Source organism: Chiloscyllium plagiosum, unplaced genomic scaffold (assembly GCF_037043375.1).
Source record: "Chiloscyllium plagiosum isolate Xiang-an unplaced genomic scaffold, Cpla_swu_hap1 HiC_scaffold_2, whole genome shotgun sequence".
Taxonomy (NCBI): Eukaryota; Metazoa; Chordata; class Chondrichthyes; order Orectolobiformes; family Hemiscylliidae; genus Chiloscyllium; species Chiloscyllium plagiosum.
In genome coordinates, this window is record NW_028270140.1 from 30,573,724 (window position 1) to 30,862,081 (window position 288,358).

General features: G+C 40.8%; 5 protein-coding genes and 1 long non-coding RNA gene across 14 annotated transcripts; 3 read left to right on the forward strand and 3 right to left on the reverse strand.

Annotated features, from left to right (window-relative positions):
• The first annotated feature begins 29,056 nt into the window (after window positions 1–29,056).
• On the forward strand, window positions 29,057–32,634 carry foxe1 (forkhead box E1). The gene has a single exon (XM_043674205.2). It carries the CDS (start codon window positions 29,105–29,107, stop codon window positions 30,209–30,211), a length of 1,107 nt encoding a protein of 368 aa, XP_043530140.1. The 5' UTR covers window positions 29,057–29,104; the 3' UTR covers window positions 30,212–32,634.
• A 16,440-nt stretch (window positions 32,635–49,074) lies between these two features.
• Window positions 49,075–66,386, reverse strand: trmo (tRNA methyltransferase O). Its single transcript, XM_043717117.2, has 6 exons — window positions 66,253–66,386; window positions 60,504–60,649; window positions 58,385–58,559; window positions 55,962–56,119; window positions 53,362–54,123; window positions 49,075–51,232 (listed from the first exon to the last, which is right to left on the reverse strand). Exons 1-6 carry the CDS (start codon window positions 66,345–66,347, stop codon window positions 51,015–51,017), a joined length of 1,554 nt encoding a protein of 517 aa, XP_043573052.1. The 5' UTR covers window positions 66,348–66,386; the 3' UTR covers window positions 49,075–51,014.
• Window positions 66,387–103,203: 36,817 nt separating this feature from the next.
• Window positions 103,204–160,195, reverse strand: hemgn (hemogen). Of its 4 annotated transcripts, none has more exons than XM_087995611.1 (4): window positions 114,298–114,465; window positions 109,615–109,693; window positions 104,600–104,829; window positions 103,204–103,829 (listed from the first exon to the last, which is right to left on the reverse strand). In XM_087995611.1, the coding sequence occupies exons 1-4, from the start codon at window positions 114,344–114,346 to the stop codon at window positions 103,720–103,722; spliced, it is 468 nt and encodes a 155-aa protein (XP_087851737.1). In that variant the 5' UTR covers window positions 114,347–114,465; the 3' UTR covers window positions 103,204–103,719. The 4 variants fall into 4 exon arrangements, 1 of the variants encoding a protein (XP_087851737.1); XR_015759902.1 differs by lacking the exons at window positions 103,204–103,829; window positions 114,298–114,465 and adding exons at window positions 155,938–156,157; window positions 159,854–160,184 and having other exon boundaries at window positions 104,775–104,829; XR_015759901.1 differs by lacking the exons at window positions 103,204–103,829; window positions 114,298–114,465 and adding exons at window positions 153,667–156,157; window positions 159,854–160,195 and having other exon boundaries at window positions 104,795–104,829.
• Window positions 158,392–212,125, forward strand: anp32b (acidic nuclear phosphoprotein 32 family member B). Of its 2 annotated transcripts, none has more exons than XM_087995601.1 (7): window positions 158,392–158,613; window positions 183,338–183,524; window positions 190,775–190,897; window positions 192,568–192,757; window positions 200,183–200,301; window positions 208,879–208,942; window positions 211,645–212,125. In XM_087995601.1, exons 2-7 carry the CDS (start codon window positions 183,483–183,485, stop codon window positions 211,716–211,718), a joined length of 612 nt encoding a protein of 203 aa, XP_087851727.1. In that variant the 5' UTR covers window positions 158,392–158,613; window positions 183,338–183,482; the 3' UTR covers window positions 211,719–212,125. The 2 variants fall into 2 exon arrangements, with proteins under 2 accessions (XP_087851727.1, XP_043573043.1); XM_043717108.2 differs by having other exon boundaries at window positions 183,375–183,524.
• A 252-nt stretch (window positions 212,126–212,377) lies between these two features.
• Window positions 212,378–231,138, forward strand: LOC122563347 (uncharacterized). The gene is made up of 3 exons (XR_015759904.1): window positions 212,378–219,199; window positions 222,585–222,636; window positions 230,029–231,138. It is a non-coding gene; the product is annotated as an uncharacterized LOC122563347 (long non-coding RNA).
• A 14,763-nt stretch (window positions 231,139–245,901) lies between these two features.
• Window positions 245,902–259,394, reverse strand: cunh5orf63 (chromosome unknown C5orf63 homolog). 5 transcript variants are annotated; one of them, XM_087995638.1, is made up of 5 exons: window positions 259,345–259,393; window positions 251,710–251,852; window positions 251,031–251,157; window positions 250,026–250,082; window positions 245,902–246,707 (listed from the first exon to the last, which is right to left on the reverse strand). In XM_087995638.1, exons 3-5 carry the CDS (start codon window positions 251,142–251,144, stop codon window positions 246,528–246,530), a joined length of 351 nt encoding a protein of 116 aa, XP_087851764.1. In that variant the 5' UTR covers window positions 251,145–251,157; window positions 251,710–251,852; window positions 259,345–259,393; the 3' UTR covers window positions 245,902–246,527. The 5 variants fall into 5 exon arrangements, with proteins under 5 accessions (XP_087851764.1, XP_043572987.2, XP_087851768.1 ...); XM_043717062.2 differs by having other exon boundaries at window positions 245,904–246,707; window positions 251,031–251,154; XM_043717052.2 differs by lacking the exon at window positions 251,710–251,852 and having other exon boundaries at window positions 251,031–251,154; window positions 259,345–259,394.
• Window positions 259,395–288,358: the final 28,964 nt, after the last annotated feature.

Genomic DNA, 288,358 nt, shown 5'->3' on the forward strand with positions numbered 1-288,358 from the left:
TAATCAAGATATATCGTCCAGATTCGTCTTTTATCTGCTTTAGGATTTTGAAAGGGAAATTCTTCCGAACAAGAATAACAACTCCCCTGCTTTTTGAGCTAAAAGAAGAAAAAAAGGCCTGATCAAATCCGCCCTGTCGTAATTTCAAGTGTTCTTTATCTGACAGGTGTGTCTCCTGTAGGAGAGCTATATCAACTCTTTCCTTCTTAAGATTTGATAATATTTTCTTCCTTTTAAGTGGCGAATTACTCCCCTTGACATTCCAGGTGCACCACTTAACCGATTGATCAACCATAATCCTCTGGGCCAATCCGAGACCCCTCGGGAGGGGGGACCCTATCCAGAACATCCCGAGCATGGAACATGTAAAATTTACAAAAATAAACCCTCTTTAATACACCCACAACAATACAGTAAAAAACTATTTCTAAATAAAAAAGATATAAAACGTATCTAAGTGGAGACTTTCCCCCTTGTTCCCAGGGGGCATCACTTCCTCTCCAAAAATCCCTCATATCCTCTCCCAACCAATGCCCCACCCTTGACCCAGGCACTCCTCAAAAAAATGAGGAAAATTCAAATATAATACAAAGCTAGAGTTAACAGTGAGCACCTCACCCCCACCCCTACCAACACCTGGGTATATTTGGTAATGTTAATACCATATATAAACATATAACTATAAAATTACCAGTTCAACAAATAATAATTAAATATGATAATACAAAATAACGAAGGGAAAAACAACCCCGCTCCTAAAGACAGAGGTAAAATCGAATAAGGTAACCACCTCCCCCCACCAACATTAACCAAATCCCCCAGCTTATATATACATATATATACATACACATACATATATATATATATACATACATACACACACACACATATATACATAAAATAATAACAGAAAACAACTCCAAGGGGGGGGGGGGGAGAAAATCAAATCCCTCTCCCCACCCCCCATAATAATATTAAGCAATAAGGTAAGAAAAAAAAAAGGGAGGGGATATAAACCAAAACGGGGGGGGGGGGGAAGGCAGACCAACATCCATTATGTCCTACAGTTTATCTAAGAGAGTCCAAGAATTCCTTAGCCTTTTCTGGTGATCCAAAGTTATATACAGATCCTTCATGGTTAAAGCGTAACATCGCTGGGTAGCGTAAGGAGTACTGTACATTTAAGTCCCTTAAACGCTTCTTCGCCTCGTCGAATGCCTTCCTCTTTCGAACCAGAGCCGGGGAAAAGTCCTGAAATAGCATGATCTTGGATCCTTTGTAGATCATAGCTTGGGGGTCTTTTCCGAGATTTCTAGAGGCTTCTAGGAGTATCTGCCTCTCCCTGTAGCTCTGCAGCCGGAACAGGACCGGGCGTGGGCGCTGGTTCGAGCCGGGCCCGCGTATTGCTACCCAGTAGGCCCATTCCACCCTTACCTGGCCTGATCCAGCTTGCAGATTTAAAAGTTGTGGCAGCCACTGCTCCAGGAATGCTGTAAGCTGGCCTTCTTCTTCCTGTTCGGGAAGGCCCAGCAAACGAATATTTTTTCGACGACCTCGATTATCGAGGTCGTCAATATGATTTTCCAAGGTCCGGACCTGATCCACGGCCGATTGAGCGGTTGTCTCCGAGGTCGCGGCCTTTAGCTCCGCCCCTCCGACTCGGCGTTGAATTTCTTCAATTTCACGGTCGTGCTTCTGCAGCGCGGCCGAGAGCGACTCCCAACGATTCCTGGATTCGACGATAAAGGCATCGATCTTCGAGTCAAGCTTGGAAAGCATTTCTGCAAGGCTTGCTACTGTAGGTAAGTCCCCCGGGGCGGCTGTGGACGCCTCTGCTGCAGCTGGAGAGTGTGGGGGAGGGGTTCCTGCTTGCTGAGAGCTGCGGGCTCCCTTCCCTTTAGTCATTTTAACTTAGGATAAAGTTGCTTAAATGTAATATTACACAACTAATTGAGTTACTAAACTATTAAAAATGATTTATAAATGATTTGGTGAGCTTGGTAGGGGGTAGGTGACCCACTGTGCCCAAGTCTTGGGAGGAGCACTATAGACTCAGTCTTACTGGGTCGCCGCCATCTTGGATCCCCCCTGATCAGTGTGTTTAATTCACAGGTATGTTCTTTGGTCAGATCAGCTGGTTGTTGCCTGTAGGGTTCCTGGTTGTTCAGTTGTCGGTACACTTCCTTGCAGTAATCTGTTCTATTCTGAATGACAATGGCTCCTCCTTTATCTGCTGGTTTAATGACAATGTTGTGATTGGTTTTGAGAGCCTGGATGACATTGCATTGTGAATGGATGATGTTTTACCCTACCTTGTGGGTACGGCTGATGATATATATTTACTGACAGTTTGAGCATATGTGTCAAGCCCAGGGCAGCGGTCCTCCGGTGGGGTCCAAGTTGACACCTTCTTTGGTCGTTCCTCTACAGACAGGAGTGTTCCTCCCTGTTGGAGAACACTTCAATGGCCCAGGACATTCAACCTCGGACCTTCGGGTGACCATCCTCCAAGGCGGACTTCGGGACAGGCAGCAGCGACAAGTGGCCAAGCAGAGGCTGATAGCTAAGTTCGGTACCCATAGGGAGGGCCTCAACCGGGACTTTGGGTTCAAGTCACATTACAGGTGACCACCATTGCACTATACACACACACACAGATGCTCCTACACACACATACACTCTCACACACACACAGGCACTCCTATACACACATACACACGGACACACATATACACAGACGCGCACACAGACACCAACACACACCCTTACAGACACACACACTCCCACACTCACACACGCACCCCCTCACAGACTTAAGACACTGCACTCACTACACACACATATACACTTTCTCACACTCACAACCCCCAATCCAGACAGACACACACACACACACAAGACAGACAAAGACCCACATGCACACATATATTTTGTGGGGTGAATTTGTATTTGCAGGAATACATTGTGCTTTGCTCAAAAACTGCATGCATTCATGTAGAACTCTGAGCTCAAAAGCTGCATGAATTCATGTAAAACTCCGTTATCTCACTTTTTAGATTAGAATCAATCTAAACATCATGGCATAGACAGAGAACACAGGGGGCCAACACTTTCAACATATTGTCTAGCTATCACCATTGTTAACAGCTAACCCGAGAATGCAACTTTTTAAAAAAAGGTTTTGTAATTTACACATGAAAGAAGTGAAACTATCATGGTATTCTGACAGATGAAAGGCTTAAGAGACAATCAATTTTTCAATGTATAATTTCAGTTACATCACATTGTAAATTTTTGCTATAAATTCTGAAAGCTCTGAAAGCTAGAGTGCTTCCAATTAAACCTGTTGGACTATAACCTGGTGTTGTGTGATTTTTAACTTTGTACACCCCAGTCCAACACTGGCACCTCCAAATCATGACTAGAGAAGGGAAAACTAATGAGACGGATGGGACGGCACAGCAGCTCAATGATTAACACTGCTGCCAGGGACACAGGTTCGAATCCAGCCTTGAGTGACCGTCAGTGTGGAGTTTGCATGTTCTGCATGTGTCTGTGTGGGTATCCTTCAGGTACTCCAGTTTCCTCCCACAATCCAAACATATGCAGGATAGGTGGATTAGCCATACTAAATTGTCCATAGTGTCCAGGGATGTACAGGCTACATATATTAGCCATGGTAAATGCGAAGGTACAGGAATAGTGTAGGAGAGGTGGGTCTGGCTGGGCTGCTCTCCAGAAGGTGGATGTAGACTTGATGGGCCAAAAGGGCTCACTTCCACACTGTAGGTATTCAATGGATTCTATAAAGGCTGATACAGAAACATAGCAGGAGAAAGTGAGGTCTGCAGATGCTGGAGATCAGAGCTGAAAATGTGTTGCTGGAAAAGCGCAGCAGGTCAGGCAGCATCCAGGGAACAGGAGAATCGACGTTTTGGGCATTCCTGAAGAAGGGCTTATGCCCGAAACGTCGATTCTCCTGTTCCCTGGATGCTGCCTGACCTGCTGCGCTTTTCCAGCAACACATTTTCAGCACAGAAACATAGCTGTAGGCCATTCTACCCTTTCAAGCAGGTCATGCCATTCAATGTTGAAAGCTTCCGAAAATCCAAGTAAACCTTATCCAGTGGCTCTCTATGAGTTACATCTGCAAAAGATTCCAGTAGATTTGTCATTTGTGATTTCCCCTTTGTAGACCCACATTGTCACTTTCTAATTCAGCCAGTTTTCCAAGTGCTCTGCCATTAAATATTTTATATTGGACCCTCGCATTTACCATCTGTGACAGGCTGGTCAGTCTATCACTCCTTTTGTTCTCTTTTTAAATACTGGGGTTACTTTAGCTACCCTGAAAACCATAGGAACTATTCCAAAGTCTATAGAATCTTGAAAGGTGAAACCACTCCATCTATAATTTCTATGACTATTTCTTTAAATGCTCTGGGATCTAGATTATTCAGCTGTGGGGATTTATCAGTCTTTAACCCTATCAATTTCTCCTAAACCATTTCTTTATAAATACTGATTTCCTTCAGTTCCTTCCACTCATTAGACTCTCTGCTCCACAACATTTTTACGATGTTATTTGTGTCCTACTTTGTGAAGAGAGAACCAAAATATGTTTCTATTTGGTCCACCATCTCTCTTTGTTCCTAATTATAACTTCACCTGTTACTGACTGTTACAGGCCTACATTTGTCTTCACTAATTTTTTTTTCTTCATGTACATATAGAAACGTTTACAATCAGTTTGCATATTCTCCCCAAGGTTACTCTATTTTCCCCATCTTAATCAAGCCTTTGTTCCTCTTTTGCTAAAATTTAAGCTGCTTCCAGTCTTCAGGTCTGCTGTTTTTTTGGCCAATTTACATTCCCCATCCTTGGGTCTAATACTATTCCTAATTTCCCTTGTTAGCAATGGTCAGGCCACCTTTTCCATTTTATTTTTGTTCCAGACAGGAATGAACAATTGTTGTAGTTCGTCCACGCAACCTTTAAATATTTAACATTGCCTATACACCATCATTCCTTTATGTAATAGTCCCCAGTTTATTGTACCCTGCTCATGCCTTATACCATTATACTTTCTTCTATTTAGACTCAGGACCATAATCTCAGAATCAATTACGTCACTGTCCATCTTAAGGAAGAATTCTCTCATGTTATGGTCACTCTTCCCCAAGAGGCTTCACATTATTCCTTCCTCATTACATAATACCCAGTCTAGAATGGCCTGCTCTTTAGTTGGTTCCTCAATATATTGATGCCAAAAACCATCTTGTACATGAAATTACTCCACAGTGGCCACTATCAGTCTGTAAGTCAACCTTTATTTACACATGAACAATCTCATTCAGTTTCAGCTACCAGAGTGGCAGTGTCTCTGACATCCCCCTTTTTATATGTCAACCAGGGCTCCCTGACTGGACCACATTAACAGCCCCAATCAGGAAACTCATATTCTCTGACATCCATCTGGCTGACCTCATTACAATCACTACAGTACACACTCTAGAAATTCTACCTCTACAGTGTTGTTCCTGGTTTGATTTGCCAATTCCATCGGCAGATTAAAGTTATCTGTGATTACAGTTGTGCCTTTATTATTTGTGTCTCTAATTTTCTTTTTAATGCCTTCCACAACACTACCACTACTGTTTGGGGGCCTATATAGAAATCCACTATAATTTTCTGCACTTGATGTTTCTAAGCTCTACCTGTACAGATTCAACCTTACCGGAGTTAATATTCTTCCTCACAATTGTGTTAGTTCTACTTAACCAACTGTGCTATCCCATCTCCTTTTCCTCTTTGTCTTTCCCAAAAACTGAATACGCCTGGATATTCAGTTTCATCCTTGGTCACCCTGCTCAATGTCTCTATTATCACAACTATATTATACTTTTTAAAATCAATTTATGCGACTAATTCATCTAATTTATTTCAAATATTTCATGCATTAAGACACAAGTCTTTAGGGCTTGTTTTTTTTTAACATTCTTAGCCCCCTTCACATTAGGTTCACTGTGGCCATGTTTGAATCTTGCTCTTGAATTCCTTAGTTTACTTATTTTCCAACAGGACCTCATGGATATACTAAATTTATATTTCCAAAACGCATTTGATACTGCACAAGATAGATTCCCATGGTGTTGGAGCCAATACATTCGTATGGATGGAGGATTGGCTAACAGATATAAATCCAAATTGGGATAAATGAATCATTTCCACCTTGACAAACTGCAATTTCCACAGGAATTGATGCTGAGACCTCGACAACTTACAATCAATATTAATGACTTGAATGAAGAAGCTGATTATATTGTAGCTAAATTTCTCCTCAATGGAAAAATATATGGGAAAGCAAGTGGTGAGGAGGATATAAGCAGCCTACAAAATGACAATGCTAGATTAAGTCAGCGGCAAAGTCTGGTTCAAAATCTGAGGTTATCCACTTTGACAGGAGGAATATAGAAGCAAGAAATTTCTTAAATGGGGGAGACTGGAGACTGCAGAATGTTGCAGTATAAAGAGATCTGGGCATCCTCATACATGAATCATAAAAAAGTATACAGTTACAGCAACTAATTGGAAAGACAAATAGATTGTAGTCCTTTATTGCAAGGGGATAGAGTATAAAAGTAGAAACATTTATTACGGCTTTTCATGAGATCACACTTAGAATTCTGTGTGCAATTTCAATCCCCTTTCATAAGGAAAGACATTCTTGGATTGAGTGTAATCCTGCAATGAAGGGTTTGTCTTCTGATGAAATGTTGGGCAGCTTGGCCATATATACTCATAGCAGTTTAGAAGAACAAGAGGTGGTTGTGTTGACAGTGTAGATGCTGAGACAAAGTTTTCCCTCTTGGAGGAACCTTGGAATATCTGACACAGTTTTAAAAAGAAGACATCTGTTATTTAAGACTGAGATGAGTGGAAGTATTTTCACCCAAATGGCTGTTAGTCATTCAAATCCTCTGCCACACAGAACAGAGGAAGCAAGGTCATTGAGCAGATTCACCTTGAGCTCAAATCATTTTTAATCATGGATAGTTATGGCCCACAGACTGGAAACAGGAGTTAAAGCCAAACTCAGAGCAGCTATGATCTTATTGAATGGCAGAGCAGGCTTGAGGGATTGGATAGCCAAATCCTGCTTCAATTTCTTACATTTCTATATTTTCTGTGTAAGAAGTGATAGGATCAAGTTTCTACACCAGGGATTTGAGCACCTGGTGTACACTGACACTCCCAGTGCAGTCCTGAGATCGTGTTGCACTATTAGACCTATCATCTTTCAAGCCCTTGCCTGCTCTCTCAGCCAGGTGTAAAAGATCCAGTGGCATTATTTGGAAGAGGAGCAGGAGTGGTCTCTCCAGTTTCTAGGCCAATACATATCCTTCAACCAATCTAATCACATTGCTGCATGTGGGTTCTTGACTTTGTGCAAACTGGGATCCATGTTTCTAATATACAATTGAACCCATACTTCAAAATGGCTTTCCCTTGGTAGTTTGCTCACCCTAGAGAAAACTACAAAGGTTAGGAACCCCACCCATTTGTACCTGAAAATAGCAATTGAACTCACACAACTGGTATGGGAGCATAATTTACATACTTATGCAGGCTTCCACCTGTTTAAGGTGAAAAGTTCACCCAGTAAAATGCATTCTTCTATCCCTCTGATTTTCAATTGTTCGCCACCTGTTTTGTCATTCAAGTATTACAGAAGCTGGTAGTTAAATCTTCCACCCATCCCTGCACCAACCACTCACCTTGCTGTCTGATGGTGCATTGACACAGTTAAATGTTTTACCTCAGCAACAACATGTCAGCACTGAATATTGTATGTTCCAAGGCAGTCTTTCAGTACCACTTCTGTTCACATTGCTCTCAGAAAAATCAAATGCTTAAGACAAAGTAATGTTATTATAACTTGCAACATTATTTAATTAACTAATGCAGAATCAGAGTGTTGTATTTTCATCTCTGGCAAACAGGAAAACATAAATTCTAATTCACACTTGGTCGATTCAATGATACTACTTTGCATGTTTGTTTTATTAATATTATTGCTATGATGTGGGAATACTGGTGTTAGCCTGGGGTGGATAAAGTTAAAAGTCATACAACACCAGGTTATAATCCAACAGGTTTATTTGGAAGTACTAGCTTTTGGAGCGCTGCTCCGTCATCAGGTAGCTGTGAAGCATGAGAAGATCTTAAGATGCTGCTCTACAGCTATCTGATGAAGGAGCACTGCTCTGAAAGCTAATACTTCCAAATAAACCTGTTGGACTACAATCTAGTGTTGTGTAATTTTTAACTTAATAATATTATTGCGGGTGTGAGACTGAACAGAAACATTTACAGAGAATTTTACAGCAAAGAAAGACTTTTCAATGCAGTTGATCCATGCTAGCATTTCATCTCCACATGAGCTTTTCTCTATTCCTCTTCAGTTCACCATATTAGCATTTGCCTCTGTTCCTTTCTCCCTCCTGTACATGTACCCTCTGCAATGAAGACTATTTTCCCATATGTATAAGATACAGTATGGTGAACTTGTCTTAGCTTTTATTTCTGGCTGAGATGATTCAGAAAAGTAACAATGTATTTCCATACCATCATGCACAATTCAGGGCATAAGGAAAATAGGAGCAGGAGTTGGTCATTTGACTTGCCTGTAAATCATCAACACTATTTTCCCACGCTGGCCAATATCCCTTGATGTCTTTAATATCTAGAGAATTATTGATGTTTGTTTTGAACATACTCAATACCTGACCCTTCACAGCCCTCTGGGTCTGAGAATTCCTACATTCACTACACTCTGAGTGAAGAAATTTCTCCTCCACTTAATCCTAAATAGCCTATTCCTTACTCTGTGACTGTATCCCCCAGTGGCACAATGGTTAGCACTGCTGCCTCACAGCACCAGAGACTTGGGTTCAATTCCTCCCTCAGGCAACCGACTGTGTGGAGTTTGCATGTTATCCCCATGTCTGCGTGGGTTTGCTCCAGTTTCCTCCCACAGTCCAAAAATGTGCAGGTTAGGTGAATTGGCCATGCTAAAGTGCCCGTAGTGTTTGGTGAAGGGTTTAAAGTCGGAGAATGGGCCTGGGTTGGTGTGGACTTGTTGGGCCAAAGGGCCTGTTTTCACACTGTAAGTAAGCTAATCTTCTTGACTTGCCAGCAAAGGCTCTATAAGAATTTTGATATCTCCTCTCACCATTCCAAAATACTTTGTTACCATTGAGGTTCAATCATGGACGTAGGAAACATGTAGCCAATTTGCAAGCCAAAAACAAAACTGCTAGAAAGGGCAAAGTGATAACAACCAAATAATCTATTGTTATGATGTTAATTGAGGGATAAATATTGGTCCCATGACATTGGAAAGAGAATGGTGGCTTGATTTATGATTTTCTGACAGAGGATCCTGGATTATTATGCAATATTTTCAAAAGATTAGAGTAGAATTCTCTTAATATCATACATTCTATACTGAAGTAACTGAATCAGGACTTGAACCTACAACCTAGCAACTCAAAGGCAACAGCACTACCCAGTCACAACTAATCAAGATAAAGGAAGATATCAACAATGGTAAATAAAGGCAAATATTTCAGGGGTGGTAGAGGGGAATAGATGGAAGAGCATGCTTTATAGCGCATTACTAAATGATGTAATGGTATTATGTGATAATATTTATTAAAGAAGAATAATAAATGTCATTACTTTATAGATAAATTACAGTTTGAAATATATTGAATATGCAGTGAAATTTATTTTCCCCATGGTGACCTCCAAAGTATATATTTCACAGGTTGTGATTGGTATATATATTTGTTGGAATACAATTACTGAGCTCCCAAATAACTCTGGAAAAATAAACTGCAAGAAGTTCAAACACGATCGACGTTATGATTAAGCTGTGAATCAATTATAATGTAATTCATATTTGACAAAGAATTTTGGTTGAATCTTACTAGAAATTGGTGAAGTATCAATTCTATAAGTTTCACAGAGGGTTTCTCTGTGCAAGACCTGGCGTGCCTTCACAGGATATCAATCCAAATTCACTTAATTAATTATTTGCCATACCTCTGTAGTGCCTTATTCTGCTGACACTAGCCCGATTCTCCCACTGTCATTGGCATATGGACCCATCACTGCTGAAATATACCACGATTCCTGGCATGAATGCCATATTTAAAAGACTGCTGTGCACTTGGTCATCCAGTGCTGGCAGTTAGTTGGAAAATGGGACTTTTTGCTCTCGTGCCATCTCACACAATTCTCCCAAACTTCCCGATATTGTCAACATCATTAAATGCCAGGAAGATTCTACCTATTATATTTTCCAATGGATTGGGATTTGATCAAAGGTTTGGGTTAGGGTTTAAAATTAGATAGTCATAATATTTGTTTCAAGGCTGCTTCCACAACCACAGTTCAAATGTTCGCTATTGTAGATGTATTACTACCATGATGGTACATCTGCAGTATCTACAGATAAATTGAACTTTTAATTACAACATGGTATATCCCACCTTGTAAGCTTTACAAAGAACCTTCAAAACCATGGAATTAATGGGAGAAATGAGCTACAAACTGAACTGTAATCTCAGACTGTGAACACAATGAGTGTAAATACAACAGTCTAAACAAGAAACATGTTTTCCCTTCCACGAATAGGCAAGCACAGGGGTTAAAAGTCTTCTCAACGTTGGTCTGTGAGTGCGTTAGTGGATGAAATGGGCTGAAGTGCTTGTGTGTGTAAGTGGCCTAAGGTAATGTTATGTATTAGGCTGGGTTTCAGCACTGGTGTTTTGTGAAGGTCACATTCAAAGAACTACCCCATAGCCATCCCTGCATTACAGTAAAAGGACTCTCTCACTCTGTGAGGTATAATCCAGCTAGATAGACAAAATGAAACAGGAAAATAGAAGAACTCTCTTGCTCTCTCATTGTTGTCCATCATCTATTATCAAACCAAAACAGAATAAATTCTCACTAAACTGCAAAATTATGAATTCCAAAGTCAACTATTTAACTCTCAATAAAAAACTCACAAATGACCCAGCGATACTGACCTTGTTGTAAGCATTTACTTTTGTTTGAACTGACTTTTCATTTCTAATCTGTGTGTATACATGTTAAATGATTGCCTCCCGTTTAGTTTCTAATAAGCATGCTCTTTGTTAACTCAAGAAAGCTTGGTGAAATTGGATTTTTTTTAAACATAACAATAATTTAGCCTGGAAGAAAAGTGTTCACAAGGAAAGGATGATATTTAAATAAACCTTGTTGCCACCAATGGGAAAATGAATAAAGAAAGGATGGATCCAGTTCATCCCTTGTCACTGGTTCACTTTTGATGGCAGTTAGTTGGCAGCACTCCTTCTGTTTTCTGATTCATTTAGATTGGCTTGTTAGTTATCTGGCTTGTTAGATATCTGGTTTCTACCAATCAGAGCAGAGAATCCTTTTATCTGCACTGCAGAGTGACGAGTGGATGTGAGCACAGAGGCAGGTATTCTGTCACCAAGTCACCTTTCATTTCAATGTGCACAGTACAGCCAGCTAGCTCAGAGTCAGTCCTTGAACTGAGGAGATTCTGAGTACCCTGTTTACATTGTTCAGCTAGGGCTTACTGATTGGCCCCGGTTAACAACCCCAGTCAAGGATCTCATAATCGACAAGATTCACCTGGTTCCAATCACTGCAGGAGGTTCTTCAACTGTGACTTGCACCTCACGCCAGCACTTACCGCAGGCTCGTATGCATAAACCTGAGTTCACTTACATACCTTCTTCTACTAGCACACACAGACCCTGGCAGCAATTGGTTTCTAATCCAATTTTTAGTACGTTTACGGAAGTATAAAGCATAAAATCAAGTTGATAAGAAGTGCTTTTCTAGTGAGAGGGGGTTGAGATAATGCCCTCTCCATCTCTCCCTGTTGTATCTATTCTTTAATCCCCTAACACTCTACAGCTACAACATTCCATTGGTCCCACACATGACTTTTCCAGACATCACTGAATTGACAACTGCAGTCTTTTTTATTTGTAGCAGTCCTCTTATAAATAACATGTCTGGACTTTAAATCTATAAATGCTCTTAGTCCTTCAGGTTTCGGATCTATCATCATGACATTAGCACTGTCTTATGTGGCTCCATGTCGACGTTTGTTTCACAATCCTTGCTGTTAAAATGCCTTGGGATATTGCATTATTTTAAAGACGAAGATGAATGCAAGTCCTTGTTATTGTTGTCATAACAACTGCAAAATCTATACTAAAGGCCTGTCTGGTCAGATATTAGTAGACCAGTTTAAATGCAACCTCCTCCCAGCTGTTTTCAATTTATATATGTCTAAGAAGGCTCCACAGTGTTTCACCGGTAAAATCAAAACTGGAATTTCAGCAAAAGATTCTCCCAGTTGTCCATTTTCCCTTTGGTTGAAGATCAATAGAAATCCTTGGAAAATCTGGTAAACTGATGAAGGAGCATCACTCTGAAAGCTATTACTTTCAAGTGAACCTGTTGGACTATAACCTGGTGCTGTGTGACTTTTAACTTTGTCCACCCCAATCCAGCACTGGCACCTCCACATCATGGTGAAAGTTATAGGAAGAGGCGAGGAAATTTCAGCCCCCAGCCCCAGTGACAATGCCAACTATTGTTCTATTAGCCTGGCAATTGATGATTCCCAGCTTCAATTGATAATTGCCAGCTGCTTTTAGATTGGTTGCTGTAGGGCACTGCAATTGCCTTGGATTTTCTAAAGAACTTTTCAGTCTGTGTGAGCTCCTCCATTGGTTTCACTCATCTGTGCACTCAGCGATAAGGAAAGGAGGCAAATTTTTCAGACATATTTTCTCCACTGACCTGCACTTTTGTCTGTAGATGTTGCCTCTCCCAGGTGGTCATATGATTGCAGGGAGTCAAAGAGGAAGTGACACACTTATTTAGACAAGTCGCTCGAGCTATCATTGTATAGTGCATTCTTAGACTCAATGGAATAGCTTATATTTTCCCACTTTTCAATACTGTGTTTGTATGAGGTGACTATTCTCTATAAAAAACCTATTTGCCAAAGAATAATTGCTTGCATAATGTCACGAGCATAAAACTTGGTCAGTTATCAAGTACAAAAAGTAAGTCAGAGAAATTGAGGTTTTGGTCAAGAAAAAGAAGGAAGCATATGCCAGGTACAGACAGGAGAGACCGAGTGAATCCTTAGAAGAGTATAAAGGCAGAATTGCACACAATATTCCAAAAGTATAGAAATATACTTAAGAGAGAAATCTCTTAAGGGGACATGAGTTAGCTTTGACAAATAGGAATATGCAGAAATCCAAAGGAATTTCATAAATACATTAAGGTCAAAAGGGTAACTAGGGAGAGAATATGACCCATCAAAGATCAGAAAGGCAGCCAATGTGTGCAACCGCAGAAGGTAGGGAGATACTAAAGAAATATTTTGCATCAGTGATTTCTGTGGAGAAGACATGAAAGATACAGAATGTAAGGAAATGTAAGGATGGTGACATCTTGAAAATGGCCATATTATAGAGGAGCAGTTGCTGGATGTCTTAAAATGCATAAAAGTGGATAAATCCCCAGGGCCCGATAAATTGGACCCTAGAATTCTGTGGGAAGCTCGGGAACGGATTTCTGGGCCCCTTGCTGAGATATTTGGACCATCAATAGTCACAGGTGAAGTGCCAGAAGACCAGAATTGGTTAATGTGATGCCACTATTTAAGAAAGGTGGTAAGGAAAAGCCAAGGAATTATAAACTGGTGAGCCTGACATTGGTGGTGGGCAAGTTGTTGGAGGGAATCCTGAGGGTCAGGACTTACATGTATTTGGAAAATCAAGGACTGATTTGAGTTAATCAATATGGCATTATGCATTGGAAATCATGTCTCACTAACTTGATTGAGATTTTTGAAGAAGTAACAAAGGGGATTGATGAGGGCAGAGTGGTGGATGTGGTCTATATGAACTTCACTAAGATGTTCAACAGGGTTCATCATGGTAGACTGTATAACAAGGTTAGATTACATGGAATACCAGGAGAGCTAGCCATTTGAATACAGAATGAGCTCGAGGGTAGAAGACAGAGGATGGTGGTGGAAGGTTGCTTTTCAGACTGGAGACCTGTGACCAGCAGTGTGCCACAAGGATCAATGCTGGGTCCACTGCTTGTTGTCATTTATATAAATGACTTGAATGTGAACTTAAGGGGTATAGTTAGTAAGTTTGCAGATGATACCAAAATTAGAGGTGTGGTGGACAGCAAAGAAGGTTACCTCAGAGTACAGCAGGATCTTGAATAGATGGGCCATTGGGCCAAGGAGTGGCAGGTAGAGTTTAATTTAGATAAATGTGAAGTTCTGCATTTTGGAAAGGCAAGTCAGTGCAGGACTTATGGTAAGGTCCTGGGGAGCATTGCTGAACAAAGAGAATTGGAGTGCAGGCTCACAGGTCCTTCAAAGGGGAGTCTCAATTAGACAGGATAGTAAGGAGGATGTTTAATATGCTTTCCTTTATTGGTCAGAGCATTGAGTATAGGAATTGAGAGGTCATGTTGTGGCTGCATATGCCATTGGTTAAGCCACTTTGGAATATTGTGTGCAAATCTGGTCTCCCTCCCAGAAGAAGGATGTTGTGAAACTTGAAAGGGTTCAGAAAAGATTTACTAGGATGTTGCCAGGGTTGGCGGATTTGAGCTATAGGGAAAGGCTGGAAAGGTTGGGGCTGTTTTCCCTTGAATGCCAGAGGCGGGGCAGTGACCTTTTAGAAGTTCCTAAAATCATGAGTGGCATGGATAGGGTAAATAGACAAGGTCTTTTCCCTGGGTGGGGGGCATCCAGAAGTGGAGGACATTGGTGTAGGGTGAGAGGGGAAAATCTTAAAACGGACCTAAGGGGCAACTTTTTCACACAAAGGGTGGTGCGTGTATGGAATGAGCTGCCAGAGGAAGTGGTGGAGGCTGGTACAATTACAACATTTAAAAGAATAGGAAGTGTTTAGAGGGATGTGGGCCAAGTGCTGGCAAATGGGACTAGATTAATTTAGAATATCTGGTTGGCATGGATGAATTGGACCGAAGGGTCTGTTTCTGTGCTGTACATCTCTATGACTTTATGACTCTAAGTACCTGATGATAGGATTATTTTTATTAAGAATTTTATGAAGATTTACTTGTACATCTCATGAAGTTAAGATCACTGGATATGTTCATATCTGGGGATCATTTTGATTGACAGGAAACATCCCCATTTAATACTGTTTTCTATCATTGTTATTCATTTGTTAATCCCTTAAGACCCATAGTCTACAGTTTATTTTGTATGTTTTCTCAAGCATACATTTCTCTGATTTTCTCACACCATTCTCCGAAGGTATTACATTAATAATAGTCATCAAGGAGAGTCAGATCATCTGATTTGTAAAGATACTTGTGCCTGTCACTGTCCCTTTGACAGGAGACAATTATGTAGTCAGTGAGGATGAAAGAGTGTGTTACAATAGTAGGCCAAATATGAAGAGCTTTCCACCCTCTCAGCAAATCTGAGTGTTGCAGCATTCTGCTAGGATAGCCATTAATTTGATAGCCATGAAATGGTGCCCCACCATAATTCCGAGAACATAAAAACTAGGGTAGAAGTAGTAATTCAGCCCTTTGAACCTGCTCTGCCATTTAATAAGATCAAGACTGATCTTCCAATTCAGCAGTGTCTTCTTGTACTATCTCCATTATCTCATAATTCCCTCAGAGTACAAAAATCCTACACCCTTCATGTTGAATATATACAATACCTGATCATTCACAGTACCTGTGGGATAGCCAATTCAAGAGAAACAAGCCTTTGAGTGAAAATAAAATCCACTGTTTTGTCCCAAATAAGTGATGTCCTTATTCTGAAACTGGGGCCCTGTGTTTTATGTTCCCCAGCTAGGAGAAACAGTGTCACATCTTCTACTCTCCCAAGCTTCTTAAATTAAATATGTTGCAATGAGTTCACCTCTCGTTCTTCTAAAGTCCAGGCATTATAGGTCAAATGTACTCAATCTCTCTTTGTGGGGCAATTCCCCCATCTCAGAAAACACCCTGGTGACAGCCATCAAGGCACACTACAAAATGGAGCTCCTCATTGTGGTAAGTCAAATGTGGTACATGGTACCCTTACTGGAGAATGGCCATTACACTATACTAACCCTGATATAAATCATTGCACTGCTGAAAGGAAGCATGCAATAGCACACTGTAGCAAACCAAAGATGGAGGAATCCATCATGACAATCCTAAAATCTTTCATGATAACAGTCTCAGCTAAGAGCATCTGGAACTGAAGGGCAAGAATACTGTCAGTTAATACATAGATGACGAGAAAGCTTTGACAAGCTCTGTGCCAGTGGAGAGTCTACTCTGGTCACTTTTAATGGAAACATACAAATTTCACATTTTTTAAACATTATCTTGTCATACAGCGGATTTAAATGCTGTTAAAACCAAGCAAATTTATCAAAATAATCCAAAGTTTCATTCCTTCTAATTTAGGAACATAGACATAGGAGACGGCCATTTTGGCTCCTTCAGTTTGTTCTATTACTCAGTGAGATGGCTGATTTGCATCTTAACTCCATCAATTTGCTTTCACTCCATTTTTGTTTATTATCAATGCCTGCAACAAGCTCATCAATCTCAGTTTTGAAATTTTGTCGTAACCAACAGCCTTAATAGCTTTTGGGGGGAACAGAGTTCTAATTTCCCACTTCCATTTGTGTGAAATAGTCCTTCCTGACATAATTAACCTATCTCTAATTTTAAGGTTCAATGCTTTTGTTCTGGACTTTCCCACCAGAGGAAATAATTTCTCTCTACCTACCCTACCAACTCCTTTAAACATTAAAAAGATTAACCTGATCACTCCCTAAATCTTATAAACTCGGCTTATCTATATATTGTCTATGAAACTTGTTCTCATTATTTCATCTTTTTAGCCGCAGTTGAATTATTTATATTTAATGCTCTAAGCCGCTAGTTTCACAGGACACCGTGCATTTTTTACTTTGTTACTCAATCCCTGATAACACAAAAATAATAGAATGCCCTTGGACAAAACTCTAAAAGTTGAATTATAAATTGAATAAAAGCAAGAATATTGACTTTGACAAGGTGTTTCAAATAAAGTTTAAAGAAGAAATGGCTGTCAACAGCACTTCCTGATTCTGTGAGACACCGCGAAGGTGTAGCCACTGTCTGCCTCTCATTTAAACAAAATGGCACGACTATGATAACATTCAAATGTTTATGTTGCTTTCAAATGTCTGGTTGACAAGAAACTTAGAAAACAGACCTCACACCTTGCTTGTTAGCAGTTGCTGACTGTAGGGCATGCATGTCAATGTTTGTTTGACAATTGGATTATAGGTCAGTGAGCTTTCATTGACAACTTGAGGAATTTCATCTCAAAATAGTTTGATGGATGGTGTTACTATAGCAAGGTAAACTGAACTGAACCAATGAAAACAAATTGCCTGACCAGTTTACTGTGTTATAGTATTAACTTCTAACAAGCACTTGTCCACAAAACAACAGCCAGAAATTAAGGTATTCCTATATCTGGCATGTGGAGTAGGGGGGCAAGGTGGAGTGAAGGGAGAGGTGGGGAAGGCGATGGTGTATGGTGTTAATTACCAACACAGGAATGGTGAGGTCTGGAACTCTTCAGTTATTGGACATCTTATTGGGAAAATACCAGATTATATTACTAAAGAAGAATTAACAGGACATTCAGAAATGCTTCACACAATTGAACAGAGTCAACATAGTTTTGTGAAAGGGAAATTACAGTTGACAAATTTTATAGAGCTCTTTGAGAACAGAACAACCAGATAATGGGGAATCAGTAAATGTAATGCATTTGCGTTTTCAGAAAGCAATTGATCAGGTGCCGTGAAAAAAGGTTATTGCACAACATAGAAGCTCACTATATTGGAGGTAATGTGTTGTCATTGATTGAGGATTGGCTGATACACTACAGCGTGTTAAGAAAATTGAGTCATTTTCTGGGGAGAAGGATGTAAGTACTAAAGTACCACAAGAATCAGTCCTAAGATCTCAATTCATTCACTTGGTATATTAATGACTTGGAAGAGGGGACAGAGAGCAACCTATCCAAATTTACTGAAGATGGCATGTTATGATGAGAGCATAAGTTAATATGAATAGGTTGAGTGAACAAAACCTTGATAGAAAGTGTGAGGTCATGCACTTTGGCAGGAAGAATCTAAAGACAGACTACTGTGTTATTTAAATGAGGAAAGCCTCAAACATGTTCTGCACAGAAGAAGTGTTCTTGTGCATGAAACACAAAAAGTTAGCATGTAAGTGCAGCAAGAAGTATACTTTTTAAAGAAGTGTAAAAAATATAAATAAATGTAAGTGCGCTGTGAAAAATATAATTTTCAGACCATTCTGGAAATACACTAAATGGGCGCAGTGCTCACAAACTTGCCATGATGATTTATTTGATCGCGGTACTAGCCGGTTTATTGGACAGAGGCATTCTTCTTGTATTAAATATTTTTCACGCGAGCGAAAAAGACTGTAGATTTTCGCTTGCTTTGAGCAATTGCGCAAACCACTGCGCTTAAAATTCCTCGAATTTCTGTGATAATTTCACCAATTTTGAATGAATTGCATTGAATAAAAATAGTATTAATGATTAGAAGCTCCCGGTGGAACTCTACCGAATCTTCCGTCGTGGGACACCCTGACTGAAAGTAAAAGGTGAGAGACACACGAGGAGGCTGCTCTCCAAGGACAGATAACATCACTCTCCAAAACATTTACAAAGCACGTGCTTTACTGGTGCTCATACAACTGTCACGTTGGGTTCACTCCCAATAATTTATGGCTCGGCCAGTTAAGGTGTAATGACTGGGTTTGATTCAATGCGTAAAGTGTTACTACTGTCAGTGAAAACAAAATAATCACTGAACATCGACACATTTTGGCAGCGGTTCTTGTCCTTAAATAAGCAAGCAGTGATGAATAGCTGGGAATAATTACAAGGCACTAGATTAGATTACTTACAGTGTGGAAACAGGCCCTTCGGCCCAACAAGTCCACACGGACCCTGCAAAGTGCAACCCACCCAGACCCATTCCCCTACATTTACCCCTTCACCTAACACTATGGGCAATTTCGAAGGCCAATTCACCTAACCTGCACATCTTTGGACTGTAGGAGGAAACCGGAGCACCCGGAGGAAACCAACGCAGACACGGGGAGAATGTGCAATCTGCACACAGACAGTTGCCTCAGGCGGGAATTGAACCCGGGTCTCTGGTGCTGTGAGGCAGCAGTGCTAACCCAATGGCTATGGTTGTCGACACATTCAGATCCTGAATCACTGAAGTGAACCACGTGCAGTATTTGATTTTTATTCGAGTTTCAGTATTAGCTCGAAGCTTTATAACTAATTTTCCCCTGTTCGATATTACTGCAAATATGCGTTGTTGCCACGTTCTATAGAAATCTGCCTACGAACGTGATACTATTCCTTTATCTCAGGAGCATTATCCCAGAAGGTCTCGTATACCCTTGAATAAGATACAAGAAATAAGGCGTCAATTTCATATTCATCACTGCGCCTCTTCTTTGTAATCTGTCTTTTTCGTTATCTCCACACATTTGCAAAAACAAAGTCTGTCTTTATTGCATTGTTACTACTTCAGTGTTCGTCTGAATCTCTTCATCGTGTTTAAGTTATATTTCCCTTCCTATTTGGACTGCAATTCTGTTGCAAAGTCTCCAGCTTCAACTCTTCTTCCGTAAAACCTAAAAGCTGTGCACCATTCTTCCACTCCACCTCACGCCTTCAGCCCCTTTGTTAGTGCCCCGGTTGTTTCGAGGGCCTCCATATGTTGGTGACAAATGAAGAATTAGAGTTATGGAGTCACTGGGAAGAAAAAAGGCCATTTGGTCCATTGAGTTCCATGTGGTTTAACGGCCAATAGCTTTGTATTGCTTTCGTATATCTGTATCTAAAGAGAATGCAAAAGACAGGTAATTGATATCTTCTGAAAGAAAAATATTGTTATAAGGTCTTTAAGCAGTGTTTGTGTATTGAATAAAGTTTTTACTTGCAACGAAGTATTACTGCACAAATATTTCAGGAAGAGGGAATGATGTAAACTGGGATGGAATGCATTATCATTCTGTCACTTTCTGAACGCAAATAGGATCTTACGGACGTATGGAGTAGGAGAAATAACTGAAATAATGTGGAGGAAAGATTTTTGTTTGATACCCTGAACGCGCTTCCAACCTTACCTCAGCATAACGACTACTGAGGGAGAAAATGTTCGGCCCGAGAGCAAACTGGAACACAACAGACAACACTAGTTAGCCAAGAGGACGGAAATAAAAAATATACAATAGCTTACCGCGAAGAAAGATTACTGAAAATTACAGGAATTGTTTTTGTTCCAGATGTTAATTCAAGAGCGCAATTTGAAAGCTGCAAGTGCTATGTTCATTCACCAAAGCGATAAAGAATGAAAGTTAAAATTATTTCCGAAACAAAATATACCCAAGTGATTCATAAATTGATTCTACGATTATGGTGACCGAATGCTTAGCCAAAAATAAAACACTGCAGGTGCCAGAAATCTGAAATAAAAACAGAGCACGCTGGACGTACTCAGTAGGTCAACTCCGAATTGACCAGAGGCAACAGACTGAATGTTTTTCCTCTCTACAGATGCTGGCTGATTAGCCGAGTATTTATGTTCTTTTTGTATGTGCGTCCATAATGCTGCACGGTTAAATTAGTTTAACAATTAGAATTTGGTCTAGAGTATAGCTTGAAATGTTTTTATAATTGAATTAAAGAGAACGTATTAATTGCACCAATTTACAATTGGATGGTTATTGCTAAGTTACAACCACCAAACTGAATGAAATAATGGGACTGAGAACAACAGTCCCCCGCGAAGCTATGGGCTATTAGTTCTGATCTAGTCAGGTACCTCTGAACTACATTGTGTTTATTGCGATAGTTATAAAAGAAACACTCTTTAACTCAAACATTCTTCAATCTGAAAGCATTCTGGACGAACGTTATGTGAAAAAGAAGTCCCAAGTTCTGAATAAACACGGGCACCTTTTTTTGTTTAAATTCTCAATGCTAGAAATTCACATGTTGATTGCAGCCTTGGGGTGAAGAACTGCATTGTTTCGAATAGAAATTGAAAGCAATATTGTTCAAAAGATTCTGAAGCGTCATGATAACAATCTTCAATTTTCCGTTCTAATTTTGGGCTGATAAATTACAGTTTCTAGTCTTGGGTACTGTAGGGTATGTTCATTGGGAGTCCCAGAAAGTTGTCCACATTTGGATATCAGATTGAAATGTTAAAGTCGGCACGAAACAAGCTTGCAAAATTTCCTTCCGATCAGTGCCAAATAGCAAACCTGCCACTCATCAAGAAACGTGATATTAAGAAAAGGTTGGATGCACTACTTACTGCAAAGGCGACGGGCCATGACACATTCCGATAACAGTACTGTACTGAAGATTTGTTCTTCGGGACTTGCTGTCCCCCTAGCCAAGCTGCTTCAGTGCAGCTACAATACTGGTGTCGACCCAACAATGTGGAAAGTTGCCCAGGTATGTCCTATACACAAAGAGCAGGACAGATACAATGGCCAATTACCGGCAAACAAGCCTACACTAGATTATTACCAAAATGGTGGAAGGAGTCACCAACAATGCTATCTATCAAGCAGCACCTGGTCAGCAATAGCCCACTCACTGATGCCCAGTTTAGCTTCCATCAGGGCTATGGGACTGCTGGCCTTTGTTCAAACAAGTCCGAAGTGCTGAATTCCAGAGGTGAGGTGAGAGTAACAGTCACATTTGATTAAGTGTGGCATCAAGGAGCCTGAGCAAAACTGGAATCAATAGCAAAGGGGGAGGGGGCGGAACTGTTGTCGTCATACCTGACATAGAGGAAGATTGTTGTGGTTGTTGGAGGTCACCTCATCTCAGCTCGAGGACAGCTCTGCAGGAGTTCCTCAGGATGGCATCCTCGGCCCAACCTTCGTCAGCTGCTTCATCAATGACTTTCTCTCCAGCATAAGATCAGAAGTAGGATGTTTGCCAATGATTTCCTAATGTTCAGCACTATTCGTGACTCCTCAGATACTGAAGCAGTCCATATTCAAATACAACAAGCTTTGGAAAATATCCAAGCTTGGATGAAAAATGACAAGTAATATTTGCACCACACAAATGCCAGGCTTTGACTACCACCAATAACAGACAATCTAATCACCACCCCTTGGCATTCAATGGTGTTACCATCACTGAATCCCTCATTATCAACATCCAGGGGTTTGCCGTTGACCAGAAACTCAATTGGACTCACCACATAAACAGTGGCTACAACATCAGATCGGAGGCTAGGAATACAACACCAGTAACACATCTCCTGACTCTCCAAAGCCTGTCTACCATCTACAATGCACAAGTCAGGTTTGTGATGGTAACTCCCCATTTGCCTGGATGGTGCAGCTCCAACAACATTCAAGAAGCTAGATACTATGCAGGACAAAGCAGCCCACTTGATTGGCACCACATCCACAAGCATCCACTCCCTCCACCACTGACGCTTAGTAGCAGCTGTGTGCTTGCGACAAGATACATCACAGAAATTCACCAAACGTCATTAGATAGCCCCTTCCAAATCCAAGACCACTTCCATCTAAAATGACAAGGGCAGCTGATACATGGGAACACCTCGGCCTGCAAGTTCCCCTCCAAGCCACTTACCATACTGACCTGGAAATATATCAAAGTACACTAGACAGTCAGGAAGCTAGAAGAACACAGCAAGCCAGACATCATCAGGAGGTGGGGAAGTCAACTTTTCGGGTATTAACTCTTCTTCAGGAATCCTAAAGAAGGGTTAATATCTCAAACATTGACTTCTCCACCTCCTGTTGCTGCTTGGCTGGTTGTGTTCTTCCAGTGTCCTGTTTGTCTACTTTGGATTCGAGCATCTGCAGCTTTTTATTTTGTCTCTTGGAAATATATCAGCTTTCCTTCACTGGAAATCCTGGAATTCCTGGAATTCCCTCCTGAACGGCATTGTGGGTCTACGTAAAACACATGGACTGCAGCGGTTCAGGAAGATAGCTCACCACTCCCTTCTCAAGGGCAGCTAGGCACTGGCAATAAACGTTGGTCTGTCAGCGACGCCCACCAATGAATTTTTAAGTCTTCATTTAAAATAAATAAAATAGAAATTTGGCCAATTTCCATTTTCAACATTTAAATTTCAAACTGTCAGGTGACTGGACAGTGCTGTCCTTCCTCTGAATGGCCAACTGAAGTTCGAATAAATTGGATAAGCTCATCTCCAGCTCCACCCGGTTTGAAGGTCTGGGATGAGCTTGTATCCGGAAGATCTCTCCACTGCAGCTATCCATCCCGCCTCTCCGCGCCCCACACACACTTCTGTCCTGTAAATAGGGCTAGCTGAACCCCAGTAAGAATTATTGATCTGAAGCTGAAAGTTACAACGTGAAAGCTCCATAAAGTCTCCAAATCGTACTGGCGCTTAACTAAATTGCTAATTAGTTAATTGCATTAATTAAAATGTTTGTTAAGGTTAATGTTTTCAACGTTTAATGTGAGATTCGCGAAGCATAAAGTCTGTACAATCAATGTTCAGAAAAATTATCTTTGCGGGGTGAATTGATGATCAGTATATTGGACCGTACTAAACGCTATCTCATTTGGTGGGATGGTGTGATGACGTTTCTTTTCAATAAACAATTCCTTGTACAGTATAGAGCTTTGATTTTATCTGTGAGGAGAAAGTGAGGACTGCAGATGCTGGAGATCAGAGCTGAAAATGTGTTGCTGGAAAAGTGCAGCAGGTCAGGCAGCATCCAGGGAACAGGAGAATCGACGTTTCGGGCATAAGCCCTTCTTCAGGAATCCTGAATTCACCTGACCTTCAGGATTCCTGAAGAAGGGCTTATGCCCGAAACGTCGATTCTCCTGTTCCCTGGATGCTGTCTGACCTGCTGCGCTGTTCCAGCAACACATTTTCAGCTTTGATTTTATCTGTGTCAATTTTAAAGAGACGGGTAGACAAAACCGAAAGAGGTATGCTTACTCCTAACACCATTAAAACGAATGAAACAGTAAAAGCCACACTTAACTCAGTTTAGATCTATCTTCAAATATGGACACAATGCGAAATGGAAAGAAAATGCGGACAACAGAAACGTGTCCCTGAACAAAGAGCGGAACGATTTTGATATGCTGTGTCTAGATGTTAGCGCAACGTCTGAGAGCTCAGATCTAATTTAACAACACTAACCAACGCTCCCCCCTCCTGCTCAATTTTCCAACGAGTGACAAACAGACGATCAAATATTGTCAAATTTTTAGATTAGATTACAGTGTGGAAGCAGCCCTTCGGCCCAACAAGTCCACACTGACCCGCCGAAGCGCAACCCACCCATTCCCCTACATTTATCTCTTTACCTAATACTACGGGCAATTTAGCATGGTCAATTCATCAAACCTGCACATCTTTGGACTGTGGGAGGAAACCAGAGCACCCAGGCAGACACGGGGAGAACGTGCAAACTTCACACAGACAGTCGCCTTAGTCGAGAATTGGACCCAGGTCTCTGGCGCTGTGAGGCAGCAGTGCTAACCACTGAGCCACCGTGCTGCCCGTTTGAGTAAGGTTTCAGGCTAAAATAATTCCTGAAGTGTAAAGACTATTACAGAAAGTCAATCTTACTTCCAAACAGAACCATTTTCATTGTAATTTAGCAACAATTAAGATAAATTATTGATATATATTGATGAAAGCACTTGGTCGCGGTGCAAATACAAAACCAGCAAATCGACATTACTGTCTCAAATATGAGCAGTTTGTTTTAAGAGAAATTGTTCGGATTTATTACTCTGTTTTTTTTTTAAATAGTTTGCCTTATTTGAAGTTTTTAAGCAAATTTAGTTTTAATATTAGATACAATGAATAGATTTGATTTGCCCAATTACACTGTATCACTTGGTAACCGAACGATCTTGGAAGAATTAATTCCACAAATCAAAAATCCAACGCACAATCTGTATTGTCAATTGTCAGTAAACCGAGCTTCTTTTAGGTATTACGAGAAAGGGAAAAATAATTCTAAACGTTTAATGAAATATAATCATACTTTCGTATTTATTCTAAAATGTTAGTTTCTGTGATTATTTTAACATCGACTTCGATGTATTTACAGTGGCAAAACTCTGCCGGGATTGATGTTTGCAAACCAGCTAGCGGTTTGAAACTACGTACTCGACACAAATTTATGATTCAATCTTATATTAATCCGAAAATAAAATCGTTTCCTCGCCGGGGTTCATGAAAGTGGTGGTTTGTTTAACGTGCCTACAGGTTCCCCCCCCCCCCCGCCCTCCTGTAATCTTGGAGCTGAGGTTTAGATCTTGAGTTCTGTATTTGAATTCCTCACCCCGCAACCAGCTGCAGAATCCTGATCCTCCGACCATTCCCTAGTCTCTCCGCTCATTCCCTTTCCTCCGAATTTAAAGAAAAAGAAACCCTTGCCGATCTTACCCTAAAAGCTTTAGATTTGGGCCGACCCTCTCCACCCTTCCTCTTCATCGCTTTATTGCTCCCAAAGCATCTTTGTTGTGGTATACTGAATAATGTAAAATCTCGGGGTAATGGTGCATTAAAGCGTTGAGATAACTATGTGTGCGCTATCCCTTTATACATTTAAAATATACACTTTAAAAAATTATCCATTTCATTCTCTGGCTAATGTACGTTTTGACGCACCTGGATTATTGGACCGATTGGATGAATGCTGGACAATCGCATACTGCGTTGAAAAACAAATCCAAAGATAAGATCAGTTTTCCGTCCCTATCTCCAGCAAATTGCGTTCTCCAGACTGGGTGTGCATGAGGCCGGGATTAAGCTTGTTTGCAGAGAAAACTGGTAAGGCCAGGTAAAAGAGAGAGGGGGGGATGTGATCGAAGGGAGTGGGCAATCGTGAGATGTGCAGCATCTACCCAAAAGATATTTACAACGTTGCAAACAGCGCTCAGAGTGACCAAACGAACTGCATTATTGCAGGGGAAACGATCCAATTCCTCTCTTGTCTATTTACAGAGTAATCTGACTCTTTCTGTGGCTTTATGAAATAACGGGTGCAAGGTGATTTCTTTAAATGGCGAATAACTATTTTCGTTACTAATCAGAAATTATTTGTCCTTTATCTTCTTCCCAAAGTCATCTTTCAGATGCACTGATGGTCTTCATCTACCCGTGTGTGTGCTCCATTTACGTCGTCACTTGGTTGTGTGATTTTTAACTGTGTCCACCCCTGTCCAAGACCGGCACTTCAAAGTCATGACTACCATCGACACCTCTAACTGCCGGCTCAAAGTGGAGACGATCTCCAAGAAGATCGCGCATATCGACACAGACATCACGTTCCTGCAGAAATGCAGGAAAGATCCCAAAAAGGATTACCGATCACGAACCCACTCAAGTCGCATTACATTTCTATGACACTGTACTCCTGTGGCTATAAATTCTGTGTCTTATGGTCTTATTCTCCACAACCACCTGGTGAAGGGGCAGCGCTTGGAAAGCTGGGGCTTCCAAATAAAACTGTTACAGACTATAACCTGGTGTTGTGCGATTTTTAACTTTGAGAAAGTGAGGACTGAGATGCTGGAGATCAGAGTCAAGATTAGAGTGGTGCTGGAAAAGCACAGCAGGTCAGGCAGCATCCGAGGAGCAGGAAAATCGACGTTTCGGGCAAAAGCCCTTCAACAGGATTGATGATGCAGGGCTTTTGCCCGAAACGTCGATTTTCCTGCTACCTCGGATGCTGCCTGACCTGCTGTGCTTTTCCAGCACCACTCTAATCTTGACTCTGATTTTTAACTTTGTCCACTCCAGTCCAACACCGCCACCTCCAAGTCATGGCTGTTCATTGTCAATTTCCCCACCCACGCTTTAAGGCCTAGAAAGGTTGAGTGGCTTTCTAATGCCCACGTTTCCTTGTGATGCGATACAGGCAACAAATGTTCATTCTTCGTTAACTTCCCAGTGCTAAGATTAATTTTTAAAAAGTCCCTTGCCCTTGACTTTACGCAACACTTTTAAAACGAACAGTAACAATCCATATTGGTACGATTATATTTGTATAATGTCTTTATAATGTTGCTGGCACTCTCTGCGACTCACATCTTGCAGTTTAGTATTGGTGGCGGACCAGTGATCGTATTAGTCTAAGATTCTCTTGAAGGTCCCAACTAGTGAACTTATAAATATACTTATTCAAAATGAATTTCGCCTTGATGCGCCGAAATAAGTAAAACAAAATTACGGAGGTTTCGTTGGAATGAAAATGAAGCACGCCAGCAGAAACTATTCTGAAGAAGGATCACTGGATTTGATACGTTTCTCTCCATAAATGCTGCCAGACCTGCTGAGTTTCTCCAGCAATTTCTGCTTTTCGTTTCAGATTTCCAGCGTCCGCAGTTCTATGTTTTATTAACAAGAACGCTTGCAGAAGGGATTAGTAGTTCTAGTGTTGAATCCTGACCACATTGTTTTGAAGCCAAAAAGTTCAAATCGAAACATGCATTTACAGTCGTGGCCGTTGGAGTTCCCTGCAGCATCTTTCAAATATATTCAAGGTTAGCGCTGAGTTTCCTGAGGTTTAGCAGTTACTTTGATTAACGGACATTCTTCTCCGGTTATTTAACCGACCTTTGTCACACCGAAGGTCAGAAGCCACGCGACACTAGGTTAAAGTCCAACAGGTTTAGTTGAAATCACACAAGCTTTCAGAGCAGCGCTTTCAAATAAACCTGTTGGACTATAACCTGGTCTCGTGTGACTTCTGACCTTGTCCAGCCCAGTCCAACACCGGCACCTCCACATCACGTCACGCTGAAGACATTTCTAAATAACCTGTTCAGGCACGTTGTGGTCCACCCTCTGGAGCATGTGGGAGTTGTACCCAGGCCTCCTGGCACAGAGGAAGGTACAATTCTTTAAAGGGGGCGCGTTACTAGTTTAAACTAGCCCTTGTTCACGTCGAAAGATTTGACCGTCCCGTTTTTATCACCAGTCGGTAGTTTTAAAGCATTTATTGTGACAAGTTTAAAAATAAATCCAACGTTAGCTCCACTTTTTAGAGGGATAACTGGGATTTTCTATTCACCAAGTCTGAGTTCTACAGCTCAGAGAGTATTCGGCCTTTTCTTGTGGTGTTGTGTTCGGTGGAGTTCTGAGCAAGGCTCACTGGAGCCGAAATGTTAACTTTGACTTCTCTTCGGAGATGCTGCCAGACCTGCTGAGCTTTTCCAGCAACTTCTACTTTGAAATGCTCTCTTTGTCCATTACCCAACCTGTACTGATATTGCCAACCCCCGTTATATTTAGGGGAATTCCGCGCCCGATTCTAAGTACAGTGCTTGGATGAAGGAACAGGGCAACTTCGACCACGTTATGAACCCAAGCCAGTCATGAGGGGGTAGTGGGGGCTGGCACAATTACACCATTTAAAAGGCATCTGGTTGGGTATATGAATAAGAAGGGTTTTGGGGATATGGGCCATGTGATGGCAAATGGGACTCGATTTATTTATTTAAGATATCTGGTCGGCATGGACGAGTTGGACCGAAGGGTCTGTTTCCGAGCTGTACATCTCTATGAGCACACGCCAGGTTTTGTTTTAACAACATGCTGAGGGGCATTTGGAGATTTTCGTTCTTGAAGATTCGAAACAACCCAGTGCTGTTCAACTCCGCATCGCCTTGCCTGACTCGGCTTGTGAGAATGGGTGTGTTTATTTAAATGACGGGAGGTGGGTGTGACTGCTGTTTGAGATGAGGAGCAGATTGCAGGAGGGGGAGCGGTTCAGCAGCACCTGCATGCGAGCGAGGGAAGGTGTCTGTGTCTGTGTGTGCGCCGCTGGTGATGGCCTTGCTGCTGTAGCAATGACAGCCGAAAAGCAGCAGCCAGTCCCGGGAGCCTCCAGCCTGGCGTCCGTCAACCAGCCGGGGGTGAAAGTCGAGAAGGAGTCGCCGGCTCTCCCGGAGAGCTCAGCGGGCTGCCCGCCTGGGGAGCTGGCCCGGGGGAGGAGACGCAAGCGGCCGATCCAGCGTGGCAAACCCCCTTACAGCTACATCGCGCTGATCGCCATGGCTATCGCCAGCTCCCTGGACAGAAAGCTGACCCTGGGGGGGATCTACCGGTTCATCACCGAGCGCTTCCCCTTCTACCGGGAGAACCCCAAGAAATGGCAGAACTCCATCCGCCACAACCTCACACTCAATGACTGCTTCGTGAAAATCCCGCGGGAACCCGGGCGCCCGGGCAAAGGCAACTACTGGGCACTGGACCCGGCCGCCGACGACATGTTCGAGAATGGTAGCTTCTTGAGGAGGCGGAAGAGGTTCAAGAGGTCGGATATTACAACCTACCCGACTTACATGCATGAAGCCAGCGTTTTGGCCCCACTGCAAGTAAGCAGGACTCACACAAGACCCATCTATGCCAATATGACTATCAGTCCTAGCTATCCTCAGCAGCTTCCTGCTAACCCCCCTCTGCACTATTCAGCATCACCCTCGGCGTTCACCAACAGCTCCTGTAGGATGTTCAGCTTCAGCAATCACGGCCCACTGGCTCCAGCCTCAGAGCTGACTCAGCAGCCTCCTATCACCTACACTGCAGATCTGACTGCTACTGCCTACCCTAACTTTGGAAACCCCGCTTATCAGACTCAAGCCTGCAACGGGACCCTGTGTTCTCTACCCTCTAACGCCGTGCCGTACACGTATTCGGCGCCCAGTCCGCGTCCCCTCATGAGCCAGTCGACTTACTGCTTAGCCAGCGGCCAGATGTACGGCGCCTCCAGCCGCCTGTCCTGCCCTCCCGCCTCCCTGAGTCATGAGCCAGTGGAGCCCTTTGGAAGATTGTCTCCTGGCCCGTTCTCACCTCAGCGGCAGTACAGCAATAACGAACAGGCCAACTGTGCGAGTACACACAGCAGACACACAGCTTACTGTGGAAATATGGAAGGGATGATCTATCCCACTTAGAACCGAAAGAACAAATCCTTCCTCGGGAGCCCCCGGACATAAACAGTTAAACATTGACAGCACATTTGACACCTTATGACAATCCTTGTGACAAATGTCTTGCATTGTACATCGATCTCAGTGTGACTGAGCAGCTTAAAAGTTGCAATGTTAAAACCGTGTACAGTTCTTAGGACACCCCCCCCCCCCAAAAAAAAGAAACTGTTTAGCAGTATTGCTTCTCCGTTGAAACTCGGAGGATGATGGTGTGTTTTCTGTTTGTTTTCTGATCATCAATTGGGATGAATTTCCATGATTCTTCGGATCATTTTGAGAATTGAGTAGCGATAGAGTGCTCCTGAACACTTGTTGCTTTCACTGAGACCGACCCCAAGTGCACTGGCTTCTAAAACCGTCAAAGCTTCCTACACTTAATATTTTCATTCAACTGCATTTCAGATCTTCCACATTCTCCAACCGTACCATACTGTAGATCACTTACACAGTTTTTCTCCTATTTCAGTGTTTGTGATTAGGGAGGTTTCGTTGTGTTTTGAACCATTTGTGTAAGGAACGTTTTCTTTCCCAATGTAAGGGATATGTACATTTTCATATCACTGTATTCAGAAAAGGTCTGATCATCCGTCTTGGAGCGATGCTTCCCATGGATTCGATGATCAAAAGATTCGATCGATCGTTGTTTGAATATCACACATCTCTGAATTCGCTCTAACAAATATAACTAACCGCTGAGAACTGTATACGCCCAAAGATCTGTCGGTGGGAATGGTTTCTGGGACAGTTTGTGGACTGCTAAGAATTTTATAAGATGTTGATTTCAAGTCTATCACTTCAGTTTAACCTTAAATAGTAAATCTCCAGAAGTCTGAGTAACATTTGACTGGCTTGAGTAAAGAAAAACTCCCCAATATTTACATTCATGGCGCTGGTTTGGCAGAGTTGGATATAAATTCAATGTTGTAACAAGCCATTGATAATACACAATTAATAAGAATGTGATTATTCATGATTATGGATTAAAATATTAACTGATATATAAAGTAATGAAACACGGGAAATCATCAAGTTCCGTGTGACAAAACCCTATCATGGCAGGCTTTGAACTATGAGCTGAGAGTGGGCCTTGGGACAAACTGGGGCTCCGTCTCAATCAGCCTCTTCACCCCGGGTTCACCCTTATACACTTGCGGAGAGATACAAACAAAGATGCGCATTACCGAGGAGGGTCCCCTCTAGATTAAGACGCGGACCGATCACCTTCAACTAAATAAATAAGGCTATTGCTTGGCACCAGGGATTTTCGTTCACTGAATAAATAAGAAAATATTGATGCATAAACCAGTGCATTGTGTTTAAGACACAATACATGATCCGTCTTTTTTTCTTAGACAGGCTTGCACAGACAGGAATTTGGACTGGAAAGAAAGATTCTCAATCATGTTTGACAAGTGAAGTTGGCATGTTTAACTGTCGAAAACATGGCAGCAGTATAGCAACGACTACCACTCAGCCAATGTCGAATGACATACAGCACCCAGTTCTGTATTGTTGTACATGGGAACATGGAGCATGGAGTAGATCAAAAGGTAGAGACGCATCCAAAATCTGAGGTTAGGTTCACTTTTAAACTTCCTATTTCAATCGTCCTTCACTAATTGTCCTTAGGAAGATGGTTGGTTGAGAGTTGTTACTACTTCAGACAGAGGCCTTTCAGCCGTTTGAATCTGTGCCAGTTCAGTGTGGAGAAACCCAGTCTGTCCCCAATCCTCTGTTATCTTTGTAGCTCGGCAACCTTATTTTCCTCAAGTGCCCATCTAAGTTGATTTTAAAATTGTTCATTGATTCTATTTCCATTCGGCAGAGTCCCAGGTTACCACTACAAAGTTCTTCATGTCCCTGCATCTCTCATCCCAATCTTTAAAATCCGGTGTCCTTGTTCCATCGGCTAACGGGAACAGTCTATTTTCACTGCCTACTTTATGTGAACCTGTCACAATCTCTATAGCTCTACATCAACCAAAAATCTCCTTTGGTCCAATGAGAACAAACCCAGTTTCTCCAATCTTATCTTGTAGCTGAAATCCCGCGTTTCAGAAATCAATTTAGTAAAGCCCTTGATAAGCCCTCACAAGCACTCTTCTTAGATGCTTCCAGGTGTGTGGTCAGTGACCACAACTGGACACAATATTCTAGCTGTGGTCTAAGCAGAGTTTTATAAAAGTTCGACGTTTGTACTTAATGTTTCAATTAATGAATCCAAGCATCCCATACATTTTCATAACCACTCTCACAGTATGTTTTACTACCTTAAAAATCTATTTATATAGGCCCGATATCGCAGCTCTTGAATGATTTCCCCTTTACCTGCTTCTCTTCCATTGAAAGACAGTCATGTTTAGTCCCACATCTCAGCTTTTCTTTGGGGGGGGGGGGGGGGGGGCGGTGGTGAGGGTGTTTCCAGAGTCCTGTAGGAAGGGGATTTCAGTATTTGGTCCAGCGACAATGAAGATTGTGCTATATTTCTAATTCAGTATCTAGTGTAATTTAGAGAGGAAATTGCAGATTATGGGTGTATATGGGTGTTGCTAAGAGTGAATGTTTAAGATAGTGGACAGGAGCAGGATATTTTGTACTAAGTTTCTCGAATGTTGTGAGGCTGCACTCGTTCAGATAAGTGTAGCACATTTCGTCACAAGTCTGACTTGTACTTTGTAGATGATGGACAAGTTTTGAGGAGTCAGGAGGAAAGTTTGAGAGACAATATTTCCAGCCTCTGACCTGCTTTTGAACATTATTTATTTGGCTGATCCAGTTCCGTTTCTGATCAGTAGCGATCTCATGGTGTTGCTTTTGAGGAATGATGTCATTGAATGTAAAGGGGTGATGATTAGATTCTCTCTAGTTGGAAATGGTCATTGCTTGGCACTTGTGTACCATAAATGTTACTTTCAGCTTATTAGTCCAAATTTGAATGTAGTCCAGGTCTTGTATTTCACGAATATAGATATATTGATTGTAAGAATTGGAGCAGGGCATTTGGCTCTTTCAGCCTGCAACACCCATCCAATAAGATCATGACTGATCTGGTTGTAGTTTTAATTCCACTTTCCTCTCTGGCCCCCATTAGTTATTTCCCGTGTCTAACAAGGACAGCTTCAATATCTGAGTGGTCAAGAATTGAATATTCGGCAATCATGATCAAACATTTACACTTCTGACCTTATAATGGATAGGAGATGGTTGTTGAAGTAGCTGAAGATCGTTGAGTCTAGGAAACTGCCCTTAGAAATTCATGCAGATATCTTCTGGTGAGATGATTTGACTCCCAACAAACAGACATCTTCTTTTGTGTTCAGTATGCAACAGGGGAGAGGTCCAACGACCCTGATTCCATTGTGATAAATCTGTAAAACTATATTGAAATGTGCCAATATTTCACCTCTGCAGTATTCATCATTTTCCATTAATGACAGGGAGATTATTGTAAAAGTTGAACAGACCAATGTATTGTCCCGCAGCGTGTTTGCTGCTTCCTATACATTAATCTGTCCAAAATAAGTTATATGTCACATTTTATCGTTAGTAGTTTTGGTATTAACGTTGGCTTTATTGATTGAAACACGACCAACTTGTTTTTCTTTAATTCTTCTGTGGAATGTGATATCACTGGCTTGGCCAGCATTTGTTGTCCTTGGGCAGGTAATGTTGAGCGACTATTTTGAACAGTTGAAGTCCTTGTGGTTTAAGTATAACCATAGCGCTATTAAGAAAGGAATATTGTGTTCAAACTTTTGTATTTATTCTGAAAAATGTCTAACATGTGCATACGTAGTGTGTCAAAACTATTGCCGGTTTTTGTTATTGAACACTGGAGTGCTGAAATGTTGATACCTGGAATATTTCTCTCATCTAGTATTTGTGCTATAATATTTTGTGACTGAAAAAAGGATCCCGGAGGGTAGGGGTATACTGGTAAATCTCAACGGGACCTCAAACTAATGAGAATATACAGTTTGAAAGACAAGAATGTGGTCATTTCAGGATTATTAGCTTACATGAATTGCAGTGAGACATTATTGTTGCACAAGATCCTAACTGCTTAAATAAGTGTAAAAATCAATTTTTAAAACAAAAGTTAAATCCAATTGGTTTCATAATTTCTAAAAGAAAATTCCTTCCCTCTGGTAAATCATTAGAAATGATAAAGATTCTGCAAGAAAAACCAAAAGTAACGAAACTGTTTCACAAAGGTAAAATTGGCAAAATAGAACGAGAATGAAAGTTCTGTTTCCAAAGCGAAATGTTACCAATGTCAAATAATATCCTGGGGTGATTTCCGTTTTAATTTTGTTTAGTTATTGTGCATTTAGTTTAACGCGGAATTGTGGACGTGGGTTAAAGGGCATTCTTCTGTTTCATGAGAAGTTTGAATTTTCAATAAATCCAAGTTCTGATAATTTTAATAGAGTATTGGAGATTTCTTTGTATTAGGACTTTGTGTGAAATTTCATTTCACGTTGTGCGAAGTGCCTGAGAATATCTACTTGCTTTCATTGACTGACTTCAATTCACCATGTTAGCAGTAAGCATTGAAATATTCCCATTCGCAGGGATCATTTCCAGGCGGAGTGTTATCAGTTGTAAAGTTGAATCCAGAAAGTTTATGTTAAACAAGGCAGCGACTTTTTTAGTTTTGGCCGCAGTGTTCGTTGTCAAAATGGATCTGTTTCATGCCGAATCTCGGCTTCCCTCTGCAATTGACAACTCTCTTGTTACAAGAACAATTTACAAAATTAATAACGGACAGCATCAGAACCAACGCACAAAATGGCAGATAAATGTCGTGGGCAAAATAAAAAAACCGAAAGAACTGTGGATGCTGTAAATCAGAGACAAAAATAGAAATTGTTGGAAATTTCTGGCAGCATCTGTGGAAATGGGGGTTAACGTTTCGGGTCAAGTGACCCTCAGAAATATCGTGGGCTGTTGCAACATTGAATTAGAGATAACGAGTATCAGACTGTATTAATCAGTGTCGCCATTTCCAGAACAATTTTCACCAAGAGAACATTATTTCCTGGCGGACAATTTACAAACACACCAACAACGTTATTTTTACCTGATTACTAACTTCTCTACAATGGGAAGACTGACACGGAAGAATATTTGAATTAGTTTGCTTTTCCCGAATAAAGTATCCCCAGAATATGCTGGAACGCACTCTGTAGGACAGCTAACATTTTGCTCATTGGGATGGGACGGCTGGCAGGTTTTGACTTCGATTTTACGTTGAATGGATTTTAAGTGAGTTAAAATCGCGCCCAGGTGGATCAGCGTTGCGGAATAACGATCTTTCACCAAGTTCTTAAAGAGCGAGAGGAAACGGAGACAAGAAACAGGACTAACTTGTAGAGTCAAAGTCTGATTCTTTTAAATCATCCCTGCTTTGTAGAATCATACCTTTGCTATATAGAGTGACAGAATGGTGAAGCACAGAAAGAGGCCATTCGGCCGACCGTCTGTGCTCGGTCGATTTCACGCGTCGGCTTTTCTTCATAGTCTGTAAAGGTTTCATTTTCAAATAATTGCCATTTTACAAGTCACAGTTGAAACCTCTATGTTTTAAGCAGCGCACGATCAGAAAACAACACCCTGCCTAAAGAAAGTCCTCTCACCGACCCTGCAGTTCTTTTACCAACTACCTTACCTCTGCTTTCTGTGGTTCCTGACGCTTTTGCCACTGGGAACCGTTTCTCCCTACTTACTCGATCAAAACCCTTTCGTTGTTTTGAATGGCTCCATCAAATCTCCTCTTGACCTCCCCCGTGCTCAGGAGAACACTCCCGTATTTCCCAACTCTGCAACAGCTTGCTTCTAGTTCCTTCCCAAGATTCACAAGTTTCAGCCATTGTTTCAGTCTGCTCGTACCCTTTCTATCTCAGCCATTTTCCTCCCCTTGTTCGATGACTCCCCACCTAGACATAATTATTGAGTCTCCCGATACCTTCACTGGTCATCAAAACGATCCAAGAACACTCTGTGTCTCCCATGAATGGAGAGTCAACTCTGTCCCACTCTCCATTACCCATCTTCGACCTGGCTAAACATGTTATTACAAGAACAGCTTCTCTTTTGTCTCCAATCACTTCACCAAAATAAGATGCTGCTCTGGGGATCCATTTCAATCTTAGCTATGGTCGTCCTTTTGTGGAATACATAGTGTGTTATTTGTTCCACTTCTACTCAGGATGCCTCCCTCAGCTCTTTTGTCTGAATTTTCCAAAAGGCAAAGGAAAAAAAATGCTGTCATTCAAAGATCCAGTAAAACATAATCGTGTACAATGATTGCTCTTTTCCACTGGAGGCCGATTGTGATTACTCACTGCACCAGACACAATATTATGTCGGCACTAATGGATCAATGGATAAATGTACTGCATTGTGATTAAGAACCAGATAGAACAATACAGTCACAGACCCCATTCTAGGTCTGTATTCAGGTAACAGTGGTAATAGTGAGGTTGCTACTATTGGCCTCAGTACTTCTGGGCTAAGAAGCAGAGAAACCTATCAGGATTCCAATTATAAACCCTACCCAATGTGCCTGGCTCACCCCATGTGTACCTGAATGTCAAGAGAGGATCGGTTCTGGATTAGTGGTGCTGGAAGAGCACAGCAGTTCAGGCAGCATCCAAGGAGCTTCGAAATCGACGTTTCGGGCAAAAGCCCTTCATCAGGAATAAAGGCAGTGAGCCTGGAGTGTGGAGAGATAAGCTAGAGGAGGGTGGGGGTGGGGAGAAAGTAGCATAGAGTACAATGGGTGAGTGGGGGAGGGGATGAAGGTGATAGGTCAGGGAGGAGAGGGTGGAGTGGATAGGTGGAAAAGGAGATAGGCAGGTAGGACAAGTCCAGACAAGTCATGGGGACAGTGCTGAGCTGGAAGTTTAAACTAGGGTAAGGTGGGGGAAAGGGAAATGAGGAAACTGTTGAAGTCCACACCCTCCTCAAGCTTATCTCTCCACGTTTCAGGCTCACAGCCTTTATTCCCGATGAAGGGCCTTTGCCCGAAACGTCGATTTCGAAGCTCCTTGGATGCTGCCTGAACTGCTGTGCTCTTCCAGCACCACTAATCCAGAATCTGGTTTCCAGCATCTGCAGTCATTGTTTTTACCTAAGAGAGGATCGGTGTAGACTTGGCTTTGGGTGGTGCCCCAATATTTGATGTTGAATCACAAGCAAAAAAGAAAACTTGTGCATTATATATATGTGTATATTCTGTATGAGGCCTTTCTTGACTTCAGGACATCCAATCTGTTTTACAGGAAATTATGTGCTTTTGAAGTACTATCATTATTGCAACATAGAAATGTAGCAGCCAAGTTTTGCACAGCAGGATGCGACAAACACAGCAGGGATTGGCTGGGTTATTAAATGAGTATTTTACATCTGTCTTTTACATTTACCAAAGAAGCAAATGTTACCTAGTTCATTACAGCAAAGGAGGAAACTCAATCACTAGACAATTTCAAACTGATAAATTGGAGGTATTAAATAACCTGTGATTAGAGTAGAGATGGTACTGGGATGGATGAAAATCATCCAAGGCACTGGCCATAATTTTTCCCTTTTCATGGACACATGAGTGGTTCATTCAAAAGAGTTTATAGGAAAAAAAACCTTAGCATTTACATACTTGAGTATTAGGGAAATGTCTAGAAACAATAATTTGGGATACAACTCAAAGTCATACAGACTCCTATAGGTTAATAAGGGAAAGTCAGCATGGATTTCTTAAGGAAAAATAATGTTTAATTAACTTTCTGAAGCCCTTTAATGAGGTACCAGATTGAGGTGATGAAGTTAAATTATTGAGGTGCTGTACATGGATTTCCAAAAGGTGTTCCATACAGTGCCACACAACAGACTTGTGAGACAAGTTATAACTCATGGAATAAAATGTTCAATGGATACAAAACTAGCTGAGTGATCAGAAACCACTGAGTAATAGTCAGTGGATACTTTTCAGGCTAAAGGAAGGTTTGGATTAGATTTCACCATAGCTGGTTAGCAGGACTCCTGCTTTTTGTGATTTATATTAATGCTCTAGATTTTGGAGTGCAGGCAATGTTTAAGGACTATACAAAACTTGGGAGCATTTTAACGTGTGAAAACAACAGTGTAGAACCTCTAAAGGACATTTGACAAGTCATTGCAGAAAAGTGGCAGATGAAATTTGATGAGGAGAAATAGGAGGTGATACATTTTCAAAATTCAACATGGATAGACAGTATAAACCAAAAGGTGCTATTCTAAAGTGTGTACAGGAGCAGAGAGACCTGAGTATGTATATGCACCAGATATTAAAATGACAGGCTAGTTGGTGAGTATGTTTCATAAAGCATTTAGACCTCATGGATCTATTAACAGTGGCAAAGTGAACAAGAGCAGGAAGGTGATGACGAACTTGAATAAGACACTAGTTAGACATCACCTGAAGAACTGTGTACCATTCTGGACACCACACTTTAGGAAGGATGTGAATATTGGAAAGTGAAGACGAGATTTACAAAAATGGTTCAGGGATGAGAAATGTCAGTCATGAAAAGAGATTGAAAAAGTTGGAGCTGTTTTCCTTGGAGAGGACAAGGTTAAGAAGTGAATTGATTGAAGTTTGCAAAATTATGTAAGGTCTGGACAGAATAGACAGGGGGAAACTATGTCCAATCATAAAAATATCAAGAAAAGAGTGCAGATTTAAAGTGATTTGCCAGAAATAAAGAAGTAAATGCAACGTGAATTTTTTTCACACAACAGATCATTCAGGTCTGAAATGCGCTACCTGGAAGTGTGTGAAGGCAGAGTTAATTGAGGGGTTATTTAAACAAAAACAATGAGCAGGCCTATGGGGAAAAGCAGGAGATTGCCACTAAGTCATGATGCTCATTTGGATAGCCAGTGCAAACATCGAGGGCCAAATGGTCTTCGTCATCACCATAATAATTCTGAAATCTCTGTGATAACTGACTTGATTGTCTGTTTTATTGATACTAGTCATTGGATGAACATTGACCAGTAGACCAGGGAGATCTTCATTGCTCTTCTTTGAAATAGTGGCTCGTGGATCCTTTGTGGCCCCCTGAGAGGGGAATCAAATTAACTTGAAAGAATTGCTTCCTCTGACTTTCACAGAATCACAGAATAAGAGAGAAGAGGCTCTTTGGCCCATCAAGTCCACATTGCACAACTATTCTAAATTTACATTGGTTACACTTCACAGCACTTGGCCCATAGTCTTGAGTGTTATGAAATTTCAAGTGCTCATCCAAGTAGTTTTTTAAAGATAGTGAGGTATCCCCCTCAACTATCGTCACAGGCAATACATGTCAAATCCCCACCAGACAAAATATTTTCCTCAAATTGCCTGTAAGCCTCCTAATTTTCACCTTAACATAATGGGCCCTTGTTATTAACCCTGCAACCACAGGGAACTGCTACTTCCTATCTACTCTGCCCATGCCTCTCATAATCTTATACATTTCAATCAGATCCCTCTCAGCCTTCTCTGCTGTAAGGAAAATAACCCAAGCTAATCCATGAGATCTTCTTGGTGAAAAAGAAAAGAAAGTTAGGGACACAGTTCAGAATTGAATTTACGTCCTTTCACAGTATAAGCAAAAAGGGCTCTACTAATAATATTAGTTCATAACTTTAACACAGCTATTTCATTTGCACTATTAGAGCTTGGGACAACACTTTCTTCTCTTGTTTTGAACCTTGAACTCAAAGAAAAATCACTCAAATGTAGTCACTTGGTGAGCAAGGGATGTAGAACAGGGGCAAAACCTTTTGGCTGGAATAAGAGAAGCTTAGAGAGAGAATAAAGTTGCAGCTTTATTTTGGGTGCAAATACCTAATATATTTACCATAAACTGTTTTCTTACCCCAAACTAACATCTTGCACATGATAAAGAAACCTCATAATTATGCCACTTAGGAGCATCATCAAACAAGATTTGACACTAAGGAATATTAAAAAAGGTTTTCATCAGTTTATCCAACTTACATATGTGAATGTGGTATCCATTTTTAAAATGGTATACTAATGATTAGATTACTTACAGTGTGGAAACAGGCCTTTCAGCCCAACAAGTCCACAGCGACCCACCAAAGCGCAATCCACCCAGACCCATTCTCCTACATTTACCCCTTCACCTAATGTTACAGGCAATTTAGTATGGCCCATTCATCTAACCTGCACATTTTTGGATTGTGGGATGAAACAGGAGCAAACCCACACAGACACAGGAGGAATGTGTAAACTCCATACACAGAGTCATCTAAGGTGGGAATTGAACCCAGGTCTCTGGCGCTGTGAGGCAGCAGTGCTAACCACTGTGCCACCTGTAATGAATTTAAGATAAATGTGTTACACCTTTTTCTTTAGCCTACAGCTTAAATTCTAGCCCTGCAATTAACATGTGGGGATCACAGTACAAATTTAATGGTGTTTCTGTAAACATAAAAATAAACTCCTGAATTTTGGTCACTTCAGTTCTGCAGAGACTGAAATGCTTTAATGATATCCTTATAATTTGGTTCTATGTTTCCTGTGGATTTGTTAAGAGTAAACATTAATTTGTGTTTTTCTTATTTGTTCTTTTTTTTAAAAGTTTGTTGTTACTGATCACACTGGGGAACCCAATGTAATCCTTAAAGATCTGTTAGAAGAGGATCTGTTAGAACAGTTTATACTGCGCTGCTGATCTATAACAAATTGATTGATTTTGCACATATAAGACTGTCAAAAATTGCTTCCAAAGGAATAGACTTCACTATTGACTCACTGGGCATTTTCTACTACCAGCTTTTGAAAGAAAGAAATAATTAATTTTGCCTTCAGAAGTCCAAAATATTTCAGCTACAGAGTTATTTTTGAATTGTAGTTACTATTGTTATGTCAGTGAATGAGGAAGCCAATCTACAGTACAGCAGGATTACAGTAACAGCAACATTTATTCGTGTTCTCAATCATAATCGTTTGACTTAACTGTACAATATGAACACCTACATATAATTCTGAAAAGTAAGAAAGTGTAAACAAACTGCAAGAAATAAGCTATAAACTAAGTTCATGTGTCTAGACAGTCCACACAATATTTCTGTACACATAGAACAGCTACTGACATAAACAACCCTATGATCAGAAGCATGGAGGTTAATAAAATGATTCAGAAGTAAAATTATAAAGTACTTCTTTACTCAAAGGACAGTCAAAATCTCAAACTGTTTCCCTGACAAAAAGTTGCGACTGGAGGTCAATTAATAATTTCAGAACTGAGATTGATAGATTTTATGGTAAGCAAACTGAGGATTCTGGAACTAAGTCATGTTGTTCGTGTTAAGATATCAATTCTCCATAGTCTAATTGAATGGAGTAACAAATTCCTTTTATTTTGGTTTGGCACTGCTAGCTAACATGCACTGTTGGTTTGAATTTCACCTTGTTTCAAAATATGAAGTTTACTGAAATGAATAAGAAATTAATTTTGATCTATTCTGTGACTCTACAATTATAAGTTGAAGCACACCACAATCTGGATTAATAATTATACAGAGACTTGTGGAAGCAATCAACTTTGAGAGATTCTGAACTTAAATGGTTAGAGATTTCATCCATCTTTATGTTTTCATACAATTATGAGAGGCAGATATTTGCCTGCCACCTGTTGGAAACAGGTGATATGTGTTAGTTTAAGATGTCTTTAAAGTCCACCCTAAAATCATTAAAAGAGATATGATTCATTACATATTTCTTAACAATAAAATTGTTGTAATATCACAAGATAATTGTTACCTGAGGGAATTGTTAAATAGAAACAGAGTTAATTATCTAAACATAGCCACATTCTTGCCTGTACTTGTTGAGTTGTTTGCAGAGGTAGAGGGAAATGTTAGATTACAAACCTAATTGATAATCTGGTTTAGAAATAAAACAGCTTTTTTTCAACTGAATTGTAATCAATTATTGCAACTTATTCCAGGAGTTGCTATAGTATCTTAATTGAACCTACTATCTTTTGTAGGGTTAGCATCCAGAAACATACAACAAATTATTTACTTAGCCAATACTTCTTAAAGCCTAACTTTGTTACTTAAAGTGACTATAACAATTTTGGTACAATCTCTAGCTCACTGTGGAGGAGTCACACACTCTGATTCTGCATCATACTCCGCTTTTAGGTCTAATATTTAGCCAAGGCTGGGAGGACATTTCCTGGTCATCCTCCTTATCACTTAGCTTATTACAGATTTTACTGTTCACTGCCTTGCTTGTCTTTCTGGCTGTCGAACTGTAGGCTGAAGAACTTGATAAAAACTCCTGAACAGATGTTTGAGAGACAGGGATATGCTTAAAATGCACTGTGATTGCCACATCAGCTCCTTGAAGTTCCTGGACCTGGCCTTCAGGAGATACTTTGGGTGAGAGTTTCCATGTTGAAGTTAAAGTATAAAGTGTTGTATAAGGTACTTGGTGCATCACATAGAAAATGAATGAGATGCTCTTGCCAGTGGCGAGACCTTCTAAGATTGAAGGATCTGGCTCCACCTTGACACCATTTTGAGTGCTGCAAGTCAGAAACTGTCCTTCAGCCTGTGGGATACTCCCAGAAACTTCGAGATGCCTTTCAAAAAGTCTAAGCTGGCTTCCAGCTTCACTCATGCTACCCTCCAGATGCTGCATGCAGCCATTGACAGAACATCCATCCTCTTTCCTTTAATCAAACCAGGAGGCCTGGACCAGGATTGGAGCTCATGTCACTGCTACTGGACCACATCAAAGAATTAGAAAGCAGTGCAGGAAGACAATTAATGATCTCCTATGTTGTGCAAGGATAGGTGGCACCATCCTCTCTCTGCTTTTTCACACTCACATGGCTACTACTCAGTCTTCACTTACAATGTTCTAATATCTGTTATAGTCTCATTGCCTCAATAGGACTACAGAACGTTTTTTGAAGTGAAAGAGGTAGAGCATCTTTCACCAATGAAAGTGTGTTCCTTGCTTCAATCACTATGCCTTGCTTCATCTCTTGGATTCAACAAAGTGGCTGACTGGAGATCTCATTTGTCAGGTAGCCATTCACGTATAAGTTGGCAACTGCAGTCAAGGCTCTAAGGATGACTAGGAGAAAGTGAGGACTGCAGATGCTGGAGACCAGAGTTGAAAAATGTGGTGCTGGAAAAACACAGCAGGCTAGGCAGCATCTGAGGAGCAGGAGAATCGATGTTTCAGGCATAAGCCCTTCTTCAGGAATGAGGCTGGTGTGCCAAGCGGGCTGGATATCTAAGAATGCCTCTCAGGGACACTAAAGAAAAGAATAACATTTAGGGAATGATGCCATGGATTGAGCCTAAATCATGCCTGTATTATGTATGACCCACCTCTTGACTGACCATGGACATTCCCCATATTGACTTTGCAGGACAGTCCTGACTGACCATAGCCCACACCTGAATTTGCAAGACGACTTCACAATAGCAGCGAACAAGGCCTGGATGGCATTTGCTTGTCAGCCAGGACTCACCACTGTCCAATTATCACACTGACAGCACAGACCCCAGGACTTGCATTGGACAAATTACCCAACTGACTGTGGACAACCTCCTGAATTGGAAATAATTCATCCCCTGATATATATTTCCTAATTGACTGGAATGCACCCTAATCCCACTAAACATGCCTCCAGTTTCCTTTTCATAGATTGCTATGCTGTTCAAGCACATGCAGAGCATTGGCCACATAAGCTGCTGGCACATGCGACACCTTTGACATCAACATAGCATCATACCATACAGCAACATATACTCCCACATTTATATTGAATCTTCTCTATTTCCTTCAACCACAATCTCCTGCTTTGTCTTCTGTGTTCAAGTCATCTTTTCAGGGAAAAGCTATCTTCCTCTTTTTCTGTGTAAAAGTGCACTCTGATGCATTATCATGGCCCAGTTAGATGGAGTAATGGTGCAGGGATATATTGTGCCTTAGTAAATGTGAAGAAGTCTACTGCTGTTGTAACAGTTTCAATAACAGTGAAGAGAAAGAGCATGTGATGGTATTGATAGAGGCAGTGAAAGCTGTGCACTCATCCAAAGCAAAGACAGAAGACAAAGTCATTGTGTATACACTTCATTTATGTAATCTGGTTTCTGAGGTGTCAAGTATCTCAGTTGGGCATATGTTAATTGGGAAAGGTGAATTGATTCCAATATGTTGTGTAATTAATGATGCAAATGAAAGAGTGAATTGCCATCTAAGGAGGGCCTCTTTATTATGCCAGTGTATCTTAATGTCGAGAATCTGATTTTCAGATTCTCACCTGATCATGCTCACCACGATTCTGGCCAACACAGGGGATGGAAAATCATACCAATGAGATGTGTAGAAGATAATTCCCCTTTGCTCATTTGTGAATCTAATTGTTTGATCCCATTGACAGAGTCTTTCTGGAGTCTTGTTAACCTCTCATGTGAGTTTCTCTCTGTGCTTCATGGGGAATATCTTTATTGGCAGCTTTGAGATAATTAGATAATAATACATAAGTTGTTGAAGGTGGCATGACAGATTGAGAGACCAGTTAATGTAGTATACTAAAACCTAGTTTTTGTTAAGGAGCATAGAGTATAAGAACAAGGTTATGTTGAACTTTTAAAGGTCACTAGCTTGGCCTTAGCTGGAGAACTGCATCTAGTTGTAAGCACCACACATTTGGAGGAATTTGAAGGCATTGATTGGAGAGGGTGCAGAAAGGATTCATGGGAATGTTTCTCAGTATGTGGAATTTCCATAATGACAAAATATTGGAGAAGGTAGGATCCTTTTACTAGCAGTTGGTAGGGATAGATGAGTTTAGAGACAGAGATATTCAAAGTCATGAGGGGTTTGGACAGAGTGGGTAGGGAGAGACTATTCCAACTCCTGAAGCGACTGAGAACAAAAAGGCACAAATTAAAAATAATTGGTGAAAGCAGCAAAATTGACAGAAGAAACTTCTTCACACAGCATTTCACCCAGTTAAGATCTGCTATATGCTGTGTATATGGTGGATGCAGCTTTGATTGACAAATTCAAGAGGGAATCTGAAAAGAATGAATGTGCCAGGTTACAGGGAGAAGACCAGAAAATAGCACTGAGTGAATTGCTGATTTGCAGAGCTGGTGCAGAGAGATCTGGTGTTGGTGCTGCTTAGAATAAAAGGCTGGGCAGGTGTTTGAGGTGGCAATGGGGGAGCATTTGAGAGTAATAGCAACCACAACACAAGGTATTTAAAGTTTGTTACGGAGAAGGAAAGAGATGATCTGCAAAAAAAATTTTGGATTGCGGATAGGCAGATCTTAAAATAAAGCAGGAATAGGCCATAGTAAATTTGGATCAACGATTTGTGGGAAAATCTACAGAACAGTGGGGGGTATTCAAAATGAAATTGGGAGACTAAAGGCCCAACATGTTCCCTTTAGGAGTGACATGTAGGAGCAACAAAACTCTAGATATCTAAGGATATTCAGGACTGGGCAAGAATGAAAAGAGAGGGTTTTAGCTAGTTCAAAGGGAACAAATCAACAGAGGGCCCAGTGGAGTACAGAGGTCTAGGTGTGAATTTAATAAAGCAATTAGGAGAGCAAAGAGAGATCCTGAATAAACAATGGTTGGTAAAATTAGGGAGAATCCTAATATATTCTATAAGTATATCAAGGGAGAGAAGATAATCAAAGAAATAGCAGGTCCTATTAGGGACGAGTGGGCAATGTGTGTGTGGAAATGGAGGAAGTTGATTGGATGTTAAATGAATACTTCACTTCTGTCTTCACTTAAGATGTAGGTAACAAAATTTGGGGAGGATTTATAAGGATCTTGAGCAGATTGACATAGGCAGTGAGGAGGTATTGGAGGTTTTGGCAAATTTAAAAGTTGACAGATCCCCAAGTCCAGATGAGTTGTATACCAGATGGCTGTAGAAGGCAAGGGATGAAATTATGGGAGCTCTGACCCAAATTTTTAATTGCTCTCTGGCCACAAGCAAGGTGCCAGATGTCTGGACGATAGCTAATATGGTTCAATTTGTCTGGAAGACTGGTAGAAATGAACCAGGGAATTATAGACCAATGAATCTCACATCAGTAGAAGGGAAACTACTGGAGGAAATTCTGAAGGGAAGAATTAATCTTCACTTTGAGCTGCAAAGTTTGATCAGGGATAGTCAACAAGACCTTGTCAGAGGTAGGTCGTGCCTCACAAATGTGACTGAATTTTTCAAGAAGGTCATTAGGTATGTAGATGAAGATCATGCAGTGCAGTTGATGTAGTTTATATACATCTCAGTAAAGCCTTTGACAAGATCCCACATGGGAGTCTGATAAATAAGGTAAGAGTGCATCAGATCTAGGGTAACTTGGCAAGTTGATGCAAAATAAACTTAGTAATAAGAGACAGAGGGTGGTGGTACAAGATTGTTCCATGACTCAAGGTCAATGTCTAGGAGCAAACCACAGGGATCAGTGTTGTGTCCCTATTCATGACATATACCAACCATATAGAAGAAAACTTAGGTGAAGTGATAAACATGTTTGTGGATGGCACAGAGATTGGCCGGGTGATTAAAAGTGAGGAAGAAGGTCTTAGGCTACAGCAAGATAAGGATGAGTTGGTCAAATTGATGGATCAGTGGCAGGTGGAATTTCACCCTGATAAGTATGAGGTGATGCACTTTGGAAAAAGTAACAAGGCAAGGGAGTATTCACTCAATGGCAGGATACTATAAAGCTGAGGAACAATGGAATTTTGGGGGTGCTTGTCCACAGATCCCCAATGATGGGATAATACAGTAGTTAATAGCCAGTGCCCTGTCTGCCTTCTTATCAGTCATGGATAGAGGAGGAAAGATGTTATGTGGAAGCCGTACAAAACTTTGGCTAGGTTACAGCTGGGTAGTGTGTGCTGCTCTGATCATCATATTGTATGAAGGATGTGATGACACATGAGTGTGTACAGAGGAGCTTGACCAAAACATTGCCTGGGTTGGGATATTTTAGCTGAGAGGAAAATCTGGGTAGGCTCTGGTTGTTTGCGCAAGAGCAGAGAGACTGAAGGGACAACCTAATTGAGGTGTATAAGGTTGTGATGGGTATGGACAGGGTAGATAGGAAGTAGCTGTTCCTCTTAGTGGAGGGTTCAATAGTGAAGTGCATAATTTTCAGATAAAGGACAGAAAGTTTAGAGGGGATTTGAGGAGAATTTTCTCTCAGGGAATGGTGGGAATTTGGAAATGTACTGACTGCGAGGCAGTAGAGGCAGGAAACCTTATAATCTTTAAGTAGTGAGACTAGGGGGCATATTTTTGAGGTGAGAGGAGATTTGAAAAATACATTAAGTGCAATTTTTTTTACACAAAGTGATTCGGGTGTGAAATGAACGTCCTGAGGAAGTGGTGGATGTGGATACAATTACAACATTTAAAAGACATTCAGGTAAGTGCATAAATAGGAAACGTTTGGAGGGATGTGAGCCAGGAGTAGGCAGGTGGGACTAGTTTAGTTTGGGATTATGGATTAGTTGAACCGAAGGATCGGTTTACATGCTGTATGATTCTGGAAGTACGTGGATGAGTATTTGAAATGCCAAAATATTCGAAACTAAGGCCAAATTCTGGAAAATGAAATTGGTGTAGATTGTTTGATACAGATGCAATGGGCCTTTATAAAAAAATATTCACAGGATATGGGCATCACTGGCTGGACTAACATTTATTGGTCATTCCTAATCACCCAGAGGCATAAATGGTTTCCTTCTGCACTGTAACAATTCTGTATATTGGAAGCTGTACCCAGAGATGGAAGAGTCTATGCACATCTGATGGGGGTTAAATGACAGAATTGCAAAGAGTGGTGTGAATTGACAACGGTCAGGTCAATACACCCCTATCCCATACCTGTAAACCATATTAGCCTTTCCGATGGAGTGGCATTTCCTGATACAGCAACATATCAAAGTGCAACATCCCTCGTGTCAAACTGGATATTAAGCTCAAGGCTCTGAAGGGCAACATGATCATAAACCCTTTCATTTCAAGCAGTATTATCTGCTGAGCCACCGCTGATGAGAAAATTTCTGCAAAAGCAGCTTCGACCTCTCAGACACCACGGTTTGGTTTTTGGGAATAACATTTCAACGGTACACATTGTGTCTATAGTCTAATGTCCGTTTGTAATAGCTGACTCCGTGATAATGTGTCCCCTTAATAGCTGCTTCCTGAATTGGTTTGTATTTAAGATCAAATCTCCCAGAACTGACCACACAAGACTGAAACTTTAATGTATTACAAACAGTGATGCCAGCTTTCCTGTAATAACCCAAGGCCTTGGCTACTTGCTTTGTTAACACAAAATAGTAGTGTGATAGCAATGAAGCTCTAGTTGGTCAACATTTATCTTCCACCAAGACAACGTGACCCTAATCATTTGCGTTGTTGATCTTTGCCGAAAGCACACTTATTAAAAGGAACATTGCAGCCAAGTTTCACATCAAGTAAATACATTTCAGAAGCAACCAGTTGGCTGTAAATCAGTTTCAGACATCTCAGGATTTGAAAGTTGCAACATCAATGCAAGTTTTCTGTTAGCAACAGATAGGATTCTGCCTTTACTAACACAAATCTAAGTTGAAACCATTCACTTGAAACTTTGAAATATTTCATCTTAACTTTCCTTAAATTAATTTTGAAAAGTTTAAAATCGGAAGTTCTTTAAGAGTTTAGCAATACAATGGAACGAAGAGGACAGATATAACCAAGCATATTACACACATATTGTCTAGCCAAGGTTCGGCACAGGTGGATTGCTGTGCCAACACATTTATTTACAGTTTTGCAAATCAATGCCATACCAACACCTCATAAGTCTCTGCACCAAGACAATAAAAGGCAATGTTGGTACATGCTCAGGCGACACAACCCAAAATTCAGCCAGACATTTTTGATGGATTTGTGATCCAATCTATATTCAACTCCAAGAGAGGGTGGGCTACAGTGCTTTAGTTAAAATAAACCATTTAACAAAAGCACTAAAAAAGGAACAAGTTAATTACAGTTTTGTTCTAATCCTTTTGGACATTGATTATCTAGTCTTTGCTCAGTAAGCCAATTTTCTTTTTATTTACAGAAAGCCACATTTCAGATTTGAGCAACGAGCAGCAATCATTTCCATCAATCACATTGCTTATCACAGTCAGAAAGAAGCATGTCAAATTCCAACACATTGGGGAAAATAAGTTTTGATAAAATCCCAGAGACTCAGTTAAATTGAAATGCTGGTAGGGGAATCCCCAACAGAAATGTTACTCATATAACCTTTAAGGTCAGCATAATTCATTATACAGCTGAAGAGATAAATATTGTGGTAATATGCTGGGAATTCAATTTACTTATGATTTACATAGCCAGAAAATATTCAAGGACAAAAATGAATAAAGACTAAAATCAATTTGGTACAATCTTTTTCCCTTGGGAAGGATTCAATAACAAGAGGTCACGCTTTCAAGGTGAGAAGTTTAAGGGGGATACATGCGGCAAGTACTTTACAGAGAGGGTGGTAGGTGCCTGGAACGCATTGCCAGCAGAGGTAGTAAAGGCAGGCATGGTAGATTCATTTAAGATGCGTCTGGACAGATGCGTGAGTAGGTGGGGAGCAGAGGGATACAGATGCTTAGGAATTGGACGAGAGGTTTAGACAGTGAATTTGGATCGGCTCAGGCTTGGAGGGCCAAAGGGTCTGTTCCTGGGCCATAAACTTTCTTTATTCTTTGTTCTATTTGGACAATTTAGATTAAGTTTAGTGTTCAGATGAGGAATAGTTAGATGGAAGGAGACAAAATTAACAGCTATAATTCAGTTTTTATTTTGAAGTCATGGTCTTTACTTTTATTCTTCCATTATGTGCATTTTTAAAATATCTCATTGGTGCAACACCATATCAACAATGAAGCTAACTACTATGTGATAATATGTAATAGAAACTATCTATATAAACTTAAGGCATGGGGAGATGGTAGAATCATAGAATTTTACAGTCCAGAAGGAAGCCATTCAGCCCATCCTGTCTGTACCAATTTCTGACAGAACTATCCAGTTAGTCCCATTTGCCAGCCATATCTCTGTAGCCCTTCAAATTGATCACTTTCAAAATATGTATCCAGGTCACTTGAAACCTATGGAAACCACCTTCACCACTCTCCCAGAGAGTGCATTCCAAATCCTAACAATTGAGTAAAGAAGTCTCTCTTCATTTATTCCTTGCTGAAATCTTGCAATTGCAACTCCAGTCACTGACATAGTGAAGTGGAAACAGAATATTCTTCATTACCCTGTCAAAACTATTCATAATTTTGAACACCTTAGTAAGGTCACCTCTTAATTATCTTGGAGCAGAGAAGAATAAGTCCAATTTCTCTATTATTTCCTTGTACCAAAAATCTGTCATTCCTGGAATTATTCTCAAATTTCCTTTACACTTTCTCCAGGGCTTTAACATGCTTTCTTAAATAAGGTGCCCAGAACTGAAAACATTACTCCAAATGTGATCTCAGTAATGTGGTGTTACATGAAAGTGGTACAAGTTGAAAGGAAGTACACATGAAGCAAAAATTCACACACAGAGGGCTGAAAAACATTGGTTTTTAGTTTTATGGAAACATGCAATGTTAACAATGTTTGCAGTTTTGATCAGGAATTCCTATTCCAACAGTTCCAGTCTAGGCATCCTTTTCCACTGGTTTTACCCTCAAGATTTCAGCAAAGTCATCTCCAAACCAAGCGGTGATGTGGGCAACGTCTACAGTGAAGTAAAACAGAATGTCCTGGCATTGCTTCCTACGATATATGGATCTTGGATCAGCTGATAGCACAGCCACAATGGCAGACTTTGCTTCCTTAACAGACTGGAAATATTTCAGTGATGCTTTGTCTGGATCTGTAAACAGACAGTATTTACTAGATATTAGTTCTTAAATATGTCAAAAATCTAAACACTAAAAGTATAGAACTTCAGAGTTCAATAAGATAAAGCTACTAGGTCATAGTCCCCAAGACCATTTAAAATTAATCAGATTTTTGATTTTGTTAAAACTGAACAAAATTTGCAAGAGAACTGTAAAGCAATTAAAATATTAAACATCCACAAGAAGTTATAACAGTGAACTTGTGCTAAAAACATACAGGATCTTTGGTTCAATAAATAGTGCAAAAGTAAAGAAGTTATGCTAAACCTTTACAAAACACTGATTCAGCATCAGTATATCACAGTGTTCAATCCCTTCTGTGAAGTGTTGCGACACAGCGTAAACTCGCCTCAATTTAAAACCAGCAACACAGAAAAGATTTATCCCATGCAGTAATCTGAAAATTTGATAGGCCAAGAACTAGTTAAAGTAAAAATGAACAACTTTATTTCTTGAAGTATAACAGAATAATTAGCTAACTACAATTTACAAATCCTTCCTCTAACCTATCTTTTATCTTCACTTCTATAATACTAGTCCAATAAAATTCCCAATTAAGATTTACAAAACAACACTTATCTCAAAACCAGGCCTCTTAGTTTTCTCTGAATTCCTGTCTTATTCTTCTTGGAAAGTCTGCTTCACAGGTTAATGATCAATTAAGGTTCTTTAAGAGAGCTATTTTTCTGGGCAATATGCAGATGTCATTGGCTTGGCAATTCTCCTCCCAACTGCTCAACTTTCCCCGGTCTTATACCCCAAAGCATCAGATTGTGTCATTGGCTTTTAAGATTGTCAATATACTCAATTCCAAACTTGATTGGAATTTGGGTATTTTTCGGGGTTATAACTTAAAACAAGTTCAAATTGGGCCAGTCAGTTTATCAATTCCAGGCAACCAGCTACCCCAGTAGCTGGAGCACATGTTACTAGCAGTGACAGCAGGCAGTGTATTTATTCTCAAAAGGTACAGTACACCCACATCTTCATAACAGAAAAGACAAGAAAAGACGGGATTATCCTTAAGTACAGGGAATATTAAGGGAAATTTCGTAAGGGTACTCAAAATCATGAAAGGTTTTGATAGATTAAATAAGGTGAAACATTTCCAGGGGCAGGAGGGTTGATCACCAAAGACGACAGATTTAAAGTAACTGGCAGAGGAACCAGTGGCAACACAATTTCCTTTTAAATGCAGCAATCTTATTGTTATGTTTGGGAGAGTGCTGCCTGAAAGCATGGTGGAAGAAATCGGATTGCATAGCTCTTCCTAACAGCCAATGCAGACACAATGTGTAAATGGTATGCTTTGCATGTAACTCCTACTTCTGATCAGATGGCAGTGTAGTAGAGCTCCTAAGCCCAGAGCTTGTCTGCTCCATCTGCTTTTCTTTTATTTTCTAAAATAGTTTTGTTTCCTTTTTCTTTTACTTACCTCTTTGTTGAAGAGCTCAGTTGTGATGACAGCATCAGCAGCAGCAAGTGGGTCCAGCGCAGACCCAAGGCAATCAGGGAGTGGGCCCAGCACATCTGCACCAATGAGGCAATCCTAGCACTAACTCACGCCTGCTGCTGCTGAGGCAAGTTTGGACCTCGTATGAGACCAGGTGGCATTGGCTGCATCGGCAAAGTGGGCCCGAAGCAGACTCATGTCATTGGCGGAGTTGAGTTTGACCAATGTGGTACTCAGCAGCATCAGTTGCATCTGTATCGATGAGGTCCAGTGAGGACTCAGTGACGAGGGAGCCAGTGGAGACAAGATGGTGCTGAAGAGTGGCAACTTTTGCTCCTCCTACAGTGGTAAAGTGGATTCATGCCTGGCCATAGGGCCCATGGTGGAGCACTTAACACCATTTCTTTATTTTTCTGCCTTTGTGCTCTATGTTTTTGATTTTACTGTGTTTTAAGATGGTGCCAGGTAGAGGCAACAATGTACAACACTTTATGCATTTTATATCAAAACACACGTGACAATAAACAAACAAAATACTTTGATATGTTAGTTTTCTAATTCAGTTGATGTTACATTTTAATTCAGACACCCAAATTCTAGCTGCTGGTTTTGTTAACACTAATAGAAGCATCGCACCATCATTCGTACCTGTCCCACCTGGAGCCTGAAACTGCTCCAGATCCAATTCTGCGTGAGGAGTGAACCGAACCTGTAAGGATGGTACAGGTGACTGTTTTATCCAAGTCGCAATCGCACTGTTAGACAACTGGCTCCCAGGTATATTAATGGCATCCACATCCTTTTGCTGTTTATTCTGATGAACTGTTGCAGCACTTAACTGCTCAGAATCTAAACAAATAACTTTATCTTGTGCAGTTACTTGCTTTATTGCATCATTGTGGACAAGTTGACATTCGATTTTCTCCACAACCAAGTGTATATTTTCATAAGAAGCATCCTTCTTTCCAGCAAGTACATCAATTTTCTCAGCTTTTAATTTAGGGGTGTAACACGGCTGTTTATCTGCAACTTCATCCACAGTGCAGGTTGAAACTGCACCCCCTACTTGTACTGGGCACCAGTCTTCTCCAGTAAGATCATCATCTGTCTTTTTGACTGAGTATGGTGCATCTCTCTGAGCAGGTTGTACCCAGCTGGTATAAATTGCCTCTGCTGTACCTGAAGCTACCTCAACATGAGCTGGTTTCTCTGAGTTTTTAGTCACCATCCCAGTGATTGGAATGGCTGTACCTTGACACTGTTCATTTGGCATAAGAATCTCCTGATGCAATTGACCATTGTTTTGTCGTGGATCACCTCGAGGTGCGTCATAATCTGGAATATATGGTTTAATGTCCAGTACTGGTGTTCCTTGTATCATGTCAATTCCCGAAAGATGAACCGTGTCACCTTAAAAAAAAATGAATAAATTATACATAAACGCAAAGATGAGTATAGATTGATCATAATTATGAATAAACCGAAAGTGTAAAGACCTAATATTTTGGTTACCTACTTTTGATGAGTACAAGTATAACAAATGTTTAAAGATTAGAGGCAAACTTAATGATGATCTAGGTTGTGCAATGCCATGAAAATTATTTGGCCCAACCCTGAGCTTTAAATACATATCATCTTTCACCAATTTCCACCTCCCTGACATATTGTTTGATACAAAAACATCTAGCCATTCCTTTCTGTCCTTGCTAAAGTTAATTATTCCACTTTCACATGCTTTTCAAGTTCTGTTTCAAAATTCATATCTGTCTCCATTCATTACCAAAACGTTTGTCCTCATATCACCCTTGGTTATTTTGCTAATAACTTGATATTGAGACCAACCCGGCTAACTACCATCCCAGTATACTCTTGATCATCAGTAAAGTGATTGAAGGTGTCATCAGCAGGATATCTAGCAGCACCTGCTCAGAAATAACCTGCTCACTGATGCCTGGTTTAGGTTACACTAGGACCATTCAGCTCCTAACTTCATTACAGCCTTGGTTCAAACATGGACAAAAGAGCTGAACTCCACAGATGAGGTGAGAGTAAACAGCCTTTGACATCAGGCTGCATTTGACTGATTGTAGCATCAAGGAGCCCTAGCAAAACTGGAATCAATGGGTACCAGGGGGCAAACTCTCCACTGGTTGGAATCATACCTGTGAAATAAGATGATGATCGTGGTTATACAGTCAGAGTCATACAACATGGAAACAGACCCTCTGGTCCAACTCATCCATGCCAACCATGTTCCAAAACTAAACTGCTCCCACTTGCCTGCATTTAGCACATATTCTTCCAAATCTTTCCTAATCATATACTTATCCAAATGTCTTTTAAATATTATAACTGCACCGGCATCCATTACTTCCTTTGGCAGTTCATTCCACACATGAACCAAACTGTGAAAAAAATGTGGCCCTCTTACATTTTAAAACTTTCTCCTCACCTCCTAGTATGAACTCCCTACCCTAGGAAAGATGCTTGCCACTCACCTTATCTATGCCCCTCATGATTTTACAAATGCCCAATAAAGGTCACCCCTCAACTTCCTATGTTCCAGTACCAGACATCGGAGCAGGAGTTCCTCAGAGTAGTGCCTTATGCCTAACCATCTTCAGCTGCTTCACCGATGACCTTCCCTCCATCATAAGGTCAGAAGTGGGGATATTCACTGATGATTGTACAATGATCAACAGTATTCATGACTCCTCAGACACTGAAGTAGTCCACGTGCAAGTGCGATAAGTTCTGGACAATATCCAGATGTCGGCTGACAAGGTTAGGGATAGGGATAATGCAGGTGCAATGTTTCAGTTCACAGTTCACTGGGTAGCCTACTATGTCAAAAGGCAGATTCTAGTCCTCCCAAGTTTTGGTCCATTACTCATGCCGAATAGGTGTTTAGAATCATACAGCATGGAAACAGACACTTCAGTCCAACCAGTCAATGCCGAACATAATCCCAAACTAAACCAGTCCCACCTGCCTGCTCCTGGCCCATATCCCTCCAAAACTTTCCTATTCATGTATTTATTCAAATGTCTTTTAAACATTATAATTGTACCCACCTTTGCAGGAGTTTCTATTACATACAAACCAATCTCAGAAACTATAAAGTTGTAATACTGCCACTTCTGTTTTAATATATTCCAGTGTCATAGAGGGAAAAGGTCTGGATTCCTACTTTCCTTGGTTGGACCAAAAAATATTTTAACCTGAGTGAACATCTTTGAAGCACATACCTTCAATCCTATCCAGCTTTGCCAGTGTTAAACCTATCGCATTGGGACGATGAGGACTTCTTGTAGAAAAGACTCCAGTCTTTAACCCATTCAGTCTCGGAGGTTTGACTTTAGCTTTATAACACTGATGTCCATTTTTGTGAAAAACAAAGATAATCCTGCATATATCAATTGTCATACATTTACAACTTAGAAATTTGATGATTTTAAGAAAATATACATATTCAGCACAAGGTCAACAAGATTACCTTGAATCTTAGGAAAAATAAGAAACTAGATTGTATTGTCCTTGGGAAAACTAAGAATCTGTCTTTGAACAGTAAACAGATGCACATTATGGAAAAAGTATTAAAACAACACTCTAGTTTTATTCAAATCTGGCCACCTCAGTGATTACAACCAGTACATTTCAGTGTGAATTAAGGCACTTAAAATTAAATCTATTTGTAGATTTACAGATGGCCTGTAAACTTTCAAGAAGTTTGTCAACTGTGGAGATAACATTCCGTATTTCTCCACAAGAAGCCAAAACCACATTAAAATAATACACTTTTGCTGGTTAGCTCCACACATCAATTGAATAGCTTATGTCACAAAAGAAACAGAACTTTTGATCTTAACACATAGGTCTTACAAAAGACTTTGGGCGTTAAAGATAAAAATGTAAGTTTACTGTAATGATATATTTCAGATAAAAGTTTATTGTAGTACAGGAATACAAGAAATGGTTTTGCTCTTCTGCTGACAACTAATCCTGCCAGATGAGAATGACAATCAGAAATAGCACCACAGTCTAATGATTTGCTGACTCATTGCTAAGCTCCATGCCAAACAGCCTCACAAAATTAACTTTGTTCTCTTTAGTCCAAGGATGAATTTAGTATTCCTGGTGGGGAGACAGACAAAGGGAATGCTTGTCAGAGATAATACTGCAACACCACAGTGCCAATTCTCTACCCTAGGTCCTCTGAGCATTTTTTTCCTTTGGGAGAGCAGAGACACCATATTTATACCAGTTTTCATTTTCTTTTTTATACTTTTTAATAAATTGCAGCAATTTTATAAATTAATCTATCTTAAATAAAACAGATTATTACTGATCGTGATTGATAGCCTAGGTGCATGTTACCTTGATTACAAACATCACTTCTAGCAAAGTTTGGGTTGCAACAAAACCAATTTAAGGACAAAAGGAGGAAATAAGTGCAATTAGTTTATTTTTTAAGAGTATTTCTCCTTGAGCACTACAAGGTACAGATACACATCACAAAAAGTGATTGTGTGGATTAGTAAATATATTAAATAAATAAATAATTAAGTAAAAAGGTTATTTGTAGAAGAATATAGCCCAACACTAAATAAATTAGGCTAATCCTTTATCAAATCTTTCAAATTATATCTGTAGTGCTGTGCAAAGCTTTCTGGTGTCCATATTTTTTAAAAAAATGACAGAGGCATTGCACAACTGTAACAGATTCAGAAGGATGAGACCAGAACTGACAGAACATAGTAATCAGCAAAGGCTGAACAGGCTGTGATGCTTTTCTCTTAAAATAAAGAGAAAGCTGAAGGGTGATTCATTAATTTCAGACATTAAAAAGTTAGACATAAAGAAACATTTTCACATGTGATGAATCCAAACCTAAAAAAGGTCAGAAATAAAATGAGCACTAATAATTAAAATCCAAGACAATGGTGAGAATATGGAACTTGCTACTATAGGGAGCGATTGAGGTGAACAGAATAGATGCATTTAGAGGAAGCAAGATAAATACATGATGGAGCAAGGACAAGAAGGATGTGTGTATTGGGTGAGAAGAAATGTGAGAGGAGATTCAAGTGACCTTTTTCTGTACTGTAGCTTTAATGATGTTTTACAAAATTCTACTTGACTACTTTAGAACATATAGCTGTGTAGCTGATCATGTGCCATAGTTACAAGCAAAAAAGGATTGCTCCCCTACTTTAAGAAATCTATTCATCTGAGCTGATTCACTTATATCAATGTCTGTACTTTTGAAGCATACATAAAACACATACTAAATCTATGCTCTTGTGCAGCCACTTACACAGTAAATGCTTAATTTTAGCCACACTGTGCCCTCTGACCCAATTATGCCATGCTTTCTCAAGAGATTATAATCCATTTGGTTCTGGACTAGCAACTGAGAGAGCAAGAGAGATTGTTCAAATCCCATTACAGATGATTAAGCTAAATTCAGTAAATCTGGTGCTACAGTAACTAGCATCAGAAAATACATCGATGTTCTTTATGGAAATTGAAAACAGAATTTTAATTCAAGTTAGAATTACTTTAGAATAGTGCTACAGAAAGTTCAATATAGCATAGTCTTTTTCTATCAGTCAGAGAAGATTAAAAAACAAAGAGGTCACAATGACTTCCAGAATAGAAACCCACCTACCAGACATGTGAAAACTGATCCAAGCCCATGAGTGAGTGCTCTGCATTGTTGAAAATTATCTTGCTAATTTTAAGTCGTGCACGGGACAAACTACATATAGTTGGTTGTCGTGGGGTGCCATTTTTTGCAGTGAAGCAGGATTCGATGTATCCAATGGGTACTGTTTGAATGTTTCCTTTAAAAACATAGGTAATTCTTAATTTTCATACAATATATAACAAATTATAGCAGGGCAACAGAGAACCTATGTTATTTACAATCAGGAGGACAGTGGGTGGCAGGGAAGACCTAATTGCCAGGATTTGACTAATCATTTACAATCTATAAGTGCCAACGTGTGGCTCCAAACAAAGTGCATTCATCGCAGTTTCAAAAGAATACACCATGCTTTCAATTTAACCATTTTTTAAATGACCTTTTGAAAATGTCATCACAGAGTCATAGAGATGTACAGAAACAGAAACTTCGGTTCAAACCGTCCATGCCAACCAGATATCCCAACCCAATCTAGTCCCACCTGCCAGCACCCGGCCCATATCCCTCCAAACCCTTCCTATTCATATACCAATCCAAACGCCTCTTCAATGTTGCAATTGTACCAGCCTCCACCACATCCCTCTGGCAGCTCATTCCATACACATACCACCCTCTGCATGAAAACATTGCCCCTTAGGTCTCTTTTATATCTTTCCCCTCTCACCCTAAACCTATGTCCTCTAGTTCTGGACTCCCCAACCCCAGGGAAAAGACTTTGTCTATTTATCCTATCCATGCCCCTCAATTTTGTAAACCTCTATAAGGTCACCCCTCAGTCTCCGACGCTCCAGGGAAAACAGCCCCAGTCTGTTCAGCTTCTCCCTGTAGCTCAGATCCTCCAATCCTGGCAACATCCTTGTAAATCTTTTCTGAACCCTTTCAAGTTTCACAACATGTTTCCAATAGGAAGGAGACCAGAATTGCACGCAATATTCCAACAGTGGCCTAACCAATGTCCTGTACAGCCGCAACATGACCTCCCAACTCCTGTACTCAATACTCTGACCAATAAAGGAAACGCCTTCTTCACTATCCTATCTGCCTGCGACTCCACTTTCAAGGAGCTATGAACCTGCACTCCAAGGTCTCTTTGTTCAGCAACACTCCCTAGGACCTTACCATTAAATGTAAATATCCTGCTAAGATTTGCTTTACCAAAATGCAGCACCTCACATTTATCTGAATTAAACTCAATCTGCCACTTCTCAGCCCATTGACCCATCTGGTCCAGATCCTGCTGTAATCTGAGGAAACCCTTTTCGCTGTCCACTACACCTCCAATTTTGGTGTCATCTGCAAACTTACTAACTGTACCTCTTACGCTCGCATTCAAATCATTTATGTAAATGGAAAAAAGTAGAGGGCCCAGCACCGATCCTTGTGGCACTCCACTGGTCACAGGCCTCCAGTCTGAAAAACAACCCTCCACCACCACCCTCTGTCTTCTACCTTTGAACCAGTTCTGTATCCAAATGGCTAATTCTCCCTGTATTCCATGAGATCTAACCTTGCTAATCAGTCTCCCATGGGCAACCTTGTTGAATGCCTTACTGAAGTCCATATAGATCACATCTACTGCTCTGCCCTCATCAATCTTCTTTGTTACTTCTTCAAAAAACTCAATCAAGTTTGTGAAACATGATTTCCCATGCACAAAGCCATGTTGACTATCCCAAATCAGTCCTTGCCTTTCCAAACACATGAAAATCCTGTCCCTCAGGATTCCTGAATTTGTCCTTCGGATGCTTGTCCACAAGAACTTAGGTTAAAATCTTCTCCCAATTTTTTTTATTTCTAAATTCTTCCTCTAGGATCTAAACAAGGAATTGAGGTAGTTCTTCAACCAATAGGCTTCAGACCTTGGTTCTGAGATCAAAATACACTCTTCCAATAATTTGCTCTTATATTCAAGATAGCTCAATCTCACTACATGGATTCATTACTATGCCAATCTATTTACCTAAACAAGAAATTCAAATCTAGTCAAGAGGGACTACAGGGTTCATACAAGGTGCAGACATCAAACAGAGTTTATTGAAGAGCCAAGGTAGAATATGCGATAAATTGAACTGGAATTTCATACCTTTCTCCAAAGAGAGGGGTACGCTATCATCTCGATGTTTGATAGGTAAACAATCCTGGTTGGAGTCCTTTTTCAAGACATTCAGAAAGGAATACAGGTCCTCAATAGATTTCTTATGGACATGGCCAGCTTTGGTGACTTGTTGCCTAACAGTGCACATTTAAAGTTACAAATCAGCAATGTTTTATTGCTCTTCCCACTTTCCCAAAAAAGAATATAGATACAAAGACACAAGACATTTCAAAGTAGTTGCACTTATCCAATGAAATGCATGACTTTGGAACAATTGGAAACTAGCCATTCCCTACCCAGAGAGATACTAACTGGGTACTCTGTGTAGCAAGCAGGGCGACAGTGAAATTGTATTGTTTTGAGTGTGCATTTCAGTGCACAAAGTATTTTCAATAATACTTTGCCCTTCCACAGATCAACCTATAACGCTGTAAGAAATTCCTCAATACTCCTGTGGCTTCAAACTAACTCATCTACATCCATAAATACTCTTTTGATTGTATGACATATCCTTAGAATACTGACAAATGTTTTATAATCATGTATATCAAACAAAAGCTAACTGAGCCCAAAGGCAATATTACAAAGAGTTGAGGTTGTCCATAATTTGAGGTGGGTTTTAAAAGGAGAGGCAGAAAGGTTTTACGCTGGTTATTCTACAGTGTAAGATCTAAACAGCTGAAGACATGGCTACAATTGCCTAAGACAGTACATAATAAACCAAGTGGTTAGAATCTGTAGATCTTTAGGTAAGTTGTAAATTGTAAACATCAGTAGTAGTAAATTCTCTTAAGGCATCTCAAGTGGATTATTGGGTGGAAGTGGAAAAGTTTATTTGAATAGCATTTTTTGTCACTTTCACTTTGAAATGCTTTTCAAGTATATTTTTAGAAAAAGAATGTGGGCGATGGACGAGAATTTAAAGATGGAGGAACATAGTTCGAGAAGGCTTGGAAAACTGAAATTTATTGCAAAGATAGATAGGTGAGGCACCTTAGAAGAATTTAAACATGGTGAGGGCTTTAAATTGATAACTGTCTGGAAGACTGAAAGCCAGTGTAATGCAGAGAAATTAAAAAACACAAATTTTCATAGAGCAGCAAACAGGAGTACATTTGAAAGAAAATGAAGTAAAAAATTGAGTCATTATTCTGGATGCCAAGATGGACAATAAAATGGCCACCAGCACATGTACTGACAGGGTCAGCAGAGTCAACTGGCCATGACAGGCTTCAGGAAATGTCTGCACATGCACTGTGACATCACCACGTTCTATACATAGTATATCAGCAGTGGCATTTTGTGGAAATTAGATTTTAGAAGCAACAACCAACTTCCCATGTTACTTCATCCACTTCTTGCACTAATACACTCCAGAATGTGGGAGAAAGTCTTGAATTACCAAAAAGTAGCAAATATGATCAGAAGCAGTGTGTACCATCACAGTGTGATTATATTAGTATTGCCATACAGCTAAAAGCCAGCTGCTGCGACCGCTCTGCTGCGTTCCTGCACATGCGCACATACTGCACCACCTGCTGGCGAGCAGACTCAAAGGGCAAGGTGGCCTATTCTTCCTCTTTTCTATCTAAATCTGTATTGGCCTTTGTTTCTTCATCACTTAAACTGACCCTATTCTTTATTTGCTGTATGTTCAGCATTGCACAAACATCTTTCATTTGAGACTGAACAGAGGCCCCAGCTGCTGCCTTGTGTGGATGGAAGTGATGTCATGATGTTTTGATGAAGAGCAGGAAAGTTCTTACTGGTATTCTAGCCACCATTTATCCCTCAAGCAACAGATTATCCAATGATCACTATTTCTGCGAGCTTGCTTTTTGTGCAAATTGCAGTGGTGTTCTAGATTTCATAGTATTTGCCCATCCAAAATTATGTAAGGTGCTATAAAGCACATTGATAGCGAACATCCAATAGCTTGTTCACCCCTCACCACCATGTCCCCTGATCCCTTTAGCCTCTAATTCTATCTCCAACTCTTCTTGAAATCATACAATGTTTTGGCCCTAACTGCTTTCTATGGCAGTGAAGGCACTAAGGCAGCTGGTGAAATTTGAATTCAAAATCTGGAACTAAGAATCTAATGATGACCATTAAATTATTACTGATTGTCATTTTAAAAAAAACCCACCTAGAACATAGAAGAATACAGCGCAGTACAGGCCCTTTGGCCCTCGATGTTGCGCCGATCCAAGCCCACCTAACCTACACTAGCCCACTATCCTCCATATGCCTATCCAATGCCCACTTAAATGCCCATAAAGAGGGAGAGTCCACCACTGCTACTGGCAGGGCATTCCATGAACTCACGACTCGCTGAGTAAAGAACCTACCCCTAACATCTGTCCTATACCTACCCACTCCTTAATTTAAAGCTATGCCCCCTCGTAATAGCTGACTCCATACGTGGAAAAAGGTTCTCACGGTCAACCCTATCTAAACCCCTAATCATCTTGTACACCTCTATCAAGTCACCCCTAAACCTTCTTTTCTCCAATGAAAACAACCCCAAGTGCTTCAGCCTTTCCTCATACGATCTTCCTACCATACCAGGCAACATCCTGGTAAACCTCCTCTGCACCCGTTCCAGTGCCTCCACATCCTTCCTATAGTATGGCGATCAAAACTGCACACAATACTCCAGATGCGGCCGCACCAGAGTCTTATACAACCGCAACATGATCTCAGGGCTCCAGAACTCAATTCCTCTACCAATAAAAGCCAGTACGCCATATGCCTTCTTCACTGCACTATTTACCTGGGTAGCAACTTTCACAGATCTATGTTCATGGACACCAAGATCCCTCTGATCATCCACACTACCAAGTATCTGACCATTAGCCCAGTACCCCATCTTTTTGTTACTCTTACCAAAGTGAATCACCTCACACTTAGCTACATTGAACACCATTTGCCACCTTTCTGCCCAGTTCTGCAGCTTATCTATATCCCGCTGTAACCTGCCACATCCTTCCTCACTGTCAACAACTCCCCCGACTTTTGTATCATCCGCAAACTTGCTCACCCAACCTTCTAACCCCTCCTCCAGGTCATTTATAAAAATGACAAACAGCAATGGTCCCAAAACAGATCCTTGCAGAACACCGCTAGTAACGGCACTCCAAGATGAACCTTTACCATCAACTACTACCCTCTGTCTTCTTCCAGCCAGCCAATTCCTAATCCAAACCTCCAACTCACCCTCAATGCCATACCTCTGTATTTTTTGAAGTAGCCTACCATGGGGAAACTTATCAAACGCCTTACTAAAATCCATATAGACCACATCTACCGCTTTCCCCTCGTCCACCTCCTTAGTCACCTTCTCAAAGAATTCAATAAGGTTTGTGAGGCACGACCTGCCCTTCACAAAACCATGCTGACTATCCTTGATCACATTATTCCTACCCAGATGTTCATAAATCCTATCCCTTACAATTCTAAGACTTTGCCCACAACAGAAGTGAGACTCACCGGCCTATAGTTACTAGGGTTATCCCTACTCCCCATCTTGAACAAGGGAACCACATTTGCTAGCCTCCAGTCGTCTGGCACTACTCCTGTAGACGAGAACATAAAAATCAAGGCCAATGGCTCTGCAATCTCCTCCCTTGTTTCCCAGAGAATCCTAGGATAAATGCCATCAGGCCCAGGGGACTTATCTATTTTCACCCTTTCCAGAATTTCCAGCACCTCTTCCCTACATTCCTCAAAGCCATTCATTCTACTTAATTGTGACTCAGTATTCACATCGGCAACAATGTCCTGTTCCTGAGTGAATACTGACAAAAAGTATTCATTCAGTGTCTCCCCAATCTCTTCAGCCTCCACACGCAACTTCCCACTACTATCCTTGACTGGACCTATTCCTACCCTAGTCATTCTTTTAGTCCTGACATACCTATAGAAAGCCTTAGGGTTTTCCCTAATCCTACCAACTAAGGACCTTTCATGTCCCCTCCTTGCGGCTCTTAGCTCTCTCTTCAGGTCCTTCCTGGCTACCTTATAACTCTCAATCGCCCCAATTGAACCTTCACGCCTCATCTTTACATAGGCCGCCCTCTTCCATTTAACAAGGGATTCCAATTCCTTATTAAACCACGGCTCCCTCACACGACCCTTTGCTCCCTGCCTGACAGGTACATATTTATCAAGGACACTCAATAGTTGCTCCTTGAACAAGCTCCACATATCAATTACGCCCTTGCCTTGAAGCCTACTTTTCCAAGCCACGCATCCTAAGTCATGCCTCACCGCATCATAATTTCCCTGCCCCCAGCTATAACTCTTGCCCTGCAGTGCACACCTGGTTCATTAATGCCCTTCAGGGAAAGAAATTTGTCACCCTCACCTAGTCTGACTCCAGACCCGCAGCAATGTTTTTGACTCTTACCTATGTTCTGGGTAATTAGGGGAGAAAGTGAGGACTGCAGATGCTGGAGATCAGAGCTGAAAATGTGTTGCTGGAAAAGCGCAGCAGGTCAGGCAGCATCCAAGGAACAGGAGAATCGACGTTTCGGGCATAAGCCCTTCTTCCTGAAGAAGGGCTTCTGCCCGAAACGTCGATTCTCCTGTTCCTTGGATGCTGCCTGACCTGCTGTGCTTTTCCAGCAACACATTTTCAGCTCTGGGTAATTAGGGACAGGCAATAAATGCTGGCCTATCCAGCAATGCTCACATCCTGGGAATGATATTTTTTAAAATATTCCACAGGCTCACCACTCTCTGGGCAAAAAAAAACTCACCCTCAGTCCTGAATAGTTTACCCCACATTCTTATACTATGACCCCAGGTTCTGGACTTCCCACAATCAAGATTATCCATCCTGCAATCAACCCTGTCTAGTCTGGTTAAGTTCTTATACATTTTTGAGATACCCCAAATTTTTCTGAGCTGCAGCAAATATAACCCAGAGGGATTCAACTTCTCCTACATCAGTCCCACCATCCCAGAATCAGCCTGGTAAACCTTCATTGCACTCATTCAATAGCAAGAAAAGCCTTCTTCAGAGAAGACCAAAATTGCCCATAATATTCTAGGTGTGGTTTCATTAAGGCCCTGTGATGCAGAGGGCCCAGTGTGGGATTGGGTACATGTGACACCAGATTATAGTCCCAACAGGTTTATTTGAAATCACAAGCTTTGGAAATGCTGCTGCTTTGTCAGGTGATCTGAAATCTTGTATTTTTGAATAAATAGGTTGAACCATAACCTATTATTGTGACTTCTGACTAAAGCTTTGTATAATCACATGTACTTCAATCTTCTCGCTTTTAAGTAGCGAGCTAATCTGCAAATCTAGGGGGAAAAACATGTGGATTTATCACCAATTACTAAATCCTGCTTGTAAATTGCACTCTCCTGTACACACTCAAACCAACTTCCATTCCACAATGACTCATGGGCATAGAATGCTCTTACCTCAATCAGGAGACTGTCAATTCAAAAGTCATTTGTCTAGAGCCTTGAACACAAGCCTGTTTGGGACTAATATTCATCCCATGGATCACAAATAAAAATCAAGTTGCAGTTTGTGGAATCCTGCTGTCGTGGTGTTTAGTCCACTGTTAACAGCATTCATTAGCTGTCGATCGCCTGAGGATGTGAGAGGCGCTATCGAAATGTAAGTCTCTCTCTTTCTCTGAGATTAACCAGGAATGAGAAATGCAGTTTTGTGTCGCTGTCACCGATAGATACCGCAATGCTGCCGCCTGAATACCTTAGGTTGCGGAGCTCAGCCCTCAATGCTCGAACCTGGCACTGTAACCATTCACCCTCCGAGCATGCGGCCTGATACTGCGTATTGTCCTCCATCTTCCAGCCGGCAGACGGGCCACGTGATCACCACAAGGGCCCACATGGACTCGCCACGTGACCTCGGCTGCGCGTGCGCCACGGGTCGGGAAGCCATCCCGTTACCAGGGCAACAGCTGTACCCTGTACCTCTCTTCAGTGTGGATCAGTGATGACAAGTCTTCAGTCAAATATCGGTGAGACCTAAGAAATTCCACCTGTCGAAAAGGATGCCACTGTAACAAAAAAAAAGGAAATTGAGCAATCAACTTAAAATGTCTGTCAGAGCGATGGGGTCTACTGTTCCTGCAAACTGCTTAGCTCAATGATGTAGTTGGTGTTTAATTTGTTTGAGAAGCAATAGCAGTGTTTGGAGAACAGCAATTGAGCACTGCTGCCTAGTGGCTTGGCATAGTTCAGTGACCTCTGGAGTTACCTTAGGTAAAACAAATGATTGAGACAAAAGGATTTTTTAACCTACAGCCGTGAAACACAATTGTCAGATCCAGAGGGAACACCCGACTATAACAATGGTCTTTCACTCACCCAAAATCCTGCTCCCTGTAACCTAAGTTGCGCCAAATTCCATTCACTCATCACGCCTGTGATTGCTGATCTACTGTTGTTACCAGACTGCAACATTTCAATTCTAAAATTCTCTTTAAAAATCTCTTCAAAAACCTGGTCACCGTAACTCATTTCTTACCTCTGCAACAACCTATAACCTTGTGAAATTCTGTGTTTCTCCAATTCTCACATCTTCCCAATGTTAATCACCCCAATATGGGTGGCTGTTCTGCTTTGGCTTCAAGATCTGCAATTCTCTCCCTAAATAGTTCCTCCTTCACTTTCCTTCTGGTAAAATCTATTTGCCAATGCTTTTGATCCTGCCTCATGTGACTCTGTACCAAATTCTGTTTGATAACAATGTTATGGAGCAATTTGTAAAATGTAAATACATGAAAGCATTCTCTGTGAGTTCTTGCTAAATGCATCACAATCTTCAGCATGAATGGTGACTTTGGCATCGATCTGATTTAGACTAGCTATCCAAATAACCCATCCACCCCGAAGGAGTTCAAATTGTAGTTGCAAAATGCATTTTTATATGCTGGAGTTATGGATTGTGATTGTAGAGGCTCTGATTTCTTTTCATCACATGACTCTTCCTTGACCATTATGTCCTGGAATGGGACTTGAACTTGTGTTCAGCCCTAGTCACCCACTCTTTAAAACACGCAATTCTCCATAAACTTTTTTGCACTTTCTGTCTCCCTGTTGTAAATGTTCCCCACCCTCTGCTTGAATTAAATCTGAGTTATTCATTCACCTTTCCCTTACTTGAAATTTGTTTTCCTTGCATGTTTCAATCCAATCTCCCTGATTCTCTCAAATGCTTTTTAACCTCTCAGACCTCATCATCCCAATTTTGTATCAGCAAAATTGCAATACTTATCTGCACAGGCACCACCTCGCCTTCACAACTCCCAACAGCTACAAAATCCAGTTTTTACAGCATAGCTCCTACTTGTATCAGAAATAGTGAACTCTCATAAAATGTCCAAGTTACCTGGCTCACTCTATCTTTAACCCCACATACCTGAACATTTGTCCTCTTCAAATATAGGTACATGTCAATTGCCTTTGAAATATTCCATGAAATCTAATTCCATCCATATGTGCATTCTCTATCTTTAACAATTCTCTGTGAAAGCTCTTTACTTTTCGGATCTCTTGTTTGGATTCAGCCCAGATTGGCTTTATAACTAAAAAAATTGCAATCTGGCATACTCACATAGGAACCTAAGAAGCCATCTTGCGTTCTGAGCCTGTTTTTGTCATTCAGTGTGATCATGGCTGATTTTTGGCCAAACCCTAAATATCCATCTTGTCCCCATAGCTCCTGATATTTTTAGTTAGCAAAAATCTATCAATCACAATTACAATTAAAAATTGATTTAGCACCTAAGATATCATTGTTTGTGGAAGAGAGTTCAAAAATCTATCAGACTTCTTGTCCATACTATTTCTTAATGTTAATTCTGAAAGCTCTGGCATTACGTTTTAGATTATGCCCCATCATCCAAGATACCCTGATGAGCAGAAATTGTTTCTGAATTCTGGTGTTAGAGGGGTTTTTACAGTATTTATCTGATAAGTATACTTGTCTCCTTGGCAAAAGCTCTCCAGATTTTCTTTTATTCATGCATGAGATATGGGCATCATGGGCAAAGCTGGCATTTGTTGTCTGTCTGGATTTTCCCTTGAACTAAGTGGCCCTCTAGGCCATCTCAGAGGGCAGTTAAGATTCAACAACATTGTTGTGGGTCTGGAGTCCCATGGAGGATGATAGGGTAAGGATAGTAGATTGCTTTCCTAAAGGGAAAGAGTGAACCAAATGGGTTTTTACGGCAATCATTCTATGGTCCTGAGTCCAGTGAGGTTAGATACTCCACTGCCTTTCCAAATGCTAAGTCATTCTAATTTATAAATAATCTCTCGAAGAAAGTTTAGACCTTTGATGGATGCAGGTTGCTACTTTAATGTATTAGTAGAGCGTGCTGTTTAATTGTTAGGTCAAAGACCCTTCTGCTGGTGGAGAATAAAGTGTGTTTTGTATCTAATCATTGCTACAGTCATGAGGCTCCTTTCTGTAACAAAGGGAAAAGTGAGAGATAAACTGATCGAGGTCCTTAAAATTGTGAAGGGTTTCATAGGGTGGACGTAGAAAAGATGTTTTCACTTCTGGGCAAGACCAGAACTAGTCTCTAAGATAAATCTAGTCAATAGTAAATCCAATAGTAGGTTCAGGAGAAATTCCTTCACCCAGAAAACTGGAAGTGGTTGATATGAATAGAATGGAAGACAATAGATTCTTTCAATGATATATTAAAAAAAATGTCTTCACATGGGTCTGGCTAGCAGATAGGGTGAAATAAAGAGAGGTGGAAGAAGGCTAAAATAGTACAAAAATGCTGGAATGGATCACTTGGACCAAAATGGTTTATTTCTGTGCTGTAACTACTTTGTAATAGTGTAATGCTTTGCAAGTGACCAGAATACCAGTTGTCCTCTTCCTGGCATAAGAATCCCTTGACTTGTTGTGCATCAAATTCAAGTAATAAAATTAAATAAGAAACCTGTAATTACAGATTACATATTGAATAGACATTGATCTTAACTGTTTTTGTTCTCACCTCTGGAGGGAGCTACAATACTGCTAATGGAGTGGAATTATCTAGCGATTGTACAAATAGTCATTTGGATTAAGAGTGTTTTAGACCTGTAAGGCCATAGTCTTATCAGACCCAAGGGCTGCTCTCTCATTAGAGGGAGATGACAGTTGGTGACAGGTGGTCACCATACCTCAGGCAAGGGGAGAGGTTGAGAAGGAGAATCCTTCATGGTAACCTCAGCCAGTGTGGGAAGAGCTGGACCACCTAAATTACAAGAGATATATTTCACTAGGAAGTTGCCATCCACATGATGTAGAAAAGTGAACAATTTAAATGCCACAGTTCTGCTAAATATTTTTCAAAAGACCTGTTGGGAGCTAAATAAATAGACTTCATTTCTGGAATACATTATATGACTTCAGGATGTCCAAAAATACTTCACAGCTAATGAAAAAAAATTTGAAGTGTGGAAATGCAGCATGTAAATTGCACAGAGCATAATCCCATAAATGACTGAAGTAAATGATAAGTATCTCCATTAATAGCGATATTGTTTTGGAAGTTAATGTTTGTTGAAGGACAAGAAGAACTTTTCTGCTCTTCATGAAATAGTGCCATAGATCTTTTATGTCCACCCTTGGAAAACAGACATAATTCTCATCCATTGCTGCAATGTATGTTTAATATCACAGTGGGTGTGCCAGCCTCAATTCTGAGCTCAGGTCTCCGAGGTAGAAATTGAATATATAACCTTCTGACTCAGAGATGAGTGTGTTACCCACAACTGGTATTGACTTTTTTTTTCTTTTCTAATGATATTGGAAAGTTACCAAGGGCGGAATCTTAACATTGTTTTTGTTAAGTCCAAGGTGCTTCAAGTTTTTTGGAGCGATTTCCACTGAGAAGCCTAATGCATTTTCTCACAATATTTCACCAAATCCATCTCATTAATAAAATGCACCATCCCATGTGTCCCTTATGTCTGAACCAGCCCCAGAACAATTTGCCACTCAGTGGATATCCTCCAAAATGCCAGTATCCTTTATGGTTGTGCCATCTTTTAAAATTCACGTTGTTCCCAAATAAGCACAGACATTCCAAAGCTGCTCGGCTCATTGATGGACAGAATCTGGAGATGTAGGAGGAGTGAAAGATGACACCGCAATATCTTGACATAACCTGGAGGCCTTGCCCGAGCACTTGGAGGACGGACAGAGGGAGGTAATGACACCAGAAGATGGTAGGATAATCCAAGGTCACCAGCCAAGTCAGTGCCATTTCCACAGTGCAAAGGAACAGCTAGCAGCACCTTCTCCATTGTGCCAGGGTAAGTGCAACAGTTCTCTGCCACCTCACATTCAGTTTATGTCCACAAATGCATCGACCTGTCACCAAGGCTCATGCTCTACTACTCTCACTCTTCCTGCAACTTACTCTCACAATAACCTCATTCTTCCACACTAATAATGGAGCATGGTGTCTGTGCTGCCTCCTAACTCCCTTGGAATATCTCACTACCTTTAACTGACCTGCACTAACAGCCATGCCAACCACTTTCATCTCACTCAGTCCCTGCGCTTCTCTCATTACAGGAAAAAACAGCCCCTAACAGGGCAGAGAAAGCCTGTACAGGTGGGAGTGTGGCTGACATTAGGAGCCTCACCTCAGAACAGGAGAGAAATTGACCCTTGCAGGAGAAGATGTGACTGTTCCTGTAGAGACACTGAGACATCCATGTCCTGTCAACTGAGTAAGTGTCACTCTTCATTCAACTGTTTCTCTCCCATTAATTTAACAGTTAGTGTTATTCTTTGCACACCACTTCTCCCTTTTTTGTCTTGCAGTTACCGCTAACATGTCTACATCTCCCTGAAATACCATCTCCTCAACTTCTGTGGTCAAGTGTACCAAGGCCTCAGAGGAAGCATCGGCAAGGCTGCCTCCTGCAACCCTCACCACCTCAGTCACATACTGATACTGTTGAGATGATGGAATCTCCAACTAGTAGTGGAATTTCGAACATAGTGACAGAATGAGGGACATTCGTTTAAAACTGAGGTGCAAAGAAGTTTCTTCTCTCAGAAGGTCATGAATCTCTGGATTTATCTAGCCTTGGGAGTTGTAGAGGATGGATCATTGAAAATATTTAAAAAGGAAATAGATAGATTTTTGAAATATTGAGGAGGTGACAGTTATGAAAAGCTGATATGAAAAAGAGGTTGAGGCTTGCAGCAGATGTGTTAAATGGCAGGTCAGGGATCCAAGATGGTAGCGATCTAGAAGGATTGCGTTGCTAGGCTCCGCACTATAACATTGGCAGGACAGAGCTAGAACATGTCCCATCCAAGTCACTGTGAACAACAAAATGGTAAAAGAGGTACAGAACTTGAAAATTTCACTTACCTTTGTTTCACTGCGGAAGAATGCTGATGAAAAGAGAGAGTTTGCCCGGGGCAGGGGCCACGCCTCAATCCACCGAGGCGGCAGCTTGCTTACTCACCAGGCCTTGGTTGTGGAGTTCACTAAGTTACGCAAGGTTCTGGGAAAGCAGATCAAAGAAAAAAAATCGAGGAAAAGCTGACACCAGTCTTTACTATGCTGCAAAGGCATGGACAGCAGCTGGAAGACCTGGGGTAAAAGACTGATGAGTTTGAACGCAGTGTCACAGGGGTGGAAGCTGAGGCTGTACATCTAAGACTCAGATTGAAGCCCTGGAAGTACTGGTCTGTGGCTTGCTGGAACTGGGTGGATGATCTTGAGAACAGGGGCAGAAGGAAGAATCTTCTTGTTGCTGGTTTGCCGGAGGGGATGGAAGTTGAGTGGTCAGTGGAATTCTTTGTGAAGTGGTTGTCAGAATTCCTTAGCGTGGAGGTTGAAAAGGGTAAAGATTGAGAGAAAGTGAGGTCTGCAGATGCTGGAGATCAGAGCTGGAAATGTGTTGCTGGAAAAGCGCAGCAGGTCAGGCAGCATCCAGGGAACAGGAGAATCGACGTTTCGGGCATAAGCCCTTCTTCAGGAATGAGGAAAGTTTGTCCAGCAGGCTAAGATAAAAGGTAGGGAGGAGGGACTTGGGGGAGGGGCGTCGGAAATGTGATAGGTGGAAAGAGGTCAAGGTGAGGGTGATAGGTCATTATATGTAGCAGGTCAGGCAGCATCCAAGGAGCAGGAGAATTGACGTTTCCGGCATAAGTTGTTCTTCAGGATTCCTGAAGAAGGGCTTATGCCCGAAATGTCGATTCTCCTGCTCCTTGGATGCTGCCTGACCTGCTACACTTCTCCAGCAACACATTTTTCAGCTCTAAGTTTGTGCGAAGATTTGTAGCTCGGGTGCTCGTTGTTGTGGTTCTGTTCGCCGAGCTGGAAGTTTTTGTTGCAAACGTTTCGTCCCCTGGCTAGGCGACATCATCAGTGCTTGGGAGCTTCCTGCGAAGCGCTTCTTTGGTGTTTCGTCCGGTGTTTATAGTGGTCTGTCCCTGCCACTTCCGGTTGTCAGTTTCAGCTGTCCGCTGTAGTGGTTGGTATATTGGGTCCAGGTCGATGTGTTCAACTAGCCACGAAACGACACGACCAGCTATCCTTAGTAGCCACACACGCAGACAACAAGCAACATGAATTTGATTGGGACAACACTACTATCATAGGGCAAGCCAGACAGAGAACAGCCAGGGAATTCCTAGAGGCATGGCATTCATCCACAAACTCCATCAACAAACACATCGACCTGGACCCAATATACCAACCACTACAGCGGACAGCTGAAACTGACAACCGGAAGCGGCAGGGACAGACCACTATAAACACCGGACGAAACATCAAAGAAGTGCTTCGCAGGAGGCTCCCAAGCACTGATGATGTCGCCTAGCCAGGGGACGAAACGTTTGCAACAAAAACTTCCAGCTCGGCGAACAGAACCACAACAACATTTTTCAGCTCTGAAAAACAACCCTCCACCACCACCTTCTGTCTTCTACTTTTGAGCCAGTTCTGTATCCAAATGGCTAGTTCTCCCTGTATTCCGTGAGATCTAACCTTGCTAATCAGTCTCCCATGGGGAACCTTGTCGAACGTCTTACTGAAGTCTATATAGATCACATCTTCCACTCTGCCCTTATCAATCCTCTTTGTTACTTCCTCAAAAAACTCAATCAAGTTTGTGAGACATGATTTCCCACGCACAAAACCATGTTAACTATCCCTAATCAGTCCTTGCCTTTCCAAATACATGTACATCCTGTCCCTCAGGATTCCCTCCAACAACTTGCCCACCACTGACGTCAGGCTCGCTGGTCTATAGTTCCCTGGCTGGTCCTTACCGCCCTTATTAAACAGTGGTACCACGTTAGCCAACCTCCAGTCTTCTGGTACCTCACCTGTGACTATCGATGATCTCAGCAAGAGGCCCAGCAATCACTTCTCTGGCTTCCCACAGAGTTCTATGGCACACCTGATCAGGTTCTGGGGATTTATCCACTTTTATGTTTCAAGATATCCAGCACTTCCTCCTCTGTAATATGCACATTTGCAAGATGTCATCATCTATTTCCCTACAGTCTATATCTTCCATCTCCTTTTCCATAGTAAATATTGATGCAAAATACTCATTTAATATCTTCCCCCATTTTCTGTGGCTCCACACAAAGGTTGCCTTTCTGATCTTTGAGGGGCCCTATTCTCTCCCTAGTTACCCTTTTGTCCTTAATGTATTTGTAAAAACTCTTTGGATTCTCCTTAATTCTATTTACCAAAGCTATCTCATGTCCCCTTTTGCCTTCCTGATTTCCCTTTTAAGTATATTCCTACATCCTTTATACTCTTCTAAAGATTCACACGATCTATCTTGTCACCTTACATATGCTTCCTTCTTTTTCTTAACCAATGTTGATTTGAAAATCATAGCTAAGACTCTTGCACTGAGACTAGAAACTGTGCTGCCCTCCATATTTAAGGAGGATCAGATGGGTTTTATAAAAGGTCACAGATCGTCTAATAATATCAGGAGGTTACTTAACATGATCCATGTATGTCAACAACGGTCGGTACAAGGATTAGTGATCTCTCGAGATGCGGAGAAGGCATTTGATTGGGTCAAATGGCCATATCTTTTTTATACTTTCAAGCAACTTGGCTTGGGTGAGGTTTTATCAGATGGGTAAAGGTTCTTTATAGTGACCCTTTCGCCGTGATTGTCACCAATGGTGTGCAATCAAGCAATTTTAATATTCTGAAGGGCACTCGACACGGCTGTCTCCAATCACTGTTGCTTTTCACATTGATGATTGAACCGTTGAGGTTGGCTATACGTAGGGATCTCATATCTATTCCAGAAGTGGGGACAAATTCACATAGGATTGCATTGTCTGCAGATGACATTCTTGTCTTTTTGTAAAACCCAACAGTTTCGCTACTTCATCTGGTACAATGCATTAATTTGTTTGGCGGTTTTTCGGGTTACAATTTTGCAAAATCGGAGGCCATGCCCATGGGTGGTCTACCGAAAACGATTGGTCCTGAGGGTGAATCTCGATTTCCCTTTAAATGGTCACAGGAGGGTTTTCACTACTTAGGTATGTTCATTACTCCCGTCTTTGATCAGCTATTTAAAACCAATTTTGCCCATTTATTTGACAGAATCAAACAAAACCTTCGAAGATGGGAGGCACTTCCGATCTCTTGGTTAGGTCGATAGCCCTCATTAAATGAACATTCTCCCCTGCCTGCTGTATCCTATATGAATGCTTCCTTTGATCTTTACTAAGCAAACATTTAGGAGACTGAAAGGCTGGTTCAGTTCTTTCATCTGGCATCGCAAGCGACCCCTTATTAAACTAACTAAATTACAATTACCCTACAGACCGGGAGGAGTGGATCTCCCAGATATTAAAAAGTATCAATTAAGCTTGTTGTTATCTTACATAGAACATAGAGAACATAGAAAAGTACAGCACAGAACAGGCCCTTCAGCCCACGATGTTGTGTCGAGGATTATTCCTAATCTAAACTAAAATAACCTAACCTATGCACCCCTCAATTCACTGCTGTTTATGTGCATGTCCAACAGTTGCTTAAATGTCCCTATTGACTGTTTCCACCACCAACACTGGCAACACATTCCATGCATTCACAAATCTCTGCGTAAAGAACCTGCCTCTGACGTCTCCTCAATACCTTCCTCCTAATATCTCAAAACTATGACCCCTTGTGCCAGTCAATCCTACCCTGGGAAAAAGTCTCTGACTATTGACTCTATTCATGCCTCTCATTACCTTGTATACCTTGATTAGGTCACCTCTCGTCCTCCTCTCCAGTGAGAAAAGTCCAAGTTTTGTCAACCTTTCTTCGTAATACAAGCCCTCCAGTCCAGGCAGCATCCTGGTAAATCTTCTTTGCACCCTCTCCAAAGCCTCCATATCTTTCCTATAATAGGGCGACCAGAACTGGACACAATATTCCAAGTGTGGTCTCACCAGGGTCTTATAGAGCTGCAGCAAAACCTCACGGCTCTTAAACTCGATCCCCCTGTTAATGAAAGCCAAAGCACCATATGCTTTCTTAACAACCCTATCCACTTGGGTGGCAATTTTGAGGGATCTATGTACTTGAACACCAAGATCCTTCTGTTCCTCCACAGTGCCAAGAATCCTGTCTTTAATCCTATATTCAGCATTCAAGTTCAATCTTCCAAAATGAATCACTTCGTATTTATCCAGGTTGAACTCCATCTCAGCCCAGCTCTGCATCCTGTCTATGTCAAGCTGCAGCCTGCAATTGCCCTCAATACTATCAATGGCACCTCCAACCTTTGTGTCATTGGCAAAATTACTAACCTACCCCTCAACCTCTTCATCCAAGTCATTTATAAAAACTACAAAGAGCAGAGGCCCAAGAACAGAGCCCCTGCGGGATACCACTCACCACTGACCTCCAGGCAGAATATTTTCCATCGACAACCACTCTCTACTTTCTGTCAGCCAACCAATTCTGAATCCAGACAGCCAAATCTCCCTGTATCCCATATCTCCTCACTTTATAATTGAGCCTACCATGGGGAACCTTATCAAATGCCTTGCTGAAGTCCACATACACTGCTCGACCTTCGTCTCATCACCTCCTCAAAAAACTCAATAAGATTTATGAGGCATGCCCTGCCCCTCACAAAGCCACGCTGACTGCCTTTAATCACGTATGCTTTTCCAAATAGTCATAAATCCTATCCCTCAGGATCCTTTCCAAAGTCTTGCTGACCACAGACGTGAATGACTGGGCCCGGGGGGACCCTCACTCACTATGGTTAGACATTGAAGCTTCTCAGTCAAATGCCCCTTACTAGCTTACTGTTCTTGGACAAAATGTGGACAGTTAAAGAACATTGCCATAGCCCAATAGTTATTAATACTGTTAAAGCATGGAGGGCAATGCATCAGAGTGAGGGCAATATTGCCAAAACATAACTTTTTACACCCATAGTTAGTATTCTGAGTTTTCAGCCGGGGAAGATGGGATTCGGGGTTTAAACTGTGGGCAACTAGGGGTGTGTCTTGCCTGGGTGACTTATTCGAGGGAAATATACTGATGTCTTTTAACCAGTTGGCTCGGAAATACCAGTTGCCCAGTAGAGACCTCTTCCATTTTTTCAAATTAGAAATTTCATACAAATTCTAACTGACTCTTATAGATCTGGCATGGAGAAGAGGGTGCTGTGTGCTGAAAATACACTTTCTATCAGTAATATCTATCACCTATTGGGAAAGGGCCCCTTGGACGAGTCCAAGTGGCTCTGTTAGATCTGGGGGAGGGAGCTGGACATTGAGATCTCTTCTGAAGTATGGGAGGATATCTGGGAAAATGCAAGAAGGATCTCATTTGCAATGGGACCCATACCTTGCAATTGAAGATTCTTCATAAGGTCCAATTTGCTCCAGCTTGTCTCTCAAAATTTAAAGTGTGAGTATCTTCATTGCATCCTAAATGCAAAATGAGTACGGGTATGCTCTATGTCCATTATCTATGGTCCTGCCACAGGCTACAGGCATACTGGAGCGCTGAGGGGGTGAAATAGAGAAGGTCTTGGGGACAGAGGTGGAGATGGATCTGGTATCTCTTCTTCTACTTTCATTAAACGCGCACAAAACAAAAGCTTTCCAGTATCCTCACTTTTTGTGCAAGAAAGAACATTCTGTTAGGATGAGTGTCTAAAACCCCCCCCCCGGGTTTTTCGGGCTTGCCTAAGTAGTTATGTAACACATCCCTTTGGACTTTCTTACAAGTATGTTGCACCATAAAACTGAGAATTTCTGTAAGACGTGGCAGCCCTTTTTGGACTACTTGGGTACAGATTTGTTTGTCACACTAATAAGTGCCTTTAAAAAGCCATAATGATTCTGTTTAATGAATCTGGTATCCAGAGAGGAAGAATTACAAACACATGAAAATGTATAAATTTATGCTCCCGATGGTTGAGGGCTATTACTTTGTTTTACTGAGCTGTATTATTATTATTATTATTATTATTATTGCTGACATGATTGAATAGTTGTTAGTTATTATTTATGTAATGAATGGGTTTCTTTATATTTTGAATTGTTTTGTTTTGTATTTTTTGTAATACTCAAAAAAAATTTCCCTTTTTTTTCAATAAAAAACGTACAGTATGTTAAAAAAATGGCTGGTCAGGCTTGAGGAAATGAATGTCTTACCCCTGCTCCTAGTTCCAGTGTTCTTACCTCAGTGAGAAGATTTGGCTTGGAAGGTGTGAGACGTCAACTCCATCATTAGCTGAGCACCTCAGTGCAACAGCTCTGCTGCTGGCCAAGGAAGGAATGCCCAGGGCGCTGGCATGCTGAGACCTGGCACTGGCACAACCCCAGGCAGGAGGAGGACCATGTGGTGTCAAAAATCAGGGATTTCATCCACATGAATGGGGAGTAAGAGGTCTGGAAATCAGAGTTGTGGAATGCAATGGCCCTCATTGCCCATAAGGTGCAGCAGAGTAGCGAATCATGTGACCATGTAGCTGCCTCTGTGTACAGGTTGGCATCTGCCATGGAGAGGGCTTTTGCCCAAAATGTCGATTTTCCTACTCCTTGGTTGCTGCCTGACCTGCTATGCTTTTCAGCACCACTCTAATCTAGACTCTGTTTTCCAGCATCTGCAGTTCTCACTTTTGCCTATCTGCCATGGAGAACCAGATCCAGATTCCTCAGGATCTGCGAGAGAGGAGCCAAAAAGGTGCCCGGAGGCAACCCAGCCAGAGGGGAAACCACATCGAGACCCTTTCAGAAGTCTCCAATCATGCACTTCAGAGGCAGCCAGACCATCCATTGCCATCCTCCCTGCCACCTTATGACCCTTGGAAGCAAACACTCAGGACGGTTATCTTGCACCTGGCACGAAGACCTTTGGAATGTCTGGCTGGTCCAGATGCAAGTGCCTCTGGGGTTTGCCAAGCAAACTTTCAGAGCCAACGGATTCCGCTGAACAGACTACCTCCACTCTCAGGAACCAGACAGTACACTAGTGGGAGGGGGAAGAGGAGAAAATCAAGTCATGGGAACTTTGAGGGTATAGGTGACATTATTTTGTACTTTATTTATAAAAGGAACTGCTTTCATCTTATATCTTGTCTCTCTGTGTAGCCCCAAATGACATTGTTTCAGCATGAGGCATAACTTTATGGCCATAAACAATGCATCATGGATGGAGATCTGTGGTGAGAGTCTGCTGCAGCATTTGGAAGCAAGAGGAAGCAGGCTTTTATAGGGCCATGGGTGCAGGTCCATTTTCGGCCCATGTCCTACAACATCCTTATTCTTTCACACTGTCTGTGACTAAACCTGTTAGTATGAATGAGTTAGTCAACAACGTCTGTGGCAGGAAGGTGCAAGGCATATAGAAAGCCAAATACTTTCGGATGGCCAGTGATTGCAGGTCTCACAGGACTGTGACCTGCAAAGTGCATGAATCTGTGTGTAATTTTCTGTAAAAGTCCTATTATCGGTAGGTCCTTCTGGACCCACCCTCACAGTTTGAGTGTGATTGCAGCTATTTTCTTCTCTATTACAAACTTCCAAATTCCAGTACAATTGAAGGTGTCAGTGAATGCTCTTCAGCCAGTGGTTTACAGTCTCCTTCTCTGACCAACCAAATCCATTTCCTGGTTCCTCTTCCCATTGTCTTTGCATCTGTTCACTCAACTGGTCTGCATTTGCCCACCATTCTCACTGAGCCCCTGTAATACAATGTGACCATGCCAACTTTTGGCATTCACTCACCACCCACCCTCAGCTCCCCCATCTCTTGAAGCCAGGGTGCAATTGACCTGACCCCTCCTGCATGACCCCCATTTCAACCATATTTTATTATGTTCACCCATTTGCAGGTACTGTTGCCTCCTCTTCATTTTTGTAGACCCCCCATCCCTGCTTCCCACTAGCCTGTAACCAATTATCCTGAAAAATAGCTTGCCAAGTCTCTTTTCCACAGTAGCAGACCCCCTTATCCCTCTTCTCCAAACCCTCTTCACTTTAGTTTATTTGGACAGATCTGACAGACTGACGATGCCCCCCCCCCCCCCCTTGAGTGGCCTAACTGGACAGCCCTGGATGAGAAGTGCCCAGGTCCCTGACTAGTGACCACATATTTCCATGACCACATTAGGCCTACCCACTGACTGGCCACAATGGAACCACAAGAGTGACTGTGACACACTTACCAGATGGCAGAGGTACGACCCCATGAGCCCATGACCGAGCACAGTCCGAGCATTCTGAGCCATGACCAATCCACTGAACTGGTATGGGAGGCTGCTCTTGGCTTGTTGTAATGGGACCCTATAATTGACGTGTCACTCTCTGGATTTTTGTGAGGTGGATTCTCTTAAGACTTTGAGACATGGTTGACTAGAGATTTTGCAGACCAGTATGCGCAGGAAGAATACCCATACTGACCAAATACTGAACTATAACAGCAACTACCCCAGCACCCACAAATGAAGCTATTTTAGGACACTATTTAAATGGGCAAGGACACAATGCAGTAACCCAGAATTCAGAACAGAACACCTATTTAAGGAAGTTAAACAAAACAGGTACCCTAAGAGCCTTATCCACTCATACATCCGCAACAAACCTAGAGAAGAAAACACTACACGACCAGACATGATAGTGACCATACCATGCATCAAAGACATATCAGAAATGTCTACCCGACTACTCAGCCCCCTTGGAATTTTAGTGGCCCACAAACCAGTAAACACCTTTCACAAGGTCCTTAAAGACCTGATACCCCAACCAACAGGACGAATATTAACTACAAGACACCCTGCAAGGACTGTGAAAAACACTACATAGGGCAAACAGGAAGAAAACTGACTATACGAGTGCACAAACATCAACTCACCACTGCCAAACATGACCTGTACTCTCTCATTTCCAACCACACAGACAACAAACGATACAAATTCAACTGGGACAATGTAACCATCATAGCAGAGGCAGGACAGAGACATACGAGAGAATTCCTTGAAGCCTGGCACTCCAATTGGAACTAAATCAATAAACACATTGAACTGGATCCCACTCTATATAAACGCGAAAAGATTAAGCAAGCAGCCCTGAGATGGACGATGGTCCAAACAGTGAGCTGAGTCCGTGTTCATACACACAAAGTGTCTCTTCTGCAAACTTTCAGTGCAAGTTATCGATGCAGCCTGCAATGCATGTCTGTGCTTCAAGAGTGCCCTATCCAGTGTATTGAAGCGATGCCATGATGCTTGTGAAAAGTTGTCAAAAGCCAGATGCCAGTATATGACGAGGAGGGATTCATGTAGCTCTAGATCATGTCATGCGATATTGTTTGGTGCTGAACAATATGGAGGTTGCTCAGAGCAAGCAGTGAATGAACCCGTTCTGGTTTCCTTGACAAATTTTCTCAATGTCTAGCTTGTTTAGCATATTTGGTAAAATAGAATTTTAAATATTAATGATGTGAGTTAGCTATTTACAGGGTGTTTAATAAGAAAAAGACCCCCTTAATTGGCACCTAAAGCTGGCCATAGCACTTGTCAAAAGTATAAAAAATGCATTCTCCCAATATCAGAATATGTCTCCCTGGAACTCTCGTCCAGTTCTGTCACACATTTCATTTAAGGCTGAGATAGAAATAGACTCTTGATCAGTAGGGGAATCAAGGGCTCTTGGGAAAATGCAAGACAGGGGACATGAGGAATATCGCATCAGCCATGATCCTTATGAATGGCAGAGCAGTCCTCAGGGGCTGAATGGCCTACTCCTGCGCCTTTCTCTTATGGTCCTACAGTCTTCTCTTGCCACAACCCATGTCACTCAGACCACTACAAGATTTTGCTCCAAGTCTTATTTTGCTAACAGTAAATGAAGAAATTTCTTTGACATCACTTTTGACTTTTAGACATGAGTGGACTAGTGGGATGTTTGTACCCATGATGTTGAGTCCCATTGATCTTGAAATGACATTATCATTTAAATTTGGCAGCCAGGAGATGAGGGAAATGCAGTAGGTGTTGCAAGCATAAACCATGCAATTTAGACTTCACGGTCAGGTCTAGGTTGTCATCAGCTAGTTTGCCAGGATATGGGCCACCAATAGAATGTTTTGGAATCCTGGGAAGGCTTCTGTTCCTTTTTCCCCTTGCAGACTCTTTTCACCCTTTGCAGAACTTCTACTCGCTTTACAGACCCTTACTTCTTCTTCCAGTCTCTCATACTACTTCCTGGTGCCTCTTCTTCCTTTCCAACACCTCTTCCTTCCTTTGCAGTCCTCTTTTCCTTTCAGATCCTTCCACCCTTCGCAGACTTCCTATCCATTCCCTGACTTACATTTCAATCATGACGACCCTGTTCCCACCCCTTCGTCTCTTCTGCTCCAAAGAAAACAACCCCAGTCTATACTGTTGACTTCGATGTTGTGGCTATTACGGAGACATGGGTAGAACAGGGAGAGGATTGGCTGTTGCAGGTTCCAGGGTTTAAATGTTTTAGTAGGGTCAGAGGTGGGGGGTAAAAGAGGGGGAGGTGTCAAAGATCATATTGCTTGTCAAAGATCGTATTACAGCGGTGGAAAGGACGATGGATGAAGACTCGCCATCTGAGGTAGTTTGGGCTGAGGTTAGGAATAGGAAAGGTGAGGTCACCCTGTTAGGAGTTTTTTACAGGCCTAATAGTCCTAGAAACGTAGAAGAAAGGATTGCGAGGATGATTCAGGAGAAGAGTGAAAGTAATAGGGTGGTTGTTATGGGGGACTTTAACTTTCCTGATATTGATTGGGAAAGCTATAGCTCTAGTTTGTTAGATGGGTTGGTGTTTGTCCAATGTGTGCAGGAGGGTTTCCTGACACAATATGTAGATAGGCCAACAAGAGGTGAGGCCACACTGGATTTGGTTCTGGGTAATGAACCAGGCCAGGTGTTAGAATTAGAGGTAGGTGAGCACTTTGGGGACAGTGACCACAATTCGGTGACTTTTACTCTAATGATGGAGAGGGATAAGTGTGCACTGCAGGGCAAGAGTTATAGCTAGGGGCAGGGAAATTATGATGCGGTGAGGCATGACTTAGAATGCATGGCTTAGAGAAGTAGGCTTCAAGGCAAGGGCGTAATTGATATGTGGAGCTTGTTCAAGGAGCAACTATTGAGTGTCCTTGATAAGTATGTACCTGTCAGGCAGGGAGGAAAGGGTCGTGTGAGGGAGCCGTGGTTTAATAAGGAATTGGAATCCCTTGATAAATGGAAGAGGGCGGCCTATGTAAAGATGAGGCGTGAAGGTTCAATTGGGGCGATTGAGAGTTATAAGGTAGCCAGGAAGGACCTGAAGAGAGAGCTAAGAGCAGCAAGGAGGGGACATGAAAGGTCCTTAGTTGGTAGGATTAGGGAAAACCCAAAGGCTTTCTATAGGTATGTCAGGAATAAAAGAATGACTAGGGTAGGAATAGGTCCAGTCAAGGATAGTAGTGGGAAGTTGCGTGTGGAGGCTGAAGAGATTGGAGAGACATTGAATGAATACTTTTCGTCAGTATTCACTCAGGAACAGGACATTGTTGCCGATGTGAATACTGAGTCACAATTAAGTAGAATGAATAGCTTTGAGGTATGTCGGGAAGAGGTGTTGGAAATTCTGGAAAGGGTGAAAATAGATAAGTCCCCTGGGCCTGATGGCATTTATCCTAGGATTCTCTGGAAAACAAGGGAGGAGATTGCAGAGCCATTGGGCTTGATTTTTATGTCCTCGTTGTCTACAGGAGTAGTGCCAGAAGACTGGAGGCTAGCAAATGTGGTTCCCTTGTTCAAGATGGGGAGTAGGGATAACCCTAGTAACTAGAGGCCGGTGAGTCTCACTTCTGTTGTGGGCAAGGTCTTAGAGAGAATTGTAAGGGATAGGATTTATGAACATCTAGATAGGAATAATGTGACCAAGGATAGTCAGCATGGTTTTGTGAAGGGCAGGTCGTGCCTCACAAACCTTATTGAATTCTTTGAGAAGGTGACTAAGGAGGTGGACGAGGGGAAAGCGGTAGATGTGGTGTATATGGATTTTAGTAAGGCGTTTGATAAGGTTCCCCATGGTAGGCTACTTCAAAAAATACGGAGGTATGGCATTGAGGGTGAGTTGGAGGTTTGGATTAGGAATTGGCTGGCTGGAAGAAGACAGAGGGTAGTAGTTGATGGTAAAGGTTCATCTTGGAGTGCCGTTATTAGCGGTGTTCCGCAAGAATCTGTTTTGGGACCATTGCTGTTTGTCATTTTTGTAAATGACCTGGAGGAGGGGCTAGAAGGTTGGGTGAGCAAGTTTGCAGATGATACGAAAGTCGGAGGAGTTGTAGACAGTGAGGAAGGATGTGTCAGGTTACAGCGGGATATAGATAAGCTGCAGAACTGGGCAGAAAGGTGGCAAATGGAGTTCAATGTAGGTAAGTGTGAGGTGATTCACTTTGGTAAGAGTAACAAAAAGATGGGGTATTGGGCTAATGGTCGGATACTTGGTGTCCATGTACACAGATCTTTGAAAGTTGCCACCCAAGTAAATAGTGCGGTGAAGAAGGCATATGGCGTACTGGCTTTTATTGGTAGAGGAATTGAGTTCCGGAGTGCTGAGGTCATGTTGCAGTTGTATAAGACTCTGGTGCGGCCGCATCTGGAGTATTGTGTGCAGTTTTGGTTGCCACACTATAGGAAGGATGTGGAGGCACTGGAACGGGTGCAGAGGAGGTTTACCAGGATGTTGCCTGGTATGGTAGGAAGATCGTATGAGGAAAGGCTGAGGCACTTGGGGTTGTTTTCTTTGGAGAGAAGAAGGTTTAGGGGTGACTTGATAGAGGTGAACAAGATGATTAGGGGTTTAGATAGGGTTGACCGTGAGAACCTTTTTCCACGTATGGAGTCAGCTATTACGAGGGGGCATAGCTTTAAATTAAGGGGTGGTAGGTATAGGATAGATGTTAGGGGTAGGTTCTTTACTCAGCGAGTTGTGAGTTCATGGAATGCCCTGCCAGTAGCAGTGGTGGACTCTCCCTCTTTATGGGCATTTAAGCGTGCATTGGATAGGCATATGGAGGATAGTGGGCTAGTGTAGGTTAGGTGGGCTTGGATCGGCGCAACATCGAGGGCCAAAGGGCCTGTACTGCGCTGTATTCTTCTATGTTCTATACAATTTCTCTTCTTAACTAAAACTCTCAGGCCTTTATGACATCCTGGTAAATCCCCTCTGTACCCCTTTCCTTCCTAAACCTCTCCATCCTTTTCATCTTCTTTAAGACACTCCTAAGAATCTTAGTATTTGACCAAGCTTTTTAATCATATATTCTCAAATCTCCTTAAGTGGCTTTGTGTCAAATTTTGTTTAATAACATGCCTGTAAAGCATATAAGCATTCTTCCTATGTTAATTCTGCTAGCTATATAAATGTATACTGTGTGAGCACTCCTGCTTCCAATATCTCTGACCAAAAATAGCAATTCAGCCCTTACATTGTAGGATCGTGACTTCCACATTAAAATGAGAATATCATCTGAAACTAGCCAAGGATAGTTGTAAAATTACTGCATTTTGAGGCATTTTTAATCCCATTAATATCAGATATAGGCAATAATAATTCTGAAAAAAAAGGAAGTCACTTGTTCATCAGAAGTAAGAACATTTTTGTAATTCCTGCTGGGAAAATATTAATTTGGAATGAATTTATATCTTTGAGCTATATTTAAGACCTGTATCACAATTAGAAACTTACTAGATGATTATATATCAGTTATAAAGTTATTTCCCACTTTAAAGAAAATAGATTCAATGTCAGCAGATGGTCTTTTCCTTTAGCTTATTGTTGATTTTTAGGAACTAGATATGTACAAATTAGCTGCTTTGTTTTCCTGCAATGCAACAGTGATTAGTACTCCATTGGCTAGAAGGACTATTGGCTTTGGGATATCCTGAGGTCATGAAAGGTGTCACATGAGAATCAACTTGCGAGAATTGTCCAAACATGCACCACTGAAAGGATGGAGGAAATCAGCTCCGTCTGCAAACTTGGAATACTCATTAGAATTTTCAACACGCACTATCTAATCTCATCCTTCCTATATTCAAGACAATGTCTGCCCTCACATGCAACAATGAACTTGTGACAATCAAGGACAGGTTGTTTCATATCAGCACAATGTTATTGATTTGCAGCACATCACACAGCAAGGCTGAGACCAATTAACTAAATAGTTTATTTCTGCAGTCAATCTATTGATGAGGAAAAACCCACCCTCCTTCACAAAATCACATTGCAGAGTTATACAGAGGTACTTTTTTGTTGGTATTTCTATTTATGCTTTAGTTGTGTGGGCATCACGAACTAATTTTGCAGTTTCACCAACATTTATATGAGTAACAAAGCTAATTCATGTTGAGATGGTAATCCTGGTAATGAAAGCTTCTAAATGGGAATAATCTAAAACTGAGACTGTGACTAATGCCTTCGGCAGCTTGTTCCATTATGGTATTGACCTTAGGAAGAAAGATTGCTCATATGCTGTCTTTGAAACAAATGGGTCCAACTTTTCAATGTGGTGAGAGGCTCTTCAATGTAGTGGAAATGCCCAAAATCACCAGTCCATTTCCCAACCATGGCATGTCCCACCTTTGTGGGGATAGACCTAGAATCAAGCCAGATTTTGTGTAGGGACATTAGACAGAAGCAGCTGGGCATCTAATTCTTCAATTGGCTCCACTCAGATAGGCTGTTACTATCCCTGTAACATGGAACCAGTGTGTGCATGTTAGATCTGAGGAAAACAGGTCTGAGCTCAGGGTTCATTTAGAGAGTCACTGTACTCCATTGGAGAAGTAAGGTACTTTTCAGATATGGTCCTGTGACACCTTTTCAATTATAATGCTTTCTACCCAGTCTATCTTGGAACCCAGAAGCCTTGACAGCTAGTCATTTGGGACAACATCCTACCAGCCTCTACTCTCCCTCCTGAACTAAAAATGGGAGTTCAGGTGGTCATTGTTAATGGTCAGGTTTGCAGAGCCAGGAATTCTCCTGCCTTTGGGACTTGCACCTGGAAATGTAAGACAATACCATGGTCTTTGTAGTTTGTGTGGATGGGAACATAAGAAAATATCAGAACATAATAACTTAACATAATAAAATAAAAGCATAATGGTGGTCCATTCTGTCCTATCAGCCTGCTCTGCCATTTTAGATCATCGATTATTTATCTCAATACCAGTTTGTTGTGCTATCATCAAATCCCTTGATGTCATTCGTATCTACAAATCTATCAGTCTCCAATTTGAAAATATTCAGTGACTGAGCTTCCATAGCCCTCTGAGGAATAGAATTACAAAGATACACTGTCTCTGAGTGAAGAAATTCCTTTTCATCTCAGTGGTTTGACCCTGATTTTGACATTTTGTCTGGTTCTTTACCCCATGACCGGGGAAAACATTCTGTCTGCATTCTAACCGTTTAAAGAAAATTCTTTCAATGAAATCACTGCTTGCTCTTCTAAATTCAAGAAAATATGGGCCCAGTCTCCTGTTTCTCTTTGTAGGACAGTCTTTTTAAGCTGTTGCAAAGGATCACCTGCTAAATGAAGGAAGGCAATTTTGTTTAAACCCATGAGTGTATATGCTATGTTATGTGGGAACTTCATGCAGCTTCCCACGTCTTACACAACCTTTTGTGCAGAAAGTGTTGTCGGTTGCAGCAGCTTGAGCTGCACATTTCAAAACTTGAGCAGTAGCTTGCATGAGTGTGGTGGGTGAGAACTATATGCATAACATGTTTTTACATGTGGTCACTCCACAGCTTAAGACTATGCAAAAGTAGATGATCGCCAGACAGTCAGAAAGAAATTGGCTGGTAGTAAAGAAGAACATCCCAAGAGTAACTCACTTTCTAATCAGTATTCAGTTCTGAGAGTGATAGTCCATCTGAGGAATGCAGGCACAAATGACCTATCTCCACAATTATAGAATCCCTACAGTGGCAAAAGAGGCCATTTGGCCCATTAAGTCCATACCAACGCTCCAAAGAGCACTCCACCTAGAACCTAATCCACCTATACTGCACATCTTTGGACTGTGAGAGGAAACCCACTCAGACACGGGGAGAATGTGCAAACTCCACACAGTCACGTAGGCTGGAACCAAACCTGGATCACTAGTGCTGTGAGGCGGCAGTGCTAACCACTGAGCCGTGATAGTGTACAAGGAATGCTAGAAGAACCATAGGTGACTGTGATTGAAAACCTAAGGGAACAGATAGACATTTCTATGGCTGCAGACATGAATCCAGACTTAGCTTTCCTGGCACCAGGGTCAAGAATGTCATTGAGGGTATGCAAAGCACCCTGGGGGGGGGAGAAGGATGATTAGCTAACTGTCATGGTCCTCATTGTTGTGGTCCATCCAACAACATCTGTGGAAAGAGAGAAGTGACCATCCAGTCAGAACATAGGGAGCTAGGAAGAAAATTTGCAAGAAGGACCTCAAAAGTACTCATCCTCAGATGCAATCTCCAAGCGCAAATGTGTTGAAATAAGAGGCTACGATAGTTTAATATGTGGGAGGTAGGGCATTAGATTCTTCAGACATTTGAACCCATTCTACAGAACATGGGATAGATATAGATTGATGATTTGCACTTGAGCAGAGTCATGATTGTGTTCCTTGTGGGGCATTCTCTTTGTGTTATTGGAAAAGGTTTAAACTAACAAAGAAGTTATGGTAACCAGGTGATAATATCGGAGAGAAATACCTAAGTGCAAAAATGTTGGGACATGTAGCTAGCTCTTGAATAGAGAATAAAAAGTTAATGCATGAGGTCAAATTGAGGGAGAAAGTAATAAAGCCTAAATAATTATTGTGCAAGATCTTCAGGAATCTGGAACAACCTTTTGATAATATCGTGGGGTTGCACATCACTGCATAAATAGCACAGTGTGGGTGGAGTTAAAGCAATCTATATGACATCGTGCATCAAACTACACTAGATTAGAACTTTAGCAAGCCTTGAGAATATGGACATGAACTTTAGAGATCATTCAGAGCACATGGACACACAAAGAAGATAGATTAGTCCTTATCTAATGTAATTTTGGATTGAATTTTCTGAGCCCTGAATGACACGGGTAATGGCAATTTTGTTGGAAAATATGGTGAGTTCAAAGAAATGGGAGTCAAAGAAATTACACATTTTTTTCGAGTCTAATTTGAAAACACGTTTGAATGGCCTAACGAGAAGCCTGTCCATGAGTAGGAAATAGCTATTTGCATTTACAATTCAGTAATACCTAATCTCATTTAATTGACATGCAGTTTCCTATTCTCTCACATTCCAGACAGGAACTAGACAGCAACAATTCCTGATGTGCAAGTCACAGCAGGTACCTGGCAGCTCCAGCTCATTGCTTGCACTTCTGGCCCTCCAGCTTGGATAACAGTCCCTAACATCTCAGAGTACACTCCATGGGCAACAGTTTCCTGCATCTACCCCATCCATGGAGTTTGGCATCAGACACCTACATGTCTCACCCCATCACGTGACACATCTCTAACTCACTTCATTACAGCACTTGGGAACAGCACCTTTCAATGTAATTCTCTGCCAGGGCACTTGATACACAAGGGCAAGCTCCTACATCATGAATTGGCCCAGAGTACATCTCAGGGCTCCTCACTTCCTTTCTTAGTGCTCACTCACTTTGCACTTGGATGTTCAGAATGTCTCTGCTCTGCCTTGTCCTTTTGTGCTTTGCCCTCTTATTCAGAATTTAAAGACTCACAATCCTTCTGTCTTGCCTTGCTTTTTAGCATAAACACAAAGCTGGGCAACTTGTGATGTTTGTCAGTTGTGATCAGTGAAGGGGGTAGACATCCTGTTCAGCACCATGCTACATCAGTGTGCTGAAGGGGAGTAGTCCTTAGTCATGTCAAACAGGACTTACCAGCCAGGTAGCCTTGTCATAGTTAATCAAGGGCAGTATCCAATCTCAGTCCAGGGGTTTGCCCACAGTCAGTCACTTAGACAGTCAGAGTTCCATATCACTGCAGTGCTCAGAGTGGGCCATGCTTAATCCTGCAGGCTGAATGCAAATTGTCCGGGTTGTTGAAGTAGGTCATTCAGAGAATACAGATCAGTCAGAAGTCCAGTCACTTATACAGATCCTTTTGTATTTGTGCGCTCACCTACATGCCTTTGATATATTTTTCACACCATATCTGACCAATAGCTCATCTCTTAATGTCCCACAGTTGTCTGTCTACTGATTGCAGCCATTAGTTACTTCCCCCTCTTTTCACCCCATCTAAGATTTGCTTTCGCAGCATTGACACTCCAAGAAAACAACTGATGGCATCTGCAAGTTTCAAGCACGGGTCCATAGTATAGCACAGATGTTAAGAAGGCAAGCCATGTTTACTTGGTGGTGGGTGTTGAATTCAAGTGTTTTTGATTATTTTACACTGAATTGTATGCTCGGGCATATGTGCAGGGTGTAAATGTTTTGGGGTTTGTGTGTGAAATAGGCAGGATTTGTGGGAAATGTATGTCAGTGTAAGGGGTGTGTGGGTGTGTGAGTGGTTGGGGTCTGGGATGCTGCGTTGTGGATATATCTTGAGGATGGTCAAGCCACAGGCTGACACAGTCAAACTCTCAGAATTATACTTTAGAGACAATGTTCCACACAAAACCACACATCATTCCTGGATGTGTTCCATCCCACTAGCAGGACAGACCCAGTAGGGATGGCAGCACAGTGATACACAATCAGAAATGAATAACTATTTTACTTAATTTCATTAGAACCAATACTCTGTTCAAGATGGCAGCGGAGGAGCAGTGCTGCGTTCAAGCTCCTGAGCTCATTCACATCCGTCCACTTTTCTTTTTTCCTTTTTGTTTGCTTTCGCTTTTTGTCTTTTTTTCCCCCTTTTGTTTCAAAACCTTTTGCTTTGGCAAGGCATTGATCAGTGGGATCCAGTGAGAAATCCAGTGATTGGAGCCTTTGAGCAGGCCCTGCCCTAGCATGTTCCTGGACCCAGTTGTGATACTGGTAGTTATAGAATTGGAGGCAGAGGGAGGAGACCAGAAGTGGTAGCATTAGCAGCAGCAAGTACTCAGCTCCTCCTGAGACTCCAGGTTGTGGCTTAATCCAGGTGTCTGCATGGAGTCAAGACTTAAATGTGTTCCTTTATTTCTGTTTTTTTTAATTCTGGTTTTGTAGTCAAGTGTATAATCAAGATGGTGTCAGTTACGTAGGGGGAGGCAAGATTGTGCTGAAGAGTGACAACTTTTGTTCTAGTGCTGGCGGTGTGGTGAAGGTGACTTGTGCCTGGCCACCAGGCCCAAGGCTCATGATGGAGTAGTTAACAAGAAGGACTGTGAAGTCAGATACTTTGTTTATTTCTTCATCTTTCTGCCTTTATATTTTATGTTTTGGTTTATCTTTTACTGTGTTTTAAGAGATGGCCCGGAAGGCAGTGACACAATACAACATTTTTTACTGTATTTTGTAACAAGATACCCATGACAGTAAATCAATCAATTAGTCAATCAATCAAAGTCTCTGATTTTTATAATTGCGTTCAGTAAGTTACAGGCTTGGAGAAATTGCTCAAAGGAAAATTGAATTTCCAAGGCAATTCCTTCAGAGATTGATACAATGAGGATACCGCGGAGTCATTTGCACAACTCCCATCTACATTGGAATAATAACTGACTATTGGAAAATCTGTCCCATTAATACTGTGACTACAAGAGAAAGTTCATAGGCTGGGATTGCTGCAGCAAATAATGGATCTCCTGATCCTTCAAACTTGTCCAGCACCTGCAAGGTACCTATCAGGAGTGTGATGGAACACTCCCCACTTCTCAGAATGAGTGCAACTCCAACAATGCTCAAGAACTTTGACACCATCCAGGACAAAGCAATCCATTTTATTGGCAGCCCAACTAGCATTTTCAACAGTCATTTCCTCTACCACAGTGATAGCTGTGTGTACCATCTACACAAAGCACTGTAAGAACTTACTAAGGCTGCTCAGAGAGTATTTTCCAGATATAATAGTGTGGAATAGCATCAGATAGTACTTTCCAGATATAATAGTGTGGAAAACAGAAATAAAGGAACACATTTAAGTCTTAACTCCATGCAGAAAAGGTTTATTAAGGATATATTTTTAAAAATTCTTTGTGAAGTTTTAATGAGGTTTGGTAACCCATAGTATCACTAACTTGCAGGTAGAGTGGTGTGGGGAGATTTGCAGATAAATCAATGGGGTCTGTTTTGACTGCATTTGCTACTTGGTATGCCTTGTGGAATGTTTGACCACATTCTGCCTGTTAACTATATTTATCTCATGTTAATTCTTGTTATTAGAGGCAATACATATATATAGTCAACTGTTTTGCTGTTCAAACTTTGCAGAGTATATTTACTTCCATTTGTTCAAAAATGTGAAATCTTGTGGCTTTTTTCTTTTTGTAAATACCTGGATTCTGAAACTCTTTATTGAAGAACTTAAATTGGTTCCTCATGTGATTTTGACATAAATTTGGCAGTTTCATCCAGGATCATAATACAAATAATCAAGAAGCATTGTAGCCCTTCTGTACAATTTAGCACTTTCCGAAAATTAGAGGAAGTTGAAAATGTTTGAAAAAAAAAATTAAAATGGAAGAAACACATGCAAATCTTGCATTTCCACAGCCATTTTCATCACCACCAGATGACTCAAGATAGTTTACAACCAATTAAGTACTTTTTGAAATATAGTCACTGTGGTAATGGATGATATAAGCAAGTCAGTTTGCACACAACAAACATCCAAATTAGCAATATTATAATAATTAGGTAATTTATTTTAATTTATTAGATTGATGGATAAATATTGGCCAGGGGAGAGGTCCCCTGCTCTTCTTTAAAATAATGGCTTTGAATGCTCTCCATTGAAGATAGCAGACGCTATGGTTTAACATCTCACCTGGACGACAGCTCCCCAACAGTGTATCACTTTCTCGTCTTACACTGGAGTGTCAGCTGAGTTTTTTTTGACAATCTATTCTTGTCAAAAATGTGTTAGTTTATGTAAAATTATTTGTGTGGCATTCCTTATACATTTTAAACGTGTCTACTGGTGAGAATAGGATCATAAAGGAGATATTGAAATCAATAAGTTATTAAGTGCCATAAACAAGGGTGTGTCTTGCCCTCCCAACACAGCGAGGTTTACAGTATATTACATGTATACAGTGTTATAAAACCACAAAATACTATGTGGCTTCTGTATTATCATTTACAGCAGTGTTAAAGATGATAGTAGGTTTGGAAAGATTAGAAATTTTTCACAACTGAAAATTATGGCTAACAATTCTGTCTTTTGAAAAAAGTTGAACAAAAGTGTGGCTGAATTAATGTTTACTTATTTGTGTGTTTATATAATAATTTATATGCTTGGTCAAAACTACAAAATGAATTGGTTGTTGGAAATTCAGTCATCCATTTTTTGTTGCAAAAGGTTTTAAAAGTTACTATACTTGTTTTATTCATTTATAGTATATGGGTTTCACTGCCCAGGCCAGCATTTATTGTTTGTTTCTAATTATCGTTGAGACGGTGTTGGTGAACTGCCTATTTGAACTGTTGCAGTCTATATGCTGTAGGTACATGCAGTTAAGAAGGGAGTTTTAGGACTTTAACCCAGAGGTAAAGCAGAACAGAGAAAACGTTCCAACTTGGGATGGTTTCTTGAAATAATCAATGTTTTGAGATCGGGACAGATAGATCCCATTATTTCTGTTCACAGAATTGTAGTTTCACATTATGTAATACTTTTCACAAATTATACACTAAGTACTACAGAGAATGTGCAGCACAGAACTACGGCAAATGCTGCAAGAAGTTTATGCTCCACTTGATCTTTTTCTCACTATTTCATCTCACTATCAGCCTAACCTCTAATCTTTCTGTCTCATATATTTATCGACCGATTTCCTGTGATAACAATTTCTACTATCCAAATTATCTGCATAAAGGTTTTTCCTTCCTGAATTCCCCATTGCATTTATTACTATCTTATATTTAGGATCTGTCGTTTTCTAATGTTTAAATATGTCTCATTTTATTTCCTCTTCAAGAAAAAAAGTAACATGATCAGCTTCTTCTTGAGCCTAGCCTCTCAATAAAGAAACACACACTAACCATTTATATTACAAATATTAATCAGAATTTCCAAAACTGAAATTTATTAATAATTTTTACAGAGATCTTTATATATTCTATGGCTACAACTATTTTCATTCAATATATCTACTTTTAGCAGCTGAGGATTTAAATTCTACATTCATTGTATGCACCTTGTGAATTTTCTGTGCAACTGAGTGGTGTACATAGATAATGAGACATATGTAGCATGTGGACGGTCAGATTTAGCTCTGCAATAGGATACTCCCCCTGAAATACTGATAAAGATTATCCCAAGTATCCACAGTATGGTGGTTGCTCTGGTAACAGGCGAGCATTCTACAGTGTTCAATATGTGATAATAACAAGCTGCCATATGGCAGCTAATAACAGTCTTTTTGAAATCCAATTAATATCTGGCGCACCTGCTGCTCCCTTCCTCAATGCACGGTAATTATACTAAGTGAATATGAGCGTTTGTAAATCCATCTATACATAATTGAGGTGTTTCAGATAATTAAAGAGGATTTGCTCAGGTAAATGAAGAGGAATCCATTTCCTGTGGTGGAATAAAGCAGGATCCCAGAACAAGGACATATAACATTAAAATTAGAGTCAGTCCAACCAAGGATGATGTCAGGATCATAGAGGATAGTGGAAATCTGGAACTCTCACTTTTCAAAGGCTGTTGATGGTGAAGAATCGATGGAAAATTTCAAAATCAAAGTTTTTTGTTAGGTAACATTATTAAGGGAGACAGAAGCAAGATGGATAAATGGATTTAAATGCAGAATAGCCATGATCTAATGACTGGAGGAGTAGGTTTGAGGGTCTGAATGTCCTATGCTCCCAGAGTTTACAAATATTTTGGCAATAAACAGTCAGAATTAATTTGATTATCAATGCTTTGTTTGCATGATAATTTGTTGATGCAGGATCATAAAATAAAGTGTGTTAGCAAATGTTTCCTGCTAATATCAAGGCAAAAGCAGTTCTGGATATGGATACTTAATTAGGTATTCTGAATTAATTAATTAATTTCCCTTTTGAGATTTATTTGGATCTGCTATTCAAAAATTGGATTAGCCTGTTCAAAACTAGACAGGTAATCAAAGCAATGGCTTGGACTTCTATAAATTCATTGCTCAAAATAAACAGCACAGACACAGGCCATTCAGACCAACTGCTCTTGGCTGTTCCCCACAGGGACCCTACACTCACCTTGTTTATAGTTCGTGACATGTTAATTTGGGGAAAAGTTCAAATCAGAATGATATTCGGTCAGTGATTCCAACAACAAATTGCAGTGGAAGAGAAGTTGTATGTATAAAGCTATTTTCATCTTTTTGAACTTTGCAACGCAATTGGTTATCTGCATTTAAATTTGGATATTTTCATAAGCTATAGTATAACATTATTTCTCCATGGTTTCTGCAGAATATTTGATGGGTATTTAGGAGGAACCCACACAGAAAATCCAGAGAATAAGCATTATTGGGGTGGGTTTAAGGTCACATCACAATTGTGATTTGAATATAAACATGCAGTGAATTTGACCTGCACATCTTTTAGATCAAATTCCCTACAATATGGAAACAGGCCATTTGGCCCAACATGTCCACACCGACCCTCCAAAGAGTAACCCACCTGGACCCATTCCCCTACCCTATATTTACCCCTGACTAATGCACCTAACACTAATGACAATTTAGCATGACTAATTCACCTGACCTGTACATCTTTGGATTGTGGGAGGAAACCGGAGTACTCCTGAGGAAACCCACACAAACACGGGGAGAATGTGCGAACTCTACAGTCACCTGAGGCAGGAATCAAACCTGGGTCCCTAGTGCTGTGAGGCAGCAGTGCTAACGAGTGAGCCATAGTGCTGCCCCCAAAAACTGACATTGGTGCAAAGAGATGTTTGATTTGAAATTACAGGACTCATTCCACTAATATTTTATGAGTACAAAATTATGTTAATGCTGACTAGAAAATTAAGTGTTTAAGAGGTTCTCCTAACTGAAAAGGAACAAATCTGAAGGATTAGGATTATTTTAGCAATGTGGAGAGATGACAGAGGGGGTAAATAGACAGTTATTTCAGTATTCACATGTACCTTCTTAAACCGTACAGAACACCACAGCCAGGTAATGTCCACATGTATATTTCAACCATACATTCTCCATGATCAGTGATAATGATTTTCCATCTCTAATCCAGGAGCATTGAGGTCATCACTCTACTGTTTCTGCCACATCAGTGAAAGCAATCAACACACTGGGGTTTAAATCTGCACTTTTTCCTCATCTATCATGGCCACTTATGTCTGAGACTTTAGAAAGTGCTGTTAAAATAATGAAGTGACTATGTTTTATTAAACAAATTAATTATGATTTGTTTGGAAAGCATCATTTAATGGAATCAATTTGTCCAATTGAAATGCCAAGCTTGCTTAAATGCTCTGAGTTAGCAATAGACACAGGTACAAGCTGTTCTTCATCTTTCAGTTACTGTATTTGCTGCTAATAATTTGGTCTCCTCCACACTGGGGAGAACAAATGCAGATTTGATGATTACCTTCCTGATCACCTCTATTCAGATTGCAAGCTCATTCTGATGCTTATTTTAATTCACCACTCCACTTCCAATCTGACGTCTCTGTCCCTGACATCCTGCTCTTTTCCGGTGTACCTCATTGCAAGCTGAAGGTACACTATCTTCTCGTTTAGACACTTCATAGCCTTCTGGACTTAATTTTGAGTTCAACAATTTCACATTATAAATTGCAAGTTCATTCTTATTTTTCTTTTAAACTGTAGCTGTTAATGATGGCCTTGCTACTGCCATTTACTCCTCCCAATCCTGCCCTTTTTTTTTCATTTGTTTCTTTCCTTGTCTTGTTTGCCTTGCATTATCATCCCGTTGGTCATTTAATTATTCCTGTATCTCCCACCCCATCACAGAATTTCCCATTTTAATTTTCAGTCCTTCACAATCTCTGGATTTAGTTAAAACCTGTCATATCTCCAACTATTGCCAGATTTGGGAGACTGGCTATTGACCTGAAACATTAATTCTGTTATTTTCATCACAGACACTCCTGGCCTGCTGAGCTATTTCCAGCATTTATTATTTTATTTTAACTCCTTTACATTGTCCACCTAGAATCACAGAAATGTTACAAGGGAAAAAGGGAGACCATTTGATCCATCATTACTGCACAGGCTCACCAACGAACATTATGATATTTCTCCAATAATGTTAACTGCATTCACAGACTAAATATATAAATATTAAAATGATTATTGTAAAAGCAAACATAATTAAGGTATGTGCAAAATAATTGTAGTTCTTTGCATTGTCTGATCTCAGAGAATAGCAGTGTTGAGAACGATCGTAATATTTGATTCTATGCTTTATACAATGTGATGTGCGTAAAATCACATAATAGTTATAAGTAAACCTGAAATTGCTGGAAAAATCAGCTGGTCTGGCAGCATCTGTGGAGACAAAGCAGAGCTAATGTTTTAGGTCCAGTGACCCTTCTTCAGAAATAATAGTTATGATCATTTTTGCAACTAATGTACAATGCACATTGTATAGAAATTTCAACATAAAGCTTCCACTTACAACTGATATATTCTACAGCTCTATCACTAACATAAACTTCTGCCCAGATTTTCCAAATTGAAGAAGTAGAGTCATAGAGATGTACAGCACGGAAACAGACCCTTCGGTCCAACCTGTCCATGCCGACCAGATGTCCCAACCTAATCTAGTCCCACCTGCCAGCATCCGGCCCATATCTCTCCAAACCCTTCCTATTCATATACCCATCCAGATGCCTTTTAAATGTTGCAATTGTACTAGTTGTGCAAATCTGATTAAGTGAAGCCTGAGTTGTGAAGTTCTGCTGTGGGATAATCTTTTAACAACCCATTCAATCCATGAGAGTAAATCATTATTTTTCTGAACTGTAACACATCTTTCAACTTTATTTTTTCTTTTATTTTCATGGCTGCTAGTACAAAAATGAATGCATTGTCTTGAAGTTACATTAAGACTGCAAATCATTTGCTGAAACTCAGTTACTTTGATTGGGATTGCCTTATAACATCTCAAAGATTAACAGGGACTGTCTCAGCTGTCTAACTAAGTATGTACTGACATCTCTTCTTTTGTTTGACAGATTTTGGCTATTATTTATTTAAGATTTAATTGTATATCAATGTTTATACCTGGGTTTTTTTTTATTTGTAAACCTGTAAAAACATGTTAAATTTTCAATAAACATATCTATTTAAAAAAAGCACGTACTGACAATCCGAGTGCCAACTATGGAAGGACATCCAGTTTCTGATTAAATTACTACACCTCAGTTATACATCTTCTGACAAGGAATAACTCTAAGAATTCTGTTACCTTGCTAGTTTTGTGATGCGAGGGATACTATAGATGTTTTACCAAACTCTTAAATTTGCTCTACATCCTGTTTGCCGATCATTTCTGCTCACTGGCCTACATTGGTTTCATGCCAAGCAGTATGTCAATTCTCAAATTCTGAACTGTGTCTTCTTGCCCAGTCTTATCTCTGTAATCTTCTCTAGGCCCATAATTCTCTAAGATAAAAGGACATCTAACCAAGTGGGAGGCTTTCAAGAGTGTGATGACAGGAGTTCAGAGGCATTATGTTCCTGTTACAATGAAGGATAAGGCTAGTAACATTAAGGAACAATGGATGAATAAAGTTTTGAGGTTTTAGTCAAGAATAAAGGAGAATCTTTTTTTAAATTCAAACTCTTAATCAATAATAGAGTGTAGGGGCATTCTTAAGAAAGAAATCAGCAAGGCAAAGAGGAGATATGAGATAGCATTGGCACATAAGGTTAAGGATAATCCAAACAGATTCTACAAATACATTAAGAACAAGGGAGAGAAGGTAGGGATCCAGATCAAGGAGGTTGTCTTTATGTTTAATCCCCAGGAGTTGAGAAGGATACTAAATAAATATTTTGTTTCAGTTTTACTGCAGAGAAATAAATGGAGACTGGAGAACATAGAGAAATAAATTTTGATGTTTTAAAAACAGTTTGCCTTACAGAAGAAGTAGTTTGGGAAGTCTTTGAGAATTTAAAGATAGAAAAATCTCTGGGATCTGATCTTATGTATTCAAGAATGTTGTGGGAAGTAAGAGAGGAAATTGCGAGACCCCTTGTAGAAATATTTGCATTATCTCTCACTACAGGTGAGGTGCCTGATGATTGGAGAGTGTACCTTTGTTTAAGAAAGATTCTAAGGAGAAACCAGGAAAGTGTAGGCCTGTCAATCTGATTTTGGTTGTGGGTAAATTGTTGGAGGTGATTATTAAAGATTGGATTTATGGACATTTAGAGAGGCATAAATTGATTAGGGATAGTCAGCATGGTTTTGTGCAAGGAAAATCGAGTCTCACAAACCTGATTGAGCTTTTTGAGGAAGTTACCAAAAACATTGATGAGGGTAGAGCAGTAGATGTTATTTTCTTGGACCTTAGTAAAGGCTTTGACAAGGTTCCACGTAATAGACTAATTAGTAAAGTTAGATCCCACGGATTCAGGGTGAGCTTGTCAATTGGATACATAATTGGCTTAACAGCAGGAGACAGTGAGTGATGGTGAAGGGTTGCTTTTCAGACTGGAGGCTTGTCACCAGTCGTGTTCCACAGGGATCTGTTCTGAGTCCTCTTTTGTTTGTTCCTTACATTAACGATTTGGATGAGAGTATAGAAGGCATGGTGAGTAAGTTTGCAAAAGACACCAAAATCGGTGGTATAGTAGACAGTGAAGAAGATTATTTTAAGAATACAAAGAGATCTTGATCAAATAGGTCAATGGAGTGAAAAATGGCAGATGGAGTTCAATTTGGATAAATGCAAGGCATTGTTTTTTGGTACAACAAACAAGTGTAGGGCTTATACAATTACTGATAGGGCCTTGGGTAGTGTTCTAGAACAGAGGGATCTAGGGGTGCAGGTACATAATAGAAGTTTATAAAATAATAAGGAATATCGATAGAGTTAATGGTAGTTGTTTTTTTTCCCCTAGAATAGGGGATTTCAAGAGTAGGGGCCACATTTTTAAGGTGAAAGGAGAGATTTAAAAATGACACAAAGGGGAAATATTTTACACAGAGTGTCTTTCGCATGTGGAATGAACTTCCTGAGGAAGTGGTGGATGTGGGCACAATTACAATGTTTAAATGACATTTGGATAAGGACATGAATAGGAGAGTTTTGGAGGGATATGGGTCAGGAACAGGCATAGGGGACTAGTTTGGTTTGGGATAATGTACAACATGGATTGGTTTGACCAAAGGGTCTGTTTCCATGCTGTATGACTCATTTATCCACACTCATATAATTCTAACCTCTTGAGCACTTCCAATTTAAATTGCTCCACCTTTGGTGGACAACTCCTTAAGTCATGAACTCTGGAATTCCCTTCCTAAATTTTTCTGTCGTTCTAGCTTCCTCCCTTCTTTAGATGCTTCTTAAAAACCTACTTCTTTGGCCAAATTCTGATTCTTATCCATCATATTTTGTTTGTGATGAGGAGGTGCCGGTGCTGGACTGGGATGAACAAAGTTAAAAAATCACACAACACCAGGTTATACTCCAACAGGTGTATTTGGAAGTGCTTTCAAGTAAATCTATTGGACTATAACCTGGTGTTGTGTGATTTTTAACTAAAATTTCTTTAGTAATATTTCTATGAAGCACCTTGGGATGTTTTAATTATGTTAAGGGTGATTTATAAATAAGTTGTTGCTGTTGTCAAGCTGTGTCATATGTAGTTTGCCTCCTTCAGGGAGAAGTTTTAGTATTTATTGATATCAGAATTTTGTGATAATATCTAAAATTTGTGAATATTTCTATTCCATAAAGGCTTGTATGCTAGCCACAGTTACATGTCAATAAACATGGATACAATATGGGTAAATGTAAGTATTTCCTTCATTTGAATTTCCCTAATTAGATTAGATTAGATTCCCTACAGTGTGGAAACAGGCCCTTCAGTCCAACCCGACCCTCCGAAGAGTAACCCACCCAGATCCATTTCCCTCTGACTAATGCACTTAACGCTATGGGCAATTTAGCATGGCCAATTCACCTGACCAGCACATCTTTGAATTGTGGGAGGAAACCAGAGCACATGGAGGAAACCCACACAGACGGGAGGAGAATGTGCAAACTCCACACAGCAGTTACCTGAGGCTGGAACTGAACCTGGGATCCTGGTGCTGTGAGGCAGCAGTGCTAACCACAGAGCCACTGTGTCACCCTAAGAAAGATGGTTCCACCGAATTCATGAAGATCAGTTGACAAGCACATTGGGAACATAAAAATGGAAACAAAAGTGTCCGCGTCTGTTCTGTTTATCCTTCTTACTAATAAATACAAGCAAATTTTCAGGAGAAACTTCTTCACAAATATATTTCCAATTGTGGGGCAGAACAATAGTACAGACAATCAAAAACAACAGTCATCAAGAAATTAAATTGGGGAATTCAGAAAAGTACATTACACGAAGAGGCAAGAACTTCCTGCCACTGGGAGTGGGTGAAATAACTAGCATAGCTGCATTTCAAAAGTGGGGCTTGATAAACATGAGGGAGAAAAGAAAGAGAAAGGTATTCTGACAGGGTGAAATGAAGTAAGAATGAGTTCTGAAGAATGGTCAGTGGGATCAAAATGTTAACTCTGCTTTTTGTCCACATGTGCTGCCAGACCTGCTGAGTTTCTGTAGCAATGTCTGCTTTTGTTGCTAAATTTCTAGAATCTCAAAACTGCATCTGCCGATCTATTTAAGGATGATATTCCTTGTTAACCAAAGTTATCCTCAAAGGTTTTAGGGGATATGGGCAAAGATGAGTCACAGACGAGCCATGATCTCTCTGCAGGCAGTACAGGTTCATGTGGCTAAATGGCTTACTCTTGATCTGTTGCTAAAGCAGAGCAAATGAGAGAAAGTTTGGACTGCAGATGCTGGAGATCAGCTGCGAAAAGTGTGGCACTGGAAAAGTATAGCAGGTCAGGCAGCATCCAAGGAGCAGGAGAATCGACATTTCAGGCATAAGCCCTTCACCAGGAACATTGGGGGGCGTGGAAAGGGGTTGAGAAATAAATAGGAGGGTGGGGGTGAGGGGAAGATAGCTGGAAAGGTGATAGGTAGATGCAGGTGAGGCATAATGGTGATATTTTGGAGGATAGGGTGGAGTGGATAGGTAAGAAGTAAGATGGACAGATAGGACAGTTCGAGAGGGTGGTGCTGAGTTGGAGGTTGGATCTGGGATGAGGTTGGGGGAAGGGAGATAAGCAAACTGGTGAAGTCGATGTAGAAGCCATATGGTTGGTGAGTCCCCAGGCAGAAGATGAGGCGTTCTTTCTCCAGTTGTGAGTTGGCTTGGATTTGGTGGTGAAGAAGGGCCAGGACTTGCATGTCCTGGGGGGAGTGAGAAGGGCGTGGTGGAGGACGCCCATGACTTGTGAGTATTTCAGGGAACATCTCCAAGACACATGTACCAAACAACCCCAGCGCTCTGTGGCTGACCACTTCAACTCCCCCTCCCACCCTGCCAACAACATGCAAGTCCTGGGCCTTCTCCTCACCATCCCCTCCACCTCCACCCCCCTTCCCCACACACACACACATACACCCCAAGCCAACTGATGACTGGACGAAGAACGCCTCATCTTCCGCCTTGGGACCCTCCAACCACACGGCATCAACATCAACTTCACCAGTTTCCTTATCACCTCCCCCCCAGCTCATCCCAGATCCAACCCTCCAATCTGGCACTACCCTCTTGAACTGTCCTACCTGTCCATCTTCCTTCCCACCTATCTGCTCCACCCTCCCCTCTGATCTATCTCCATCACCCCACCCCACCTACATCTACTTAACACTTTCCAGCTACCTTTCCCCCACCCCCAGCATTCTATTTATCTCTCAGCCCCTTCCCATCCCTCCAAGCTCCAACCAATCCTGATGAAGGGGTTATAAACGTCGACTTGCCTGCTCCTCGAATGCTGCCTGACCTGCTGTGCTTTCCCAGCGACACACATTTTGACTGTTGCTAAAGTGGGTTGATATGGAGCATGAACACAAGCATAGAGCATTGGACCAAATGCTCTGTTGTCATGCTGTCTGTCAGATAGTTCCATGTTATTTACCTATCTGCAGGAGGGATGTCCCCCTTGCTTTAAAAAGAAAGCCATTCTTGTCCTTTCTTAAATTTCCAATACTATGCTTCAGTAATGGATAGGGGATAGCAGGGTCTCAATATCACATTCCACTTTAGGTGTTGCCACCTCAGAAAACAGGTCTTAACATGCATTTAAACACCAAAGTGTTGCATCACATACTAACAGGATGTGAGTTTACTTTTGCAATAGAGTGTTTGATTATAACAAAGAGTACTACTATTATCTTTCCAATAACAATTGGTGGAGAAAACCTAAATGAGTTCTGTGGCATTCAAAAGCTCAGAACTATTGGTTCTTCTAATGCTGCATTTTCTTCAGGCACATGTTCAGCTTGGATCACCGGTGTTTCCACATCAACTGGCTCTGCTTCTCCAGGCACATCTAGAAGATATGGTAATAAATGTGATATTTTAATTTACAGGTAGTTCTTCTATAACATGGTTGCGTTCTTGTGCAACTCCGCATTATAGAAAAATCACATTTTAGAAACAGCACTTAAAAGTGTTGGTGATGTCATTACATTATAGCCAATACACATTTTAAAAAGTTGTGCTTTAGAAACAGCATCCCCAATTCGTCAATTGCATTACAGTGAATTTGTGTTAACGAAACACGTGTTATAGCAGAATGACCTGTAATTGCCAAGCTACAGTGCAATAATAAACCTACTGAAAATGTTTTTTACAGGAATTTCAAATTATTTTACTTGATTATTCCACGATAGTATAATAAATAAACCAAACCATTGCATTATTTTCTATGAAATATTTGGTGAAGCAATCTTAAAGATGTCTAATTGCATCAGAAAACAAACTGCTCCACCATTCAATAAAGTCATGGATGATCTTCTACCTCAATGCCACTTCCCCTCAATATCCTACTGTCCTCCAATTTCCTCAGTACTCAAATCTATTGATCTCTATTCCTGACATACTGGATGATTGAGCAATGACAGTGTTCTTGGGTAGAGAATTACAAAAATTAAGAACATTAAAAGCACACATTTTGCAAAGTGGTTTACCCTTGAACGCTATGACTGGTCTCCTATTGGATTAATTATTTTGAGTGTGTTTTTTTCCTGATGCCAAAATAAAATACACTGAATCCTTGCTACTGAGTTAAGTCCTCATGATCTGGGTATGTTGGAATACCTGTTGCAGGAATGGGTATCCCCTCAGTTATAAAAAGCTGTGCAGTTTCTTCCAGCGATGCAGGCCTCTCACTTTCAGGGTCAGGATGAATTGGTTCGCCTTTGGTCTCCTCTGTATGTTCTTGTGCAGACTCTGGTTTTGGGCTAGGACTTGGTTCAGCTACTGGCTTTTTCGTGTTCCTTGGTCCCTTAGCCTTTGCCTTTCTTCCTCTTTTTCCCTTTATCTCCTCCCTGTGAATTGATGATCGCAAGTACAAAAGGACAGCTTTACACGTTTGGCAAATGTTTCATGTATGACACAATACTTAGACAATTTAAACAAAAAATCTTAAGGAAAGACTTATTGCTAACAATTGGCAAGAATCTTGGAAAACATGAAGGTAGAATTCAATTCAGGTAGATGTGAAATAGAGGCACAATCAGAATTTCGCTCTCTTTACAGAACGCTTGTTATTCAGTCCCATTGCGGTCAATGGAATGGGGAAGAGACTTACATGTTAACAAGCAAGTACAAAATCTTGATAGAATGAGAATAGTAAAGTACAAAACAACATTCTGTATATCCAGATAGAATGCCAACAAGCACCTATGCGTTAGATGGTGCACAACAGAGTAAGATAACATGAGAAAGAACTGGCAGATGCTGGAGATCCGAAACAAAAACAGAGATTACTGGAGTTATATTGAAGAGTCACTGGACTCGAATAAATAACTCTGCTTTCGTCCCATTTCCAGCATGAAACAATGTAACTTAATGTGAAAGCAAAACACTGCAGACAGTGAAAAACTAAAACAAAATCAGAAAATGACGGAAATACTCAGCAGCTTAAGCAACATTTCCATGCTGAGGAACAGAGTTAAAAGTTAGTGAGTACAAACTGATCTGACAAATTATCATTCAGCTTAAATTTTAAGTCTTTCTCTATCCACAGATTTGGCCAGACCTGCTGAATAATTTCATGTTTGCATGGTAATTTTACTACCGAAGGCTAAAAGGCTTTTGACAGCCATTAAGTTAATTAGTTAATAAACAAGCTGGTTGGAGTCCTTTTAACTATTTCTTGCTTTCAAAATATCCCAGGTGAAAGAACACCAACTGAACATTCACCACAGAAGATAATTAGTGCTAACTGATTGGTGATCTTAACCTGTTGAGTCAATTACATTCAGAAATGGAGCCCATAATTGAGAATAAATAAGACACAGTAAGAAAATGTAAACAAAGTAAAATACATATATATTCAGATATACGTCTCTAGTTTGTACTCTATACATTTCAATGTGCAACGTTTTCACTTGACTATAAAACTAATCACTCAAAATAGAACATAAATCATTCTTATTCACTCATGCATTTACACAGCAGGAACCTGCTCAAAGCTCAGCTTGAGTTCTGTCAGGGTCACTCAGTTCCAGACTCACTCGAATGCACCTAAACACAAACAAAAGACCCAAAGTCTGTGTGGTAATGTAACAGTGACAGCATTGACATCCAGACACAATTTTACGGAGTATGGCATGAAGAAGGCTGAACAAAGTGGAAATCAATAGGATCAGAGGGAAAACCATCCACTAGTTAGTCGTAGGAAACATAAAGAAAGATGACTGTATTTACTGGAGGCCAATCACTTCAACCTTAGGATATCATTTCAGGAGTAGTATCCTTGACATAAATGTCTTTAGTTGCTTTATCAATGATCATTCTTTCAGCACAAGGTCAGAAGTGGGCAAATCCACTTATGATTGCACAATGTTCAGTTTTATTTGCAACTTCTCAGACACTAGTGTGTGACTGCATGCAGCAAGACATGGACAATATTCAGGCTTGGGCTAATAAGTGGTAAATAACAAGTGCTTACCAATAACCATCTCCAAAGAGATAAAATAAAACTACCTTCTCTTGGCATTCCATGGCGTTACCATCATTTGTTTCCCCATCAAAAACATCCTGGGGTGTTCACTTTGAGAGATTTAAATACTGTGGCTATCAGAACATCTCAGAGGCTCAGAATTCTGCAGTGATACCTCATCTCATAACTCCCCAAAGCCTATCCACCATCTAAAGTGTGATGGATATTCCCCATTTGCCTTGATGTGTCCAGTTCCATCAGCAATTAAGAAATTAACAACATCAGATTAAGTAGCTCATTTGTTCAGAAATACCATTGATCCCTTAATGAAACATTTAGAATCTCCACCATCAGCACATCATGGCAGCAGTACCATTGTCTAGAATAATGGCCAACAACTCATGAGATTCCTTCGACAGAATCTCCAAACACACGGTCTCTACCTTGGAACAGAACGGCAGCAGATACCTGGAATTAAGAATCCAATGATGAGCATGAAACCATTGTCAATTGTTGGAAAAAACCATCTGGCTCATTAATCTCCTCCAGGGAAAGAAACTGCCATCCTTAGCTGGTCTGCCTGACATGTAACTCCAGACCCAAAGCAATTTGGTCAACTCTTAACTGCCTTCTGGATAATTAGAGATGGGCAATAAAATGCTGGCCTAGCCAGCGACAGCAAAGTCCCGTGCATGAATAAAAGAAAAACACCCCAACTGCCAGCTCCACACTATCCTCTATCTTCTATCCTCTATCCAGTGGTTAGCACTGCTGCCTCACAGAGCCAGGGACCGGGTTCAATTCCCGCCTCAAGTGACTGCCTGTGTGGAGTTTGCACATTCTCCCCGTGTCTGCGTGGGTTTCCTCCGGGTGCTCTGGTTTCCTCCCACAGTCCAAAGATGTGCAGGTTAGGTGAATTGGGCATGCAAAATTGCCCGTAGTGTTAGGTGAAGGGGTAAATGTAGGGGAATGGGTCTGGGTGGGTTGCTCTTCGGAGGGTCGGTGTGGACTTGTTGGGCCGAAGGACCTGTTTCCACACTGTAAGTAATCAAATCAAATCTAATCTAATCTCCATTCCTTCACTGTTTTTGAGTCAAAATCCTGAAATTCTCTCCCTAAAACTCTGTAATTGTACATATACTACAGGGTTTGCCATGGTTTAACAAGGTGGAGCGGCATGGTGGCTCAGTCATGAACAATGCTTCCTCAGAGCGCCAGGGACCCGGTTTGATTCCTGCCTCAGGTGACCATCTGTGTGGAGTTTGCACATTCTCCCCGTGGGTGTCAGCATGGGTTTCCTCTGGGTGCTCGTTTCCTCCCACAATCCAAAGATGTGCAGGACAGGTGAATTGGCCATGCTAAATTGCCTATATTGTTAGGTGCATTGGTCAGCGGGAAATGGGTATGGGTGGGTTACTCTTCAGAAGTTCAGTGTGGACTGCAAGAAAAATATGGCTGGGCAATAATGGACAAATTAGCCCAACCACATAGATGACTGTCAAAATGGCCACCCGCGCAAACAGGCCTCGTGACATCAGTTGCTGGTGAAAGACTGCCTTAAGTCAGAATACAACCGTGCATGTACGGTCATCAGCAGTGTATGTGTGTGGATTAACCTCAACATCTGCACATGCATGCACGGCCCTGCTGAGGCCCAATTTCTGCTACTGGAGAGGTCTGAGATGGGGCAAAGACCCTGAAAGTAGTACCAGCAGTGTTTCCAGGCAGCTCCTCATGGTAGAATGAGGGAAAGATAGCAGCTCTGGGCTCTATTTGGAATTGGGGCAACACCTACAACAGCAAGGATTTTAACCAAATTTCACTGAATGCCAAAGGACTGACTCAATAGGCCACCTTTTCAGTACAAAGGCAGCAGTGTCTGCTGCTTGGCAGTGACATAGCATTACCAAGGGAGTTTGTGCAACATTAGATGTCCTGCACAACCTCGAGATAGCGTTGCAATGACACACAGCTAAGCAATAAATGTTGATCTTGCTAAAAATGCTAAAATCCAACAAATTAACAAAAACACAGTGGTTGGACGATACCCGGAGCATGGTGTATTATGTGGTTGCCATATAATCAAACAACGGGGAAAGTGCAAAAAATGTTGACAAAGATTTTGTCAGAACTATGAGGATATACCTAGCAGGAATAGGAGGAGACTGGGACTCACCTCGGATTTGGAAGTCTGCACGATAACCTAATTTGAGTTTTGAAAATTATGAAATGTTCTGGTAGAATAACACAGACTGCTTCTACTACTGAGTAAAGAGTAAAACTAGAGGCTATCAAGATAAGATAGTCACCAAAGAATCAAACTGAACTCAGGAGAAAATTCTTTAGTCAGAGAGTGATAAGAATGTGGAAATGGTTACCACAGGGAGTGGTTAAGATGAACAGTATGGGGAATATAGATAAACACTTGAGGGAGAAGGGAATAATGGGTTATGTTGATAGTTAGATAAGAAAAGGGTCAAGTGGAGCATAAATACTAGCATTGGCTAAATGGGCTAAATGGCTTCTTTCAGGGCTGTGCATTTCTTGTAATTCTATGGACTTTGGAGTACAAATGTGTATAGGAATTATTTATATAAATATATGGCCTGGATTGTCATAAAATCCTATCCCGTGTACTATTGTCTTTTAGGCAAGTAAATTTGTCATTTTACCCCAGTTTTGCTGATTCATGACTGCAGACTCACAGCAAAGTAGTAGTATCTGTCCTCTGAAATGGCCCTAGCAAGCCAGTGAGGCAGCTCACCATCACCTCCAAGAATAAATAATACATACTAGCTTGACCAATGATCCTGTGAAAACCACCTGCTATTTTGCCTTATCTTTTTTAATGCCCCCACCAGTTCAAGAGAAAAAGACAAATATTTTCACTTTTCTGAGGAAACAGGCCATTGGATTGAGCAAAACTAGCAACTATAAGACCATCATAATTACAATTTTTACCACATAATATTCATCTGTGAAACTAACCAGTACAAAGTTGGGATTGGTTTTAAATTGTGAGTTCACACACATCACATGTTTCATTTTGCATTGAGCACTTCCACCCTGAGTATGTACACGTTCATCCCTTTAAGATGGGCTAGCAGTAAATCATCTTTCCTTATACTTGACAGTTATTATAATCATGCCATATTTAATCACTTACTGTGAGGTTTTCTTCTCTTGATTTTCCAGCTTCCTTTTCCTGAGTTGTTCACGATCTCGCAAATGATAAGGAAGAACTCCTGATGGGAAACAACAATAGGATAAATTTTCATTCTCATGTGACTTCTGGTTTAATATGTTGTTTTTTCCTTCAAATACTGTCTTACATTTGTAGTGCTGAAAGTCAGGAAATAAATTATTTCATGCTGTCATCAAATGTAAGAATCTATCCTAGTCTTTATGAAGCCCCACATTTACACTTGATCTTATATTTATGGTTTCTGCATAATTTTGTTACAAATTAGTTTCACTAATGCTTCAATTAATTCATGAACTTCTGTTTTCCAGAAGTGATTGAATGTTTTTTTTTATTATTACACTTCATATCATACTCAATTCAATTCATGTACAAAGAATATGAGATCCCAAAAAACATACCCAGATGTCACAGTCAGCATTCCCCACTGATTATGGACAAATATGCCCACAAAAGAGAGCACAGTGGCATTAGCTTCACTCTCCCCAACAAAGCTTTTTCCTACCCTTGATGCAAAGGATGGTTACTAGGGAGTAAAGCCGGGTGTAAACAGAAGTTTTCCAACTATATTTTGGATGCCATTCAGGAGAAGCAGATTGTTCTAAAGGCCATTGGCATTTTCACTGCTCCCAAATGCAGATAACAAGATAGTCAGCGTTCTTCACAGAGTGGAAGCTATTGTAGAGGTTTTGCTTTTCTATAGATATGCAAACGCAATGCACAAAGCCATTATTGATCCCAATCAGAATCAAGTATGAATGCCACAGAAGACTTACTAGCTGAACACGAGAACAGTTGCAATTGAAGATACCCACAGTCAAGTAACTAGGTCATATGTACAAACTAGAAAAATGTTTCATAGATCTTTGTTTTCACTCGTAAAGGTGTCAAGAACCAGACAGCAGAGTTTTAAAGTGTTTTGCAAAAGGAGCAAGAGATCATGTGACCTCTACTGTAGTGCTCCTCTTTAGGTTATGGCAGCCATTAAGCACTTTGCATGAAACATAGGCCAAAAAATAGTTATTTTTTTTAGAGTAGATTAGATTAGATTATGTGTGAATTTCTGTGGTCATTGCAACATGCCCAAGTTGTTCTCTTGGAAAAGCATTTGGATCATTAACGTTGTCCCAAAGCCTTCCCATTTCCCCACATCCCATCTCAGCCAACGATGGTAAGAACATGTATATCCTGCTTTTATACTTTTATGAGCCTAAAACTGCACCCACAATTTTAGATGAAGAAGTACCTGAAGCCAGGAGAAGGATAACAGGAGATATTTCTCATTGCATGGAGGGATAAGCACAAATATGGAATGGTTGGGTCAAATTCCTTGTTTTCAGAAACAGAAACCTAAATTGCTGTGAAAGCTCAGCAGGTCTGGCAACATCGTGGAGAGAAATCAGAGTTAACATTTTGGGTCAGGTGACCCTTCCTCAGAAATGACGATAAGTAGGAAATGTTGATTTGTATGCAGAAGTTAGAGTGAGGGTAGCTGATAAGGAGTAAACGATAGGTAGGAATAGATCTCAAACAGAGAGAATAACAGTTGGACAGACAAAGCAGTGGATAATGATATGGCTAGGGGGCTGAATAGCTATTAATGGGGACAGTTAGTGACTAACAATGGGTTGCGTGCAACAGTCACTAACAGCCACTAATAGTCCCCATTAATAGCTATTCACCTCTCTCGCCAGATCATTATCCACTCCATTGTCTGACCAACTGTTCTTCTCTCTCTCTGGGCTATATCCCCATCTATCATTTACTCCTTCTCCCCTCCACCCACCCTATCTTTTGCATACAAACCAATATTTTCCTAGTCACCATCATTTCTGAGGAAGGGTCACCTGACCCAAAACATTAACTCTGATTTCTCTCCACAGGTACTACCAGACCTGTGAGCTTTTCCAGCAATTTATGTTCCTGTTTCTGATATAAAGCATCTGCAGTTCTTTCGGTTTTTACTTGGCTTGTTTTCATGTTGGTTTCTCATTATTTTTCAATGGAAATGAATACTTCTAGTGTTTTATAACACTTGTTAAAACATTCCTCTTCATTGAGAGTTACACAGCATTTTTCATCGATGAATAGGTGAGTAATTTTTATGATAACAGTCTCTGTTATATTGGAATACTGTGTGCCATTCTTGGCACCAAACTGTAGGAAATATGTCAAGATCTTGGAGAAGATGCAGAGGAGAATTACTAAAATGATACCACGGATGAGGGACTTCAATTATATGGTGAGACAGGAGAGACTGGGATTGTTCCCGTTAGAGCAGAGAAGAGCAAAGGGAGATTTAATAGCAATGCTCAACTGTCTGAGAAGTTCTGACAGAGCAAGCATAGAAAAAGCTATTTTCTCTGACAAGTGGGTAAGTTACCAAAGATTATAGAGTTAAAATAATTGGTAAAAGAACCAGAGGGGAAATGAAATACTTCCATCCAGAGTTTTGTTAAGATCTGGATCACGCTGCTTGAAAAGTTGGTGCAATCACATTTCAAAAGAATCTGGAAAGCTAACTGGACAGGTACCTGAAGAGCACTCATTTGCAGGGTTATGGAGAAAAAAAAACCGGGGTTGGGCCTTAACTGGACAGCTCTCTCCAAGAGTACGATGTACCTCATAGCCCTTTCTGTGCTTTCAACTGCTACGATTCCAAAATAACAGAAAGGTTCCATGTGTTATAAGCCTTGTGCAATGCATATATGCTGGCACAACAATTTCAGACTTTTAATTTTTCAATATGCACAAGGGAAGGCAGGACTTAACAGAGGTAGATGCAAACCTTCCAGCCCTTTCCCAGGCCAGGAGTATATTTATTGATTTCTACTTACTTTGCACCAATTTTTATACTGATCTTGGTAATAAAATTTAAAAGTCAGCAAGATCATTGTAAACAATGATCTAAATGTTGAGAAAATCCCATTTAAAAGTCAGCAAGATCATTGTAAACAATGATCTAAATGTTGAGAAAATCCCATCTAATTTCCCTGATAGGATAGAACCTATTGCAAACCTCAAGGTGGACACAGCAGTGAAGATATCATCTGGGATGGGTTGGTGACGCTTTTTTAATAAAATCATACATCACAAAAAGTGACCATTCAGTCCATTGCTAACTCCACTTTCCTCCTATAATCTGCAAATGTTTTGCTCCAAATATTTATCTTTCAAACACAGTGACCGTAAAAGGCAATTAAACATCTGTAATGTAAAATTGTCGTTGCATTCAAGGTATACAGAATTAATTACTTTGCATTTTATGTTCATGATTGTTCAGTAGTCAACAACAAAACCTAACAAATACAGAATACCTTTAATGTAATTAAACATTCCAACTTGCTTCACAGGAACATTATCTAACAAATTATGACACCGAATCACATAAGAAGATATTGGTCAAAGGAGTAGGTTTTAAACAGTATCTTAAAAGGTGGAGAGGTAGAAAGACTTAAGAGGGGTATTGCAGAGCTTGGGATCCAGGGAGCTGAATGCACAGATGCCTACTGTGGAATCATGAAAATGGATATGCAACAGGCCAGAATTGGAAGACCACAGAGATACTGGCATCTTTATTCTGTTGGGTGAAATAACAAAGATTGGGAGCAACGATTGGAAAATGCATGTTGGAAAACTTTGAGATTGCTTGCTGCCACCAGTTGCAACAAGGTTTAGCATTGTGATGGAGGATGGGATGTTGCAAGGTTGTTGAGGCTGAGAAAGAATCCTACAGTAGCAAAAATTCAGGTGTTCCTTGTGCAGCATGAAGATGCACCAAAGTAAGAATTCCACTCAGAAAAGATTTCCACTTACCTTCAGGAGTGTCATTAGCTTCTCAGCAGCTTTACCTGGGAAGGCTCATTAGATATGTCCATACACGGTGCGGGTTAAATATCATTGTGGTGCAATTCTTATCCAAATCAGTGGCAATAAAATGGGATATGTTCAGGAATGGACTTTCATAATTTTAGTTACTCCATCATTCCTTTTCCACTTACCAGTACAGTTTAGATCCTCCCCGAAGTATTTAGCATTATCAATTGTGGAAGGAACAATTCTTATTTTAAAAGCTTGCATTTAATTAGGTTTTCTACACTTTAGAACTAAAAATGCAGCTATGCTAATTTTACACTGTTAAAGTTAACTAATATTTATATTACACAAAACACATTATACTAAAATAGGGCTAATTATGCACATTCCTACTCCATATTTGGCTATGCGTGGAAATATTATTACAAGAACTGAATTTTCCACCTTTTGTCAGATATGGACTAACTTGTACTACAGCAGTCTGGTGAAATAAATTATTATTTTCAATAAAATTGTGGGAGCCTACAATACATAAAATTGCAAAATAAAATTTTTAGAATGTGATATGTTCAAATCAACTGAACGACCCCTAGTGTCTCTAGGGGATTCTCAGAACTCTGTAAAATTAGTTTATACTGTCAGAAATCACTATTATTAATTAGATTATTATTCATGTATTATCATATTGTGTAGTCCCAAAGTAGAGTAAATGATTCTAAAGTTTTGAACTTTAAAAGCATTCAGCAACTAATATAAACTGAAGGAAATAAATAATCTTTGCATTTTACTGAAGTAATAGCAACTGCTACTTTCTGTCACAGACAAAGTTACCTGGAACTTCCAAATCAGTCGTGTTCTGACTATGCTTAGACGTATCCATTTTCTACCGCCGCTAAGAATTATGTTTCTTTATAAGGTAACTGAGTAGAAATGTTTGAATAAGGTAGAGATGTCCTTTTTTCTGAAACTGGATTAGGCGGTTTCAGCGTTGACACCCAAACAGGCATCGTTATCTAATGCACACAAGCAGGGAACTTAGCAGCATCCAGTAACATCTCTTCTTCAACAGTATAACAAAGATATGGTCCAATGGCGTCACGATGAGCAGAAAAATTAAAATGAAAGGAGAAAAATGCCCAGTTAGAAAATAACTGCTTTGAGTCAGTGTTATTGAGTAGTACAGTAATTCATGTTTATCTACCTGTAGCTTGGACACAGGTTTAAATGTTAGGAGCTAGATTCAATTTGTGAAATGTACTTGCAAAGCTTAAAATATTAATTTCTTGGTAATTTTTTAGAAATTCATTGTGGGAGGAAGGCATTATAGGCTAGGTCAGTATGTGTGGCTCATCGCCAGGCAACTTAGCCTCTTTTGTTGTTCAGTAAGATCTGATTACTCAATATTTCCAACTACCCCAAATAATCTTTCACTTCCTTATTCATCAAGACTCTGTCCACATCTGCCTTAAAGTTATTCAAAAACTCTGTTTCCACTGGCTTGAGAACAACAGTTCCAAAGAATCATGTGAGGAAAAAAAACTTTGCCTTATCTTCCATAAACAGATGAACCTTATTTTTAAACAGTGAGCCGTCATTGCACAAGAGAATCCTTTTAACATTCCCGCCTGTCAAGACCCCACAGAATTTTCTATGTTTCAATTAAGTTGCTTATTACTCTAAATTTTGGTAGATGCAAGCCTAGTGTCGAGAGTGTGTAGCTGGAAAAGCACAGCAGGGCAGGCAGCATCCGAGGAGCAGGAAAATCGATGTTTCGGGCTGGAGCCCTTCATTAGGAATGAGGCTGGGAGCCTCGGGGCTGGAGAGATAAATGGGAGGGGTATGGGACTGGGGAGAAGGTAGCTGAGAGTGCAATAGGTGAATGGAGGTGGGGGTAAAAGTTGGAGGGGAGGGTAGAGCAGATAGAGGGGAAGAAAGTTTGACAGATGGGACAGGTCATGACAGCAGTGCTGAGTTGGAAGGTTGGAACTAGGGTAAGGTGGGGGGAGGGGAAATGAGGAAACTGGCCTGTCTCTTTGTCAGCTACGTAGAACAATCCATTTTCCAGAGTTACACCAGCACCACTCCCCACCTCTTCCTCTGCTACATTGATGACTGCATCGGTGCCACCTCGTGCTCCTACAAGGAGGTCAAACAGTTCATCAACTTCACCAACATATTCCACCCCGACCTTAAATTGACCTGGACCATCTCTGACACCTCCCTCCCCTTCCTAGACCTCTCCATCTCCATCCACGAGGATGGACTCAACACTGAGTTTTTACAAACCCACCGACTCCCACAGCTACCTGGATTATACCTCCTCCCACCCTACATCCTGCAAAAATGCTATCCCGTATTCCCAATTCCTCCGCCTCCACCACATCTGCTCCCAAGAGGACCACCACAGAACACACTAGATGGCCTCCTTCTTTAAAGACTGTAATTTCCACTCCCACGTGGTCGAAGACGCCTTCCAACACATCTGATCCAAGTCCTGCACTTCCGCCCTTGAACCACACCTCTCCAACTGCAACAAGGACAGAACCCTTGCCGGTCCTCACCTTCAACCCACCAACCGCTGCATAAGTCGTATCATCCGCTGACATTTTTGCCACCTCTAAACGGACCCCACCACCAGGGATATATTTCCCTCTCCACCCCGATCCGCTTTCCACAAAGATCGTTCCCTCTGCGACTACCTGGTCAGGTCCACGCCCCCTTACATGCCACCTTCCCCTGCCACCGCAGGCATTGCAAAACCTGTGCCCACACCTATCCCCTTACCTCCATCCAAGGCCCCAAAGGAGCCTTCCACATCCATCAAAGTTTCACCTGCACTTCCACACATGTCATTTATTATGTCCGTTGCTCCCAATGCGGTCTCCTCTACACTAGGGAGACTGGACACCTTCTCGCAGAGAGCTGTGGAGAACATCTCTGGGACACCTGCACCAATCAACCCCACCATCTCGTGGCCGAATATTTCAACTCCCCCTCCTACTCTGCCAAGGACATGCAAGTCCTAGGCCTCCTCCATCGCCACTCCCCTACCACCCGACGCCTGGAGGAAGAATGCCTTATCTTCCGCCTCGGGACCCTTCAGCCCCAGGGCATCAATGTGGACTTCACCAGTTTCCTCATTTTCCCTCCCCCCACCTTACCTTAGTTCCAACCTTCCAGCTCAGCACCGCCCTCATGACCTATCCCATCTGTCAATCTTCCTCCCTACCTATCCATTCCACCCTCCTCTCTGACCTATCACCTTTACCCCCACCTCCATACACCTATTGTACTCTCAGCTATCTTCTCCCCAGCTCCACCCCCCCCCTATTTATCTCTGCACCCCAAGGCTCCCAGCCTCATTCCTGATGAACGGCTCCAGCACAAAACATTTATTTCTCTGCTTCAGGATGCTTCCTGACCTGCAACACACTCTCAACTTTGGTCTCCAGCATCTGCAGACCTCACTGTCTCCTGGATGCAAGCCTCGCCCATTCAGTATTGAGACATATGAGAACCAGTCCACTCTACGTTGAGCAAACCATTTCTGAAGTACTTTCAATACAGTTGCATCATTCTTTAAATACGGTAACCAATACAGTACAAAGTACTCCAGATATGGTCCTGCCAATGCCCTGTATAACTGAAACATAACCTCCCTACTTATGTATTCAATTGCTCTCGCAATAGCAACATTCTCTCAGTGTCCCTAATTGCTTGCACATTAACTTTCTGTAATTCATGCATGAAGACACCCAAATTCCTCTGTAACTCACAGCACTGCAATCTCTTACTATTCTTTCTACCAAAATGGACAATTTCACATTTTCACACATTACACTCCACTTGGCAGATCTTTGCCCACTCACTTTACCTATCTATCCTGAGTATCAATTAAAAAAAAACATTTTGACTAAGCATTTCATCTTGCACTCATCAGGCATTCTCAAAAATACCAATGGAAAGGGGAACAATATTTTATGCTGTATGAGAAGAGAGTTCTGATTGGTGGAAAATAGACTCTGATCGGTCACAGCGAATTCACTAGTTGGGTGAAAACTGAGAGTTAACTGCAAAGCTTTATTTAAATGTAACCAAAACTGATTTACTCTGATGGATCAAGGCTTTGCTCTGAGCAACAAATCAGAGATTAGCTGTTCCTTATTTTGTTCAGTTCAAAACAGTAGAATGTTAATACATATTCTGTCTGAAGACAACTAGGCCCTGTGTTTAAATATCTGTAGTTTACATTATGTGCAGTTGCAATATTCTGAGCCTGACTGACAATCTTAAGTTGGTTGTCAGCATAATTCTTAGCACACACAGGAGTATTTAGCAGATGTTATCAATTTGCAGAATTAGATTGTAATATTGGACACTGCTTTGACTTTACTAAGTAGCCCCTGCAGCATTACATGACAGCCTTAGTCAAAGGTAAGCTAAAGGAGTACGTGTTGAACTGTTGTAAGAGCAAACAGCTGCCAGGTGATTATATATGATAGGCTTTGTCCTCATAGTTCAATGAATCCATGTATGTATAGACTATTCAAGACTCAGAGAAATGTTATTCTTTTATGCTCTATCTTATCTATTCTCAGTTCTGCATAACATGAATTATCCAAATGGCTGTGTGATTTGCCATAACTAGTCCTTTTCAAGGTTTTCAACATAAATGGTGAAGGATTTTTTCATATATGGCAGCACCACACAAAACCTATATATCCTGCAGATGAAAATGATAAATTTATAAAAATGAACTCAGTCTGTTACATTATGTGAGTTAAAGAAAATTCATATGCTCCAGTTGGTAGTAATAACTGAAGAGTACAGGTATCCTGAACATTGTTGTATGATGGTGAAGCATACTGTTTGCTGCCATAACAACAAGTCAATTCCAGTCATAAGTGCTACTTTTCTTAATTAAAGTTGAAAAGAAAGATGTGCATTGATATCTTAAATCAATCTGAGATAGTTATATTAGAAACTGGATTCTATTTCCAATATTAAATTATTTATTCTTGTATTTATTTCTCATTCTATCACTGTAAGGATAAACCAAAGGATGCTGAATGCTGGCTCTGGGCCCACTCTTTAAAATGATGGGCTGTTCAGAATCCTCACATTAATTGTAGATATGAAGCAGTCCACGGTTTAGACTGAAGCTTCCAGCTAAACAAGCCATATAACAACAAGTTGCATTCATATTGTCCCTTTAATTTAGTAAAGCCTCCTAACATGACAAAAGAGCATTGTCAGACCAGTACTAACAATGACATAAGACGATGCATTCCGGAAACTTGATTTTGAATGTTAAACTTGAATTTTCTTAACTGTTTCCGAAAGCCTTCTGCAAAGATAGATACTATTGTTGTCTCAGTCAAAAGTTTATAGTTTCAAATCCTACTGCAGTTTGAACATTTTTGCATCAAACTACAATGAACTCATTGTTGGATATGCCATTTTTGTGAAACAGACATTAAGCCCAAATTTCATCTGACCTTGTGGTTGGATGTATGGAAATCTATGAACTATAATCAACAAATAGCAGGAAGTGTTGAGAGAACAATGCATTTTGGTGAAATTTTTCTTTCAAGATGATTCACAAAAAATGTAAATGTAAAAGCAAAAATGACACTTTATACTGTATGAAAAGAGGGAGCTCTTGTCAACCAATTGAAAAACTCAGCACACATGCACGTGCACTTAACCAACAAAATGTAAGGTTCAGCCCTATTCCCTATTTCATTAGCTGTAAGTTGCTTTTGACATCTTGAGGTTGTAAAAGGATAGTTTATAAATACTAGCCTTACTTACTTCCAAAATACTTTCAATCCCATGGAAAAGCTAGGAAATCAAATGGACCAATCCAAATTTGCCTCAACTTCCTTCACGTTGGCAGGATTTGATAGCTCTGATAAGTGAATCAATGTTTTCCCTGGTGCCCTCCTCATTTTCTATTTGACAATGGTTGACCCTGTGAACTTTGCCAACTCTTTCTGCTTTACTTTCACGTTTGACATCAATCCCTAGACTTTCAATATTTGAACCTTGCACTTTCTCTTTAATGTTGCCTATATTCCATTTCCCTGAAATATCCACACTTTGTTTCTTTAGTTTGATTTCTTTTGCTTATGTTTCCATTATCTGACTGAAATGATCCAAACAATTACTCTTCCAATAGCCCCATTCAGTAGTTGTACAGCTGTTTGTATTTTATTCCCCCCTCTCCTTTTTTTTGGTTTTAAAACTAAATGCATCCGTCTCCTTATTTTTTGTTCTGAATAAATGCACAAGTCTAAAATTTGCAACAAGACAAATAATGCTGAGTGCAGATGTTAACTATGTTTGACATTTCCTGCTTTTGTCGACAAAGGTTGTGCCTGAGCTGGATAATACCCAGCAGAAAACGTTAAGCAAACTATACAGTTTTGGTGCTAATTCTTTGAGGCACTATGCAAAACAAGACCAGAGTTATCTCAAAGGAACATTCTGCAAGCACTCAGTAAACACTGCTGTTTGACAGCTCTGCACAAATGCTTAATTTTGTCGATGTCCCAAAATGCCTTCTAATTCCTGCAAGCAGTTTATGCAAACTATACTTCTGTATTGTTACTTTCATGTGGATGTTTCATAAATTAAAGGGAATATTAGATTATTATAAGTGCATGCACCCTCATTTTTTTTAAGAACGAAGTACAAATTATACCCTGCCATTCACAATGCCAGACTAAGGGAATGCTTCAGTATCTGAGGTCCCATATTGAAAGTTGAAACCAACTTCCATTTTGTTCCCTCAAGCAAATAGAGAAATTTCCAATGGCATTTGATGAAAGAGCGGGTGAGATCTCCTTTATGTCCCATCCAACATTTATACCTCAATCGACAGCATTCTGGTCATTATTGCAATGCTGTTTCTGGAAGCTTGCTGTTGATCAGGATAGCAGCCACATTTCCGACATTACAATAGTGACTAAATTCCACAATGTGCCACCTGCCAAAACAGTGCTGCTGACATGGCTTCCTTCTTCCATAATGGTGGTTTCCCATCCACTGTGGTTGACAGGAGTCTCAACTTCATCTAACCTATCACCCGTACCTCCACTCTTGCCCTTTCCCATCACTCACAACAATGTGATTGATCCCTCTTGTTCTCACTTTTCACCCCATCAAAAAAAAATTCTCTGCATTTTAGATAACTCTAGCAGAATGCCACAATTTCCCCTCACTCTCCCTGTTTGCATTTTGCAAGGATCGTTCCTCTGGGACACCCTAGTCCATTCCTTGACCACCAACATCACCTCCCCCTTCCCAAGGAACTTTCCCATGTAATCACAGAAGATGGAACACCTGTCCCTTCACGTCCTCCCTGCTCACCATCCAAAGCCCTATCTTTCCAGGTGAAGCAGTATTTCACCTGTACCTCCTCCAATCTTGTGTACTCTATTTGCTGCACCCAATGTGGCCTACTTACATCGGAGAAACCAAATGCAGACGGGGTGACTGCTTTGCAGAACACCTCCGGTCCTTCAGCAAGCATGACCTTCCAGCAACACATTTTCATCTCCTTCCCGTAGCTAGTCATTTTAACACAGCGTCTTGCTCACAGGCCCACTTGTTTGTCCTTGGCTTGCTGCAATGTTCCAGCGCATCACAGTGTAAACTGGAGGAGCAATATCTCATCTTCAAATTAGACAGTTTACAACCTTCTAGGCTCAATATTGAATTCAACATCCTTACCTTTGCTTGTTCCATTCTCTGTCATCCTCTCTCCTCTCCTTCCACAACAGTGGGACTGTCTATTCTTTCCAGTCTGGCAGTTAGACACATCATTAATCTGCCATTCTCACATTCCAATCACTTAATCTGAACTATCAACATCCTTTCTCCCCCCCGTACTCCAAACCCCCACCCTCCCACTATTGCGTACATGCTGCCTCCTCCACACTTCACTTCAGCTCTGATGAAGAGTTATCTAGTTCAGCTTGCTTTTTCTCCATGGATGCTGCCTGACCCGCTGTGATCTCCAGCATGCTTTGTTTTCAGTTAGGACAGGGGGTTGGACATCTGTCAACCTTCGCACTCACCTTCCACCCTACCAACCTTCGCACTCACCTTCCACCCTACCAACCTTCGCACTCACCTTCCACCCTACCAACCTTCGCACTCACCTTCCACCCTACCAACCTTCGCATAAACCAAATCATCCGCCGACATTTCCGCCACCTCCAAACAGACCCCACCACCAGGGATATATTTCCCTCCCCACCCCTCTCCGCCTTCCGCAAAGACCGTTCCCTCCGTGACTACCTGGTCAGGTCCACGCCCCCCTACGACCCACCCTCCCATCCTGGCACTTTCCCCTGCCACCGCAGGAACTGTAAAACCTGTGCCCACACCTCCTCCCTCACCTCCATTCAAGGCCCTAAAGGAGCCTTCCACATCCATCAAAGTTTTACCTGCACATCCACTAATATCATCTATTGTATCCGTTGCTCCCGGTGCAGTCTCCTCTACATTGGGGAGACTGGGCGCCTCCTAGCAGAGCGCTTTAGGGAACATCTCCGAGACACCCGCACCAATCAACCAAATCGCCCCGTGGCTCAACATTTCAACTCCCCCTCCCACTCTGCCGAGGATATGGAGGTGCTGGGCCTCCTCCACCGCCGCTCCCTCACCACCAGACGCCTGGAGGAAGAACGCCTCATCTTCCGCCTCGGAACACTTCAACCCCAGGCCATCAATGTGGATTTCAACAGTTTCCTCATTTCCCCTTCCCCCACCTCATCCTAGTTTCTAACCTCCAGCAACTCGATCCCCTGACTTGTCCGGACTTGTCCGACCTGCCCAGCTCCTTTTCCACCTATCCACTCCACCCTCTCCTCCCTGACCTATCACCTTCATCTCCTTCCCCACTGACCTATTGTACTCTATGCTACTCTCTCCCCACCCCCACCCTCCTCTAGCTTATCTTTCCACGCTTCAGGCTCTCTGTCTTTATTCCTGATGAAGGGCTTTTGCCCGAAACGTCGATTTTGCCTGTCCTCGGATGCTGCCTGAATTGCTGTGCTCTTCCAGCACCACTGATCCAGCACCTGTCTCATCAGCCTGGACCAGGAGAAAGCCCTTGACAGGATATCGCATACGTATATGACAGATGTTCTCTCTAAAATGGGTTTTGGGGAGGGAATCTGCAATTGGATCAGACTGTTCTGCACCAACATTGTCAGTGCAGTCTCAATCAATGGGTGGGAATCAGATAGCTTCCCAGTCAGATCTGGAGTCAGGCAGGGCGGCCCTCTCTCTCCTGCCTTGTTTGTGTACGGCATAGAGCCATTTGCCGAGTCCATCAGGAAGGATGCGAGCCTGAGAGGGGTGACTATTTCTGGCAGCGGGGACCTACAGGTTAAGGCCTCCCTGTACATGGATGACGTCGCCGTTTTCTGCTCGGATCCGCTGTCCGTGCACAGACTCATGTACATATGTGACCAGTTCAAATGGGTCTCGGGGGCCAAAATAAACCGAGGCAAGAGCGAGGCCATGCTCTTCGGGAACTGGGCCGACCAATCCTCCATCTCCTTCACCGTCAGGACTGACCACCTGAAGATGCTGGGTATTTGGTTCGGAGGGGCTGGGGCGTGTACCAAGTCTTGGGGGGAACGTATCAGTAAAGTGAAGCAGAAACTAGGCAGATGGAAGCAACGGTCGCTCTCCATTGCAGGTAAAAACCTGGTCATCAGGTGTGAGGCACTGTCATTGCTGTTATATGTGGCACAGGTCTGGCCTATTCCCAGAACCTGTGTCGCTGCAGTCACCTGGGCCATCTTCCACTTTATGTGGAGATCAAAGATGGACCGGGTCCGAAGGGACTCGATGTATAAAGATCTGGGCAACAGGGGAAAAAACACACCCAATGTCACCCTCACCCTGATAGCCACCTTTGTGTGTTGCTGCATCAAGCTGTGCGTGGAGGCCCGGTATACAAACACCAAGTGTCACTACGTACTGAGGTTCTACCTGTCCCCGGTGTTGCGAAGGATGGCCTTTGACCACAAGTCCATCAGAAAGTGGTCAGCACATAGTGTCCTTGAGACCCTTCGGGAAAAGGAGAGAGCGGATCCTGTTGAGCGGTTCCCTGGACAGACTGTCAAAGTCATTTGGTAGAATGCCTAATTGCCAGAACTTTCCAACAAGCACAAAGACATGGCTTGGTTGGTGGTGAGAAGGACTCTGCCTGTGAGATCCTTTATGCATGCCCGGACTCTCTGCCGCACCACACGCTGCCCTCGAAGTGGCTGTGGAGGGGACGAGACTGTCACACACCTCCTTCTGGAATGTGCCTACGCAAAGGAAGTCTGGAGAAGAATGCGGTGGTGTTTGTCGAGGTTCGTCCCAAGCAGCTCCATGACGCGGGTCTGTTCCCTGGGACGCACATCGAGACGAACATCAACTGTGCCTGGAGGATCATCAACTTGGTCAAAGACACTCTTTGGTCTGTCCGAAACCTGTTGATCTTCCAGCTGAAGGAGTTGACCCCGACTGAGTGTTGCAGATGGGCACGTTCCAAGGTCCAGGACTACGTGTTGAGGGATGCGCTGAAGCTTGGGGCAGCTGCTGCCAAGACAAGGTGGGGAAAGACCACCGTGTAAGGTCTGCCTGCCTAAGAAGAACAGGAGGCCCACTCAGTAATCGAGCCCCGCTGACACTTCAGCAAAATACCTGGATGGTCAACACACAGACTTGTACATACAAATTATTAATTCCAATCCCTGTATGTAAAGAAATGCAATGTGTGCATAAGAATGGCATGACCAATTGTATAGATATCAAAATAATTTTATGAATAAAGTATATTTTTGAAATAAAAAAATGCTTTGTTTTCAGTCCACAATGTACTTCAGTGGCTGTAAAGCAAGTTTTTCTGCTTTTCCTCAAAAAGTTCAGCCTCCAAGCATAAATTTCCTTACACTTCTTGTTTTCTGTCCAACTTGGCAGTGCTTTTGCCCAAAACATTGATTTTCCTGCTCATTGGATGCTGCCTGACCTGCTGTGCTTTTCCAGCAACACTCTAATCTAGACTCTGGTTTCCAGCATCTGCAGTCCTTGTTATTACCTAGTAGTGTTATTGTTGACTGCAGATATTACAGTGTTCTATAGAACAATCAAGATTTGATCCTTCAGTCACTAAGGGCACATTGACAACAAGTTTTTACATCTAAAGATTCGTCAGGAATATCTTCTAATTGCACACAGTGCAACTTAATTGAAACTTCCCTCCCTAGGCAGTTTTGTACCTTGGAACGACAGAAGGTCTTAATTGTGCTTGAAGAATCTTTCAAAGAATTAGGTACAAACATATTTATTTATTTATTAGCCAGGTGGGTTTAGTTTCATGGAAAACTTTGCAAACATTTGGAGCTGCAACATAGAAGAATATGAGGGAAAAAAAACACATACATGATCAAGATGCATTTATTTAAACATATGAGAAAATTCAGATATCTGCATCTGCTACAACTTTGTCTATACATAGACAATAGGTGTAGGAGTAGGCCATTCTGCCCTTCGAGCCTGCACCACCATTCAATATGATCATGGCTGATCATCCTTAATCAGTATCCTGTTCCTGCCTTATCTCTATAACCCTTGATTCCACTATCCTTGAGAGCTCTATCCAACTCTTTCTTAAATGAATCCAGAGACTGGGCCTCCACTACCCTCTGGGGCAGAGCATTCCACATAGCCACCACTCTCTGGGTGAAGAAGTTTCTCCTCATCTCTATCCTAAATGGTCTACCCCATATTTTTAAGCTGTGTCCTCTGGTTCAGCACTCGCCCATCAGCGGGAACATGTTTCCTGCTGCCAGAGTGTCCAATCCTTTCATAATCTTATATGTCTCAATTAGATCCCCTCTCAGTCTTCTAAACTCAAGGGTATACAAGCCCAGTCGCTCCAGTCTTTCAGCGTAAGGTAGTCCCGGCATTCCAGGAATTGACCTCGTGAACCTACGCTGCACTCCCTCAATTGCCAGAATGTCTTTCCTCAAATTTGGAGACCAGAACTGCACACAATACTCCAGGTGTGGTCTCACCAGGGCCCTGTACAGCTGCAGAAGAACCTCTTTGCTTCTATACTCAATTCCTCTTGTTATGAAGGCCAGCATGCTATTAGCCTTCTTCACTACCTGCTGTACCTGCATGCTTACCTTCATTGACTGGTGTACAAGAACACCCAGATCTCTTTGTACTGCCCCTTTACCTAAATTGATTCCATTTAGGTAGTAATCTGCCTTCCCGTTCTTGCCACCAAAGTGGATAACCATACATTTATCCACATTAAACTGCATCTGCCATGCATCTGACCATTCAGCTAACCTGTCCAGGTCACCCTGTAATCTCCTAACATCCTCCTCACATTTCACCCTGCCACCCAGCTTAGTATCATCAGCTGAGCTAACACATAACTAATCAAAAATTCTTTTCATCGGAGAGCACACCCGCCAACTGTTGTTTGCAAATAAATCTTCTAAACACCATAACCTTATATATTTTTTCAAATTGTCGGATAAAATTTTTGTGGTCATCAAAATGACAAATTAAAAGCAGTGTAGCTTTCACATTTTGTAGGAGGGAGCCTGAGTTGGGCATGGTTCTGTCAGACCAAAGGCTGGTTTCTATGTTGCAAAATTCCAGAGTCCCTACAGTGCAGGAAGTGGCCATTAAGCCCATCAGGTCTGCTCCGACCCTCCAAAGAGCATCCCATGCAAATCCAGTCCCCCACTCTATCCCTGGATTTACCGTGGCTAACCTACCTAACCTAAACATCCATGGACACTACAGGACAATTTACCATGGCCAGTCCATCTAATCTGTTTATTTGGACAATGGGAGGAAACTGGAGCTCCTCACACAAACACAGAGAGAACGTGCAAACTCCGTACAGACAGTCACTCAAGGCTGCACTTGAACATGGATGCCTGACACTGTGAGGCAGCAGCGCTAACCACTGAACACTATGCTAGTTTCAGATGCCAACCCATTCGGCATAGTGTGGTTTATATAGACAAAAGGTTTTATTCTGCTGCAATAATATATCTTCTGCACAAATTCATTAAATCTCAGGTAAACTTGGCAAAAGTAAAAATTTATCTTGAAGGAGAGGCAATGGGAGAGGGAGGATGATCAGAAGAATGATGGGGTACTTGGAAAATGTAAGGGGAGATCAGGAAGATCTGATAGAGGGAATTAGCAATGGTATTGCTGATGGTACTGCAGTGGTGCTAGGAGAATAGTTCCTGCACTTCATGACTCTATCTTCATGTAATTATTTCTTAAAAAGTGGTTTTGGATATATCTCCACCTGGGCTGTAGCAAAATATCTATTAAGAAAGCACTTACATTAACAATTTCCAAAAATATTTACAGATCTGAAGACAAGATCATTGTTAGTAGTTCACCAAAGTTCTTTGTACATACATATGCCAAATATTTTCATAAACGTCTTCAACTGATTCCCCCAACGACTGAACAAATTAGTGAAGCAAATAAATGGATTACAGAGAATAGATCCTCAACTACCTACTCTTGAAGTAGTTATCAGTGTAGCAGTAAAGGTTAAGGCAGTTGGTTATAATTGGTCTCAACCCCTATAGGTTACAGAGTGAAACACTGGAGTCTTGGTATGGCTACTATCAGAGACCACTACGAAAAGTGACAGCAAATTGGATTTGGTTTATCCATGACTCAGTGTGTAACCCCTTTAGCTATGAGCCAGAAGGTTGTGAGTCCTGTCATAGGATCACAAAAGAAATAGGAGTAAGAGTAGGCCATTTAACCCATCAGTCTGCTCAACTATGAAGTAAGATCATAGCTGATCTGATTGCAGCCCATACTCCATTTTCTTGTTGTCCCCTATTACATTTTACTCCCTTGCAGGTCAAACTTTTGTCAAAATCAGCCTTAAATATATTCAATGATTCAGCATCCATTGCTTTCTGTGAAGACTAACAATCTTTATCTTTAAACTGTACCCACAATTCTAGATTCCCCTAGGACAAGAAACATCCTCTCAGCTTTAATGCTTTTAATAAGGTCACTTCACATTCTTCTAAACTGCAAAAAGAATAGGCCCAATCTGTTCAACCTTTACTCATAAGACATCCCACGAATCAGCTGATCCTATGAATGAATTTTCTCTAAGTTCCTTCCAGTGTAAGTATACTCTTCCCTTAAATAAGGAGACCCAGTTGTGCACAGTGTTCTATGTGCGGTCTCAAGCATTCATGTGTTGCAAAGTTATTGCAAAGGTCCCACTGTACAGACATAAGCACATAATCCACGCTAACACACCTAGTGCAGAACTGATGGCGTGTTGAACTCTTGGAAGAACATCTTTGGGATGTGATGGCAAAATAAGGCCCATCTCTTTTCTCAGATGGTTGTAATAAATTCTGCGGCAAATGTTTCAAAGAAGAGCAGATAAGTTCATCACAGTGTCCTAGCCCATATATTGCTTGCAGCCATCATCACAAAAGTAAGTACATTATTTAGTTATTAACGCAATGCAGTTCGGAGGATCTTGCAGTGTGTAATTTGGTTGCAACGTGACTACACTTAAATAAATGGTATAACGGCCAACTTGCTGTCTAATAGTATTGCAATGATGGCCACAGTCTGTATTTGTGTAGTTGGTGCTAATGACTGTTTGCATTTGCAGCCTTCACCTGGGCTTTAAATCAGCAAGAAAGCAATGATGGGCTGTGTAATCACAAAGGGATGTCCCTGGCTGTGATAAAGAAAGCTTCAGCTAGTCATGGGGCTGATGTGAGAAGTTCCAGTCCCTAGTTAGGGTCTGTATCAGGCAGAAGGTGGAAAAAGACTCCCTGGTGCAGACAAAAGGACAGGGTGCCTCGAGCTCCTTCAAAATCACTAAGAGAGCAAACTAGTTGAAGTGGTAAAGAAAATGAGGAAATTAGCAGACAGGAAACAATCTGTGAAGAAAACAGCAAAGAAATGAAAAGTTGGATTGGCAAAATCTGAAGCGAGGACATCTCTCCAAACAAGAGCTGAACCCATAATGAAATGATCTTTGTCCCTCAGCTGAGTTCTTCTCAACAGCGATCATTTCAAATTAATACAACATCCAATCTGTCAAATCCTCACTTACTCATCAGATGTGTAGTAGGTATTTCACTTGGCCTCTTTGTGAATATGCACGCTTTGTGCCACCTACAGGTAACATTTGCGTGATTCACAGCCTTCAAAAAACATACTTCAATAAAGTTGTAAAGTGCATGGGATGTCCTGAGGTTAAGATTGGAGCTATAAGAATGCTAATCTGCCTTTTATGTATGACAAATTACCAACTCAAGGTAGAGGGAGAGGCAAAAATCCAACAGAAACAAAATGAAGAAAGGGGAAGAAACAATATTGATTATGGAATGGTCACGTTGGATGAGAACTGTTGTGAAATCAACAATTATAAAGTTGTTGCAATTGTGAAATTGAATGAAGTTCAGCAGAATAATCTTCTAAAGATAGGTTGTTCTGTGTTGAAGCTCTCATTGCTCAGAGAAACATACCCTTTGGATGAAAGGTCGCAAAATGGATGTGAACAAAGTACATATCACTTGCTTTAGAAATATTAAGACAGCAACTGTACTCCATCATATAGAGATTATCCAAACATAAAACTCTATATAGAACTGGAATTCCAATGTTACACAATTCTAAAGCATCATTTAAAAAGTGACTCCTCAAATAACCTATTGTTATCTTTCAATCATGCTGGTGGTACTTACCTTTTAAATAGAATACTTGAACCGTCACTGAAATAAGGGTGAAAAAAAAGAAATTTTAAACTCTATCAATAATCTTATTTACATAGAATTTACAAAATATAAATAGGCCAGTCAGCCCAATTAGTCTAAGCTGATGTTTCTGCTCCATGTGAGACTTCTTCTACCCCTACTTCATCTCATCCTCTCAATATGTTCTTTTGTTTGTTCCCTTTCATGTGCTTATCCAGCTTCCTCTTACTCGCAACTTCTTGTAAGAGTTCCACTTTTTGAGGGAATTTTATTCAGACATTTCAAGATTACATGAAAGAATGGCAGTGCATATTCCTAAGAAAAACTAAAAGAAAACACAATGCTCATAGTTAGGAGGCAGACATCCAGTGAAATTAAACTGTCGAAACATTCCCGATGTTTCTTCACTTTTGTAGAATGGGACATAGAGCCCATGCTGTCGATGTCAGTTTTGGCATCAGTTGAAAACATCATTCAACATAGACAGCTGGCTATTAATTTTCCTGTACTTTTCCTCATTTTCTGTTAGTTTTGTTAGGATTGAATAATGGGACTGGAATTTGCAAGTGTGGAAGGTGGTGATTGGTGCCAGCATTCATTACAATCACTGCTGTGAATCTGACCACAACTTTACACAGTTGTGGGGCAGCACAGTTGCTCGGTAAGTGGACGGGGGAGAGAGAGAGAGAGAGAGAGAGAGAGAGAGAGAGAACCACTGTGGCTCACATGTTAGTACTGTTGCCTCACAGCATGAGGGACCTGCGTTCAATTCCAGCCTTGGGCGATTGTCTTTGTGGAATTTGCACATTCTCCCTGTGTCTGCATGGGTTTCCTCTGGGTGCTCTGGTTTCCTCCCACAGTCCAAAGATGTGTATGTGAGGGTGAATTGGCCATGCTAAATTGTCCATAGTGTTCAGGGATGTGTAGATCAGGTGCATTAGTCTGGGGTAAATTGTAGAGTACTGGGGTGGCAGAGTGGGTCTGGGTGGGTCGCTCTTTGGAGGGTCAGTGTGGACTTGTTGGGTCAAAAGGCCTGTTTCCACGCTGTAGGGATTCTATATATAAAAAAAAGAGTTGGGCTTCTGCAGTTTGGAAATGCTTAGGTTGCTGCCTGTCCCTCAGAGTTTATCACAGGTGTATTCATCTCCAATCCCCAGACTCTGAAATCATTTAAATCAGTGAGAATTTCTCACATCAGTCTTAAAGCCCCTATAAAATGTTATATCATGTTCAATTAGATGCAACTGAATTATTAACATTAAACTAAGAGTCATTGTGGCACAGATGGAGGCTATTCTGCACATAGGTTTCATATTGGTTCTCCATAGAGCAATCCAGTCCGTCCTATTCCCTTGCTTGATCCTGGCAATCATAGAGTCATTGAAATAGACCCTTCAGTCCAACCAGTCCATGCAGCCCTCTCAGTTTATTTCCTTCGAGCGTCTCTCCAACTTTCACTCTCCACGTGCAGTGCATGCCAAGGTATAGGACGCTTCCTCACATCTCACCTGCACTTCTTGCCCAAAACCTTACATCTGTATCCTCCAGCACATCCATGGTTGGCTGATGGAGAACAACCATTATTTTTCTATTTTCTTTAAATGAATTATAATATGATTAACAAAATGTGAAAAAATTGGCTCTGAGAAAATAATTGTATAATCAGAGAGCTGTTAATTCATACATTTTTAAGCTAAATTTTGTTTGCAATAAGTATTTAATATGTTTTTACAGAATATTTTATGCTTCTTCCTTCACCCCCATGTACGTGCTCCAAACTTTAATAAGCTTGATATGAAAATATTTAAAAGTGATTTAATTGGAATGCTTTCTGTTTTCTGTTTGAGTTGAGAGGGTTGCTGGGGGCAGGGGGAGCTGTGAAAATCCTTTAACATGACTGGTTACTTGGGCAGCTTGCAGACATCAAGCTGAAAATCCCCAATAAAGATATGCAGTAATCAGTTACAGTCCCATTGTAGAGTGAGAGAGGTCAATTCTCTCAGCAAGACCTAATCAAAGTCAACTTCATCATTGACTACAAAGTCCAATCTAATGTCAATCATATCTTATTGTTCTATAATTGAACAAGACTGCCCCCTATATGCCAACCTTTTGCTGCTCTGTGAGATGGATTAGTCAAGTAATTTGCGGAGAGTCACCAGAATTATTTTATTCTCACATGTTACAAGGGGCACTTTCTTTTCAATCTTCAGCATTCATCAATTCAGAAATTGTTATTCTGTTACTTGGAAAGCAAGAGGAGTCTGTTGTGATTTTATATTAAAGCAGAAGCATATCTGTGTTAGGGCCTCAACGACTTGGGTTACAGGATAGAAGGTCACATATCCAAATTTTACAGATGACACATAGTTGGGTTTCCTCACTAAGCAGTGTTGATGGAAGTGTTAGATTACAAAATGATTAGATTAGATTACTTACAGTGTGGAAACAGGTCCTTCGGCCCAACAAGTCCACACCGACCCGCCGAAGCGTAACCCACCCATACCCCTACATTTACCCCTTACCTAACACTACGGGCAATTTAGCACAGCCAATTCACCTGACCTGCACATCTTTTGGAGTGTGGGAGGAAACCGGAGCACCCGGAGGAAACCACGCAGACACGGGGAGAACGTGCAAACTCCACACAGTCAGTCGCCTGAGGCAGGAATTGAACCCGGGTCTCTGGCGCTGTGAGGCAGCAGTGCTAACCACTGTGCCACCGTGCCGCCCACTATAGATATTGATAGGTGAAGTGAATGCTGAGCAAAACCATAGGCAAATTTGAGATCATGAATTTTACAGCAAAATGAAAGCCTGAACAGAATACTTTCTAAATGATGAGAAGCTAGAAACAGTGGAGGTGCAGATACATACCTTAGTAAAATGTCATGAACAAAGAACGGAAATCATGAAAAAGGCTGCAGAAACGCTGACCATTCCATGTTCAGAACAAGAATACAATGTCCTAGTAAGCTGGAATATGGTGAGAATCACACCTTAAAACAATATATTGGCCTTGGAACAAATGCAGCATAGACTCTTGTGGGTGAGCACGGCAAATCATTTTGGGCAGATAGACAGGACGTCAACACCATACCATTACCTTAAGGGTCAAAGGTCTTGGCACCATATTTAAATACTACCTCAAAAACCATTCATTCGCTGCAAGAGTGGAGCATCACTCAAGTTCTTGGAGTTAAACACCGGCAGCTAAACATTCTGGCTTTACCCCATCCCTCCCTCAGTCATCCTCCATGTCCTATGCAGCTTGGGTGATTGGCACCCATTAGCAAACAAAGACAAATGTTGCCCAAAGAGGATATGAGCTAGCAGCTACTTGCTCCTAAGTCCAGCAAGTACAATATTATACCTGCTGCATGCTACTTAGATGCGATCAAGAATCAGAAGCAATCAGCATTGATTTCTTGTGGAGAGTTTCATTCGGAAATGGAATTTCATTCTGGTTAGGTGGCCCTTTATGGAGTACTCATGAGATGGAAATATGTCCAATGGGACTCCCAATACTTGCCATTAGAAAGCTCAACCCACCTTTGAAACTTCAAGAATTTAATTATAAATTTTCTTCCCACCTTCTGAACCTGAATTTTGGCCTCATGCTCAATGAAGTTCCCGCACTCTGTTTCTCATTCCCGGGGCAGCACAAGTTTCTGCTCCTGGCCTCCAATGGTTGACTTACCAGAAGATTAGATAAACCACTATGGCATTCACTGGAATTTAGAAATTTCTGTTGATTGAGCAGTCTAGGATTGGGCAATGGGGGAGGCATCATATAAAAATTAAAGCCAGTTTGTCAAGGTGTTTTATATTGAAAAGGTCTCAGAGGTTTGGAGTTCTCTTCTGCAACTGAAAACAGATGCTCAATCAGTTGTAGGTAGATTTTTTTTGTTAACCAAAGGAATTTGGGCATGTGAGTTAAAGTTAGGAAGAAATTAGGTCATAGATGAATGAATGGTAGAACGGGCACTGAAGGCTGAATGGCCCTAACGTCCCTAAGGAGGACACCCAGCATCCCGATCTCTCCATACAGCTGAAATTTTACAGCTTTGGATAAATACTTGCAAAGAAAAAATTGACATGACCATCAGGAAAGAGTAGAGTGGAACTAACTGGGTAGCTCTACAATTCAGTACAACAGTTAAAAGACTTCCTTCTGTCTAGGTCATTCTAATACAAACCAGGATGAGGACTCGCTGAATTGATGGACTTTGCAATAAAATGCCTTTATAGAGTTTATAAGCATAAAGGTTTCAACATTCTAGCCTGTGGTTATTGAGTACCTCAGGTGAAAAGGCATATTTTCCTGTCTGTTAATGTTGAAAGCTCCCTGAAGAGAACCAAGGTTAAGTTTGTCAAGAATTTAAACAAAAAGAAACCTTGAGACGAATCCTAATATCTGTTTGATGTGAGGCCAGACTGTTCACTACCTTCCATGATGTGGAGGAGCCGGTGTTGGACTGCGGTGGACAAAGTTAAAAATCATTCAACACCACGTTATAGTCCTACAGGTTTATTTGGAGGAACAGAGGGATCTTGGGGTCTATGTACATAGATCTTTGAAGGTTGCCACTCAGGTGGATAGAGTTTGTAAGAAGGCCTATGGAGTATTATCGTTCATTAGCAGAGGGATTGAATTCAAGAGTTGTGAAGTGATGTTGCAGCTGTACAGGACTTTGGTTAGGCCACAGTTGGAGTACTGTGTGCAGTTCTGGTCGCCTCACTTTAGGAAAGATGTGGAAGCTTTGGAGAGGGTGCAGAGAAGATTTACCAGGATGTTGCCTGGAATGGAGAGGAAGTCGTACGAGGATAGGTTGAGAGTTCTCGGCCTTTTCTCGTTGGAACGGCGAAGAATGAGGGGTGACTTGATAGAGGTTTATAAGATGATCAGAGGAATAGATAGAGTAGACAGTCAGAAACTTTTTCCCCGGGTACATCAGAGTGTTACAAGGGGACATAAATTTAAGGTGAAGGGTGGAAGGTATAGGGGAGATGTCAGGGGTGGGTTCTTTACCCAGAGAGTGGTGGGGGCATGGAATGCGCTGCCCGTGGGAGTGGTAGAGTCGGAATCATTGGCGACCTTTAAGCGGCATTTGGATAGGTACATGGATGGGTACTTAATCTAGGTTAGAAGTTCGGCACAACATCGTGGGCCGAAGGGCCTGTTCTGTGCTGTATTGTTCTATCTATGTTCTATGTTCACTAGCTTTTGGAGTGCTGCTCCTCCAACCACCTGATGAAGGAGCAGTGCTCTGAAAGCTAGTGCTTCCAAATAAACCTGTTGGGCTATAACCTGGTGTTGTGTGATTTTTAACTTTGTCCACTACCTTCCTGTCACACTTGATCCTATGTTGATCCTTCAATCATATGTTCACATAAGTAGCCCATTTTTCCACCTTTGTTACCTTGCCCAGTAATACACCTCAGTTCATCTGCTGCTCAAACCTACATCCATGCCTGTTCAGCCAATCTGTAGATGTTTTGATGTTTTGAGGTACAGATTTCCAAAGATTCACCATCGTCTGAATGAAGAAATTCCTGTTATTTCAGTCTTCAATGACCTGCTCGGTATCCTGAGATTATATTCCCTTGCTTTTAGACTTAACATCCGTGGAAACATCTTACCTACAAGCACCCTGTCATGTCCTGGTAAGAACTTTGTAAGTTAGATCATTCTTTAAAACTATACAGATTGCAAACTCAGTCTCCTTTGTCTCTCCTCATAAAACAATCCCACCATCTCAAGAGATCAATCTGGTGAAACTCTCGTGCACTCCTTTATTACCTCTAGACTTGACTATTCCAACATACTCCCAGCTAGCCTTCCACATTCTACCTTCCAATAACCTGGTGTTATCCAAAACTCCGTAGCTAATGTCCTGACACGAAGTTTCATTCATCCATCTTCCTTGCACTCACTAACATTCAATGGTTTTTAGATAGGCAAAGTCTCAATTTTACAATTCCCATTCGTGATTTCAAATTCTTCCAATCTCTCATCCATCCTTATTTCTGTAACTTTCTTTAGCCCTACAATCATCCAAGTATCTGTGCACCTCTAATTCTGACATCCCATCTTTAATTGCTCCAGCATTGGTGCCCATGTCTTCAGTTGCTTAGCACGAGAGTTCCTTTCTTAAATCCCTCTGCCACTCTATCCTCCTTTTAGATACTCCACTACAATCAGACCTGATCCCAATTGTTTTATTTCATTTGGCCAGTCTGAGCATAGAGCACTTTGTTCTAGATCATTGCCCTCATGCGCAGCTAGATTTCACTAAGCCCGACTGTAATGCTAAAGCACTTTATTCCTGCCTAAAAAGAAGCAAATTTAATTGCATCATGCATAAGGACCTGAAAAGAGAAAACTAGGCCTGATTTTCCAGCTTCTGATTGCCAATGGCTATCTGAGTCCCTACCCTCTCCACTCTGACATCTTTGATGATTTATATGTATGCAGTCACTATCTTGTGGAAGTAACTGAAAAAATGAGCTCGGTTGATCAATACTTCACTTGCCTCAAGGTTGTGATTCCAATTAAAACTATACTAATGTATCAGTAAATTTTACCTATCCAACTGGCGTTGATTATGTGAAGCATTTTGCATCCGCACTTCAATGAAAAGTCAACAAGTTATATATTATTATCGGCAAAACTATCTCAAATCGTAATACTCTGCCATGAGAGAAAGAAAAACTTTTCTTTGTTAGATTTGCACTACTTCATCTGATTATCTGAGTGTCTCAGGTTCAGTGCAGGTCAACTTGCTTTACAGGAATAAAAAAGTCAATCTTTCTGACAACATATCTAGGTACTGAAACCTGTGTGAAAATGAACTGGGGCAGAATAAAATTAAAAAGCTGAACTGTTCAAGGGTGACGTTAGGAAAAGCTACATCGCACAAAGCCAAGTGGAAATCTGCTGAAACTCTCCATAAATTTATCTACTGGCCAGTGTTAAATGGACAAATTACAATGAATGATATACCTAGTGGAGATCATTCATACAATAGTTATATGAGGGCAAGGGCTGGAATAATCCACCTTGGCAAAATGTTTTAATTTGATTAGTAACTTCCCTTGAAGGTATTTTTCTTGTTGGCTATTAATTGATTAATTTGTTAGTTTGTTTCATTGGTTACTAAAAGTTCTTTTTATACTACGACACTATGGAGTCATCACCTTTTCAATCAGATATTTAGTCTGATGCAGTCTGATGCAAAAGAAAGTTATGATGGCTCACAGACTCCCAGGCAACCTGTATTTTTGTGGACTTCAGGCTGTGTTTATATGGAAAAGCATTAAGCCAGATTATAGCCTATTCAAAAAAGGAGCTGCTTCTTAAAATGTTTTCACTTCAGCCCCATACTCCTGAACTTTGGGCACTTGGTGCACAGAGGGGAGAGGGAGGAGCATGAATAGAATAGAGAACATCCTGTGGGTCTAGCCAAGTTAAGCATTAACAGATCCAGCTAGTGTGTGGTTGAGGGGAGTCATCAGACCCAATTGCTTGGCTCCCTTCTATGGTAATGTCCATATCCAGTTGTCCCTGGAGAGTGAGCATGCCACGTCCATTAGTGCACTTGAGGCCTTCCACAAATGGTGGACACTACAGGAGTTTCTTCACTTAGTGACATCTTAATTTAGTAGGATTCCTTTAAATTTTTATTGTTCTTTTGTTAGGGTGCACTGTCAGGAGGCTATCAATGTATTCACATGTTCTTCATTTACTCAAAGATAAATGAAGAGACACTTTAGCTCTGCTGTTGTATGGGTCTTTAATTGTACATTGTTTAGTACTCTGCATTGTGGCTATATCAAGGAAGTACCAGAAAATTCAAACATTAAATCTGTTTCTCTTTTCAAAGATGCTGCTAGGCCTCCTTTGTCTGTTCACAGGATAATATATTGCTGGAGAGTTCATAATGCAGAAGGCTTGATTCCTGATCTGAAATGTAAAATCAAATCCACTGTGGTTGCTAGTGATTTAAATATATAAATACTTGTTGATAATGGTATGTGTAGTAGAGTTAGGAGCTGTATATGCAAAAATCTTCACTTTTATGAGTAAATCTAAACCAAAGTAAAATTTGAATTCTGGTCACCTACTTCACGAACTGCCTGCCAAGAATTTACAGCCAGGTTAATTCAAGACCTTACAACTGAGATTGCTAGACTTTGGGTAAGCAAAAGAATAGTGAGGATGATGGAACTAAGACAGGTAGATGGATTCAAGATTCAGATCAGTTATGATCTCACTGAATTGCGGCTGAATGGCATTCTCATGTTTCTGTGTTCTGGGATATTCCTGATGAAAACCCTGAAGAAAGTGCAAAGAGAAAATCATTTGAGGAGGGAAGCCAATTAAATAGGCAAGGCACAGGAGCAGGAAGATTTTCCATGATATGTCCCCATGTTCTCTGAAAACTAAACATAAAACATTTGTGATCAGATTGTGTTTTCATTGAATTCAATCATGAAACAGTAAAAACACAGAAGGAGTTCATTTGGCCTGTTGCATTCTTGCCAGGTCTCCATAAGATCTGCTCAGTGAATCCTGCTCCCCTGCCTGTAGTTCTGTAATTTACTGAACAGTAAATAATAAATAGGTAATAGTACCGAAGAAATATGCTCCTAAGCTAGTTTGAGTAGAAGAGTCAAGGAAAATCGACATTTCGGTCAAAAGCCCTGCCCAAAACATTAATTTTCCTGCTCCTTGGATGGTGCCTGACCTGCTGTGTTTTTCCAACATCACACCCTTGACTCCAATCTCCAGCATCTGCAGTCCTCACTTTTGCCGAGTTTGAGCAGCCCTTGCCAAGAAGTTTCAGTATAAATACAATGTTGGGATCTGCCCGAACACAACTGGAGTCAATAGGAATCAGGGATAAAACTATCTATTGGTTGGAGTCATACTTAGCACAAGTGCTTATGGTTGTTGTAAGTCAGTCATCTGAGCTCCATGACATCTTTGCAGGTGTTCCTCAGATAATGTCCTAGGCCCAAGTATCTTCAGCTGCTTCATCAATTACATTCCCTCCAACACAAGGTCAGAAATGGAATATTCACTGATGATTGCATAATGTTCAGCACCATACGCAATTCCTCAGATACTGAAATAGACTATGTCCATCCGCTTGGCACACCAGCCTCATTCCTGAAGAAGGGCTTATGCCCGAAACGTCGATTCTCCTGCTCCTCGGATGCTGCCTGGCCTGCTGTGTTTTTCCAGCACCACATTTTTCAACTCTGGATTCAGCATCTGCAGTTCTCACTTTCTCCTATGTCCATATGCAGCAAGAGCTATACAACATATGGATTTGAGTTGAAAATGGCAAGTAACATTTGTGCTAAACACTAAATGCCAGACAATGACCATCTCCCATAAGAGACAATCTAACCATGATCCTTTTATATTCAGTGGCATTTCCCTCACTAACCTCCCCCTTACCACTGATCAGAAACTGGACTCGTCATATAAATACTGTCGCTACAAAAGCAGATCAGAGGCTGGGAATTTTGCAGTGTATAACTCACCTCCTGGCTCCCCAAAGCCTGTCCACTATCGACAAGGCACAAGTCAAAAATCTGATGGAATAGTCTCCATTACCTGGATGAGCGCAGCTCCAACAACATTCAAGAAGCTCAACACCATCCAGGCCTACTTGACTGCATTCCACGTATCAACTTGGTCGTCATTCAGTCATTCTGTCACTGAAGTACAGTGACAGCAATATAAATCATCTCTAAGACAGACTGCTGAAATTAACAAAGCTCCTTAAACAAACTCTTCCCATTCCAAAACATTACCACCTAGAAAGACAAGGGCAGATGCATGGGAATGCTATTATCTGTAAATTTCCCTTCAAACCACACACTATCCTGACTTGGAATTATCTTGTTGTTTGTTCAGTGTCACTGAGTCAAAACCTTGCACTACCTCCCTAACAGCACTGTGAGTACTGTATACCTACATGAAATGCATTGCAAAGTTTCAAAATGGCAGCTCACCACAACACTCTCAAGGCCAATTTAGAATAAATAATGCTGGCCTAGCCAAAGCCACCCACATAAGATGTACACCATAAGACAGGCACCTATGATAATTAGTGATGATTTGGAGGAGGTTGAGATGGTTCATGCATTTGGCAGATCTGAATGAAGATGTTTGCAAGTGCTTCAGCCTTATCTTTTGCATTGATGTGTCAGGCTCCCACATTATTGAAGTTGGTGATATTTGTGGAGCCTCCTCCTGCAGTCAGTTGTTTAATTGTTTACCAGCATTGGATGTGACAGAATTATAGAGTGTAGATTTGATTTATTGGTTGTGAAATTGCTTAGCTCAGTCTCTCACTTGCCACATATGCTGTTTGTCATCCAGGTGGTCCTGTGTTGTAGTGTCACCTCATGTTTTAGTATGCCTGGTGGCTATCTGTTGGACCATGATGTTGAAGACTGTGTTGGACACCCAGAGCACCTCATGGATGCCCAGTCTTGAGCTGCTATACTTATTTGAAGTCTATCCCATTCAGCATGGTGATAGTGCCACATAACATGATGGAGGGTCACCCTATGGGGTCATGTTCCAGAGAAGTTAGGAAGAAGTGTCTGAAACTTATCTCAGTAACTGCAAGGTAGAGGTTGGAGTGGCAAATAACAGCATCTCATCAGCAGTTTTGATAACACTGTCAGGATTAGACATGATAGAGTGGAAGGCAACAAGTTTAAATGGAGCAAGTGAAAGGAGCAGAAAAACTAAGATGGCTTTATCACGCTAACAGTTCTTAACGAAAAGATCAAGACCAGATGGGATGGTCAAATGTAGGGATGCAGGTCTGGCAGAATATTGGAGGCTGGTAAAAGGGACTATTGTCCGGGGGAGAACTCTGGCCCAAGAAAGGGAGTACTGTTACAAGGAGATCTTTCTCTTGAAGGTACCATTTCCAATTTTCCTTTCCTGCCTGGATTTGTTTGTTAAAATAACCTGATACCCTCTCTACAGCTGATTGTGTTCTTTAAAATGGAGACTGCCAGGCAGACTGGCAGGTGTAAATTTGAGGAGCAGGAATGGCTATATCATGCTAACCATTCTCAATGAAAAGATCGTACGCTGCCTGACCTGCTGTGCTTTTCCAGCATCAACTCTGATCTCCAGCATCTGCAGACCTCACTGTCTCCTGGTAGGTGTAAATTACATCGTTTCACCATTCCATTAAGTGGAATGAAAACCCCTAGAATTCATGAAAAACCACATCTCCTATAAAAATTCACAATGCCTGAAGACTTTCATGATGTTTTTGAGGTGAGATGTCAAGATACAAATACTTGTTTTTGAAGCAATGACTGCTACAGACATGAACCAACAGAGTCTCTCTGGAATGTACAAATAAGCAGAATATTTCCAGGGCTTTTCAACAAATAAAGAGAGACAATAAGTCTATTCTGATGACAGGCTGAGAAGTCATATGCTGCCCCTCTCTCTCTCTTTGGAAGTGGTGTACACAATTCTGCAGGAGTGGACATCCTGAGAGAAAAGTGGCTGTGAACCAAGAATCTTTTAAAATATGGAAATCTGCTCTCTCCAACTGCATGGAGGTGAACAGCTGAAGTGAATGGATGTAACATTGAATTTACTACATTAAGACCAGTCAAGGAATTACATACTGTATACTCCTTTTGTTTTAACTTCCATGGACTGTAAAATCCTTGTAGCTTTGCTTCTTATTTAACCAATCCTACTTGCATATGTGTTAGCCCAGATGCATGTAAGTGACTAGAGGCACAGTGTTGCATAATCTCATCTTTCTTAGCTCAGGAAAATGAGTTTCAATAAACTTGTCTTGCTCTTTGTTTGATCTAAGGAAACATGCCCAAGTAAGTTCTTCATGCCTTACAATATAATGGGATACTTGCAGAATTGGCAAAGAACATCCATGAGAAATTCTGGCAAAAACCTGTTCAGTCAAATGAGGAGAGGGAGAATTTGAGGAGTCATGTCATCTGTCCTCACCTGGTCATCACAGCATGGAGGTGAAGGTGAAAGAAGAAAAGCTCAATATTGAGCTGTGCCTGAAAATCATTGAGGTAAGGGTGCATGGAATAAATCTAAGTATACAGCTTGTTCCGCTATAATGCGTGCTTCATTAACACAAATTTGCTGTGATGCAATTGATGAATTGGGGCCATTGGTTCTTAAAGCACAAACTTTTATAATGTGTGTTGGCTGTAACGCAATTACATCGCCAACACTTTAAGCACTGTTTCTAAAGCGTGATTTTTCTATAATGCTGGGTTGCAGAAGAACACAACTAACACATTATAGAAGAACTACCTGTAGATTCCTCAGTGTCAGAGCTTGCAAGGTCAGAGGGTATAGTGAATACACAGCAAAAAGTAGGATTAGAAGTATGGTAGAGTCCGAGGGAAGAAACTTTGACAGGATCTGGAAAAGAGCTGGTATGCACAAGTTGTTCATGTTTATGTTCCTTAATGCTGGAAAGGAATAGAAAAATGTTTTATTAAGGTGCTGGATGAGATGAAGGATGAAATCAACAAGTAGAGGAGGACAATTCTAAGAGAGGGTGAGTCAATGCGAGAGGGGTCAAGTGTGCATATGTGACAGCATATGACACTGAATGTGGACCTTGGAATGCGGCACTCTGACAAACATTGCACACCCAGGTTCAATTCCAGCCTTGGGCGACTGTCTGTGTGGACTGTCTGTGTCTGCGTGGGTTTCCTCTGGGTGCTCCAGTTTCCTCCTACAGTCCAAAGATGTGTAGGTTAGGTAAATTGGTCATGCTAAATTGCCTGTAGAGTTAGCTGCATTAGTTAGGGGAATGGGTCTGGGTGGGTTACTCTTCAAAGGGTCGGTGTGGACTAGTTGGGCTGAAGGGCTTGTTTCCACACTGTAGGGAATCTAATCTAATCCCACTGATACATTTAATCCTGGGTGGATTTGAAACGTGAAAGAGGAAATTTCAACTGGAATTTATGTGGAGTAAGTCGAAGCTACAGCCAGTCACTGAGGAAGGAGATGTGGCTATGAGATCAAGATCTTGTAAATACCTTAGACATGAGGAAGGAAACAGAAAGTGACAAAAATGAAAGAGGCAAACAAACATCTAGTTTCTGAGAAGAGTAGAACTTCTTCAAGATAAGACACTCCTGGAACTGCAGAGAGACATGGGAGTCCTCATCTGTGAATCACAAAAATGGGCATCCAAGTTCAACAGGTTATAGGGAAAGTAAATGGAATATTGCCCTTTATTTGAAAAGGAGTGCAGTATAAGGTGGAGATGTTTTGTTAAAATTAAATAAAGCACTAATCAGACCACAGCTGGAACAGTGAACAGCTTTGGGCCCCTTATTTGTGGGAAGATATATTGGCATTGGAGGCAGTCCAGAAAAGGTTCACTCAGCTGATACTAGATATGGAGGGGGTGTCTTATGAGAAGACTCTGAGTAGGATAGGCCTGTACTCATTTGAGTTGAAAAGAATGGAAAGTGACCTTATTGAAACATACAAAAGTTTTTAGCAGACCTGACAGGATAGATATAGAAAGGTTGTTTCCCCTTGTGGGAGAGTCTCAGGCCAGAAGGCATAATTTCAGAATAAAGGGGTCACACATTTAAGGCAAAGTTGAGGAAGAATTTTTTTCTTTCAGAGTGTAGTGAATCTGCAGAATTCTTTCCTACAGAGAGCTTTCGAGACTGGGTCATTAAATATATTCAAGGCTGACAGACAGATTTTTAATCAGTGAGGGAATCAAGGGTTATAGGGAAAAGGCAGGAAAGTGGAGTTCAGGATTATTAGATCAGCCATGATCTCAATGAATATTGGAGCAGATTCAGTGGGCTGAATTGCCTCCTTTGACTAATGGGTTTATTTCATTCAACTACCCAGATCTCCATACTCCTGCACTCTGCAATTTTAATAGCTCCACCATTGGCCTACATCCCTTTAGCCTAGTTCCCAAGTCTGGAAGTTATTCCTAAACTCACTTGCTCCTTTCATCACACATTAAGGTCACCCTTTGGTCACCAATTTATGGCTCATTGCAACATTTTACTTAATATTGTCCTGTGAATTACTTTGGTTGGTTTACTATATAAAATCTAGTAATATGTAAGTTATATATATATGTATAGTACATACTATATATAAGTATAGTAAAATATAAAGGCTGTTGAACCTCCAGTGGTACAAGGGATACTAATATGTTGACTCCCATTCCTGTAACACTGATGAACAGATGACTTCACTGTACTTTCAGTTTCCAGGCTGGTGAAGAGATTGGGTTGAAACAGATATATTTATCTGGCACAGCAAGTTCTTTTCCAAATTTATTTCACATATTTGAAAAGTAACTATAACTACTGTAATGTTATTTTGATATCTTTAGTTGAAAACACAATAATGCCTTTGTAATTGTCATGCTCACAAAGCAAATATTTTCCAAGATTTCTTCAACTGATTGGCTGTAACAATGGTACCTATTTCATGGCATTGTGAATTTTCTAACTACATTTACAATATGTATTAATTTACCACAATTTCAATGTAAAACATCCCATGATAAATCACATTGGAGGAAGAATTATCAAATAAAATTTAACCACAAGCCACATAAAGACATATTAAGACAGATGATTATCTCTCAAAGAGGTAGGTTTTAAGGAGGATCTTAAATAGGAGAGAGAAAGAAATACAGAGGTTTAGGAAAGGAATTCTAGAATCCAGAATCGAGGCAACTGAAGGGATGGCTTTTGGGATGAGTAAAATTAGAGTCAGTACAAGAAACCACAGAATATAGTTTTATTCATTATAAAATATTGGGAGTGGATCAAAAGACCTGCACACCACTAAATACATTTAAAATGGAGTCAATTATAGAGCAGGTCCATTCCCCATCCAATGTGGTTATTATTTGTTTACTTTCTAATTTTCTGGAACTCAGTTTTAAACTGTAATACATTTTTGTTGAATAAATCGTATTAAGCAATACACAACTATGGTAGGTAGCTGGGATTAAGATACAGGTGAGCTGGGATCAACTTGAATTGTAAAACAGGCTTGATGTACTGGATTGATTGATCCTGTTCCTATGTTATAAAAAGACTATTCAGAACACATTGTGTTGGTGTTTCTCCCTGACAAAGCCATTGTTTACCTAGGCATTAGTCAGGCAGTGCCTTCCGAGATTAAGAACTACCTGACATATCCAACTTGTCTTTTTGGGTTCAATTAATTAACAAAGACCTAGTGTTATCTGGACGCAGATTTCCCTATGATCTGTACAAATCTGCACCAAGGATTGTGGGCAAAGAATAGTTCTTTGTCGAAGGCTATATTAGAGTCTTGCATGTGGATCTGATTTTAATTCATTCAAAACCCTCTTATTCATTGCTGCTCCTTGTCGCAAATCTTGCGAGAAGATCTTGTGACATAGTGCTATGTTGGTTAGGGTCTTGTCACACAGTCACTGTAGCTTGTCTGTAATCATTCTGTAACACCCATCACTCAACTACAACGAGAGTAACACCTCCAACTGCTGCCCCCTACTTTGTGCTCTAGAAGAGATCTCTGTAGCTTTTCAGCTCTGATCAAATGGCTAAAATGCTGACTTTTTTTTCAGGATGTTAATTTTTGAGATAATTTAAAATTTCAAATGCCTTTTTTTTTGTCTTATGGTTTTTTTTTGGACAGACTTTTTGGTTAAATTCCACAATTCAAAAGCCTTTATTTTCTCCTGTAGATTTTACAATATGAGTATTTCAACTAAAGGTAGACAGAGGGAAAAGTGATTTATAATTTTTAACTCTTGAGCTACCTTAGATAAGGAGTATTCCCTGGTAACTTGTCTCTGCTGCGTTCAAGACATCAAATTTTACAAATGTTTAAAGTTTGGGTTGTGTAAGTTTTACATTACCATCCCACAGAGGAAATTGCATGAATATGCTACCACCCTCTAAAACAAACTGCTTATTATTAATTAACCTTGGCTGCGTTATAAACATCCCAAGTATTTTAAGGGTCTGTGACTTATATTTCTTTGGAAAATATGCCTTTCCCCACTTAAGGAAGTGTATAAGATATTAGGAATCATCGAGTTTTGAGAAGATTTGTAGCTCAGGTTGCAGTTCTGGATGTAGGTGTGCTCACTGAGCTGGAAAGTTCATTTTCAGTTGTTTCGTCACCATACTAGGTAACATTCTCAGTGAACCTCTGGATGAAACACTGCTGATATGGCCCACTTTCTATTTATGTGTTTAGGTTTCCCTGGGCTGGTGATGCCATTTCCTGTGGTGACATCATTTCCCACGGTGACATCATTTCCTGTTCATTTTCTCAGTGGATGGTAAATGGGATCCAAGTCAATGTGTTTATTGATAAGAGTTCCGGTTGGAATGCCATGTTTCTAAGAATTCTTGTGCATGTCTCCGTTTGCCTTGTCCCAGGATGGATGTGTTGTCCTAGTCGAAGTGGTGTTCTTCCTCATCTGTAAGTAAGGATACTAGTGAGAGTGGGTCATGTCTATTTTTGGTAGTTGATGTTCATGTCTCCTGGTGGCTAGTTTTCTGCCTGTTCGTCCAATGTAGTATTTGTTACAGTTCTTGCAAGTATTTTGTAAATGTTGTTTGTTTTGCTTGTTGTCTGTATAAGGTCTTTCAAGTTCATTAGCTTCTGTTTTAGTGTGTTGGTGGGTTTGTGGGCTACCATGATGCCAAGACGTCTGAGTAGTCTTGCTGTTATTTCTGGGATGTCGTTAATGTAGGGGAGAGTTTGTTGCTGAGAAATCGGCGGACTGTGTTCATTGGGTACTCATTCTTTTTGAATACACTGTACAGGTGATTTTCCTCTGCTCTCATGTTTCCTCTATGCTGCAGTGTATGGTGGCTTGTTGAAATAATATTCTAAAGCAGCTTCATTTGTGGATATTGCGATGATTGCTTCTGTACTTCTGTATTTGGTCCGGATGTGTTGTTTTCCTGTAGGCGCTGGTTTGAAGTTCCCAATTGGCTGTTTGGTCTACTGCGACATCTAGGAATGGCAGTTTGTTGTTGTTTTTCTCCTCTTTAGCAAATTTTATGCAGTAATGGTATTATTGATGGTCTTGAAGGTTTCCTCTAATTTGTTTCGTTTAGTGATTACAAAGGTGTCATCCATTTAGTGGACCAAAGTTTGGGTTTGATGGCCGGTAGAGCTGTTTGTTCAAGTCTCTGCATTACTGCCTTTGCTAAGAACTCTGATATTAGAGATTCCATGGGTGTCCTGTTGGTTTGTCTGTAGGTTTTGTTGTTGAAGGTGAAGTGGGTGATAAGGCATAGGTCCACTAGCCTGACAATATTGCTGATGAAGTTGGTAGTGTTTGGTGTATGTGTCTTTGGTTCTTCTAATAGTGTAGTAAGCGTTTTCTTGGCCAGTTTGATTTTGGTAGATGTGAATAGGGCTGTTACGTCAAAGGAGACCATTATTTCACACTCTTCTATCTTGCTGTTTTTGATGTTGTTCAGGAATGCTTGGATGGAGTGGTGTGAGTCTCCTACTGAGTGTTTTAGTCTCTAGTGTAGCTCCTTGGCCAATCTATAAGTTGGTGTTCCAAGGAGAGAGACTATGGATCTGAGGGGGGCTACTGGTTTGTGAATTTTGGGTAATCTGTAGAACTATGGTGTGTTGGATCCGTCTGGTTTCATTTTTTGGAAGTTAGTCTTATTTATTTCTCCAGATTTCTGAAGTTATTTGAGTAGGGCTGTGATTCAGTTCTCTAGTTCTGGGGTCGGGTCTATTGCCACTTTTTGGTAAATGTTGGTATCTACAAGTAGTGCATTCACTTTGTCAAAGTAGTCTTTTTGAATTAAAACGGCTGTCGTGCATCCTTTGTCTGCAGGTAGGATGACAATGATTTTATCTTTTTTTAGTCCTTCTTGTGTATTGAGTATGTTTCCTTCCTTTTTCCTGCTTAACGTTGGTGTGACTGCCTGTCTGATGGTTTGCTGGATTTCTTCTGTGAGCTGGCTGTCTTTCAGTGTTGTTTCTAATGATGCTAAGAAATCTTTCTTGTCCACATCCTGGAAGTTGTAATTTAATCCTCTTACTAAGACAGCTTTTTCAGTATGTTAAGGGTCCGTCAGTTAAGTTTTTTTATCTATGCTTCTGTGCTGTTTGTGTTGTCATTATGCGTATGTTTGTCTAGTTTTTTTCTGCATGTCTAGTTTTTTTCATTTTCTGTGTTTGTCGCTGTTTAATGTCTATGGCTTATTGTATTGTGTCTGTTCATTCATGGTCCATTGCATTAGTGAGTAAAGATTTTTGGTGCAAAATTTCCCGGTTGTATTTATGGAGTCTGTTGTGGACATTGTTAATCATTTCTCTAAGCATTCTGCGGCCATTTTGCTCTGCTATTCGTTTGGCTAGTGGGGTGTTAAGGGGAGGGTTGTATTTAAGACATCGATGTAGTACCTGTTTCCTTGAGCATTTGTGCAAAAAATACAGCTGTTTGCAGGTGGCGCTCTGTCCGATGGCATTGGTTTCCCAATTTTGGACCAGTTTTAGCATATTGCGCACATTGGTGTTAGCGAGTTTTGAGAAGATTTGTAGCGCAAGTTGAGGTTTTAGAAGTAGATTTGCTCGCTGAGCTGGAAGGTTCATTTTCAGACATTTCGTCACCAACAGAGACTTGCACGAGAATTCCTAGAAGCATGGCATTCCAACCGAAACTCTATCAACAAACACATTGACTTGGATCCCCTTTACCACCCCCTGAGAAAAAGAACAGGAAATGACATTAGCACAGAACTGACATCACCATAGGAAATGACATCACCAACCCTAGGAAACCTAAACACATAAATAGAAAGAGGGCCATACTACCAGTGCTTCATCCAGAGGCTCACTGATGATGTTACCTTGTATGGTGATGAAACCTCTGTAGACAAACTTTCCAGCTCAGTGAGCAAACCTACATCCATTAGGAATCATTTCAGTTCTAACAGAAAAAGTTAAATAAGACAATTTACTAATTTTGTAATTTAATTAACATAAATTAACAAGCAATATACTTTAAGTCAATAAGTAAATGGTCATACTAAACACTATTAAAAGATGCAATAACGAGTACAATAGAATGCAGTTTAATTTAATTTATGACTTTCAAGTATATCTAAGAATGTCTAGGAATATCTAAGAACAGTAACAATAGAATATCTAACAATGCTAATAGAACATTTGTCAACATTAAAGTTTTGCCTTACAGTCCTGAACAAGTGACTTCTTTTCTACAGAAATCTGTGTGTTGGGGCAGGTGGGAATATTGTTTGAAAAATCTTATGAGGTATCTATTACTGCTGAAATTTCAGTGAAAGTGTTTTTTAAATATTGACTCCTCCTCCTTTGCAAATGTGAGTGTCAGTATGGGTTCCTCCCAATTTCATGTGATATCATATCATTTACATTATTCCTTAATTAGTCAGTGAAGTTTCCTTTATGAAGTTGTCAGTTTTTACTTAGTCAATTTATTTGTGATGTTTTATACTCCTTTCATCTCTCTGTTAGTCTTTCAATCTTCAAAGAATACTTTGTTAAACATTTATCAGTAAAGATGTTTTGTTTTTTAATCTGGATATTCCTCTCATCTCTCTCTTAATCTTTCAATCTTAAATTAATCCTTCATTAAATGTTTATCAGTAAAGATGTTTAATTTCTCTGGGGAGGGTCTTCATGAGTGTTGTCTTATCCTGGTTTCTAATGGGATTCATGTGATAAGCATTTTTACTCTTTTTATCAGTTAAATGGTTTCAGTATTTCTTTATAATTAGCATTTACTTTTACGTACAGATGGTTTTCCAGGCCTTCATTTTAGTGATTATACTATTGTTTATTCATTTTTTCTTGTCTGTGCCAAGCACAAATTTAATTAGTAGTAGACTAAACACATGCATGTCCCCTTTTAGGCATATTCTTTTCCAGCTAACTGTGATGGAATTTTTCATGGTTAACTCCTATAAGAATCTTTCTTTTTAAATGTTTTAATTTCATATCAATGTCTGTTCTATTTAATCAGTTATATTTACTTCTTAATAAAATCTATAATTCTCACCAAATGTTGTTACAGGGGTCCCCAGTCCCATGTTTGGAGCAATGGGTGTCATTCAAAAAAGAAATAGAGAGAGTACAAGTCCAACATGTTCCTATCACAGTGAAGGGTTGGGCCAACAGGTTCAGGGAACACTAGATGTCAAGAGTGAAACAGGATTGCATAAGAGAAAAAAGGACATTTATGTCATACATACTAAGGGCTCAAAACAGCAGAAACCCTGGAGAAGCATAGAAAATGCAGGAAAACAAAAACCATATAACACCACTTAATAAGACAAGAACCTTGATGTTGTAGATAGTATATTAGTACAGACACGGGATTACCAGAATCAATAGAAAATAGAGAATTGAGATAAAGGGGCATTTTCAGGATGGCTACCTTAGCCAGTGGAGTGCCACAATTATTTACAATGTATACTGATGATCCAGATGAGGGACCTGAATTACCAAGTTTACAGATGACACAAAAGTAGTTTGGAAGGCAAGTAGTAAGGATCACACAGAGTCGACACAAGGATATAGACAGGTTAGATAAGTGGGAAAAAACTTGGCAGATGACATTTTTTCTCCAAGACAGTTGTCAATCTTTAAATTCTTTACTGCAGAGGGCTTGTCAAGGTGGGTCATTAGTTATTTTCAAAACTGTGATGGACAGATTTTTGATCATTAAGGGACTCAAGGAAATGAGAATAAGTCAGGAAAGTTGAGTAGTATCAGATCAGCCATGATCTCATATAATGTTGGAGCAGATTTGATAGGTTGAATAGCTTATTTCAGCTTCAACATCTTAGGGTCTAATGAAACCCTCCTGGCAGGTAAAATAAAGGAAAAATCAAATATATCTTATACATTTATCAAGGGCAAGAGGATAATCAGGGAAACATAGCACACATTAGTTACCAAAGTGATATTGTGTGTTTAGAGCCTGAAGATATGAGGCATTAAATGAGTACTTTGGATCTATATTCACAAGAGAGAAGGGCGATGTAATGTAGAAAACAGGGTGGAAGAACTGCTGATTTATTTGAATAAATTAGCATTAAGAGGGAGGTGGTACTAGTGATTTTAGATGGCTTAAAAGTGGATAAATCCCCAGCCCCAATTGAGGTGTCTCCTAGGTGACTGTGTGATGTAAGGAAGAAGATTGCAGGGACTCTGAAGAATGATAGGGGTGAATCAGGAAACTACACACCAGTGCGTCTACCATCAGTGCTAGGGAAATTATTGGATAAAGTGCTGAGGGACAGAATTAATTTCCACTTGGCGAGGCAAGGATTAATCAAAGATAATCAGTATGGCTTAATCAGGGGAAGATCACATTTGGCAGGTTTGGTTGAGATTTTCCAGGAGGTGACTAGATGTGTGAATGAAGGTAGTGCAGTGAATGTAATCTACATGGATCTTAGTCAGGTTTTGACAAGGTCTGACATGGAACACTGGTCAGGGATATCAGAACTAATATTTGCTTGAAGCAGCACCGCCATGTGGAGGATCTATATACACCAGTCGGTGATAGATGTATTGAAATCTGTTCTTGGAAGCTGTTGCCGCATGTGGACCTCAGGGGTCTGTGTAAAGGCAGGAAAACTTAGAGGAGATGAGGTCTGAACCTATGGAATCCAGGCCAATTTGAAAAATTGATTCCAAACTTGGCTTATTAGCAGGAAGGGTGATGGTCTAAGGGTGCTTTTGTGAAGGTAAACCAATGTCCAGTGGTGTACCACAGGATTCAGTGCTGGGTCGCTTGCTGTTTGTTGTGTACATTAATGGTCTAGATATGAATGTAGGACTTCTGATCAGTAAAGTGGGGGTGTGGTAAATAGTGAGCAAGAAGGCTTTAAACTATGGATGATAGAGATAAGTCAGTCAGATGGATTGAATAATGACAAATGGAATATATTTCTGAAAAGTGTGAGGTGATGATTTTTGGAAGGACTATCATGCAAGGGAATGCTGGCGATATGATAGGACTCCAGGAAGTACAAAGGATCAGAGTAATCTTGGTGTGCATGTCAATAGATCGTGGAAGGCAGCAGGACAGACAGACGAAGATTCGTGAGTTCATGGAATGCCCTGCCAGTAGCAGTGGTGGACTCTCCCTCTTTATGGGCATTTAAACGGGCATTGGATAGGCATATGGAGGATAGTGGGCTAGTGTAGGTTAGGTGGGCTTGGATCGGCGCAACATCGAGGGCCAAAGGGCCTGTACTGCGCTGTATTTTTCTATGTTCTAAGATGGTTAAGATGGAATATGGGATACTTACCTTTATTAATAGAGGCACTGAATACAAGATCTAAGAGGCAATGATGGAAATGTTTATAATATTAATTAGGCCACAGCTGGAATACTGTGTGCAATTCTGGTCTCTACACTATAAGAAGGATGTGACTGCACTTCAGACAACGTGGAGGATATACACCAGATATTGCCTGTACTGGAGCGATTCAGTATGGGTTGGGACTGTTGCCCTTAGAGCAGAGAAAGCTGAAGGGAACCTGAGATGTACAAATTATGAAGATATTGAGATATTGAGAAGTTTTCCCCCTTCATAAATAACATGACAGAGGAGTCGTAGGGAAATTTGAGGAAAAGCTTTTCACTCAGAGGATTAGATGTACCTGGAACTCACTGCCCAAAAGAGTGGTAGAGGTGAAAAGCATCACAACATTGAAGAAGTATTTAGATTATCAGTTAAAATGCCATAGCTTACAAGGCTGTGGACCAAATGGTAGAAAATGGGATTAGATAGATATTTGATGACCAGCAGGGACATGATTGGCCTCTTTCTATTCTGTAAGTCTCTATGACTGTGTCTTATTGTCCAGATTTCTGTGGTATAAGGGGAAGGGGAGAGAATGCAGTTTATTTCCTTGCTACAATCTTAAACTTTCTTGGTTGTTAATGTATCCTTCATTTTTGCAAGCTTACTTCTGGCTATCTCTGGCATCCTATTTGCTTCCGCACCACATGTGGCAACTTCTATTATAATCTGTTCTACATCTACTCTCACACGGAGAAAAATCAGGCTTTTTGTCTACATACAGTTTCAAAGATCAACGGGGACTTAGGAAGATCAAAGGCCACCTCAATTTTTGAGTCCCTCTCAAAGTTATAGTGATGAGAGTAAGTGAGATGGTGGCAATGAAGTAAACTTAGGTGACGCCAGTGTACTTAGTCTCCTTGCCTGTTTGGTAAGGTCCTTGAAGTACTCAGCTCATTTATATATTGCAGAGATTTTATTAATTCATATCAGTAGCAGTTCTTGCTTCAAACAGATAATTACATTTTGATGTCTCATCTCAGAAACACTTGATAAGTTTCAGGGTAATGTAAATTAATATGAGGTGGGGCAGATTGTCCATTTTCATCTCAGTTGGTGGTGCGTGAAATTACGTAATTTGCAGCAATCAGCTCGACAGTCTCTGTTTTTTTGTAAAAACTATTTGCAGATGATTTTTTTTAAACAAACAAAGCCAGCCATGAATAGGGAAATTAGAAATTGTACCTTCAAAAACACATGTTTGTATTAGGACAGAAACAAAGTTAATACTTTGGGTCAATGAGCATTTATTGGAAGATAGAAATGGAACCAGGAGATGCAGCAAATTCTGCCAGCTAGATAATGCAGAAGGGATGCGAGAAGGATAGTATGATCAACTATTTCAAAGCCTGAAGCAAGGTTGAGATGGCTGAGGGAGGAATAATGCATCAAGGTCATAAACACAGAGGAATCCACTTGCCACGCGGATTCAGTTAATTTAGAGACTGCGAAAAATGGGCACAGGTTCAGGAAGTGGCAACAGATTCAAAGTATTACTCATCAACCATTGTTTCCTGTATTCTTTTAAAAAAATGAAAATCTATGTTTAGAAAACTCACTGAAGATATGAAAAATTCTGAGATGGTGTCTAACAGAAGCCATCTCGAAATAGATATAAATATGTAATTTGATTTTAAAAACAAGATTCACAAACTATCAAGTGAAGGAAGCTGCATGGTCAAATGGCGCTTTTTCAGAGCAATAAAACCAATTTCTTAAAATAAGAACTTAACAAATAGGTCCAGATGAGACCATTTAGCTCCCAGACGCTGGTTTGTGATAGGGTTAGGGTTCAATACGATTTTGGGTAATCTTCTGAAGCCAGTTTCCCGCCCACTCCGCATTCCTTGATTCTATACGAGAACAAAAACCTATCTCAACCTTCTATGTCAAGATATTTAAACAGGAGTGGTAGTTTCCAAGATTTAGAACCGTTTGTGTAGAAATGTCCACTCACCTCAGTCCTAAATGATCAAGCCATTACTAAAGGAACGCACTTTTTAAAAAAAAGTGGTTTTGAAATCTACGTTGGGAGATTTTGTTCAAAAAACCAACCTACGTATAAAATGAACAAAGCAGCTACAGTCGTTCATTTAGTCTCTTGTCCTTGATGTTTTGTCATACCAGTACTATCGCCTAGAGGGAGTTTGATCCAAGTATTTGCTGACGATTGCAGTTGTCGAGTGCAAGAAGGACAGCGCATTGCAATTGCGACTGCAAAACATGGCATCGAACATTGCGTCGGGAAGCAAGATGAAATGTGCTGGGTTTTTTTTGCTGCTTCCGCAGATTAGCGTTACTGAACAAACTAAAGCACCGATCGAAAACAAAGAGCGGTGCAACAAAATAAACAGAAAGCACCGGGAAGAAGTGGTTTCTGAAGCGGAATCCAAAGACTGGAGTTAGGCTTGTTGCAAGAGGCTGCGGTTTTCTCATGCAATGATCGCACGGAGATGCAAAAATCGATTTTATATGATTCATGGTGCACTGGTATTCGTAACAATTTATATTAAAATACCTATTTTATTCTAAATAGATTAGCCCATTCTTCATACAGTCTTGTACGGAAATGTCTACATATATTTTTCTTGCATGCTTTAATAAAATTCTATGTAATGGCGCGTGATGGTCATGTGTTTGTGATTGACAGGCATTCAGCGGTGTACCTTAATCGCTATTTTTCCTTCTTATAGTTCTACGTTTTGATGGCCACCAGCTTTATAACCAAATAAATGTTGATAGGTGAAGGTTGCACATTTTCGAAATGGTAAAGTGATTTGCATCACGTTTGAAGTAATTGTAAAATTAGTGTTCGCTTTTCACAGTGGGAAGGTTTAAAGAACATTATAGCCATGTAATGACTGGTCTGAATCAATAATTATTTATACTATATTCTATATATGTTTTGCGTATGGACATACATTAAAATGTCATCCCACTTTCTTCCCCCTGCCACGCGAAAAAAAAGCAAACTCTCACATAACACTTCAACCATTTGCACGTCTGGTCAAGAAAATCTACAGAATAGGCCTCATTCGAGAAGGTTGAAAACAATACCCTTCGATTCATATTAATGACCTGCATAATTTATGGTGTCTTTCAGTACAAGTGAAAGGGCCTCCATATTTCAGTCTCTAACGAGATAATCCTGTTTGTACAACTGAGAAAATCCTTCCCAGTGAGAACAAACAGCAAAGGGAATCTCCCGCTCATAGTTTTAACAGCCTTTATTTCCTGTCCACGGGGCATTGTTGGATTGTATTTCTTGCAGTGAAACTTTTTTTCTTAAGATAACGTATAGTTTGGAAAAAAATCAGGTGACAAAACTGATCATCTAAAGATGCCAGCCTTTTTTTATCCAAGGACTTTGCCTTGGATTATATTACATTGAGTAGATATATTCACCCAATCCAACATTACCAATAACCGTCTCAACAATTCATTCACTGCCTGTAATGTTGAACGTCAGTCTACAATATTGGTCACTGGTCAGTAACAAACAAGCTAGAAAGATCCCATTGTTCGGAGAAGCGCTGTTTTTTGTGTGTGGAGGAAATTTTTTGCTTATTTTTTTAAAGTGTTGAATGTTAATTAACTTGCACTGTTCTGTGGATGAACACAAAATCGTCGTTTACATTTTCGCTCAAATTATACTTTCGAGCTCGCATTGGTCACAGGGAAGTCAAGGTTGCTGGGTCGGCGCTAGCAAATCTTGCACTTCTGTGGAAATACCAGGAGGTGGCGATTGCTGAAGGTTTTCTGAAAGTAGGTCATTTTAGTTCTGTCGAGCTAATTTTCGTCCTAAACCCAGTGCGGATAGAAAGTTCACCTCATAAACAGCCTTAAAGCATAATTCAACTTGCAGATTTTATGGCAACAGTATCGAGCATCATCAGATCCCCCGAAATATGCTGTCCTGCTCATTAAGACTACTCTCAATGACATTGTCTTAACCCAGTTAATGTTTCTTTTTGAAATACGGGGTTATGTTGATATCTACTAACTCAAGAACACTTGGGGAGAAATTTATGATAAAAAAGTGCATCTTAATTGGGTAGGGGGGTGTAAAATTTTACAAATCATCTTTTTAAACAAAATGACGCCCAAAGTCAGTTGAGAGTGCAACTACTTTTATTCACAATCAAAAAGTGATTTGCTTGATTTTGAAACTGTATCAACTGAGAACTTGGGGGAAATAGTTCACGATAATCAGCTGAATTTTACCCACCTTAAGACGTTACAATGAGTGAAGGTGTTATATGGTGGCCCACGTGTAGAAATTTGGTTTTCCCTGTCATCCAGTACCCCTCTTTATTGCTTATTGGCTCAGTAGCAGTACTCATGGGAGCTCGTCCATTCGTCCTCCTAACTGGAATTGTGTAAGTGAGTACTGTAGATGGCCCAGAGTCTCCTTTCTCAGCTGGTAGGTGGAGCAGATGGTGAGTGGGCTGAAGTGAAAGAATAATTGGCATTTTTTTTGAAATTGAAGAAGTAATTCCTAAATACTCCTAAATGAGCGTCAGGACCTTTGAATGAGCTCTTTTCAGATTTGAAATGAACGACCACTCTATATCCACTAGAAAATTCCTCTAAGATTCAATAACACCAGAAAAATATGGACGTTGAGGTGTAACTGAGTAGATATATTCATCAAAACCAGATTTGAAAAGTTTTTTTAAAAGTCAGCTTTCATCTTAAAAGGCGTTTTACATATATTTACTTTCTGATCACAATAATTTGTTAATCTATTTAAGTGAAAAATCCACGCTGAATACACTATACCATCAAATTTAATAAAATGTACTGAACCAACTTTGCTTAGAACCAGGATTGAGCTGGACTACAATTTCAATAAAAATAAATTATCCCACTACCAGAAAACTGCTAATTTTTACAGATATGGAAATAAAGTTGTTGCTTGAATTGTAATGAATGTTTTATTTAATATAAAACAATTCTGCATCTAAGATGATTGTTTATTGCTAAATAGCACCATAGCTTTATTAATAGAGCAGTGGACACATTTCAATTAAAAAAGTCAACTGAGAACAGGATTGAAATCAGGAATCCAACTTGCTGTTATTGGGGAATTGTTGCTAGTTCTTGAGTTGGATTAATGAGTGGGCAAGTAATGGAGCTAACTTACCTTTCATAACCATGTACCTTGTGACCTTATCAGGGAGCAATATTGCTTGTATGTATATGAACATTTCCACCAAGAGCATAAATGTGGATGTAATGGCAACACTGAATCAAGAATCGTTTGGAAAATAAAAATCAAAAATGTAGATTTCATGCTGATGCTATGCAAACTTGGTAGGTACAGAAAATACAACAGTGTAACATTTCAACAGATTACATGTATCTAAATCCTTTCAATTCTGTTGTGGTAAGATTTACAATTATAAAGATCATTCAAAGAAATGTTAAATTAGCAAACTGAAAGTCTGACTGGAACTTGGAATGAAGTTAAGCTTTGTAAATAGGAGTAAGGGCTGCCAAATAAATTAATTTCAGTCGCATTGATCAAAATCTCAACTAAAATCTAGTTGAGAGAAAATAGGATTGAAGATTATCTAAAAAGGTGCAGATAATGGTGAAATAATATGAAAGTTTGGCAATTGTCCTGTTGGAAATGCACCCTCAAAGAATGCTTCAGGTCAAGGGTGAAGGAAGTTGGAATATTATTTTGCACAAATCAATTGGAAGGACCATTGGAATTACCAGCACTAAGGTTCTCTCTGAAATCAATAATTTTAATTGACCGCACCTTTACACTTACATTATAAGTAATTTTCGCATGTAACATACCCAGTTTGTGTTTTTGCTGTAGTAATTGTTACCTGTGTAACAAAATAGAAGTAATTTCAACTCTTAATACATTGGCACGTGGGTTGGGAAGCGGCATTTATTTACGTTTGAAGTGGTAACCAAAACGGACCGATGTGAATTGGGAGACCAAGGTATTTGGTAGGTTTATTCTGAAATATATTCCACATTTACTCTGTATAGTACGCACCAAGGGATCTTTATGATTCACTCAGGCAATCGAGAAAGTGGCCTTAATTTACTTTAACTGAACAAAGATGCCTCCAACAGCCGTTGAGAAATCTCTGTTGACATTTCCTGAACGAGATCCGTAGCTCTCCGGATCTGAGATGGGGTCATTGACAATTTATATCTATTCCTTAGAATAGACTGCTGGTATAGATTTCGTGAAGGATTAACTGACCGTCTCTAAGGATGAGCTGTGATTTGGTGGGTTATGAATTCCTTGGTTTTGAGAAGTAGGCGTTTTAATGTGAACATCAATAGAGGTTGCTGGCTGGAAATGTAGATACAGAATGATATTACAATCTAGTGGTGCAGAGCCAGTTGTATAATTTGGAGAGAGTTTTCTGAAGAGATGCAGACCAAATTAAAACAAAAAAAGCATTTTGGTCCATGGAAGCTCGCCTCATTTCCCTTGTAGGATAAACCTGAACATTAGCCTTTTTTTGAATGAAGCCCTGATTTTTCATTCAACTTTGGCGGCATTTTGTAGCGAAGACAAATTGCAAAAATTATATATGTTGTAGAAATGATGGCTGGGTTTGGGAAGGGAATGCTCCTTTAACATTCTGTAATGTGGGTGGGTGTTTGTTCTGCTCGAAGTCAATCGGAGGCAGTAGTGAGTCTTTATTCCCACCCATGGTTCGCTCGCTCGTTCTCAGCTTCTGCTGCTGTTTGGCGCCGGGGAGAGAACTTGGCGTTTGGTCACATTACCGACACACTGAGAGTAGACCGTCAAACTGACTCCTTCCTTGGAGTATAAATTCGTCATTTTAAACTATTGAAATTGATTTTAAAAATGGATATGAAGAGGAGAATCCATCTGGAACTTCGGAACAGAACGCCGTCTGATGTAAGCTGCCCACTCCTTTCCTCTCTGAAATTTTGTAACTAAGATTATTTTTGGTGTTAGTTTTGTTGGCGTTACTTTCTTTTAAAAAAATTAAGGTAGCCGTGACCCTTTGGTGACCAGTTTGCATTTTGTTTATTTTGTAGCGAGACCGCGGTCAGGTTATTTGTGAAACGCGAATTCTTGAAGGAAAGGGAATAAATATGTGTGTGTATATATATTATGTATATAAACGTAAAATATGTTTAAAGTGCAAGGAAAGAGCCGTTTAAGCGAAGCCCGAGTTGCTGTTATGTTGCAATTTAACTCTTTGAAAGCTGGATTTTTTTTTCTTCCCTACTCTGGAGGAGCTGAATAAATGAGAACTTTCTACTGTAGTGGGAGGCGTATCTCACCTCAGGACGTGTAGGGATGTTGAAGAGATGGTCTCTCTCTCTCTGGAAATTTGTGCACTGCTTTGGAAGCCATATTTGTAACATACAGCCAAGGCGCCCTTTTAAAGAGAGCACGGGAGGGGAGGGGGTGGGGGTGGTAGTGGAGGGCATATTTAATCTCCACGGAGAGTTAAATTTTAGAAAAAAAGTTATTGCTTTTTTTTTGTTGACAAAGCTCTCTTACATGAATTTTTCCGGCGCAGCATGATTGTAATCTGGTTTCTACTATCTGAAATCACCACGCAGTCTGTTTCTACTGTTCCACGAATATTTTGTAAGAGCCAAATATTAAATATAAAGGGATAATGTTTTAAATGTCCAATCGCTTCCGATTGCGGCAAGGGAAAATGATTATAATTTAGTACACTCAGTTCGGGTCTAATCATTCGATAAAGAGTTTGTTCAGTAAACTTTTTTTTGGAAGGGGAGAATGTCTGTACCGTTTTCTATGGCGTAAGAAACGGCGGAAGAGATGCTTCCCGTCACACACGCGGCGTCGGTTTCTCGCCGTGTTTTGGTTATAATCAGTAACCAAAGCCGAATATAATGAGATACCGCCAAGTTATATTGTTTTCTTTCGATTGGGATTTCTTTTTTTTTATAAAAAGAGGGGAGCTAGTGGCGGTGGGTGGGTGGTTGATTGGTGGGGGTGGGGGTAACATTTCCAGGTCTGTACTGAGTTCGCCATGTTGGTGGCACGTTTTTCCACCCAATTCTTAAGTGGTGTAAAACGCAACACAAAATAATTAAAAAGTTTTCTGGAATTAAAGGAAAGGAAGGGGATTGTTCGTATTTTTAAATATACATACACATTCAGTTTATATACGATGCTCGCTTGTTGTGGCGAAGCAGCGTTTCTCCTTCGCTGTGTCCAGGCGATGCGAAGGGCTGACTCGCCTTGCGGTGGTGTGGCAGCCCGGAGGCCAGAACAAACGTCGCCAAAGAGGCGAGCGAGCGATTTACATTGTTCCCCGAGGGAGGGCTGATCAGTTTCCCCATTGTTGACGGAACACGCAGCTCGCTCTTTTGCTACATTACGTTCCGAAATGGAACCTTCGGAGGCGCCGCTGAAGTATCCTCAGCGGAATGTATCCATTCTGCAAATGTCGTCGCTTTCCACTCGCTACTTTTAAAGGGGAAGTGAATGAGTGAATTTGGCGGTGGCGAAGGTGGGTGAGAAAAAGACTGACGTCACTCGAGAGAAAAATAAAATTGACGTTTTATAAAGTTGGTCCTTTTTTGTTTTTGCCGTTCAAGTTTAGATCTTTTACTTCCATTGAAATAAAAAACACGTTTAAAGTTTGCCTCTCAAAGACCATCTACAAAAACACAAAATGCAGTAGTTCAAGGTGATATGAGAATGGAAAGCGGGGCTAGTTAACATCTGAAAAGGAGTTATCCAGCATGGAAACAGACCCTTCGATCCAACCAGTCCATGCTGATCATGTTCCCAAACTAAATTAGTTCCGCCTGCCTGCTTGCGTTTGGCACATATCCCTCCAAACCTTTCCTATTCGTGTACTTATCCAAATATTTTTTAAACATTGTAACTGTACCTATACCAACCATAGAGAGTCATACAGTTGTACAGCATAGAAACAGACCTTTTGGTCGAACTCAACCATGCTGACCATATATCCTAATTTAATCTAGTCTGACTTGTCCATGCCAACCAGTTATCCTTGATAAATATAGTCCCATTTGCCAGCATTTGGCTCATATTCCTCTAAACCTTCCTCATTCATGTACCCATCAGATGCTTTTTAAATGTTGTAATTATACCAGTCTCCTTCACTTCCTCTGGCAGCTCATTGCATATGCATACCACCCTCTGCATGAAAAAGTTTCCCCTTAAGTCCCTTTTATATCTTCCCCTTCTCACCTTAAACCTCTAGTTTTGGACTCTTTGGGTGTAGGGGGGAATCCTTGGCTATTCACCCTATTCATACCCTTTGTGATTTTATAAACCTCTACAAGGTCTCCCTCAGGCTCCGATGCTCCAGGGAACATAGCCCCAATTTATTCAGCCTCTCCCTATAGCAAACACCTTCCAACCCTGGCAAAATCTTTGTAAATCTTTTCTGCACCTTTTCAAGTTTAACAACTTCTTTTCTCTGGGAGGGAGAGCAGAATTGAACACAGTATTCCAAAAGTGGCCTAACTGATGCCTTGTACAGTTGCAACATGACCTCCAAACTCCTATACTCAATGCCCTGACCAATAAAGGCAAATGTACCAAACGCCTTCTTCATTACCCCACCAACCTGCAACTCCACCTTTAAGGAACTTAGAACCTGCACCCCAATGTCTAACAGTATAACACAGCTAAGATAAGTGGGGAAACTGAGGACTGGGAAGCTTTTAAAGAGCAACAGAGAATTACTAAGAAGGAAATACGCAGAGGAAAAATGAGGTACGAAGGTAAACTGGCCAAGAATATTAAAGAGGATAGTAAAAGCTTTTTTAGGTATGTGCAAGGCAAAAAATTGGGCCCTTGAAGACAGAAACAGGGGAATATATTACTAGGAACAAAGAAATAGCAGAGGAATTAAATGGGTACTTCAGATCTGTGTTCACTTGGGAAGACACAAGCAATCTCCCTGAGGTAACAGTGGCTGAAGGACCTGAACTTAAGGGAATTTATATTTGCCAGGATTTGGTGTTGGAGAGACTGTTAGGTCTGAAGGTTGATAAGTCTCCGGGGCCTGATGGTCTGCATCAGGAGGTGGCAAGGGAAATCGTGGATGCGTTGGTGATTATTTTCCAGAGTTCAATAGATTCGGGGTCTGTTCCTGAGGATTGAAGGGTGGCTAATGTTATACCACTTTTTAAGAAAGGTGGGCGAGAGAAAGCAGGAAATTATAGACCAGTTAGTCTGACCTCAGTGGTGGGAAAGATGCTGGAGTCTATTATAAAGGATGAAATTCTGCACATTTGGATAGTAGTAACAGGATAGGACAGAGTCAGCATGGATTTATGAAGGGGAAATCATGCTTGACTAATCTTCTTGAATTTTTTGAGGATGTAACTATGAAGTTGGACGAGGGAAATCCAGTAGATGTAGTGTACCTGGACTTTCAGAAAGCTTTTGATAAAGTCCCACACAGGAGGTTAGTGAGTAAAATTAGGGTGCATGGTATTGGGGGCAAAGTACTAGATTGGATTGAAAATTGGTTGGCTAATAGGAAACAAAGGGTAGTGATAAACGGCTCCATTTCGGAATGGCAGTCAGTGACCAGTGGGGTACCGCAGGGATCCGTGCTGGGACCGCAGCTTTTTACAATATATGTTAATGATATAGAAGATGGTATCAGCAATAACATGAGCAAATTTGCTGATGATACAAAGCTGGGTGGCAGGGTGAAAAGTGATGAGGATGTTAGGAGATTACAGGGTGACCTGGACAAGTTAGGTGAGTGGGCAGATGCATGGCAGATGCAGTTTAATGTGGATAAATGTATGGTTATCCACTTTGGTAGCAAGAACAGGAAGGTAGACTACTACCTCAATGGAATCAATTTATGTAAAGGGGCAGTACAGAGAGATCTGGGTGTTCTTGTACACCAGTCAATGAAGGCAAGCATGCAGGTACAGCAGGTAGTGAAGAAGGCTAAGAGGAATTGAGTATAGAAACAAAGAGGTGCTTCTGCAGCTGTACAGGGCCCTGGTGAGACTACACCTGGAATACTGTGTGCAGTTCTGGTCTCCAAATTTGAGAAAAGATATTCTGGCTATTGAGGGAGTGCAGCGTAGGTTCACGAGGTCAATTCCTGGAATGGCAGGATTATCTTACACTGAAAGACTGAAGCGACTGGGCTTGTATACCCTTGAGTTTCGAAGATTGAGAGGGGATCTGATTGAGACGTATAAGATTATGAAAGGATTGGACACTCTGGCAGTAGGAAACATATTTCCACTGATGGGTGAGTGCCAAACCAGAGGACACAACTTAAAAATACGGGGTAGACCATTTCGGACAGAGATGAGGAGAAACTTCTTCACCCAGAGAGTGGTGGCTGTGTGGAATGCTCTGCCCCAGAGGGCAGTGGAGGCCCACTCTCTGGGTTCATTTAAGAAGGAGTTGGATAGAGCTCTCAAAGATAGTGGAATCAAGGGTTATGGAGATAAGGCAGGAACAGGATACTGATTAGGAATGATCAGCCATGATTATATTGAATGGCGGTGCAGGCTCGAAGGGCTGAATGGCCTACTCTTGCACCTATTGTCTATTGTCTCTTTGTTCAGCAACCCTCCCAGGACCCTATCATTGTGCATAAATTCTGCCCTGATTTGCCTCACCAAAATGCAACACTTCACATTTATCTAAACTAAACTCCATCTGCCACTCGTCAGCCCATCTGCTCAAGATCCCATTGTACTCTGAGATGAATTTCTTCACTGTCCACTATACCACCAATTTTGGTGTCATCTACAAACTTATTAACCATTTCTCCTATTTGCACATCCACATCATTCATATAAGTGACAAAAAGCAGTGACCCAGTACTGATCCTTGTGGCAAACTGCTGGTTACCGGCCTGAAAAGCAACCCTCATTGTCTCCTACCTTCAGCCAATTTTGTATTCAAATAGCTAACTCTCCCTTGATTCAGTGTGATCTAACCTTGCTAACCATGTGGAACCTTGTTGAACACTTTCCTAAAGTCCATATAGACAAAATCGACTGCTCTGTCTTCATCAATCTTCTTTGTCACTTCTTAAAAGAACTCAGTCAAATTAGTGATACACAATTTCCCACTTCCTCTGACAGTTCATGTAGAGGCTTATCAGAACAGGAATAATTGGGAGTAAGCCCGCCAATGATTACTTAGCCCATGACATATTGCATTTTCTTGAAATGGTATAAATTTTCAACAAAAATTGTTGTCTTTTTAAACATGAGATTTTCAGCTGAATCCTGATGCACAGCAAGCCCCAAGAGTGGATTCTACCGTAGATGAAGACAGTAGTGGTTGGGTCACTTGTCTGACAAGAGTTATACATTTACCTGTTCATTATTCATGAAAATGTGTACTAATAAATATTTCCTTCAAAGATGAGCGTTTCCTTTCCTCTTTAGAAGACCTAGCACATTCTGATGTCAGGAAAGGTCCTGCAGGAAACTCTGTGTTTTCTTTATGATGCTCAGATCTTGGCAATTCTGGCCAGTTGTCATCATCGATTTCCTTCTCTTTATGGGGCCAAAAAAATCCATATTTATTGTCAAACCTTTTAGGGTTTTTGTCCAATCTAGTATGTCCTACAGTTTAGCATTATGAAACAAAATGTGACAGAGTCATTGTGAAGGGATTTGAGATGTGTAAACTAAAATTGTTATGGTTAAGTAAAAGCTGTTGCAAGCCACTTTATAAAGTGGACACTATTAATTTAAATTTCTTGTGTTTAAATTAGAATGTTAATTTGCAGACACATGCAATCTGCATCCAGCCAAAGCTCTTGTGAAAATAACAAATCATTGCCCCTTTTTAGAGCCAGTTTCAGTTTAGATGTCAAAAGTCCAGGTTGCTGCTACCAGTGCAGTACTGTCATAGGTGTCATCTTTTGGGATGAGGTGTTTGGGGTGGCAAGTGGTTCAGTGGTTAGCACTGTTGTCTCATATCACCAGGGACCCAGGTTTGATTACAGCCTCGGGCGACTGTCTGTGTAGAGTTTGCACATTCTCCCCATGTCAGTATGGGTTTCCTTTGGGTGCTCCGGTTTCTTCCCACAATCCAAAGATGTGTAGGTCAGGTGAATTGGCCATGCTAAATTGCTCATAGTGTTAAGTGCATTAGTCAGGGGCGGGGGGGAGAAATGGGTCTGGGTGAGTTACTCTTCGGAGGTGTGGTGTGAACTTGTTGGGCCAAAGGGCCTAACCTGATGTAAAAAATCTCATGGCAGCACTTTAAAGAAAAGCAAGGGTGCTCCCTCAGGTTCTTCTGGGTTCGTGGCCAATATTCATCCCTCAATCGACATCACAAAAGACAGGGAGACAGTGAGGACTGCAGATGCTGGAAGCCAGAGTCCGTAAATGTGAAGGTGGAAAAGCACAGCAGGTCAGACAGCATCCGAGGAGCAGGAAAGTCAACGTTTCGGGCCGAAATCCGGTCACAATCACACTGGTATTTGTGGGAACGCTTTGTGCACACGTTAGCTGTTACATTTCAAGAGTGACTTTTGTGTTGAAAGTACATCAACAATTTTTCACTTTGAGACATTTGGTGGTCATGAAAGGTGCCGCAGACATGCTCGCCTTTCTTCCATCCAAGCAAAGTTTATGCGAAGCAAAGTTGTATTATCTGCAGAGATCTTTTGGCGTCTCCACAACAAGTTACATTTATATTGTGCCTTTAGTGTAATTTTCAAGGAGCTTCACAGATTATCAAACAAAATTCAACATGGGGCCCATATCACTGATAACTTGTTCAAAGTGATGTGTTTCTGTTTCGGAAGATGACAGCTGGAAAGATTTTGAAGCATTGCCACCAGTGATGGAGCAACTAAAATCAGGCTGTTCAACAAGTCAGATTGGAGGAATGTAGAGATCTCAGTTGTAGATTAGAGAAGTTTGCAGAAGGTATTGGGTCATGGAGGTATATCAAAACAAGAATGACATTTTTTATAATTATGACATTGTGTAAATGGGAACCTGGGCAGATTGCATAGCACCCAAAGAACGAATGAGACTGAATTTGAATTCGAGCAGATTTTTCGATAATCTCAACTTTAAAGGATAGGATGTAGAAAGCTAGTCGCGTGTGTTTTAATTATTGAGTCTAGAGGTAACAAGGACATGGAAGATGGTCACAGCAGCAAGTAAGCTGAGGCAGGTGTTGAATCAGATATTTGATTAGAAGCTTAACAGAATCAAATATGACACTGCAGTTGCAAATAGTCTAGGGCAACGTCAGACACTTGCTAGAGTGAAGGATGGAGTCAGTGATTAGGAAATGAAGTTTATGGACGATACAGTGTAAAAATCTTCTCAATGGCTTGGACCAGACACTCCTTGTTAGTCTAGCAGGTGTCAGCTGAGGTTCAGTGGAAGGCACCCTCATTTCTGAATCTTCAGATTGTGATTGAATTCCCATTCCAGAGCTTTGAGCACAAAACCCTGATTGACACTTCTGGTGCACTCCTTGAGGGAGGTCTGCACTGTCAGAGCTGCCTTTCTTTTAAATAACATGTTAATCTGAGGCACTGTCTTACCTCTCATTTGGACGTAAAATATTTCATGGCGCTATACAGAGAACAGCGTGCCAATGTTTATCCTCAACCAACATCACTGTGACAGATTATCTAGGCATCATCATATTTTTGGTTTGTTGGATTTTGCTGTGCATGTTTGGGCACCCCATTTCTGCATTGCAACAATATAATACTTCCAAAACATTTTCCAGTCAATCAAGTGTTTTTGAACGTGCTGAGGTTGTGAAAGGTGCTATAGAAATGCATGTCTTTGTATCACCGCTAGATTTGCTATCATCACAGTCCTAATGCAGTCACGTCACTTGGTGATGCTACTGGCACCAAATCATTCTGAGACCTGTCAATTCCAGTTGTTTGTACAGCATCTTCTTTCACTCTTTTCATCATTAGGTGTGGTGCTGCTGCAGTTCACTCTATTTTTGGCGTTGCATAGCATCCTGCATAACTGGATTGTTGCCATGAATCTCCCTTGTACATTCCCCATGCTGAGTATAGATTTTATAGCTCACAGTGTAACCGGTAACAACAGGAAAATATTCCAGCAAATTGGTTTCTATAATATTAAGTTTAGAAAGAACCTGCATTTACACCGCACCTTCATAATATCCTTAGGACATCCAAAAGTACTTCATGTGCAATTAATTCCTTTTTAAGATTGGCAGTGGACTGTTCAGCCCCTTGAATTCAACCTAGTGCTCTGGCAGCAATATATACATTAATACTGCCTATTTCCACCTCTGTAACATTGCTTGATTTGCCCTGTACAACACATTTGCTACTGAAACCCAGATTACCTGTATTTGCTTCCAAAATTCACTCTTCCACCATGCACATGTTTATTTGTTCATTTGTGTTGTGGCATTGTTAACTAGGCCAGCATTTAAAACCCCATCCTAATTGCCCAAAAGGTAGTTAACAATAAACCATACATTGCTGTGGGTCTGGTCTTGCATCTAGGCCAGACCATGTAAGATTGGCAGACTTACTTCCTTGAAAGGGCATTAAAGTTTTTAACAACAATCAACAGTAGATAAGACTAGCTTTTTACTCTCTAATTTTAAAAATTGAATCCATGGGGGAAATTCCACCATCTGTCATAGTGGAATTAGAGTCTACATCCTCAGAAAGTTAGCCTGGGGTTCTGGATTGCTAGTTAGTCAGATCGCCATGCTCGTTGATCTCTCATATTCTACACTCCATAAATTTGAGGTAATTTCAATACTGCTCAGGTCTGAATCAGCAACGGTCTTGTCTCCCATTCAGCACTGTGCTCACATTGGCATCTGAAGAAGTAACATTTTGATTATAAAACTCTTACCCTCTTTTTTTAAAAAACCCTTAAATGCCTCACCTTTCCCTATCTTTGAGACCTTCTGTACCCTGAACCTCTGGGATCTCTGCGTTCAGTGAAGTTTTGCTGTTGAGCATCCAAGATTTTAGTTGATTAATTGGTGGCCATGCCTTCCAATGCCTGGGCTCGATGAACTGGAATTCTCTATCTCCTGACTAACTGTCTACCTCTCCTTCCACATTCATGATGTTCTGTAAAGCTTAATATTTAGTCATGTGAACTAGTTTTTGTACTACTTTGGCTTATTATCATGCTTTGACTTGTAATGGGCCTGGGAAGTATCTTGGATGCTTCATTATGTAAAAGGCTCTATATGAATATTTGTCGTTGTTAGCAAACATCATCAATGCTAGTTTATCTGGTAATTACCACATTATTTTGCATAGGATCTTGCTGTGCATAAATGACTGCCATGCTTCCCATATTACAACAGTGACACTCTCTGCCATGGGATCTCTTGTGGGGAAAAAAAGCCATTCAGCCAGGTCTTTGCTGCCTTTTGAAAGAGCCTATTCAGCCAGTCCCATTCCCCCACCCTTTCCTCGTAGCTCTGCAACTCTTCCCCTTCAGATATTTATCAAATTTCTTTTTAAAGTTTTGTATTGAATCAGCTTCCACTGCCTTTTCTAGCAGTGCATTCCAGATCAGTTTTCAAAAACAATCTTCTCACCCTTCCAGTTATTTAGCCATCTTAATTTAACTCCCCAAGATTCCACAGTCCACACCTTCGAAACATACAACCTCTATCAATAGAGGGACAAGGGCAGCAAGTTCATCAGAATACTGCCACCTGCAATTTTCCTTCCAAGTCTCAAGCCGCCCTGATGTGGAAATATATTACTGTTCTTTCCCTGTCATGGGTCATGACAGAAGGCTCAAGAAGGCAGCTCACCACTACCACCTCTAGGGCAATTCTGTATGAGCAATAATTGCTGGCCTATCCAATGACTTTCCGAGAATGGTTTTAAAAAAAGTTGTTGTGCCTATATGTTAAACTTATTGTAACAAGTGCAAAAACTACTGGGATCTCTCTGTACTGCAACATTTTGCAGTTTTTGTCCCTTAACCTACTGTTGTACTTGTCTGTTCCTGCCAATGTGAACAAGCATATCAGCCAATTTTGTTTGCCCACTTAATCAACCTATCCAAATCTCTTTGCAGACTTTATCCACTTTGTAACTTGCTTTTCTACCTAACTTTGCATTCTCAGTAAATTTGGCTCCAGTACAGTCAGTCCCTTCATCTAAGTTATTAACATACCCAATAGATTTTAAGTAATTCAGCACCAGTACTAATCTCTGTAGAAGTCTGCTAGTTACGATTTACCAAGCAGAAAATGCCCCATTTAACACAATTCTGTGTTTTCAGTTAAATCTTCTTAACTTATAACCCACAACACCATGGCCTCTTCTGTAATTTTTTTTGTGGCACCTTATCCATTTTTTCTAACCTGCTTGTAACATACTTAAATAACTCAAATGTATCAAACACACTTTTCCTTTCTGTTTGACAAAACATCCACCTGATTATAGTATGATTTTCTAAGTGATCTACTTCTAGCTCCTTAAATGTTTATTAGCATTTTCCAATGACAGATGTTAGGCTAATTTTGGGCGTGCAGTTTTCTGCTTTCTTTCTCTCCTTTTTTTTTACAATGATGTTATGTTTGTGGTTGTTCAATTCACTGGAGCCTTTCTGGAATCTAGAGAATCTTGGAAGCATACAATCAATGCATTTATTATCTCTGCAGCTTTATATCTTAAGACTTTGGGATGCAAGTGATAAGGCCATGTCAGGAAATCATGCCTGATAAATTTATTCAAATTCTTTTGAGGATATAACAAGTGTGGTAAATAAAGGGGAACCAATAGATGAAATACATTTAGGTTTCCAAAAGGCATTTGATAACATACTGCATAAAGGTGACTTAATAAGAGCCCGTGGTGTTGGGTAGTATGGTTAGAGGATTGGCTAACTAATAGACCAAGTTGGACTAAGAGAAAATTTTAAGGATGGCAGCTTATAGTTACTGGAGTGCCACGGGGATCAGTCTTTGGGCTATGAGGGAAGAGAACGTATGATTTCCAAGTCTGATGACACAAAAAAATAGTTGTGAAGGCAAATAGTGAGGTTGGCATAGTCTGCAGATAAATATAGACATGTATAGGAATATAGAGGAATGAATGAGTAGGCAAAAAATCAGCAGATGAGATATGATGTGAGAAAATATGAGGTTATGCACTTTGGCAGGAAGAGTAGAGAAGCTGATTATTAATTAAATAGAGAAAGCTGCAGCACAGATGGAATGGGCTACTTTTGCTCCAATGTCATATGATCCGGGGCGATGGCAATGTTTAATCCCATTACTTTTACCAATTTTACTTTATCACAATCATGATTGTCTTAAGTTCCTCCTTCTATGATTTGATCAAAGATGTTCTAATGTTCTTGGCGTGGTTTTGTGCTTTCTACTACGAAGATGGATGCAATTCTCCAGTATCATTCTATGGGATCAAAACTCACTTCAGCTACTCTGTCCTTTTTTATATATTTCTGGAGGCTTTTTCTGATTTTTCTTTTTTTTTGTTCATTTTCTCTCATACTTTAATTTCTTCCCTTTTTATTATTGAAGGTAGCATCTGGTTTCTGAACTTTTTCCAATATTCCAATACGGATAATCTTCATAGTACCGCACTCCATTTCTTTCAAATGTTATGCCTTCCTTACTTTTCTGAGCCAAAGGTGATGCATCCTTCTCAGAGTCCTTCTGTCTCAAAGGAATATATTCCAGAATTGGACACTGGTCTAGTGGAATCATTGATTTATAAACAATTTTAGCATTACTCCACTGCATTTATATTTTGTTCATCTATTTATAATGCCATGTTGTAATTCTAATTAGTAAATGGTCTTGAAACAACAAAGGTGTGAAATCTGATGGATTTCTTGCCAAGTTGTAACCCCATTGTGTTTTATAAATAGTGACAATTAGATTAATTCTTTACAATTTGTATTTCCTACATAGCTATATTTTTTCACATTTGTATCCATATGATAAAAGTTTCTTTCCTGTTTTTTGTTCTTCATTACCTAATTAAGAGGCCAGGAAATGGCCTGTTCTCTTAAACAAGATTCACCACTAGATGGTGTAGAATATGCCTAGTCTTTTACTTTCCTTTTATTTATACTTTATTTTATTTTATAAGGGCATGTAGCGTCTTTCACAATCTCAAAATATCTCTAAGCACTTGTTAGTCAATGAAAAATTTCTACTGGTTGTGGTTATAAGTAATATGGAGCCAAGATATACATATCAAACTGCCACAAATAACATTTGAGATAAAGAGCAGATAGTTTGTTTTGGTTTTCTAGTGATGTGGATTGCAGGACAAATATCCCAGGGTGCCTGAGCAATTGACAATGTTTTCTTCAAAATAATGCCATGAGAGTATTTTAGAGCTAAAGATTCAATGCAACAACAACTCCCTCAGTGTTGACCTTTCAACAGTATGTCATGTCCTTGGTACTGAGTCCCCGATAGTGTGGCACTCCTTCAGCATGGATCCTCCTCCAATAGTGTGGTGCTCTTGTGGTACCAACCAGCCAAAGCCATGGTGCAACCTGAGCACTGAAGTGTTAACTTAGGTGTTTTGATCAAATTTCTTAAGTGGAATGTGAACCCATAACTTTGCCTCAGGTGCCAGAGTGTTACTCAATAAGTCCGGGCTGTTAGTGTGCTAGAGTAGAATAATATTCTGTCTTATATTCCCACATAAAAAAAATCAGCAATTTAAGGGTCTGGGGAGTGCTCTTGTGTCCTGGCCAATATTTTCTCCTGAACTGCCATTATTAAAATCAGATTATCTGGTCTTGATCACATTGTCTGTGGGACCATACTATGGGTAACTTGGCTTCTACTGCATTTTCCTACATTACTACTGTGACTTCACATTAAATATAGCTCATTGGCTGCAAAACTTTGGGATGTCTAGTGAAGGTTAAAGACTGAGTGGATGGTCCAGAACCAGGGGACAAAGTTTCAGAATAAGATGACAACCCTTTAGGACTATGGTACCGGATCATGGAATGGTTACAGTACAGAAGGAGGCCTTTCAGCCTGTTTAGTCTGTGTTTGCTCTCCAAATGTGATTTAGCTAGTCACATTGTGCTGTCTTTGTGGCCCACACATTTTCTTCCACTTCAGGTGCACATTCTATTCTGTTTTGAAAGCTGAAATTGATTTTATCTCCAGCACACTCTTAGGCTGTGCATTCCAGATTCTAAGTACTCGCTGCATTAAAATTATTTCTCATCTGCTTTCTAGTTTTTTAATCAGGTTGCTAAAAGATTGTTACTGTCCTACAAACAGCAATTGCTTAAAGCTTTAAAGTGTTGTATTTACAGACAGACCCCTCAGAGGCTGCAGCACAGTGATATGCAGTCAAGAAGAATCTGATCTAGGAGTCCTCAACATTGACTCTCGATGCCATAAGATCTCATGGCATCAAGCAGATGATGCATGTATGGAATGAGCTGCCAGAGGAAGTGGGTACAATTACATCATTTTAAAAGGCATCTGGATGGGTACATAAATAGGAAGGGTTTAGAGGGATATGCGTCAAATGGGACGAGATCAGTTGAGGATATCTGGTTGGTATGGAGAGTTGGACTGAAGGGTCTGTTTCTATGCTGTGTAACTCTATAACTCTAGGTCAAGTGTAGCGAAGGAAGCAACATGTTGATTACCAGCTACGTCCACCTCTTCAACTGATCTATCAGTACTCCTACATATTGAATGGCACTTAGACAAAGCACTGAAGATTGTACTGGTAAAAAGTGCTCCCTGATTGTTTGGGGTCTTCAATGTCCATCACCAAGGGGGCTCAATAGCACCACTACACACTGAACCGGCCAAGACCAAAAGGACATAGCTGCCAGACAAATGAAAAATCTACTTGACTTCAACCTTACCGATCTATTTGACTCCGATTCTGCCATAAGTGTGTTGGCAGGAGTGACCACTGCACAATCCTTATGGAGATAAAGTCCCATCTTTACACTGAGGATACCCTCTGTCATTTTGGGTGGTACTACTATGACGATAAATAGGACAGATTCAGAACAGGTTCAGGAGCTCAGCTCCTTGTGGATGCACAGTTTTATGAGCCAATAACAGCAACAGAATTGCATTCAACCACAATCTGTAATTTCATTGTCTGGCATATCCCTCACACTTCACCATTAGCATCAAGCTGGGCTCCTTAGTTCAATGAAGAGACCAGGAGGTGCATCAGACCTAACTAATTAATAAAGTTAAAGAGTCTATCTAGTAAACCAACAACACAGGACTACTTGCCTGTCAAGCAACATAAGTGTCATTTGATAGACAGAACTAGACAATTACAGAGTCAACAGATCAAATCAAAATTCTACGGTCCTGCCACGTCAGTCATGAATGGACATTTGAACAACTATCTGCAGGAGGATGATACTCTAAATATCACCATCCTCACTATGTGGAAGCCCAGAACATCGGTGCAGAAAGATAAGGCTGAAATATTTGCAGTTGAAACTTTATTGCTGGAACAGCACAGCAGGTCAGGCAGCATCCAGGGAACAGGAGATTCGACGTTTCGGGCACAGGCCCTTCTTCAGGGCCTGTGCCCGAAACGTCGAATCTCCTGTTCCCTGGATGCTGCCTGACCTGCTGTGCTGTTCCAGCAATAAAGTTTCAACTTTGATCTCCAGCATCTGCAGACCTCACTTTCTCCTGAAATATTTGCAACCATCTTCAGCCAGAAACACCAAGTGGATGATTCATCTCAGCCTCCTTCAAAGGTCACCAGCATCACAGATGTTGGACTTTAGCCAATTCAGTTCAGTCAATGAGATATTCCAAGAAACTGTTGAAGGCAGTGGATACTGCAATGGATTTGGATCTTGACGACAATCCTCCAATGGTTCTGAAAATTTGTGCACCAGAACAAGACACCGGAGCCAGGCTGTTTGGGTACAGCTATAATGCTGGCATCTAGCTGGTAATGTGCAAAATTACCCAGGTATGTCCTGTCCACAAAATAAAGAGCAAGACAAATCCGACCCACTCTACAGTCCGATTATGTTTATTTTCAATCGTCAGTAAAATGTTGCAAGGAGTCATTGACAGTGCTATTGAGCAGCACTGGCAAACAATCTAGTGACCAGGTCGCCTTGTAGAGGGAGATGTGATGTCTCTCTGTTTTTAGAGAGAGAGATGGCACTGCAGCAAATAGTGTGATTTATCTTCTCCCCTTCCAGCTCCATTTTGATTTAGCCTCCTCCCCCTCTCCTTACCTCTCCCTCACCTGTGAATTTTTGCATTACTGTTAATGGCTTTACATGTAAATTAATCAATTGGAGAACACATGATTTACTGATGGTAGTTAAGAAATTATTTGGTAATGGGGAAAAATAGTTCAGTTGTGTCTCAGAGCACTTTTCCTTAAAGAAGGAAACAAAAGAAATAACCTAGTCACTTGTTCTCAGTTTGGGTTCCACCAGGCTGGCTTTGCTCCACACATTAGGGTATTGTTCGAAACATGGACAAAAGAGCTGAACTCAAGAAGTGAGCTAAGAAACACTGCTCTTGATATCAAGGTAGTATTTGACTGAATTTGACATCAAGGTGACCTAGTAAACTAAAGTCTGTCAGCATCAGGGAGGGAGTCAAGCTCTTAACTGGTTGGAGGCATATCTAGTATAAAGGAACATGTTTGTGGTTGGTTGAGGTCAATCATCTCAGCCTCAGAATATCTCTGCAAGAATTCCTCAGGATAGTATGCCAGGTTCAGACATCAGCTGTTTTGTCAATTCCCTTCCCTCCCTCATAAGGTGGTGATATGCAATCATTAACAAACAAATATTCAGCACCATTCCTGATTCCTCAGATACTGAAGCAATCCATGCCCAAGTGCAGCATGATCTGTACAACACTCTGGCTTGTGTTGATAATACTTACATTGTAAAACTGCCAGACAATGAATATTTCCAAAAAGAGAGAATCTAACCACCTTCTATTGACATTCAATGCGAATCCCACACTATCAACATCTCAGGTGGTTGATTAGAAACTGAATTGGGCTAGCCAAATAAATATGACGGCAGGTCAGAAGCTAGGAATACTGCAACTAAATCACCTTATTACTCCTCAAAGCCTCTCCACTATCTACAAGATGCCAGTGAGGAACATGATGGAATGTTCTCCACTTGCCTGGATGAGTGCAGTTCTAACAACACTTGATGCTCAACTCCTTCAGGGCAAAACAGCATGCTTGGTTGACAACCCATCCACTGCAGCAATCACCAAGACTCCTTCGATAGCAACTTCCAAACCTGTGACTTTTACCACCTAGAAGGACAAATACAGCAGATATGTGGGATACACTACTTGCAAGTTCCCCTCATAGTTCCCCATTACCTTGACATGGAACTGTATTACCTTTCCTTCAAAATTCTGGGACTGTGTTCTGAACTGTTCTGAGTGAACCTACACCATATGAACTGTAGTGGTTCAAAGTTCACCACCACCTTTTCAAGAGTAATTAAGAATGGCTAATCTACCAACATTGACCAGATCCCATGAAAGAATGGGGGGGAATGAGAAAAGGCATGTGGGTAAGTGGAGTTTTGTCACTGATTAGCCATGATCCTATTGAATGGGAGTACAGACTTGGGGCTCAATGACTGCATCCTGTTCTGATGTTCCTTACTTCAGAAGCAGTTTTTACTTGCACAATCCTACATTTTTCAGGAGCATGTATATTTTATGACTGTGCTGTACATATACCTGCCATATCATGATACCCAGTGCCTCATGTCATAAGAGTAGTAATTAACCCTTAGCTAATAATCTTTTTGTAAAGTCAAATTGTTACTTAAAATATAGCAAGTAATACCCCCCTCAAGGGCATCTTGTTTGTCATGTGACTGCGTGCACCGACCGTTATCTCTTTCTTCAGTTTGGAGACACTGAAATTTATAAAATGTAGCGCTTCCAAGGCTGGAGCAGTTAAATTTTTTTTTATTAGATTAGATTAGATTAGATTACAGTGTGGAAACAGGCCCTTTGGCCCAACAAGTCCACACCGACCCGCCGAAGCGAAACCCACCCATACCCCTACATTTACCCCTTACCTAACACTACGGGCAATTTAGTATGGCCAATTCACCTGACCCTGCACATCTTTGGACTGTGGGAGGAAACCGGAGCACCCGGAGGAAACCCACGCAGACACGGGGAGAACGTGCAAACTCCACACAGTCAGTTGCCTGAGGCGGGAATTGAACCCGGGTCTCTGGCGCTGTGAGGCAGCAGTGCTAACCACTGTGCCACCGTGCCGCCCAAACTCTTTGGCAAACTCTTAAAGATTTTAAGACTAAAGCAAAAACGCATTTTGTCTTTAATGTGGTGAAGAAAAATCCGAAGGCACTTTGACATGTTATCAAACAAAATCTGATATCCCTCACTCAAAATATTTTGACAGGTGACCAAAAGCTTAAAGGAGGTTGTGAATTTTAAGGAATGCCCGAAAGAATGAGGGTGGTGGTGAAGGATAAGGGACAGGATAGGTTCAGGGAGGAAATTCCTGATCTTGGGCAAAAGGCCATAATTTGAGCAGAGCCAAGACCTTTGACGGCAGTGGGGCTAAAGGAGGTTGCAGAAACTGAATGAGAATGTGTAGGGGTTATGCAGTGGTAATGAGTGAGCACTTGGAGGAATAAAAGGATGAGAATTGTAAAACCAATATATTGCAGATACTGGAAATTTAACTTTAAAAGCAGCAAATGCTCATCAGGTCTGGCAGCATATATTTGGAGAAAGGAAAACAGATTAAATGTATCTGTTGAAAGGTTTTCATGTTGTTTCTGTCTAAGGATGCTGCCAGACCCGATGGAGGCCTTCCAGCTTTTCCTATTCTTATGCACAAATACTAAAAACTGGTTTGAATAACTCAACGTGTCACCATTTGGTGTGTTGACCCATTAAATCATTAAGCGAGGATTCCATGAATTGAAATGCATTTCTTCTCATGAGAGAATTCAGATAACAATCTGTTACCAATTTCATTAAGCTTTTTTATGTTTTTGATTCAATAATAGCAGTCAAAAAGGAAATGGATAAATAATTGACAAGGAAACATTTGCAGGGCTACAGGGAAAGATTAGGGAGGAGTAGGACTTAATGCAGGCCTTTTGAAAAAAACAATGAATTATATGTTAAATGGTTACCTTCTCAACCATAGGATTATATGCATTTGTAATTGCTAATCTACCTGCAAAAAGTCAGAGTCCAAATTGCTTGAGGGAGAATGTGTGGCAAGTGCATGTCTACCTTTTGCTTTTGCAAATTCAGAATGCATTTATTTTTGTACTTCATATAATTTGAGGATAAGTCTCAGTGTTTTTACCAGTGTGGTGAAGCATTTATGGTCTTTTACTGGATTTATTATAAGTGGAAGATTTATTTCCCTTTAGTTTACTCCAAAGAAAATTCAGAATTTTGGGATTTTCCATTTTTACTTTATTGCTGTTGCCTAAAGCCATCATCTGATAGGTTTAAACATAATTCAAAGAATGGACAGAACAGATCCAATGGAAGAAAATCCAAAATTGGAGCATAAGTCCAGTAAGTTTTAACTTTTTTAAAAATTTCATGGCCTATGGTGATGGAGGGGAGGGAGTGCTCTCAAAACAAAATCAGTCGTAAACGTTAATTTTTTTTTTCAATTTTGACTCAAAATGTGAGGGATGAAAGAGAGAATGTTTGTTTTAAAATTCTTAACAGTTTTAATGAAGAAAACGTTGTTACTTGTGGAAAACTCCAAAACTGGGGGTCAGAAATGCAAGACGAGTCACTAAAAGAATCTGTTAAGGAATTCAGAAGTGATTTATTCCATTCTTTTGTGGGATGTGGACATCACTGATGAGGTAGCGTTTCTTACCCTTGAGAATGTGGCTGGTGAGCTGCTTCCTTGAACCACTATTGTTCATGTGGTGCAGCCACACCCACAGCACTGTTAGGAAGTAAGTTCAAGGTGCTTTTACCCACCAGCCATTAAGGAATGGCAAAATCATCCCAACTCAGGATGGTGAGTGGCTAGGAGGGGAACTTGCAGGTGGTGGTGTTCATATGCATCTGCTGCCTTTGTCATTGTAACTGGTAGAGGTCAGACTTTGGAAGGTGCTGTTGAAGGAGGTGTGACAAATCGCTGCTGTGCGTCTTATACACTTCATTATGCAATGGTGATAATGCTGAATTCTCTACTATAGGCAGTTGTTGAGATGAATGACATAGATGCATCTAAGGGGACATCAGATCCTTACATGAGGGTAAATGGAGGAATATTGCTAATTAGATGAAGAGAAGTGGGTGGAAGCTCATGGTGCATAAATGCTGACGTAGATCAGATGGGCCAAATGGCATGGTTGGTGCCATAAAAGTTTGAAATAGTTCTTTGATTCTGACTCTACAATCTTATAGTCGAATGGTTTTTGGATGCACTGTGAAATTTGACATCTGAGTAGGTTTTGGGAGGCTCTAAAAAGTTCCCATCTCCACAAGCCTAGCTTTGGAGAAAGTGCCTGGAACATTCATATTTTCTTTTGGGCAAGGTGGGGAGGGAGCTGGTAGTGGGAGTCTGGCCAGCCGCTCTGGAATCAGTTGTGGAGGCAACTGTAGGGGAAATGGGCAATGTGAAAGGTCAGCCTACAGGACTTGGAAAGAATAAAATATCTGACCCTCCCGCCCCCTCCTTTCTCACCCCACAATCTCCCGATGCCACTTCATGCCCCTGCCCCCACCCCCATTAGCCTCTCATATACTCTGACAATCAATGACCCCAATGATCTTGTATAACCTCCATGTCAATTTGTACCAAATCATGGCTTCTATTTAATACGTTTACTGAGCATGCCAACTCATCCAGTATCCACCATAGATGGACCTCATGACTCACGCTGAGATGAAATAAGATCAAATATTAAGAGTCTGTTAAAGATTTCAGTATTTTGGTAAAAAGGAACTCATTGATTTTTAAAAAACATTCAATGCATTTAAATTGTTTCAATTGATTAATCTCTTACAAAAATAAGCATTCTTATTCATTGCCCTACACCAGAGATTTTATAGGTATTTGGAGCTATCAGTTAAATTGTGAAGTGACAAGTACACCACTGTGATTATTTCTGAAATCAGCCATTCAGTACAAATCCTGTAATGATGGGCTTCAGACTTCCATCATCAGACATTGTGACTAGCACGCACTATTCTCTTCTGAAACTGAAGTTCTTTTTCTCAAATTTAAAGGTGTGGAGATTTAAATGTCTTAATAGCATGAGCATTCTAATGAGTTTATTGACATTTTACACTCCTTCATGACTACTTTTAATCTTAAAAAGCACTTGACTTCTCCAAAGATACCTGTCCAAAGGTGTCCCCAGACCTATCTAAAATACTTTTTCATCTGTCCAACAGTGTATCCCAATGCTTTGAAAAACTCGACCAAGATTAGACTAAAAAGTACAAAACTCACAAGGTGTGTTTTGGATATCCTGCTGACAGAAATTGGATCTATTTGAAGGCAGCTATACTTATAGCTGTGCAGCTAGCTCCGTAAAGCAAACGACAAGCTGCCCCTCGCGTTTCCTCATTGGTGCAAATTATGGGTTAGGGAATGGGCCTTCTGGAATTTGGATTTGCCACTGTTCTGGATATGTTGCTTGCCTTCATTGCTCAGACCATTGAGAATAAAAGTTGGGTCATCACGTTGCAGTTGTGCAGGGCGTTGGTGGGACCAGTTTTGGAGTACTGTGTACAGTTCTGGTTGCCCTGCTATAGGAAGGATATTATTAAATTGGAGAAGGTGTAGAAAAAAATTTTAGATTAGATTCTCTACAGTACGGAAACAGGCCCTTCGGCCCAACAAGTCCACACCGACCCTCCAAAGACTAACCCACCCAGACCTATTCCCCTACCCTATATTTTCCCCTGACTAATGCACCTAACACTGTGGGCGATTTAGCATGGCCAATTCACCTGACCTGCACATCTGTCGGTTTCCTCCCACAGATTGTGGTAGGAAACCGACACAGACGTGAGGAGAATATGCAAACTGCACACAGACAATCGCCCAAGGCAGGATTCAAACCTGGGTCTCTGGTGCTGTGAGACAGCTGTGCTAACCACTGAGCCACCATGCCACCCCAAATTTACGAGGATGTTACCAGGGTTGGAGGACTTGCGTTGTCAAAGGGGAGGCTGGCTGTTTTTTTCACAGGAGCATAGGAGGTTGAGAGGTGACCTTACAGTGATTTATAAAATCATGAGATGCATAGATAAGGTGAATAGCAAAGGTCTTTTCCCAAGAGTAGGGGAGTTCAAAACTAGAGGGCATTTTCTTTAAAGTGACTGGAGAAAGATTTAAAAGAGACATGAGGGGCAACTTTTTCACACACAGGGTGGTTCATATGTGGAATGAACTTCCAGAGGCGTGGTAGATGTTGTAACTGTACTTACATGTAAAACACATTTACACAAGTACATGAAGAATAGGAAACGTTTAAAGAGGTATGGGCCAAACGCAAGCAAATGGGACTAGTTTAGTTTGGGAAATTTGGTCGGCATGGATGAGTTGAACTAAAGGGTCTGTTTCCATATTGTATGACTCTAATTTGAAGAGCATCTCTGTCATTGTGTAATTTTGTAACATTAATCCAATGTTGAACTCTATAGACCAGAAATATGTCTGGTTTGATTTCCAATCTTTGCTGCAGTAAATGTGACAAGCAATTCAGGATTAAAGAAGGGTGTGTCAGTCATGGTTCCTGTTCTTGATGACTATTATACGTTAATAACAGGTGATAAAGTTATTTAGTTTGCCTTGGGATATGCATCCAGAACAAACTAAGCTCCTGACAAAATCATCAATTCAGTGATCCCTGTTGGAAATACACTTAGGTCACTCTGGATGGACTGTTGTCTGCACTGTAGAAAAGTCAGCCTTGTTTCATAGGGTCATCTAGAACTGCCACAGAACTGTTTCCCAGCTGAGGGTTTGTGCTTTCTGAAGGATTGAGTAATTTTTCCCCCAGTAGAGAGGGATAGGTATTCTGCTCCTAGCTTGTTGCCTGTTCAACTTCAGGGAACCCAGAGTTATCCATCTGGTTCACTGAGCCTCCATTCAAGGTTCAAGCTCACCGTTTACTCTGTGCCACTATGCTGAATTATAATGAATCGTTAACAGAAATTCTCTGTCCCTTCACAACCTCCCACCTTGTTATAAATCTGCATCTCAAGTGAAACAAGTGATCTGCAATCTTGGGCATCTTGCCATCTTAGCATGGTATTGGCAAAGATGTGTTCGGTGGTATAAACACGGAGGTAGAAACTGAGGACCAGAAGGAGGCTGTTTAGGTCTTTACCCCTGAACGTCCATTCATAAAGATGGTGGTTATTTGCAATCTCTTTTTTATTTATTTACCCTCTCTTGTCTCATATTTCTTAGTTTTTTGTTTGTTGATCAAAGGTTGCTATCAAACTTAGATTTAAAATTGGCAATTTAACTTACATTAATGGCCATTTGTGGATGAGAATTCCAGCTTTTTGTTCATGTAGAACTGTGTTTCCTAGTTTCACACCCGAAAGGTCTGGCTGTGATGTTTAGATTCTGCCTTCCAGTGCTGGACTCACCATCCAGCAGCAACAACTTCTCTCCGTTCTCCTCAGTATCTTTGTAATCTTCAATCAAATCACCCTTTCACTATCAGAAATCCAGGCAATGCACCCCAAGTTTGTGAAAACTCTTTTCTGGTCCGTGTGGATAACCTGAAACCCACCTTCATCTCAGTTTATTGGTATTTTTTTCTGCTCCTACCTCACTTATCTTCATCTAGGCTTCATTTTGAATGCATCGATATTATTTGCCGTCATGGTTACAAGGTCCACATTCTAACTCCTCTCTGGCTTGAGAAGCTTATCCTGAATTCCTTATTGTTTTATTAATGACAGTCTTGTATTTATTTCTGTTAGTTGTACTCCCCACCCCCCCACCCCCCCGAGTCAGAATAACCAACCTTCCTGGACCTTTAAGGGACCATCCTGTATTTGATGTGGTTCTCCCATGTCTTTGATTTTCTCTGATGGGGTGCTATTTTGTAATCCCTGTGCATTACACATCTGCACACTGTGTTCTTGTCTTGATGGTCCACTCTCTCAGGATCGGCAACCCTGCATCTGTTCTGCCTGCCCTGCCAGTTGTCCCTTAATTCCTATGTCTCTCTGTCTCTCTCACTCTCTGTCTCTCTCACTCTCTGTCTCTCTCTCTCTCTCTGTCTGCCCCACCACCCCACCCACACACTATCAAACTACTTCATAATTTTGAAGATCCCTCATCAGATCACCAGCCAACCCCCCTTCTTGCTCCTTCCCACCCCCTCCCACCCCCCCACCGAAAGCAGCCCAACTTGTGGTGTGCCTCCTGTAGTGCAGGAATTAGGGAGTTAACCCAAGCAGCAAAGGATGGTAGTTACTGATTTGTTCCTCAAGTCAAGAATTGAAGGATTGTAGGAGGTTGCAGAGATGAAAAGAGGCGAATCCCTAGTGGGATTTGAGAATGAACATTTTCGATCCAGGTGATGCTTTAATTGGAAGCTAATGGAGGTGAGTGAGCTCGGGAGTGGAGGTTGGGCAATAGGTGGTAGAGGTTTCAAAGAATGCAGATTACAGAGGATGTAAAGTGGGAAGGTTTCTTTCTGACCTTAATTCTGACTGTCTGCTTATGATGCTATTTTGTAACATTGAAGATTTAGAATTAAAACACTGCTCAATTTTCCAAGCAAAATGCACTATTGTAGTGCAAGGTCTCCTTGTACTTTAATTATGAAGAGTTTTAATAAAGTCAATAAAGAGTAACTCCTTACAGTGGCAAGAGAACAGGTAACCACAGGACATACATTTTAAGATGATTGACAAAAGGGCCAGAGGGGAAATGAATTTTTATTTTTTCTGCAGTGTTTTGTGGTTTGGAAAATCCTTCCTGAATGCTGGTGACAAATTCAATTCAATCACTTTGAAAGGAATTGGATTTAAAAAAAAAGATAAAAACTGCAGAGCGACAGAAGAAGAGCAGGGAAAAGGAGACTAACTGGATACTTTTTCAAAATACAGTGACAGGCTCAGTGGGGTGGATGGTCTCCTCCTGATTTAATTTCATGTTGGTTTTTCTGCCTGCCTTGTAAACAGATGCATTGTATGAAATTGTGGTGTAATTTCCATACTATAGGATTAACTTCCTACAACATTAATACCAGAAAATGGATCGAACTGCATTTAAATCTTGATTCAGTTTTACAAAACCTTGGTGAGACCATACCTGAAGATTTTTATGTAGTTTTGTTCTCCTTTAAGTAAGGAAAAAATTGGAGGGACCTGCAGCAGAGATTCCTTAAACTCAAACCTGGGATGGTGAGATTGCCATGTGAAGAGAAATTTGAAGAAACTGGGTTTGTATTCTCCAAAGTTTAGAAGAATTAGCAGTGACTTTATTGAAACATATAATATTCTTAAAAGATGCTCTCCTGGCTGTGGATCTAGAAAATGTGGGACGTGGCCTTAAAATAAGACATTTAAGACTGAGATGAGGGAGAATTTCTTCACTTGGAGGTATTGAATCTTGTTTTCTCGGGTTTTGTTTTTACAGTAAGGGCCTCAATTGGCAAATCATTTGTTCGTTCTAGGTGCGAGAGCTTGTTCTTGACAACTGCAGATCGAATGAGGGTAAAATTGAAGGTCTGACGGCTGAATTTGAGAATCTGGAGTTCCTCAGCTTGATAAATGTTGGGTTGATGTCTGTCACGAACCTTCTCCGTCTTCCCAAACTGAAAAAGGTGAGTCTTCAGCATGGCAATTTTGGAGGGAACAAAAGTACTTTTGCTATGTCACGATATTGTAGTGTTGTGGTGCCTGTTATGCAGTTCTCTGCAGAGGTACACTTTGTTTATATTTTTATATAAGTAATAGTTGCTCAAAATCTTCTAGTGGACCCCATCTCAATCTCCTCAACAGACAATTGATTTTCCAATGTATAATTTCAGTTACATTACACAGTAAGTTTTTGCTATAAATTCTGTGTTAGGATTGAGCCCTCCACTACCACCTGATGAAGGAGCGTCGCTCCGAAAGCTAGTGTGCTTCCAATTAAACCTGTTGGACTATAACCTGGTGTTGTGTGATTTTTAACTTTGTAATCCTCTTATCCTGTAAGACAACAATTGGATTGCACAAAAAAATGCCTAATATTTGGATAGGATTTGGTGGTGATTAGTGAGGTATGGTTGCAGGGAGACCACGTTTGGGAATTGTATATCTAAGGGATAATCAGTTTCGGATAGAAAGGAAAAGGAGGTGGTGTAGCTTTGTTAGTAAAGGAAAAGATCAGTACTGTATTGAGAAATGCTGTCAGCACTGGAGACCAAGTCACAGAATCAAAAACAAATTGCTGGAGAAACTCAGCATCGGTGGAGAGAAAGCAGAGTTAATGTTTCAAAATATTAACTCTGCTTTCTCTACACCAATGCTGCCAGACCTGCTGAGTTTCTCCAGCAATCTCTGTTTTTATTTCAGATCTCCAGCATCTATAGTTCTTTGTTTTATTTTCAGGCATGGAAAAAGGGTGGGTGGAAATAAACAAGAGCAAGGGAAAAAGGGAAAAGTAATCTGTTGATCATCAAACAGTAGTGGGGCACAGAACAAATGAAGAAATACTAGAGGCTTCTAAGAAAGAACAGTAATAATCATGGGTAATTTAATATAGATTAAGATATAGATTAAGTAAAATTGGCATGGGTAGCCTCAAGGGAGAGTTTATTGCATTTAATAGATTTGTTCAAAGGGACAATATGTTGGAGAGCCAACCAGGGAGCAGGGTATTCTGGATTTGATGAGATTAAAGATCTCATAGTAAAGGATCCTCTACGGAACAGTGATCATAGCATACTAGAATTCCAAATTCAGTTGGAGGACAAGAAACAGGATTCCCACGCTTGCTTTCTGCAATTAAACTAAGGTAACTACATAGACATGAGAACAGATCTGGCCCTAGCGGACTGTGACAAAAAAGTAGGACAGTTGATGAGCAGTGGCAGATGGTCCCAACTAAAATATATCCAGAAAAGAAGAAAGATTGTAAGAGGGGAAGGGAATCCATGGCTAAGCAAGGAAGTTAAAGCAAAAAACCTAAGGCATAACATACTGCAAAGGCAAGTGGCAAGCTGAAATATTGGGAAATGTTTGAAGATTGTCAAAAGGTTACTAAAAACAGTCATAAAAAGAGCAAAGGTGTATTATGAAAGAGAACTGCCACAAAATATAAATAGCAAATAGCATAAGCTGTAATAAAAGTGAAGACCGTAGCTAAAGTGAAAGTTGGTCCTTGGAGGATGAAACTAAGGAGTTGTTAATGGGGGACACACAAATGGCAGAGTCACTGATTAAATATTTAGCTTCAGTTTTCATATTTGAAGATACTAGTATCATTCCAACTGTAACAGGTAAAGCAGAAGTTAAAGAAAGGGAGGAACATAAAACAATCATCTTCACTAGGTTAAAAAGTTCTGAGATTGAAGGCAGACCAGTCTCTAAGGCCTGATGGCCTATGTCCTAGGGTCTTAAAGGAAGTGTCAGGAGTGATAGTGGATCCATTGGTTATAATATTCCAAAATTCCCTGAATGTGGGAAAAGTTCCACAGGATTAGAAAAATGCTAATATAATACAGTTTTAAAAAGGGAGGGAGGCAAAAAGTAGGAAACTAAACACCAGTATGTATCATTGGGAAATTGTTAGAATCCGTTATTAGGGAAGTAATAACAGGACATTTGATATGAAGGTTTTATGAAGATTTCATTAATTTCCAAGAGTCCTTTAAAGATGTGACAAGCAATAGAGATCCTGTAGATGTAATATATCTATACTTCCAGAAGGAATTTGGTAAGGTGCCAAACAAAAGTTAGTACGCAAGGTAAGATCACATGGGGTTAGTGGTAATTTATTGGCTTGTTTAGAGGATTGGTTAACCAACAGAGAGCAGAGGGTTGGGATGAATGTTTGCTTTTTCTGGCTGACAAGATGTAACTAGTGGGGTGCAACATGGTTCTGTCATCAGGCCTCAACTATTTACAAGTTATATTAATGACTTGGATGCGGGGATAGAACGTACTGTAGCCAAATTTGCACATGACCCTAAAATATATGGGAAAATAAGTTGCAGTGAAAAAATGAGAAATTTCCAAATGGATAGGTTAGATGAATGGGTAAAATTTGAAAGATGATGTTTTATGTGGATGCGTGAGGTCATCCATTTTGGTTTGAGAAATAAAAAGGCAAATTATTATCTAAATAGAGAAAAACCTCAGAGTACTTTGGTGCAGAGGGATCCAGATGTCCTCATGTATGAATCATAGAAACCTAATATGCAGGTACAGCAGGTAATTATGGAGGCAAATGGAATTTTGACATGTATTACTCAAGGAATGAGTGTAAAAGTCAGGAAAGGTTGCTGCAACTGTATAAAGCATTAGTGAGACTGAGTTGAAAAGTGTGGCACTGGAAAAACACAGCCGATCTGGCAGCATCCGAGGAGCAGGAGAGCCAATGTTTCGGGCATAAGCCCTTCATCAGGAATGTGGAGGGGAAGGGGTCTGAGATATAAATGGTGGAGGTTGGGCTTCGACTGGGAGAAGATATCTAGGAAGGCAATAGGTGGATGCAGGTGGGCACTAAATTGTGATAAGTCAGTGGGGAGGGTGGAGCAGATAGGTGGAAAGGAAGATGACCAGGTCAAGAGGGTGGGGTTGAGTTACAGGGTTGGATCTGGGATGAGCTTGTGGAGGGGCGCTGAGATTTGGAAACTGGTGAAGTCGATGTTGATGCCATGTGATTGAAGTGTCCCAAGGCCGAAGATGAGGCATACTTTCTCCAGTTCTCTGGTGGCTTTGATTTGGCGGTGGAGGCAGCCCAGGACTTGCATGTCCTTGGTGGAGTGGGTGGGGGGAGTTAAAATGGTTGGCCATAGGGCGATGGCGTTGTTGGGTGTGTGACCCAGAGATGTTCCCTGCAGTGCTGCATGGGTTGGTGTCCTGTCTCCCTGATGTAGAGGAGACCACATCAAGAGCAACGGTTGTAGTAGATGAGGTGGCTGGATGTGCAGGAAAATCTCCGCTGGATTTGAAATGATCCTTTTGGGCCTTGGACGAAGGTGAGGCAGCAGGTGTGGGCGTAGATTTTACACCTCGTGCGGTGGCAAGGGAAGGGGCTGGGTGTAGAGGGTGGGTTGGTAAGGGGTATGGACCTAACAACAAGGGAATCATGGAGGGAATGGTCTCTGGAATGCAGAAAGGGATGTGGAGGGTGATATATCTTTGGTGGTGGGGTCTAATTGTAGGTGGCGGAAATGCCGGAAGATAATCTGCTGTATCTGGAGATTAGTGGGTTGGAAGGTGAGGATTGAGGCGTTCTATCCTTGCTGTGGTTGGAGTTGCTGGAAAAGCTCAGCAGGTATTTTCGTCATTTTTGAAGAGAAATCAGTTAATGTTTAGGGTCTGGTGACCCTCCCTCAGAACTAGTTCATTAGGCATCATTTCACGACACTTGAAGTTGGACGTTGACTTGATGAGGTTTGAGCAAAATTACTTCATTGTCATCATATTTCTGATGAATTAAGATATTTGTCCCTCCTTCATATGTCTGTGGGCAGCCTTCCATGTTCCCAATGTTAAAAACATTGAGACAATTGGGAGGAATTATTCAGCATTGTGGTGTTACTTTTATTTGACACTGAAGACTCTCTGTGGTAACAAAAGCAAATGCCCTATTTTGGATAATTTCCAAAACCTGACATGTCTTAATTATAACACCAAGATAATGTTCTGATAATTACCAGTGTGAAGTTACTGGATCATTCTATTGTATTTATGACTTTTATCCCCCTTAAATCATGAAGCTTAAACATCTGAGCCTGAAGTTATGTGCCAAATCTTTGACATAAAAGCCACATTTGTCGAGTTTGAATATAACCATTCAAAGTATTTCACAGAACCATTATCACCGAAATTTAACACTGTCACTTAAGAAAATAACAGTTCAGAGGATCAACAGCTTGGTCAAAGAGCTAGCTTTTATGGAGTGTCTGAAAGGAGTAGTGAGAGGTCAACTGGCAGAGAGGTTTAGGAAAGGAATTGAGGAATCTTGAGTCTAGGCATTTGAAAGCACAACAGCCATGGGAGTGATTAAAATTAGGGAAGTGCACTGCAAGTTTACACTTTAACTGAATATAACTTCAAAAGAGCATCAGATGATATGATTAAAGTCTGTCAGCACATCTGGCAGACCAATAGTGAAATATTCAGCAGTGGAAAAATTGCCTTAACAACAGTTATATCGTGCTTTTAACAACCAAAGTGGTTAAGAGGAGTATTATCAAATCACAAAATAATGTGTTACATGGAATAGTGTTACTTAGATTTTACAACATTTGAATAGACTGTTTGGCTTAATTGGATACAGTGATTCTGTGAGATGAGGGATAGGAGGAAGCTTATGTGGGGCATAAACATCAGTGTTGGTGGATTGGGCAAAATGGTCATCTTCCTGTCCTGTTTGTTTAAAAAAAAATTGTGTAAATTGAAGCAAGCTCAAAATACAATGAGCATTGGATATGGTGGTAAGCCAATGGAATGATGATTTTAGGTGATGTACTGTAATGACTTTGGTCTGATCTGTGTTAATTCAGTCCAGTATTCTAGAATTTACAGACTAGCTGATGTTGCAGCTGCTGAACTGAATACCCAGAGCACAGAGTTCCCAAATACAATCAAGGCTATGGGGTGGGGTCATTCTGCAGCAGGGTGGCACCAACAGGGTCTTCACCTCAGGCCCTTGTCTCAAGATTTGCCTTTATTAAGCTTTTACATGATAGCATTGTGGGTAAGTGGTCAGATGTGACCAGAGAACAGTGAGACTTCAATAATTCTCACGTAATTGATTATAGGTTGAGGTGAGTGCACTTCCTTTTCTAATGAATGTTATGTTTTGGGATCATAATGGTAAACCCAGCATTAATTGACCATCCCTAATGGTTTGAAAAGCTGATGAGTTACCAACAACTTGAGCAGTGCAGGGAGTGGAGTGAACATGTTCTCAAGTGCTGTTAGGTAAGGCATTCCTGGATTTTTAAAAACCAGTGACGGAAAGAAGAAATATATTTTAGGTAAGAATGGTCTGTGACCTGGAGTATTGTGTTGAATTGTCGAGATGTGCCTTGAAGGTGGTGGTGATGTTCCCATTTGTCTGCCACCCTTTGCACAGAAGAACAGGTTGAAGAGGATGAAATAAATGAGTTGCATTTCTCTTGGCTGTTTTTCATAACTTCATGCTGGCCCAAAGTGCTTCACAACAAATAAAGCATTTTTTTCAAGTATAGGCATTGTTGTCATGCAGAAACATTACAGCCAATGTGTGCACAGCTAGATCCTGCAAACTCCAATTCTGTAATGGACGTACTATCTGCTGTTTAAATAGCTTGGATTGATGAATAACTATTGGCCAGGTTTCCAGAGTAATCTCCTGCTCATCTGTTCAATGGAATGTGTTATGTCTTGTTTTTAAATATTTTTACTCCAAGTTCTCATTTAGCAACTCTGTTTCCTCCTTGGTTGACTTAAGAAACACACTTTTGACTACTGTACACAACTTGCATTGGAATTTTACATTTGGTTCCAAATATTTAGTCACGTTAAGTGCTTTACACTCAACATTGCCTCAGCTACACCCTCTGTTTACACAGTACTGCTAGTGTTGTTGTAAATTCTAACATGAATTACATTGCTCAGTTTGCAGTTAGTATCATTTAACAATGGAAAGATCTAAGACCACTCTGTATGTTGCCTCCACATCTGTCCCTTTCATTGTCCAAAATATCATCCTTTATGAGACACTAACCCAGGGCCCTGCCTGCCTGTGTCGGTATAGAAACTGCCACAGCATTGCTTTGAAGAAAAGCAAACAAGTTCTCACCAGTGTCCGAATCAATATTCACCCCCAACTAATGCCTTCTGAGATAAAACAAACGATTTGATCTTCATCCCATTTGTTGTTTGTAGAAGCTTCAAAATTAGAACAGTGACTATACTACAAAAAGTGTTTCAATGGTTTTAAAACACTTCGTAAATTTGCGACGTTGAGAAAGGTGCGATCAAAATGTAAGCTTTTTCATGATTCCTATTCATTTTCTTTCTTTTCATTCTGAACCATTCTCTTCTTCTAATAATTTGTCCTGTTCATTCTTCCTGGAGCCAAATTACTTAGTTTGCATGTAATTCTCCAAGACAGTAATCAATCTTGTGTGCCATATTGTGCAGCAATATACCCTGATCCTTAATGCCTGTGTACAGTGAATCAGACTTTGAGGTCATGTTCGACCCTATGAAAAGCTGTAAGGTTAGGTTGCCTTGGTGATGGAGAGGATATTAATTCCACATGTGTAATATTGCCCAACTTGGAACTTGCTTCTGTTCATATGCTGCTGAAATTCCAATCATACTTTTGTTACAAGAGGGTTTGATTTCTAATACTGTCCTAACTGCCCACCGTACACTCTCCATAAATTTCAATTCATCCAAAATTCTTGCTGTCCAGATCCCGTCACCCCTGTGCTCATTGATCCACATTAGCACCTGATCCAACAACACGCTAATCTAAATTTTCCATAATTGTGTTCAATTCCTTCCCCAGCCAAACCTTCACCTGCTGGTCCCATCCCTCTTACCATATGATGTCACTGCATTAGTCCAGCTCTGATCTCTTAAACATACCCATTTTAATCGCTTCACCATTGGTGGCCATGCCCTCACTAGCTTGGGTCTTAAGCTGTGAAATTCCGTCTTTAAGTTTCTTCACATCTTTTTTTTTTTCAGAAGCTTCTTAAACCTGCAACTTTGACAAACCATTGATCAGCCAACCTAGGCACAGTGCTAAATTTTGTTTAATGCTGTGTTATATAGCATTGGGAATGTTTTACATTAAACTGGAGTATATGAATGCAAGTTGGCTTAATTTATTGTCACAACTCTTTTCCAATTCCAGCTCGAGCTAAGTGACAATAGGATTTCTGGAGGGTTAGACATCCTGGCAGAAAAACTTCCAAATCTCACGCATCTAAATCTCAGTGGAAACAAACTCAAAGACATCAGTACATTGGAACCTCTGGTACTTTACTTTTATTTTTGCTTTTTTCTCTTGTTATGTCTTAACATGTCTGCCATGCATTTTCCCTGCACCTGCTGGTTGTCAGGATGTTACAATCTGCTGTGTGCTTTTTAAGAAGGTCAGCAGATTTTGCAAGAATGTGATGTCTATGATGAATGCTCTTGTATTCACCTAAAACGTATCATCTGCTTTAATTTAAAAATAGATCCTGTGTACATATGAAAAGCTAATCTTAGCATCATTGCATTGCTGCTAACAATTTACATGCCCTTCTCCTGTATTTTGATTCAATTTTGATATTATTCAAAGTGGTGAATATTCTCCACTATTAGGCAGCAGTCAGGAGTGTGATGGAATATTCCCCATTTTCCTGGATTAGTGTAGTTCCAAGGACACCCAAGAAGCTCAACGTCATCCAGGACTCTTTACTTTATAAATCTCTATAAGATTACCCCTCAGCCTCCGATGCTCCAGGGAAAACAGCCCCAGCCTATTCAACCTCTCTTTATAGCTCAAATCCTCCAACTCTGGCAACATCCTTGTAAATCTTTTATGAACCCTTTCAACTTTCACAACATCTTTCCGATAGGAAGGAGACCAGAATTGCACGCAGTATTCCATAAGTGGCCTAACCAATGTCCTGTACAGCCGCGACATGACCTCCCTATACTCAATACTCTGACCAATAAAGGCAAAAATACAGTTGCATCTGTCTGCACATTCACCTGAAAGAGAGTGTCCCAGTAACAAGTCCTGATCCATTTTTCATTTCTCCTAAGTGGGCAACCAAGCACCATGGGACTAGAGTTCCCAATCATTGCATCGGTTTGTCTAACTGTGGTCAGTGAAAAAGCTTGTTTGAAATTGCACAAAGTTAAGGGCACCTCAAATTTCCCCTATGTTTTGAACTAGTTCTAAAAGAACTTCTCCACCAGACAAGCAATGCATTGACAGCAAGTTAAACACCATTGGGACTTCCTGTTAATTGCAGATTTGTAGCTCTCTGAGGTAGCTCCAAAAGTGAAACTCATTTTTTTTTTTGAATGCAACATTACATATACCGTGAAAGAATTTTTGGAATTGATGACCCAATCTTAGCGGGAAATAAGTTTTCTTATTGTTCAGCCAGTTGTCTGGTGTTTTAAATTATTTTTGGGTTACCTGCTGTGACGGATTGAACCTTTGTTTAAAAATGCCTTGTTTGTGACAAGCCCATTTAAGTATTGAATTAATCAAACTTTATCAAGTTATCTCTGAAATATATCAAAGGAAAATCTTTTGTAAAGTAATTTTCCTTTTAAATATATTCTAAATTGGATTCTGGTTGCATGTGTTCATGGCAAATGTTTTCATTTGCTGTTATGTAAATCACTTCATGTCAAAACTCAGGAATGCTTTTCCAAACAGGCTTTGGTTTGGCTGTAGTTTGTGCACAGAGCAGAAACTCTTTACTTCTTAAAAAAAAAACTTAAAAACAGTAGACTGTTGGAGGTGCTTTAGGGTTATGAAAATGTTCAATAGGACACACCTAGAGATGATGTTTCCAATTGCAGGTTAGGCCTGTGCAGTGGGGAGAGGAGGCTTGGGCGGAGTTTCAATGCTGGCATGGCCCAATTGGGCCAAATGGCCTGTTGCTGTGTTGTAAATTCTATATAATGTTTCTTCCACAGAAAAAATTAGAGAACTTGAAGAGTCTGGATCTTTTCAATTGTGAAGTGACGAACTTGAATGACTACAGAGAAAGTGTGTTCAAGCTTCTCCCCCAGCTCATGTACCTGGATGGTTATGATCAGGAAGACCGAGAGGCGCCTGACTCGGATGCAGAAGCTGATGGTATTGATGATGACGAGGATGATGAAGGTAACCTTTGTAGTTCCTGGAGTCTCTGGAGGGCTAGGAACAAGAGGCACTGAGTTGGTGCAACGCCCAATGACGTGTAGATCGAACTCATTCCCTAGGTGTTCTTGAGAAGGTGGTGGTGAGCTGCTTTCTTGAAATACTGCAGTCCACGTGCTGTAGGTAGACGTACAAAAGGAATTCCAGGATTTTGATTTGATGTCACTGGAGGAATGGTGAGGATATTTCCAAGTCAGTTAGTGTCACTCACATATACCTGCTGCCCTTATCCAAATAGATAGTAGTCGTCTGAACTTGGATGATGCTGTCTAAGGATCTGCTGAATTTCTGCAGTGCATCTTGTAGATAGTACACATTGCTGCGATTAGATTTTCAGTTGTAATTTTGACAGTCTCCCTTAGCTGAGTGATGCAGTGCAAAAGGAGGTCAGTCAGCCCATTATGCATTTACTAGTTCTTTAGAGAGCTCTCTCGATCACCATTGATTAAAACCCATCCATTTTTCCAACTGATCCTTCTTTCTAACCACAAAATATTAGTATTCATTCTCAATTTTTCATTTCACAAATGCATGTTTGACATAGCTTATAACTTAAAGTAATAGAGATGTAAAGCACTGAAACAGACCCTTCAGTCTAACTTGTCTATGCCAGGCAGATATACTAGATCAACAAAGTCCCATGTGCCAGCATTTGGCTCTTATCCCTCTAAACCCTTCCTATTCGTGTATTCATCCAGATGCCTTTTAAATGTTATAATTGTAGCAGCTTCCATCACTTCCTCTGACAGCTCATTCCATACATGCACCACCCTCTGCATTAAAACGTTGCCTCTTCGGTCCCTTTTAAATCTTTCCCCTCTCACCTTAAACCTATGCCCTCTAGTTTTGGACTCCCACATCCTGGGGAAAAGACCTTGTCTATTTACCCTATTCTTGCCCCTTATGAATTTAAAACTTCTGTAAGGTCAACCCTCAGCCTCTGACAATCTAGGGAAAACAGCCCCAGCCTAATCAGCCTCTCTCTATAGCTCAAATCCTCCAACCCTGGCAACATCGTTGTAAATCTTTTCTGAACCATTTCAAGTTTCACAACATCTTTCCAATAGCAGGGAGACCAAAATTGCACACAGTATTCTGTGCAATTTGCTGTACAGCCACAAGAAGACCTCCTAACTCCTGTACTCATTGCACTGAGCAATAAAGGGAAGCCTACCAAACACCATCTTCACTATCCTATCTACCTGCGACTCCACTTTCAAGGAACTATGAACCTGCACTCCAAGGTCTGTTTGTTCAGCAACACTCCCCAGGACTTTTCTATTAAGTGTATAAATCCTGCCCTGATTTGCCTTTCCAAAATGCAGCACCTCACATTTTATCTAAACTAAACTCCATCTGCCACTCCTCAACCCATTAGCCCATCTGGTCAACGTCCCGTTGTACTGTTAGGTAACCTTCTTTGGTGTCCACTAAACATCCAATTTGGTATCATCTGCAAACTTACTAACTATACCTCCAATGTTCACATCCAAATCATTTATATAAATGATAAAAAAAAACAACCCTTATGGCACTCCACTGGTCACCGGCCTCTAGCCTGAAAAGCAACCCTCAACCACCACCCTCTGGCTTCTACCTTTGAGCCAGTTCTGTATCCAAATGGCTAGTTCTCCCCGTATTCTATGTTATCTAACCCTTGCTAACCAGTCTACCATGAGGAACCTTGTCAGACACCTTACTGGAGTCCATATAGATCACGTCCACCACTCTGCCCTCATCAATCCTCTTAGTTACGTCTTCAAAACTCAATGAAGTTCATAAGACACAATTTCCCACGTGCTTGGTGCAAGAGACTAAACAGGCAACACTCAAGTTGTGAAGACATACAAGAATATCAGAAACACACATAGTACAGCATAAATGGCATCAATGAAGGAAAATGAGTCTGCCAGCAGAGTTTGAGCTGATTTCAAATTTAAAGTCATGACTTGCTGACTCATCAAATAATTGTGCTAAATTTAGTGGTTTGAAAATGGAAGAGGAGGGAATCCTTCCTGAAGAAGGAGTGCCACAAGGATCGGTGCTAGGCCCTCTACTTTTTGTCATTTACATAAATGATTTGGATGCAAGCATAAGAGGTACAGTTAGTAAGTTTGCAGATGACACCAAAATTGGAGGTGTAGTGGACAGCGAAGATGGTTACCTCAGATTACAACAGGATCTTGACCAGATGGGCCAATGGGCTGAGAAGTGGCTGATGGAGTTTAATTCAGATAAATGCGAGGTGCTGCATTTTGGGAAAGCAAATCTTCGCAGGACTTATACACTTAATGGTAAGGTCCTAGGGAGTGTTGCTGAACAAAGAGACCTTGGAGTGCACGTTCATAGCTTATTGAAAGTGGAGTTGCAGGTAGATAGGATAATGAAGAAGGCATTTGGTATGCTTTCCTTTATTGGTCAGAGTATTGAGTACAGGAGTTGGGAGGTCATGTTGCGGCTGTACAGGACATTGGTTAGGCCAATGTTGGAATATTGCGTGCAATTCTGGTCTCCTTCCTATCGGAAAGATGTTGTGAAACTTGAAAGGGTTCAGAAAAGATTTACAAGGATGTTGCCAGGGTTGGAGGATCTGAGCTACAGGGAGAGGCTGAACAGGCTGGGGCTGTTTTCCCTGGAGCGTCGGAGGCTGAGGGGTGACCTTATAGAGGGTTACAAAATTGAGGGGCATGGATAGGATAAATAGGCAAAGTCTTTTCCCTGGGGTCGGGGAGTCCAGAACTAGAGGGCATAGGTTTAGGGTGAGAGGGGAAAGATATAAAAGGGCAACATTTTCACGCAGAGGGTGGTACGTGTATGGAATGAGCTGCCAGAGGAAGTGGTGGAGGCTGGTACAATTGCAACATTTAAGAGGCATTTGGATGGGTATATGAATAAGAAGGGTTTGGAGGGATATGGGCCGGGTGCTGGCAGGTGGGACTAGATTGGGTTGGGATATCTGGTCGGCATGGACGGGTTGGACCGATGGGTCTGTTTCCATGCTGTACATCTCTATGACTCTAAGACTAAATGCATTATGATAACATGAGCCAGCCACTGACCTGATCTTGAGAATGATGTAACAGAATGTGTCCTCAAGATTTAGCACAAACAGTGCTGAATATCTGTGCACACACAACTGATTAGCCACTGGCTCCTCTTTATATTTTTATTCCCCTGTGGGACATGGGTGTCGCTAACTGGGCCAGTATTTATTGCCCATTCCCTAGTTGTCCATTCCCTGGTGGTGAGCAGCCTTTTGAAATACAGCAGCCCATGTGCTGGAGCTGGACTGATAATGCTGTTTGGGGGGGATTTCCAGGACTTTGATCTGATGACACTAAAGGAATGGTGAGGTATCCTGGGCTGAGAGGTGGCAAATGGAGTTTAATGCGGACAAGTGTGAGGTGATTCATTTTGGTCGGAGTAACCAGAATGCAGAGTACTGGGCTAATGGTAAGATTCTTGGTAGTGTAGATGAGCAGAGAGATCTCGGTGTCCATGTATACAGATCCTTGAAAGTTGCCACCCAGGTTGACAGGGTTGTTAAGAAGGCATACAGTGTTTTAGCTTTTATTAATAGAGGGATCAAGTTCCAGAATCATGAGGTTATGCTGCAGCTGCACAAAACTCTGGTGCAGCCGTACTTGGAATATTGTGTACATTTCTGGTCACTGCATTATAAGAAGGATGTAGAAGCTTTGGAAAGGGTGCAGAAGAGATTTACTAGGATGTTGCCTGGTATGGAGGGAAAGTCTTACGAGGGAAGGCTGAGGGACTTGAGGCTGTTTTCGTTAGAGAGAAGAAGGTTGAGAGGTGACTTGATAGAGACATATAAGATAATCAGAGGGTTAGGTAGGGTGGACAGGGAGACCCTTTTTCCAAGTATGGTGACGGCGAGCATGAGAGGGCATAGCTTTAAATTGAGGGGTGATAAATATAGGACAGATGTCAGAGGTAGTTTCTTTACTCAGAGAGTAGTAAGGGTATGGAATGCTTTGCCTGCAATGGTAGTAGATTCGCCAACTTTAAGTACATTTAAGTCGTCATTGGACAAGCATATGGACGTACATGGAATAGTGTAGGTTAGATGGGCTTCAGATTGGTATGACAGGTCGGTGCAACATCGAGGGCCGAAGGGCCTGTACTGTGCTGTAATGTTCTATGTTCTATATTTCCAATTCTGGAATGTGACTTAAAGGGGAGCTTGCAGTTAGTGTCATTCACATTTATCTGGTGCCTTTGTCCAGCTAGATAGTAGTGGTCATGAGCTTGGCAAGTGCTGTCTAAGTATCTTTAGTGAATTTCAGTAGTGCATCTTGTAGACAGCAGCAGCATGAACTACTGAGTTGGTGGTGGAGGGAGTGGATGTTGTGCCAAATAAGTGGGTTGCTTTGTTCTGAATAGTGTCAAACTTTTTTGGTGTTATGAAATTTGCACTCATCCAGTCAAGTGAAGAGTATTCCACCACACTCTTGACTTGTGCCTTGTAGATTGTGGGTGGCACGGTAGCACAGTGGTTAGCACTGCTGCCTCACAGCGCCAGACACCTGGGTTCAATTCCTGTCTCAGGCAACTGTCTGTGTGGAGTTTGCACATTCTCCCTGTGTCTGCATGGGTTTCCTCCGGGTGCTCCGGTTTCCTCCCACAGCCCTAAAAATGTGCAGGTTAGGTGAATTGGCCATGCTAAATTGCCCATAGTGTTAGGTGAAGGAGTAAATGTAGGGGAATGGGTCTGGGTGGGTTGCTCTTCGGAGGGTCGGTGTGGACTTGTTCGGCTGAAGGGCCTGTTTCCACACTAAGTAAGTAATCTAATCAAATTGTGGAAGGCTTTGGGGAGTCAGGAAATGAGTTATTCGCTGCAGTATTCCGAGCCTCTGACCTACTCTTCTAGCCACTGTTTTTATGACTATTCCAGTTGAGTTTCTAATTGGTAGCAAGCTCCCAGGATGTTGACAGTGAAGGATTCAGTGATGCTAACATCATTGAATGTCTAGGGATGGTGGTTAGATTGTCTCCTTCTGGAGATGGCCATTGCCTGGCATTTGTATGGCATGCATGTTATTTACCACTTGTCAGCCCAAGCCTGAATGTTAGCCAGGTCTTGTTGCATTTGGATATAGATTGCTTCATTATCTAAGGAGTCATGAATGGTGCTGATGTAATCATTTGCAATGATGTAATCATTGGTGAATATGCCCATTTCTGACCTTATGATGGAGAGCAGCTGAAGATGGGTGGGATTAGGACACTACTCTGAGAAACTCCTGCAGAGATATCATGGAGCTAAGATGACTTATCTTCAACAACCTCAGCCATCTTCCTATATGCCAGGTTTAACACTAAACAGTGGAGAGCTTTCCATGTGATTCCAGTTTTGCTAGGGCTCCTTGATGCCGTACACAGTCAAATGCAACCTTCGTGTCAAGGGCTGTCACTTCACCTCGCTTCTGGTATTCAGCTCTTTTTTTGTCCATGTTAGAACTAAGGCTGTAATGAGGACAGGAGCTGAGTAGCCCTGGCAGAAGCCATACTGGATATTGCTGAGTAGGCCCTGCTTGATAGCACTGTTGATGACTCCTTCTGTTACTTTGATCAAGAGTAGACTGATGGAGTGATAATTGGCAGGGTTGGATTTATCATGCTTTTTGTGTACAGGACATACCTGGGAAATTTTCCATACTGTTGGGTAGTTGTAGTTGTATTGGGACAGCTTGGTTAAGGGATGCACAAGTATTTAGGACTAATGCTGGAATGTTGCCAGGGCCCAAAGCCTTTGCAATGTCGAATTTATTGATATGACATGGAGTGAATTGAATTGGCTGAAGACTGACATCTGTGATACTACAAGCCTCTGCAGGAGATCATGGATGAATAGTTTTGTCATCATCAGAAATTCAACTTAAATGAGCGACACCAAACACCCTAAGTTCAACAAAGCTTTAAGCGAAACAGATAGGTGGTACAGTCACTTCATTGAACAAAGTGTCTATTTTTATGACAGAATACCAGATTACTCAGAGACACTAAAGATTTCAATATGAAAGTTACCAGCATCCAGTAATTCATCTTCAAACAGGGACCAACAATGTCACATCAACAGCATGAATGGAAAAAAAAACATAAATTTCAAAATGCCCAGTGGCCAAATTGTGGAATGGAAAGGTTCACAAACTGGTTAGTGAAAATCACAAGATTTAAGAAATTGAGTCATGGTGGTTGTAGCCAGCATGACTGACAAATTGAAGTTAAAGCCTGTAGTAAATTTCAGACATAAAACCATGTCAGACATAAAACCATGTCAGACATAAAGTTCCCTACAAACTCTTGTGCATGTCCGTAACCTATGTTTGGCTGGATGAGGATGTATAGATATCCAGTGGCACACATGAAGAATAAAGGATATTAATGTTAGACATATTCAGGTTCTATTGAACTCGAGATCAAGGAGTGGCTGCAGATAACTAAAACCCATGTTCTAGGTATAGCATCTCCACAGAATTGTGCACAGTACTCAGAGTAGTTAATCAAGTTTTTATGAAGGGTTAGTATAACTACCTTCTAATGAAATTATATTTTGCAGCAAGTAATAGGAACTTAAGGCAGCTATATTTAAAAAGAAACACAGTTGTATTAGCAAATATGTTGTGCTGTAGAGTTGAGTCTGATGGTTTAGTTAATGGATATGTTGAAAGTATATATAGTCACACACAAGTATATTGTGACTTGAGTACAATAAGTAATATATTTGAGGGTTTTCAACATCTACTTTCAATTTTTATTCCATTTGTATACTTCTAGTCTGAATGAATGAGGTGAAAGTGTGTGATTGAAGGGGATTAAGGTATGGGAGGCAATAGCATAGTGGTATTATTGCCCGACTGTTAATCCAGAAACTCAGTTAATGTTCTTGGGACCTGGGTTCAAACCTGGCATGGTGGATCGTGGAATTTGAATTCGGTAAAGAATTTGAAGTTAAGGGTCTAATAATGGCCATGAAGCTATTGTTGGAAAAACCCGTCTGGTTCATTAGTGTCCTTTGGGGAAGACCATCAATCATCCTTACCTAGTCTGGTCTATGTGTGACTTCAGATCCATAGCAATGCGGTTGATTCTTACCTACCTTCTTAGTAATTAAGGATAGCCCATAAGTGCTGGCCTAGCCAGAGACACCTATATCCCATGAATGTTTGTTTTTTTTAAAAAAAAAATAATGAGACCTTTCAAGTAAAAGAGCAAATGGTTTGGGACCATCGTCCTCGGCAGCTTTTGTAGATTTTAGATCAGTTCTGGAGAGAAGTTCCAGGCCATGTTACAAAGTGCAAACTTGCTATGTGTGAATAGAAAAATTTCAATGAATAAAATTCAAGAGTTTCTTTTAATTACGTGTAGAAGGAGAGGAAGAGGAGGAGGAAGATGAAGAAGAAGATGGAGAAGAAGAACTAGATGATGAGGAGGAGGAAGATGAAGAAGGGGAAGATGATGAAGATGAAGTCAGTGCAGAGGAAGAGGTAAGAATTCAATGGCAAGATTCAAACCTGTCCCGATGCTATTGATATAAAAACACTGGAGGTGCTGCAGGAAGTTGGCAGATCTGGCAGGCATCTGTGGAAGAGAAAAATAGAGTTAATGTATTGAGTCCAGTGTGACTTATTTGGAATTGATTTTAGCATTAAATTGTGGAGTCTATTTTTTTAAAAATAATTTTTAAGATTCATCTTGAAAATATTACCTTTGACTAAATTGTAGTGTTAAATTTTAGTTGAAAATCTAGGAATAAGGAATTGGAAATAATTCGCAATGAGATTTGTGGTTATTGTAGATTACACAGTACAGAAGCGAATCATTTGTCCATCATGTCTATCCAATTCATTCCACTTGCCTGCTTTCTTGCAATTCTTTCATTTTCAAGTGCTGTATATATCCAAATCCCTTTTTAATATTGAAGCTGCTTCTACTGGCCTTTCAGACAGCACATTACAGATCCATACTTGCTATGTAAAAGTAAATAAATACATTCTCACCATCACTATTTTGTTTCAGCTAATTGTGCCCTCTCACCAACCCTCATGCCAGTAAAAAAAACTTTCACCTTGTAGGCTTTTTCAAAATCTCAGAGGATTTTTAACACCTCTATGAAGTTTCCCCTTAATCTCTGGTCTGAGGAGAATCAGGGTCGAAAAGTGTGGCGCTGGAAAAGTACAGCAGGTCAGGCAGCACCTGAGGAGCAGGAGTTTCTCCTGCTATGCTTTTCCAGTGCCACACTTTTCAACTCTGAGCTCCAGCAGTCCTCACTTTCCCCTGAGGAGAACAATTCCAGCTTCCCCTATGATAACCGAAAATGTTGCAAAGACTTCTCCAATCAAACAGTGTCTGTGGAGAGAGAAACGCTGTTACTGTTTCAGATTTGAAAGCCAGCTTCTCAATGTTTGGTTACAAACTGTGTTTTACTGTGAGGTTAATTGACTTGTAGAAATGAATGGATGATAGTCCAAGGAGCACATTTCATGTGTGCTGTGCATTCATTAAGGAAATCATTGCTCTCAAATTTGTATGTTCACATGAGCCAAGACAGAGGTGAAGTCAGACTGAGTTGGAAGTAGCTGGTCTTGGTGATGGCATGTGTGTGGCCAGACGTACATTTTGGTGAGTCAAATATGACAAAGGTACAAGCAGACTGTTTGTTTCTACCACAAGAGGAATTGATTAAGTAATGCAGGAATGGAGATTGGAGCAGGGCAATGGTTTCAAACTTCCTAATGAAGCTGGGAGAAAATGATTGAAGAAAATGTTTGCTCAACCAATACTGGATAAGCAGTCTGATAGCATAGTAATCATTGAGGAATTGAAAGGGTTAATGATGAAGGCGAAAAATGTTTGTCAGCAGTACATTCCATGGTTTGGAACTCTCAGGTATGACACTATTCTTCCCCAGCAAACTGCTTTAGCCCAAAAGGTGTTGTAGTAACAAGCAATGAGACTATCTTGAATTACGTTGCAAATAGAGTCGTTGTGCACTGTGTCTCCCTTGAGTTAGACTGCACTGGGCTTGCATGGTTCTGAATTTGGCTGTCACTAGCACCAAATAGGACTCTTTCAAATGATTAGTCTGTGAAAGATTTGAATCCAAACCCTTAAAATGAAAAGTTTGTGTCTAACCCACTATATTGCCCTTTCCACAGATTTTACATTTCAAAATTGATGAATTATCTATGTGCCAGTGTGAGGATTCTGGCTTGATTTGACTCCAAAGTTCAGTGACTTTTGTTTTTCCTCCCCTTGTTCATTTTCACTTCCCATGGAATTAAGGGAAAGGAGGAGGACGTTGCTTTGGTTTGAAGCTCTGGCCAGACTTTGTGAGGTTCCACAAACTGCTCCTCAGGAAAGATTTATGGAACTAGAAGTATTACAGTATAAAGGCTAGTTGCATAGACCTGCATTCACTCGACTATAGAAGACTTACAGATGATCTAATTCTCATCTCTGCTGGCACCCATTTCTTCTTCTCCAGTATCTCTTGCGAATCCTGTACTGTTGCTAAATTATCAGACTATTTATCCAATGTTGGGTGAGCAAACATTTCCTCCAATTAAAGAGAAAACTGAACCAATGCTTCTGGAAATTTCATTCCTAACCTATTTACTCTGTCCACTTTGCTGACAACAGTCTGTGGTTGAACCAGTCTGTTTGCCACTTTGTCACATGCGAATCCAAGATGTTCTTCTGGCCACACCCATATCATTACACTATGCCCATTTATTTCCGCCTCTTTCCTGGCGCCTGAGAACGTGAATTCAAAGCAGGGGTGGGCCATTGGTCCCTCTAACCTGTTCTGTCATTCTCCTGGCTGATCTGATTGTAGCCTCAACTCCAGGCATATAGCAGCTTGCCTTCATTGCTCAGACCGTTTAAGTATTGGAGCTTGGACTTTATGCTGAGGTTGTACAGGACATTGGTGAGGTCCCTTCTGGTGTACTATGTCTAGTTCTGCTTGCCCTGTTATAGGAAGGATATTAGAGGGTTCAAAAGAGATTCATGAGGATGCTGCTGGGAATGGAGAGTTTCAGTTATAGGAAGAGATTGGATAGGCTGGGACTTAGTTTACTGGAGTGTAGGAAGTTGAGGAATGACCTTGTAGAGGTTTATAAATCATGAGGGATATAAATAAGGTGAATGGCAAGCGTCTTTTCCCCAAGGCTGGTAATTTCAAAACGGGGGGGGGGGGGGGACATATTTTTAAGGTGAGAGGAGAAATATTTTAAAAAAGACATGGGGACAATTTTTTTACACAGTGGTTCATATGTGAATGATCTTACAGAGAAAGTGGTGGATTTGGGTACAGTTACAGTGTGTAAAGACATTTGGATAAGGATATGAATAAGAAATGTTTGGAGGGATATGGGCCAAGCGCAGGAAGGAGGGACTAGTTTACTTTGGGATTATGGTCGGTGTGGACTGATTGGACTGAAGGGTCTGTTTCCATGCTGTATGACTCTGACTCCTCTTTTCTTCCTATACCTGGCAAACTTTGACTCCTTTGTTAGTCAAGAATCTAGTAATGTTGCTTTAAAAAATTAAATTATTTTGACTCCATTAATCTCTGATAGAGTTGTAATGACTTTGACCCGCTGAGAAAACCTTTCTCATCTCTACTTGATATGGGAAACCTCTTATTCTTATATGGTTCTTGTATGTTTTAATAAGTCCACCTCTAATTCTGCTAAATGTCAATAAATAATCTGGCTAGTCTAACCTTCTCATTCTAGTTATCAGTCAAGTGAATTGTGACAAACATTTATAATACTGATATTATTTGGGCAGTTGAATTCTAAAGTAGTGTAAATGGGTACTTGCTTTTCAGTTCTGTGAAAGTGACTTGTTCCTTTAAATATGAGAAGTTCCTTTTATTTGAAGCAGTGTGTCAAAATGATATTTCCAAGAAATCCTGTCACTTCAGCTAGCTGCCTGGTGATATTATTGCTAAATTGTTTACTAACGAGTTTTTACACCACTGGGAAAGCAAGGTCAGAAGTGGATTATGTTCAGAAGATAAGATTCTCACCAATAGGTATCCTGTTTATAAAATTAAGTGTAGTTAAACTAGTTGGAAAATGCTCTGAAGAGCTCAGACAGGAAAAGTCAGTGAGCTTGTGTCTGGGGGAAGAGATAGTAATTAAGAGATTCACATCTGATATATATGAATAAATTTGCTGACAGGATAAGCTTGCAACCTTGTCAGTTGAGTAAGAAAGTTTAGAGTGAGGAAAATGAGTGAAACTTCACTCAAGTGGAGTGGCTGTAAAGGATATATCTGGGAAAGGGTGTTGAGTATTTCTTTTGGGGATTTTTAATAGAAGTGTAGCTTCTTTTTACTCTTGTGTGATAAACGTATTTTATTAAAATTACATTGGTAGGCTCTTGTGAATATATTCAGTGACTGACCATCGTGGTAACCCAATCATAAAAATAAAATTTATGATCTCTCAAGCCAGGTCTCACTCTGGGATCTGAATTGTTCAGCAAATCCATCAGATGGAATTATAACTTTTTCTGAATTGCTTCCAATGCATTTATATCCTTTTCTAAAAAAGGAGACAAAGCAGTACACATTACTCCAGATGCAGTTTACCAGTTTTAAATAGAACTATAGCAAAACATCCCAATATTTATTTCCTATTTCCATCGCAATAAAAAAAATTATATTTGCTTTCCTAGTTACAGGCAATACCTGCATGTGAATGCTTTGTGATTCATGTATCTGCAAAATCTCTGCATTTAAATAATATGTTACTTATTCTTCCTGCTAAAGTGGAGAACCTTACATTTTTCCACATTATTCCTCACCTGGTAAAAGTTTGCCCAAATCTTCTCAGCTGCTGCTGTAACTCTAATTCATGCCTTTTTTTTTAACTTCTGCATGTAACTATTCCAATCCACTTTTGGCTGCTGTTCTATGTTCTATTCTCTACAAACTTGAGCTAGTCCAAAACTCTCATGTTCCTGTCTTAACTTGCAGCAAGTCACATTCCACTTTAACCCTGTGGTTGTTGACCTACACTGACTCACGCAGCATCTTAATTTTAAAATTCTCACCTTGCTTTCAGATCTCTCCATGCTCACCCCTCTCTATTTCTATTATCTCCTTGAGCCCTGCAATCTTCCAAGACTTTAAATTATGGATTCTAGACCATTCATCCCTTTTCTAATCTTTCCGTCATTGGTGTTGCCTTCAGCTTCTGTGGCAAATATCTGGAAATCCTTCCCTAACTCTCTCTACCTCATGTTAAAATCTACCTTTTTAACCAAACATTTCGACAGTTGCCTTGCTATCTCATTATGTGCCTTGATGCCACACTTTGTTCTGTAATGTTCTTGTGAAGGACCTCAAGACATTTTATTGCATTGAAGATGCTTTATCAACTGTTGTAGTGCTCAAGTTTAAAGAATTGTCACTTGGCAGATAGAAATGATTTCTTCCGCCAGGTTTTGGGGAAAATTCCAGAATGAGGGTAGAACTTTCTAAACAAAAAACGCAGTCATTCAGTAAAATATCAGGAAGCACTTCTTCACACAAAATGTTCTGGAAATCTGGAAAACTTCCCCCCCCAAAAAAAGCTGTTGAGGGTATGGATTAACTGCAACTTTTAAACCGAGACTGAAAGATTTTTGCAGGTAAATGGATTCAGCATGAGAAACTAAGGTAAGGCAAGTGCAGTAAAGATTGAGAACAGCAATGAAATAACTGTATGGTAGAACAGAGAAGGGGCTGAATGGCTGCCTACTGTCCCTTTGCCAGCTGTTCCACAGCATTTGTTTCCAGTGAGAGGATTTTTGTTGATTTTATGGGTGCCATTCCCTGATCTGACTACTGGGTGATCTATCCACTCTATTGTATTGTAGATATGATCTGTTGTCTGAATCTGTAACTCCCTTGTCCATATTATTTGAAGGAGTGTTCTTCAGATTCACTGTAGCTTACAAGTGAAAGCACGAAAAGGGATACATTGAAAAGGAATAGTGATGTTGATTTAAAAATTTTACAGCGCAGAAGGAGAAATCATTCGGCCTGTCATGCTTATGCTGGCTCTTTAAAAGAGTTGGTAAATTTAATCTTCGACCCCAACTTTTTCATCTTAATACTGTATATTAGTCCTCTTCAACTGTATACACTAAGGTCTTTTGAAAATTCCTGTGGACTTAAAAAAGGATCAAGTCAATGTTCTCTATTTAGTTTTTTTCCATTCATGCGGGGACTAAACGTTGTGCATCAATATGAATATGACGTGCTCATTAGTTAAAACTTAGTTTGTTCTTTATCCCTTCCATTTGTATTTATGTAGGTGCTATGTAGCCTTTCAGGCCTCATTTGGAAACAATATTTGTTTCTTCACTATATTCATTCCCACTCTCTCTGACTATTGTATCATGAAATCTTTTGTTTAGTCTCTCCTTCCCCTTTGTTTCCCCTTCTACTACTTACCCCACCTCCCAACACTGGTTTAAAAAGAAACTCTTACATTGCCAGCTATTTCAGTTCTAGTGAAATGTCAGATCGACATAAAAAGTTAACACTATTTTTCACTCCAGAGATGCTGCCTGACCTGCTGAGTATCTCAAGTGTACTTTTTAAAAATTATTTTCGTTACTAATTAGCCCATGAGTTTGCATTCTACTGAAGTGCTTCAGGAGCTCAGTCTAAATAATTCTGTAGCGTGTCTTATCACCTCAGGATGTCCCACGGTGTTTTACAAACAGTGAAGTACAACCATTGCTCATTTAACACTCATAATGTGTTCCAAAGAAAAAGCTTGCTAAACAAAAATTAGTTTCCCATAAGAAACCATGTAATAGGATGGGTGACCTTTCTCACCTGTAAGCTTTGCATTAAAAACCTAACTGGCCCAAACATCCACTTACCAACTCCTCACAACCTGTCCATCATGAATCAGCAGTATGATGGAATACTTCCCACTTGCCTGGATGATTGCTGCTCCAACAAAATGCAAGTTTGTTACCATCCAAGACAAATGTTGATTGTCTGGACAAATAACAGTGTGGCATGTTGGAAGATCAAATTCAGGTGCAGATTATACAATAAAAGACAGAACTCATAGGAACATTGACATACAGAGAGATCCAGACGTACAGCTCTCCAGATCTCTGAAAGTGGCAACGTGAGTGGATAAGGTGGTCAAGAGGGCATACAACATGCTTGCCTTCATTGGCTGGGGCATCAAATAAAAAAAGTTGGTATATAATGTTACAGCTGTGCAAAACTTTAGTTAGGCCGCATTTGGAATATTGTGTGCAGTTTTGGTCACCACACTGTCAGAAAGAAGTGAATGCTTTGGAGAGAATGCAGAGAAGATTACCAGTACGTTGTATGTCAGGAGGGTTTTACTTATGAGGTTGAATAAACTCTGATTGTTTTCATTGGAAAATTCAAGGCTGAGAGGCAATCTGATAGAGGTCTACAACATTGAGAGGCATAGATAGGGTGGTAGTCAGAGGCTTTTCCCACAAGGTGGAAAGGCCAACTACAAGAGGGCACAGGTTCAAGGTGAGAGGGGGAATGTTTCAGGGAGAAGTGTAGGGAAAATGTTTCCCATGAAGGGTGGTGGGTGCCTGGAACATACTTCCAGTGGAGGTGGTGGAAGCAGTGACATTAGCAACTTTTAAGGTGTATCTTGATAGACACGTGAATGGGAGACGAACAGAGGGATAGAAACCACGCATGGGAAATAAGTAGTGGGTCTAAATAAGGTTTAGAATTGGCATAGGCATGTTGGGCTGAAGGGCCTAATCCTGTGTGGTAGTGTAGATAAGCAGTTCACTTGATTGGTGCCACATTGGCAAACATTCACTTCCTCTATCACTAATGCTCAGTCATAACAGTATATACCATCTACAAGATGTGCATTAGAAATTCATCAAAGGTTTTCAGAAAGTGCTTTCCAAACCCACTACAGGTACTACGACCACCTAGAAGGATAAGGGCACCAGATGCATGAAAACATCATCGACTGCAAGATCCCCTCCAAACCACTCACCATCATGATTTAGAAATATGTCGTTGTTTCCTCACTGTCACTGGGTCAAACTTCTGAAACTCCCTAATGACATTGTAGATGTACTTACACCCAAGGACTGCAGCAGTTCAAAGGGTAATAAATGTTGGCCCACCCAGCAATTCCTATATTCCATGAAAAAAAAGAGAAAAACGGAAAGTATCTTTGGAAGTGCCAGAATGATTTTCTTCTGTGTTGTCTGATTCTATTCCTATCTGAAATGGAAAGATTCTACGACTAAAACTGAAACACTATTTGTGCATTGGGCTGTGCATGGGCAGTAGGTTTTGAGACTGCCTATAAATCTGAAGCAGTTTGTGTGCATTGACCAGCATTGTTGATTTAGCTTGCCAACTTGGATGGTGTAAAGTTGGGGCTACTAACCATTAAACAAGTCTGGCTATGTATATCCATGTTCTATACCAGCTTAATGTACTTCTGGAAGCAGTGCTTGGGTAATACCATGAAATGTGATGAAACACTTTCGGCTGACAGTTTTGATTGGTCATATTGAGAGCACCCTGGTCAAATTCAATCCATCAGTGAGTTACTTAGTCGGTGCAGAATTCATTTAACCTGCCAAAATATCATATTACATCTGTTCCCATGCCTCAGTCTTAATGCAGTACCGTTCAGTTTTGTATTAACAGTTGATGTCCTCCTTTAAAAAAACTTGCATTTACACTGCACCTTTCACATTCTGGGCATAGTCCAAGGTGCTTTACAAATACTGTAATACTACTTTGAAGAGTAGTCAATTTTGTAATGTATGAAATGCAGCAATCATTTCCCACAAACAACAGTGTTGATGTCCAGATAATGTTATTGAGTGATGTTCATTAAGGACAGATAACTGAGCTGAGTTATCCCATTCTCCTCTTCAAAATTAGTGCAATGGTAAATCAATTGTGCAAAGGGGATGTAGATAGTCACTTGAGGATGAAATTTGAGATTATTGCTTTTCAATTCGGCCATCTGAAATCATTTGTAACTAAAGTACTGTTCTCTTCTGCACCGAAGGGCTATGAACATGATGGTGAGCTTGATGAAGAGGAAGATGATGAAGAAGAGGATGAGGATGAAGGTATTGTCTGTCTTCTGTTTCTTGACTATTCAGAATAATAGAGCACAGAAGGATGTTAATTGGCTCAATGAACACCAAAGTGCCCGTTCCTTGATAATTGTCTTCAATTAGTCCCATTCACCTAATCTTTCTACAATTACTGCACATGTTTCCTTTTCAGGAACGTACAGAAGAACTAGGAGCAGGAGTACGCATCTAGCCCCTCGCGCCTGCTCCAGCATTCCAAAAAGATCATGGCTGATCTTTTTAATGGATTTAGCTTCACTCACCTGCCCACTTACCGTAACCCTTAATTATTTTACTGTTCAAAAATAAGTCTATCTTTGTCTTAAAAACATTCAACAGGTAGCCTCAACTGTTTCATTGGGCAGGGAATTCCACAAATTCACAACTCTTTGGGTGTAGAAGTTCCTCCCCAGCTCAGTCCTAAATTTGCTATCCCTTATTTTGAGGCTAGTTCTAGTTTCACTTCCCAGTGGAAACAACCTCCCCGCTTCTACCTTAACAATTCCCTTCATAATTTTATACATTTCTATAAGATCCCCCTCATTCTTCTAAATTCCAATGTGTATAGTCCAGTCTACTCAATCTCTTATAAGTCAGCCCTCTCAACTCTGGAATTAACCTAGATAACCTTCCCTGCACCCGTTCAAGTGCCAATATATCCTTTCTCAAGTAAAGAAACCAAAACTGTACATGATACTGTAGGTGTGGCCTCACCAGCTACCTATACAATTGCTGCATAAACTCCATCCCTCTAGCAATGAAGGACAATATCCCATTTGCCACTTTAATTCCTGCAAACTAACTTTTAAGATTCATGACTCCCAGATCCCTCTGCATAGCAGCATGCTGCAATCTTTCACCATTTAAGTAATAGTCCATTTTGCTATTATTCCTACCAAAATGGATGACCTCACGTTTACCAACATTTACCTCCATCCGCCAGATCCTTGCCCACTCATTTAGCCTATCTACATCCCTCTGCACACTTTGCTTTACCATTTATCTTAGTGTCATCTGTGAACTCTGACACACTACACCACAGTACACAACTTATGTAACTAACTTCAGAAAATTCTTACTGAATGTGCTTCCATTATGTTATCAGGCAGCATATGCTAAATCCTGAAAACTTGCTGCATAAAATAATTTGTCTCATCTCCCCTCTGATTCTTAATTCCTTCCTTACCTTGTAAAAGTAAACATTTCGTTCAAGTGCTTAATCCCTTATTTAGGAACAAATGTATATATTCACAATCCTACATTAAATTCAAGGCAATATTCAACCAGGTTTTGCACCAAGGAGCCTTGGCAAAATTAAGAGGAATTAAGGGGAAAAATCCCCATTGGTGGAGTTGTACTTGGCACAAAGCAAGATGGCTATGATTGTGGCTGTTGGAGGTTAGTCATCTCAGCTCCAGTACATTGCTGCTGGAATTGCTCAGGATCGTGTCCTCGGTCCAACCATCTTCAGCTGCTTCATTAATTATATTCCCTCCATCATAAGGTCAGATTTGGGGATGTTGGTTGATGACTACACAATGTTCAGCACCATTTACAACTCAAATACTCAACCAGCTTGTGTTCATATGCAGCAAGACCTGGACAATATTCAGGCTTGGGCTAGTAAGTACTGAATAATATGCCAAATAAATGCCCAGCAATGATTGTCTCCAACAGAGAATCTAACCTTCAACCCTTGACATGGAATGGCATTACCATCATTGAATTCTCCATTATCAACATTCTGGGAGTTGCTGTTGACCAGAAACTGAACTGGACCAACTATGTTGAATACTGTGGCTACAGGAGCCAATCAAAGGTTGAGAACTCTGTGGCAGATAGTTTGACTTGACTCCACCACAGCCTCTACACCATCTGTAAGGAACAAGTCAGGAGGGAGTTTAAAAAACGTTGAAGAAAGACAAAATAGCCCACTTGGTTGACACTCCATCCACCATGTTCAAACTTCACTCCCTTCACCATTGATGCTCAGTGGCAGTAGCATGTGCCATCTGTAACATGCATTGTAGCACTTTATCAAGTCTCTTTCGACAGCACCTTTCAAACTTTGCTCTTTAGAAGGTCAAATACAATAGATTCATGGAAACACCACCACCTGCAAACTCCACTCTGAGCCACTCAACATCCTTACTTGGAAATATATTGCTATTCCTTCACTGTCAATGTGGTCAAAATGTGGAACACTGTGGGTGTTCCTGCACCCAGGGGACTGCAGCTGTTCAAGAAGCTAGCTCAATGCCATTAACTCCAGGACAATTAGTGATGGGCAATGAATGTTGCCTTGACCAATGACACACACACACACACATCAATGATTGAATAAAGGAGAAACCGTTTATACTTTTGTCTCAAATGTCGAAGAGCCAGTATTTTGGACATACCACACGTGAAAATTTGTATCTGTTTGAAGGCAGCTGCACTTTTTGTTTGTGAATCACTGATTGTAAACTCCCAGTTTTTCTTTGCCATTTCCCCTCCCACATTGTGAAAATGGTGGCTGCTCAATTTGTGCGTGTGACTCTTGACATGAGTTCCAGCATCATGTTGGCTAGCTGGAGGCTCTTGCTCCATCCCTGTGAAATCTCTGGCCTTAGTCGGAGTGACTTGTTAGAACGTGACATTTGAATGATGCGTTTGGTATCTTGGCATTGAAATCATTTGCTGTTATCTTACAGAGGAGGAGGAAAGCACTAAAGGACAGAAGAGAAAAAGAGACACAGAGGATGAAGGAGAGGAAGATGATGATTAAGAAGCCAAGTGGCCTGAAGGACTACTTAGTACTGGTTGGGCTGTAATGCCTCCCTTTCCTCCCCTGATCCCTGACCCTTACCCCAGATTGATGACTGTTGGATACCTGCACAGCACTGAATTATCATGGAGCCAGCAGTTGCCAATGTCTTGACATTCCTTGTATTTATAAATGCAGTTAATCCATATTCCAAAACCCACATGGAGTAGTGAAACTGGGTAGAATTTGGTCCAGTGCTTTTATGATATTGGGGTTTCTTAGGTTTCCTGCTAAGACTATTTCCATAGCAACAAGAACAGATGAGGTGATTGGATAGTCATGTTTGTAAATGACTGCCTGTTACAGCGAGGTTATAGTATCGATCTTTATGTAAGTCAAAAAGCTTTGTAAATAAAATCTTAAACTTTTTGGTTTGTTCTTCGATATTGCAATACCATTTTGGGTGTTATTTACAAATGCAAGATGTTTCTAAACTAACAGTTTTTGGAAAGTTAATAAATGGTTTCTTTTAAAAAGACAGTATTCATGTTTACTATCCATCGCTGGGCAGCACAACAAGCACCATTCTTGGTGGATTTGATGCAATTTTGTTGATAACTGAAAATTGGTTCAATCTTGGCTCTACGCAGTAAAAACTGACCTCAGCCCAGTTAGTAAATAACAGTGGAACAACTTGCCTCGGCACCCTTGATGGTCAAGGCTCCCTCCTTGCGATTATTGTTAAGTGGTCATCCTTGTTCAGTGTGCAACTAAGTATAGGAGTGATGTCGATCATGGTCAGATGGTCCCCTTCAAGACGTGCACAAATAATGAATGTTTAGATGAGAAACTTTTTAGGGTTAATTGTTCCTGCAGAACTGTTCTGAATGCTCAGGAGCGCAGAGGAGGTGAGAGGAGAAGAATGAGTAATCACGTTTGTAAATCTATCTGTGGGTGCCTGGAGATCATCTGTTCTTGAGAAGCCAGCTCTAAATATCAACATGTTACTGCCCAAAACTGGCAAAATCACCTTGGATACAACAAAATTAACCTGCTATTAATTTCACAGGAGATGCATAGTAGTGGATCCTTCGCAATGATGAGGTAATTCCTGGGAATACAGTAATTGGAAGCAATCCCCTCTAGGGCTGCTCCTTCTCATGCTTTGTTAAAGAAAATTCATTGTGCTTTATCACAATGTTTGGTGTTTTCACTTGCTATGCGTGTGGATGCATGCTATTCCTACTAGTTGTGGCAAGCTTTCCTGTAAATGTTGTCCATGGTTTTCTTTATTGACAGAAGCCATGATGAGGTAGATAGTTCAGTTACTGCTCAGAGCGTATAATTTTGCTATCCTGTATTCACTTTGCTTAACACCGTTTATAAAAAGAATCCAAAATATCAATTTTTCTGGAAGAGTTGAAGCGTGAATCTCAACCTAAGAGATTTTGATTTAGTTTATTATTGTCACATGTACCTAATTACAGTAAGACGTTTTGTTTTGTGTGCAGTATGGCAAGATCATAACAAAATCATAGGAAGGAATACAAGTTGCGCAAAAAGCAAGGTCAACATCACATTTGAAATTTGAGAGGTCTATTTAGCAGTCTAATAACAGTGGGGAAGAAGCTGTTCTTGTACCTATTGGTATGTGTGCTTAAGCTTTTGTATCTCCTGCATGACAGAAAAGGTTGAAAGATGATATAAGTGGGGTGGGAAGGGCCTTTGGCTACCTTTCCATGGCAGCGAGAAGTACAGATGGAGTCAATGGATGGAAGGTTGGCTTGTGTGATGGTTTGGGCTGTGTTCACAACTCTTTGTAGTTTCTTACTGTCTTGGGCAGAGCAGTTGCTGTTTCAAGTTGTGACACAGCCAGATAGGATACTTTCCGCGATGCATTTGTAAAAGTTGGTGAGGGTTCCTTAGGAATATGCCAAATTTCCTTAGCTTTCAGAGAAAGAAGAGGCATTGTGCCTTCTTAGCCGTTACATCGATGTGACTGGTCCAGGACAGGTTGTTGGTGACATTACTCATGCTAATTTACCAATGTACTGTCACCATAACTAGTTTAGTGCTTCACAATAATTCAATGGGCAGGGAACGTATCACACACAAAATGGTTATAGGAATCTTAAGCCCCGAGGGAGGTGGTGGAGATAGTGCTGTTGTCATTGAGCTAGAAATCTACGGCTCCAGGTTAAAGATCTGAGGGCCTGGATTTGGATCTCAGCACAGCAGACGGTAAAATCTGAAATCAGAAGGAAAATCTTGAATAGAAAGCTGATTTTCATTAAAAACCCATCTGGTTCACTAAATGCCCTTTTAGAGAGGGAAATCTGCCATCCTTAGCTGGTCTGGCCAACATTCTTGTGGATCTGAAGTCCAGTGTGGTTGACTACTAATTGCTGTCTGGGTAATTAGGGATGGGCACTGAATGCTGGTCTTGTCTAGTGACTAGAAACAAACATTATTACAAAAGCGGAAGTATTGGGCAAGCTAACAGAACTAAAAGTGGATAAGTCTCCTGGCCCTGATGGAATGCATCCCAGGGTATTAAAAGAGATAGTGAGAGAAATAGCAATTCCAGCAAATTGGAAAATAGCAAATGTGACGCCACTGTTATTTTGTTTTTAAAAAAAGGTAGACAAAATGTGGAATTATAGGCCAGTTAGCTTAATTTCTGTAGTGGGGAAAACACTTGAATCTATTATCAAAGAAGAAATAACAAGACATCCAGGTAGAAATTGTCCCATTGGGCAGATGCAGCATGGATTAATGAAAGGCAGGTCATGCTTGACTAATTTACTGGAATTATATGAAGATATTTTGAGTGTGGTGTAAAACAGGGACCCAGTAGATGTGGTGCATCTGGATTGCCAAAAGGCATAGCACAAGGTGCCACACAAAAAGCTGCTGCATAAGATAAATGTGCACAGCATTATGGGCAGTGTATTAACATGCATAGAGGATTGGTTAACTAACAGGAAGCAAAAAGTGGGGATAAATGAGTGATTTTTCTGTTTGGTGATCAGTGACTAGTGGTGTGCCTCAGGGATCAGTGTTGGGACTGCAACTGTTTACAGTTCACATAAATGATTTAGAGTTGGGGACCATGTGTAGTCTGTCAAAGTTTGCAGATGGAACTATGATGAGTGGTAGAGCAAAGTGTGCAGAGGACTGAAAGTTTGCAGAGGGATATCGGTCGCTTAAGTGAGTGAGCAAAGGTCTAGCAGATGGAGTACAATATTGATAATTGTGAAGCCATCCATTTTGGTAGGAATTAACAATTAAAAGGACAATTATTTGAATGTCAAAAAATTACAGCATGCTGCTGTGCAGTGGGTGTCCGTGTGCATGAATCACAGTAGGTTGGTCTGTAGGTGCAACAGGTAATTAAGAAGGCAAATGGAATTTTGTCCTTCATTGCTAAAGGGATTGAGTTTAAAAGTAGGGAGGGTATGTTGCAGCTGTACATTGTGCTGGTGAGGCCGCACCTGGAGTACTGTGTGCAGTTTTGGTCTCCTTACTTGAGAAAGGATGTACTAGCATTGAGTGGGTGCACAGGAGATTCCAAAGTTGAGAGGGTTGGCTCATGAGAGACTGAATAGATTGGGATTATGTTTGTTGGAATTTAGAAGAATGAGGGAGCATCTTATAGAAACATATGAAATTATGAAGGGAATAGATAAGATAGAAGCAGGGAGATTGTTTCCACTGGTGGGTAGAATTAGAACAAGTGGGCATAGCCTCAAAATAAGGGGATGCAGATTTAAGACTGAACTGAGGAGGAACATATTCACCCAAGGAGTTGTGAATCTGTGGAATTCTCTGCCCAGTGAAGTAGTTGAGGATTCCTCATTGAATGTTTTTTAAAGATTAAGATAATTTTTTGAACAGTAAGGGAATTAAGGGATATGGTGAGAAGGTGGGTAAGTGGAACTGAGGCCATGATTATCTTGAAATGTGGAATGGGCTGGAAGGGCCAGTGGCCAACTCCTGCTCCTGGTTCTTATGTTCTGTGAATTAATAATGAGAAAAGATGCCTATGAGACGTATTCATGGAAATCCCAAACCCTTCAGAGAGTAACCTTACCATGTGACTTGGGATTGGAGTTCTGTTTAGGTTGACATTGGGGAAAGAATATAGACAACCTTTTGATTACTTTGTATTGTGCAGAGACTCTCAAAATATATGAGAACTCAGTGAGGAAACAGTGTACAAACTAAAGGATTTTCCTTTTACCAAAGTAAAGGAGAGCCAATAGATCCTCAAATTTAACAAAGCACACCAGGATAATGCATTTCTCAACGATTCGGCCATTTTCTTTTTCAGGGTGTCATGAATTAGCATGGATTTCACTGCTTTGGGCTGTAAATATTATTTTGTAATTATTTCATTTCTGTACTGCCTTTCACATACCCATGGTCTGGACTCAAGATCCTGATGATGAGACAAATTCCAGGTCCCAAATCCCTGTAATGACTGCATTGGTTGTCATGTACAATGTTGGAATGACTGGCCATTCAGTGACTGAGGTTTGCTTTTGCTGATGTCTTGAAGTTGGCAGATATGGTCCTGAAGCTGGAGGACCTTTGACCCCGAACAATTGGGAACTGCGCCATTGGAGCTTATATAACTGGGAGAGAAGTAATGACGTTTCGCAATCGAAATGCTCTCTGAAGACTTCTTCATGAAGCTGGTTACAGCTGCCAGGCTGCTGCTGTGAGGGAGTTTTGATATACAGGGGTGCCTCAGCAGTGACCAGCTCATAATGTCAGCTAGACATAATGTCTAGCTTCAACAAAACTGGAACATAATGTTCAAGACTCGAGTTTTGCCAAAATGCAGCCTCTACCCTGCCTGTTCTTCTGCATCTGGGAAGTTTGTTTCTGTACATTAACTGAATTTCAGCTTCGAGAGGCTTCTGCCACACAGGTTCAAATATTGACCCTGAGTGATCCTTCAGTTGCCTCAATGATCTATGCCTGCTTTTAGGCAGGTAGCTTATAAAATGGGGGAGATACCAGGCTGTGGAGGGGGTCGCCTCCATTCTCCCTCTCCAAAGCTTCAATGCCAACTGCCTGCCCCTCTTCTGCAGTTATAATGTGTCCATCAATGCTCTTAATGCCTTTCAAGAGAGGTGGCACAGTGGGGGGGATAAAGTGCTTTATTTCCCCCTCTAATACTATGTTGATTTAGTCCACTCCCTCTCTCTCTCTATCCCCCACCCTCACATTTTGATATAAGCATTGCCCTTAACAGGCTTTGCTTGTAAATATTCAGTTGGCCACATGGGTATTTTCCTGATGGTGGAGAGAGAAAAAAATATAGACAGTTAGCTGTCACCCAGCCCTGAAGCAGCATGTTTCGAAATAGTCCAGAAGTGAGAAAATGCCAGCAAACTGGCACGCCAGCTGTTTACAGAAATTCATGATCTCTACCATTACAACCCTCCCAAGACTGAAAATATTACCCAGGTTGTCCCAAAGTGTTTTACAGCTAATTGACTACGTTTGACATTGTCAATCTGGTAAGAAACGTAGCAGCCAATTTTCATGCAAAGATCTCCCCACCAACAGTGTGTTACTAACTATATTTTTCTTGTATTTTTTTCAAGAGATGTGGGCTTTGCTGGCTGGGTGGCTCTATTGCCAACCACTAACTGTCCTTGAGAAGCTGATGATGAGCTGCCTTCTTGAACCACCACTGTCTGTTTGGCGATATTAATCGAGCAATGAATGCTATGGAGAACTTCCCTGATCTCATATGGGATTTTCAATGGTCCCCCAAGAGTCTAGTTGGAAACAGCTTAATATCTCATCTAAGTCAAGTCCATGGCATGTGAATTAAACAAATTACTTTGTAACAAAGCTGAGGGTGTTGTCCACTGCACTACAACTGCTACCTGTGGCTAACACTCTCTAGTGGCTGTAGTCCTGCATGAAGCAACATTGATATATTAATAGGGTTAGTAAATGATAAGAAAGTTGAATGTTATTCATCCACTTCCCATTAGCCTAATGAGGCCAATTTACAATTCTGTGAATTTATGGACAAAATAACTAAGCTAATGTCAAATGGAATTTTACAAAACTGGACCTTAAAACTGCTTTCAAAACAAAAAAAAAATTGCCTGTTTCCTGTTTTAGGGATGCTACAAAGAGATTTACAACCAATTAATTATTTTTGAAGTGTAGCCAGTTTTATGTAGGCAAAAGTGACATTCAGTGTTGCCCAGAAAACCTCCAAAAATATCAAATAAGATAAATGGTCAAACAATAATCTTGTTTTAGTGACATTATTTAAGGGAGAAATGTTAGCCAGTTAACCTACCTAAATTCCTATGTCCTTCAAATTGATATTTTATGTCAAACCAGTTGGGTAGAGGCTTTGGTCTAATGTCTTACTCAGAAAATACTATCACCAAAAATGTTGTAATTCCCCAGTAGGATATGGAGGTTTCAATCTCTATTGTGTGTGCGATCCAAGTGTGGTTGAACCCAGAACCTTCTGATCAATGAGATGTGAATCAAATTTTCATGGTCTAGTGAGTACAGCATGGCACTGGAGTTTTAGCTTCCAATGTCTTTTAAGGTAATTGTAAACCAATAAGTTGGAATCAAGAGAGGATCATTGCACTACTGTGTGTGCGTGTGTGTGTTGAATGTTGAAATCATTGGGATGGTGTTGATGGAGAGAGGAACAAACACTGTCTGCCTGTTTTAAACTGCCTCTTCTGACTCTCTTGGACATAAGGGACCTATCTGAAGATATGACCAAAGCTTATAGTACTGTATTATAAAAAAAAAAGTGTAATTTTGGTTACACTCTAGATACTGCTAGATCTGTTGAGTTTTTCCTGCAGCTTCTGTTTTTTCTTGTTGACACTTATGGCATTGTGATTGGAAATGTACATTATATTGGAGTGGTGTTGATACTCTGATAGATCTTAATATTGTCACAATTATTCAAATTGTCTTTGTAATATTATTAAATAATTCCTTATCACAAAACCAATCAATTCCTGTTTACCACTTTAGCTTGTTTGACAGTGTTATTTACAAATTACTTGGCCATGAATTGGGGTGGAAATTATTCATCCCTTTCTCTTTGTTGACAAAAGTAAATTTATATTGGTTCCAAGTGTCTGTAATATTTGCCTCTCTCAAGAGAATGATTCTGCATATCAGAATATAGTGTTAATAATAAAATGTTATGGTCTCTGTTGGATGTGTTCAGAATTGTGGAGAAAGACTTTGAACTTAATATGATTGTGTGTGTTTAAGATTGAGATTTCTGAACTTTAAGAAGCCAACACCAAAAATGCAGACTATTTTTGTTAGTAAAAGACAACTGCGATCTGTAGCTGTTGATTTGTCTATTTTTAACGTGAGAAAGGTGCTGCTTCTAATTGTGTTTTCTCTTCCAGCGTATCCATCAGGAATATCAGAACATCCTTGTGTTTGGATTTGGAGAGTTATTCTGGAAAATAAGAATCATGGTAAATTATTCACTTCCAAATTTCCTACAGGTCTTCCTTCTCGTATCATCATCAATTCTCTGAAAGAAGGCTGGTCCAACATACAGTGTGGCAAGCCAGCAGTTTCCAAATCCACCAATGTTTGAATGAGGATCAAAACAAGTGACAACAATCTGATCAGTATCATTAGCCAACTGATTAAACTGGCTCCAAGGCTGCTCTAGCAACATGAGTGTTTTAGGCTGGATTTTTGAATATTGATAGTGGTGACTCCAACTTTCTTTCTCTCACATGGCTGACTAGGAATCTTCTTTACTTTTACTGTTTGACCACAAAGCTTCTGGCTTAGAGGCAGGAATGATACTCTGTGCACCACAAACTGCGTATCATTCTTCTAGGTTATGAGGCGGTTTTGATAACACTTTCAGGCTTTAAATATTTCAGCTGTATTCAAATGAGTTTAATGATAAATATTAATATAAAGCCTCCTCTCTGCTAAAATCAATGATGAAATCAACTCTTCATGGTCCCTAGATATGTATTAAAATGTATTACTGTTGGAGCAGGGTTAATGTTTTATTGTATAGAAAATATGTGTATCTTAAGGTGCAAAAGAACTCCCTTCAATTCCTTATAGGAAGGAATGGCAGATTGGAAACCCATCTGGTAATAATCATTTCAAGCTTCAATAAAAATGCCACACATTTGAACTGTTTCTGACTTTGGTTTTAAAGAGATTTGTGTTTGGTGTGTAATTTTTTTTGTCTCACAAAACACTGAAGTGATACTCTGAACAGCAAGTTTTATGGGGGTGTATGTTTATGGGTAGCTTTTGTATTATCTATCAATTGCAGCCGGCAGACTGCGATTAAATGCATTTGAAGACGTGCTGTTCAGTCTATGGCTTCATTTTGGTGCATAAAAATGTGTTGCTGGAAAAGCGCAGCATGTCAGGCAGCATCAAAGGAACAGGAGAATCGACGTTTCGGGCATAAGCCCTTCTTCAGGATTCCTGAAGAAGGACTTATACCCGAAACGTCGATTTTCCTGTTCCTTTGATGCTGCCTGACCTGCTGCGCTTTTCTAGCAACACATTTTTAAGCTCTGATCTCCAGCATCTGCAGTCCTCACTTTCTCCTCGTTCATTTTGGTGCAGGATGTTCCTGTTTATTGCAGTGTTCCTGTTGATCAGGGAATGGGAAAGAAACAAATGTGACAATTCAGTTCTGAGGAAATAACAATAAGAATCCTAACAGAATCCAACAGTCCACAAGGACTGAATGACTGTGATAAAGAACTTTTGCCCATGTTCGTCCTTCAATTTTGACCTCTTTTACATTCCTGATTTCCCCCACTTCACTCTTGGTGCTCATACATTCAACAGCCAAGGCCCTAAGCTCTGGGATTCTCTCTCCCCTTCTTTAAAATGCTGCTAAAAACCTACCACTTTAGTCAATAATTTGTTTGCCATTCCTAACATTTCGTGTTGCCCATATTTTGGACACTTTGACCAGTTTATATACTAAAAACATTTTATCCATGCGGTCTTGTTGGTGAGGTGGATGAAGCAACACAGAAGTCAGTTTGTGGTTCAATTGAGTTCTATTAACAAAATGTTCCTTCTTAAAAACATGCTGCATTTCCCAAATTCCCATAATATTTGCCTTCAACTGTTAAGGAAGAATATTAATCGCAATGATCCATGGTGTTTGAGCTGGACTATTGGAATCTCCTTGCTCTCTGGTGTGAGGCAGTCTCACTTACACAAAGGTGGGTCTTGCATGTCCGTGCAGATCTCCTTCTAGGTCTCCTTCTGCCACGTGTTTTGTTGCGGGTCTTCACTGAGGGGGTGGCTTCCAGGTGCATGTTTTTATCCTCCCTCTCACCCCAGACCTTCCAGAATGTTCTGAAATCTTTAACCAATGGGGTCATGAGCTGAGTTCAAATCATTTAAATAGGGCCATGCCAACACCTTTCTCTGTTGCCATGCTAGGAAGTGTAAAAGTGCACATACTCAAGAAGTCAAGGTGCCAGAAAGTCTGATCAATACCTCTCCAATACATAATCCTCAGGCTGATTGTAACTCATTTCCCTTGAACCTTTGTAACCTCATTGACCTTAGATTCCCTGTAGCCGATAGTTGCTGGCTGCTGTTTGATTTGGCCAACTTTCTTTGACAGCTAATTTCTCTGGCTGTGGGTTAATTTAGAATGTCCAATTTTAGACCCAGGTCACTCAACTACACTCGTTTTGTGGGTCAGGCAGAATACTACCACCAGACACATTTTCCCCATTCCTCCACTGTCAGAATTCCACAGGGATTGTTCCACAACATCCAAATCCATCCTTCCTAAGGAAGGATCTCCATCTCATCCTGGATCATCACCCTATCGCTGAAAGCCAAAATATTATTTCAGGACTCTTATGGACCTAATCTCCTGGAGATCTCCCCTCCACAGCTTCCCACTTCATCGCCTCCCAACCCCATATAGCCTGCTTCCCACCTCCTTCAGAAAGTCCAAGTTTCTCCCTATCAGTTCCAGAGGATGTTTTCATTTGAAGGTGCTGCAGACCTTTCAAGATCTGTAATCTTAACTGTGAAAACAGGTCAAAACCACTTTCACTGTGTTTAATTTTTTAGTCCTTTACAGTCCAGTCAGGCTACTATGGGAAAAACATTTGTTACTTCAGAGAGCTTTATAGATTTCTTTCCATGGACAATATCCTCAAGACTTTAAAGAAATGACTGCTGGTCTAATTGTCAAATCCCTGAAGAATCTATGTCGCAATTACTGATCGGCTTTTTCCCCTGGTTAGAGAGTCTAGAATATGAGTTCCAGTTTCAGAAGAAGATTGTAAATTTAGAATTCTTTCCCCCTGAGACTTGAGACTACTTGGTTATTAGATTTTGGCAAATTTTTGGATGCAAAGGAAATTATGAGTGCTCATAATTCACCATAACTAGGTAATAGACTTTAATAAACATTTAAAAAATTTAATTTGAGGATGTGAATGTCACTGATTAGGCCAACCTTTATTGCCGAAACCAATGTGTTTTTTAGAAGATAATGGTGAGTTGGCTTCATGAACTGCTGCATTCCCTGAATTATAGGTACACCTATTGTGTTGTTAGGATAGAGTTCCAGGAATCTGGCCAAGCAACAGCAAAGTGAAGACAAAATAATACCAAGTCATAATGATTGATGCTTGAGGGGAACTTGCAGGCAATGGTGTTCCCATGTGTCTGCTGCCCTTATCCTTTCAGATACTAGGCTGTTGGTTAGCAAGGTGCTGTTGAAGTTGATATAGTGAGTTTTTATTTTTTTCTTCTTTTTAGAGCCAGCTCTCAGAGTGGACAGGATGTCTGAGTTTTTTTTTCTTATTTGTTTTTCTTTTTTTTGTACAGGTGTGGAACACAGTGAAAGACACAAGGTGCACAAATCTTTATTCGGTTTATGGTGAGTTTTTATTAGATACACATTGAATAGTATTGGGCCAGGTTTGACAGTGGGGATGACCCATCTAGTAGGGCAGGAGAGTGATGGGTGGGACTCCTTCATCTTCCTGCTTTGGCCTCAATTAAATTTAATGTTGGAAAGCTTATCCCCATTCCTGCCCTACTGCTAAATGAGGTCCTTAAGTGGACAATTATTGCCCAATTAATCTCTCTGTACTGGACAGTGATACTTAGCACATTGAGCCAGAGCTTTTCAGTTAGTTCATTTCCCCAAATGCTTCCACTTCAAGTGATCTGATATGCCTTTTACTTTTGAATTTTCACTTTTTATCTGCTACCACCACCTTTTCAATCTGCACGTTCCAGATCAAAGCAACTCAACTGCACTTAAAAATGAAATGCTCCTCATCTCCCCTCTGGTCATTTTGCCAATTATTCACACTGCCTACTGGTTACTAACATACCTGTTTATAAACGTTTTGGTTTGAAGACTTAAATCATCAGCACCATTGTGTAATACTATCAAATAAAGTTGCTTTTCAAGCGTTTTTAAGAAAGTGAAGTTTGCTACTGAGTAACTGGGAGAAATCATTGTCCCAATTAAGCTAATAAAGCAGGATGCAAGACAAGAAAGATGTCCTCAATGCCTAGTCTGCCACTGTGTGCAGGAAAATTACTAGATCAGTTGAATTTGCTTGTCTCAAGCAGAAGATTGAATTTTTAAAACCCATTGCCTACATAAATTGGACTACGATGAAATGGTGCTCTGTGTGTTTTGATAGACATCCAACATTTTTTTTGAAAATGAAATTTTTGTAATTTCCTGTTAAGTACAAGAATGGGAAAGGGTTAGATTTAAACACTGAAAAACAGAACAAATTGAAATTGGGCAAAAATGAAATTGGAGATTGTTGTTGTGTGAACTGCTGGAAATTAAAGGATATTACCCTGTAGTATTTGCGTAAAAGCAAATTATTTCTGTTATCATTGAAGAAAATGATTTATTTGCAGTACAAGTAGTTTGTGAATTTGCTTAAAATAAAATCTTCAGAAGTACTGAATATAATATCTGAATAATATGCAGGGCCTGAAGGAAAAGGGAATAGCTTTTTTTGACTCGCATTTGGCTTGAACATCATTGTACACATCAGCATGGACCATGTTTCTATGCGACAGACTTTATGATCTGACTCCACTATATATTGTAATGATTATTATTAAAAATGTTGCAAGTCTGCAGGTCTTGTTTTACTGTATTATCTGCAATCGTAACATATCATGCCTCTTACTGTTATATTAACCCATAGTTATCGACTGCTTATTGGTAATTGATTTATTAGACCATTATCATTAACAAGACATTAAAACCCTAGAAGCCCCAACAGAGTGGAAGCAGGCCATTCGGCCCTTTGAGTCTACACTGATCCTCTGAAGAGCATTCCTCCCAATCCCCACAGCCCTATACTTTCTATGGCTAATCCAGCTAACCCATACATTCATGAACACTCTACGCAATTTAGCAAGGCCAATCCACCTAACCTGCACATCTTTGGACTGTGGGAGGAAATCGGAGCACCTGATGGAAACCCATGCAGGCTCTGGGAGAAGGTGCAAACTCCACACTCGCAGCTGCCTGGGAATTGAACCTGGGTCCCTGGTGCTGTGAGTGGGCAGTGCTAACCACTGAACCACCATGACCAATGTGCCTATAAACAATATATCTCAAAAGCCAATGGACAAATTTTAATGATGCTTGTAAGAAATGATTAGTTTTAGGCAAAGCTAGATTTCTTTATGGAATGTTATGGGTTATTTAATTCAAGATATTGATGATTATTTTAAAATATTGTGCATTGTCTCAAATTTTGTAAGGTCAGAGTCTTCAGAATGAGATGTTGAATATGGATTGACTTGAAGCATCCCAAGTGAATCATAGAGATGTATAGCATGAAAACAGACCCTTCGGTCCAACTCTTCCATGTAATCAGATACCCTAAATTAATCTAGTTCTATTTGCCAACACTTGGCCCATATCTCTCTAAACCTTTCCTATTCATATACCCATCCAGATGCCTTTTATATGTTTAATTGGAAGCACTAGCCTTCAGAGCGCCGCTCCTTCATCAGGTAGTTGTGGCGATAGGATCTGATGAAGGAGCGGCAATCCGAAAGCTAGTGCTTCCAATTAAACCTGTTGGACTATAACTTGGTGTTGTGTGATTTTTAACTTTGTACACCCCAATCCAACACCGACATCTCCAAATCATGACTTTTATACGTTGTAATTGTACCAGCCTCCACCATTTCCTCTGGTAGCTCATTCCATACAGGCACCACTCTTTGAGCCTCTTCCTAAAGCTCAAACACTCCAGCCCTGGCAGCATCCTTGTAAATCATTTCTGAACCCTTTCAAGTTTCACAACATCCTTCCACTAGGAGGGAGACCAGAATTGCATGCAATATTCCTAAAGTGGGCCTAACCAATGTCCTGTACAACTGCAACATGAATGGAACCTCTTATTTATGTTTTTTTAAAAAATTATAGTTATCTAGCATCAACCAGGTAGGGAAAATCCTCAAGGAAGACCTGCATTGTTTTAATGATGTTAAACTGACATGGTGTGACATGGGTTTGCGCTCTCCTGAGAGCCACCTTCACCCTATTGAATTCACTCAATACAGAACACAGGTTGTAATTTCTGTGTTTTCTTTTAATTCATTCACAGGATGGATATCACTGACCAGGCTAGCAATAATTTCCTCGCGGGCAGTTCAGAGTAAAGAACGTATATGACCCCCAGACTCTTAGCATAGGCTAGACTGATAAACTGATTCCTGGTGAAGGGCTTTTGCCTGAAACGTCGATTTTCCTGCTCCTCGGATGCTGCCTGACCTGCTGTGCTTTTCCAGCACTCTAATCTAAACTCTGGTTTCCAGCATCTGCAGTCCTCACTTTTGCCTAGACTGATAAAGACCACAGTTCCCTTCTGTAAATAACATTTGAAAAAGTTTCCATTGTCATCTTAACTTTGGACTCTTATTTCTGAATTTTTAAAAATTGAATTCAAATTTCACCATCTGCCATGGTAGGATTCAAACCCATCTCCCCAAAACCTTACCAGGGTCTCTGGATTAATAGTCCAGCAATAATACCACTAGACCATCGCCTGTCCAATAAAAACCTGATGACATTCTCTTTCTGTTTTGAACTCTGTGTAAGATTGTTAATCCACGTATATAGGGTCATTTCTAGATTGTTACAATCTGATTTTATCATAGATGTTCACATTGAGTCTACATGGTGATTAGGCAGGATATCTTATCTGTGCAGGTCAATGCAACTTCAATTGTTTTGTTTTTTTAGACAACAGATTGAAACTATCAAGTGGTTTCATCCATCTGCATAAAGTATAGCTGTCATTGTTAGTACCAATTACTAGCATGTGCATGAAAATTACATTGATAACTTTTGAGTAAAATTCATAATTTTATTAGGAATTAATAATTTCTTTCATATTTCAGCAAGAAAAGAAGAGGTACTAGAGAAATTGATTGATTGGATTAAAATAAAGATAAGCAGGAGGTACTTAAATCTAGCAGTATAAAAATCATCTGGTCTGTATGAGATGTCTCTTAAGTTACTCAGAGTGGAAACTACAGAGACTCTGACCAATAATGTCAGTCTTGTTAGATATGGGTGTTGTGCCAGATGGTAACACTGTTCAAAAAGAGGGAATAGTATTAAACCCAATGTTGATCTTACTTTGGACACTTTGACCAATTTATATTAAACTCATTTTACTCAAGTGCTATACTTGTGAGACAATTAAAACAGAGTTGATTTGCAATTCAGCACAATTTTATTCACAAAATATACAAAAGACACAAAAAGAAGCCATACGGCCAAATATTATTTAAAACCCCGCTCTTTCACAATAAAGATTCCTATTCTTACATAATTATTCTACCAGTCGCAACATTAAGTCTTTGTTGCAATCCTTTCTAAACTACTCCAGCCACCAGACTAGGAACAGGTGTAACCTATGCAGTGAAACTTAGCCAGGCTGTGTAGTCGGCTTTGATGAATTTGATGAAGGTTAGCTTCAGATGTAGTTGTCTTCCCTCTCCCTCCCCAGCTGGTCAGAGCTCCTGGGCCAAGTCAAGTCTTCACTGAGGAAATGGCTGCCAGGTGTCCCCTCTTATCCCTCCCTGCTGCTTCTTTCCAGAAAGTTCACTGACCCTTAGTCAAACGATTTTCCAGTCAAGTTCATGGCATCCAATGGGTTATTGGATGTCATGGCCCCCACTGAGTACCTGGTGAACAGGAATATTCCTAGCTGGGCAGCACTGTGGCTCAGTAGTGGGCACTGCTGCCTCACAGCGCCAGGGACTCGGGTTTGATTCCAGCCTCAGGCGACTGACTGTGTGGAGTTTGCACATTCTCCCCGTGTCTGTGTGGGTTTCCTCCAGGTGCTCCGGTTTCCTCCCACAATCCAAAGATGTGCACGTCAGGTGAATTGGCCAGGCTACATTGCCCATAGCGTTAGGTGCATTAGTCAGAGGGAAATAGCTCTGGATGGGTTATTCTTTGGAGGGTCAGTGTGGACATATTGGACCAAATGGCCTGTTTTCACACTGTAGGGAATCTAAACTAACCTGGAGTATGACTTGTTGCCCTATTTCGAATTCAGTGGGGTTGACTTTGCCATCAAAGTAGGCTTTACCTTGTCTCTCTTAATGATCCATCCTAACACTGTCTGCCTTTTGCAGCAACATGGACTTTGTTGAGCAATGCTTGACTGGCGTTTTGCGGTTGAGGGATGAGAATACTCGTTCAGATAGATCCATGCCCAGCAGCGAGTTTGATCCCCATGTGCCGTCTGGTCATCAGGATATGGGGAGTGACTCCTGTAGTGCTCAAGACTGTTTCTCACTAACATCCAACATAAAGGGTGGAACTATGTTGCAGTTGGTGCTGTTCTACTGGACAACCATTCTAAGCAGTGCTTTATTGGTGCAATTCACTGGCAAGTCCCTCCATTGGTACGGTGGAGTACCTCTGGTTTGCTCTCTGCTTATGGGTGGAACACTCTAGAATAATGACCAATCTGGCCACAGTTGGCACATCTTCCTGTGGCGATTGCTCAAACCTTCCCTGCAGGGGGTGGTAGCAGCAGCTACTCTCGTTATTTCCGTCACCCTCTTCGTTGCTCCATACCAGGTCATGGCTGGGATTTACTGTGACCAGGTGCATCTTTCCAGCCTTGCTGCACGGCTTTTTACTAACCCCTGGACCTCATTTTCCCACAGCAGACAATTCCTCAGAGCAGCCACGCCTGTGTGTGTGTGTGTGTGTGTGTGTATGTATCGTTGTCAAAACTATCGCAGGCCTTCTTACTCCCTTGGGACTGAGACCAGTTGGCCTAATCTGCACCTTGAGCTGGATTCTGCTACCCAATGACAGCAATGAACTGCGCCCAACAGCCCCTAATGAATGTAGTCGCTGTTCCTATTTCTTTTGCTGCTCTACAGGGTCCCCTCTATTTTGGTTGACCTCAAATTGCCCTCTGCCCACATTTTGTGGATGGGGTGAGGACTGAGGGGCTCAAGCACATTAATATCAGCTTGAATTCCTCAGGGTCATCAAGCCTGTGCAAAATCCTCTGCTGGTGGGAGTTTTCGAACAATGGATAGGGGTCCGAGATTGGGTTTGAAGGCAGGGACATTTTTGGCTGTCTCTGTCAGTTGTACCATTATGGGTAGGACTGTGTTGTTGATATTGGCAACTTTTTGCCTATCTCGACAACTGGTGGTTCGTGGGTTCACTGGGGCTGGATGGGAAAAGCAAGGTACTGTGGATGCTGAGGAATGTGGAAAGTAGGAGTTCCTCCTGGAAAGGGCTGGTGGGGGATTTCCAACCCGTTTGGTTCTCAGGGTGCCAATGTGCTTCCTCCCTAATGATCCCCAGTCCACCTCGTGGCTCTTCTCTTCTGCCCTCAAGGTGCACGTTAGCCATTCCTGGACCACAAATGGGTACCTTAATCGATCAAACTCACAATGGTACTTTGATCGATCTACAGTGCAGACTTTACTCTGTTGTTTTAATGGCAGAAAGCTGTGATCACTGCCAGCAAATTAGTCAATATTCCCATCTGGCTCAGTCACAGCTTTTTGGGGTGTGACATGATCCTAAATTGCACGTTGTTCCCCTACAGGCCTCCTCTTCCTGGGCTGGAAACTGCCCTGTGTGTAGCAAATTCGCCTGGTTCCTCTGTTCCTGCTCTTGAAATTTGGCTGCATTTGCTTGGTTCTATTCTTTGCGTTCTCTGGCTCTTCTTTAAAGCTTTACATTTCCAACTTCTTTCCCTTTCGCTTGTTCAATACAGCTGGCTGTCGCGAGAGCTGTACTTAAATTGGAGATATGCTTACTGAACTCTCTAACCCAACAGTTTGGCCCTTTGGATCCCAAATCTGAAGCTACCACAGTGCAGTATTTGGGCCACTTCACATGCAAATATTTCCTTAAGGTTTCTCCCACTCTGAGTGGTCTGCCATTGTTCTGCTTTCGAGGGTCCATCCAATGGGTGTAGGGAAGTGAACAAGGTTGGGGTCCAGCTTGCATTGAATTCCCACCAGTCTGTTTGAGTCTAATGCACAAGAGGTATGTGACCCCACCCCCACCCCCATCCCCACCCCCTGCCCTGGGTGTCTTGCAGAGTTTATGTTTCCTCCTTGAATAGTTTAGCTTCAAATACCTGCTGTTTTATTTGTCTCACTCCACAGATGCAGCGTGCAATCTAATGATTGGTCACTCACCTCTATCCTCAAACACCCACTTGAATCCTGGCCGTCACATGGGGCAGCTGCCTTCTTAACCAGGCTCAGGTATTCAAAACCTTCACGGACTTGGTAGATTAACTAAGGAGAAAATGTTTCCAGTGGCAGGAGGGTTATAACCAATATGAGAAACTTGTGGTAACTGGCAAAAAGAACAGAAGTGACATGAGGGGATTAAATGCACAATGATTATTGTGATGTGGAATGCACTGCCTAAAAGAATGGTGGAAGCAGATTCAATAGTTTGTCATCGTCGTTAGCAATCACTCAGTAATGAGTATGATTATCCACCTAAGAAATTCAGTGTCACTGCTCACGTGTGGACCTTCAGTGGGTCCTTCAGTGGCAGATAAGCCCAATCCTAGAGCTGCATCTCCAATCACACATTGGCAGATTTTACCAGGAGGTGGCAGTAGCTCTTGGCCTTGAGATTGTTGGCACTCCTTTCTCCAGTTCCTTTTGTTTGCAACATTGGGAACCCGGGGCTTGTCTGCTTCCATCGGCTTTCTTATTTTTACTTTTGCTCTTTTGTTTCTTTGTTTTCTTTTCTTTAAAGCCTGGAGACTGGCAGCTGAGGGAGAAGGCCTCTGCCACTAATCGTTGAATGAGCCAGACATGCCTCCACACCAGCCTGGGGTCTCCTGGCAAGCAAGGAACAGGTTCCAGGCTGACTCCCCTGCCCTAGACTCGCAGGCCGGGCTGAGGCTGCAGGTCTGCAGCTAGGCCTGGGTGCCTGAAGAAGTAGGAGTGTTGGTGAAAGGGATGGACAATGGATTGGCGGCAGCTTCTGGAGGATTGGAAACAGGAGACTATGTTCACCGATGAGGCAGCTTCCAGTGGAGGGAAGTCTCGGCTTGGTACGTTGGTTTCCTGGTGTGGTGGTTTCGTCTCTGTGTGGAGGTCTTTAGATATTCCTGCAGCCCAGCAGACAGTCTCAGCCAGGAGTGGCGGTCTCTGCCTGCCATGGTGGTCTTCATCGGTGAGGGCTAATCGCCCAGTTTTCCAATGGGCCTGACTTGGTAATCTTGTCCCAGCATGGAGTCAGGGTTTTTCATCGTTTCCTAATAGGTTTTACCCGAGCCCAGGAGCTGTTAACTGATCTGTGATGAACTTATCTTAATTTTACTTTTTGAAAAATTCTGTATGACTCCTGTCAGTAATAGAGGTACTGTGGTAGGGTGACTTTTAAAACTTTTCACTCTATTTTCATGTAAAAGTACATGGGACAATAAATTTCTATTCTATTTTCCATACCTCCTCTTGTTGACAGGCATTCTCAAAGAATTGTGTCCCTTCATGCAGGAGTTTCCTTCAAGGTAGTTTCTTCTGAAGCAAGGTCTCCTATGCATTGCCACCTATGTTGCATTTCATCGACGTGAAGGGAGTCTTTGAAATGCTTCTTTTGTCCTCTTATCCAAGTATGGCAGGACTACCTTACGCTGAAAGACTGGAGCGACTGGGCTTGTATACCCTTGAGTTTAGAAGACTGAGAGGGGATCTGATTGAGACATATAAGATTATTAAAGGATTGGACACTCTGGAGGCAGGAAACATGTTTCCGCTGATGGGTGAGTGCCGAACCAGAGGACACAGCTTAAAAATACGGGGTAGACCATTTAGGACAGAGATGAGGAGGAACTTCTTCACCCAGAGAGTGGTGGCTGTGTGGAATGCTCTGCCCCAGAGGGCAGTGGAGGCCCAGTCTCTGGATTCATTTAAGAAAGATTTGGATAGAGCTCTCAAGGATACTGGAATCAAGGGTTATGGAGATAAGGCAGGAACAGGATACTGATTAGGAATGATCAGCCATGATTATATTGAATGGCGGTGCAGGCTTGAGGGGCAGAATGGCCTACTCCTGCACCTATTGTCTATTGTCTATGTACCTTGAGGTGGGCAAAGAAAATTTGCTTTGGTAGTTGGAACTTGGCATCGTAAGCATGTGGCCGGCCATGGAGTTGGCTTTGGATAATCATGGCCTCTGCTGGGTCTATTAGTTGTTTCGAGGATGCTGATGTTAGTACATGGGGTCCTGGGGTGGCATCGATACATAGTCCAAGTTTCGGAGCCATATAGACGAGTTGGAAGAATGACTGCCTTATGTGCAAGGATCTTGGTATCTTTGACACTTATCACAGTATCAAAGATTCTATCCTTATGTATCCAAAGGTGACATTCGCTAATTCAATGTGATGTTGAATTTCCACATCGATGTCAGCCTTAGAATTGGATTTAGCTTCAACCTCAAGAAGACTCAAATCCTTTACCAATCCGACCCAGGTCAAATTCTGGTCCATCTTTCCATTAAGGTCAATGGAGAAATCCTCCTAAATGCGGAACATTCCCCTTACCTTGGAAGCTATGTCTCATCTAAGGCATTCAGTTGTAACTTTCAAAAGAGAATTGTATAAATATGTAAAAGCGAATTTGCACAGTAACTTGCTGAGGGAAATGAGATGAAACGGATGGTTCTTTTAGAGGAGGTATAGGCACAGTGGGGTGTTATTCTGTAATACTTACAATTTGCAGAACATTTTGAATTGATCAAAATATATTTACAATGTAGGGGTGCTTCCACTTAAAGTGTTGACATGTTGCCTTCTATTGTTGATATTTTCTCTTGTTTTTAACAGATTTTTAGCTTTGAAAGATGATCCATCTGAAATGTTAACTCTGATTCTCTGCACAGATGCTGTCAGAGATGCTGTGTATTTCCAGCACATTCTGCTTCTGTTAACAATTCATTTGAAGATTGGCAATTCAGATATGGAGCAGCACCACCAGGAGACAAGCAGTAGTACTGCAGGTAGAAACAGCACCACCTACAGGTATTTGCTGGAAGCACTGCGAACATCATGATTCTCAGGTGATTTCATTCCTTTTAGAAGCTGGCATTGTTCTCATTGGAACCCAGAGGGATTGATGAAGGTGTTCAGATTAATGAAACAAAAACAGAAATTGCTGAAGAAACTCACCAGGCCTAACAGCATCTGTGGAGAAAGCAGAGCTAACACTTTAAGTCCAGTGACCCTTTTTCAGAATTAATTGTAGCTAGTAAAATGTTTGTATGCAAGCTGAAGATGGGATGGAGATGGAGCCTAGAGAGAGAGAGAACAGTAATTAGATGGGAAATTACTCTGGGGGTGTAGGAAGGTATTGGGAGTGGAGGAGGAGTGGATCAAGGTGTCCCGGAGAGAACAGTCCCTGCAGAAGGCTCACGGGGAGTGGGGGATGTGTGTCGGCTGATTGCATCCCACTGAAGGTGGCGGTACTGGTGGCAAGTGATTCTTTGGATGTGCATGCTGATGGGATATTCTAGGTGAGGATAAGGGGGAGCCTATTACTGTTGTGGGAAGGGAGAGGGTTGAGGGTTAAAGTGGGCGAGATGTCTTGGGCAAGGCTGAGGGCCCCGTCAACCATGGTACTGGGGAATCCTCAGTTGAGGAGAAAGGCAGACATTTCAGAGGCCAGCAGACAAGCAGTAATACTGCACGAGGTAGCTTGCATCATTGGAACAGATGCAATGGAAACCGACAAACTGGGAGAATGTATAAAAGTCTTTAAAGGAGACCTTGTCAGCCTTTTGCTGGGACCATTCTCTCTGGGACACTCTAAACCACTCCTCATCCACTTCCAAAACCTCCCCACACCCACCATGGCACCTTCCCATGCAATTGCTGAAGGTATAATACCTACCTGCTTATTTTCTCCCTCCTCACCATCCAAGGCCCCAGACATACCCAGGTGAAGCAGCAATTTACCTGCACTTCACTCAATCTGGTCTATAGTATTCACAGCTCACAATGCCTCTCCTCTACGCTCGGGAGAGGAAACACAGACTGGTTGACCACTTTGCTGAACACCTACATTCTATCTGCAAAAAAATGACCTTAAGCTTCCTATTGCCTGCCATTTCAACACAACACCCTGTTCCCTGGCCATCATCTTTATCTCAAGCTTGTTACAATGCTCCAGCAAAGCTCAGTGCAAGCCGGAAGAACAGCATCTTTCTTTCCACTTGGACACCGTGCAGCCTTTAGGATTCAATAACAAGTCCAATAATTTGAGGGCTTGAGCACCTCCTTCCATGTGCTTTACCCAGCTCACACCCCAGGCTATGACATCACATGGACTGCTACTATAACCATCCCATTGTTACTTATTAATGGTCTCTATAAGCAACTTTGATTCCCCAGGCTGACCTTTACCCATTCCTTTGTCTGGCTAAGTGTTGTGTTCTCTCTCTCTCTCAGCTCCATCTCCACCTATTCACCCTACCCTATCCCATCATCAGCATGTGTACTAACCTTTTCTTAGTTACAATCAGTTCTGAAGAAGGGTCACTGGACATGAAACGTTAACTGTGCTTTCTCTCCACAAATGTTGCTAGACCTGCTGAGTTTCTCCTGCAATTAAAGTCATAGAGATGTACAACACGGAAACAGACCCTTCGGTCTAACTCGTTCATGCCGACCAGATATCCCAACCCAATCTAGTTCCACCTGCCAGCACCTGACCCATATCCCTCTCAACCATTCCTATTCATATATCCATCCAGATGCTTTTAAATGTTGCAGTTGTACCAGCCTCCACCACTTCCTCTGGCAGCTCATTCCATACACGTACCACCCTCTGAGTGAAAAGGTTGCCCTTAGGTTTCTTTATATTGTTCCCCTCTCACCCTAAACCTATGCCCTCTAGTTCTGGACTCCCCCACCCCACAGAAAATACTTTGTCTATTTATCCTGTCCATGCCCTTCATGATTTTATAAATCTCTATAAGTTCACCCCTCAACTTCCGATGCGCCAGGGAAAACAGCCCGAGGCTATTCAACCTTTCCCTTTAGCTCAGATCCTACAACCCTGGCAACATCCTTGTAAATCTTTTCTGAACCCTTTCAAGTTTCACAACATCTTTCCGATAGGAAGGAGACCAGAATTTCACGCAATATTCCAACAGTGGCCTGACCAATGTCTTGTACAGCCGCAACATGACCTCCCAACTCCTGTACTCAATACTCTGACCAATAAAGGAAAGCATACCAAACGCCTTCTTCACTATCCTATCTACCCGAAACTTCACTTTCAAGGAACTATGAACCTGCACTCCAAGGTCTTTTACTTCAGCAACACTCCTAGGACCTTACCATTAAGTGTACAAGTCCTGCTAAGATTTGCTTTCCCAAAATGCAGCACCTCACATTTATCTAAATTAAACTCCATCTGCCACTTCTCAGCCCATTGGCCCTCTGATCAAGATCCTGTTGTATTCTAAGGTAATCTTCTTCGCTGTCCACTACACCTCCAGTTTCGATATCATCAGCAAACTTACTAACTGTACCTCTTATGCTGACATCCAAATCATTTATATAAATGATGAAACGTAGTGGACCCAGCACTAATCCTTGTGGCACTCCACTGGTCACAGGCCTGCATTCTGAAAAACAACCCTCCACCACCACTGTCTGTCTTCTACCTTTGAGCCAGTTCTGTATCCAAATGGCGAGTTCTCCCTGTATTCCATGAGATCAAACCTTGCTCATCAGTCTCACATGGGGAACCTTGTCGAACGCCTTACTGAAGTCCATATAGATCACATCTACCACTCTGCCCTCATCAATCCTTTGTTACTTCTTCAAAAAACCCAAATCAAGTTTGTGAGACATTTCCCACGCATAAAGCCATGTTGACTATCCCTAATCAGTCCTTGCCTTTCCAAATACATATACATCCTGTCCCTCAGGATTCGCTCCAACAACTTGCCCACCACCAACATCAGGATCACTGGTCTATAATTCATAGAAATGTACAGCATGGAAACAGACCCTTTGGTGCAACTCGTCTGTGCTGACCAAATATCTTAAATTAGTCTAATCCCATTTGCCAGCACCCGGCCCAATTCCCTCTAAACCCTTCCTATTCATATTCCCATCCAGATGCCTTTAAAATGTTGTAATTGTACCAGCCTCCACCACTTACTCTGGCAGCTCATTCCATGAGAACCACCCTTTGCGTGAAAAAGCTGCCCCTTAGGTCCCTTTTAAAATTTTCCCCTCTCACCCTAAACCTATGCCCTCTAGTTTTGGACTCTTCCCCCACCCCAGGGAAAAGATCTTGTCTATTTATCCTATCCATGCCCCTCATGATTTTATAAACCTTTTTAAGATCACTCCTCAGCCTCCGATGCTCCAGGGAAAACAGTCCCAGCCTATTCAAACTCTTCCTATAGCTCGAATCCTCCAACCCTGGCAACATCCTTGCTTTGATTCAGATTTCCAGCATCTGCAGTTTTTTATGTTCAGAACAATGTTCTTTTATTGACACCAACACTTTGTATTTAGAGAGCACCTTCTAACATGGTGAAATGTCCCATGGCGATTCATGGAAGTGTTTCCAGCATAATGTAACCCCAAGCCACACAAGGGAATATTAAGAAAGGGGAATAAAACCTTGATCTGGTCGATTTCAAGAAACATATTAACGGAAGGAGAGGCGAAGTTTTAGGGAGGAAATTTCAGAGTTAAAGCTCAGGCAGCCATTGACACTGAGAACAATTAAAATTGTGGATACTCCATATACAAGAAATGAAGAAGAGCAGAGAGTTTGGAAAGATAAGAGACGGAGAAAGTTACTGTAAAAGTGAATGGTGTAGTGAGACCAGGAGGGATTCAAAGGAGGAGAATTTTAAAGACTAGGCATTGCTTAACTGGAAATCAACATAGATTAATGAAGCACATAACTGATGAATGAAAGGCATCTAGTGCAAGTTAGGATATAGGGAGCAGAAGTTTGGAAGATGGCAATGGTTATTGACCCTCCTGTCAGTAGAAACAATATTTCCTTATTCACTCTGTCAAAATTACTTCTTATTTTGTTTTCCCAAGAATTGGAGTCCCCTTCCCTCACACTCAATGATTTAACAGAGAAGATTATTCAACTCATTGTACCTCGGCTAGCAATTTTGTCCACTAAAAGCCTCACCCTGGTTTTAGAATTGAGGTCTAGGAGTGGATTATATCTTGGGAATATATTTTTAAAATTTTGGATCAATGAGGGAGAGGGTCATGTGACTGTTCTGAAGTCAGTAAGCCTGGGTGTGTTGATTGTTAGAGATCAAAGAAAGGCTTAAATTACACTACTGAGAATTGAGGACCCGAAATTTGTGTTCAGAAACAATGATAACAGTTAACAATGATTAGACCTGGAGGCCTGCATTTTTGTGAAATTATTTAGACTCTGCACTGTGAACTAAACAGGGTGATTCCCTTATTCCTTTAATAATGTGTTAAAAAAAATCAGCATTACCACTCACACAAAGTGGATATAGTCTGTAGAGCTGTTATTTAAATTCCCCGCTCTTTAAATTTCCAGAAAAAAATCCTATCCTGTCTCAGAATTGGAAGAATACATGCTTTTACTTTCAATAGCTATTTGTTGACATGACCCGAGACCACTTTTGGAGTAATGTGTCTGGTTCTGGTCATCCTGCTATCGAAAGGATATTAATAATTAGGAGAGAGTTCAGAAAACATTTACCAGGATGTTGTTGGGGCTGGAAGCTTTGAGTTATAAGCAGAGGCTGGATTGCCTCGGACGTTTTTCACTGGAGCATTGAAGGTTGAGGGTTGACCTTTATTGAGATTTGTAAAATTGTGAAGGACATGGATAAGGAAAATAGCCAAGGTCTTTCCCTACGGCAGGGGAGTTCAAAACTAGAGGGCATGTGTTTAATGTGAAAGGAGAAATATTTAAAAGGGACCTAAGGGATAACTTTTTCCACAGAGGGTGGATCTTATGTGGACTGAACTGCCAGAGAAGTGCTGAATGCTGGTAAAGTTACAATATTTAAGAGCCATTTGGACAAGTACATGAATAGGAAATGTTTGGAGAGATATGGGCCAAATGCAGGGGAAGTGGGACTAGTTTGGGAAACTCACATGAATGTGTTGGACGGAAGGATCTGTTACTGTGCTGTATGATTTTATGACTCTATTTTTCCTGTTTTACAACCTATCATTATTACACTAGAGAGAGAGCTATTAATGCATAGTTTGAGTAAGAGCTCCAAGAAATTATTATGGGTTTAGTTCTGAAGGAGAGTAACTGAAAAGTAAAGTCTTGCTCCTTTCTCCACAGATGCTTCCAACTGAGTTTGTCCAACACTATCTGTTTTTATTTCAGATCTCCAGCAGCCACACTATTTTATTATTGTTATTAAGGAATTACCTGTCACAGTGAAGAAATGAGTACAAATACTATTTTTTATAAGTGCTTGAAGGTATTTAAATGTACTGAATGCACATTTATCAATAGTTTTTTCATAATATAATGAAGTCTGAAATTGATACTTTGATCTTCATTTTATCTCATAGTTCCTGAGGTACATGGTGGATACTGGGTGACCATGCATGGGAGCATGCAAGGGTAAAGGCTGGTCAATGGGTTAGCATGAGTTAGGATTAAGTTAACACAGGGATTATAAGGAGCCATAGAGTGGGGAAAGTCTCACCACACAACATTGAAGAAAGTTCTCCTTATCTCTGTCCTAAATGGACTATAGGGCCAGAAGAGGAGGCCATACAGTCCAGTAAAGGCCTCTCTCTCAAGTATACTCACTCATTGGTAGTGGTTTGAATGTTCCTAAAATACTTAGCTCCATTCCACAGCCAAGCAATTTATTCCAAATCATCTTCACCATTTCAGAGACACTTTCTATTATTGAATTTAAAATATAATTTTCCACGCATTTTAAAATAAAAGATAACCTTGCCTGCAACTGAGACTCTCTTCCATTTTTCTATTATTTCCAGACTAATCTATTCTTGTGCTTTCCTGAATGGTCTCTTCAACTTTTCTTATATTGAGCTCATTCATAGAAAAATATAAAATTGGAGCTGGAATAGGCTATGTGACTCCTCCATCCTGCTCCACCATTCAGTATGATCATGGCTGATGATTGAGTTCAGTCGTCTAATCCCCACACAACCCCACCTTCCCCCATCCCCCACGATCCCCTTCAGCCACAAGAAGTAAATTAACCTCCTCCTGGAAAACAGTGTGTTTAGGCCTCACTACTCTCTGATGAAATTTATCCTCAGTTCAGTCACAAAATGTTTTATCCTTAAAGACCCCTGATTCTGAACTCCCCCAACATTGGGAACATCCTGTCTGTATCTAACCAGTCTGGTCTTTTTAGAATTTTATAGCTGTCTATTGAGATTACCTCTCATTCTTCTCAACTCCAGTGAATACAATTCTCACTGACTTAATGTCAGCTCATGTCAGTCTTGGGGTCATAGAGATGTACAACATGGAAACAGACCCTCGGTCCAACTCGTCCATGCCAACCAGATATCCCAGCCCAATCTAGTCCCACCTGCCAGTACCCGGCCCATATCCCTCCAAACCCTTCCTATTCGTATACCCACCCAGATGTCTTTTAAATGTTGCAATCGTACTAGCCTCAACCACTTCCTTTGGCATGTCATTCCATACACGTACCACTCTCTGTGTGAAAAGGTTGCCCCTTAGATCTCTTTTATATCTTTCCCCTCTCACCCTAAACCTATGCCCTCTAGTTCTGGATTCCCCCACCCCAGGGAAAAGACTTTGTCTATTTATCTTATCCATGCCCCTCATGATTTTATAAACCTTTATAAGGTCACCCCTCATCCTCTGACGCTCCAGGGAAAACAGCCCAAGCCTATTCAACCTCTCCCTATAGCTCGAATCCTCCAACCCTGGCAGCAGTCCTGCCATCCACTGGAAGTAAATTGGCAAATGTTTGCTGGAGTTTTTTTTTGATTTTTCATATTATTTTATATCTTGGTGGAGTAGGCCTAGGAAACTGAACAGCCTTCTCCTATTCCTAATTCATGTTTGTATGTATGTATAAGACTGTTGCTAATTTATCCAATGACAAATCTATCAGTATAAAACAACTCTGAGCATTTCCAACAGATTGGAACTTCTATTCATTCTCACACAATAAATAGTAATTTTGCATAATTCCAAAATGTATGCCAGGCATCTTCTGCAGAACTCCTTCTTTATGTGGCCCCAAGACACTGGGCAAAGGATGACTGCAGCTATATTAATATTTCCGACATCACAAGAACAAATAACAAATAGATTATTCAAATTCATGGCATCGATTACAAGAGCAGGGAGGTCATGTTGGAGTTGTACAGAACTTTGTTTAAGTCACCGCTGGAATTGAGAGTGTAGTTCTGGTCACCACACTAGAGAAATGATGTGATCACACTGGAGGGGATGCAGAGGAGATTCACCAGGAAGTTGTTAGGATAGAGCATTTCAGCTACAAAGAGAGGCTGCACAAGCTCAGGTTGTTTTCTTTGCAGCAGAGAAAGTTGGAGATGGGGACCTGATAGAGGTGTATAACTGAGGAGCATAGGCAGGTTGAATAGAAAACAGCTTTTCCCCTTAGTTTAAGGGTCAATATCAAGGGGATGCAATTTTAAAAAGCAGAAGGTTTACAAGGAATTTGAGGAAAAACCTTTTCATCTAGGAGGGTAGTGAGCATTTGGAATGCACTGCCTGGGACTAAAGTTGAGATGGGTAATCTCTCAACATTTAAACGATACCTGGCTGAGTACCTAACAATCAAGGCTGAGGGCCTAGTACAAGAAAGTGGGACCAGTATAGGTAGTAGTAGATTTTTGGCGGAACAGACCTGATGGGCTGAAGGGCCTTTTCTATACTGTATGATTCTATGAGGTCACTCCTTCCACGAGTAGATGGACTACACTTGCATCAAAAGTCACTGCTTCTATGCTGAGCAGCTCTGGGACAAGGTGGTGGTGGGTGAAGGCTCAATGAGAGGGAAATCTTAAACCTGAAATCTTATTTGGTTTCGTGCAATCCAGGCCTGATCTTTAGTAGGAATAGCTATGCTTGTTGATCATGAAACAGGTTTGTGGTGGGTAGAGCTAGGCTCCATTTGTTCTCTTTGATGTCCTTGAGCTATGGACATTGCTTAGATTCAGGGATCCTTATTAGAAATGAACACACAATTGGGCTCAGCTCTAATTTTCTGTGATCTCTGTCCCCCACTGCTGTTGACTTCAAGTTTGTAATTCTTCCGTCACTTTGAAGAGACAAATACAGGTTAATAGGTTGAATATTTTAGCTATTACAGAGACATGGAAACAAGGAGATCAAAGCTGGGAACTAAATATTCAGGGGTATGTGACTTTTCGAAAGGATAGGCAAGAAGCATGTTGGGGGTAGCATTGCTAGTACAGGATGGAATAAGTACAATATCAAGAAGTGATCTTGGATCACAAGATTTGAGACAGAAATAAAAACGGGGAATAAGGCACTGGTAGTAGTATACAGGCCCCTACCAGTAGCTCCACGATTATAGCTATAGTTAGCTTTGTGAGATATCTAATTGAGAATAAATCAGGAGATAATGAGGACGTGCATAAAAAGCTGTACATTAAACATGGGTGATTTTAATCTTCACATAGATTGGGAAAGTCAGATTGGCAGCAGTAGTCACAAGGAAGAATTCATACATTGTATTCAAGACAGATTCTGATAGAAAGGAAACAGTAACCATAAGATGGTAGAATTTAGCATTCAGATTGAGATGGTTGAAACTTGGATTGGATAAAATTGTGCTCAACTTAAATACGGGTAATCACAGAAGGATGAGGGCAGAGCTGGCTGGAATGCACTGGGAAAGGAGTTTAAGAGCAAATGGCGTTGATGAACAATGGTAGACCACTTAAGAAATTAGTTCATGGCTCACAATGAAGATGTCTCCCAGTGAGAAATGAGACTTTTGGAAGGGGATGAACCAGGCAGAATTAACCAGGAAGTTAAGGATGCCATTATATTGAAAGAAAAAAACATACAATGTGGCAAATACTTGTGGTAAGCCAGAAGATTGGACAAGTTGGTTTTTTTTTTAAAGAAAATCAAACAATAACCACAAAGAAAGAGGGTGAAAATAAATTTTGAGGATAAACTTACAAGTAAATTCAAAATGGGATAGCAAGAGCTTCTCTTAAAAAAGAGAAGCCAAAATTAGCATAAGCCCCTTAGGGAATGAGACTGATAAAATAGTAATGGGGAGTGAGGAAACAGCAGTGGAATTGAAGAAATTGTTTGTATCAGTCTTCATAGCTGAAGATACTAATAGCATTCCAAAATTACTAAAAAACTAAGAGGCAAAAAGAGAAAAGAAAATAAGTATAATAACTGTCACTTGGGAAAGAAAAAGTATTTGGAAACCAATGGGGCTAAAGACCAATATGTCACCTGGACCTGATGGATGTATAGGACATTAAAATAAGTAGCTACAGACATAGTGGATGCATTGTAGTAATCTTCTAACACTCTGGAAAAGTCCCAGAAGATTGAAAAACTGATAATATAACACCCTGATATAAAAGGAGGCAAAAAAAAAGGTAGCTTTAGATCAGTTAGTTTAATGTCTGTTATTAGGAAAATTATTAATGATGTAATAACAAAGAATTGAGAATAATATTGCATAATATGATCAAGCAGAGTCAGCACAGCTTCATAAAAGGAACATTATCCCAGAGAAATCTATTAGAATTCTTTGGAAGGTAACAATCAAGATAGATAAAGGGGTAACAGTAGAGGTAACATATTTGGATTTTCAGAAGGTGTTTGATAAAATACCATACATTAGGCTACTTAATAAGGTAAGAGCCCAAGTTGTTGAAAGTAGTCAATTAGCATGGATACAGGATTGGCTAACTAATAGAAGATAGGGTTGGAAAAGGGGTTATTCTCAGAATGGCAAATTGAAATTAATGGAGTGCCACAGCAATTGGTACTTGGACCACAATTATTTCCAATGTATATTAACTTGGATGAGAAAAATGAATGTACTACAGATCATTCTGTTATAAAGCATATTTCGTTAATGTGAATTTGCTATAACACGATTGATGAATTGGGGATACTATATTTTTCAAGCGCAAACGTTTAAAGTGTGTATTGGTTATAATACAAATCCGGCCATGTTAGGTTAAACGGTGCTGCTATTACACCGTGTTCTTATAACACAGGGTTGCACGAGAACGGAATGACTGCACTGTAGCAGAACCAACTGTATTGCTAAGTTTGTGGTTGACACAAATGTAGGTGGGAAGACAAGATATATGGATGATATAATAAGTCTATAGAGGGATGGAGGCAGGTTAAATGAATGGTCAAAAACTTGGCAGATGGGAAAAAGTGGGGTTATGCAATTTGGCAGGAAGAATTGAGGAGTTGAATATTATTTAAAAGTAGAACTGCAGAAAGATATGGAACAGGGGGATTTGGGATCCCTCATGCATAAGTCACAAAAAAGCTAGCATGCTGGCTCAGACAATAGGGGGAAAAATGGAATGCAACATAAAACAGGGTGCTGTTGCTAAAGCTGTACAAGGTACTAGCTGGAGTGCTGTGAACAGTTTCGGGCCCCTTCTCTAATCAAAGATATACTGGCACTGGAGGCAGTCCCAAGAAGAGATTTGCTTATGAGGACAACATAAAGAAGTTGGACCTGTACTCATTGGACTTCAGTAGAATGAGTGGCAGTCTTAGAATCATAGAATCCCTACAGTGTGGAAGCTTTGAGTCTAAACTGACCCTCTGAAGTGCAGCCCACCCATTCTCAACACCCCCACCCCCAAAAGAGACAATGGCTCCTGTTTCACTTGGTGTGAGGGTGGCAAGAGACAGACAGAGAGGAAGGAAAAACAACCTCCCTTTCCCACTCCTCCTGGTTCAATTGGGTGAACACTTCCAACCCTACCAGCAACTCCCTCCTCTTCCCCCACCTCATCTCCCAACTCTTTTACACAATTATTGAAATATAAGATACATCGATGACTCTACAAGGTATATGCGGAAACGTGGTTTCCCGTTGTGGAGGAGTCTTGGGCCAGGCGGCATAATTTCAGAATAAGAGAGCAGCATTTTAAGATCGAGATGAGCAAGAATTTCTTCTGAGACGAGTGAATCTGTGGAATAACTGACAGATAACCAGGTTTGACCTACAGAGAATGAAACCTGAAATCAACACCACCCCCAGATTCTATGGACTACCTAAAGTGCACAAACCAGACATCCCACTCAGACCCATCGTATCGCTACCAGGGACACCATCACACAAACTGGCTAAAGAACTACAACAGAAACTGAAACACCTGATCAGCGGATCCAGACACTCTATACAATCAGCACAAGAATTCTTGGACATCATCAGAAATATACACATAGACAAGGAAGAAACTATGGTCTCATTCGATGTAACGGCACTGTTCACCTCTATCGACAAAACCCTAGCCAAAGAAACAATAGCCAACCTGCTGGACATACAGAACAGACAACAAGACGGGGAACCTATCAACAAAGACGGCATACTCAAACTACTGGACCTGTGCCTCACAACACACTTCGCATTCAACAGCCAAATATATGAACAAATCAATGGCACACCCATGGGCTCACCCATCTCTGGACTCGTAGCGGAAGCTGTAATGCAAAGATTAGAACAAACAGTCTTACCGCAAATTCAACCCAAACTCTGGGTCAGATATGTGGATGACACCTTTGTAATCATTAAAAACACAGAAATAGAAAACACACACTGGATCATCGACGCCACACTCACAGGAATCAGATTCACTAGAGAGGAAGAAAAGGACAACCAACTCCCATTCCTAGACGTAATGGTACAGAGAATACCGAATGGAGAATTCACCAGAAAGGTATACAGGAAATCCACACACACAGACCAAGTCCTAAACTAAAGCAACCACCCCAACACACACAAGAGAAGTTGCATCAAGACACTGTTCAAAAGAGCCACAACACACTGCAGCACACCTGAACTGCAAAAAGAGGAAGAAGAACACCTGTACAATGTATTCGCCAAAAACGAATACCCCCGCAATTTCATCAACAGATGCCTAAGGGAAAGACAACGGAATGAGGACATGCCACAACCCAAAGGACTAGCCACACTACCATACATCAAGAACATTTCTGAACTGACAGCCAGACTACTACGACCACTAGGACTCATAACAGCACACAAACCAACAGCCACTCTCCAACAACAACTCACCAGGACAAAGGACCTGATACCCAGCATGAGCAAAACCAACATAGTGTACAAAACCCCATGCAAGGACTGCACAAAACACTATATAGGACAAACAGGAAGACAGCTAACCATCCGCATCCATGAACACCAACGAGCCACGAAATGACACGACCAGCTATCCTTAGTAGCCACACACGCAGATGACAGGCAACATGAGTTCAACTGGGACAACACTATTATTATAGGACAAGCCAAACAGAGAACAGCCAGGGAATTCCTCGAGGCATGGCACTCATCCATAGATTCAAATCAACAAGCACATCGACCTGGACCCAATATACCGGCCACTGCAGCGGACAGCTGGGACTGACAACCGGAAGCGGCAGAGACAAACCACTATAAATGCCGGAGGAAACAACACAGAAGCGCTTCACAGGAGTCTCCCAAGCACTGAGGATATCACCTAGACAGGGGACGAAACGTCTGCAACATAAATTCCCAGCTCGGCGAACAGAACCACAACAACGAGCACCCGAGCTACAAATTGTCTCACAAATGTTGAATGGGGATAGGTTGGGCGGGGAGCAGATAGATGGGAAGGAAGATGGACAGGTAGGACAGGTCATGAGGGCAGTGCTGAGTTGGAAAGTTGGAACTGGGATAAGGTGGGAGGAGGGGATATGAGGGAACTGGTGAAATCCGCATTGATGCCGTGGGGTTGCAGGGTCCCAAAGCAGAAGATGAGACATTCTTCCTCCAGGCGTCATGTGGTTAGGAAGTGCCAATGGAGGAGGCTCAGGACTTGCATGTCCTTGGTGAAGTGGGAGGGGGCGTTGAAGTGTTCAGTCACTGGGTAGTTTCGGAGATGTTCTCTGAAGTGCTCTGAAGTAGGCGTCCTGTCTCCCCAATATAGAGGAGACTGCATCGGGAGCAACGGATACAGTAAACGACGTGTGGAAGTGCAGGTGAAACTTTGATGGATGTGGAAGGCTGTGAGTGTCGGTGGGTTTGTAGAAGATGTCAGTGTTGATTTGGTCACCATTTATGGAGATGGAGAGGTCCAGGAATGGGAGGGAGGAGTCTGAGAGAGTCCAGGTGAACTTAAGGTCGGGGTGGAATGTGTTGGTGAAGTTGATGAACTGTTCAACCTCCTCGTGGGAGCACAAGGTAGTGTCGATACAGCCATCGGCAAGGTGGGGAATGATGCTGGTGTAACTACGGAAGATGGACTGTTCCACGTAACCGATAAAGAGACAGGCATAGCTGGAGCCCATGCGGGTGCCCATGGAAATGGGAGAATTCAAAGAGAAATTATTGAGGGTGAGGACCAATTCAGTCAAACGAATGAGCGTGTCAGTGGAAGGGTACTGGTGGGGACATCGGGAGAGGAAGGAACACAAAGACAAACAGAGTAAACATTTCAAGTCCAGTATGACTCTTCCTTTTCCTCAGGAGTTCTGATCTCAGTATCTACAGCATTTTACCTTCATTTGAAATTGACAGAACACTGTCAAGTGAGGATATACAAAGAGGAGGCAAAAGGAATCCTGGTACAGAATTGCTGACCTAACTGAATAGTTGAAGAGGTTTTACGGATTAAAAATCCTCCTATCCTTGTGTACTGTTTTGCTCATTATGCATAAATAAACAAATTAATATTTTGGAAATAGTTTGAAAAATTGAAAAGCTGTAGGAAGTTAGAATGATATCAAACTTGTGTACACAAAGCAAGTTTGAAAATGGCACAATGCTTTTGCAACAAAGTCAACTGTGTTTCTTTTAAAACTGTTACATTAAGCATTTAATAACCTTCAAGTTATTTATTTTTACCAGTAGTATTTGAAACAAAATAACTTTAAAGTATTCGCATTTCAACCAGCTACTGTTTAAAAGAACTTGGTCTTAATACCAATGGAGAAGCGGATACATTTTCTTATTCCAAGCTGCACTTCAAAACCTCACGTCCTTTGGTTCAATTCCTGTTCCAGTTTAGCCAGCCTTTTCTCAAGGATTTTAAAGTTAACCTGGTGCATCATCAGAAATTGCCCATTCAGATGAAAAACTGGAATATCATACTTGTACCTCTCGAACCAGATGGAATTTTCTGGAAGAGTAATGTCTACTTCCTGTAGGGTGAACTGTGAATGAAAAGACAATTACATTCATTATGTGGAATGTAATTAAAGGAGCAACTATTAAAATATAGGGAAGGATTAGAAGGGGGGTCATGATAAAATGAAATGAACTAAGGTGGGAAGTGGTTTGTGTGGAGCATAAGCACTAGCACAGACCATTTGACCAAACTGCCAGTTCCCATGATGTAAAATTCTGTGTCGTTAGTAATCAAGGGTTATATTATGAGGACAGGTATCATTCCATTGAATAAAGATTTTATTTTCAAGTGTTTTTGAATGATCCTGTCCAAACATATTGTCTCGGACCTCTGGAGCAGATGAACTGAACCTGGATCTTCTGGTCTACAGGCATGGACACTACACTGCATCACAAGTGTCCTCTATTATACGTGCTTAAGGAGTGAGGTGTTTAAGGTGATGGAAAGAGTAATGAAGTTCATAGAGAAATCGGTTTGTGGAGGGATTGGTTGTGTGGGGTTCAGAAAAGGGGGACACTGCTTTAAGATTAGATCTGATATACCATGAAAATTACTGTTCTCTTTACTTCAGGGCTTCACAGAAAAATGTCGAGGAGAATACTGAAAAACAGGCTACTAGACTAGACGGGATTGAGGTTCATAAGGAGATGTTAGAAATTCTGGAAAGTGTGAAAATAAATAAATCCTCTGGGCCGGATGGGATTGATCCTAGGATTCTCTGAGAAGTCAGGGAGGACATTGACAAGCCTTTGGCTTTGATCTTTATGTCGTCATTTTCGACAGGAAGAGTACCAGAAGACTGGAGGATAGCAAATGTTGTTCCTTTATTCAAGAAGGGCAGTAGAGCCAACCCTGGTAATTATAGACCACTGAGCCTTATTTCGGTTGTGGGCAAAGTGTTGAAAAATGTTATAGGAGATAGGAATTATAATCATCTAGAAAGGAATAAGTTGATTAGGGATAGTCAACATTGTTGTGTGAAGGGTAGGTCGTGCCTAAAAAACCTGGTGAATTGGCTAGCTGAAAGAAGACAGAGGGTGGTGGTTCATCCTGGAGTTCAGTTACTAGTGATATACAGCAAGGATCTGTTGTGGGTTCACTGCTGTTTGTCATTTTTATAAACAAACTGAATGAGGGCGTAGAAGGATGGATTAGTAAATTTGCAGATGGTACAGTTGTGGATAGTGCCGAAGGATGTTGTAGGTCACAGAGGGACACAGATAAGCTGCAGAGCTGGACTGACAGGTAGAAAATGGAGTTCAATGCAGAAAAGTGTGAGGTGATTCACTTTGGAAGGAGTAACAGGAATACAGAGTACTTAGTAGTGTGGATGAGCAGAAAGTTCTGGGTGTCCATGCACATAGATCCCTGAAAGTTGCCAGCCATGTTGATAGGGCTGTTAAGAAGGCATACGGTGTAATAGATTTTGTTGGTAGAGGAATCAAGTTTTGGAACCATGAGATCATGCTGCAGCTGTACAAAACTCTGGTGCAGCTGCACTTGGTGTATTGCATGCAGTTCTGGTCACTGCATTGTAGGAAGGATGTGGAAGCTCTGGAAAGGGTTAAGAGGAGAGTAACCAGGATGTTGCCTGGTATGGAGGGAAGGTCTTACGAGGAAAGGTTGAGGGACTTAAGACTGTTTTTGTTAGCGAGGAGGTTGAGAGGTGACTTAATTGAGACATATAAGATAATCAGAGGGTTAAATCAGGTGGATAGTGAAAGCCTTTTTTTGAGGATGGTAATGGCTAGCACAAGGGGGGCATTGCTTCAAATTGAGGGGTGATAGATATACGACAGATGTCAGAGACAGTTTCTTTACCCAGAGAGTGGTAGGGGCATGGAATGCACTGCCTGCAACAGTTGTAAACTCACCAACTTTACGGGCATTTAAATGGTCATTGGATGAACATATGGACAAGAATGGAAGAATGTAGGTAAGATGGGCTTCAGATTGGTTTCACAGGGCGGCGCAACATCGAGGGCCGAAAGGCCTATACTGTGCTGTAATATTCTATAGCATGTGGACCATTTAGATTGATGCTAACATGGCTGGTGGAAGTGAAATAGGAGAACTCAGATGTTGTAGAACTCAAATTGAGTTATAGAGGCTAAAACAATGTTGTTATTTTCAAGCTTGCATTGAGCTTCATGGGAACATTGTAGCCAATAGGAGAAATGCTAGAATGAGAGAAATATGATTTATTGGAACGGCAGGTATCTGGGTCAGGGTCATTCCTACAAACAAAGCGGAGGTGCACCCTAAAGCATTGCTTTGTCTGCTTTTGATCTCACCCATACTAAGAACAGTGCATTGTGATTAGCAAATCCAGTACTCTAGATTGAAAGAAGTGCAAGTGAAATGCTGCTTCTCCTGGAAGGTGCATCTGGGGCCTTGAATGGTGAGGAGGGATGAGGTAAATTGGCATGCATTACTACTTCTCCGCTTGTATGGGAAGGTGCCATGAGGTAGCGAGGAAATTGGAGTGAAAAAGGAGTATTGTGGAGGGATATGTCTCTACAGAATACTGACAGTTGTGGCAGTATCCTGTTAAAGATGGTAGAAATGGTGGAAGATGATTGTTTGTATATGGATCTGGTGGGATAGAAAGTGAGGACAGAGGGAATCCTATTGTTCTGATTGGCAGAGAAAAGGGTAACTGCAGAGGTGCAAGAAATGGGTCAGACATGGTTAAGGACCCTGTCATGTGGGGGAATCCTCAGTTGAGAAAAGTAGAGGTCATGTTTGGACGCAGCCCAGTGGAGGTGCACTATCAGAATAGATATGATGAACACAAAGAAACTGGGAAAATGGAAAGGAATCCTTGCAGGAACCAGACTGCGAGGGAGTGTAGCCGAGTTAACCATGAGATCAATGGGTTTGTAGTGAATACTGTGGACAGGTTATTATTAGAAGTAGAAACAGTGAAGTTAAGGAAGGGAAGGGAAGCATCAGAGATGGACCAGGCAAAGGTGACAGAAGGATAGAATTTGAAAGCAAAACTGATTAACTTTTCTAATTCTGGACAAGAAAGCTTACATTTCCTCATTGCTTTGCCCATGACCTTGAATAGAGTCAATTTGTAACTAATCCTTTTCCCTTTCAATATAAATTGGTGCGATTGTGTGAAATGGAGTACTTTTGTTTTTGTCCTAATGTATGTAAAGTGAGCTTCAGCATCACATCTTCCTTTACATCAATATTCAAAATCTGTACTATCAAGCAATTGATTAACAACTATATAATGCAAACCTCACAAAGTGATGAATATTCTGAATAAGTACATTATTGAGGACCTGACTTAATTTTGTAAGTGGGTTATTTACTATGGTTAATTTCATACCCTATGCTTATAAGGGATCAATGCCTCCTTGGCTTCTTCGCAAAGTATGCACGCATCCTAAGGATACAAAAACATAATCTGTTGGTTAATGATTATCCATAAGTTTGTACAAATAGGATGTGCACTATATGTAATGCAATTAAATTATTTGCACTTTTAACTTCCCCAAAACAAAATGCACATAACATGTGCCAAATGATTCTTAAACTAGGATTTTCATTACTTACTAGGAGAGAGTGAGGATTGCAGATGCTGGAGATCAGAGTCGAAGTGTGTGGTGCTGGAGAAGCAGAGCCAGTCAGGCAGCATCCGAAGAGCAGGAGAATCGATGCTTCGAGCACAAGCTCTTCAGCATCATGAGCCTCATTCCTGATGAAGTGCTTATGCTTGAAATGTTGATTCTCCTGCTCCTCGGATGCTGCCTGACCGGCTGTGCTTTTTCAGCACCACACCCTTTGACTCTATTACTTACTGCCAACTACTGAGAACAATATGTAAATGGTGGAGTTCAATTGAACCTTTATAGCTTTGCTTAAATGATATGGTAACTAAAGTAAAAAAAAAATCTTTGTTTTTAATTTACAACCAAGTTCATATGAATATTATTTCAATTTGGGCAGTTATTACCTATGATTGTAAAATATAGTTCTCTCACTGTAGGCAAATTACTGCAAATTAAACTTAAAAGGGAAGCTGTTTGTACCTCACCAGAACATAGTAAAATAATGCTTTCAACTTGTCCCAGAGCAGGTTATATACTTTACAAGGACGTTTTAACAGCCAGTCAGGGTAGGAGAGCATAGTTCAAAAGGTTTGCAATGTTTATTAAAAATATTTGAAAGTCCAATTCCAGTCATGCACTGTTATTTAAACCTTTAGTGGAAGACTGAAATTGTGTCTTTAATCTATTATACAGTTAAATTGTTAGGAGGTGGAACTAATTGAAGAACTGGCATATGCACAATGGACATATGATTCTAAGTAGTATGTCAACTTGTACTGTACCTTGGTAAACAGTGTTAAAATTGGCAGATACTTCCTGAGTGTAGACATTCTTAATAACATTTTCGACGCAAATTTTGATGCTTGACCAAGTTTTGTATAGTGAAGTAAATTCATTGCTTCAATGCTACTGAAACAAGTCAAAATCTCATTAGATTGTTATTGATCAGTGAATCAATGCACAAAAGATGTTTCACGAATTTTATCTTCTAAGTAAACATGTTGCTATAAGATAATAATTCTCATATGTTGTGCAAGGTACTGGTTCTGCTGTATTTTTAAAAATCTAAATGACCCATTTGTCTCATGGCATGCTCCATTAGATAGACTTTATCCCATTGCCTTCAACTTGGCATGCTTTGTACTGTAAGATGCTGGAAGTGTTAGCCAATGGGGGCATTGAAAGGATGACAGAATATCTCATAGGCGAATAAATGTTCAGGACCAATAGTATATCACCTTAACCAATGCAATTTAAGGATTGAGAAAGAAAACAACAGAGTGAGGGAGGACATCTGCAGATTTAGTCAAATCAATTACAGGAGAGACAAAGGGAGAAAACTGATTAACAAATAGATTAAATTAAAGACAATGGAAAAGAAAGAATGTGGCATTTTGTGAATCTACAAATAAATACTTTGAGAACAGAACATTGAAAGAAACAGAAAGAGACAAAAAAAACCTGCAGATGCTGGAATCCAAAGCAGACAACTAGGAGGCTGGAAGAACACAGCAAACCAGACAGCATCAGGAGGTGGAGAAGTCAACGTTTCAGGTATAACCCTTCTTCAGGACTGAGAAGCTTTTCATGTTGCACTCATTGGTCTAGGATACATGAATCGGACATATAAATTAGTGTCCCATTTCTCACAGCAAGACAAGAGGGTGCTGATGGTTGGCCATCATTGGCATAGAAGCACTAACTGTCAATCTGAATTCTCAGACCAGAGTGTAATTGTTCAGGGTCCTCTCATGGGAATCTGTCAGAGATTAGCATTCTCCATGACCCCTTTCTTTCAATGAAAATGGTGCAGTGTACATACAAATTCCTTTTGCCTATGTAAAATATTTAAACAGCATACATGTTAATATATGTAGCTTTTATGATGAACAAATGCATCACATTGAGAGTCTCACTGATGATTGTCAATTGGTTTCTGGTGTAATTCTTAGTAGACCAATGTTGACCAATAACAGAATCACATCTAATGGTGGACAGAGTATTATGAATTTGCAAGCACGAGTTGGTTGACTGCAGGCCATGTTGTTTGATACAGTCCATCAGTCGTTGGATCTACATCTTAAATAGCTGGCACTACACTGATGCCAAAACTCTCATCATTTTGCTCATTTGTGCTATAAGCACAACATGTTTTGCTTTACGGGTGGCAGCCTGTTGTGGAGCTCCTCAGGGCAATGTCCTTGGCCCAACCACTTTCAGCTGCTTAATCAATTACCTTTCCTCCATCACAAGGTCAGAAGTGGGTATGTTCGCTTATGATTGTACAACGTTCAGCATCACTCATACCTTTGCAGAAACTGAAGCCATTCATTTTCAAATCCAACAAGAGCTGGACAATGTCCAAGCTTGGACTGAAAAGTGGCAAGTAACAGTCATTCCCCTCGAATGCTAGGCAATGATTATCTTCAATAAGAGACAATCTAAACACCACCCCTTTCAATGATGTTACCATCACTGAGTTTTCCCACTATCAATATCCTGACAGAAACTCAAGTTGGACTTGCCTTATAATTATAGTGGCTACAAGAACAAATCAGAGGCTAGGAATCCTGCAGACAATAATTTCCTGACTCCAGAAAACCTGTCCAACATCTACAAGGTTCAAGCAAGAGTGTGATGGAAAATCTCTCACTTGCTTGGATGACTGCAGCTCCAACAACACTCAAGAAGCTTGACACCATCCTGGGCAAAGCAATCCATTTGACTGGCACAATATCCTAAATATCCACTCCCTCCAACCAATGATCAATAGGAGCAGTGTGTACCACCTGCAAAATGTACTGTAGGAGTTCACCAAAGATCTTTAGACAGCACCTTCCAAATCCACAACTGCTGTGACCTAGAAGAGCAAGGCCAGCAAGGTACACGGAAAGCCACCACCTGCAAGTTCCCCTCCAAGCTACTACCTACCCTGACTTGGAAACGTATCACTGGTCCCTCAGTGTCATTGGGCCTAAGACTTAATACTTGAGAAGTTAAAATGATATTCGAAGATTCATCTAACTTATGCTAGTCGAAGAATTTCTAGGGGCAACAAACATTACGTAAAATGCATTCAGAAATTGCATGTTCACAGATTGAGACCAGTGGGATCAAAAACTTTCCTTGGACTGGTTCAGGACAATTGAGTGGCTACTTAAAAGAATGTACAAAAATATCTGAAGTATGGTTTCTGTTTTGTTAAAAGAAAATGGGAATGTTTTGTTTTCTTGTTTAAAATGCAAGTTACCAACAAAGATAGTGTTTGGTCAATAGTACTTCTGGTCTTTTGTTATTGGAAAAGTCTTCAAATATGAAATCTTTCCATTATCAACTACAAATTTGAATTTACTCAAAGATTATTTTTAATATGTGAATAAGGCATTACACATCTAAAGACAATGGGCTGGAACATTGCACACTGTTAATAATAGTCTGCTCTTACTACAACAATGATTTCAGGGGATGAAGGGACACATAGAGTCATGAATCTAGAACTTATCATTGATTTAATTCACTCCTCAAATAGCTTCTCACAAGCAATGTCTCACCCTCAGCCTTTCCATTATTTTAAGAATTAACTGGAATTGCATATTAATTGCCCATTAAACTTGCTGCAGAAAGTGATAGCTGGTAATTAACAGCATAAGTATCCTTTTAATGGTGTGATAATTGTTAATGCAATGTTATTCTGTCTCTCTGCCCTGGAAAGGGCTCAGATTAACTGCATAATCTCAATCCGAGAGAGAGATTTGAGTTCAGTTACAATCATACCAATGGATGGCATTGCCATGGGATGCACTCTCGCCTCAGGTCTTGTGAACATTACCTTGAGCTATATTCCCTCTAAACCTTGCTTATGTTACACAGATCTCTCTGTGTGCCAGCAAATTCAGGAAATCAATAGCTCTCCACGGCGATTGTGAAATATTTCCTCATCTCAGTCCTAAATAATCTATTCCATATCCTAAAATAGTGACGCTTGGTTCTGGACTCCACAAACAGTTGAAATAAGCTGCTTCCATCTAATCTGTCCAGCCCTGTTAGAATTTGTACGCTTCAATCCGATCCCCTTTCATTTTTCTCACTCTTGTGAGTACAGGCCCAGTTGAAGCAATCTTCCCCCCCATTTGACAGTCCTGGATCCTTGGTATCAGCCTCCTGAACCTCTGTTGTACTCACTCTAAGGCAAGTGTATCCTCTTTTAGGTAGGGAATTCAAAATTGTACAGAATAGTCCAGGTGTGGTCTCACCAAGGCCCCATGTAATGGCAGTAAAACATTTCTATTTCTGAACCCAAATCTTCTTGTAATGAAGGCCAACATATCATCGCTGCACCTGTCTGTCTACTTTCATCAACTGATGGACAAGGACACTAAAATCCTTTTACATTTTCTGACATATCATCATTTAAACAATACTCTTCCTTTTGATCTTCACACTAATGTGAATACAGAGGAACTTCGATTATCCAAACGACACGGGCAGGGAATATTCTGTTCAGATAATCGAATGTTCGGATTATTGAATGTTCGGATAACACAGTTTAGCCAAGCATTGGGACCTTGTGATCTTGCCAGATAATCCGAAATTTGGATAATTGAGTGCCGGATAATCGAGGTTCCTCTGTATTTAGAAATGTTGTACTGCATCTGCCTTGTGTTTGCCCACTCATTCAACTTGTCTAAATTTCCTTGAAGCCTTCCTGGCATTTTCCTCTCAACTCTCAAAACCTTGGAGGTTTATTAATAAACAAACTTGGATTTGGTTCATTTAGTTTCCTCATCTAGTTCATTTATATATACCATGAATAGCTGGGCCCTAAGCACTGATCCTTGCACTACACTTCTAGTCAATGCTTACCACTCAGAAAAAAAACATTTATTCCCACTTTGTTTCCTAGCTGACAAATAATTTTCAATCAATGTTTATATATTAACCCTTATCCCATGTGCTTTAACTTTGCTCACAAACCTCTCACAAAGAATCTCAAAAGTGGTCCAAATCGACATTCCCCTCCATTCTACTGGTTTCATCCTCACAAATCTCCAGTCGATTTGTTAAGCATTATGTGCCTTCATTTGTCTTGTCCAATCTCATAAATGCTTTCTAAATGTTCTGTTATTGTGTCTTTCCCCATGACAGAGGTTTGGCTACTTGGTCTATAATTCTCTCCCTCCCTCTTGAAATCATGAGGTTCCATTTACCACTTCATTAGGATTATGGAATATAGATTATCAGGCCCTCTGATTTGTCAGCCTTTCATGTCCCAGTATGATTTTTTTCACTAATACTGATCTCCTTCAATTCTTTGGTTCCCCAACATTTTTGGAAGATTATTTGTACCCTATTTTGTGAAGATGGAACCAAAGTATGTGTTCAATTCTTCTGCTATTTCTTTATTCCACATTATCATTTCTCCAGCTTTTGATTGTAATGTGCCTCCAATTGTTTTTACTAATCTTTTTCTCTTCTCTTAGTGGGAACATTAATCTCGAGAAGTGCATATGCAATTGAATGACAATTAATCTCTCCCCAGTTCTGACAGACAGGTGAAGCTAGCTGTCACATTGCAACTTCACATTTTTTTTCTGTGGGACTTGGGCATCACTGGTTGGCCAGCATTTATTGCCCAGCCCTAGTTGCCCTTGAGAAGGTGATGGTGAGCTGCCTTCTTCAATCGTTGCATTCCATATATTGTAGGTAGACCCACAATGCTGTTAGGAAGGAAATTCCAGGATTTTGAATCAGTGCAGTAAAGAAATGGTTATACATTTCCAAGTCAGAATGCTGAGTGGCTTGGAGGGGAACTGCAAGTGGTAGGGTTCCCATGTACCTATTTTCTTTCTAGACTGAAGTAATTGTGCACTTTGAAGGTGCTCTCTAAGGATCTCTGACAAATTTCAGAAGTACAACTTGTAGATAATGTACACTGCTGCAACTGAGCGTCAGTGGTGGAGAGAGTGGATGTGGTGCCAATTAACCAGGCTGCTTTGTTCTGGATGGTGTTAGGCTTCTTAAGTGCACAGTCATACAGCATGGTAACAGACCTTCGGTCCAACTTGTCTACGCCGACCAAGTTTCCTAAACTGGACTCGTCCATTTGCCTTTGTTTGGTCTAAATTCCTCTAAAATTTTTCTTATCCATGTACCTGTCCAAATGTCTTTTAAATGTTACAGTTGTACCCACCTTTATCACTTCCTCTGGCAGCTTGTTCCAGAAATGCACCCCGCTCTGTGTGGAAAAGGTTGCCCCTCAGGTCCCTTTTAAATCTTTTCCCCTCTCAACTTAAACCTATGCCCTCTAGTTTCGGACTCCCCTATCCTGGGGAAAAGACCTCGGCTATTCACCTTATCTATGCCCCTCATGACTTTGTAAATCTCTATAAGGTCACCTCCTACGCTACAGGGAAAATAGTCCCAGCCTATCCAGCCTCTTCTTATAACTTAAACCTTCCCATCGTGGTAGCATGCTTGTAACTCTTCTTTAATAACATTCTTCCTATAGAAGGGAGAACTGTATGCAGTTCTCCAAATGTGGCCTTACCAAAGTCTTGTACACCTGGAACATGACATCCCAACTCCTGTACTCAATGCTGTGACCAATGAATGCAAGCATGCTAAACAATTCCCTCTACATTTGCAATCTGTCTATCTGTGATGCAGATTTCAAGGAACAATGGACCTGCAGCCAGAGGTCCAGATTCAAATGCCACCTATTTCAGAGGTGTGCCATAACATATATGAACAAGTTGATTTCAGAATATTGAGACTCATGTTTTCAGGACGCTTGTGGTGCAGTGGGGAAATACCCCTACCTCGCAGACGAGAGGTCCAGGTTTAACTCCCACTGGTTCTGGAGGTATGTACTAACAACTCTGAATAAGTTGAATAGAAAACGATTGGAGATTGATAGTCTAGCTTTTCTTAGCAATCAAGCTGCTATAATTGTAACCACCTTGTACCTCTTTCCCAGTAAAGGTTTGGGGCTCCACTTCCATCACTAACAATCAAACAACTCAGGCTTGCTGTCAGGTCTTATGACCCCCTTCACTTTACTTTAAGTTAAAGCCACATTTCTAAACATAACGACCATCTAATTGTAAGACTTCAGCGAAGAAAATCTACATAGATTCAAGACAGAAAACTTGTTTTGTGCACTTTCATTTTGCTAAAATTATTGGCAGGAGCTTTTTGACAGCAAAGTGAACAATTCTGTAAAAGATTTAACAGTATTTCAGGTGTCAAGGTGGATTCACTGGGTTGTGATTTTGTTAAATTGGAGGGCATCAGTCAAGGTCATCTTCAAAGACAACAGGCTTATACTCTTCATTGCTGTACAGGTGGAAGTGTTGTCGTTTAGACTGGATGTTAATATAAGATTTATCTCTGCCCACTCAAATGACATGAAAGATTAAATGGCACTCATTTAAAGAACAGGAGAGTTCCCACTCCTGTTTTGGTCAATAGCTATTCATCAATCAACATGAAACTGATCAAGAAAGCAGCTCACCAACATATTCACTTGATTTGTTTTGCATTGGCAAAGAAAGTGATGGCCTGGTCAGTGCCACCCACATCCAATGAGAGAGTAAGTAAAATTCATTAAAACAGAATTTCTGGTCATGATCACATTGCTGTTTGTGGGATATTACTATGCACAAACTGATAGTGACTACAAATGAAATGTACTTCATTAGCACTTTGGTCATGAAAGTGCAATATATTGTAAATGTAAGTCTTTCTATTTCCATTTTACTTCTTTTTATCAATGCTTTTTTCTCATGTTTCCATTTATTATTGTATTTTACCTTTTTCACAATTTCAGTGGAAAGTGTGTTCTCCCACACCTGGCCCAGCAAAAGGTGGCTTCCAATGGAACAGAATGGCAGTATAGGTTTGGTGCCTGGCAGGACGGCCTCCCGGTGAGGCAGTCTTGGCCTGGGGTAGCAGTCTTGTTCCTGCATAGAGGTCTCAATTTGTCATGGAGGTCACCTTTGGCAGCTTCCGGGTATTTCAGCAGCCCAGTGTGGAGGTCTCGTCCTGGTCTTGGTCTAATGTGACAGTCTCAGCCTCGCCCTGTGTGGCAGCTTCTGCCCAGTTTTCCATTGTACCCTAAACCTATTTATGACTTCTGACATTAATTCAAGCGCCATGTTGTGGTGACTTAAAAAACATTTCACTTTTTTTTGTAAAAATACACATTACAATAAATTGTTATTCTATTCTAACATCAAAACAGTATTAATTTAGGTTTAGCAACAGGAACATAGGAGTAATGAGGGAAAATATCAAACAGGAGAAAAAAGGATACATCTGTTGCTAGGGCATAGATAACGTGGAAATGGCCAACATCTGCAGTTTAGACAACAGTGATCTTATCATTCTAAATATCATGCTCAGTAAAGCAGAAACAATCTTATCTTTACTACTATTATGTACAGATAAAAGAAAATGCTAGGTTTTTAAATTCAGATTTGATTGTTCCTATTGGATACTACCTCTAAGATGACATTTCTGATTTCGGGTTGCTCTTTAAAGATGAAAGTCTTTTCACTGAACAGTTATTTAAATCTCAATCGCCTGACTTGTACTGCAACCACAGAGTAAGAACCCACTCCGGGGCATGTTCACGTTCCCTACCAATCCGCCCATGTCCCTGGATCTCTCAATCATCTAAAGACAATTCCTCACACACTCGTGGGAAAACAACCCGTCTTTGTCGTTTTCTTTAGTGTGAACGCTTTTTTTCTCTTTTAAAATTTGTGGACATTCAGTTGCATGCAAGCATGTACATTGGCGGCTTACTGTTAGTCAAAGATCTTAAGCTGAATTTTACCAAATTTCTTTTAAGTCCAGAATTTTTCTCTACACTGTTTAAAATGCAGCTAAATGAAAATGTAGCAAAAACGTGTGGGGAGCCGATGCTATTGAGTCCTGCTTTCTCCCACCCCCACTTGGCTTAGGCTATATCGAACTTCCTGCATTTTTTTGAAAAAATTTAACTTTGTAAATGCAAAGTGGACTCATGTTTAAGTTTTGGCATAATTACTGTACTGCAACAAATTACGTTTCTAATAGTGAAATGAATCTTACTTATTGCAGGTTACCAATTGAAGTATTCTTTTGGGTTCGATCACGTGACATCCGATCATGTGACTATAAATCACGTGACAGTGGCTCACTGTTGTTACAGTGTGCTCTTTGTTTTAATGTAGTTTACAAATTGTAAAAACTTGCATTGTAGTGTAATTTTCGTTTCAGATTTCAAAACCGGAGAGTAAATAATTTGCACCTGAGATAGTTCAAATTCAGGCAGTATTATTACCTATGTTATATTTAACTTACTTCCGAATATGTATTGTTTATACTTGTAGCAACGTTGGTAACCAGAGGATATGACAAAAATGTTATTATTTTGCCGGATTATGTGGAGAAGGGAAACTCGGAAGTGGGATGAAGCGAGTTGTTGTTGGTACAGACATGATGGACCAAACTGTCGTCTTCTGTGCTGTAACAATGTCATTAAATTTGTAGAAATGAGTTATGATCTGAAATGCTTCACTTCAAATGTGGGACTTCCATTAGAATGAGATTTGATTTTACTGTGCAGGGGAATTGTAAAACTTCTTGAAATTATGGCCTTTGTGTGGAGCCACAGAAAATGGGGGAGATACTAAATGAGTATTTTGCCTCAGTATTTACTGTGGAAAAGGACATGGAACAAATAGATGGTGACATCTTGCAAAATGTCCAGATTACAGAGGAGAAAGTGCTGGATGTCTTGAAACTGTGAGAAACAAAAGCTCACTCACTTTAATAATTTCAGTCCGAGACGAATATCTGAATCAGCCGTTTATTTGTACACCTATAGGTGGGTGCTTTGTCTAATTACCAGGTAAGGCAATGACAAAATGCACACCAAATCCAACAAACTCTCGAAATTTATACAGTTTGAATCCCCATATTTTTCCTTATTCCATTGTTTGTTCCCTGCTTCGCTAACGTCACAGATTTCCTTAAGACTGATCCCACAACTTCTGTTTATCCTGTCTTGTCCGTGACAAACTCTTATCTCTGACTCCCATAAGGGTGTTTGACGTCAGTCTATTGTAGATTATTGATTAGGCATATCTTTTCTTCTATCAGCATCTATTTCCATCCAGAGGCCACTTTGACCTCTTTGATTAGGGTTTGTTCCTGTGTCCCCGTGTAAGGGGGAAACAGATGCTTTCCTGTTTGCCCATATATCCACCATTGTTCTGTATTCACGTCTCATGCTAACATATCCTTTCTTTTTGCTGAATATGTATTTTCTCATTCCTGTTCTGTATCAGAATTTATACTTGCAGAAATAACATTAATTCATTTATATCCCACAAAACGGTTAAAAGTGGATAAATCCCCAGGACCTGATCAGGTGTACCCGTGAACTCTGTGGGAAGCTAGAGAAGTGACTGCTGGGCCTTCTGAGAAATTTGTATCATCGATAGTCACAGGTGAGGTGCCGGAAGACTGGAGGTTGGCAAACGTGGTTCCACTATTTAAGAAGGGTGGTAAAGACAAGCCAGGGAACTATAGACAGGGGAATCTGACCTCAGTGGTGGGCAAGTTGTTGGAGGGAATCCTGAGGGGCAGGATGTGCATGGACTGATTAGGGATAGTCAACATGGCTTTGTGCGTGGGAAATCATGTGTCTCAAACTTGATTGAGTTTTTTTGAAGAAGAAACAAAGAGGATTGATGAGGGCAGAGCAGTAGATGTGATCTATATGGACTTCAGTAAGGCGTTCGACAAGGTTCCCTATGGAAGACTGATTAGCAAGGTTAGATCTCATGGAATACAGGGAGAACTAGCTATTTGGATACAGAACTGGCTCAAAGGTAGAAGACAGAGGGTGGTGGTGGAGGGTTTTTTTTTCAGACTGGAGGCCTGTGACCAGTGGAGTGCCACAAGCATTGGTGCTGGGTCCTCTACTTTTTTCATTTACATAAATGATTTGGATGCGAGCATAAGAGGTACAGTTAGTAAGTTTGCAGATGACACCAAAATTGGAGGTGTAGTGGACAGCGAAGAGGGTTACCTCAGATTACAACAGGATCTGGGCCAGATGGGCCAATGGTAGGGTTGGAGGATTTGAGCTATAGGGAGAGGATGAACAGGCTGGGGCTGTTTTCCCTGGAGTGTCGGAGGCTGAGGGGTGACCTTATAGAGGTTTACAAAATTATGAGGGGCATGTATAGGATAAATAGGCAAAGTCTTTTTCCTGGGGTCGGGGAGAGAGAACTAGCGGTTATAGGTTTAGGGTGAGAGGGGAAAGATATAAAAGAGACTTAAGGGGCAACGTTTTCACGCAGAGGGAGGTACGTGTATGGAATGAGCTGCCAGAGGATGGAAGCTGGTACAATTGCAACATTTAAGAGGCATTTGGATGGGTATATGAATAGGAAAGGTTTGGAGGGACTAGATTGGGTTGGGATATCTGGTCGGCACGGACAGGTTGGACCAAAGTGTCTGTTTCCATGCTGTACATCTCTATGACTCTATGATAAATTGGTAGGAGTAGAGAGAAGGAGCAAGGGAGGGTTATGAACTGCATAACTCTGACAAAAGCTAAAAACTGGATAAACTGGCCATTTGTGGTATATGATCCATTGATTGCATTCTTGGCCATTATTTGAATAATTAACTAGTAACCATTTGAACTTGTTGTGAAATGTCCTGCACTGGTTTATTATATTGAAGGTGATGTAAAGTAACTCTTTTTGAGAAGTGCAAAATGCAAGTTTACAAATGAGTTTTCCATTGGTAAGGCAAAGGGAGTCCTCAAATGTGGACCTGGCTCTGACGTAATATGAGGTTAGCATTTATTATTAAAATAAACCAGTTCTCAAGATTAATATCCTGTTGTCAAATCAAATTTGGTGAATTTACACTTTAAAACAATAACCTCCTAGACAGTCAATTACTGTTGTTAGCCTTGTTAGTCACATTAAATTTTTACTAGTTTCAAATAAATTTTTAAATAAATGTCTTTATTTAAGATTAAGAGGAGACGTGATGGCTATTATTTCTCTTGCACATGCATATTAAAGTTATTAAGGACCTTTGTAATGCGGGGAAAGTGCCCCTACCTCTGAGTCAGGGTACCAAAGTTCTAGTCTCTACTGTTCCAGACATGTAGAGTAATGTCTCTGAACAGTATGTTTTAAAAATATGCAAAAGATTAGGGGAGAGTGCAGTAGTTATCCTGAGCCGCAAGTAATGTTCTAAGGGCATTGGTTCAACTCACAACATGAGACATAGTTAAATTTGAATTGAATGTAATGCTTGCTTAATGGCAACTAATGTCAATGTTTAAGTGCATAAAGTTAGGGTAAAAGGTCTCTTGTGCAATAGTAGTGCCTTTGCCTCTGATTCAGGAGGACCAGGTTCAAGTAGGTAAAAACAATGACTGCAGATGCTGGAAACCAGATTCTGGATTAGTGGTGCTGGAAGAGCACAGCAGTTCAGGCAGCATCCAAGGAGCTTTGAAATCGACGTTTCGGGCAAAAGCCCTTCATCAGGAATAAAGGCAGTGAGCCTGAAGCGTGAAGAGATAAGCTAGGGGAGGGTGGGGGTGGGGAGAGAGTAGCATAGAGTACAATGGGTGAATGGGGGAAGGGATGAAGGTGATAGGTCAGGGAGGAGAGAGTGGAGTGGATAGGTGGAAAAGGAGCTAGGCAGGCCGGACAAGTCATGTGGACAGTGCTGAGCTGGAAGTTTGAAACTAGGATGAGGTGGGGGAAGGGGAAATGAGGAAGCTGTTGAAGTCCACATTGATGCCCTGGGGTTGAAGTGTTCCGAGGCGGAAGATGAGGCGTTCTTCCTCCAGGCGTCTGGTGAGGGAGCGGCGGTGAAGGAGGCCCGGGCGCCTCCTAGCAGAGCGCTTTAGGGAACATCTCTGGGACACCTGCACCAATCAACCACACTGCCCTGTGGCCCAACATTTCAACTCCCCCTCCCACTCTGCCGAGGACATGGAGGTCCTGGGCCTCCTTCACCGCCGCTCCCTCACCACCAGACGCTTGGAGGAAGAACGCCTCATCTTCCGCCTCGGAACACTTCAACCCCAGGGCATCAATGTGGACTTCAACAGCTTCCTCATTTCCCCTTCCCCCACCTCATCCTAGTTTCAAACTTCCAGCTCAGCACTGTCCCCATGACTTGTCCGGACTTGTCCGACCTGCCTAGCTCCTTTTCCACGTATCCACTCCACCCTCTCCTCCCTGACCTATCACCTTCATCTCCTCCCCCACTCACCCATTGTACTCTGTGCTACTCTCTCCCCACCCCCACCCTCCCCTAGCTTATCTCTTCACGCTTCAGGCTCACTGCCTTTATTCCTGATGAAGGGCTTTTGCCCGAAACATCGATTTTACTGCTCCTCGGATGCTGCCTGAACTGCTGTGCTCTTCCAGCACCACTAATCCAGGACCAGGTTCAAGCCCCACCTGTTCGAAAAGATATGTAATAACATCTCTGAACAGGTTGGTTATAAATTAAAAAAATATATATATGCCTGTAGCACTGAAAGGGATAGGCGTGGATGGAGTTTTAAGATTGGGTAGTCAATAAACTCTATGCATAGAGGAAGGTGTTTTGATTTTTCTGTCTTGCTTCCCTGTTCAGACCCAAGTTGTGGAGGTGCTGGAGTTGGACTGGGGTGGAACAAAGTCAGAAGTCACATGACGACAGGTTTATTGGAACCATGAACTTTCTGAGCGCTGCTCCTTTGTTAGGTGAAGTTCTTCAAATAAACCTATTGAACTATAACCTGGTATCATGTGACATCTGACAAATCCAGATTGGCATTGGGAGCAGAACATAGTTGTCTAAAAATTGGAAACAGTTATTTTTAGACAGAAGGTTGTTTCGGAAACAAGTGTAAAGTGTTGAGATATGATTCCCACTGTTATTATGTGAAGCCGATCTTTGATTGTTTTATGATTGTTATTTCTCAGTCCGTACTCGGTATACTTGTGTTGCTCCCGGGTTGCGGGAGTTGCTAGTAGGTCTACATTTATTGCCCAGAACTAATTGCTCTTGAACTGAGTGTCTTGCTGTGCCATTTCAGAGGCTTTTTCTAAGAGTCAGCTACTTGCTGCGGATCTTGAGTAACATGTAGGATTGACCATACAAAGTTGGCAGATTTCCTTCCTTTAAAGGCATGAGTAAATCAAAGTGCTTTTATGAGAACTGGTAATGTTTAAATGGTCATTAGTAGGCCAGCTTTTAATTCCAAGAATTAAAGTTTCACCATCTGGAATGGTGGGATTTGGACTACATCCCTAGAACATTAGTCTGGTGCTCTATTGTACTACCCTAGTGACATTACCACTATGTCACAACTTCCCCATTTAAGAGGCATGCATGATTTCATTGCTACATTACAGCTTGTGTTTTGAGGGCATAAAGACCTCAGACTCCATCTTATTGAAATAACTTCAAGCATGACATGCTACTAGCAGCATGTTCTGTTGCAGAAATCTAATATCTTAATTCGAATTGACACTTCTGTGTCTGTGAATGTAATAATTGTATGTAGCAGCCAGCTGTAATAAACATCTGTTGGATTCTTCAATGCTGTATTATCCATGCCTAGTTTCTTATCTTAGGGACAGCATAAGCACGACTGACTCAGCTAACGGTACCCTGCTTAAGGCAAAACACACATAAATTAGAAAAATGAAATGGATGTATGGACACGAATTGCATCCTTACTGCCACGAAAACAGATCATAGCCCCAGATCTTACAGATGTATTAAACTTCTAAGAACAATATCTTTTTAAGAAGACATATGAGCCAAAAATGGCTGAGGATGCCATGTCAGTGCCTTTCGAGGATGCATGTGGACTACATTGAGTCCAGAGAGGAATTGTGACATGTCACAGCTAAAAAGTGTCAACGGAACATCAGACAGCAACACTTAAAAGTGGGAGAGATGCCATTTAAATAACACTGAACCGTTGTGTCCTAGACTGTGTAGACAGTATGTGATTTGAAAGAAAAACCATTCTAGGTGAAAGACATTTATGTTTTACACATGAGTAAAGGATGTTTAAAAACTAACTATAACCTTGGCTTGTGGTTTGGGTTCTGCTGTGCGATGAAGGGGCACAGCTGAGAACCTCCATTGGACACCACTGCATGTGCAGGTGAAGTGAAATAGTCTGCCTGCTGAAAATAACTCCTCAGTGAAGCTACTGTTGAAGGAGAACAGGCATACTGCTTTCAGTAACTGCAGTCTAAGAATGTTCAAACAACCACACAACTGCTAATGTGAGTGCTGCAACATTTTGCCATCTATTTGAAATGGACAAGCCAAAGATTTATTTGTGTATTGTTTTCTTTTACTTTGTTCCATGTCTGATCTGTGTATGTGTGCTGCATTTTATTTACTCAGTAGCTAATAAGTAAGGTAAACCTGGAGTCAAATGGAGTTGGGGGGGGAGAGAAGGGAATTTCCGGTGTTTCCTATGACATAGGAAGATGGTTGTGGCTGTTGGAGGTCAGTCATCTCAGCTCCAGGACACATCTTCATCAATTACCTGCCCTCAAGTCATGTTTGCTGATGATTGCACTATGTTCACCATTTGCAACTTCATAGATACTGAAGCAGACCATGTTCAAATGCAGCAAGAGCTGAACGAAATACAGGCTTTGGCTGAAAAGTGGCAAGTAAAATCACTCGGTATTTGTGTGGACAAATGGCCATCTCTAAAAGGAGACAAACTTTTCCCCCCTCGACAATCAATAGTTTTATCATTGCTGAATCTCCACCATCAACATCCTAGGGGTTATCATTCAACAGAAACTGAACTGGATTAACAATGTAAAAAAAGTGGCATCAAGATCATATTAGATGCTAGGAATCCTGCAACTAGAAATTCATCTCCTGACTCGCTAAAGCCTACTGGGTCTGCTTTGTGCTGAATGCAACATACTTTCAACATGACCTCCTGACTCTACAAAGCGTGTCCACCATCTACCAGGCACTAGTCAGAACTGTGATGCCTAGTTCAGTGCAGCTTCAACAACACTTAAGTTTGCCACCAGAACAAAGCAGCCTGCTTGATTGAGACCACAACAACAAAAATCCACTTGCTCCACCACCAATGTTCATCAGAAATGGTGTTACCATCTACAAGACACGCCACAGAAATTTACCAAAGCTCCTTAGATGGACAGGTTGGATTGAAGGGTCTGTTTCCATGCTGTACATCTCTATGACTATATGCGATGGCACATCACAAACCCACAATCACTTCCCTCTCGAAAGGGAAGAGGGCAATAGATACATAGAAATACCACAACCTGCAAGTTAATCTCCAAGCCAATCCCCCTCCTAACCTAGACATATATTGCTTTCTTTCACTGTTGCTGGTTAAAATCCTGGAATTCCCTTCCTAACACCATTGTGGGTCCATCTACAGCACACTGAACACAGCGGTTCAAAAAGGCAACTCACCACGATCTTCGCTAGGACAACTAGGGATGGACAATAAATGCTGGCCAGCCAATGATGCTCACATTGCATGAATGAATTCATTTAATCAGGTTTTGTTGAGTTAAGTTGCCCACTTTTAAAACACAAATATATTTGGGCTCGAAAAAGAATCCGAGGAAATCGATCCTTTTATAAATTAACCATTCCCTCGGTTAGCTGGAACAAGGAGACCTTGTTCATCCCTCCTTACCTAAGACCATAATCATTTGGGAGCTTCCCATCTAGAATTGTAACAAATTGGTACCAGGGAAGCATTCCCTATCATAAATTTATTAAAGAAAAGTCAGGGTTTGGCCTTTGCACTGTGGTCTGTACTAGAAGCAGGATTAATTCTATTATCCATGCTAGAAGCTGACTGTTTGGATGCTGAGGAAGGTTTGGATAAACAATTATTTTTTAAACATTTTGTCCATTTAAATAATAACAAATACATATGAGGTATGGTCAGACTTTGTTACATTTGGAAAGCAGAGTTGATAATTTTGCAGAAGAATGCATAATGGAATTTAACAATATACGCAAAGATTGCAAAAATTCTAATTGGAGATTGCTTCTTGTTTGCCTTTACATGAATAATTCCTAGTATTAACTGGAGTTAGATTTTCAAAAGGAGACACTTTTAGGAAAGGTGTCAGCACAGATTTACAGGGATGATGCTTGGATTTCAGGGCTCAGTTATGAGGAGAGATTAGACAAATTAGACCTTTATTCTCAGAATTTAGAATGTTAAGGGGTGATGGAGTTGACATTTTCAGAATATTAAGAGGGAAAGACAGCGTATATATAGAAACTATTTCCGCTGGTTGAAGATCCTAAAATCGGGGGCATTGGCCTGGCCCTACTTCTTAGCCTTTCAGGAGAGATGTTAGAAAGCACTTCAACATGCTAAATGTAGTGGAGGTTTAGGACTCTCTTTCTCAAATGGCAGTTGAAGCTAATTCAACTGTTAAATTTAAATTGGAGACAAATTTTTATTATGACAGTGTATCAAGGGATATGTGTCCAATCCACAAAGTCCATTATCCTGTTACCATACAATTTATTTACATGTCAAAATGTGTGGTGCTGGAAAAGCAGAGCTGGTCAGGTAACATCCAAGGAGCAGGAGAATCGAAGTTTCGAGCATAAGCCCTTCATCAGGAATGAGGGGGTGGCCCAAGGGGTGTGAGAGATAAATGGGGATGGGATAGGGCTGGGGGGGAAGATAGCTGAGAATGCGATAGGTAGATGAAGGTGGGGGTGATGGTGATAGGTTGGGGGGGTGGAGCGGATAGTTGGGAAGGAAGATGGATAGGTAGGACAGTTCAAGAGGGCGGTGCTGAGTTGGAAGGTTGGGTCTGGCATAAGGTGGGGGAGGGGAAATGATGAAACTTATGAAGTCGACATTGATCCCATGTGGTTGGAGGGTCCCAAGGCGGAAGATGAGGCGTTCTTCCTCCAGGCGTTGGGTGGCTAGGGTTTGGCAGTGGTGGAGGCCCAGGACCTGCATGTCATTGGCAGAGTGGGAGGAGGAGTTGAAGTGTTCAGCTACAGGGCGGTGGGGTTATTTAGTGCGGGTGTCCCAGAAATATTCTCTGAAACGTTCTGCAAGTTGGCGTCCTGTCTCCCCTCTACAATCCTATACCAATAAATGATGTCAGAAAGAGAATCCTGCATCCAAGGTAGGAAAAGACCAATGTTTGTTTGGTATGTTGAACCTGTTGTGCATATAGGTAAGTCCCAATGTCAGTTATGACCTGGTGAAACTGTGAATCATGCTAAAATAAGCTTCGATTCAATAGGCCTCTAAGAGACAATATGAAATTAAAGATATTAAACATGAATATGTATTCAAGCCTTCAGACTCAATATTAACTCTATTCTCTCTCCCCAGGTGTCAGACCTGCGTTTCTCCAGCATTTTCTGTTTTGTATTTCAGATCTTTCGCTTTCACAGTACATTGCTTTTATCTCTGTTTGCGAGGCGTGAGTGAAGGTAAATAAAATCTCATGGCTGTTGTTTTGAAGAGGAAGCAGAATTGCCCGGGGTGTCCTAACCAATATTTATTCTCCATCTTTATAGTGACACGGTTGCTCAGTGGTTAGCACTGCTGCCTCACACCACCAGGGACCCAGGTTCAATTCCAGCCTCGAGTGACTGCCTGTGTGGAGTTTGCACATTCTCCATGTGTCTGCGTGGGTTTCCTCCAGGTGCACCGGTTTCCTCCCACAATCCAAAGATGTGCAGGTTAGGTGAATTGGCCATGGGAAATTACCCCATAGTGTTAGACGCATTATTCAGGGATAAATGTAGGGTCTGGATGGGTTACTCTTCGGAGGGTCAATGTGGACTTGTTGGGCTGAAGGGCCTTTTTCCATACTGTAGGAAATCTAATGTCACAAAACAGATTACCTAACCATTATCCCATCTGTTTGAAGAGATTGCTATAAGCAAATTGACTGCTACATTTTCTAAATTTTGTCAGTGATTACATGTCAAACAGTACCATGTAAAGTGCTTAGGGATGTTTTGAGTTTGTTGAATGCACACATACACACTTTAAATTTTTATTTAAGATGTTCTTCTGGCTGAAAGTATGTGTTCAGTGCATTTTGTATTTGTAGGCAATGAGTTTACCTAAATTATTATCAATAAAAGGGCACCCACGTAATATTGTATATGCATGTCACTTTTCAAAAAAAAAGGTTATGTTCATTGATGTATTTTACAAACTGTTGTTCTGCTGAATAAGAATTGCATTGCATTGCCATGAGGTTGTAGCTGGTAATAAAAATCAGTGAGAATACTCTGCAGGTTCAGCATGATCTGTGGAGACAAACAGTTAATGCTTCAGGTCCATTATTTGTTGTCAGAATTAGATAAGTATGGATCTAAAGTGGTTCTCAAGCTACCTTTGTGCAGATAACAACAAGGATCTCCTTTTGGATGACTCATGGGCTCTGAGTTTTCAAGGAACAATACCTTCAGCAATTACGTCTGTCTACCAATTGGTGGAGCATTTGTTCCACATTTGAAGTGACTGTACGTCCAGTTAGATCATAACTTGGCCCACTTTTCTAAACACAATTCGATTAATAAAAATGGGAGTTCATGCACAAACTTATTTAGAGAGGCTCTGGCATTTATTTTGATATCTATTGAACCATTACTTTCTGAAGAAATGTGTTGAGACTAAATTGTATTTTTTTCAAAGGAATCCATTATTGTTGTCATTTATAGAAATGATTTGGATGCGAATTTAGGAGACATGGTCAGTAAATTTGCGAATGACACTAAAATTGGCAGTATAGTGGGCAGTAAAGAAGGTTATCTAAGATTACAAAGAGAACTTGACCAATTGGCTCAATGGGCTGAGGAGTGGCAGATGGAGTTTAATGTGGATAAATGTGAGGTATTGCATTTTGGTAAAACAAATCAGGATAAAACCTGTGCGATTGATGGTCAGGCCTCAGGTACTGTTGTGCAACAGAGAGGCCTAGGGGTTCAGGTACATAATTCTTTAAAATTTGTGTCACATGTAGGTTAAGATGTTTAGCACACTTGCCTTCATTGCACGGATGTTTGAGTATTCCCAGTTATGGAGGGATATTATTAAATTGGAGAGGGTTCAGAAAAGATTTACCAAGATGTTGCCAGGAATGGAAGGTTTGATGTGTAAGGGTAGGCTGTGACGTTTTTTCACTGGAGCATGGAAGTTGCAGAGTTACCTTATAAAATCACGAGGGGCATAGATAAGGTGAAGAGCAAAGGTCTTTTCTCTAGTGTGCGGGCTTTCAAAACTAGGGGACATATTTTTAAGGTGAGAGGAGAAAGATTTAAATTGAACACAAGAGGAAACCTTTTTACACAGTGTGGTTCGTATGTAGAATGAACTGCCAGAGGAAGTAGTGGATGCAGGTATAGTTACAACATTTAAAATACATTTGGATAAGTACATGAATAGGAAAGGATTGGAGGGATATCGGCCAAATGCAGGCAGTTGGGACTAGTTGGTTTGGGACCATATTTGGTGTGGACCAGTAGACCAAAGGATCTGTTTCCATATTGTCTGACTGAGTGAAGCAGCCTTTCTGTATCAGCTGCATGGATCCTGCCTCTGAGTCTCAAAAATGTGGGTTCATATCTCATGCCAGGACTTCACAGGATTATAGAATAGCTGTGGTGCAGAATGAGGCCATTCAACCCACTGTGACTGCACGGACTTTGTCAGTATTTCAACTTAGTGACAATTTCCTGCCTTCTCATTTAAGCCTACACATTATTTCCACATAAATGATCCTCCAATGCCCTCTTGAGTGCTTCAATTGAACCTGCCTCTATTATACCTCCAGGCAGTGCATTCCAAGCCTGACTGAAAAAGTTTTTTCTCATCACCTCACACTCGTTTCATTTGTGAAACATTTGTCCTGTCTGGTTCTTGATCTTTTTGTAAGAAGATTTTCTCTCTAACCTTAAACCTAATGGTTTTGAAACTTTCTACCAAATCTTCTCTTAGCCTTCTCTTACCCAAGGAAAACAGTCCCAATTCCTTCAATCCTTCTTCATAACTGAACTTGCTCATTCTTGGAAACATTCTCATAAACCACTCTGTAATCTCCAATGTATTCACCTCCTTCCTATAGTGTGACTCCCAGAACTGTGTGCAACACTTCAGCTAAGGTCTAATAAGTGTCCAATATAAGTTTGTCATAATCTCCCTGTGTTTGTACTTGTCACCAAGCTGGTCCCTTTTTTTCTAAATGCTGTTCATTTTCTCAAGGATACTGTGTCCTTTTTTTTTCAGAGGGATCATAAACCAGGTCAGGCTCTGATCAGACTGGTTTGATGCAGAGATTAAAGGGTATTGAGAGGCCTTTTTGTTTATATGTAACTTCAGGCCAAAGTGGTCATGGTTTAGAAGTGACCTGTAGAATGAAAGGGGAGTGATCAGCTTTTGAGCAGCAGTTCAGTTCAGTCAAGAACTAGTTGGCAGTTCAATAGTGAACTGTGTGGAAACTCTCTCTCTCTTTCTGCCCTTCTAACTTCCATCTGTAAACATCTGTTCCATTTTTAAAAAATTGGTCTTTAAGGGGGTTTGCTTATTGAGACTGTTGTGTATATTCGGAACAGCATAATTAAGCCTAGTTTTGATAGACTGAATTCTGTAGAGGTTCTTTATTTTGTTCTTTGTGTTTCATTGTGTAATTTTGTGAATAAACGTTTTTGTCTGTTTTAAACCCTGGTAGTCAACATAAAACAAATTTTAAAGTTATGGTTTGTGTTGCCTGCTCAAGAATGTTTTGAGTGGTCTGGCCTAGTCCATAACATACTCTATGTCGAGAGTGTGGTGCTGGAAAAGCACAGCTGATCAGGCAGCCTCCAAGGAGCAGGAGAATCGACTATTCGGGCTAAAGGTGAATTTTCCTGCTCCTCGGATGCTGACTGACCTGCTGTGCTTTTCCAGCACCACACTCTCGACTCTGATCTCCAGCATCTGCAGACCTCACTTTCTCCTTTGTACTCTGTGCCTATTAAATAAGCCTGGAATAGTATGTGCTTTATTAATAGTTCTCTTTTCCTGTCACCTTTAACAACATATGTACATATACACCCAGGTAACTTGGCTTTTGTATACCCTTTAGAATAGTACTCTTAATCTGGCACTGTCTCACTTTATTCTTTTGTACTTAAGTATATCACCTCTCACTTCTCTATATTGAACTTCACTGTTGCATATCTGCCCACTCCACCTCCTTGGAGTTCTAAATCATCATGTGGAGGTGCTAGTGTTGGACTGGGGTGGACAAAGTTAAAAATCACACAACATCAGATTATAGTCCAACAGATTTATTTGGAAATATAAGATTTCGGAGCACTGCTCCTTCAGGTAGCTAGAGGAGTAGGATCAGAGGACACAGAGTTTATAGCAAAAGATCATTAGTGTCACACACTGATGCAATATATTGAACAAACTGAGATTGCTGTTAAGTCTTTCATCTTTTAGAATATGTAAATCCCAGAACTTCTTTCAAGTCACATTCCAGAGATAACTTAAGGTTTTATTTAAAAGAAGTGAAATCTCAGCTCAGACAATGCATTAAAGGTCTGTCAGTATTCCAATCTTGAGTCAGACTTGTTCTATTTCCAAAGTACAAATTTATAAAATGTTACATGGAGTATAAAAAATCCTGATTGCTTACAGATTGTGTGCTTTTTGAACAAAATAGAATGTATCTGCAAATACAAAACTGCAAATGCAAATTCACTCCATAGATTAGATGTGTGCGCGTGCATATGAGAGAGAGAGAAAGTGATAGAGTATATGCCCGTGAGAGGGTGTGCACATGGGTGTGAGTGTGGGCTGTGTGTGTGCCTGAGAGAGAACGTGTGTTTGGGAGAGGGTATTCATGAGTGTGTAAGAGTGTATAGTGCAGTGAGGTCACCTGTAGTGTGACATGAATCCAAGGTCTTGGTTGAGGCCATCCTCATGGGTACCAAACTTGGCTATCAGGCTCTGCTCAGTCACTCTGCGTTGTTGCCTATCCCGAAGTCTGCCTTGCAGATGGTGACCTGAAGGTCTGAGGCCGAATGTCCCTGACCTCTGGGAATATTCCCTGACTGGGAGGGAACATCCCTGTCTGGTGATTGTTGTGCGGCGTCCATTCATCTGTTGTCATAGCATCTGCTTGGTCTTGCCAATGTACCATGCTTCGGGGCATCCTTGCCTGCAGTGTATCAGATTGATTTGGAGATGCTGGTGTTGTACACCCCAGTCCAAAGTTAAAAATCACACAAGGTTATAGTCCAACAGGTTTAATTGGAAGCACACTAGCTTTCGGAGCGACACTCCTTCATCAGGTGATAGTGGAGGGCTCAATCCTAGCACAGAATTTAAAGCAAAAATTTACAGTGTGATGTAACTGAAATTATGCATTGAAAAATTGATTGTCTGTTAAGCCTTTCATCTGTTAGAATACAGTGATAGTTTCGCTTCTTTCATGTGTAAATCACAAAACCTTTTTTTTTAAAATTTGCATTCTCTGGTTAGCTGTTAACAATGGTGATAGCTAGACAATTTGTTGAAAGTGTTGGCCCCCTGTGTTCTCTGTCTATGCCATGATGTTTAGATTGATTCTAATCTAAAAAGTGAGATAACGGAGTTCTATATGAATGCATGCAGTTTTTGAGCAAAGTACAATGTAACCCTGCAAGTACAAATTCACCCCACAAAATATGTGTGTGCATGTGGGTCTTTGTCTGTCTGTGTCTGTCTGGGTTGGAGGTTGAGTGTGAGAAAGTGTATGTGTGTGTGTAGTGAGTGCAGAGTGTCTTAAGCCCTGATGAAGGGCTTTTGCCCGAAACGTCGATTTTGCTGCTCGTCGGATGCTGCCTGAATTGCTGTGCTCTTCCAGCACCACTGATCCAGAATCTGGTTTCCAGCATCTGCAGTCATTGTTTTTACCACTTTCAACAAATTGTCTAGCTATCATCATTGTTAACAGCTAACCCGAGAATGCAATCTTTTTTAAAAAAAAGGTTTTGTGATTTACACATGAAAGAAATGAAACTATCACTGTATTCTAACAGATGAAAGGCTTAACAATCAATTTTTCAATGCATAATTTCAGTTACATCACACTGTAAATTTTTGCTTTAAATTCTGTTAGGATTGAGCCCTCCACTATCACCTGATGAAGGAGTGTCGCTCTGAAAGCTAGTGTGCTTCCAATTAAACCTGTTGGACTATAACCTGGTGTTGTGTGATTTTTAACTGTGTATCAGATTGACAGCATTGGCCGAGTCACAGGAGTACCTGCTGCTTCTCACAATTTACAATATTTAAGTGTTGTGACATCCACAAAGTTTGAAATTGCCACCAGGCTCTAAGTTGTTTATGTATATTTGGAAATCAAGGATCACAATTTCTGGGGGACCTTTTTCCAGCCTGAAAAATAAAACACTAAATATCATTACTCTTTTAATCCTCAACCAATTTTGTAACCATTTGGAACTGTCCTTTTATTCCAAGACCTAAACCTTTCTCAAGTCTAAATAAAAAATGAAAGAATTGCAGGTGCTGTAAACCTGAAACAAAAACAGAAATTGCTGGAAAAGCTCAATTTCTGTTTTTCTTTCTCAAGTCTGTTGTGTGGTACTGTATCAAATGTCACTTGAAAGTCCATGTACAAACATTAACAGCCTTGACCACATAAACCCTATATTACATCTTGAAGAAACTCCAATAGGTTAACATGACTTGCTTTTCTCTTAACCGATCCAAGCTGCCTCTTCTGAATCAACCCATATTTTTCCATGTCACTATGAATGCTATACTGAGCAATTGTTTGTACGTGTTTCCCCACTATTGCAGTTAAACAGATTGATCTGTAATTTGTTTTCGAACAAGGGTGTAATGTTTGCAATTATCCAGTTCTCCAGCACCACCTCTGAAACCAGGGAAGATTTTTAAAAATTGCTAATGACTCTATAATTTCTACTCCCTTCAAAACCCTTAGATGGATGTCATCCAGTCCTGGCATACTAACAACATAGTTTATCCAATATCACCTCCTTATCAATTTTAAACCCATCTAACTATTGAGTTTCCTCTTCTGGACAATATCTGGCTTTGAGGTAAAGACAGACACAATATCATTTAACACCTCAGCCATGCCTCACACTTCTTTGTTTAAATCCTTTTTTGTCTCTAATCGGCTCTATTCTTTCCTTGGCCCCCTTTAGAAGACCAGGATTCCTCATCATGGCTGCCAATCTTTATTTCACAATCACTACTTGCATCTTGTATTTGCTGTTTCACCTCCTTTCTCAGCCTACTGTATTCAGCTTATTTCTCAATTGTATTTATACTGGAGACTCCTGTCATGAGCACACTTTGGTCAAGGTATGTGCCCTTAAAATTAAAGACATTGTCAAGTCATCTCCTCATTGAAGCAAACCTATTGTTCAGCTTCTGTTTCTCCTGCCAACATTGGTTCTGGTCACTGCAGGAAGAAAGTGAGGACTGCAGATGCTGGAGATCAGAGTAGTCACTGCAGCCCAGCTTTATGCTTGCTTCATTGAAGCCAGCTGATGATTATTCTTGCAATGAACAGCAAAAGTCTCACCTGCTACTACAGTACAGTAATGAAAGAGACTGCCAGAGATGCCATCTTTCAAAGGAGACATTAAACCTGCCTATCCTCTTGGATGATTCTGTGACATTGTTTTGAAGAAGATCATCTGGCCAATGTTTATCCCTCACCTAACATCATACATATGAAAAAGATTATTATGATTACCATAGCATTGCAATTTGTGGGAACTTGCTATAGACAAATTGCTGTCACATTTCCTAAATTACAACAGAGCGCACACTTCAAAAGTATTTCATCGGAAACATGGTCTGGTTCTTAAAGACTGTAAATGTATGATTCTTTGTTTTCCCATTCAAGAAAAAGAATTGATTTTTGCATCAAAAACAACTTTTCTGTACATCTATATATCATATAAGTAGCGAGTGCAAATTGAATGTAATGGGTTCAAAAGATCATCATATTCCATCTTGTCGCTGCCAGACTTCAGAAGATAGCTAACCTATTCTTTTATTAACTCCTGCCTTTTTCTTCAACTGCATTTTAACTACATATGTATCCAGTTCTTTTTTTTGAAGATGCGGTTTTTAACAATTGAATATTATTAGTCCATTTACAGAACGTGGGCAATACTGGTAGAATAGTCTTCTGAAAGCTTAATCAATAACCTCCCTCCTGCAATGGCTATTCTCCAGCTCACCAATGCTTCTGCCATTGCTGACTCAGGAGGTCCATTCTCATAGAATCCCTACAATGTGGAAACTGGTCATTTGGCCCAACAAATCCATACCAACTCTCTGAAGAACTCACCACACTCCACTATCCCTGTAACCCTTCCTTTCCCATGGCTAATCCACCCGGACACTATGGGCAATTTAGCATGGCCAATTAACTTAACTTTCACATCTTTGGACTGTGGGAGGAAACTAAAGCAACCTGGAGGAACTCAACACAGACATGGGAGAATATGCAAACTCCACTCAGATAGTTGTCCAAGGTTGGAATTGAACCTGGGTCTCTGGTACTGTGAGGTAGCAGTGCTAACCACTGAGCCATCCTGCCACCATAACCCCACTTCTGATGTCATCTGGAAAGTGAATGGATTTTTCAAATGTGATGGTATGATTCTTGATTGCTAATTAACAGCCCTTACTCCAACTGTCAATAGTTTTATACTAATAAAGAAGGAAGTTGAAAGAAAATGAAAAATACACTTTTAACATAACGATGAATTTTCTACAGGATTGTTGTCAGCAATAGCCTGGAGATTAAATTACAATTCCTAGAGACTCCAGGATAGTTGCAGTCGTTTGCAACCTCATGTATAAAACTATTCCATTCATCCGCTGCAGTTTCACTCACAAGTTACATCCTGGGATACATATATCATTTACAAATGTAGTTATCTAAAGAATTTAATGAAAGCATACTCATGTTTGTTCAAGTATTGAAGATATATTCAGAAATGGACAAGTGAGTTGTATTATGAAATTTGCTGATGTAATTGAAATACTGACGAACTTGAGGAAGTGGTGATATATGGTTTCACATCAGTACCTCTGCAGTCTAATAAATAATAAAGTCAGCGAGTTTGTTGCAATCATTTTCAGAAGGTGCTAGAAAATCCTTGTGAAGTCAGATTTTCATGAGTTCCGTAATTTAGCTATTCTGCCCATAGGTGGCACATTGAGGAACCACTTCAATAATAAAAAGGCTGACTTGAAAATGAGTAACAGAAACGTCAGATTGACCAGATCGCACATAGTAAGAATCAGGATGAAAGATAACAGTTGAACAGTGATAAATGGGCAAGATGAGGAAATTGTAATCCCAATATTTGCTTGCAAAAATATTTTTTGCTTTAGTCCAAATTTGAGAAGTAACTTGAGCAAAGAGCACCTGAAAGAATCTAGGAATTGTTGTATGGAACTTCCTTCAGCTTTATAATCTCTTGGCTACCCCGACTTTGTTTGCCTCACAACTGGAGGCCGTATCTTCAACTGTCTAGATCCCAAGCTCTGGAATTTCCTTCTCTAAAGTTCTCTATCTTTGTTTCCTCCTTATAGACACTGATTAAAACTACTTCTTTGACGAAACTTTTAGTCACCGACCTTCAAGTCTCTGTGTCTGGATGCAAAATCTTTGTTGTGAATAGCCATGGGACGTTTCAGGATATTACATACTGTAGAACTTTAATGGTCTCTTGCCCACATGTCCATTAGGCAGAATTTTGGCCTGCTGCATGTGTTCCTGAGTACATTATGTAGACTAATCATGTATATGAGCCACTTTATGGACCTACATGTCTGCTTTCCTTGTTTCTCTCTGCTATGTCCTCACTGATCCAGGATTGCCAGTATAAACCACACCTCCCTTCCTGAGAGAGGTATACGTTTACAGTATTCGTTTACAAGTGTAGTTATCCAAAAACTTTAATGAGAGGATGTTTAAAACCTTTCCACAAAGAATTTGGTCAAAAGACTCCAGATGATTTTGCGCTAACGATGCAAATATATATAATTTTTTACACAAAGATAAAAAATAACAAGAAGATGTCAAGAAAGTTGAAATAAAACTAAGCATTAACAAACATTACAAATGGAGGTACATGCATGGAGAACATAAGAAGTACAACCAGAACTAGGCCCTTTGAATATGGTCTATGAAAATGTTGCCCCTTAAGTTCCTTTTAAATTTTTTCCCTCTCACCTTAAATCTGTGCCCTCTAGTTTTGGACTCCCCTATCCTGGGGAAGAGACCTTGGCTATTCCGCATATCCATGCCCCTCATAATTTTGTAAATTTCTATAAAGTCACTCCTCAGCCTCCGACACTTCAGGGAAAACAGCCCCACCCTCTTCAGCCTCTCCCTAAAGCTCAAACCCTCCAACCCTGGCAACACCCTTGTAAATCTTACCTGAACTACTTCAAGTTTCACAACATCCTTCCTTCCAAAAGCTTTATATTTCTTATTGGAAGATGTTAGAGTCAATTAGCAAGTATCTAATAGCAGACCATTTAGAACTGCATAACATATTCAATCTAGAGTCAGCACGATTTCATAAAGGGGAAATCAGGTCTGACGAACTTCTTTTGAAGAGGTAACAAGCACGATTGATAAAGGAGATGCAGTGGATGTAATATATTTGGATTTCCAAAAGGTATTCAATAAGGTACCGCATGTTGGACTCTTTAATATAGTGAGAGCCCACTGAGTTGGAGGTATTAGCATGGATAGAGAATTGGCTAACTAATGAAAAAAGTAAAGTTTGGATAAAAGGTACATGTTCAAGAGGGCTAGTGAGATGCCACAGGGTTCAATGTTGGGGGCACAATTATTTACTACATATATTATTCCTGAAGAAGGGCTCATGCCCGAAACGTCGATTCTCCTGCTCCTTGGATGCTGCCTGACCTGTTGCGCTTTTCCAGCAACACATTTTCAGCTCTGATCTCCAGCATTTGCAGTCCTCACTTTCTCCTACATATATTAATAACATGGATGATGAAAGAGAATGTATTATCACCAAATCTGGCGATGGTACAAAATTAGATCATGAGGAGGTGCCGGTATTGGATTGGGGTGGACAAAGTTTAAAAATCGTACAACACCAGGTTATAGTCTAACAGGTTTATTTGGAAGCACTAGCTTTCAGAGCACTGCTCATTCATCAGGTAGTTGTGGAGCAGGATCATAAACAAAGAATTTATAGCAAAAGATTACCTTTTACTATAATTTTTCCAAATAAACCTGTCGGACTATAACCCGGTGTTGTGTGATTTTCAAAACTAGATGGGAAGAGAAATGGTGAGGATCATCTTGGAGTAAGGAGTCACCCATTTAAATGAGTTTTATTTTCTCAGTGGGTAATGTACCTTTGGAACTCAGTACTGCAGCGGGCTGTGGAGGCTATGTCAATAAGAACAATTAAACTGAGACAGACAGGTTTTTAATCAGTAAGGGAATCCATGAATCTGGGAAAAGGCAGAAAAGCGGAGTTCAGGTTTATCAGATCAGCTATGAGCTATTGAAAAGCAGAACAGACTTTCTGACTATAACAGCCTACTTCAGCTCCTACATCTTATAGTCTTATAACTATAATAACTTGCCTTCTCTAAGATGCAAAAGAAGGAATATATTGTGCAGTGGAAAATGCCAGACTTTGTCTGTACCTCATGATATCTTAAGTAAGTGACTGATATGTCATGTGGTTTTTCTTATTACACAACCCCTAAAATAAAGCACCATGCCCTCTTCATAAATCTTAGTATTATGACCACTTCAAAGAACCACGAGCTGAATGATCTTCTTTTTGGCTTTAGAAGAAACAGCACAGACTAAATTCCTTTTCAAATGTGGAACGTACGTCATCATGCCCCTGAGCAGTTTCCAGACTACAAATATTTTGTAAGGTGCAGTTGCTGTTATAATGTAGAAATGCAACTGCTCCCATAATCAGTAATGTGATTATAGCTGAATAATTTGATTTTTGTGTTGTTGGTTCAGGATAAAATATTGACCAGAATACCTCGGTGGCCTCCTCTTCAACATAGTGAGTGCTGTTGTGTCTTTACATGCACTTTGAAGGCAGGCAGGAGCTCAGGTTAACATGTCATCTGAAAGACAGCACTCACAGCACTACATTAGGAGCATCAGCATAGATTACATGCTCAGGTCTCTGGAGTGTGACTTGAACCCCCAACCACAGTCGTGAGAGTGCCACCCAAATTCAGCCACAGTTGACACTGACAATGACTTGCAGATGGCTAGACCGAACATTCTGGCTGCTGAAGAGGAGCAACATTGCATCAGCAGAGGCTCTAATGAATCACTGGTAGTACTTACATGTCCTAGTGAGAGTTGTGTGTTCAAACAGCATTCCAGAGACTTCAGCACAAAACTCAAAGCAAAACCTCTGAGAGTAGTACTGAGGAGATGATGTGTTATCAAAGTGCTGTCTCTCACATGTGAGGTTAAACTTGGATTCTATTTAAGAGAAGAGCAAATTGTTAAACCTTGCAATTGGCAAATCTACTGTAAAGCTCTGATTATGGTGCTCTTCCATTTCTGCAATCTCTATAGTATTCATGAGCATTGTACAATCAATTATGAAACTTAATTACATTTCACTTTCACACTATCTGTGAAAAATTTGCATTTATGTTATTATGGGTTATTCCTTGCGATTGAGCATGATTGTCTTCCTTGAATCCGAAGGTGATTGGGATCTACAGACATATGACATGTAGAGCATTTGTTGTCATGTGAGATATCTGGTATAATGGTATGGTTGTGTCCCAGAAGCATCTGTGGTGCCTTAGATTGATTCACTGTCACCAATCCTTATTATTGGTATTGGTCTAAATAAGTGATACTAAGTAGGGAAAGGTGTCCATAAGAGGCCTTCAGCAAAAAAAGTTACTCAATATTGATAAACAGTAAAAATTTATTACATGGTACTTAATAGTTAGCTGCATTATATCTATGAAACATCATTGTCTCCTGTGAAACATGAGGCTGAACTTAAGAGTAGGTTACACATTGCCATTAGCTATATTGGTCTTAGCATGAGAACAACTGGTACTGAAACATTAGACCACAGGCATCTATACTTATTGACTCCTTCCAGGAACAATCCTTTATATCCTGATAAGTGGAACTTATGATGACAATTAACTATTTCAGATATTAACTGTTTAATACAACAAAGTCTGGTTATATCATTAGTTCCGACTTTGTGATTTTTGAAAAGATTTGTCCATCAGGCTGAGGTTCAGGTTGTAAGTTTGCTCGCTGAGCTGGAAGGTTTGCTTTCAGACATTTCATCACCGTACTAGGTAACATCATCAGTGAACCTCTGGTGACTCACTGATGATATTACCTAGTATGGTGACAAAACGACTGAAAACAAACCTTCCACCTCAGCGAGCAAATTTACAACCTGAATTAGTTCAGATTATAACTTATTCTTTTCACTGCTTTTGTTTTTCCTCTTTTCTTCATCTTTGGACCTCAAAATACTGGGACCCTTCTGCAGACTCTGCCCTAAATCCAGATGTCAATTCATTCAGACTCCATTCATTCATATTCAGTACAACCTTGAAGCACTTTTCTCAGTCCTCCTTTGGTATGTCTGCCCTGACTAAGTTGGCAGCATTCATCTAGCACTTCCCATGAATCAGGACATTGCAAAACACTCTACAAATATCTATCTATATTGAAATGTTACCACCATTGTAATACTATATAGGAATTGGGCAACTGTGAGAGGCCTCAAGAAAATTCATTCTTATTTTATGACAAGATTTACTTCCATTTTTAAACTAACATTAATTCAGTGGTAGGTTTGCATGTAGTATATGAAATACCGATTCCAGTGTGATTCCTGATCAAGCTGCCTCTTTAATGTTTATGTTTTAACTGTTTATATAGTTGCCTATATTGCAATATTAAGATAATTTGAGGTTTGCTAAGCCACCATATGTTTTCCTAGTCATTATCAAATGGCTATACTTATAAATAGAAACAAATTATTAGGTGGTATGTAATTGGATCCAGTTGTATGATTAAATGGTTATATACTCAAACATTTCATCGATGAAACAACATTTTGTGTATGTCTTCATTGAGGAGCAATGGGAGTTATTTAATAAAGTAGCTCAAAGTTCATGGCAAAAATATATCCCAGTGAGGCAGAAGGATTTTGGAAAGGGGTAAGCCAACCAGGGTAAATTGGGTAAGTTAATGATAGCATGGAAAATGATGGAAAAAGGAGGAGATGGGGGGAGAGCTTATCCAAGTTTCTAGAACAAGTATTAGAAAGAGTATGGAAAGGCTCAGGAATCTCACTTCAAGCACAGCAAATAAAATGACAACTATGAGAAGGTGACAGTCTGTGTGGGTAAAGTTGAGAAACCACAAAGGAAAAAGGCCCTGATAGGAGTTATGTGCAGGCCTCTAAGCAGTAGTCAGGGGAAGTGGGGAAGAAAATAAATCAGGAGATAGAAAAGGCATGTATAAAAGGCACTATTACAATAATCATGGGGGACTTAAAATGCAGGTGGACTGGGAAAATCAGATTGGTAACTGATTCCAAGAAAAGGGATTCGTGAAATATCTACAAGATTTTTTTCGGAGAAACTTGTGGTAGAGTCCACTGGGGCACAGGCAATTTTGGATTTCTGATGTGTAATGAGGCAGACTTGATTAGGGAGCTTAAGGTCAAGGAATGCCTAGGGGGCAGTGACCACAATATGATAAATTTCACGCTGTAGTTTAAGAGAGAGAAGCTGGAAGCAGATATAACAGTACTGACGAAAGGTAACTATAAAGACACAAGGGAAGAGCTGGTCAGAGTGGATGAGAAGGGGATCCCAGCAGAGAAGACAGTGGAGCAGCAATGGCAGCAGTTTCTGGGAAGCACAGCAGAAATTCATCCCAAGAAGAAGTAAGGGTGACTCAAAGTTCGGGACAGCATAAAAGCAAATGAAAAAGCATACTATGTGGTGAAGATTAGTGGGAAGCCTTTAAAAATCAGCTGAGGCTAACTAAAAAGGTAATAAGGGAGAAGATGAAATATGCGGGCAAACTACCTAGTAATATAAAAGAAGACTGCAAGAGCTTTTTTAGACAAATTAAAAAATGAGAGCCAGGTAAGAGTGAACACTGGACTGTTGCAAAATGAAGCTGGAGAATTAGTAACAAAATCAGAATTGCTGTAAAAACTTAGCAGGTCTGGCAGAATCTGTGGAGAGAAAGAAAAGTTGAGATTTCAGGCCCAGTGACCCTTCTTCAGAACTGAAGAAGCAATAATGGGGAACAAAGAAATGGTGGAGGAACTAAATAAGTACTTTGCATCAGTGTTCAAAGTGAAAGACACCAGTGTCATACCAGAACTTCAAGAGAGTCAGGAGGCAGAGGTGAGTGTAGGGTCCATCATTAAGGAGAAGGTGCTGAGGAAGCTAAAGGTCTGAAGCTGGTTAAAGAACCTGGACCAGATGAACTACACCTCAGAATTCTAAAGTCATTGGTGGTGATCTTTCAGGAATCACTGGAGACAGGGAGGGTTCCAAGGGACTGCAAAATGGCCAATGTAACACTGCTGTCTAAGAAGAGAGAGAGACAGGAGACAGGAAATTATAGGCCGGTTAGCCCGACCTTAGTCGTTGGTAAGATTTTAGAGCCCATTATTAAGGATGAGATTGCGGAATACTTGAAAGTGCATGGTAAATAGGGCTAAGTCAGTGCGGCTTCATCAAGGGGAGGTCATGCCTGACAAATCTATTAGAATTTTTGAGGAAGTAATGAGCAAGTTAGACAAAGGAGAGCCAATGGATATAATCTCTTTGGATTTACAGGAGAATCCAAAGGGTTTTTACAAATACATTAAGGACAAAAGAGTAACTAGAGAAAGAATAGCGCCCCTCAAAGATCAACAAGGTGGCCTTTGTGTGGAGCCGAAGAAAATGGGGGAGATACTAAACGAGTATTTAACATCAGTATTTACTGTGGAAAAGGATATGGAAATATAGGATGTAGGGAAATAGATGGTGACACCTTGCAAAATGTCCATATTACAGAGGAGGAAGTGCTGGATGTCTTGAAACGCATAAAAATGGATAAATCCCTAGAACCTGATCAGGTGTACCCTAGAAGTCTGTGGGAAACTAGAGAAGTGATTGCTGAGATATTTGAATCATCGATAGTCACAGGTGAGGTGCTGGAAGACTGATGCCACTGTTTAAGAAGGGTGGTAAGGACAAGCCAGGGAACTATAGACCAGTGAGCCTGACGTCAGTGGTGGGCAAGTTATTGGAGGGAATCCAGAGGGACAGGATGTACATGTATTTGGAAAGGCAAGGACTGATTTGGGATAGTCAACATGGCACTGTGTGAGGGAAATCATGTCTTACAAACTTGATTGAGTTTTTTGAAGAAGTAACAAGGAGGATTGATGAGGGCAGAGCGGTAGGTGTGATCTATATGGACTTCAGTAAGGCGTTTGACAAGGTTCCCCATGGGAGATTAGTTAGCAAGGTGAGATCTCATGGAATACAGGGAGAACTAGCCATTTGGATACAGAACTGGCACAAAGGTAGAAGACAGAGGGTGGTGGTGGAGGATTGTTTTTCAGACTGGAGGCCTGTGACCAGTGGAGTGCCACAAGGATTGGTGCTGGATCCTCTACTTTTTGTCATTTACATAAATGATTTGGATGTGAGCATAAGAGGTAAGTTAGTAAGTTTGCAGATGACACCAAAATTGGAGGTGTAGTGGACAGCGAAGAAGGTTACCTCAGATTACAACAGGCTCTTGACCCGATTGGCCAATGGACTGAGAAGTGGCAGATGGAGTTTAATTCAGATAAATGTGAGGTGCTGCATTTTGGGAAAGCAAATCTCAGCAGGACTTATACACTTAATGGTAAGGTCCTGTGGAGTGTTGCTGAACAAAGAGACCTTGGAGTGCAGGTTCATAGCTCCTTGAAAGTGGAGTCACAGGTAGATAGGATAGTGAAGAAGGCGTGTGATATCCTTTCTATTATTGGTCATAGTATTGGGTACAGGAGTTGGGAGGTCATGTTGCGACTGTACCGGACATTGGTTAGGCCACTGTTGGAATATTGCGTGCAATTCTGGTCTCCTTCCTATCGGAAAGTCATTGTGAAACTTGAAAGGGTTCAGAAAAGATTTACAAGGATGTTGCCAGAGTTGGAGGATTTGAGCTATAGGGAGAGGCTGAACAGGCTGGGGCTATTTTCTCTGGAGCATCGGAGGCTGAGGGGTGACCTTATAGAGGTTTATAATATTATGAGAGGCATGGATAGGATAAATAGAACAAAGTATTTTCCCTGGGGTGGGGAGTCCCGAACTAGAGGGCATAGGTCTAGGGTGAGAGGGGAAAGATATAAAAGAGACCTAAGGGGCAACTTTTTCACACAGAGGGTGGTATGTGTATGTAATGAGCTGCCAGAGGATGTGGTGGAGGCTGGTACAATTGCAACATGTAAGAGTCATTTGGATGGGTATATGAATAGGAAGGGTTTGGAGGGATATGGGCCGGGTGCTGGCAGGTGGGACTAGATTGGATTAGGATATCTGGTCGGCATGGATAGGTTGACCAAAGGGTCTGTTTCCATGCTGTACATCTCTATGACTCTATGACTCTCAGACCTTTGACAAAGTACTGCACAGGAGGTTGCTAAATAAGCTAAAAGCCCATGGTGTAAAGGGCAAGGTAATGGTCGGGACAGAGGATTGGCTGACTGGCAGAAGGTTGACAGTGGGGATAAAAGATAATTTTTCAGGATGGCATCAGGTTACTAGTGGAGTTCCGCAGGGGTCAGTGTTGGGACCACAACTATTCATGCCATACATTAACAATCTTGACGAAGGAACTGAGGGCATTGTTGCTAAGGTTGTAAATGGCACAAAGTAACAGGGACAGATGATGTTAGAAAATGAGAAGGATGCAGAAGGTCTTGGATAGGTTAGAAAAGTGGGCAAAGAAGTGGCAGATTGAATACAATGTGGAATGTATGAGGTTATGCATTTTGGGAGGAAGAATAGAGGTATAGACAGTTTTTTAATTAGCGAAGGGGTTCAGAAGTCTGAAGCATAAAGGGACTTAAGAGTTCTAGTTCATGATTCTCTTAAAATTAACATGCAAGTTCAGTTGGCAATTGTAAGGCAAATGAAATGTTAGCTTTTATTTCAAGAGATATGAATTCAAGAGCAGAGATGTACTATTAAGGCTGAATAAGGCTCTGGTCAAATTGCATTTGGAATATTGTGAGCAGTTTTGGGTGCTATATCCAAGGAACAATGTTCTAGCATTGGAGGGGGTACAGAGGAGGTTTATAAGAATGATTCCGGAGATGAAGGGCTTGTCATATGAGGAGCAGTTGAGGACTCGGTCTGTTCTCAATGCAGTTTATAAGGATGGGGAGGGGGAGACCTCATTGAAATATAACAAACCCAAGATCAAGTGGACATGGAGAAGATGTCTCCACTAGTAGGAGAGATTAGGACCCCAGGCACAGCCTCAGAGTGAAGGGACAACCCTTTAGAACTGAAATTAGGAGGAATATCTCCAGCCAGAGGGTGGTGAATCTGTGGAACTCATTGCCACAGAAGGCTGAGGATACCAAGTCAATGAGTTTATTTAAGTCAGAGATAGATAGGTTCTTGATTAGTAAAGGGATCAAGAGTTATGGGGAGAAAGCAGCAGAATGGGGTTGAAAAACATCAGCCATGATTGAATAGTGGAGTTGACTTGATGAGCCAAATGGCTTAATTCTGCTCCTGGATCTTAACTTATTGTGAAAGCTAGATGATTGGGAAAGTTTTGAAAACCAACAAAAGATAGCCAAAACAAAAAAATAGAGAGGTTACACTTTGCAGGTAATATTAAAATGAACAGTAAGAGCTTATTTAAATATGTAAAAAAAAAAACAGAAACCAAAGAGAAAATAGGTTCCCTGGAGAATGAGGCTGGGGAAATGGTCATAGTGAACCAGGAAGTGGCATTGAATAAGTACTTTGTATCAGTCTTCACAGTAGAAGACACCAATTGCACTCCAAAATTACTAAACAATCAAGGAACAAAAAGAGGAAAGGAAATAAATGCAATAACCATCACTAGGGAAAAGTGCTAGTGAAACTAATAGGGCTAAAGATCAATAAGGCCCCTGGACCTGATGGGATACATCTGAGGATATTACAGGAAGTTGATGCAGAGATTGTGGGTAAACTGGTAGTAATCCTCTAGGAAACCTTAGATTCTAGAAAGGTCCCAGAGGATTGGAAACTGCCAATGTAAATGAATGAACTATAGACGCAATTGCAGATGACACAAAATTAGGTGGGAAGGCAAGTGGTGAGGATGACACAAACAGTCAGCAGACAAATATAGATAGATTAAGCAAGTGGACAAGGCAGATGGAATATAATGTGGGAAAATGTGAAGTTATGCACTTTGGCAGGAAGTATAGATGAACTTGATATTATTTAAATAGAAATTGTAGAAAGCTACAGACAGTAGCATTTGGCAGTCCGCGTGCATGAATCACAAATAGCCAGCAGCCAAGTTCAGTGGGTCATAGGGAAGGCAAATAGAAGGTTGTCCTTTATTTCAAAGGTAAGGAAACATGTAAGCAGGAAGTATATAAGTAGTCTTTTGCTAAGACTATACAAGGCACTAGTCAGACCACAACTGGAATACTGCAAACAGTTTTCATCTTTTTTATCTAAGGAAAGATATATTGACATTGAAGGCAGTGCAGGGAATGCTCACTAGTTTGATACCAGATACGGAGGGTCTGTCTTAAGGGAGAGTTGAGTAGGATCAGCCTGAACTCATTGGATTTTAGAAGAATGAGAGGTGACCTTATTGAAACATATAGGATTCTTCGGGGCTTGACGGAGAAGTCGATTTCTCTTGTGGACAAATTTAGGACCAGAGGGCATAATCTCAGTATAACAGATTGT

Bases quoted from the DNA above. Each gene is read 5' to 3' on its own strand.
- hemgn (XM_087995611.1), bottom strand. From the start codon at position 114,346: ATGGATACGTCTAAGCATAGTCAGAACACGACTGATTTGGAAGTTCCA. The intron at 109,694-114,297 runs GTAACTTTGTCT...GTTTCCCATCAG, and splicing joins GACTGATTTGGAAGTTCCAG to GAGTTCTTCCTTATCATTTG. The intron at 104,830-109,614 runs GTAAGTGATTAA...ATCAATTCACAG, and splicing joins CAAGAGAAGAAAACCTCACA to GGAGGAGATAAAGGGAAAAA.
- anp32b (XM_043717108.2), top strand. From the start codon at position 158,560: ATGGATATGAAGAGGAGAATCCATCTGGAACTTCGGAACAGAACGCCG. The intron at 200,302-208,878 runs GTAAGAATTCAA...TCTGCACCGAAG, and splicing joins AAGTCAGTGCAGAGGAAGAG to GGCTATGAACATGATGGTGA. The intron at 208,943-211,644 runs GTATTGTCTGTC...GTTATCTTACAG, and splicing joins AGAAGAGGATGAGGATGAAG to AGGAGGAGGAAAGCACTAAA.
- foxe1 (XM_043674205.2), top strand. From the start codon at position 29,105: ATGACAGCCGAAAAGCAGCAGCCAGTCCCGGGAGCCTCCAGCCTGGCG.
- trmo (XM_043717117.2), bottom strand. From the start codon at position 66,347: ATGGAGGACAATACGCAGTATCAGGCCGCATGCTCGGAGGGTGAATGG. The intron at 60,650-66,252 runs GTATTCAGGCGG...GTGCACTGTTAG, and splicing joins GCTGAGCTCCGCAACCTAAG to GCAACAAGTCACCAAAGCTG. The intron at 58,560-60,503 runs GTATGAAATTCC...ATGTTTTTAAAG, and splicing joins ACCCCTCTCTTTGGAGAAAG to GAAACATTCAAACAGTACCC.
- cunh5orf63 (XM_043717052.2), bottom strand. From the start codon at position 251,144: ATGAATTTACTTCACTATACAAAACTTGGTCAAGCATCAAAATTTGCG. The intron at 250,083-251,030 runs GTACAGTACAAG...TTGTATCCTTAG, and splicing joins TTTTAACACTGTTTACCAAG to GATGCGTGCATACTTTGCGA. The intron at 246,708-250,025 runs GTATGAAATTAA...TTTCATTCACAG, and splicing joins TGATCCCTTATAAGCATAGG to TTCACCCTACAGGAAGTAGA.